General features: G+C 38.2%; 3 protein-coding genes across 3 annotated transcripts; 1 reads left to right on the forward strand and 2 right to left on the reverse strand.

Annotated features, from left to right (window-relative positions):
* Window positions 1-33,667: 33,667 nt before the first annotated feature.
* LOC140239210 (uncharacterized) lies at window positions 33,668-73,713 on the forward strand. Its single transcript, XM_072319092.1, has 6 exons — window positions 33,668-33,707; window positions 41,101-41,191; window positions 43,300-43,390; window positions 71,437-71,832; window positions 72,279-72,395; window positions 73,519-73,713. Exons 1-6 carry the CDS (start codon window positions 33,668-33,670, stop codon window positions 73,711-73,713), a joined length of 930 nt encoding a protein of 309 aa, XP_072175193.1.
* Window positions 73,714-101,833: 28,120 nt separating this feature from the next.
* Window positions 101,834-136,545, reverse strand: LOC140238473 (D-2-hydroxyglutarate dehydrogenase, mitochondrial-like). Its single transcript, XM_072318376.1, has 7 exons — window positions 136,437-136,545; window positions 128,271-128,468; window positions 124,171-124,364; window positions 121,856-122,024; window positions 108,293-108,396; window positions 104,291-104,473; window positions 101,834-102,562 (listed from the first exon to the last, which is right to left on the reverse strand). Exons 1-7 carry the CDS (start codon window positions 136,450-136,452, stop codon window positions 102,146-102,148), a joined length of 1,281 nt encoding a protein of 426 aa, XP_072174477.1. The 5' UTR covers window positions 136,453-136,545; the 3' UTR covers window positions 101,834-102,145.
* A 30,026-nt stretch (window positions 136,546-166,571) lies between these two features.
* On the reverse strand, window positions 166,572-181,062 carry LOC140239211 (mitogen-activated protein kinase kinase kinase A-like). Its single transcript, XM_072319093.1, has 3 exons — window positions 180,895-181,062; window positions 169,805-169,918; window positions 166,572-166,985 (listed from the first exon to the last, which is right to left on the reverse strand). The coding sequence occupies exons 1-3, from the start codon at window positions 181,060-181,062 to the stop codon at window positions 166,572-166,574; spliced, it is 696 nt and encodes a 231-aa protein (XP_072175194.1).
* Window positions 181,063-288,358: the final 107,296 nt, after the last annotated feature.

Here is a 288,358-nt window from a genome sequence, read left to right on the forward strand (position 1 = left end):
TGTAGTAAGAACGGAGGGCAATTTACTGATTTTGTACAGTCCGGATCTTTGAGCTCTACGGCGGAACGCGGCCAAGGCAAAAAGAAATCCCAGTTTGTCGCACGTGGCCTTAACATTCCTACGCATTTAGAACCCCGGCATGCAAATAGTTAACGATGCCTCTCTCAATCTACATAGTATTACGCCTAGCAGGGAGCTAGACTTCCTTGAGGCGTGATAGACGGAGCGAGCGACCGTCCGACCACTGGGATGAGACAAATTTGATTTTCCTCTTCCGCGTTTAATTTACTTTCCCCGCCAAACCGATCGAAAAGACCCACCTTCCTTAAGTGTTTTCGCTCAGCGAAGTGTGATAGCAGGCGACATTCATGTAGGGCTTCGGTTTCGCACTCCTTCCCTCACTTTGTTTTTGTTGTTTGTTTTTTTCTAAGGACGGCTTGTCAAACGCAGGCGCGTTTGCAAGTTCGGGGGAATTTTCCTCCTCCCCCCCCCCCCTCTCTCTCTCTCTCTCCCTCTCGCTCGCTCTTCTTGAGATGAAGTGAACTATGGGAGCCAATTGCCATGTCGAGTGAAGCGAAAAGATGGATACACAGGCACGCTTGATGTATTCAGGTCCATGAAGATCCGGTTTCAAAATGTTGAGAGTAGCTCGCCCACAAGAGGATGCAAATTAGCCAACTCTGTAAATTTCAGCGGTTCAGAGTGAATACAGTAAATAGCACCCAAAGGGATGTTGTCTTCTATCCGTACCGGGCGTTTTGTTAGATGGGGAATACACTATGTTATAGTGGTATAGAACCTTTCTCATTTATTGACGTATGATTCGAGTATGAGATGAGACTGTGGATATTTTTTTTCCTGTTTGGCGGCACGTGTAATCATTCATGTCATCTGATAATATCAATTGTGTAACAATAGTGTCGAAAATACGTTTGCTATATTGAATTGAATTATGTGTACCCGAAGGAGGTATTCCGAAACTACACATCACCCATCTCAAATCATGTCAATAGCCAATACACGGACTGAAAGTTACCTCAGAATTTTACAACACTCGATAGCCATGAAAAAAAAAAAAACCTCAAACACACACACGCACACACTGCGGGATTGTAGCGTTACTATGGTTATAGGTTTCACTCTAAAGTATGTGAATTTAACGCTTGAGCAGGAAGGACACGTTTGGGTAGGTGGCATGAAGATAGGAAATTCGTGCATGCAGTGTAGATAACTGAAATGAGAAGATCTTTGAATATCATGCAACTTGGAAATGCAAACTGTAATGCTTAAGGTTGACACAGAGTATAGCTGATATGACCATTGGTATGGCGCGCGTATTCCTGAAATTTCCGTTCCCAGCGGTCGGTATTGAATTCACCACTCCAAGAGGGAATCGATCCAACTTACTTCTGCAAAACTGACCACATTTAAACTCATCGGCAACTTTCTGGTTGGCTTCCGCCGGCGGCGACACTCGAAACAGCAATGACGTTTCCCATCGAATCTCCCCTCCGCTCCTCCCATTCCTCACCTGTGCGATGCATCCCTTTAAACCCATGTAAAATGCCCTTATGTAAACTAGAGAAATAGTTCATCTTGAACATTTGAATCCTCAAGTTTTGGACCACATACACATACCATACGAAGTACCACGGCCTTAACTTGAAGCTCGCAATACGCAACGAAGCAGCGATCATTCAAATTCTATTCCGACTTTCTATTATACCAATGTAGAGACCAAACGAGCACAAAATTTGACCAACTCCGACAACAATTTGAAGGTATAAGTAAATGGATTCATCCACTATTAAAGAAACATTTTTTGTCCTACTAGCTACGAGGTGAGATAGTCATCAAGAAATTAAGTGATGAACGCTATATTTATAGTATCTGCATTTCTACGTTGAATATGAGTACCGGAGTGTATACCTTGCATAACTCTGCAAGCACGATGTATCTTCACTACATCACAACAGCTACTATAACAACAAACAAACACACAAACAAACGAACAAGAAAAACACAAAAAAGGAACAAAACTTGAACGAAAAATGCTTACACTGTCTTGTGCCTTGGGTACTGCACATGTGTGCGGTTGTAGTTTGAAGAAGTCTAACTTAACCTATAGTTTAACAGAGACAAAAACGGTTTTTAACCTTTAACGTAACGGTTGTAGTTTATGAAGTAGCATAAATTATGTCATGTGTATGCGTGTGTGCGTGTGTGTTTGTGTATTTGTCTTTATGTCTGATCTTGTTTTGTATCATTTGAATGTAAGGAGAAATAAAACAAAACCAACACACAATAAACAAAGGATTTTGACTCGAATCATTTTCTTGAGCATCAAATATTTACAACTCTTCCAGAAAACTTAATTCTCCTGAACGTCGTTTGCACTACTGTGAAGTATGCCTTCGAACAAAATGGATCATGATATGCATACAGAGTGTATCCCTTGTGAATAATGGCCCAGCGGAACCAAAATCATGCTGCAGCGTTGATGATTTTACTAAGCACATGGCCGATTTCTTGTAGCCTGCCGAAAACTATTGTACGGTGTCGAACATTCTAACCAGAAATAGAGTTGTGCTACTTTTTTTTTAACAATGATTTTTTGACCCCTGACCATGAAATCAATGGGGATAATAATGATAATTAAAAGACGTCATTCAAATTTTTAAGAGACAAAGACCACCCATGGATATAAAGCACCAAAGCGTGATGTCTTAGCCATTCATCACCATCAGCTGGTCATGGAAACTGGTTGTAAACAACCTTACCTGGTCCGAATATCTGTAAACACTATTGTTACCAACCATGCTCGCACCTGGTTTTAACCCAAATTAGAACAAAAGACAGTGACATCATGACTTCGGTACTCTACAGGAACTTACGCCTTTTGAGAGAGAGAGAGAGAGAGAGAGAGAGAGAGAGAGAGAGAGAAGAATTTAGTCATCAGAGGAAAACATTCTGAACAAAGCCAAGCACGTTTGCACCTGGGGAATGTAAATGCCACAAATAATTTGGGGAATTATGGCACGAGAAATCAACGCACACAGAACAATACAGGTGTTAATGGCTGGCACACGGCAGGTCGTGCTGCAGGGATTGGCTCTAAAAACAGGTAGAGCTTTAAAGGAGAGCTCCGGATGATTTTCAGACTTTTATATTTGAACAACTAACAACTACACATTGGTTATACTGGGTCAGAGTTTCAGAGTTTATACTCATTGGGATGAGGTATAAGAATGTTTTCAAAATTTTATTGCATTGAACGAGGATGATGACATGGCAGCCTCACTATACGAATGCATGAGCTTGGATTCAAGGAAGCAGAACAAAGGAAGAAGGGATACATAGATTATACACGGGTATACTTGTTGCATAAGCCAGCGGTATTGTAATATGATTTCACTGATTCATTTCTGAAATATGTGATCCTCCTATGTCATCAACATTGTTCTAAGTGTAATTTGTTTAAGGTTTTTCAGAGTATTGGTTTCTCTACTCAAGGACCACAATAAATTCCACGAATCTAAATATGGAGCTGTTGATTTATGTATACTAAATGATGTAAAATTATGAAAATCATCTGGAATGCCCCTTTAAACGTACACGTGTGCCGCAGAATAGATAACGATTGGTCGCCTGCCAGTGAAGTGAGCATACAGGCTAATCTTCCTGTCACGACGGAACATTGTATGATGATGTAGGCTTTCTTATCGCTGCTATTCATCTTTATGTATACTTCAGCTACAAAGGCTAGCGTATGGGTTAAAGGAAACCAAAACCCAAAGAGAAATGTGGATTGAGTGAAAGCAGCAACATTAGTAGAAGACATCAGTGGAAGTTTGAGGAAAATCAGACAATCGATGCAAAAGTTATGAATTTTTAAAGTTTTGGTGTTGGAACCGCTGGATGAGGAGACTACTAGTGGTTATGATGTCATGTGTGGACAACATTCCAAAGAAAATATAAAGGGAATTCCTCAAAAATTCATTTTTCATGAAAATTACACATTCCATCAACTTGATACCGACATATGTCAAGGGCAGTAATTATTCCCCCTGCCTTCTGAAAGCGGTGTATCAAGTGCTCTTTTATTATGCTAGAAAAATGAAATCATGTTTAATTTTCCTTACATTTTCTTTATAACGTTGTCCACACATGATGCCATAAGCTCAAGTATTCTCCTTATCCAGCGGTTTCCACACCAAAACTTTAAAAATTCATAACTTTTGCATCGATCGTCCGATTTTCCTCAAACTTTCACTGATGTGTTCTACTAATGTTGCTGCTTTCACTCAATTCACATTTCTCTTTGGGTGTTGGTTTCCTTTAAAACAAGTTCTGATGCTGCTTTGAGAGGTGATTGGCACAGTAAACCCGATAGTCTTGTGCACACTGTCCAAAGTCCCCGGCACGCAAAGGGTTAAAGTCAAATCTGTTTAAATACATTCAAAGCGTGACCACTCAAGCCTAGAACAAATTAATTCATGTTATCTAGACCGTAATATAATTATATAATCTGTATCTAAATATAAGTATGAATACCTATATCTATAAACATAAGCTGTCGAATTTGTAGTCGGTCTTTTATAGCCATAATTATGTGTACGATATTTTGCGGGTAAAATACGCCATCATCTGCAAACGTCAGCTATACAGGAACAATAATGCATTTTGTTCTTTTCCTTCGGTTACTCGCTCTTAAGATCCATCTCAAATATAATGTACAGTGTAACTCTTTTTCTTGTACCATGACGTCATAATAATTATCATATTAATATCTGTTTACTGTATTTATGTTACCTCAAAGACCAGAATGAATCAGGGGCGGATCCAGGAATTCCGTAAAGAGGGGGCGCCTACACAAAATTAAGGAGGGGGGGGGGGACACAAACCCCATTCCATTCTTTCATTTTATTTCTTTTGTTTTAACAAAAAAATAAAGGGGGGGGGCGGGGCCCGGTGCACCCCTGCCTGGATCCGCCACTGTGGGTAATACATCAACAGCAACTGCAATGGAGGAGCAAAATAATATTGAGGCGAGTTCGTTTCAAACTCAGAATAAATCTCGAGCCCATAGCACAGACTTCTGTAGGTGAGTGTGTCAACAATTTACGAATAGAGCAACAATCCCTAGATGATTTTCCTAAAAAGCATAACCAGTAGACGAATATACATACAGATACATATCGGGACACTGGCATAGCTATCATAGATAGGCTCTGTCACTTTTGACGCTCCCCAAAAGAAAAAGACAATACAAAAACAAACATTCTATATTCATTCTTCTAAATTGGGTGTTCTAGCCTAATTTCTCCCCGGGATTTGGTGTGGTCTTTGTGATAGAAGCTTACAATATCTAAGTATAAATTACGTTTATCATAATACAGGGCGTAGCACTGGCGGTGGCGGTGCCGTTTATTATCTTTTATCTTTTGGTGACCCTATAGGGCAGTTCGATTCAAAATAGATTATTTCTTTTGCTATTATTCGTGCAACTCCATATCTTTTTCAGACGACCACATTTTCAGATCGAAATATTTGTGTAGCCCACAAAACAAAAACATGAATGTCAAGCCCTGATTAATGAGTATCGACAGCTGAACATACACATGACTTTAGCGAAACGTATACTGTACTACTCAAAGAGAGTAGCGTCTATGAAAAGAGGATGATATTGGAGAAAGAGAGAATAATGATAATGTAATAACAACGGTATGATGTCGGGTTATACTAGGAAAATCAATTCTTGGTAGAAGAGACGGGAGACACTGTCGAGCTGCGTGCAGCCTGGATGATCGCGGGCAAAATCAGAAATGAAGAACTTCATCACGATATACATGACATGTTGGCACGTGCAGAATCTGTGCTCATCTAGGTTATCAGCGAAATCCATCGCGGCAGCGTTGCCGAGGTGGTAAATGAACCAACTGACTGAGGGCTTCAGACTTGCATACGAACTCGTTTATATGCACATTACTCTGACACGCGTTTCTGATACACGTGCTAGGAGAATCAATCTAGAGTCAAGAACACTGCAATGCTCAAACTGCAAATTACATTATGACAGAAGGTTCTGTCACAACCTGCATGCATGCAGCATTCGAGACATTTTATAGGCAAGAAAGCAACGTGTAAGCATGAAGCATGGCGGAAGTAAATACATGTTCCAGCTATTAAAGCTGCATTTCGTGGTTTAGAGGTCAACTCGTGCAGACTAAAGCACGCATCCAGTGTAGAAAATGTCTCTCGGCAAGACATGATTCACAAAGCGAGATACAGCATTATAAACGTTTGTTTTCATTGATTAGAGTGATTATGGATCAAATTTTTGTAGAAACGTTTATAAACCAGTTCTTTTGCAAGTGTGAAATCCCTTGACGAACCACTATTATACAATGAGCCAGTGCACTTATAAACTCCCACTGGATGTAATCAAAAACGTTGTACATTGCAACTTGGAAACCTAGGTAGCTATCATACCTGACGCTTGCCAGGGTCATGATTTCTTTTAGCCATAAAGCACATTATTATGTTTGGGTTTGTTTTGTTTTTTTCCTACAAAAAAAAAAAACCAGGGAAACACAACAACATGAATTAATCCATAACTGTAATGGGTCAAAAAAGAATGATGGGGTTTTCTATTAAAGCAATTTGAGATGTTGGACTATCAGCTTCGGAAGAAGATCATCATGTAAGAACTGGAACAGACTTATTTTCTTCGAAAAGAAGATGTTGGCGAGATCCGATAGGTTGACTTCACACTTAGGTTTTACCCATTCTCTATGAAAATGATAAATCCTAGACAAAGTATACAGAGATATCGAAATCTTGTATTGAAAATATTAAAATATCATCACAGATGTAAGCTTTACGCAGCGTCTTATGCCAGAGCATGAACTGAGTACAGGTGAAGAGATAACTATACACATATACGCACAAAGAAACCCACTGACAATATTTTGACCAGTAGGCCCTATCCAGAACCACAACATTTAGTAGGGCAGAACCCAGTCTACTTGCTCAAATATTATTATGCTATTTCTCTAAAGAGAGAAAGCAAATGAAGGTTCTACAAGCATTAAAGCTAAAGAGTTTGGAGATGTATAAGATGATCAGTTGTAAGAGATGTGTTATTCTTTTTCAAACGCACACAAATATGCACTAAATACACACAAAGATGTGATGTACAGGTACACTGTACATTAAAGGCATAATTTACCATTTGCAGATGACACAAAAACCCGGCATTAGTGCTTCAAAATAGTTCTAAAATGTGAGTTAGGGATAGAAACAAGCAATGTAAAAATTTGAACAAGTATCATCAATGTTAAGTATCGTTAAATGTACAAAATGTGAACAATAGTTATGATAAAAAGGTTTCCAGACTAAACCGATAGCAGTTATGGTTTAATGAGAAAAATTATGATATCTCATTATATTTCAGGCTTTATTTCAAAAGAATTGATATGGGAGGATGTTTTGGGATTCAACTGACCTACACATACATCAAAAATGATATCTTGAACACTTTTTAAATCACTGCTCCCTATGGTAAATAGGACCTTTAAATATAATACGCATTAAAATGTGTTGACATTATTTTGGCTCCTGTAAGAATGGGACTGATATCAATGACGCATTGTTACATTGCAATGTGTTCACGTTAACCATCAGCTTACCCGTTGCTTACCAGACCAAGCTTGCTACAATATTACTGTATGCGAGGCAAAGCCAGAGCAGAATGGTCAGGAAACAAAGAGCAGACATCACAACCTCATTTACTATCATCGGCCACCTGTTTTGTTGGCGATACCAATATCATGCACACGATAAGGTTTCGTAAATTGTCGCGATATCGACATTTCGATATCGATACAGTCACGTGACAGTGCACTATAGCGTTATAACGAAGTCTACGGGACTCGGGACTCGGGTTTTCTTTCGTTATATCAAAATTTCTTTATAGCCAAACAGTAAAGTGTATAAAGATAAACAGATGACAAATCTGGGACCTGAATTTTGATTTCGTTGTAACGAAAATTTGAATTCGTTATAACTATGTTCGTTATAATAGGAATGCAGTGTATACTATACATAATTTAGTTATCTTCATGAGACGTTTTTTTTTTTTTTTTTTTTTCACTTCAAGTGGAAAACAGCCGCTGCTGAAATGGCTAAGGTCACGGATTCTACATCCCGAGGTCCCTGGTTCGAACCCGCAGACAGTCCGTCCTTTGTACGTAATCAATGCACTTGTATTCAAGTCCTCATTGCCTAGTCCTTCTGGGCCCTGTTTTATGAAGAGTTAAAATTGATTATATATTTGATTTCAACTGTAAGTCTATGGCAGCCTGTGTGGTAAGGAAATTTAAAATCGATTTTATCTTTTGATAAAACGGGGCCCAGATGTCTTAAGGGACTTAATAATCCGTTGGTCCCCCGGTGTATTGTTCATTACGATTTAGGCGCACAATATTTCCGTATGGTCACGGAAAAATCCAAACACACAGTATTTCCACACAAATTTCGATGTGATACGAGCGCTTACAAACCTGTATTTGAACGAATTTGATGAAATTCTTGCAAAAAATATTCCCAAGGCATCCTGCTTAAAACTGTTTTCCTGCTGTGTGTAGTCGGGAGTGTGAGGTATTTCAACCACAATGCACTCGTATGGTCATCCACAGTATTTGTCCGAGGACCGAGGTTTAATACACCAAACGCAGCCGCCATTGGGTAGACCACAGTACAGATTATGTGCAAATTTATAGATGTGTCGGACTGAAGGCATGCTTAGATTCATATGACGGCTTCACTGTTTTGCGTTTTACTAGTACATAGGCTAAATTCACCTTGCGAAGATTACTTAAGTTGCACAGGCCCTACTCTTGGGCAAGCTTTAGATGACAGAAGATTAATTCAATAGCTTTGATCATCGATACTTAAAAAAAAAAGGATTATGCTTGTGAACGTTTTCTATTCTTAAAATTCATTTTTTTAATACTACCATGCAATTACGAGAAATATTTACATAGATCTGACGCTGGCTTGAGTGAGTAGAAAAATCAGGAATTGAATACATTGCTATAAATTTCTACTTTTTAGAGGATGAAGAGTACAAGAACTGGTCGGTATACTCACAGATTCGCCTAATCGCTGCTAGCTGCCAGCGAAGCGCAGGTTGCCAAGAAGGGGACAGCGTCTTTATTAGACAATTATCACATTACACATGATGAGATCCAACCGCATCTCGTAGATCCTAACAATTTCCTTTTCAAACTAGGCTTCTCCGAAAAGCGCGCCTTCAGTAAGATCGTCTGGACATCTTGTATAGGGTACAAGTGGCCGCTGGTTCGTGCATCGGCGCGGAGTGATTCATCACGTACTGGTATCGGGTTACTCGGTAATGTTTATCCGCGGATAACACTTAGGGCGGCGATGTCGCGCGCTGAGGGGTTTGGAATGAGGTCGGGAGATTTTGCGCTGTTCAATCCCAGCGGTAGTGATGATATGACTGGAATAAACCATGGCTGACTCTCTTTGCTGCTGTCTATAGTTTGTAGATATCCCTCACACTTTTGATTCGCTGTAACATAAGCATCACACACCGTCCTCCCTGAATATTGTCAACGCCTAAAGAATATTTTTCACTCATATTCTTTTCTTTCATCGGGCGTTTAAGTTTCATATTTGTAGTCAAGTTTATATAAGTCAAGAAAAGTCCCCCCCCCCCACCGGCATCCATTTTGTAAAACTTTTTTTTTTTTTCATACGTCATGATTTCATGTTTCGACCATCTTTTGGTACAACCGCGCATTGGGTTGGAATAGAAATAGAATGAATGGAAGATTATCCTGGGACGCAGAGACAAGGGGGGGGGGGTGATTGGATGCCCCCAATCGTTTGATTGAAACAAAAAGCAAAAAATACAGATAAAATCTGGGGGGGGGGGGAGAGGGAACGAAACCAGAATTTTTGGGTTTTGGTTTCAGTGATGGATTCATAATGGAGTCCCCGTACGTCCCACTATAAAGGTAAAACGTTCGGCAGTCCTGGTTGTCTCATTGGATAAGGCCACGGACGATCGTTCACGAGTTCTCTCCGACTGGTTCGTTGCCCCTGTCTGCAACGGTTGTGCCGCTGGGCAGGGCATTTTATTCCTCATTGCCTACAGTCCGTCCATCCCGTGGTTGGTTGGTTATATTTAAAAAAATCCAATGCTTCCTACACAGTAAACGGTGTCAATTCAAATCAATTCAAACGAAGTCAGAGCAGAATTAAAACATGCCTGATATATTATATCATAGCATAGAAGTGCACACAATACTGCATCCATTAGCTGCAACATAGATGCAGGGGTAGACTGACACTACATACATTTAGCATTTAAACACACAATGTAATGAATTTTCTGTTATTTATTTCATCTGCATAGTGAAAAGTCGGTTTAGTTTTGTGCAATATCTGTTGTCATGATCTGTACATATTGAAAAAGAAAAAAAAAAACAAATCTTCCGATAAAATATCTATCAATTTAACTACATAATATTACTCCGTGCTACCTGTTCACACTCGAGGCCTTCTTGACAGGCAAATACGTGTAGATTAATAATAATAGTGGTTTATGTATATAGCGCAAAGGTCCACATTTCGGTGCTTACGGCGCTTCATAAAGAAAAAGAAAAAGAAAAAAAAAAGATTGTGTACAAACATGACAACAGGGAAGAAAGTAACAAACACTAGCAAATATCGGCATCAGAGTCAATATTTCGCGTGTTTTTAATTTCGCGAATAGCAGGTGACTAGCGAAATTCACGAAAATAAAAACCTCGTGAAATATTTGGCGTATACATTAGATGATTGCTTCCACAGTTTTGTCCCATAACCGAGAAAGCACGACCCCCCCCCCCTGCCCCTCCCCCATCCATGTTTAATTCTGGGGCGTTTGAAGTTACAGTTCTGACGTAATACAGCAATACCGCAGGTCTCGTGGGTAGCATATTTACATGAATATCAATAGCATTTTAGGACTGTGATTGTTGAAGGGTTAAAGCAGACATGTGAGCACAATCTATACCAAGTAATCGGAAGGGCCAAGTCCCATGACATCAGAAAGGAAGCTCTATAATTCCGTTGCCCCACTTTAGATCATTTCATCCTCTTCTTTTTCTTCTTCTTCGTCAGCCTGAAATCGAAAAAAAGTCGATATTTTGGCGCTGAAATATCATCACACTTGAGCAGACAGTGAAAAACAAGCGAAATTATTGAAGTACCGCCGACCAGACAGCGAAATCACTGTGACACGCCAACATGCAGCAAAACCACGTCGTACAAACCGACGCGGTAATGTGTGGATTTGGCGCCACCTTTCGACGAACATTTAAAGGGGAAAAATCTAGGAATCAAAATCGATGAAAAATAAGAAAGAATTTCACTTCTTTAAATCGTATATTCAATTTTTTTTTTAAGTTAAACATTGGCATGTAGAAAGAAAAATCCAAATGTATAGTAGACAGCAAGTGCTTTTGCAGGAATGCATTAAGATGAGTATAGCAATGCATACACGAGAGCGCGCACACACACATACACACACACACACACACACACTCCATTGCATGATATATAAACATTATGCATTATAATGTAATCATACATGATTAGGTTTCTACATGCAAAAGTAATTAACACGTGCTGATTATGCATTATCTTCCTACAAACTTTCTGTTTGCCTTATAGCGCATTACAAAGCAGAAACGGTAAGTTTTGAACTGTGCAATTACGACATCACTTCTGCTGAAAAATAAACAAACAAACACACACACAAATAACAAAACACTTATTTTCCCACCTGTAAGATACGAAGCACACAAATTTCACTCTCAAGTCCGATATACACGTATAGCAGTCCGTCTGTAGCCCTTGATGTCCAAGCAATTGAAGATATGTTCTCGTGCGAATTGATGAAGCTGCGAAAGTGAGGAAATCGCGGAGGTAACAAATTTTTCATTCCCTTCCCTATTTTCCCCTAATCTGTTTCAAATGCCACATCGGGCCCAATTGATGCACTCAATTTGGTTTCATTTAGACAATGACAAGAACGAAGTGGTATAGGGTTTAGGGGAAGAAGAAGAAGAAGAAGAAGAAGAATTATGAGGGAAGCCAGCGGGGCAAAATATAATACATGCACTTTCCAATCTTAAGAGTTTCTGTGAAGGTTATTAAATTGAAATATCAATCTCCTAGCTAAACACAAGAAATTTACTTTAAATTTCAAAACTTTTGTCATTAATGTTAATAGATAGCAAGTGTTTATCTCTAATCGTTGCAATAAATCAGTGTCAAAAACACCAACATGTTGTTTTGCTCTTACCCCATATAATGTTCCTTGCACGAATCGTCTAAATAAAATTTGGGGATTGAAATTTGAGTTTTTAGAATCATTCTAAAGAGCAAGCAAACATGAGGCCGAAAGCTGCATTGAGCCCTTTCGAAGGACCAGGCGATGATAATGTGTTTATTTGACTGGGGACATTACCTTTGATATATGCCGTCAAAGGACACAAAGCATTGATCTCAATATTGAGAGTCTGTGGTGTCAAATGCTGAATCACAACTTTTAATGTATTGCTTTTTATTTCAATTTCAATTTCAATTTATTTTCATATTTCTCCCAAACAGCACAGAAAAAAAAAATATAATTAGACAATACAAAATTGTACCAGACATAGATTAGATGAAACAGCACCGGAATGTACAACAGTTTGTCTCGGTATAAACACAAAAATAAAAACAACAAAAAATAAAAAAAACCATAAAACAAAACAAACAAACAAACAAACAAACGAAAGGCGGTCTTGCATAAGTACGGTTATCCCAGGTTCATTGTTCCGTATCACGTCAAAATGAATGAATAATGAACAGCTGGCAGACGTTTTCAGGGTACTCCAGAATAAAAACAAATCAATTGTCCATTATGATGCGCCATATGGTCCTTGTTATAGAAAATCAATACCCCAAGTATAATGAATACAAAATAGTTGCCATGTGGTGGGAGCATATTGCCTATAATAAATCTAGCAATTATTCATCACGACAGCAACTTTAAGGCCACTCCGTTCACATTATTGATATCACGTCTTGCGCGAATTAAAGGACGAACATGGGCTAGCTTGCTATAGCAAATACTCTCAGACACTGACTGGCACTTCAACATTGATAGAAAGCATACTGCAGACGACCGCCACTGACCAGCATTAACTTCCCGCCAAAATTAGAACGGGAAATACTTCGCCAGACGAGGCATCATTGATTATTTTCCCCCTTTTAACTGCAGGCGCGTGCTCTTGGCGAAGACGCCTGTATGTTGTCACATGAATCGCGAAAAGATAAATTCAAGGCGGTTTGGCCGCCACTGTTCACGTTATCAACCCGTATAACCGATCCAACACTCCCTCCACCCCCTTCACTCATACTGACAGGCTTGCCCTTGGAGATAGCAACTCCTAAGGAAGCTGAAAGTTGCTGGTGGCGCTGTCAGTGTTCAATCGATCGAACTGACTCCTTAGTTCCCCAGAGGGGTAATCATGAGTAGGGAGAACATGAAAAAGAGGGTTTTAATTCACAGCGATGGTGCTTGGTTATAACGACACTTATCACATTTCAGAGACGCCTTCAATTTGGACGAATTACTTTACGTTATATAGTAACAAACAAAAATTATCCCCTATAAACGCACGGCTCGTGGCTTAGCGTGGTGCCTCTTGTTGGTAATGGCTATACAATCTGTTCTATCCTACCAAGTAGCAATTTGTAATAGCTGTTTGTGATACTGATGATGTTAATGTATCATTTGATAATTTTATGGAGATAATCAATAAGCATTTAGATGATTATATTCCTAAATTAAAAGATAAGTCAGTAAATTATAAAACAACACCTAAACTTCCATGGATTTCGAAATCTCTCCTCCGTTCAATTAACAGGAAAAATAGGTTGTATTGTAGATTCAAAATGAAAAAAACTGAGGAGTCAAAAAATAAATATACATCATATAAGAATATTTTGATTAAGGTCATACGATCTGAAAAGCGGAAATATTATACCATTCAGATAGAAAAATATAAACATGACGTGAAGAATACATGGAAGATATTAAACCAGGCCATGAATATATCAAAAAAGAAATATAATATTACAAAAATAAGATTTGATAATAAAATTGTTGAAGATCCTGGTGATATAGCAAATATTTTAATTCTTATTTTTCAATGATTGGAGAGAATCTGACAAAAGAAGTACCGCAGTCCGATACGCATTTTGCAAAATTTTTAGGTCAATCCAATCCCAGTTCTATTTTCTTAGCTCCAACTACGAAATATGAAATAATAGACATTGTTACTGCAATGAATGATAAACGAAGTGCCGGTTATGATGATATAAGTAATTTTATCACAAAGGGAATCATATTTTCTATTGCTGATCCACTTTCTCATATTTTTAATAAATCCATAATACATGGTGTTTTTCCTGATTGTATGAAAATTGCTAAGGTGTGTCCTTTATTCAAAAAAGGAGACAGTTTTGATATAAGTAATTATAGACCTATTTCTCTACTTTCATCCCTATCTAAGGTTTTGGAAAAATTGATATTTACAAGAACCATTAAATTTCTTAATTATTACAATGTTTTTACGAATTCTCAATTTGGGTTTCGTCAAAAACATAGCACCATTCATGCTCTTTTGAAGTTTATTGATAACGCCGCACATACTATAGATGACCATTCCCATCTTGTCGGTATCTTCCTGGACTTCTCCAAGGCCTTCGATACAATTAATCACGAAATTTTACTTCATAAATTGTCTCATTATGGTATACGAGGGAAGGCCTTGGAGTGGTTCAGGAGTTACCTGCAAAACCGAAAACAATATGTATCTTTGAACGAGCACAGCTCTAGTCTTGAAGTTATTAAATGTGGCGTCCCTCAGGGTAATATATTAGGACCTTTACTTTTCATCATTTACATAAATGATTTTTGTAGATCATCTGATATACTTTCTTTTATACTTTTTGTCGATAATTCAAATATTTTTTCTCCCACCAAAATCCAATTACTCTTGTCGATACTGTTAATTCTGAATTAAAAAAAGTGACTCAATGGATAAGAGCCAATAAGTTATCACTGAATCTTCAGAAAACTAACTATATGTTATTCAGTAAGTCTATAGAAGTTTTACGCACAGATATCATCTTTGATGACGTTCACTTAGAGCGTGTATCTCATACAAAGTTTCTCGGTATTACAGTGGACGATAAACTTTCGTGGAAGCCTCATATTATTAATATTAGTAAAATAATTTCGCGTAATATTGGTATTATTAATAGACTTAAATCTCATATCCCGTTGTCTTCTTTGCTGACGTTGTATTTTTCATTAATATTACCTTATTTAAATTATGGAATCTTAGCATGGGGTAGTGCCCATCAAACTTTATTAGATAGATTATTGTTATTACAAAAAAAGGCACTTCGTATCATTTGTGGCGTTTCTCCATGTTCCCATGCAGATCCATTATTTGTTAGATATAAGATATTAAAAATCAAAGATTTGTTTTTCTTTCAGCTGGGTCAGTTTATGTTTAATTATAACACAAATGCACTTTCCAGCATTTTTGATTCAATGTTTCCACGAAATCAATCTTTTCATAATTATCCCACCAGGCGATCAAATGAGTTTCATTTACCCCTTCTGAGAACGTTATTGGCTCAAAATACATGTATATACACTGGCCCTAGATTTTGGAATTCTTTAAGTTATGATATAAAAAATTCTTTATCTTTGAATTCGTTTAAGCGTAAGCTAAATTTTTTTTTTTGTTGAACTCATATTAAGATATATACGATTCATTACTTAGCTGGTCTTTACAGCCTAAGGGTTCATCGTCAATTATTGATTTCATCATTGTGTATTTTTACATTATCTTATTTGTATAAACATTGCTCGGCTGATAGAGCTGAAACACCTCAATTCCCTCTTCTGATCCCGATGTTCAGCACCTCAATTCCCTCTTCTGATCCCGATGTCCAGCGTGTTGGCTTTTCCTTTCATTTCCTTTTTCTTTCTCTCCTTTCTTTCCATTATTCTTTTGTGTTTTATTACTGTCATGGTATACCCTACTGTAAAGTCATGTAATGTCCTTGTGTTTCTACTGTCTTGTTCTCTCCTGTCTTTGTTAAAAAAAAGTTTAATGTATTCACAAGAATCCTTTGAGTGGTTCACAATTTACAAGCATGCTTTTCAGTGAACCTCTCAGTTCTTTCTCTTTTTTTTCCCTCCAAACATAACTTTGTATTTTGCCGGTATGCATGTATAATTTCGTATTTGTTAACCATTATCTACCATGTAAAGTCGAATACATGCCTATGTTATATCTTCTGATACATTTCGTGTTATGTTTGACGAAAAAGAAAGAAGGAATGAAATGAAATGAAATGAAATGAAATGAAATGAAATTCCAGATTGAAAGCAGCGACCTGACTCCATTGCTTTGGTGAATATGTGACAGGTCTCTTACTGATATGCAGTAAGCATAGTGACCTAAATATACAGTCTAACCAATGATTGAGAACCAGCCTTATCCACGTATGGCTTTAATGAAATGTGTGTGGAAAGGATTTTGATTTAAATGCACAAAGATCTCAGTTTTAGCTAAAATAACTTCATAAATAGTATACAATGTGAGTTTCTATTTCTATCCATTCCGTCATGGTGAAATGCCCCTCTCTATTTTTTTTTTTAATTTACCCCTGGTTCGCAATGTGTAGCACTTAAGTATCCGAAAAGCTATTTTAATCAACCAACCCTTTCATAATCTCCCAATGCCTTGAATCACTATAACTTTCTTTGTGTGTGTTAAGTGTAGAAGGCAAGAATCCATAGTCTCAATTATTTAACTATAAGCCAGTTCGGAGTTCCACTTTGCGCATGAGCAGAAAAAAGATAATTCGTACAAACAGCCATGTTTGTTTTTGAATTCACTGGGATAAGCATCTGTGACGTAATGATTATTCATGTAATCCTTAAAAATGTTGCCTGCCAGCACATCCACCTGGCAGCAAAAGTGGTATTTGGCAATATCAATACAAAGAGATTGCTAATACCCTCAATGCAAAATAATGACATGGATTCTTTCCAAAGTGTAAATTAACGGATCGTTCTGCTCATCTGGTCTACGCAACTCTATTGTTTGTTTGAACAGGATTGTGAATCCCATAAATTGTTACGTAAAGCTTATGCATCATGTCGCTCTGAAAACGAGTGGAGTGCCCCTAACCGACTGAGAAAAAGAAAGGTCATTCGTACCAATGTGCAGATGAGCTAACTCCGAACTGGAGGGAATGAGGGAGGAGAGGGGTAAGTTGTTGCGATGTTAGTTCCCTTGAATTAACTTGAAAATAACTAATCTTTCAGAGTTTCCAGATTTTTCCCACTCTTTGTTTCTTTTCAGAGTTAAATACAAAATGACTACTGGAACATAGTTATATTTTCAACGCAAGTCATTAACTCCATTGATCCACAATTTTTGCTCTCTGTTCTATCTAGAAATGCTTTGCAAAAACAGGCAGGGATACTTTGATTATGGAATAACACTTACATTCTACAAAGTTTATTGCAGAAGGTGTTCCAAATGAAAGAATAAAACCATGGCAGATAACAAAATTAATATGTCGGATGGCAGAACGCTTAGAAATTATGGCCTCTTACTCATTACAGCAGTGTTTCTCTTATAATTAAATTAATAAGATTATCTCATCTGCCGAGTTCAATTCTGCCAGAGCAGCCCCTCGCATCCACGAGTTTTCAGCGACATCTACGTTTGCATAGCTTTCGGAAAGAGTATATAATAAGACAAAGAGTTTTCCTTTTGTTATTTTTAGTGCGCTTCTTCCCGAGAGGTAATCTCATTACCAGCAATGCCACAGAGGAGCACATAGTTTCACATCTAATGGAGATGAGAGCCGAAATCGAGGACGACGTTTCTTCCCGCACACGCTAACAAAAATATTATGGCTTTGTCTTAACCTGGAGATGTTTTAGCTTCCCCGGGCTTGTTTTAGTACAACCTTGGCGCTATTCTTTCGACGAAAGATGTAATCTTTTCTTTCTTTCTTTTTTCCACAGGATATTTTTTTCCAGACGGGTATCATATTATAGCGATCACGATCAGGCACTTCTCTAGCGATTTCTCTTTTTTTTTCCATGTACTATAATTTTTTTTTTTGGTTATCATTATTATCATAAGTTAATGACAAAATGTGTTCTCGGAGGAGCATCGGAACAGAATTGCAAGAGAGTTTCACTAGAAAGCTTGCGTACATTCCTAATGCTTTTTGACCTACTTTATGTGGTGATCATTACCACTGTGGGTAAAAAAAGTCACAATCTTAAAACCTATACAATTTTACAAGAATGCTGTCAGATATCGTCATTAATATTTCGCTGTGAATTGCAGAGTTTGCACCACAGGCTTCATGCAGTACTCTTTTACATTATACCGAGAGTTTATTCCCAGAATATCCGATTTCATCCATGCCGACATTTTCAGAGGCTTTTGCATGTAGTGTCCGTTTTCAGCAGCGCCGCATTTTTACAGATGTACCCTCGTTTATCTCAAATTGAATTGCGATAAACGCCACAACAGCGACTGTTTGCGTTGCTGATTGAATGATAACAGAATACTCTCCACTTCGGAAGCAAAGACCATCCCCATCTATGTCCAACTCAGAACTAAAATCTAATCCTTCTATAAAAAAAAAACCAAACAAAACGTACTTGAAATCTGCCATTTTAATCACATTTCTTTGAAATGTTTGAATTCTAATTCATATAAGCTTTTACAAAATTGCTATGTCCTCTACATGTCCAAGTTTAATGATAAACAACATTTTTGGGGAAAAAATGTATTCACATGCATAGCACAATGCTCTGACTGTATATTATAAGCACATGGAAATTGCATCTGCCTAATAGATATATGAGTCCATGTGGCTGTTTTATTGCAGACTGCATAAAGCACACTGTTGTGTACAACAAAGTTTAGAGTGCGGAATTAAAAAGTGAAATGTCAAATTTTTAAGAGGATCATGAAGGACAGAAAGTATTAACGTGTACAACTTAATCATGATTATGACGATAATCATTTCATGTACTCGCATATTTCAACGTTCAAGTAATACAATAGTAAATTACAATTAAAGAAGTAATAATCATTTCCATTGTCCCATAATAAAACCAGTTTGTCTTCATCATTATCATGATTATCTTTGTGTTATCGTTACCTGCGAGGTTCGGTTGAGAGTATGAACTGGGCATGGGTATGCGGAGGTGGCAATGAGGCATCCATGGTAATGCAATAAGCGGTGAATTTCTGTGTCTTCATCAGTATAACCAGCTCAAAAAAAGCGCGGGAAAACTAAGCGCCTGCGGGTGTTGCAACAATCTGATCGTTAGAACACGTACAGGCGAATATGGCGCCCTATAGACGAGTTTACATTATTTTATGACGAAAATGGGAGAGAATATTCCGATATGATTTTCTCCCCACCCCCATTCTCTTTCTCTCTCTCTCTCTCTCTCTCTCCCCCCATCGCGAGCGCAAACGGAAGCTGGGTTTTGTTTTCTCAACACCTCCGGCAAGTTTCCAGCAAAATCTGTATCAAATGTCTTTAATACGTTGAACACGTATTGAGGTTTTTGTTTTCTTTTGAGAAAGGATTTGATCGGACAACTCCCTCCACCCCATCCCTCATGAGAAAGAAGTTTTTTTTTTAACTTAATCTATTCCACATAGTTTCTTCTGTGTAGGCGTAAAGAAATGATGGGAAGAGAAAGAGCTGTGCAACGGAGACAGTTTGCCAACCTTGAAATCTATCGAACTGTGTCAGATAGTGAGCAAAAGTATTTGAAATGAAGGTGGCATCTATATTTATTTTGAGTTTTAGCATACACGAGGAAAGTCTAAATTGAGTAATTGGTTGTTTGCTACTTAAGAATGCAGCAATCTTCAAAATACATTATCCAGCGACAATCTTATCAATTAAATCAATTCAATTCAATTCACTTTATTGATAACGATTAAAAAAAACAGAAACATGTACAGTGTAAAATGTGTAGGGGAGTCATAAAGAAAGCCAAAGGCTTGAGACATTTAGTGTGATCGCCTTTGTCAAGTTTGCAGAGTTGAATACATATAAAAATATACAAAAACAGATTAGGAGTTAAATTCGGAGTACTTATTGACAGTTACAGATTACATACATAAATAAAAGGGAATATGAAACATAATATGCTACTACATTAAACAAATAAAACAAACAGACAGAACAAAACTAACAAAGTTGGACGGCAGTCAAGGCAGTTGTCGTTTTTTTTTTCATTTTATAAATAACCCAATGTATTTACAGTTTTAAAGTGTACACTTTGAAGAAATAGAAACATCTATATAAACCGATATGTCAAAGGTATAACGACAACGACGACAACGACGACGACAACAACAGCAACAAAACAAAGAGCATGAAAATTCATCCTGGATAACCAATGGAATGGCTGTGGTATATTGTTTATATGTCCCTTAGAAAATTGCACAGGTCAAAAGTAGACTTATTGGCAGAATTTAAAAAAAAAATGTTAAAGATAATTGTCTGACGTTAAAGATGTTTTTGATGTTCTTGATGGCTTTTTGATGTTATTTAGTCTTTTTGTCCACGAGGAGACTGCAAAATACAAGCTTAGCTTTTTAGCATGTCTCCTCAATTTCCTGCAACTTTAGTTTCATTTCAATTTTCATTGTTTACTTTGCTTTTGTGATGCGTAGTATTGTCAACTTCACGTATTTTTCTTTGTTACTACGTTGCATTGATGTTGTGTTATTTTGTGTATGAAAATGTTGCTGGAAATGAAATAAATGAAATGAAATGAAATGAAAGATAATTGTCTCACATTAATGCAAGTAATAGATGCCAACTTTAGAAGCAAAGGTGTATTATACACTGTATAGCAAAGTAAAAGAAACCATAGGAAAATTGAAATATTAAAATGGTGTAGAAAATCTTGTGTTCATGTACTTTTGTAATAATCAATATGCCAGCAACTTTTCTTTTTTGATGCACCACTGAGTTTTATTAAGTGGTGCCGACATAGCGTGACATAGCGTGACATACAATGTTTGCTCGTGTGTATGTATGTATGAGTGTGTAAATGTTTGAGTGTTGTGTTTGTATGTTTAAAGACCAGATAGTAATTCCTAGCATTCTGGAACTAATTCTTGAGAGCAATAGGAATGTCCTAAGAATAATGATAAACATTTGAAACATTTGTATGCATGAAGCCCTGAAATGAAATTTGATTAAGTACCGAACCTGCCGAAACTGCAATTTGAACTAGACAGAATCATCAAACGCGCATATCCAACCGGCATGACAACAGTATGGCGCGAGCGTGTAAATTTGTTCGACAGTATTTGTACTGTGGCACGTCGGCGGGCTGAGATATATTACTCGTGTTATCGTGAGAGACATAATCTCCCAGAAGGCTGTCGACAAACCTAATATAAAATTACGAGAGATATGGTGAGAGAAATATATAAATGTATATAGAGAGAAAGAGATAAAAGATAAAAATGAATAGAAGAGAAAGAGAGAGAATAATAGAGAGAGAAAGAGGGGGGGGAGATAAATTTGAAGAGCGGGAGCGAGATTCAGACAGAAAGACTTTTATAGTACAGGGCACAGCCAGGAGCATACTATTTCTCGTCTTCAGAGCTTATTGTTTTCTCTCACATTCCAGATTCCCCCCCCCCCCCCCACACACCTCCTTTCAACTGCCGGTGACTTCGGAATAAAGACCGGAGGATGGTTTTTTGACAAATACGTTGTATTTACATCCCTTCGCTCCCGACTTCTGGAGAGCTGAAAATTGACCTGGATTTATCAAACCCTATTTCGCATTCTCCGGCATTCACATTCGAAAGCAGGCTAACAAGTGACCACAAGGGACCAGCCAAATCGGTTAGGTCCACGGTAGTTCATAGACAAATATGTTGAGAGAGAGAGAGAGAGAGAGAGAGAGAGAAGGGGGGGGGGAATGAAATGGAGAAAGAGAAATGGAGAGAGGAAGAAAGATGAACAAAAATGCGTTTAATATCAGCTACGAGGAAATCTTTGGTAAGTGGTCGTGGTTGTAGACCTCCCGGTCAATTACACATGAGGTCCCACGGCTCCGATTCCGGTCCGTCGCTTCTCTTCATGGACAAGATGTTACACCCACTATTCCCCGCTTCATCCACGTTCATTCGCTGGTACGTGAAAATTTGCTTGGCGAATGATCAACCGGGACCTTCGGAAGAATGGTGAGCGGAAAGATTCGTCTTTGGTTGTTTATTATATATTTTTGATAATAGAATTGTCTGTATTGCCGTGTTTTCTTTTGTCATTACCATTACGATATCATCGCAAAATAACATTGTCAGTAGTAGTTTTAATGTTGTTATTATTACATTGTCTTCATCACCATTATCATATTTTTCTTCTACTTGATCTTATATCTTCATCAGCGGTGTACGTCGAACATGACCAATGTATATTAAATTCGGAAGACTGCCCTTACACAAGTCAAGCCTAAGCCTATGTCTTAGTTACCATGATATGATGACGATTTAACCCACAATGCATGCAGCGACATAGTTTGTAGTCTTCCATTATTTATGCCAGACTGGGATCGTCTGTAAAGTGGAGAGCGACCGGAAATATGTCCTACGCCAGGCACTGTTCCAAAATTCTATTTTGCAAATTTACCTTATGTACGGCACAGTTCTATAAATTCAGATTATGTAAATCATTGCCAAAAGACGACCTAACACATGCGAATTAAACGCTCACTATACCTGCACACTCTTTGGACGTTAACGTCGGCAATCTGATGAGCTATGCGCGCGCTGCTATCAGTCTGTAAATTGTCTGTGATTTCTTCGTGATGTCAGTCTGCAATTTCTCCATGGATTGAATTGTGCACTAAGCTGACGTTTATGCTACTTGTGACACCCAGGTGTAATAGGCATGATGACTGTGTATGTCATACATACCAATGCATACCCTCACCTCAGTACGAAATTTTATGGATGCTGATAGTAGATTGGACATTGGACATTGTTTCTCCTTTAATACAAGAAATAACCGGTATTTAAAAATTGTAATATGATGTTATTGATAGGAAAGTAGGATTTCTAAAACATTCAATCAGTATTATGTTACGTTGTAACTTGTATGTGTGTTGGCGCAGATCTTGCCTACTTTTCATGGGCAAAGACAGCGCTAATACATTCACAACACAAAGCAGTTGTCAGCATATGATAAAGAGTTTGTCTACGAAAACGGGCAGGGCAGCTGCACACAGAGTTTGTCCACGGAAAATAAGACTTAAAAGGTAATTCTTTTTTTCCCATTCTCCCTGTTAGAATATCATTTTCAGGTGTGTGCTTAGACTCGAGCTCAAACCACGCTCACTTGCTAAGATGAACCTCATTTGATTAATACACTTGCGTTGTTGTTCTTCACTCAACTGAACGAACCACCCTTAATACCACAAGTTATGAAGCCTTTTAATGTTTTTATTTTTCTTATTCCTTCATCTGTATGTGAAATAGTATGATGGTAGAGAGTTGAGTAATGAATTTAAACACAAACTATAAATAATATAAACGTGTTTAATTGATTTATCGTCTGTTGGGAGTGGGTGGGGCGTTGGGTTGTCTTGAACACTATGAGTTTTATGACAGCTTAGCGCCCTTGTCGTTCTCAACGGGCGATATTAAAGGGTCATTGTTTTACTCATTTGTGATCTATATAGTATTTACTTATGCAGGAATAATGTACATTCTTTATGATTTACAGTCTGTAACTTCCCTTTGGATTGAAAAACACATGCCTTAATGTCTGTGTTATATTGGGTCAATTGTTTATAATGCCAGTCTGAAATTTCTTCTTGGATTGTATCACCCATGACCGCGTTTAACTGTACACAAAGCTGTTTATATACGCTACTATAGTGACACCAAAGTGTAATTCACAGGTGATGACTGTAAATGTCATACATACCAGTGCATTTCTTTAACTCAGTATGAAATTTACAGACGCTCATGGTAAATTGGACATTGTCTGTCCTTATCCCTAGAGGCAAGCGGGAGTCAAAATGTCGTAACATGACGTTTTATAACAGGATAGTAGGATGATTTAAAACATACGTGTTTATACGGTGTACACAGAGCTGCATATTATGGTACTTGTGACACCTAGGTGTAATGCATAGGTAATGTTTGTGTTCTATTGTTTCATTAATGCAGTCCGAAGCGTGGCGCCTCCCTGTCACGTGGTTGTTTGTTGGCGCCTTTATTGAGGTACTGCTTGGCGGTCTCCTGCCTCATCGGCGGGGCGTGGCAGAGGGCGCCATGCTGGTGGTTACTGACCTACGTTTCCCTATACAATTAACTCACTTTTTCTCATTCCTTCATCTGCGCGTTTATACTGTGTACACAAAGCTGAATATGCTATATTTGCGACACCCAAGTGTAATACACAGGTGATGATTGCGTTCTATTGTTTCATTGTATATTGCAGTCCGAAGCATGGCGCCTCCCCGTCACGTGGTTGTTTGTTGGCGCCTTCATTGAGGTACTGCTTGGCGATCCCTTGCCTCATCGGCGGGGCGTGGCAGGGGGCGCCATTCTGGTGGTTATTGACCGTTCGCGCTGTGACCATACGATGGCGGGCATTCACCCATTCGCATTTAACCAATGTTGTATCTATGTCATCCCATGTACATAAATTTGTGAATGTTAATCATTCAATTCAAGATGTCTGCATCTGGTATAGGAGAGGTGTTTTATTTTTTTTCCTTTTTTTTCTATCACTCTCTGAAAATGGTTAATGTAATACTCATTTATGTCAAGGGACATTTTACCTAGTTTATTTTTTTTCTTTTTCCTTCTGTAACCTGATTTCTTAACTGGTGTATTCTAATTCCTATTATATAGTAGAGCAAGGCTGAAGACGCTCTTAGATAATTGTTAATACGTTATTCTGTAATATATGTGGTACCTCGTGTATGGGATTAATGTTACATTGACTCTGTTTCCAACTAAGATGTAGCATTTTCTTTCTTTTTAGTCTCGTACATCACAGACATTCAAGATGTCAAAATCCCCTGTGCTGCACTCGACAGGTGCCCTCGTGGATACAAGCAATGGCAATTACGCTCACCCTGTACTACACAATCCAATAGACACTGCATTCAATTCAATTACTGATGATGATTTTTCCGATACGGTAGGACCTTCTTTGGCAGAAAGAGAAGTAGATATTGATCAAAATAATATGTTTTTCGATAATTGTGTTTCAGATAGTTTTAATACATCGTCGAAAGAATTTCATTATGACTTTGATATAGAAAACCAATTGCAAAGCCCATCTTCGGAATATCTTACTCTCAACCAGTTTAATAATGTTGTCAAGGAATATGATGACACCACTTTTTCACTCATACATTTTAATATTAGGAGTATTAATAAACATTTTGAAGAACTGAGGTTACTTTTAGATGATCCCATCAGGAAAAAAATTTCGATAATAGGTTTAACCGAAACCTGGCTTTCCAATGATTTAAGTCTTCCTTTCGCCCTCGACGGATATGATTTTGTAGTTAATAACAGGCAAATTAGGGCGGGTGGGGGCGTTGCTTTATATGTTTCACAAAAGTATGATTATATAGTTCGTGATGAGCTCAACTGTATGACTGAAGTTATTGAATCTCTTTTTATTGAAATTACAGTCCCTGGCAGTAGAAATATAATCATAGGTGTAATGTATAGACCACCCAGTGCGAATATGAAATCATTTTTGGAATATTTTGCGAATTTAATGAAGGATCCAGTTTTTATTCATAAAAAATGTTTCATAATGGGAGATTTTAATATAGATTTATTGAAACAAAATACAATCTCACAAGATTTTATGGAAATATTTCTATCTGCTTCTTTCTTACCTTTGATATCTAAGCCCACGCGTATAGTTAATGAATCCGCCTCCCTTATTGATAATATTTTTTCTAATATTCTGCCTTCTCCTGATTCTCTTATATTACTTTCAGATATTACAGATCACTTTCCCATTTTGACTAGTTTCTTTTTAAATGATATTATTGATAATAAATCTAGTTCTTTATCTAGACGAAGAATTACACATGAAAACGTAGCCAGTCTGGGTGCTAGTTTAGATAGGACAGACTGGTCGTCTATTTTTGACTCAAATGATGTGAATTTGTCATTTGAATATTTTATGCATATTTTTACTCAACTCTTGGACATTCATATTCCAAAACGAAGAGAAAAGTCATCCAACTATAAAAAGGTACCCAGGTTACCTTGGATTTCTAAGTCACTTTTGCGTTCAATAAATAGAAAGAACAATTTATATTATAAATTTAAAATGAAACCTACTGAGCAATCAAAACTGAAATATACTAGTTATAAAAATACTTTGACGAAAATTATACGTATTGAAAAGAAAAAATATTATACTAAGCAGTTACAATTTTATAAGCATGATATGCAAAATACATGGAAAGTTTTAAAGCAAGTAATGAATATATCAAATAACAAGTCGAATATTACCAAAATTAGATCTGATGATAAGATTCATGAAGATCCTCATTATATATGTAATATTCTAAATAATCATTTTTCTTCCATTGGGGAAAATCTTGCAAGCAAAATTCCATCTTCAAATAAACATTTTTCTGAATTTTTAGGTCCACCAAATTTAAACTCAATGTTTTTTAGCCCAACATATAGTCAGGAGATAATCAATATTGTTTCTGATTTTCGTTCCAAAAAAAGTGCTGGACACGATGACATCAGTAATTTTCTGCTGAAGGGAGTAATATCTTCAATTGCGGATCCTTTATCTCATATATTCAATTTATCTCTTTTTTATGGTATTGTTCCTGAAAGTATGAAAATAGCAAAAGTTATTCCTTTGTTTAAAAAAGGTGACAAATTAGATGTTAATAATTATAGACCAATTTCTTTGTTATGTACACTGTCCAAAATTCTTGAAAAAATTGTTTACAAAAGAACTCTTACTTTTTTGAAATTCAATAATATACTCTCAAATACTCAGTTTGGTTTTAGAGAAAAACATAGCACCTCACATGCATTATTGAGTTTTGTAGAAAAAGTAGCACATGCTATGGACAAATCCTCACATCTCATAGGTTTGTTCCTGGACTTCTCCAAGGCCTTCGACACCATTAATCATGATATTTTACTTAATAAATTGCAACATTACGGAGTCCGTGGGAAGGCCTTGGAGTGGTTCAGGAGCTACCTCTTGAACAGGAAGCAATATGTCTCTTTAAATGGTTGCAATTCACAAATGTTAAATGTTAAATGTGGGGTCCCACAGGGAAGTTTATTAGGTCCGCTTCTGTTTCTTATTTATATAAATGATTTCTGTAAATCATCAGATATTCTTTCTTTCATTCTCTTTGCGGATGATTCAAATTTGTTTTTTTCGCATAATAATCCTTTTACCCTAGTAAAGACATTAAATTTTGAATTAGAAAAAGTTGCTCAATGGATAAAAGCTAATAAATTATCTCTCAATCTTCAAAAAACAAAATATATGCTTTTCAGCAACTCCATTGAGGCACTACCTGCTGATATTATTTTTGACGGCACACCGCTGGAAAATGTTTCTTATATCAAATTTCTGGGAATAACAGTTGATAATAAGCTTTCATGGAAATTTCATATTGATAGTATATGTAAGATTATTTCTCGAAACATCGGTATAATCAACAAGATTAAATTTTGTCTTCCTTTGTCGTCCCTGCTTACATTATATTCATCCCTCATATTGCCTTATTTAAATTACGGTATTCTTGTATGGGGAAATACATATCAAACTCTTTTGGATAAATTACTTCTGCTACAAAAGAAGTCACTGCGCATTTTATGTCACACTGCATATTTGTCTCATACTGATCCGTTATTTTTTGAAAATAAAATATTTAAAATTAAAGATTTGTATTTGTTTAATTTAGGACAATTTATGTATAATTACAATAAAAATAATCTTCCATATATATTTGAATCAATGTTTTCAAAAAATCAATCTGTTCATAATTATCCTACAAGGCAATCGAACGAATTTCATTTACCATTTTTTAGGACCTTGCTGGCTCAGCAAACCTTCATCTACGAGGGACCTAAGTATTGGAACTCACTTCCCAACGACATAATAACAGCACAAACTTTGAATTCTTTTAAAAACAAATTAAAATTTTTTCTGTTGAAATCTTATGATATACAACCAAATTAGGTTCGGTTTCATTCTCTCAATCAAGTCGTTTGTTTGTTTGTTTGTTTGTTTTTACAAGTATTAAGTTATCACACAGAAATCATCTTTTAAGGAAAACAATCTGTCTAACATAAGTTTACCTCAGATATTTCTTTTAGTGTACCAGTAACAGTGAGTCTATTCTCTTTCTCTTTTTTTATATCCGTTCCTATGCATTCATACCGGCATATGCACCCAATCAATCGCAATTTCAAACCAGGGAGCGTTGTATTGTTTTGTTATTGCATTTTCATAATGTAGTACAGTATGCTTGTGTCCACGATGGCGCGTGTTGTACCATAGTCTCATTTCCCCCTTTTTTTTTGTTCTTTTTTTTCTTCTTCTTTTTTTTTCCCCTTCCCAAGTTAATTTCATGTCAGTTGACATTGGTTTCTTTGACTTTGTGTACGTATTTTTAGAGGGTCCCATACCCTACAAGCTTTGCTTTTTAAGTGGGACCCTCCATTTCCATTCTAATCTTTGTATTAGGTATATACCTTAGAAACGAAATTCTGTTGTTACTCGTGACCACTTGTACGTTTTCTTTGAAATTGTTATAAATTTGTTCTGTAAATGTATTGTATATATTTTTTCTGTTTATTCAATGGAAATGGAAATAAACTGAATTGAAATCATATTTTTCTTCTACTTGATCTTATATCTTCATCAGCGGTGTACGTCGAACATGACCAATGTATATTAAATTCGGAAGACTGCCCTTACACAAGTCAAGCCTAAGCCTATGTCTTAGTTACCATGATATGATGACGATTTAACCCACAATGCATGCAGCGACATAGTTTGTAGTCTTCCATTATTTATGCCAGACTGGGATCGTCTGTAAAGTGGAGAGCGACCGGAAATATGTCCTACGCCAGGCACTGTTCCAAAATTCTATTTTGCAAATTTACCTTATGTACGGCACAGTTCTATAAATTCAGATTATGTAAATCATTGCCAAAAGACGACCTAACACATGCGAATTAAACGCTCACTATACCTGCACACTCTTTGGATGTTAACGTCGGCAATCTGATGAGCTATGCGCGCGCTGCTATTAGCATTTTACTCCATTTTCGATCATGATCTCTGAAAAAAAAGTAGGAAAGCAAACAGCGACTAAATCATTTATAGCCCCGGGGGAACTCTGGCGGAGTTTGCTCTGGTCCTCACCAAGCCTTAGAATGGCTCTTGATGGATATTGGATCTTGTCCGCCGTTAAAGTTAAAGGGATGATTATAGTTTTGGTTGAGATGAGAATTCATATTTTTACCTTTTTGCGAGATAATTAGAAACCTCTTATGAAACATGAAAGAGCATACAATTCAGAGGCGGATCCAGGAATTCCGTAAAGAGGGGGCGTGTTTACAAAATTAAAGGGGGGGGGGGCGCACACACCCCTCCCCCATTTTTTTCTTTTTATTTCATTTGTTTCAACAAAAAATAAAGGGGGGGGGGGTGTGCGCCGGTTGCGGTCCTCCCTGGATCCGCCCCTGCAATTCTTACAGGAATTCAAAGCTTATTTCATGACAATCGGTTTTTAAAATGGCCGAGATATTCAAATACAAAGAGGTCCTAATAAAAGGTGGGATCCACCTTTTTATTAGGACCACTTTGTTTTGCTTTGCTTTTTTTAAAATATCTCAACCATTTCAAAACCGATTTTCATCAAAATAAACTTTGAATTCCTCTTAGAATAGTGTGTTCTTTCATATTCCACAATAAGTTTCTCAATGTCTTAAGAAAATGGAAACTTGAAGCCCCATCTCAACCAAAACTATATCGTCCCTTTAAAGTTAACTTCCTATTTTGAGCGTACGTCGTCAAACCTGTGAATCTGAAACTGAAGAGTACGGCTAAGACTTTTGACCTGTGATTTGCAGCGCTTTCATCGCAATTCATTTTTCTTTCTCTGGAGCATAGTAGGCCTAATAGGCCTACACAGTTTGCATGTTATTATGACGCAACCCGCAAAGCCATTCCTAGTCCCTAACAACAAACTAAAAGAAGAAACGTGCAGACAAGGAACATCGTTATGATGCCGCCTGTCCTTTTTGATATCTTTATACTGTCAACAGATTCAGTGGTGATTATAAGAGTTTCTATCTAAGAAGAACACTAAGTTTGTCAAGGAATTCTTGCTCAGCTCACCGGAAAGAGGTTGGCTGGGGAAGTTGGGAAGTTATAATCACATAAAGTTCCCCGTTTAAGAAGATAGAGTGCATTTCTACATATTACGACATAGGAATGAGGCATGGGACGAAGTCAACATATTGCTTCTATATCAGTTTAGAAATTATTATTATTATTATTTTTTTTTTGGTGAATAGCTGAAGTGATAGAGTTAGATACAATTTTATGGTCCTTTTTCATCTTCCTAACACCGACGTGGTACAAAAGGTTCCGTTGTTAGGGGAATTACCACCTCATTTGTGTGTGTGTGTGTGTGTGTGTGTGTGTGTGTGTGTGTGCGTGTGTGTGTGTGTTTGTCTGTGAGTGTTTGTGTCTACAGGAATATTTGCTTGTATTGTCAATCACATGAACGTGATAACTGCGTCATGTAAATCGTCTCGCACAGTAACATTTCGTCTGGATGGCACAGCGGCATCTTTGCTAAGGAAACAAAAAACATCAACAACTCTTACCGGGACTTGCAGGGAAATAGGACATTGAGTCGACTCGACAAGAACCATTACAGACGATGTGTATTGACCGTCGCATCAACGAGTGTATGAGTCATCACCGGGGCCATTATAACAAAATGTTACCAACGTACACACAGACAATCGTCTGCGCTTAAATGTGTTTATTGAGGAGGGCATTATAATGTGCGCGCGTGCACTGCGTTCTAATAAGTGTATATAATAATATGTGTACATTACGTGGGCATTCGTGCGCACTGAAGGTGATTACGGCAAGTCCGCCTAAATAGCTGAAAAAACGTTTTAGCCTTTTAGCTTTTAGGCAAATGTCACACCGTCGTTACCGGCATTAAACCTACTAAACTAGGGTAATGGATAATGAAAGGGAGGGATCAATACAGACGAGATGGGCTTTAGAACGGGACTATCGCTTTGGCTTGTATAGATTTCACTTCTTACTTTGGAAATTGTTTTACTTCTGCTTGTTTTCGATGTTAAACCAGACTTCCAATCACGTCAAATCGTCCTACACGTGAGCTTGGTATCATTATGTTATAGTGTATAGTAATACACTTTTTTTTTTTGGAGGGGGAGGGGGATTCTTCATTATTTTTCCCAGAAGCGACGAGCAAAAAGGCAAAAAGGCAAAAAAAATAAAATAAAAATAAACTAAGAAATGGGAACAAACCCAAAAGTGATACATACACTTGGAATGAACTAATGCATCTAACGATTTAAGCATAGTGAATAGGCCCTAATATTGAGAAGAATAATAATCAGAATATTAATAATAAGAAGAAGAATAGGAACAATCTTCTTTGTATGGTTGTTACACACTTTACACTGGCCGTAGTTAAGCTTAGCAAATGTTCATCTGTACAGCAAGTTATTGTAATCAAGTTTTCATGTGCACACCTTTGACAAATATGCATTAAAAAATATAGTTGGCATTCAATTCGATTCAATTCAATTCAGTTCAATTCAATGTAATTCAGTTCAATTCAATCCAATTCAATTCAATTCAATTCAATTCAATTCAATTCAATTCAATTCAATTCAGTTCAATTCAATTCAATTCAATAATTTGTGTTTATTTCCATCATCAAAAAGCAAAAAGAAAACATGATTCAAAGCGGTACAAGTTGTCGATTTGTCTTTCATTCATCTGATAAGGGCATTTTTTTTCGAATGAAGTATATGCAGGAATGATGTCATTAAAAAAAGATACAATGTAAACTTTGTCATGGTAAAAAAAAAAGAAGTAAGTAATCATAACGACGGAAAACAGTGTTCCACTAAAAAGCCTAGGTCATGTAGCCAGAGATCTACCTTGTATTGTCCGATTACGTCATTTGTTTTTATTTCTATTATGTATTTATGTATCAACGTTCTTTCGTCCATCGCCCGTGTCCTCAGAGGAGTTTGAGTTCTCTCCAACAGTTTACTTCCCGTGACAATCTTCGGTGACAAAATTTCTTCACTTTCGCAAGTGTCTCGTATGGCATAGATCTCAAATCATCTCAGTGAATTCAATTCAATTCAATTCAGTTCAGAATATGTTCACACTTCCTTATTTCTCAAAGGATTTACAGTTGCCATATCATTGGTACGCCAAATAGGAATCCAAATGTATCAACTTTTTTTTTTTTGGGGGGGGGATTGCACAGTACAAAGTAAAGTATGCGCTGAACACAAATGCTAATGGTCATATCGAAGAAGAAATGTTGGTTTATGTGAAGTTTCCATTGATCACTTCAGTGGAAACCCAGCAAAGATGGAGTTCTTTGCTTGGCAATAATTGTAGAGGCTAAATATTGATGCAATATCTGTAATCGTGTCTTTCATTGACCACCACTTATTCATTTCTGTATATAGCACTCTCCATTCAGCATTCAAGTAAATCAGGCTGCTATAAAAAAAAAAGAAACAAAACTGCCCTTTAAAGTTGCCCGGCACTCATTCATTTAATTCCTCCCTTAAAATAGTCTTCCGTATCGTTCACTTTCATTGAATCAAATGGTGGCTGAATGGATGATGGTAGTAAGTGGGACAATGATGAATAAAAATTGACCCCATTAGCAACCATCCGCAGAGCAAATTAATAAATGATTCATATTCGTTGGCTGCTATAACCACATCTGAATCCATGCATCCGCCTACCCACTTTACCACGAACGAGGCTAATATGATGGTTGACCCGTGTAGGTGATTAACGCCGCAGAAAATGAAACTTTCTCATGGTACGAAATGGACTTAATGAATAGGTTGGTATACCCTATACTGAGAGCAGCAAAACCTATATGGTTGAGGAGTAGGAAGACAGGGAGATAAAGGAGGGAGATGATGATGAGGAGGAGGAGGAGAAGGAGGAAGAAGAGGAGGAGAGAAGAGAAGGTTATGGAATGAAATAGAATAACAGAGATCGAGAGAATTGGGAAGTGAGAATGAGAGATTGTAAGGATCATGAAGAGATAGGGACATTGATGCTAAGATTTAAGAGTTGGGAAGAAGAAAAAAGAACAAAGAAGCAAACAGAATATGAAGAAAGTAATAAAGAGAGAATGAAGGAGAGGAAGGAGGATGGGGGATTGGACAGGGAGCGTGAGAGAAAATGAAATCGAGACGCGTGGATAATTGTGCTTTTATCCCATTATTATTTTGTTTAACAGGCTGTCACTCTTCTCAAAATAACCTACGTCTTGGAAATGATCGCCTCGGATCAAATGCTTGACAGTCTGATACGTACTAACGGACTTAGATCAGCAGATCATGATTACAGTTTTTTTTTTCTCGTGATTTTTTGATTTAATGACAACGCTATAACCATCTATATATAACGATATATTTCTGTTTTACAGTGTTTCTATTGTGTTCTTGGTATGTCTTATTTTCAAGAGTAAGGTTGACATAATGACTGTAAAATAAAACTACGGTAAATAGATGTATAGCAGGGCTGCATACTAGTAATATACTCTAAGTATTCGGAATGTACCATAATTTACAAGTTCTTAGTATGCAGTTCAAAAACCCAAGAAGTCAGTGGATAATATAGTTCATCGAACTCGTGGGTTTTTGTTTAATAGAATCGACCTGGTCACGGTTCTGCCAACAAAATTGGGTAAAGTACGAAGTGACCCCTCCTTTACGAAGGAAGGCAAGCTGTGAGGATTTGGGTGATGGAGCGTGTGTGTGTGTGTGGGGGGGGGGGTACAGATTCCCTTCCTGGGTATCATTGACGCCATGAATGTTTGAAACCTGACCTATGATCCATGACTGTTCAATGAAATCGATACCGTCCTGATTTCAGTAGTGTCGCACTTGGCAGGAGTCACTTATGAAACAAGAAATGTAAAGAAAAGTAAACCTAGAAGAAAGTGAGGGATATAGAAATCTAGGTGGGTGTGAGAATTCGAGAGAGAAGGGGGGGGGGGGAGGCATTTGAATCTTGTTGAATCCTGTTGGATAGAAAGATGACTTGAACGTCGAGACCAATAATTATTTTTTTGCCCTTCGATAAGTTCTTGGATCTCCATGATAATTTACAGTAAGTTATAGCAAATGATTTCTACTTACAGTAAATGCTGTTCTACTATTAGGGGTGGGGAGGGATGGCGATGCTATTGCACAGCTTTGAATTAAAAAAAAAAGAAATATAATGTAAATATATCGATATGCTCTTGAAACAAAGGGGGGGGGGAATATAAGAGAATAAAAAAAAGTACGGACAGAATATCTTCATAATGTCAAGAGACCAGGCTTATATAGTCGATCGCATTTCCATGACGGTGATTTCCTTATACGGCTATCACACTTACGTACATTAAACAGTGTTAGAGGGCATGGAGGATAACCAATCGTCATAAGACATGTTTATTAAACTGAATGATGAATGCATGTCCGTCATTAAAGAAACGACAATAACTACACCACTTACTTCGTGGACGTTTTTAATAACAAACCGGAAAGGCGAAGAATTAGCGATTACAAGGGCGGGTGCGTTTCATTTATTAAATGGGTCGGTAAAATGCTTTCATCTGTTGAGAGAGGGAATATGTCCATACCTTCTTGTTTTTACACTTTATTGCCAGACAAAGTTAAAAAAATTACATCTTTTTTTCATTTTTTTTTTGCGGAAAGTGTAGATCTCACTTAAACTCTTGTTCGATTTGTTTCTTCCCTTTGTTAAGTATTAAATTTTACCCAATTTTCACATTACACGTGTGCCACGCAGGTTTATTCGGATTCACAACCATCTAAACCGTGTCGGGACCAAAAAATAATAACATGAATACAAATAAACGAACACACACACACACACATAAAAAAAATAACAACATCAATGTGAAGTCAGACCGAACAGAGTAATGCTATCCGGTTGAATGCCTGGTACGTTCATCTCATTAATGAAATGAAATGAAATGAAATCATGATCTCTCTGAAAAGACTACTGAAAGTTCCGCATGAATCCAGCAGAAATTACGCTCGATAACTCGTAAAATGGTGCCGTATAATGGAGAGGGGAATATTAAATCCATTGTATTACGGCTGGATAGGGCCAATCAGTGAACTAAATTGTCCGCCTCTAATAAGTGGACGGTCTCAGAATGAAGTCGATCGGATGGTGGTTGTATATGACTATATGTTTGCGTTTGTGTGTTACGAATATGCGCGTATTGTACGACCATGCGATTGTGCAAATGCTTGTGTATACATTTATTATCGGTTGAGTGTCTCATCTTTTCCCTGATGTTTCATTATAACATGTAGAAGTACATTTTCTTTGTTGCAGTGTGGTACATTTTAGTATCCAAAAAGGCTTGATAGTCTCATTAATCATATCATGCTTACTTAATTAATCACATTTATGCATTACAAAATATACTTATGAGAAAATATATCAAATTATTTCCAACCCTGATTCCTAGATACAATCTATGCTTGCACCTGCTTCACCTGATTATATGCGAGCGGCTTTCAATCTTTGCCATTTTGGCGCGAAACACCGAATATGGCCTGTGGCAAACTCTCAGTTGCCATAGCAATACTTATTGATAGAAACATACATGAAATTTCAAGGTAAGGACAGGCTTATCTACGCTCGATTTTAAAGTAATATTAGCAAAGGTACAATCTTCCTCCTTGGAAAGCTGATTTTACTTTCTTTCCTTTCATTTTTTTATTATTTTTGCCTTTGTGTATCTCTTAAACTCGAGTGACTTTATCATGTGCGTAAAATTTGTCCATGATGATCCCTTTTACCATGCATTACAATTATAGGCTTAAGCTCCGTTAATTTGTGGTGCGCTTGGTAGAATATTTCGTGTGATTCTGAAAAAAAAAAAAAGAAAACGGACTAATTCAACATTACGCCGGGGGGGGGGGGGGGGGGTATTTCATCAAGCGTTTTGTAAGATTTTTTTTTTTTCTGATAAAATTTTTGAAGCTGCTGAAATCCTTGCAACTGATTGGCTGAAAGCAAATTTGTCAGAAAAAAAAATGTGACAAAACGTGCCATGAAATGATCCCCTGGTCTTCGTCACAACGTGGATATTCATGTCTGATAAGTGGAATCATTGGATAAAACATCAAAAATAGTTCATTGACTCTTGTTTGCAGTGTGCAATAAACTTGTGTATACGTTCATGCCAGTCATATTTTGAGATAGAATATTCTTGTTTGAATGAATGAATGAATGAATGAATGAATGAATGAATGAATGAATGAATGAATGAATTTATTATCCAATGCAATAACAATCATTGTACATGTTTATAGTCGTATCAGTTACATATAAAAGCGAGGATAATAGGAACCAGAAAATAGCATGAATGCTAGTCACGTCTGGCCTCTTACAGTTTATGCAGTTATAAAGTATAATTATTTCTTAGTTCATTACCGTTCAGTAATGTGTTACGATTACCAATTGAACGCAATGCTGTAATGCGGGGGGGGGGGGGTGATTCGTTAATCAAAAGAAAGATAAATCAGGTGGATTTCTGACAGCATACACGCCGTGTTGATAGTTATCTGATATAATTATGAAAATAGAATAATATTCGAGCGCGCGCGTGTGTGAATTCATTTTGTGTGTATGCTTAAAGGAAGTGTAATAAAATATACGAACCAGCAAAGTGTCATTAGAATAGCAAAGCTGAACTGAAATTTAGGTTAAAGGGGCCCTGAAATCCAAATGCACGTTGATTTGTGTTGATTTATGATACCCTCAACATCACTTTTGCGGTGAAACGAGTACTGAAATGTTTAACAAAAAGACATTGGAATGCACCTTCCCCTCGACTCAGCATATTAAACTTGCATGTTCCCTTGCTATGTCTTTTGTTAGTCACATTGATATGACAGAAACATGCAAGTTATGCTGAGTCGAGAGGAAGGTGCATTCCAATGTCTTTTGTTAAACATTCAGTACTTTAGCAATGATTAACAGATGATGTCATCTCAAGAATATTAATATTGATTGGTTGGGAATATTTTATTTTTTTTGTGGGCGTTCCCAAGTAATCTGAAAAAAAAATAGAAGAAAAAATCGTTAAAGATATATGGAATGTTTCTAGATATTTGTTTTACCGCAAAGGTGATGTTGAGGGTATCATAAATCAACACTAATCAACATGCATTTGGATTTCAGGGCTCCTTTAAAGCGCACATCTATATATATATATATATATATATATATATATATATATATATATTATTTATTTATTTATTTTATTATTATTATTAATATTATTTTTTTTTTTTTGGGGGGGGGGGGGCTATTCTGAGTTGAACTTTAAACAGAACTTTATAATGTGTGGTAACTTTCTTATTAGGATCCCTACATTTCTATTCTATGTCTAATTCTCATTTGGCCTGCATGTTCATTCATACGTCTTGTCCTACTGGGCAACGTACTGATGTAACGATTTTCATTATTATTGTGTTGTTTCGTCTTTCAAAATTTTTCCTTTGTTGTGTTTGATTAATCATGAAGTGGTGGTGATGATGTTCGAATTATCTTCCGAGGTTCGAGGTCTGAGGAGGTAGGTTACCCTATAGAGACTGCATCACTATTCTCTGATCTTAGAATGTGTCAAACACCTCTTGAAGCGCTTTATGCATAATCATGAGCGTGCGCGCACGCCAGGTGGTGTGGTGTGATGAACAATAACTTTGGCAAATCTAACTCTTCTACCCGAACAGACCTGTACTCGGTGAGAGGGGGGGGGGGGAGGCAATCGGGGTAGCACCCCCGGGCAAATGGGCTGGTCCCGTATCCCTGACGCTGTGATCGTGCACATGCGGTGTGGTATTTCCAACGTACCATACTTTGCGGCGCCAACTCTGAATGTCAAATTACCTACTTGTTTGGAAAAAAAAAAAGTACCATAGAAGCAGAAACAGGTACGGCAGGAGGCAAAACGAAGTGTCCCTGTCTTGGAAAGCTACTCTGGCGATGCAGAAGAAAATGGAATTAGATTACATGCCTTCAATCTCAGGTCACATGTTAAGGTATAAAAAAGACAAACATATCAATGTATCATTGACCTAACTTAATAAATGGTAACACCATACCATACCAGTTGAACGCTTTGTCTCAAAAATATCTCAATGAAGAGATAAAAGACGAACAACGTTGTAATCATATTAACCTGAAAACACAATTCAGTCGAAGAGGTTTGGTTGCTGTATAAGAGGCTACTTTTGATAATAAAAGACGTCTCTTTTAATGAAAAATGCCTGTCACATTTGTATTGTGTGTGTGTGTGTTTGTTTGTTTGTTTGTGTGTATTTGCGTGCTGACGAGAGAGTATCCATTTCGACCCGATCTTCAAAGATACATTCTCTGTCTTCCCAATTTGACACAAAAAGAAGTGAAAAAAAAAAAAGGAATGGTGAAACGACGAACAGTTTTTCAATTAACGCATGGTTTGGCTTCAAAACATTTATGACCATACAGTCAAACTTGCCTTGGAATAGCGACTACCTGTCTATAATGGTCACCTGCCGTATACGGACATTGAAATAAAAATCCCTCGAAATGAAAAGATATATTGAACAGCAGTCACCTGTCAATCGCGGCCACCTTTTTTGTCTCCCTTGGGTGGACGCTCTTGACAGGTTTGACTACATATGTATCTATATATATTATATATATTTACACATAATGAATATATAGGGCCTTATATTATCTCTATGTTCATGCTGATGTATACACATTTCATGTACGTATTTACAGGGTTGTGTGTGTAATTATTTCTTTGTGCACCTAATTATGTAACATACAGTTCTATTATTCAGGCGTAACTTTATTCTTGTATAACCTTCTTTTTGCTGTTTGTTCTCTGCGCAAAATAAATAAGAGTATCTGATCAAAACTTGACGTACAACCTAAAACAGAATATGACCATGTCCACGATATCATTTTTGTCATACCAAAAAGAAAAAAAAAACCCTAGAGAAATGGCTAAAAATGGAAAAGTCACAAAAAAAGGCGATAACAACTTGTCAAATATTGAGGATTCGCATATCGCCACCACATTTAAGCACGTGTATACAGTTAAATCGAGGGGTTTGAAGTATTTCAATCTTGTCTATGACACCACACTGTAAATTCTGAATTCAGCACTTTCGGAAGATGTGTGTCGACATTGTTTTATGGGGTATTTAAATTAAGAATAAGTAAATATTTATACGTGCAAAGTTAATGAAGAATATTACGACAGAGCAGCTACTACTAGTGTTACAAAAAACATTTCTCACTTTTGATCCTTAATAGTTCGAAAACTGTACATCAGATAACACTGTCATTGATATGAGTAATACCTAAATAGTGTGCAATTTAGTTGGAGGTGATTTAAATATGAGAGCATGAATCAGTTTCGTTAAATCCATGATTGATTTAAAAGTTCCAGATTTCGGTCCAATTTGAACCCTCTGTACAAAATTGATCTTTACACAAGAACCTATGATGTGTATGTGAGTGTGTGCTTACAATGACGCTGAACAAAAGACATGAATACCACGAATACCACGTTTAAACCATGGACAAAAACCATGGAGCGCCAAGTGTCGCATGGAATATTTCGTTACGAAATCAGTCATTTCGTCGATGAAATGATTATTTTGTAACGAAATGACAACATTTTGTAACTAAATGAACATTTCGTCCACGAAATGATAATTTCGTTAACGAAACGGTCATTTTGTCGACGAAATGACCACTTTCGTAACGAAACATTTCGTGCGACACTTGGCGCTCCACGGTTTCTGTCCATGGTTTAAACCGTGGTTTCATTTGTACCACCTTCGTGAATTCGGGCATTTGTGCGCCACGTTTATTTCCTGCCCATTGCTTTGTGTGTGAAATTTGTGCACATTTAATTCATTGGCACAGAAATGGTTAATAATTCATTATGAATTATCGTGGGCGCTGCTAGTCTGAATTCATGGTAAAGGGTAAAATGCATGCACACATGAAAAAAATAAGCACATGCTTTCATGTGCTTGCATACACTACATTTCAGGATGAATAAAGACTATAGCTGTGATAATGGAATTTCTCATGAATATGTAATAGAGCATTCAAACCCTGGCCATTGTTACAGGACCATTGTCTGGGTGTTAACCACACACTCCCATACACACCAAATGACCCAATGTTCAAAATCTGAAGCCCAACTTAAAAATTTTAATAAATCTTGAATTCAATAAAACTGGCTTATGCTTTCATTTTTAAATTACCTCCAACAAAATTGGACACTAAATTCAGCTATTGCTCATATCAATGTCAGTGCTATCTGATATATACTTTTTGAACTATTAAGGATCAAAAGTGGGAAATGCTTTTGTAGCACCTAGTATAGAAGACGATCACATGGCACTGACATCTCTTTCGAAGCGCCAAAAGAATTTTCGGTTTGGTTTGTTTTATGCTGTCTGACCGGCACTGGAAGGACTCTATTACAAACTTCTATTTCTCTGATTTCACTCACAGCTTCGGTGATCCACAGGTTTTGGGTTCGGCCAAAGCACACGGAATGTACGTATCTCCCGAGGGTGCACTCACCATTAAGCAGAGAACTGAGGTAAGCTATATCCTCGACCTTTCCCAACTTCAGCGGTGCATGTAAACAATGCACTGTTGAATATTACTTCATGCTTTGGTTTCTGGGGCGCGTCGCGATATGAATATTCCTCGTTATTATTCGTCATAATGGCATGGGGCGGTTCGGTTTTTTTGTTTTGTTTGAGGTATAACCAAAATCTTTGCCTTGAGTGCTGGCCCAGGAGAAGCCCGACAGACCTTGATCAGTGCCAAGTTTCCATTAAGTAGCGAAACTAATCCACTCCTTTCTCACCACCCGACAAATGATTTACCCTTGAAGAAGCTTTCGTCGTGCTACGTGCAAACAACTCGCGACTAGGGTTACGATGTGTAGCTAACTGTGTATGGTGACAGCAAATATACGCCCCGACTCTTCCGAAACTGACTTTAAGCCGAAACTGACTTTAAGCCGCTCGCTCCCGCAGTAACATTTCCCCTGTAGTGACTTAAAGGCGGTAGAATGATTCATAGGAGCGTAAGGCTTGCAAGAGGACATCACTCCCCCCCTCTCCTTTCCTTTTTCACGTGTGACGTGTGCGTGCGTATGTACGTGGTCATGAGTAAAGAAGAGGGAAAAAAGAGGAGAAAGCGGATGAGGAGGAGAAGATGTGGAAGAGAAAAAAAAAGCGGAGAGAGAAGACGTGATCAGATGAGATGCAGAGATAAGCCGCAACCGCATCGCTCGAGGGGGGATTTTAAGAGATAGGGTATCGGGGGAAAACAAGGACGGTTAGGTAGCTGGAGATGTATCTCTAAATGTTGCCGAGGTATCTTCATAACCAGGGCTCCCAAGTCTACCTTGCTGCCTCCCAGGGGTGCCATCATGTTTGGGTGATGATATCTCCTGCGAGAGGTCACTTCGCATGCTCCGGAGGTTAAAGGAGAACAAGCTTCGAACATTCACGCAGCAACAAGACGATCCGTCGTGTCCGGAGAAAGCGAGTCCGTACCTTACACACCCCGGAAGAAAAAGAAGAAGAAAAAAGAAAAATAAAGTGTCTTCAATGAATCCTATGAGATCCACGACCCCTTCTAAGGTTTACAGGATTTGACGGGAGCTGGGTATTAGATTATATGTTCCTTGGACGGTTCAAACGAACATTGGCGAAGGCCGCTCTCGATGATCCCTCTCAAAAGGGAGGAAGCGTACGAGGCGTGAAGTATCGCATGATTTCCTTCGTTACAAAATCAGTCATTTCGTCGACGAAATGACCATTTTTTAAACGAAATGTTCATTTTGTTAACGAAATGTTACGAAATGACATCATTTCCTTCTGAAATGACAACAAAATGATATTTCGTCGACGTTTACGAAATGTTGTCAATTAGTTATAAAATGATCATTTCGTCCACGAAATGACAATTTCGTCGACGAAGCGACTGATTTCGTAACGAAAGGGACCATGCGACACCTGGCGCTCCATGATATCCACACTGACATGGATTCCATCCAATCCAAGTTTTCAATCCAACGATCTTTCGTAACAACTACAAACACACAATCTTCGTGCATCTTTGCCGCCGGCTTTATCTCGAAAGTTTCTCCCACTGTACTTGCTATAATACGGTCTTGAAGTTAAGCACATGCTTTCATGTGCTTGCATACACTACATTTCAGGATGAATAAAGACTATAGCTGTGATAATGGAATTTCTCATGAATATGTAATAGAGCATTCAAACCCTGGCCATTGTTACAGGACCATTGTCTGGGTGTTAACCACACACTCCCATACACACCAAATGACCCAATGTTCAAAATCTGAAGCCCAACTTAAAAATTTTAATAAATCTTGAATTCAATAAAACTGGCTTATGCTTTCATTTTTAAATTACCTCCAACAAAATTGGACACTAAATTCAGCTATTGCTCATATCAATGTCAGTGCTATCTGATATATACTTTTTGAACTATTAAGGATCAAAAGTGGGAAATGCTTTTGTAGCACCTAGTATAGAAGACGATCACATGGCACTGACATCTCTTTCGAAGCGCCAAAAGAATTTTCGGTTTGGTTTGTTTTATGCTGTCTGACCGGCACTGGAAGGACTCTATTACAAACTTCTATTTCTCTGATTTCACTCACAGCTTCGGTGATCCACAGGTTTTGGGTTCGGCCAAAGCACACGGAATGTACGTATCTCCCGAGGGTGCACTCACCATTAAGCAGAGAACTGAGGTAAGCTATATCCTCGACCTTTCCCAACTTCAGCGGTGCATGTAAACAATGCACTGTTGAATATTACTTCATGCTTTGGTTTCTGGGGCGCGTCGCGATATGAATATTCCTCGTTATTATTCGTCATAATGGCATGGGGCGGTTCGGTTTTTTTGTTTTGTTTGAGGTATAACCAAAATCTTTGCCTTGAGTGCTGGCCCAGGAGAAGCCCGACAGACCTTGATCAGTGCCAAGTTTCCATTAAGTAGCGAAACTAATCCACTCCTTTCTCACCACCCGACAAATGATTTACCCTTGAAGAAGCTTTCGTCGTGCTACGTGCAAACAACTCGCGACTAGGGTTACGATGTGTAGCTAACTGTGTATGGTGACAGCAAATATACGCCCCGACTCTTCCGAAACTGACTTTAAGCCGAAACTGACTTTAAGCCGCTCGCTCCCGCAGTAACATTTCCCCTGTAGTGACTTAAAGGCGGTAGAATGATTCATAGGAGCGTAAGGCTTGCAAGAGGACATCACTCCCCCCCCTCTCCTTTCCTTTTTCACGTGTGACGTGTGCGTGCGTATGTACGTGGTCATGAGTAAAGAAGAGGGAAAAAAGAGGAGAAAGCGGATGAGGAGGAGAAGATGTGGAAGAGAAAAAAAAAGCGGAGAGAGAAGACGTGATCAGATGAGATGCAGAGATAAGCCGCAACCGCATCGCTCGAGGGGGGATTTTAAGAGATAGGGTATCGGGGGAAAACAAGGACGGTTAGGTAGCTGGAGATGTATCTCTAAATGTTGCCGAGGTATCTTCATAACCAGGGCTCCCAAGTCTACCTTGCTGCCTCCCAGGGGTGCCATCATGTTTGGGTGATGATATCTCCTGCGAGAGGTCACTTCGCATGCTCCGGAGGTTAAAGGAGAACAAGCTTCGAACATTCACGCAGCAACAAGACGATCCGTCGTGTCCGGAGAAAGCGAGTCCGTACCTTACACACCCCGGAAGAAAAAGAAGAAGAAAAAAGAAAAATAAAGTGTCTTCAATGAATCCTATGAGATCCACGACCCCTTCTAAGGTTTACAGGATTTGACGGGAGCTGGGTATTAGATTATATGTTCCTTGGACGGTTCAAACGAACATTGGCGAAGGCCGCTCTCGATGATCCCTCTCAAAAGGGAGGAAGCGTACGAGGCGTGAAGTATCGCATGATTTCCTTCGTTACAAAATCAGTCATTTCGTCGACGAAATGACCATTTTTTAAACGAAATGTTCATTTTGTTAACGAAATGTTACGAAATGACATCATTTCCTTCTGAAATGACAACAAAATGATATTTCGTCGACGTTTACGAAATGTTGTCAATTAGTTATAAAATGATCATTTCGTCCACGAAATGACAATTTCGTCGACGAAGCGACTGATTTCGTAACGAAAGGGACCATGCGACACCTGGCGCTCCATGATATCCACACTGACATGGATTCCATCCAATCCAAGTTTTCAATCCAACGATCTTTCGTAACAACTACAAACACACAATCTTCGTGCATCTTTGCCGCCGGCTTTATCTCGAAAGTTTCTCCCACTGTACTTGCTATAATACGGTCTTGAAGTTAAGCACATGCTTTCATGTGCTTGCATACACTACATTTCAGGATGAATAAAGACTATAGCTGTGATAATGGAATTTCTCATGAATATGTAATAGAGCATTCAAACCCTGGCCATTGTTACAGGACCATTGTCTGGGTGTTAACCACACACTCCCATACACACCAAATGACCCAATGTTCAAAATCTGAAGCCCAACTTAAAAATTTTAATAAATCTTGAATTCAATAAAACTGGCTTATGCTTTCATTTTTAAATTACCTCCAACAAAATTGGACACTAAATTCAGCTATTGCTCATATCAATGTCAGTGCTATCTGATATATACTTTTTGAACTATTAAGGATCAAAAGTGGGAAATGCTTTTGTAGCACCTAGTATAGAAGACGATCACATGGCACTGACATCTCTTTCGAAGCGCCAAAAGAATTTTCGGTTTGGTTTGTTTTATGCTGTCTGACCGGCACTGGAAGGACTCTATTACAAACTTCTATTTCTCTGATTTCACTCACAGCTTCGGTGATCCACAGGTTTTGGGTTCGGCCAAAGCACACGGAATGTACGTATCTCCCGAGGGTGCACTCACCATTAAGCAGAGAACTGAGGTAAGCTATATCCTCGACCTTTCCCAACTTCAGCGGTGCATGTAAACAATGCACTGTTGAATATTACTTCATGCTTTGGTTTCTGGGGCGCGTCGCGATATGAATATTCCTCGTTATTATTCGTCATAATGGCATGGGGCGGTTCGGTTTTTTTGTTTTGTTTGAGGTATAACCAAAATCTTTGCCTTGAGTGCTGGCCCAGGAGAAGCCCGACAGACCTTGATCAGTGCCAAGTTTCCATTAAGTAGCGAAACTAATCCACTCCTTTCTCACCACCCGACAAATGATTTACCCTTGAAGAAGCTTTCGTCGTGCTACGTGCAAACAACTCGCGACTAGGGTTACGATGTGTAGCTAACTGTGTATGGTGACAGCAAATATACGCCCCGACTCTTCCGAAACTGACTTTAAGCCGAAACTGACTTTAAGCCGCTCGCTCCCGCAGTAACATTTCCCCTGTAGTGACTTAAAGGCGGTAGAATGATTCATAGGAGCGTAAGGCTTGCAAGAGGACATCACTCCCCCCCCCTCTCCTTTCCTTTTTCACGTGTGACGTGTGCGTGCGTATGTACGTGGTCATGAGTAAAGAAGAGGGAAAAAAGAGGAGAAAGCGGATGAGGAGGAGAAGATGTGGAAGAGAAAAAAAAAGCGGAGAGAGAAGACGTGATCAGATGAGATGCAGAGATAAGCCGCAACCGCATCGCTCGAGGGGGGATTTTAAGAGATAGGGTATCGGGGGAAAACAAGGACGGTTAGGTAGCTGGAGATGTATCTCTAAATGTTGCCGAGGTATCTTCATAACCAGGGCTCCCAAGTCTACCTTGCTGCCTCCCAGGGGTGCCATCATGTTTGGGTGATGATATCTCCTGCGAGAGGTCACTTCGCATGCTCCGGAGGTTAAAGGAGAACAAGCTTCGAACATTCACGCAGCAACAAGACGATCCGTCGTGTCCGGAGAAAGCGAGTCCGTACCTTACACACCCCGGAAGAAAAAGAAGAAGAAAAAAGAAAAATAAAGTGTCTTCAATGAATCCTATGAGATCCACGACCCCTTCTAAGGTTTACAGGATTTGACGGGAGCTGGGTATTAGATTATATGTTCCTTGGACGGTTCAAACGAACATTGGCGAAGGCCGCTCTCGATGATCCCTCTCAAAAGGGAGGAAGCGTACGAGGCGTGAAGTATCGCATGATTTCCTTCGTTACAAAATCAGTCATTTCGTCGACGAAATGACCATTTTTTAAACGAAATGTTCATTTTGTTAACGAAATGTTACGAAATGACATCATTTCCTTCTGAAATGACAACAAAATGATATTTCGTCGACGTTTACGAAATGTTGTCAATTAGTTATAAAATGATCATTTCGTCCACGAAATGACAATTTCGTCGACGAAGCGACTGATTTCGTAACGAAAGGGACCATGCGACACCTGGCGCTCCATGATATCCACACTGACATGGATTCCATCCAATCCAAGTTTTCAATCCAACGATCTTTCGTAACAACTACAAACACACAATCTTCGTGCATCTTTGCCGCCGGCTTTATCTCGAAAGTTTCTCCCACTGTACTTGCTATAATACGGTCTTGAAGTTACAAAAGCAGAGGCGATATCTGAAGTAGGAAAAAAAATCAGAACGCATTCATAGTCAGAGTAACTAATAGAGTAATACATATTCGAATCTCAGGATTCATGACGTCTACCTAAAATCAGAGAAAAATTTACAAGAAATAAGCACTTTAACATGCAGAGAAGGACACGGTGTTCCGTTCATATCGATTTCATCCGAGAATCAGTTCGAAATTTAAACTAAAGAGCTTTAGAAGATTGTGGAAGTGAAGCTAACAACTATATGGACCGAAATGAAAGATACTTTCCTTTACCTCACAAAAATAATTTATAGTACGAATTGTATACGTTCTAGTGAAATGATGCACCACCGAACCATAGAAAATTAGGTGGCTCTGTAAATAGAGGAAAGCTTCTCGAAATAACAGGCAACGTGTGAATTGTAGGAATGCAGCAATATTAGTAGAACACATCTGCGAAAGTTTCAATAAAATCGGAGACACCGTTGAATATTCAGGAATTGTTGAACAGTTGAATGTTGTGAAATTTTGGTGCAGTCAACGCTGGATGAGAAGACTACTGCACTTTGTGACGTTATATATTTATGGACAACAGTATAAAGCAAACGTAAAGAAATTTTAACATAATTATTTTCATTTTTCTAGCATGATGAAAGACCGCCTGACTTCCGTCTTTCAAAAAGCATGGGGAATGATGTTACACGTAATATATTTATGTCATGCAGGAAAAAGTCGAGATAATGTGTACATTCCTTTAAAAGAAAATGAAACAGTTTTTAATTGTCTTTATGATTTTCTTCGATACACGCAATGAGGAAGTCAACAACTATTGTCTTCTTATCCAGCGATGGCTGCGCCGAAACTTTGAAATAATTATTCTTAACTTTTAAAAGGATCGTCTATTTTTCTCAAACTTTGCTGACGTGTCGTAGTATTCACTCAATCCACGACTCGTGTATATTGGGGTTTCATTCTCCTTAAACTACCAAGAATATTCCCCTCCGGCATGTCCGGAGGCGGGATGGTACGACACCGCAAGGAATGGGATTGCTGATGGGTCACATTCGTTTTCTACTCTGGTACAATCCAACCGAATTCAGTCTTACGTCAAAATCTTCTTAAAGTGCGTCGGCATCTGCGTGCATCATAAAAACGGAAACATAATAATCTGTGACGCGGCGATCCCTGTATTTTTCATAGTCACGACACCTGGTTACCATTCTTAGTTGTTCACACACGTACAGCAAAGTAAGATCCGTCCAACATCAGATGCATAAAGCAGGGATAAAGTGAGAACAATAAGAACGGAACAAAAAGAATAGAAGGAAAGAAGAGAAGAAAAAAAATAAGCAAGTTTAGAGTTTATTCTATGTGATATATATGCATATATATGGTTATATATGTATTTGTATATATATATATATATATATATATATATATATATATATATATATATATATATATATATTCTCTCTCTCCCTCTCTCTCTCCCTCAATCTACCTATCTATTTCTCTCTATCTTTCTCTCTTTCACTCTTTTTCTGGGAGTAAATCGGTCTTGATAGCAGGTGCAGCTGTGGAGATCAAACTCGCTGCTGGCAAAGCTTATCGGGATGTATACGGAAAGAAGAACGTCCCCGAAACATGTACCAGCAAATTCGCAGCACAAGATGGGATTCTGTTTTCATATGGTAATATATATGATGTATTTAGATAATTATATATATTGCAGGCAATCAAAATTTTATAAATGAATGCTTACTTCAGTTGTGTGTGTTGTGATAAAACTAATATTTCTGCTAAAAATTGTATGCAGAAAAGCTCGCCACTGATACCAACGATCATGTTTAATTGACCTAAGGTAGAATTTATATAATATGTTCTCTATATATGAAGAGTAGCTCTGGCATGAAACACTTTTCTCCTACAGAAATCTTAATCTCGTTTGTTTTCACGCAAGTCGACACGGTTGTATTCCTTTATTTTGACGACAGGCGGGACAGAGAAATCATATTCCTTATCAACCCCTTTAACTGAAAACGAGATCACCCTGTCGAAAATACAAATCGAATCCCAACACGAGCCGATTTTAAAGTCTGGTTAAAATTTGTGGACTGTTTTAGCCATGGGAAGGAGAACGAATATCCCTTCATATTCCCAGATTGCTTAATTCGTCTTTCAGTCGCGGTATAACCATCAAGTTGAAACATGGAAGGGCGCCACGCTATGACCGTCACAAATTGATCGCAAGGAAGGATCGAACTACCTCGTAAATCAGTCTTCTTCTTTTCTGCTCCATACTGCAAATGGTGTTTGCCCCCTGATCACTCACACACACACACACACACACACACACACACACACACACACGCACACACACAAACACACACACACACACATACACACACACACACACACACACGGGCGCAAAAAAAGAAACACACACACATGTTCATGCAACACAAAACAACCAGAAGTTCCCTCATATTGTATATCTGTTGCGACTAACTTGTTTGTAACATCCATTCTTTTGTTCGAACGTGATGACGTATGGGAGAAGACTCTGAGACGCAGAAATAAGGCATCTTAGTTTCAAATGTTGTCGCCGATTGCCTCCCATGATAAGATTTTTGCCCCCTATAATGACTCACCTGACCCAGATGTATAAACGGTTACCTAGCAAAGCTTGGAACGTAATAATGGAATCTATGCTGTCTGAGGAGCACCGCTCTTTAATACGCGAAAGAAATCAACTTCATAAATCACATTTTGAGTACGGTGATCGTGATAATAATGATAGCGATGTGAAGTATTATTACAGTTGTGACTGTTTTTGGTATTCTGACAATATCAACATCCTCATTTACCATTTTCCTCCAATCAATTAATGTAATTTATCATTTCTGACGAAGTCATGATTATCATTATTCGTATTATCATTACTATTATTATCAATAATGTTATCATCATCATTGTCATCATCTTTATTATTGTTGTTATTATCATCGTTCTCGTGATCTTCCTCGTCATCATCATCATCACTGCACTGCTTTCATTTTAAAAATGTTGAATTGGAGGTGTAGTGGTCGAGCGCATACCAGCGCACGTCTTTGAATCACATGAGCGTGGTCACTGGTGGTATGGGTCATGGGTTCGAGCCCATTCGAAGCCCGTCAAGTTTTCTCTTCAGGAAGGCACTTTATCCACATTACTGCTCCTACCCGGTAGGATGATCAGCATGTACGCGCCTGTAAAATAACGACTGGCTGGAATGCTCACCAGCGAGTGGAGAGTGAGCACTATCTGTGCTAGCTGGCTGGAAATAACGCATCCAGAGACCGGGACATAACTATTATTATGATTAGAATGGTTTGATTGGTAAAAAAAAAAAAAGCAAAATCGTGGCCTTTTTGCTAAAATACATTGCAATGACACATAAATACTTCCAAACTAAATGAAACACAATGAACCGTCGTACAAAACATCCGCATCAGAAATCACAATTAAACATAAAATATATTGCACGAAAAGTTACCGCATATTACTCCACAGAAAAAAAAAGCAAAAGGAATAATAAAATCTATTCATATATCACAAGTATATAAACTTGTATGAATGTGGTTCAATCAATAATTCTTTAACAAAAAATATATAAATATATACTACAAAATATTCGAGCATATGTGCCTTTTGGGCACTCTACAGAATGAATTTGGAGCTATAATAATAATAGTAGTAGTAGTAGTATTAGTAGTAGTAGTAGCAGTAGTAATGATAATAATAATGATGATAATAATGATGATGATAACAATAATAATAATAATAATAATAATAATAATAACAACAATAAACAGTGATAATAGTTATTGTTATTAATATTATTATTATTTATTATTATTATTATTACTATTATTATTATTATTATTATTATTATTATTATTATTATTATTATTATTATTATTATTATTATTATCATTATTACAGTATTATAATTGTGCTTCTGTTGCCTACAAGACAGTGCTGGAAATGCTGAAACAACCTTCTACTACTACGTAACTCTATTTCAATTCCCGTCGGTGTAAACTGCGTGACTAGCTTCTTGTCAGACAAGGAAACACGTTGACTGGAAAAAAAAAGAGAAAGAAATAAAAACAACAACTATGGAAAGGAAAAGAGTATTGGGTAAAAAGAGGATGATAATGGAAATAAGGACAGAAAGACTAACAAAGAGGAAAAGAGGAGAAAAGTATGGAAAAGAGAAGAGAGTATATAAGTGAGAGAAACAGAGGGAAATACTTCCTTTTTAATTGTAAAACTTTATTTCCCTCGCATTAAGGTGGTATAGAGCTCCCTACATACACGAGAAAAAAATCAAATTTGCCCCGTAGCTCAAGTGTCCTTCTATCTCGCGATACTTAGAATGGCCGAAATGGCAAACCGACAAGTCACCCTGCATAATCTAATCATGTTTGTCGTAATCAAATATAGGCGCCTTGAATAGGCATGTTATTGAATTGTCACATGAGATGGGGAGGCGCTATTCAAACTCTCCTGTTATCTTGCCACGTGGAAACACCGCATCCGCCATTGATTTTGTTGTGTTTATAACTGTTTACTCATCGACACATTGTGAGGCCCGTGCGTCCGCATCCGCAGTGACAACATAACCCAGCCATTGTCTCTCAGATTTCCTTTTCATACACAATTTTAAAAGGATGCGAAAACGGCGAATGATGTGTCGAATGAAAGTGATGATGTAGGCCGAGTACTGAATAGAAATAATTATGGATTCTTCTCACATATTGACTCAAAAGGAACATTTTCATAATTATTTGCAAATTATAATCCATGCATAGAATGATACAAGAGATTCACAAACGACAGCTTATGCCTTCCTTTGTTTATACGAGTAGAGTTTCCGACCATGTTGAAGCTATTAAAAAGGCAAGACTTTCAGGGAAAGGAGTGTTATAAAAGATATGACAGCACCCCGTAGTCCGGCTGATGGCCATATCAGTGTCATCACTATTGAACTAACCTAAAAAAAAATATATATATATATCGTTTAAGAAATAAACAAACAGTGAAGTGAAAGAGAGAGAGAGAGAGAGAGAGAGAGAGACTATGAAAGAGAGGGGGAGATAACTGACTTTAACAAGTCCGCAGGTATGTGCCGACAGAGGGCGACATACTAACTCATGTATTGTAGGCATAAATTTTAGTGCATGATGGGCGAGAATAGAGATACACGTACCCTAAAAAGACAATAACTTACTATTACCGCGTTCGCGCGTGTTTGTGCAGGACGGTGTGTGTGTATGGGGGGGGGGGGGTTAAGGGCAAGAATCGTTCAGTTTTATTGATAAGTTTCATTATGTTTCGTTGCACTAGTTGAATTTTATCACACTCTTTCCCAATTTCTGAGCAGGAGACGTCTTTTACATGAATCTCCCCATTTTGGGGGCATTTTCGTGCATTGCACCGAGTTGAAGGAAATGATTCATGGTGTATATCGCTACTTCTCAACCCCCCCCCCCCCCATTTGAGATAAAGCATTAGCATTCTATGCTCCACTTTGGACTTTCTGTCCAACTTACTATTTCGTGGAAGTTTTCTTTAAATGCTCAGCTTTAGAAAATTACGTAGGTGCATGAAACATGTTGATGGATAGACATTGCAATCGACGAATACATGACAATTTCAAAATGGATACTGTAGAATTAAAGAGAGGGCGAGAGAAAGAGAAGAAGGGGGGGGGAGGGGGACGGAAGAAGAAGAAGAAGAAGAAGAAGAAGAAGAAGAAGAAGAAGAAGAGGAGGAAAACTACAGAGGGCGACATTTCGTCTGATGTACGAAAGCCATTGATTGGCGTCTCATTGGCATGCATGGAGTAAATGTTCATGTGGATAATGTCTGCAGATAGCTCCGCATGTGCTGCGGATCACCGTTTTCCTCACAAATGGCCTTTCCTTCCTTCAGTCGTTCATTCATTCATTCATGTAATTATTTTTTTTTTGTTTACACTTATGCAAATATGTTTTCGATGTGTAATTGTTATATTTATGTTAACAGGGCTCTTTTTAAAAGCAGGCCTTTTGGCTCTGAAAAGACTACCCTGTTTTTAAAGAAGACTGAATAAATAAATAAATAAATAAAAATTCATTCATTCATTCATTCATTCATTCATTCATTCATTCATTCATTTGTGTTGGTGTGTGTGCTTCCGTTATTTTACTTTTTTTTTAAAGTTCACTTTGAGTTGCCCACATTTCTACATACCTGTCTTCTACGTTTGCCTCTCTCTTCCAGTAGTTAACGATTTTGAACAAGTAATGTCATATATTATGTATGTTTGTAGATTTTTGTTGTACATTTTTTTTTTGTGTGTGTGTAATTGCATGGAAAAAATGTTTAATGTTATATTGGAAATGAAAATACGGATGGGGAATAAATTTCCTAACGCCCGACCAAGTACTGTGCATTTGAATCATTATCGTCATTATTTGTGAAGTTGTGATTTGATTAAAAATCCGAAGTAGATAATGTATTTTCGAAAGATTCCCAGCGCCAGCACCAGATTTAAGCGAACCGAACAGAGCAAGCTGCGTTTACACCATGTTCCCGGCGACCACGGCGCAGCCCCGTTTCAGGTCACCGTGGACAAAAAGGGATGGACTTGAAACAACGCCTTAAAACGGGAAAGACAAACTCGACAGGCCGTGATTGCCGTGGATGCCGTGTCAGATTTTTAGACTGTCATAATAAAAAGAGAAGAAGATGCCACTGCAGTCCCGGTGCTAAAAAAAAAAAATAAAAATAAAATAATAATAATAATAATGATAATAATAATAATGATAGTGGCCTCTTATAAAGCGCTGAAGTCCATCAAGAATGATGCTCATGACAATGAGGAATCTTGTATGCAGCGATAAAACGGGGTGAGCGTAACGAAAGGGGCGGCACGTAATAGGCAGTAACAAAACTTGGAGGTTGTCCGTAGCGGGACGCGACTGAAAAAAAAAAATATTGATAGTCTAGCCTGACCAGACGCCGTGAGAACAGTGTCTGATAGCAATATGTTCACGGGGGTTAAGACTGAATCGAAGAAGACTAGAATGCGAAGGGGGGGGGGGGGGGACAAGAGAATGTCTCATCTATGTACCCACGGCGCACTACTTTTCGAGCTAACGGCGACGCCGTGTCCACCGGAAACATGGTGTAATCGCAGCTTATAATACGCAAACCACTGCAAGGCATTTATAATACACAGGCTATGCACCTGAGCGTGTATGACATTCAGTCATTGAGGTATACTAACTTATGGTAGAAAAAAAAAAAATAGCATTTTTCTTTATCTACATCGCTATCTTGTAATTGTCATTATTCTAGCTTAAAGGGATCGTATAGTTTTGGTGGATACCTAATTTCAGGTTTCTAACATTTTTTGGTGAGATAATGAGAAACCTCTTATGAAATACCAGAGCATGTAATTATATGCGGAATTCAACGTTAATTTGATGAAAATTGGTTTTGAAATGGCTGAGATATCCAAAAAAGAGCGATTTTAATAAAGTGTGGGACCAACACTTTATTACGATCACTTTGTTTTACTCTGTTTTTGGATGTTTCAGTCATTCCAAACCCAATTTTCATCAAATAAACTTTGAATTCCTCTTAAAATGGTATGCTCTGTACTATATCATTAGTGTTTTCTTGGTATCTCGCAAAAGGTTAAATACCCAATTCTCATCTCCACCAATACTGTACCATCCCTTTAACTATTAAGTGTGTTATACCGATCATTGACAGCAAACATGCGTTCAACTTGAGAAACTGTTTTGGGGTAAACACACAAATTGTCAGGAAATCGTTCCAGGGGTATGATCCGAAAAGCAAACCACTGATTAATGTGTCTATTTTGAAAGAACGAGGCAACACTTTTTCCTACTCTGTCCCAACTTCTAACCTTAAACTGCACCGACCCATGACTGTACCAGCTCATGCATGTGGATGGGAACCAATAGATGATATGATCTTTAGTTACATGACAGTTCAATCTTTGTAAGTAGTTTCGCGCAGTTACATGCAATGTTTTTTCTTCATCACTTCATCTTACAATTGGTAATCTACAGGCTCTGATAATGATTATTCAATCTGTTACTGAATAGCACAACTGAAGAGAATCATAGGAGATATTTGAATATAGCATGTTGTCTACTCTGAGGAGGTTGTACCGTGATTTTGAGACCCTTACAAGAACCATGCCATGACAACACAGTCCTATTCTTTATATTATCATGAGGGTTAACTTAATAGTGTCTCTGCGACCCCTGTATTTTCACTTGAAATTTAACTGAGTTGAATGTGATTGTAACAATGTTGAAGTGGGTATTGTATTATAATGCTTTCATTATGATAATATTATATACACGCAATACTTTAAACATCATAAACACTTGGTCGTTGCCTTAAGTAGGATATTGAGATTCTTATCCTTGCCTTGGAAATGAAAAAATAAAATATTATCTACCTCTTACAATACCCACAGTGGATTGCAAAGTGACTCCATAACATCAAATCACTTCATTGTGCTGTATCTCTGCGTTGTACACTAATGATCTACTAGACACAATCGTACCTATTCCGTATCATTGCGTAACTTCAAGGGAATCGCTCACAGAACAGAAAGACCTCGTTTAACTGAATTCCCCTTTTATGATTATTCTCTACAAGAGATAGAAGTTAAGATGTCTCCATCAAGATGTCTCCTAATGGAAAATTGGGGAAAAAAAAATCTGACTATATCATTTCATGAAGGAAACAGTGACTCCCGTCGTAGACTGGCATTATTACTGCTGTAACCTTCACGTAACAATTCCTTCTTATTTATTTTGTCTACCGTTCACATCCCTTAAAGTGAAATCAAAAAGAGAGAAGGAGCAATATAAAAGGAAAGACAAGAAAACAAGACTGGTTATTGATCGTCCTTGTTAATGTAAAGGTGAACACAAGTAGGCCTATAACGTAAGATATGAATGACCTCTGCCGTGAAAAATAATAAGAATTATACCTACTATACAAGGAAAGGTGGAATTCATCGCCTTTATCAATGTTGTTAACTATATTTCCCATCGACATGCCCCCAATTCATTGTTTGACGAAAGCACTCAGCAACTGTGTCCCGGCTCCCACGCAGAGACTAGCGGGTTTCATCGACCTGAAAGCTTCAACTTGCACCTGACCTGTTTTTCTCCTTTTCTTGTTGTTGTTGTAGCTTGTGACCGTTAACTACAAGGCAGTCGTCACTTTGGCCAATTTATTGCGTGTGGTCGAATATTTTTTTTTTTTTTTTTTTTTTGGATTCAGCGGCATTTCAAAGGGAAAGCGTTCCCAACGACAAGGCCAAACATGTTAATCAGCATCTATTCTTGGATGGATGGCACTTGACAGACGAATATTGCTCCGCATGAGATGCATTTATGAATTAGATCTACCTTTGTGTCTGCGGATTGCTATGATTGCGGGGGAGGAGAGAAATAAGAAACATTTCATTTCATCTAATTTTACCAAGGTGATACATCATTTCGTTTTGTAAATACACTTCATCACGTTATGGGAGAGAACTGGAACTAACCAGCGTTTTATTGCCCACTTCCACATATTTCATTCAATGTAGTAGTAGAGTAGCATAGAGGATATTTGTTTCTATTCATGGAAAAATTGTCATGTAACAGGTCATCAACTGTTCGGCGAAAAGGTCAGTCGCGAATAATACTCCGACACTGAATTCAATTTTACCTCTCATTCAAGTGACAGGGAGGTTGATAGTGAAGCGTGTGTGTGTCTCGGTACAGATATTGCTATGCGCTAAAATATGAATGCTGAAATGTAGACACACACATATGTATGTTTATGTTATATATATATATATATATATATATATATATATATATATATATATACATATATATATATATATATACACAATGGTCATGTAAAATCAAACGCAAAGTCTTTCACGTGAAGTGAATTCTTTTATTTAATAGGTTTGCATAGAGGGTGGGGGAGGGGGAATCAAAATATAATTAAAAGAAAAAAAAAACAACATACAAAATCTTGAACAAACACATGAATTCCTTATCTTAATGATTTTATCTATAATCAGTTTAATGTTTCTTCTGCATATTTGCAGTTTACATCGTTTGTATTTTTTTTTTGTTTGAAAGTGCTGCAGCTGCAGCTATGAACCGAAACTCCGTGCCCTACATTATATAATATTCATACCGTATAAACATATCAGACATTACATAATAAACACTGGGACCATTCATGATTAGTCAATAAATCCATGAAATTGTTGATAGACATTATGTTTCAATAATTTCTTTTACTACTCATTCCTTTATTCATTCATTCATTTTCCATCTCCAACACAAGCAAATAAAAAGGAGTTATTATAATCATACAGAACATAAGTGCAGTGTATTATACTAGTCTTACTATCGATTCTATCGTTCTCATTTTCATTGTTTTTTATTTGTCATTCTTTTGTATCTGAAAACTAAAGATCTCCTTGCCCTTCATAGTACAAAAAAAATGAATTCCATTCAATGGTACTCTATTTCCATCAAACAAAACAAAGAATAAATACAAAACACAAAGTAACATTTGTCAAAATGATATTGTGAAACAATAGAAAAGAGATGCAAGTCATAAAGTATACCACAAACGGATGATTAGAAATCGAGGAAAAAAATCATAGTTTTGTGGAAAGCGGTGGAAAAGAGTGATCTACTACCTAAGTAGCAGAGCTTTTACAATGACACTGTGTTGCAAGTCGTCGGTGATACAAAAGGTTGGTTGCAATTCAATTCTTAACGAAAATAACCACCAATACTGTCCAAAAAGTGCCAGCCGTATACCAACCTTGTTATAATAATAAATACAATTAAATATAATGCAATTAAAGGTTGGTAGAAGCTAAAACTTTTAAATTTACCAACCTTGTTATTTGTTTTGTTGATTCTTCTATAAACTCGTCAAATACAGTACCTGCTTACTCTTAAATTTTCCAATTACATGCCTTGCTATTGCTGACGTTGTAACTAGACCTTAGTATGCCCAGAAGTGAAGTTTCTTGGAAATAAAACCTTGGCATTTTTACGCAATTGTGACCAGTATTACTTGTTCTTCTCCTTTCTCTTGCCAACCCTTGTCTTTTTATAAACATAAAAGGGACCTACATCCCTCTGTATCAAATGACGTCTTTGTCGAGGAGAAAATTACGGCAAATGTCAAGCGGGAGATGTTTGTGACTTTTTAAAATGTAATGGCACCAATAATACAGAAAGCAGAGATTGCTTGGAGATTGTGCTCAACACTGTGCTCAAGGGGAAAGTAAATTTCGCTGCTATTATCAGCTGAAGCAGTCACACCACACGCGTCGTATTCCCGCATACAGGGCATGGGATAACAGCCCAAGGAAGGCAGCTATTGACGTTATATTTAGCTTCGGGATTACGATTTATTAAGGCTAATGAGTATTTTTTAAGAATCAGTATCAGAAAACAACTTCATCTGACACGTGGTGCGCGCATGGCTGGCAATGTTGTTTTTTTTTTTTTTTTTTTTTTCGATATCAGGTTCATACAGAGGACAGATACTAGACATTTTTTCTTGTACAGTACTGCCAATTGTACATCTGAATTTGTTTGTTTGTTAGTTTGTTTGATTTTTTTCAACAAAATTTCAAACATGAATCATTTTTTTTTCCAGTAATATCTGCGGAAACATCAACATATATAATTTACATGACTCAAAGGAGAAAAAAAAAAATGTGTACGTTAATTCCATTACTAAAATATATTGTACGTGTATTACCAAATTTGCAAAATTACCAGTACGAAATTATGCATCCAAAGAAGGACTGCCACTATTGATAGAGTGATAGATGACTGAACACCTATAGCAGACTAAGAAACTCACCTACGTATCGATATTATCTATTTATTTATTCATTTATTTATTTATTTTTTAATTTATTTATTTATTTATTTATTCATTCATTTATTTATATATCTATTTTAAGAAGAATCGATAAAATAACCCCTGAACATTATAAAGAATTAGGTTTTCATTTTCTTTAGTGCATGGATACATATTAAGATAATATGGTCATTATAATTATGATCAAACGGTAATTTAAACGCCATGTCTTCTTGTTTCTTAGAGAATATATATATATTTTTAATTTTTTCTTTTGCCGGAATCCTTTGTCCCCTTTTTGGACAATGTCTCTCGTGATTGCGGAATTTAGAATTCAGTGGTGTATTTCTGTCTCATTTGTTCGGTATTCAATCGCTTGTTCTTTAATATTTGTGAAAACATGATCATGAATTCCAGGTTTCTGTGGTCTTAACTTTAGGGATAATTTGAAATACTGCCTACAACAAACGATTGGTCTGAGTGACGTAAGTATACCACACAGCACAGATATGTCAGCGTGTGTGTGTGTGTGTGTGTGAGTGTGAGTGTGTGTATTGTGTTTAACTTACAAGTCACTTTATAGTGCTCGTAAAATACCAATTACATAATACAGCAATAAATATTAATTTTGCTGACGTGACCTGGATTTTGTCAACGTTTTGCAAAGCACTCTTCCCCCCCCCCTTTTTGTGAAAGCTTGAAAAAAATAATGGAAAAATACCGAAATTATTGCCTACATTGTGTGTATACATGTAATTATATATTATACAAGTGATTATTGGATTTCCCAAAATATTGCTCTGAATGAAAAAAAAAATACACCATTAACAATATCGACAACTGTACTGTAGCTACTCCAGTTGGTTATCAGGTTTCCGGGCAAATGTAAAGAATACTTTTTTGTTTGTTTCTTCCCTTTCTTCTTCTTTAACCGTCGATGCCTCTTCTTGCTTTCAGGGGAGAGACAGCTCAAATTTTCTGTGATGGCAGTAACCATTGATCACACTTGGTAGTTCTACATCAAGCATCCGTGCGGATGAGACGAGTCATTATAAGAACATATTCGGATTAATTACTTGTGAGAGGAAATGGACTCCTCTCAAATCGCAGCAACATGTGTGTCACCTTGTCTGAAAAGGGTACTTGCAAAAATTGAGTATTACGTAATCATCAGCCCTTGATTGCTGTCAGAAACTATGACAAGAGTCTATTTTTTTATGGTCTGACAATCTGCCACAATAGGGCATTATTTTGCTTCTGTATCCGAATCTAATGATATTTCTTAAATGGTTCCCCTTCTAACTTTTGCAGTTATTCAATGCTCCTGTTCGTGGCAAAGTCATGTTTGCACATGGTATCGACTTTGCACGGGGTAGGTTATTGCTTCATCTTGTAAACTTTCCGGTAGTTTTTTCCCTGATGAACCGCAGTAAACATGTGATTAAACTCATGTTTGTTTGTTTGTTTTTTTTTTTCTTATTTTCTTATGCAAGCATTGACAAGGCATCATACCAAGTAATCCGTCGACTTCTAATCCAATGACTACATAAAACGTACAATCAGTGCTGTTCTACGAATTGAGACACATTTTGGATGTGTTTGTCCCTTACTCTATTTCTTTTGAAGTAATTTATTAGTGGTAAAATGGGCAAAGAAAATAGAATTCCTAGGCTATCCAAGAAATAATCGGGTGTGCTTATATTACCATGCATGATGTTCGGTTGTAAGTGTTCGCCTTAGAAATCTTATCTCTTTATTTACTTTCAATATCATCAGGATCTTGTCAGGTTCGTGCTCTTGGACAGTGCATAGTTTTGAAGTATGAACATCATTTCTGCTAAAGCAATGCATTAACGACTGTCAATCAACAGGCATAGAGATGTAATTCATTCCAATAGTGTACCCAAATTGAATTTCCGTCTGATGTAAAAGTTACATTGTACTTAAATTGTTTATATGAAATTGTCATATTATATGCTTTGGTCGGAAATGAAATAAAAATGAAATGAAATGAAATGAAATGAAAGTTAATTAATAACACACATATGATTATAATCACTCCACTTTCTCGCCGTTATGTAATATGAAGTGAAGCACATCGAATAACTATGAACGCAAGAGCGAAATTTTACTTTAAATTCTTTGGTACAATTTAAATATATGGAAAGACTGGACGCATATACGGCGAAATAAATTTAAAACCAATGGGGATTACTAGATTCAACGTTGTTTGTACTGTACTGTAGCTACTCCAGTTGGTTTTTTTTTTCTTCTTTTTCGGCTAATTTCCTAAATCCAAATTATAATGTTGTTTGTTTTGAATATATACATAGAGACACAATGATAATAATGATAACGAAATAATAATACTAATGATAATAATAATAATAATAATAATAATAATAATAATAATAATAATAACAATAATAATAGTACGGATGTTTCGAAACACACACTTTACAGAAAATTAAAATTCAATCCAAAATAATACCAAAAACCAAATACCAAAAATAAATAAAAACAAATACACTCACTCTACAATCTGTAAGAACGTACCACATAAAGCTGTCAAGCGCAGACGACTGCGGAAAAATGTATCATCATAATTATACAAAAATATTGTGCAATCAACTACGGACACGCCGTAGGGTGATTACAAGAGACCAAGATACTGTCCTAACTATCTTGGTAAATACAGCTGAGGATAGCATGTCTGATTTTGATAAAGCCTTTCAGAAGTAAATTGTATGATCTTATCATGATAAAATAGTCTTTTCTTGGTTTTCTAGATTTCTGGAATTTATATGGTTCACTGTGATTATGCGCCTATTATATACCTTTATAAATCACCACATATCTACTTGACACCAAAACCAACGGATTTCATAGTGAAATAATTCAGCAGCAGGAAGTATTGTATGAACAAAGAATACACGTTATATTGAATGACAAATTAACATCTTTAGTTGTTAAAGAAGATTTTGAATCAAGAACGAATTCTGCAAGAACAGACTTTAAGCTTAAAAATGATATATAACTCAACCAAAATGAACTCTCCTAACATATTTATACATTGGAGAGAAAGCACACACTCTGGAAAAGTGTTTATCGAGAAAAGAGGCTCCGTAGGAAAGCGTCTGTTCGAGTGCTTAATAATGCCACCTTGAACTAGCTGTACAATGCATAGAACACACAAAAAAGAGGATATTTTAAAACCATAGAAACAACAATGAAGTGATAATCAGATTATGTAAGGTGAAATCAAGCATTATCAAATATCTATTACAAATATTTTATACATTGTTCATACCAACTTTCAAAGCAGTAGCATTATCTTTTCAAAAATCATTAGAGTTGAAAGTGACTAAAGGATTCTCTAGAAATAAAATAAAATAGGGCCTTTAAGACAAATCCAATCAAATATTTCTACAAAAAAAATGTTCTAGATGAACTGCTAGAAACATTGCTTTTAATTTGTTTTATGATCCCAAAGAATAATGTAGTGGAAGACTTGCTCTTTCAGGAAACATGAAAATTCAAGATTGTCTAGGTTGACACATTTCATCTATCTCAGGTCCTTACGCAAAATCAGGGCATGCGTCTTTTCGTTGGTTTTGTAATGCACGGTCGATATATATATATATATATATATATATATATATCTATGTATATATATATATATATATATATATATATATCTATGTATATATATATATATATATATATATATATATATATATATATATACATATATAATCATACTTGTCGTTACGCTGCCATCTCTTTGAATGACAAAGTAAACCACAATATGCGTGGGTTGAGTGAATGCAGCAATGTTAGCAGAACATGTAGTGGGTGAATTTTCAGCTAACAAGTCAGGAATCAAAGGAGGGAATCTTCCATTCTTCAACTTTTGAATGGTGGTGGTGTCCCATAGGGTGGGGATGGGGGTGGAAGGGGGGGGGGCTGAATTCCCCTTGTTAGCCATTTTTAAAGTTTGGTATTTTCATCTTTTTGAAAACAAGCGGCCAGATTTCGAGCAAAGAATCATGAATAAGAGAGAATCGTATTTTTTGTGTAAATAATGATTGTCCCCCTTCTATCTGAGGGGTCCCTGAATCTCAAAATTTTTAAAATATTTTCATAGGAATGAATAATTTCCACGAAGACAAAGTGTGCTTCTTGGGTGAGCGTTATGACCCGCTGGTCTGCTGTTTGTTTTGGTTTTATTTACGTCTTTGTGGGGTCTCATTGCGTAAACCTTATTAACATACCTTACGAAAGCCAAACGTTTCTATTTTCTAATGTTTTCAAATTTTGACACTGCGAAAAAAAAAACTTTTCCCTGGACAAATTACATTATGTTTATCTTTTACATTTGTTATTTTTTTCATTATTATTATTATTGTTATTATTTTGCTTTAGTAGCTACGTCTTGGGATGGTAATCAGGATAGTGGCGACGGATGAATATAAATATTTATAGCTATGACATTTCTTCTGGCAACTGAGGCTAGTCCTGCTGAAATGGCACAGTAGGTAGGTAATAAAGGGAAAAAACATCTTGATTGTCACTAAGGCAAAATTGTGCCACCTTTAATCACTTTGTTTATTACAAGGGCATATTACGTAAAAGACACTTACGAATATCAGATCATGACGAGATTTCGCTTCTAACTTCCTGTTGTTGTGTTTGTAAAACATATTTTGTAAAACTTCTCGTGAACAATTCCGGCATTTCGGGATGTAATCCTCATCATTTTCATTGCATTATAATTATCTTTTTTTTTCTTCCACTGAGTAAGCACAGTCCTCTTCAAGTAAGTGTTTCATGAACTTCGTCCTAATGCGGAGAACGCACATGAAAGCGATCCGCTGTTTGTCGAATCGGTTGTATAACAAGATTGTCCTTCAACCATTAGATGAGAACCTTCCGAGTTATTAAAGTGATTGTAATTGTAATTTAGGAAATTAACAGAAAGTACCATCCACGAGAGTTCAACAAGTAATGTAAAATTCACCTTCTCTTGTTGAGGGAACCACCAATAGATAGCTCCAAAATAAATGTGTGTTTTCCAAAGTCGTAGACTTAAAATTTTAATGACCTCAGGTTACAATATATCATGCACTCTTGAAAACTTTGTCGTATCACATTTGTTAATCGAGAAAGGAAGTAAGAGTAATATTTGTCGTATTCTTTCCTGTTATACGAAATATTCTATTTTAGCATGCCAAAACCGATTGGAGCCTCCGTCTGTCAAAATGAAATGAACAAGTATGGATGTATACAGTCTGGTGAATGCTAACTTTATGTATTTTTCTTTCTTTCCCTTCAGAGTGTTGTTAGTGGTAGGTTTCAGAACAGTATAAGAGCAAAGCGATTAATAATAGTTTAGTGACCATCGTAGAAAGTAATATAGTTCCATTATCCATGGCACGTAAGATAGGAAAAGTAAGGACCAAAACTTTTTTTTTTCATCACAGCAATGAGGATGAAGTTGAGGGTTTGATGAGATAAATGTCACATTCATACGGTAACACAATCATGTAATATAAAACGGATATACAACAATGACCATGTCATTAATATAAGGATTTATGAAGCAATTACCGCAGTTGTTCTGGCAAGACTTGCCGCAATGTCATCGAGTAATGACAAACGGTACTTTATAGAAAGAATGGCTGCCAGCGTCATTACTGGGAATCAGCACAATCACCCTGTTAGGAAGAGGAAATTACAATTACATTCTTTTCATGAGTGCAAATAGTTATGGCTGACAGGAATGTACATGTATAAGGCCATCCAAGCTTTCTTATACGATTTACAATCAAGTACTGTTTGAAGAGCTTAAGAGATTACTCTATGCAGATTGTAAAACAAAAGAGAAAACGATGTTTTGACCATGAAAATTAAATTATATTTCAGCTTCCATACTTTGCTCAATATCGTACAGCTACAGACTGAGGGTGAAGTTTGGCTGGGATTGACTGGCCATCCTCACAAACACGAAGTCAACGAGGATGAAGTCAAGTGCTATGTAGAATTGTTGAAAACGAGACTGAGCACAATTATAGTCTAGAGCAGTAAGAACAGGTACGCTATTGCGTGTTAGTGCAAGATTTTCCCCCAAATCAATCAACAGGAAAACATGGACAATTCTAGGGACTCACCATTTAGACGTACATGCCTTGATGTAATACATCTTATCTCAAAAAGGAAAAAGAAAAAAAAATCAAACAAACGCAGACGCAAAATTAATTGTTTACAGTCTTCAAGATGAGTGCAGATTTTGAAACGGATTAATCGGGAAAGAGTTCGGGATGAGTGCGGCTATACTGTGGGCACAGTGAATATAAGGCTTTTGACTTTTAATCGGAGGTACCTGCATCCTTGGACAAGATGTGTTAGCCAACAGATCCTTCTCGACAAACGCGTATGATTGGCTATAATGGCAAAGGAAAAAGGCCATGATCGTGGCAGGGCCCGCTGGTAGAGCAGTGGGATGGCGACACGGAAGACAACCTCGGCTTAAGAACAAACAAACAAACAAACAAACAAACAAAATAAAATAAAGGACAAAAATACTTTTGTTATCATTATCAAACAGCTTTAAGTTGATGTATATTTCATAAAGCACTACAAGTCACGTGCGAAGGTGGTACAAAGAACGTAAAGTCTGCTGGGGTTGGATTTTCACATCGCAAGGTGTCATAACTAGGGAGGAGGATGTGGGAAGGGGCGAGGAGAAATGTATCCATAGGTCCTATAAATAACTGTAGCACAGCGCATGTATAGACTATGAGAAACTGCTCCAAAGCATTGCGGAAACAAACTTTAACCCAAAACGTACAGAAACAACAGCAAAGAAAGTGAAATCAACTAGACAAAGAGAACATCTTTTTACAACAGGTATGTACAACATTAATTCCCCATCCATGCTTCCTGGGAAGTGGCCTTTACGTGAACTGTTCTTATTTTCAAATAATGGCTTGAAGTCTGGCCGAAATCGGGGATGTTGACTTGTACTCGGTGCATCCGAAATGCATTCAAGGACTCTATTTATTTTTTTCTGCTTCTTCATCACAGGGCTGGCTGAACAAATCACATCCTCCCGTGTATGCTTAAGTGCGCTATCAGCCCACGCCGACGAAAACACGATAATGTGCTTCTTGACCATTCGTAAATATGAACGAGCCGGTATCCGTTGTAACAAGACGCCTCATCGTTATTGGTCAGCTGAAAGAAGAATGGGTGTGATCTTTGCAACTACGTCAAAGATCTGGTGTTTTTTTTTTCAAACTTCTTGTATTTGCGCGCGCAGGTTATATCACCTGTATCGTCTGCGAGTGTAAATGTATTACGTGATTTCCCTTCTTCAGAATTTGAACAAATTAGGATGGATAGTTGAAAATGTATAAATTTCTCCACTCCTGTATGTTTACCCCCATATCATCCTTAATGACGTTTGAGTTCAAAAGCTTCCCCTGTGAACACAAAGAATTGGAGCTCCGGTTAACCATCGGAAGCGTTGACACGGGAATGCTTAATGCATGCACTGTTGACAGAGAAATCAAGAAAGGCAGATAAATACGAATGTTCTCCGACCCTTAGGGAAAAGAAATAACAACTCCTGAAAGGATACTTTGACGAAGCAAGACGAGGATATTCACTCTAACAGCCTTGGTAAGTTGTCATTTTTCCCTCTACCGTATGCTGCCGCTGATACCGATTCCCACGATGAGAGTCCAATACAATTCTTTGCTATTATCATTTCCGGTGTTAATGCTATAGGGCTCTGAGATGGAATTGTTTAAGATAGGTTGTGCGCTAGTGTGTGTGAGTGTGTGTGTGTGTGTGTGTGGGTGTGTGTGTGTGTGTGGGTGTGTGTGTGTGTGTACTTTTTGTAGAGATATTCTTCTCGCTCTCTTCTACAAATTACTTATGACTTCTCATTGTATAAAACTATACATAGAAAAATAGAAATGCTAATGCCAATGTGTCTTGAATGTAATGATATGTCTTGTTTCATCAAAGAGTATTTTTTTTTTCTGAATCTCGCAGTGTTTTAGCCATCGTATGGGAAGTGATTATGTAGGCCCTACTCAGTTTTACAAGTTCAGGTAGAGTAACATATTATGTGTTAAATCTATAGAGAGCGGATTGTTGCTAGATTTGAAGACGTAATAATAATAATAATAATGATAATAATAATAATAATAATAATAATAATAATAATAATAACAATAGCAATAAGATAATGATAATGATAATAACAATAACAATAATGATAATAATAATAATAATAATAATAATAATAATAATAATAATAATAATAATTCAATTCAATTCAAAGTTTATTTCATTTTCCGACAAAACATAAGTTACACTTCTTTTGACAACAGAGAATAAGGTAAACAGAACATTATGTATTGAAAAGAATGTACAACAATTGAGGACCTTATAGTAATTATACATTGTTGTAAAGAAAGAAACAGAAGTGATCGAAATGAAGTACATGTATAACTTTGCTTAAAGTGCGAAAAATGGAGAGACCCACTAAAAAGACAGAGCTTGTAGAATGTGGGCCCCTCTGGAAAAATAACATTAATAATAATAATAATAATAATAATAATAATAATAATAATAATAACAAACCCTCCGTCTTCACGACGGCATGATATTGCAACGTCCACTGCAATTATTGGTACTTTGTGGTCTGTTTATAATTACTCTCGCTTGTACATATATGTAGTTATACTTTAACACTTTTTCGGTCATTTATTCATTTTAAATAAATCTGAAAAAAAAAAACTGCTCGAAGAGCTTTGACATGTGTATCTCTCCATTATCTTGACAAAATCGATCTTGCTCGTTATTTTACGACACACACATTAGTCTGATCTCTCTCTCTATATATTATATACTACATATACATGCATATATATTCACTGTAATATTTTTTGATACTGACGATACTGACGATTGATGCTGCCAACTAAGAATTCAAGCCGTTACCTTAATATCATTTGCAAGTATTAGGACGATCAAGAACTTAAAAAGTGTATTAGCCCATGAAATGTTGTTTATCGTTACGACACGTCATAATTATTTCGGGCATTTGATGACTTGGCATTTATATTTCTATATAATATCATTGTTATTTTGTCAGAAAATGGAATTTGTTTATGCCGAAGGAATAAAAAAGAAAAAAAAAAGACACCCCCCCCCCCAAAAAAAAAAAATAAAAATAAATAAAATCATATGCCCGCACTGGGGATCCAATGAACCCCTCAAGTTCCCAGTGGCATGCAGTCATTGGAGCTAATGAAAGGAAACCTTACAATGATCAGCAGCTAGTTACGTAATCAGGTATGATACGTATATACGATAAAAACATTGCAGCCACAAAACAATTATCTTGGAAACAACTACAAGCGTGGGAGATATAAACATTACATCCGTATTTTTGATGATACTACATAAGGTATAGATTTATAGGCACCTACCTTCGCCGCTGGATAACAGATGCCTGTTGCGACACAAAAGGGCTTTTTACACTTGTAAATTTTTGCTTAGCCCCGGACCAACGGTGGGGCTAAGGGGGGGGGGGGGGGGGGCTTAGCCCCACCGTTGGTACGGGACTATCCTTAGCCCACTTTCTGTTTACACTCGTTTTTGCCAAAGTGGGCTAGCCCCACCGATAGTACGGTACTATCTGGCCCTGCAAAATAGCAGGGGTTAGCACCGCAATTGCGGTGCCAAGCAAGTGAGTGTAAACAGAACGAAAAAATAATCCTGGGCTAAGCGACGGAGACAAAGTCCGACCCTCACTGACCAATCAGAAACGAGGTAATCAAGTGCTGCCGGTGCGTGCGTGTACGTGTACAGTACACAGCGTAATTATGAATATTCATGTGGTTTGGAAAGTCCGGGGCTAAGAAATACGAGTGTAAAAAGGTCAGTTTTCTCCTTAGTCCCGGACAAGAGATAGTACGGGACTAATTGGCGAGTGTAAAAAGCTGAAAAAATTGGTACGGGACTAACGATAGTCCTGGGTCAGAGAAAGTCCGGGGTTAAGAAAGACAAGTGTAAAAAGCCCTAAATTGTCGCCCCATCACAAATTGTCGCCCCCTGAAACAGGCGACAATTTGTGCATGGAGGTGGCGGCGCAAATTGTCGCCCGCACTCGAAGCACATTTTGGGGGTAATATCATTCTTGACATTGTCATTGAAATAATAACACATAACTTACATGGCTACATCCATGCAAAGAAGCCATGTAAAAAGTCACGGTGAGGCTTCAAGGAAGTTTGTATGTGTGCGCGCACATGATAGTTGAGTGTCTGTTCGTGTGTGTGTGTGTGAGTGTGTGTGTGTGTGTGTGTGTGTGTTATTGTATATTATGGAAGAACGTGTGTTGAGGTGGTTTATATGCATTATGAGGATTTGTTTGAGTGTTTGTTGGTGTTTGTTCATAAATACGTATGTATTTGCGGTGTGCATATGGCAGTTCGTTTGTGCTAAAATCAACTAACGATTGAGAAATTATTTACGGCTTGTCGAAATTATTCGCTCATGCATAAAGCATGCCAAACTTATTCTGGGACAAAGAATAGTGACATGGAATTTGATGGAAGAATATGACTGCAGTGAAAAAATGAACAAAGACGATAACATTTTTTAATAGGGAGGATACCTCCCTCGTATGCCTTTTCTCTCGGTCTCCCTCTCCTAGCCCGCCTCACCGCTGAAATTGACACACCCATACTATTTTGAAATCAACGCCGCTGTGAACTCTATAAGCACGTGCTCATACACGTTGAAGGCATTTTCACTGCCACAGTAGTACCTGCTGCTGCCCAAAAAGTTCGTTCGCACAAACATCAAGACACAAGTACACAAACAGACACACACACACGCAGAATTTCGACAATTTTCATTACACATATTTGATTTGATTTGATTTGATTTTATTGGTTCCTGCATTATATCATTGCTCATGCAGATACATAAACATAATATTATATCATATACATTAATGGTACCATACATATAAATGGATATACATGAACATATAGTTGCTAACAAAATGAGTTTTTTCATTACCTTTAGAATATACAGCAATACATTTCTTCATTGCTTGTACATAAATGTCCAACAGAACAGTGATGCAATGAATAACGCAGAAGGGCTACAGCTTAAGCATTGCTTGATTTGCATGCAGCCCTCTATATATATCTATATACATCTATAGTTACATGATTTTCATGTTACATGATTTTCATGTTACATGATTTTCATAACATGATTTTCATTACATGATTTTCATAACAATTTCTGTACAAGAACGGTTGCAACAATATTAAAGCAGAAAACGTGACTCTCTGATAATCGCTGATATACAGCTTCAATAATCCATTTCCGTCATTTCTTCGTGACTTTACATTTTGATGTTACTTCTTTCTTCAAACTAAATTTTTAGCGCTTCCGGTATCTATACGTTTTCTCCAACGTTACTTCTACAACAGGTTTCTATTCTTTTTTTTTTTTATGTCCGACCTGCATGCAAAATGAATGGTAATAAGCTGGTCTTCGATGTACTACTTAACTCATTCTTCTTCTTTCTTTTTTCTTTCTTTTTTTGGGGGGGGGGGGCAATGGTGTCTACTTATACTTTGGAACACACGCACGCGCTGGACATACCGATGAAATGCAGTATATTACATCCTTCAGTACTATAGTTAGCAGAAGTGATGACACCGACCTATTTTGGGTAAAAGATCAGGGAATATTCACATGATACCGTTTATCATAGCCAGGGGGACACGGACCCCTACTTTTTTGCACCCTTCCATAGGAATAGGCGTACATAGAGTGTGACCACTGTGAGTGACTGTATCCCCCCCCCCCCCCCCGCACCACCACTTACCCCGGAACTGGCAGTAGAAAATAATAGAACGAAACCTTTGAGCGCGGTAAGGCCGTTGTTGTTTTTGCGCCGATTCCTTTTTTTTTTTCTTTCTTTTTGCTTGTTAGCTCATGAAACCCGGCAGTGCCCCCACTTCCACTTTTGAAAACGTGGCGCCGGTCATGCATTGAGCAATACGAAAAGTCGTAAAACTTTGCTTCTCCAGACTAGTAGCATTGGAAATTGTTTATGCCTTCCCGTAAAGAGCGATCCAACATCTGGATGTTGTTTTCATGTTTGGAAGACAGACTAAAGACGTTCATTGATTTCAGATCCTTCTTTTGGTACCTTTCCACAGCTGTTCCACTCAGAGATGGAGTTCCTCACGAAAATCCGCTCTGCGAATATGTTGGTTTTCTCAGCCCTGGCCTGTGTCGTAGTAACGTCATCTAGTCCTCTGTATGGAAGTTCACTTCTTAAATACCATCACCTGCTATCTGCGAGGGATGACACAATCGCCGAGCCGACGCAGTCTATGCGTACTCCAGCGCAGGAAAGTCTAGAGGGACCACGTGACCATAACGCGGGCGCCACCGTCGTGGCGCCAACTTCTCAGTCACCGTCAACACATTATGGCGCTCACCTTATCAACAGACTGGCTCTCTTTCCTCACGACACCACGTGGTGCGTAGCAAGACATATCAAACAGGTGATCGAACACGAAGGATGCTCATCAAGAACTATTGATAACAAGGTACGTAAATATATGAATTTATTATTTTTTTAACTTCTTCCTTTAATTAATCAATATATCATAATGATACCATGAAACAGCATGCCTCTATATAAACACACAAGCACACACACATACACACACTCACACATACACACACACACACACACATGTATACGGATACATATACATACATATATATATCCCATATGACAGACATTAAAAAAAATCACAACATGAGATCAGTGTCAGTTTACACATGAAAATTTTAAAGAAAAAAAAAAATAACTGCGGGGCCTTTCTCGTCCAATTTCTAAGCAACCTACATGCAATTCCATGGTGACACACTTAAAGCAATATTGATTACTCATCAATTTTGTGACAAGAGCTATCTCTCGCCAGCCAATGAAATTACGAATAAAAGCAATACCTTAATGACGTGCTTTCTTTTCCTTTTCAAATTTCAGATGTGCGCAGGACAATGTATCAGTTATACCGTGCCTAAGGTTTTACCTCACCTTGGTAACAAGGACGACTTCCGGTCATGTGATTGTTGCCAGCCTTCGCTAATCTCCTGGATAAATGTAAGAATTTCAATTTGTAACGATCATGTGTTGCATTGTGTGATAAATTAGTAAATTTACGAATGATGTTTGTTATTACAAAAGTCCATTACTACGAAACACTAAAATTCCGTATACCTTATGGTTCGTTAATTTCAGAAGAAAAAAAAAAGAAAAAAGTTTCGTTAATTTGAACATTTGTGGCGTTATTCAGTGGTTCGTAGTTCCGAAAATGAAATAAAGATCGTCATTCCCAAGGTTATTTGATCTGAAAATTAAAAAAGGTGCATTACGCCGAAGGTAATTCGACAAGGAAATAAGGTTCGTAAATCCGAAAAAAAAAAATACAGTTAATTTCCAAGAGAAAAAAAGTACAATAGTATAAGAAACATATTGCCTTGGTCTCTTCAAACAGAACTGTGAAATTTGATACATTCAATTATTTGCAAATGCAATGGCAGCAGCAACCCCCAAATCTTTAATAAACAAGAAACAAAATAAAACCTAAAACTTAAAAAAAGGGAAAAACGATTAAAAAGCAAACAAACTCCCACCCGGACAGTAACGATTATGGCTTTGGTTAATATTGTTACTAGAGATAATTATTAACATATGTCCGTCCACTAAAGCCCCTCTCGTATGCATTATGTGTAAAAAGTTTGACATTCACCACACGGCGGCTAAACTAGATAACAAATAAATTCTTTAATCGTTTTTTTTTTTTCAAGCTTTTGTGGTGTGCCATATTACTCATTGGCCGAGCGCGTTGGGTGAAATGAAACGTTAGCATCAAAGTTTTATGTGAGAGAATTTATACTATGTTGACAACGATGCTGTCAATTGCTACGTGTTCAGCCAGTAATACTGAACTATTCGCTTACATTTCGGGGGAGGGTAGAAGTTGAATAAATCAGTGTATGAAATTGATAGGATTCTTAAAAGTGGATATGCTGCACGAGTTAGCTCTTCATAAATATGCATTAATGAAATTCCTTCATTCAGTAAGAAAGGAATGTAAGTTACCAATGTTAAACATGGGCAAAACATAAGGGGAACTCGATAGATAATCTTAAATTTGTCTTTACATGGACTTATGTTTTATAACCTTACGGGTATTCCCCCTTCTTAATACATTAAAATGCAGGTTCAACTGACTTGCGACGCCGCCGAAGGGACGCCCGAAGTCACCAGACTCGTTGAAATCGTGGAGGAGTGCCGATGCACGCCTTGCGGTTCACGTGAACCATCGATGACGTTTAGCACGACGCCTTCCGCCACCAACGGCACGGCATCAATGGATGAGTCCTCATCTTATCTAGAAAGCTCGAGCTACCTTTAACGAGAATTCCCGTCCAGTAGTTATATATTTGTTATTGTCCTTCTTTGATGCTGTTATCGAGCATCCCACCTGCGCGAAGACACCGCACAAGTTTGTGCTCAGCCTGTGTTCATTTCTATTGCCTATGGTTGTTTTTACACTAAAATACTCCTTTGAAAATGGTGCAGTATTGCACACTTCAACTGAAAATGACAGGACTTTCAACTCTGGTTATTCGTATTATAGTAAGTCATTTTTGTTTAAGAATATTCTGTAGTGAACCTGTTCAAAATATATTCAAAATTCATATTCTATTTCTTTCCAGTAGTTCTTGTTGTTGAACAGAATTTCTAAACATCAAAACACTCAAAAGGACGACGAGATGCCTGATAAATCGACGACCCCCCCCCCCAAAAAAAAAAAAAAAAACCCAAAAACAAAACAAAACATGCAGATTCTCTCATTTCATTTCAGGTGTTTTGGTGTTTATTCATTTATTTATTTTTCTTTGTAATTGCTACCTTGTTATACGTTAGGAGAGCTTAGCCAAATAAGGCATCTAACGCACGTTGCACAAACAAATGCACCATCACAACAGCTGTGCAATTCATAGGTTAAAGCGACCAATGGAAACTTATTAGGGCGCATAATCAAAAATAATAACACACATAGATGAGCAGCCCACCAGTGAAATTGACGCGTTTGCACGATTTAATCTGAACCACGTGTGCGTAATTTGATATTCAAAGAAGGTGCCGAGATTCTGTCGTGACGTCAGCAAAGAGATATTTAAAGAAAATATGGGAAACTAAACTGGCTGTTCAGACTTTGTCAAAGCATGTCAAAAACGTCACTCGGGGTGATAATTACAGGGATTGGAACTATTTTGTTCTTCTTGTTGTTCCTGGCCTGGGCCAACTCTCGTCATGCACCTTGCTTACGCACATAAAATACACACACATAGGCCCTTTTGATTGCAGCCGCGTGTATATTAATTTAATGGTATTTTATTGTATAGTTTGTGATTTACATCTTATTTTACACGTTGATGTCTTATCTCACTTTCATGAAATCAGTTTTTCAACGGTAAGGTAAACAGGTAAAAGAAAAAAAGGTATTCAAGAGTCTCTGCCTAACTTGGCTATCACATATCTGTTCAACTCCGGCACTCTGACACAATTTAGAAAAATGAAAATTAATGGAAAATCTTTGTGTGGTGGATCTTCAGATGTAATTATTGCTTTGACTCGAAAACCATGCAAATCCGTGCTTGCACGGGAAATTGTCTCTTGGATATTCATGTTTAATCTATAACTGATAACGTAATATAGGTAGTAATCTTTGTTGCGCCACGGTGTACACCGCCTTTGTGCCACAGTATGTTGAGACTGCAACGTAGATCCATGTAACCTTTTATAGAATTTCGTAACGTCGGACATGAAATGAGTAAAGTTGGAGAGAAAATGCCAAGATTTGCTATGATGTATGCATTCTATGGCAATTCTATAATCATTTTTTCTTTCAAATGACCAGTAGCTACAATATTGATTAAGAATGACTTACTTGAAACTTACTCGCAAATCCAATAGGGAACACAGCTTGATATTCAATCACCCCAAAATGCAAGCTATATGTGACAGAAATGGAATCGTGAGTGGAGCTTTCATTGTACTGAGGCATTTGGAGATTTATCGATCGGTTTTGGCTGGTTTGTGCACTTGAGAAAAAAAAAGCCAATTTGGCGCGCCGTCGAGTGAGTCGGGTGTGCGAACGCGGCAAATAAAAACATAGCACTAATGAACACAATGGAGCAGAACTGACAATGATTTATACTCCTAATAGTATAACTGTAATCAGCACAATAAATATTTTACATAGAGATGACTAGATATGAAGTATAAGCAAATACAGTCTACTAGATACAGTCCTATTAAAGGTTTTTTTTTTTAAAGTTTTTATGACGTGGAATGATTGACTAAATACACTTCGGCTTAACGAAACAGAAATTAAATTGTGATAGGCAATCACTTGAGTATATGAAGCGTTTATTTGCAGAAACCAATAAATCCATATTTGTCAAATGGACATACGTATTTGCGATTATAGGTCAAGAAAAATAAAGAGAATAATAAGAAAATTTTTGCTTCTTTTGACCATAACTTCAAAAATATACCTTTATATGTAGTGACCAATATATCATTTTAAAAGGTATTATTTTGTACTTTATGACAGAGACCGTACTTCAAAATCTTCAAAAATGGACTTATCGTTGTTTGCAAACAAACTCTTCATATCTTACCAACATTAGCTGGAGAAACCTAATAAACAGACAAAGTATGGTTGCAAAGAATAGGTTCCACGGGGAGAGACAGAAGAGAGAGAGAGAGAGAGAGAGAGGACACATGATGCAGGTAGACTTAGATAGAAATGAAAGTTCAGCACAGAAACATGCAGACGCACTACGTTATCATACGAATGCAAGGATACAGTACAGTGCAGCTACGATAATTGAACTAAATCTTGATGTTCATGCGATGAGACTGCACTTTTTCTCAAAAGGAAAAAAATATAACTACTCAGAAAAATGATAAAGATGTTAAAAAATGTTAAACTGATATGTGTCAACTCTTGCTCCGAATGTTCCGGTGTGTACTTAGCATATATGGAAGTGGACTGTGCTGAAAGCTATTGCGATTGCAATTAAAAGTCAACGATAGGTGCATACGTTTGATGTGAAATTTGGAAATTTTTCAATCTAAAAGGTAAGAAATATCACTTTCGAGGACATGTTAATTAGAAAACCATGGTATCCGCACGTAGCCCTTTTTTTTTCTAGTGCTTATCTTCACTGCGCACTATGAAAGTATATAAAAGTAGAAGTATCCCCTCTGAAGAGGAAGCTTGTGTATTTTGTGAAATGAAAGCCAATGATCTGGTGCACGCTTTTCTTAGAATGTTTATAATAATATATACTCTATGAAAGAAGCCTAACCACAAATGCAATGTTACTGAGGTCTGTTACTGTACATCATGGAAACAAAGAGGGATGGGGGATGCTCAAACACCCAAAATTCCCTTTTCAAGTTCAAAGGAGGGGGGGGGGGGGTTAAACCCTCCAAACCGTCTACCCCTTTGCACTTACATAATATGTCTGAATTAATCTAAGACCAAGTACTGCCTGCCTATATTAGTGTACTGCGCCAAAAAGAAAAAAAGTAGGGACGGCATTCACAATGAAGTCGTGTCACAGCATGCAGGCCAGTAAGCCTGGCTTGTTTGATGTATACTGCATGAACACAGGCAAGCATACATTCATAATTATGAATTAAAATAAAAAAATCAATCAAGGTTTTAATGATGTTTTCGACTTAAAAGCTCGATTAATATACCACATTCTGCATACACGAGTCTTTGATAGATAATTCTTTTGAAGAAAAATAATTACATATTACACACCTGTGAGAAATGTGATATCCTTGTTTTCGTTTTTGCTACAATCTGCCCTTTAAAAGAAACATCACCACTGCTTGAAATTAGGATTATTTTCAGTTAAAAGGTGCAGTTTGTTAGTGTTGTGTGCAATTTGCCAATGATGGTCACAATTTTTTTTATCTTTTATTAAAGCTGTAACAATGTTTGTGGAATTATGATTCAATTAAAAGTTTGTGAACTTCAGTTTTCTTGTCTATCATTTGAGCTCTGCACAAATTTAGCATTTGGAAATGAGAAAGTTTGTCTGAAACTGTGACATCTTAGGATGCTGATGTTAATAAAGATTTAACTTATGTTTCAAAAATACACTGCCACAATACCAAAAAGTAATACCAATATTCCCATTAATCGTCTTCAGTGAGTCAAGCCGTAAAGTCAGAAGCATATATTTTATATATATATATATATATATATATATATATATATATATATATATTATATATATATATATATACATATATATATATGTCTGTGTGTATGTGTGTGTGTGTGTGTGTGACCGTGCATCACAAAACGAACAAAAAGTCGCACCTCTTGATTTTATGTGAGGACTCAAAAAAGGTGAAATGGGTCAGCCAAGTTAATCTTGAGTTTTTCATTTTATCTGCAAGAGCTATTCTTCTTCTACATTATCCTTAAGTTTGGGATCATAAAATGAATTGGAAAGTGTGTTTTCAAAGGTTTTTCTACAACCAATGACAACCCTTATTTTTGTGGAGTATAGTGTGATCAGGTATGTCTATATTATAGAGGTTCCTTTTCATTATCCTTTGCTCACACTTCACTTTCAACTCTAATAACTTTTGGAAGAATAATGCTTTGAAAGTTGGCATTAATCATGGACAGAATGTGTAAATACAGCATGTTCAATTTCAGCTTCATCTGATAATCCCGACATTGTTGTTGCTCCAGTGGTTTACATCCCGTTTTTTTTTTTTTTTTTGTCCCATTCGTACCACAGCTAGCACAGCTTGGTAAAGATTACGCGCTTGAATAGACCCTGTACTTCAGAGCATCTTTTCTCAGTTCGCACTTTCCAGAGTGTGTGCGTTCTCTACAGTTTTTAGATATGGTTATGGGAGTCCATTTGAATTGTGTTTAACATCGTTTTAAAGCTTAGAGTCTGCCCTTTCAGAATTTGGCCTTAATTAAAAATCCATATCTGGCGACTTTTTGTTGGTTTTGTGATGCAGGGTCACATATAACCCCAACGCTATATACTTATAGCAGATTCATCTTGAATGGATTTAGACTTACAATCAATTGATTTGTATATCTATTATATATACATATATTTATATTCTGTGCTGGTAATCTATATTTGCAAACAGGAAATAAGAACGCATTGCAACCGCAATTGCAATATTATGCAGCATATTAACTGAGTTAACCCTTATGTAAAGCCTTTCCAAAGCAAAAAGGACCTGACAATTTGAATTATTAAATCCGTCAGACTGGTCTTGGCTGGTCTTGAATATATCTTAACGTAGACATTATCTTATTTCTCAATTTCTTTTTTATTTGCATCACTAAGATTTGAATAAAGTCTATTCATATTACCTCCCGCTGTTTAAGGCGGGTTCTGACAGGATGAGCAATATAATCCTCAAACGCTGCAATTCAGTCGGTCAATATGATTATACTTGTTTTCGAACTTTTCAGAACGCCAATCCACCAGTGCACATATTTAGTATTGAATAATCCCTAACCTATTCCCTGGAAGATCGGCTTTAAATCCATCAGTAATCCTAAATAGATCCACGTGGCGGGGGGGGGGGGGGGTGTAAGATAAAGCTGTATATTCCACGTGATGAAATCGGGCAAATATGCGTTGAAGCCATGACAATTATTTCTATTATATCAGCACATCCCACACACATCATTACGAAACCATTACAAGTTTTGACAACTCCTGGTTGTAGATGAACTCCTTTTGTAGATGAACTGCTTTTGTAGATGATCTTTAAGCTAGTTATGTAGCATAGCATTTTACTTGAGAGAATATAATACAAACTAATGTATGTTTTGAATATTCTTCACTCTTGTAAATTCCGCAGGTCTTTAAGGTATCTGTCTTGAACATTAATTCATGAGTTTAACTACGTAATCCATATCTAATTTCTCTCAGAAAAGGATCATACATTTAAATACATGTAACTTTGTGTGCAAAGATATCACATTATAAACATCATTACATGAGAAACGGTTAAAGATACCTTTGACACAAACAAAATCGTCAAAAAGGTCAAAGTACAGCAGCAGCATTGGATAACAAAGATGGAGGAAGCGGACACATGACATCTTCTCGCCCATTCCATAATCGCAAACACATGGGAAAGTCACTTTCACCTCGCATACCAGGCTTAGAGTTGCGTAGTTTTGCGCAAAATGTTGCGTAGCCTTAACTCATGAAAGTTATTTTGACGGAAGCAAGTGACTGCAAAAACGAAAAAAGAAAAAGAAAAAAAAAAAAAGAAAAAGAAGTGGTTGGGTAAATCCTTAGCTAGACCCTCAAAGGGGTTTTAGTCGGACTGGCATGGCGTAGAGTAGCGTACCATTGCGTAGGGATTGGCATAAAATAGCGTAGTGTTGCGTACTATTGCGTAGGCATGGCGTACAAAAGCGTAGCGCTACGTAGACTTGCGTATAAACTGCGTAGGCTTGCGAACTGTGCTGTACGCCAAAAGTACTGACATGTTTATTTATTCGTCTAATTATTTGCATACCCCTTTGCGCTAGACGTATTGTTACCGATGCCGACGACGACGTAGCCACAGCGTAGGGTAGCGTAAGTTCGGCGTAGTGGTTACAAAGCGGTCTGCAACTCCATGTAATGCCCCAGTCACACAGTGCTTTACGATGGGTTACGTCGGCCGCGGATTGATACGGATGAGTGGACGTAGGGGGACGCAGCGTGGACGCAGGCATCCGCAGGGTCGTATGTAGACGTAACTGTCCGTAACTAATCCGTAAAGAAACGGAAAATGACGGCGCCAAGCCTGCGAAATTTTGAAATGTTCAAAATTTCGCAGAGGGACTCCACGGATGCAGACTTACACAAGTAACCGTAACTAAACGTAACTATCCGTAACTATCCGTAACTAAACGTAACTATCCGTGACTAAACGTAACTATCCGTAGCTTGGACGCAGACTATCCGCAAAAAATTCACCTCCCGTCCATTTGCGTTCATTTGCGTCCACCGTACGTATCCGAAAATAACCGCAAGTTAACGTATTACAACACTTACGACCTCTTACGGACATTTACGGACAGTTACGGGTGCTGCGGACAATACATTACGTCCTTTGGCGTTTTCCATTTTCCTCTCCAATGGGAATAGAGACTTATGGTAACCTACTAGTACACCACCCGTGTTACTGCAGCGCGTTGTATCTGAAGGAATACTGCAACTCATTCGAGCGGTGGAGTGGCAGAACAGTTGCATGATGGTCAAGTTATGAAATTTCTCCCATAAATGGTCATTTTAAGTGGCACCCATATACAGATGACATTGTTGACCCTTGGTGCTGAACTTATTTTTCTTGCACTCTCTGAATGTATGTTATTCGAAAAAGGTCAATATTTTGGGTAGGGAATGGGGTTCCAGCATATTATTTACTTTTCTGGCTGGGGAGGATATGGGGCAGCGATAAACTAAATTCAGAACGACTGTATTTCTATAAAATCTTAAAGGGGATGGCTAGTAACAGATCAGTGGGAATCAATGGGAATACTGGGGGATGATTGTTCCAATTCTTGTGGGATTCATTTAAGAGTACATTATATATCTATTGTTGTGTGAAAATTATTTGCTTCAGAATGGTCTTACATTCAAGTAATTTGCATGCCAGTACAGTGTCGGGGCGATAGTTAACGATCGCCCAGTCACTGTACAGGCATGCTAACCTGGAAACATAGAACTGCTCACCACTTGAATATGAGGCCATTCGGAAGCAAATAATTTTCACACAACAAGAGATATATAATGTACTCTTAAATGAATCCCACAAGGATTGGAACAATCATCCCCCAACATTCCCACTGATTCCCACTGATCAGGTACTAGCCATCCCCTTTAACCACTTTACATTCCAGGGAATGTGTATTACATTTTTTATTTTATATTTTGGAAATGGAGGCGTGTTCTTAAGTCCAGATGTTTATTTATTTTTTATATCTGGAAACTTATCAAGCATTACGGTAACTTTATTATATCAGTCTACTTAACATAACGCAGTAAGTCATGACTATCGATGCACAATTACAGCTAAAGCAAAGTTTGTCTATTCCATGACTGTGATTCCTTTGTTCTTACTCTATTGTTTAACTTATCGATCAATATTATATTTCATTTGTGGTATAATTATGCTATGTATACTGGACATTTCGTATTCATATTTGAGTTGCACTAAATCAATTCAAACCCAATAGAGTTCAAAATTTCATTTTTCCTCTATTGCTGTAAAACAAATTAAAGGAATGCGAAAAGTCTTCACAAATTGTACGTGACATAACTTCAGCTTTCCCTAGTGTACAATATAAGACAGTCCAAGATGTGATGACCTATTGTTGTCATAATACAGTATCTGAGCAGGGATCGTCAGAGAAAACCACATTGTCCATAATTATTCATAACAATCTGTAACTGCGTAACTCTCCGCAAGTGTTCAGAAGTATTCGGAAGTTTACGCAAGTCGAAAAAAACAAAAAACAAATAAGGTGTCAATTCGTAAGATTATCCGCAAGTGGACGCAGGTGTCTGCATCTGATGGTATCTGTCCGTATCGCCTGCATTTTCCGTATTTTTTTTTTAATACAAAATTCTTGTGACTGTAAGGGTTCCGCGAGAGTCCGCATGAAAAATGACTTTTTTTGGACGTAACTCCGGACACAGGGCATTATGTGACTGGGGCCTTAGCCAGGTGTGAAAGCCTCGTAAACCACTAGACAGTTTATCGCGACATAAGTTTTTCTTGTGCTCTACAAGACTTGTTAAGAGTGTGTGTGTGTGTGTGTGTGTGCTTGCGTGAAGTGGAGAGAAAGAGAAACAACTGACCAATTGTCGGTCTGTAGGTATGATGTTTCATTGCTATATAGGTAGATGTTTATGTTTGGGAACATAATTATGTGATATTTAGTGGGACGAACTAATAGTGGGGGTTAGTTTTTTTACATCAGGGATGACAAAAAAAGTTATTTGGCCACTCTATTTGATATACGTTGTCTTCTGATCACGTTAATTTAGTATCATAACTATACGTGAAAACATTTTCCGTTGTCTTTATTTTTTTATCGAAATGAGGTTGTTTACTTCTTGTCGAACACATTCCAAGTTATTGTGTAAACTTTTATTTGCATTGTATGGAATCAAAAATAGAACTAATTGAAAAGAAAAATGTTGCTTATAACATGTATAATCATCGCGACAAGAGGTCGTCCTTCCTTTTATTTGACAACCAAAACAAGCCAAAGATTTGATTCTGAAACCGAATTTTGTAGCAGAGCCAGCATGATGTCAGAATATTCGACTCTGTCAAAATAACTCACCTTAGGAACAAACAATCACTCGATCTCCTTCCATCGTTACTGACAAAAAAAAAAAGTATATACATTTCATTAGAGGAGAAATATTTCGGGTTCGCAATCACTAAAGCACAATGGATGTCGCGTTTGGATTTTCTGTTATTTTCATGAAATCACTGTTCTTTTTTTTTTTTTTTTGTCAGATGAAAGCTACAGATGTCTTTACCAGTCTGTCCTAAGATTTCAATTTTAAATCTTTTAATCTGTCGAGGCAGGCACTTGGGAATCTCATGTATACAGTTTGTAAGTATACCTTGTGCGTCACTAATATGCAGGCATTTAAAGCAAAGAGAACGGCAATTGTAGACGCATTAGGCCATTAAGTTGAATTTGCGTTTACACTGGACAAACAAGAGTAGGGACAAATTTAGTGTGATGAGAGTAGCCACATTATACACACACAAGAAAAAAGCTTGCTATGATTTTTACAATACAAATCGATACAATAACTGCATTTTGTGTATCGCTCTGACGAACTATAGTTGTTTCATATCGCTCTGCACCACACGGACATGGTCTATTGCAAATGCTATATACTCTATATCTACAATCTGTACACTTCATCTACTTGATTTCTTTTTCATTATATATACCAAAAAAAAAAAAAATCAAATCAAACCAAAGCAACTTATCAAACTTAATAGACCTTTACAAGAACACATAGACTGGACTGCAGTAAAGAGACCTGGGAAACATGAACCCCCTGCCTAGACCAGAACCGCAGTGCGGAGATACATTCTCTCTTTCTCTCTCTATGGGGGTTATGCATGTCTTGACCTTTTCTAGGAACAGAGCCCTCTTCATCCTATCTAGAGAAAGGGAAACAGTCACCTGGCTGAAGGGGGCCTACAGAGAATAGAACAGACTGAGAGATACAGAATACATGTTTATCCGGTGCATATAAAATAAAACAATATCTAACTGTAAATACAGATTGAATTCCTGAAGAAAAAGTAGATTTTTTTTTAATAATTATCTTGTTAATCTCCAGAGAAAGGTCAGACAAATGATTCTAGAAAGCTTGTTCTAGAATTTTTTGGAAGAGTAAAACCAACGCAATTAATTGTTACATGATTTCGAGAAAAAAAAATGAGTATTTTCTTTATTTTCCTTTTATTATAACAAATATGTTTCATTTATTCATTGTGCTACGTGCAATTGCTTTGTCCTTGAGAAAATACACAGGCAAGAATTTCTTCTTTTTTTTTTTCCAGAGCACATTTCGCTATCAGACTTGCGACTCTTCATAGTCGTTCAATGTAGATTGGATATCTCGGAAGTAGACACCGAGAGTAGCAGATAACTCTTCATGCATGTCCACTTAAGAAACACTGGTCACTACTAGTAGATATTAGTCTTGTACTATTACCAGCACTAGAAAGCAGCGAAACTTAAAGGGCTCATATAGTTTTGGTTGCGACCTAACTTCAGGTTTCTAATTCTTTTTTTTTTTGTGAGATAATGAGAACCTTATGAAGAGCATGTAATTCCAAGAGGGATTCAACATTTATTAAAAATTAAATCGGTTATTTAAAATTGGTTTTGAAATGGCCGAGATATCCAACAGACGACAGAGCAATCGTAATAAAAGGTGGGACGTGTTTTACTCTGTTTTTTGGATGTTGCAGCCATTCCACAAAACGATTCTCATCTAGTAAACTTTGAATTCCTCTTAGAATGACATGTGCTGTGTTATTTCGAAAGTGCTTTCTTGTTATCTCACAAAAATTTTGAAGCCCAATCCTCATGTCCACCAACACTATATCGTCCCTTTAAATCTGTAATATCCGGCTAGAACGTCTGCACTGGATTTTTTTTTTTTCAAATTCACCATGGCTCCCACTATGAACATTCATAACGCTGAACCTCATTTATTGTTGTTTAACACCTCTTAACTTACAATTTCTATCACTTTATCCATTAAGTATGTAATGTAATGTTACCCACATATAATTTCACATGAAAGATAATTCATAAATCAGCCTCTATTAAACAAACAAGAAGCGTGGTTTGTCATGTTTGTATCTTTTGATACGAATAAATGTGGGAAAAACGGCGTATTTAAAAGCAACCGAACATCAATCATGAATACAGATGGCGATTCTACAACTCTTGTGTATAGGCATTGGCACGATGGAGAGGATTTATTAAACTTAAAAGTGACGTCCTTCTTTCCTATTGATCTTCAGCTAGTAAATATGAGTATGAAAGACTTTAGTGTAACTCAATTAAAAACATGTGAGGTAATCATGGTAATGGCATTACCTAGTCGAAGTTGTGCCTATGTGGCAGCTTTTGATATCACTGTTTTGTGAACCGTGTTACAACTTTAAATAAGCAAAAAAAAAAAACCAAAACAAAACAAAACAAAACAAAAACCCAAAACAAAACAAAACAAAACAAAGCAAAACAAAACAAAACTTCTTACGTCATACCCGGTTTGAAGGAAACTTTTACAAATCGGTTAATCTGATTTGGACATGATGTGGAATAGAACTTACATGGTCTATGTTTGACCTACTTTTAGGCCAGAAAAACGGTCAAAAGACAAAAAAACTATTACCCACGAAGTGTTTGAAGGCTGGTATACATTGGATTCTGTGTTTACTAGTTGGACTGTCTTCATCACAGACTTTTCCATATCATGTGCTATTATTATACACACTGACATTCATTTACCACCATATCAGTACGCCGATCACTAATCAGGGTATAACTTTCTTCCCAACTTGAAGGAGCGTTCCGGAAGAAAAAAAAAAATACAAATTTAGGTACTCGCTTCATCAGAGATACATAAATCTGACCAGAAGAAATGTACACACACACACACACACACACACACGGATATATATATATATATATATATATAAGTATATATATCTATATCGATATGTTTCTCCGCCTGTGTGAACTGAATAATATTTACACAAGTATACTGCCTGAACGAGGGCAAAGTAGTTCATCCATTTCTCAAGCAGTCTGGCAGAACAGACAACTCAAAGATACTTTATCGGTCATTATGCATGGGCTGAATGGCGATGGTCCATGACCTACATGTACCCATGAATCGAAGTCTTCATGAATTCATTCATGATATTGACACAAGTATCAAAGGATCATATAGTACAAATATTCTGAAATCTTCCATGTCAAGGAAGTGTCATATACTTAAAACAAAAGGAAGCAGTCCTCACGAAATTAAAAAAAAAAAAATATGTTGTTGTTGGTACCCCCAATGAACTACTTTCACCGAAAACAAACTTTCAAATCACCAAATAAGCTCGTAAATTTTGGTTGAAAAAGTGTGAATCTGCATGGCGAATATGCTAAGTAATAAGCAAGTCCTGGCGGAGAGTCAGACGTCACCGAGGCACAACTCTTCCCAGCCGTGTTCTGCTCGTTATCCGTACGCTCCCTAGTTACTAGTACCCGGATGCATGAAGACGTCGGTGGCTACTACTACAATAATTGTAGTAGTATGTATTTGACATTGTTTCTACGTTGTGTGTTTGTGTGTGTGTGTGTGTGTGTGTATTGTGTATTATATTCGCACAGTACACGTGTGGACGGTACAACTAAAATTAGATCTACGGTAGATACCCCGTACGCGGTTTGCCCTTCACACTTTGGATTCCAGTCTATCACAAGCGCAGCTGCAGCCCTGTCGCCGCCCATGCATGTTCTAGTACGTATGGTTGGGTGTTCATAATACCGGACACCTAACGTTTTGCTATCAATAGAAACGTGAAAAATCTCACAATTTGCCTGAAATTTTACTCACGTGTGGAGAAAATACTCCGGATTCACAAGCGCGCACTGAAAATGCGCTCTGAGGTACGCGCTCTTAGATGGCGGCTTCGAACGCGTGGGGTGTCATTTTTTCCGCACTCAGTTGCCCTGCTCATTTCAACCGACCACCCTGCACAATACGTATAAAGAGCACTTAAATGCGTTTTTTCGACAGGCCGCTGTTTTTTTCTAGCCGTCATTTTTTCCCCAATAATATTTGAATATATTTTGAATCCTTCGATATTACTTTTGAAGGACTGTTTGATGAATTTGACTTGATTTTCATAGGAAACTTGTCATCGTAATTGAAATAAATTAGATGAGTCGGTTTTTTTTTTTCACACTCATTTCTCGTTTCTGCATCAACTCGTACGGTCGTAGCGGGCGACAAAATGTTTATGTCATGTGTATGTGTAACGTGTGTGCACGATCGTACAAGCGGCGGTGACAATTTTGCGGTCAAAATCGTCAAATTTATTACGGAAGGCTACTCTACATCTAACAACGAGTCAGCAAAGGTAGGCCTAGTTATATGTAGTTACACGATAAACCTTATTCGATTTTGCTAAATTTCGGTAATTTAGAGGGAATACTTAGTTGTTTTCGCCACATCTTACTCGGTAGCGTAGCCCAGTGAAGAATCGAACACCGCTGCGCGTAGTCCCATGCGTACATTTTCTTTCTGTACGCGCAATGCCATTATAATGCGCGGTCGGTCGTTATGGACCCGGTCGGTGGGTTGAACACCTACCATACAGATTGTAGGTAGACACGGTTCTACACAGCTACAGGACTGCATTGTAGTACACTATAGGGGCGACCGCATTCAGCGTCGTCTGGTCAGGCTATCTTACATCAGTAGTTTTGCTCGAATCGTGCAGAAAATTTCCCAGGAAAATCCTTTTTTTCCGTCCCAGACCCACAAAAGTATCGTGAAAGGTGAGCTGTATAGCTGGGAAATCTCGGTACAACGATGCCGAACATAAGAAACTTAGGGCCTACAAAATCTCGATATCGTGTTGTGACCTACCTGTGCGTGGACCATTTGAGAAGCGATGTTTTTACGTGGACCGGCAGGCTGTGGTCCTCGGTTATAAACCAAGAAAACTCCTGAAGCCAGATGCAATCCCGACCATTTGCTCAGACGAGTTATAAAACAGAAACACCTCGAGCATCGATTTCGAAGAAAATCGAGGGAAAAAAGCGTAGAGAGGTAAGGAAAGTGGCTAGCTATGTTTCATTTACCGTGGGGCTGCAGCCGGGGTTGGACTGCACAGTACAGTGCCACTGAACATGGACCTAGCTGCTGCCAGTGCCGACTGGACATGCACGGCAAAGTGGAGCGAAATCATATCCCTACGACCCCCTGTGTTTGCCCTTCCCGGCTCACGTCATAGTTTTTTTTTTGTTTGTTTGTTTTTGTTTTTGTTTTTTTTAAAGAAAGGCGATATCTGACTACTTACAGAAATATTGAGATACAAACAATATTTTCTTTGAAGAATTCGACTCTCTCATGCACAAGTTATCTTCGGCAAAATCAGCTAGACGGAGTACTGTGTACATTTATGGTAAGAATTCGCGCGCGAGAGTGGTGGTTTACGCTAAGAAGTATGCAACACGGACGGAAGCTAGAAAAGGACCGTGCCCATTTGAAGTTCATTGTATATTTGGTTTAAAAATACATATGAATTTATGTTAACAATATCAATTTTTCATGGATTATATATATCTAAGCTTGAAATATTTTGTTTGAAATAATAAAACCACAAACGTTCACATTATATGATAAAATTGCAACTAATCATTTCAACACTTAAATTGGTTTTTAGAGGCACGGCTGTCAACTTGGTGAGTAGGGCATGCATGACGTACCATCTTTTTGCCGGATCTTACACGATCGCTTGCAGGAATTATTTTTCAAAAATCGCGTACGGAGACAGTTTTTCATTTCCACGCGTATATAAACTGGTGAAAGGTTATGTTTTTTACTCTTCTTAATTTATCATTACAGTGAAAATCTCAGGACTGCTTCCCTTTAACTAGATGTAAATACATCGCCATAGAAATATAATGATATACGTTGATATGCTCATCTATTTATAAAGTTGATTCGAGAACGCGTACTGGATTACTTAAAATCGGATGCACTATCAAGTATGTGCAATATTTGGCATTATTATCACAGGGGCTATGTAACAGATTTTGGTTTTTGAGGTCGAGAGTGAACAAAAAAAAAAAAATCAAACTACGCTGATATGACGTCCGCATTAAGTGCTTCGATAAATGTCTGAGCGTTGCCAGGTGTCTAGGAATGTTTCAAACGAAATGATAAAACTTTATTTGGTGATCTATACGCCTGGGGATAACTTTGACAAGAGCTAGAGCCTCTTGCTCCCGTTCCTGCTGTTGTTTTGACGCTTTTGAGTGCCATATCCATGTACCCAGATGATTATGCAGTGTCCGAGTGGAATTTTTTCGCTGTCAACGGGTGCAGTGAATTGAGTAACAACGATTTCAAGGAGGCAGTTGTGCTGACAACAATTTAAGAGGTTCTAGAGAAGTGGCTCATAAAGGATGTCTTGAAGCGAGCATAACGACGTCGTAAATGTTTCAAAGGTTATTGAAAGTTTAATCGGGTAACAAAATGTGCCTATCGCAAACTCAGACGTAAAACAAAAGGGGGAGACTTTCTCAATTCTGACAAACTCATCAAGGGTCATGAGAAATTAGGATTTCAAACAAAGAAATGTCAAAAACATAACTTTTTTTTTTTCCCAAATCCAGAGTGTGTGTGAGGAGAAGCGCTATTTCAACTCGACGGGAATGACTGATCAACGCAATAATGTTAAAGTATGTATGGAACTACAGGCACAACACGCATGAACATTCACATTTTTCACACAGAAAAAGCAAACCCTGCTTAAAGACCCTCTTGCTTAATAAGTTCAGGATTATCCAGCAGTTAAAAGGTAAAGTAAATTAAGTTAAAAGGTAAAGTAAATTAGAGAATTGATAATTAAATACATTACATTCTTTTTCTTTCTTAAATTGGCAATAGATTTTTATTCGAAGTTTGTTGAAAAACAGCACATGTAATCTGACAGGAGTTACGCGCCTGAATGGACTGCGTGTGAAACTAAGTGTTTGTTCGCAAAAACCGACAAGTCCATTTTTGAAGATTTTGAAGTACGGTCTCTGTCATAAAGTACAAAATAATACCTTTTAAATGATATATTGGTCACTACATATAAAGGTACATTTTTGAAGTTATGGTCAAAAGAAGCAAAAATTTTCTTATTAATATTCTCTTTATTTTTCTTGACCTTTAATCGCAAATATCTCCATTTTGCAAATATGGACTTATCGGTTTTTGCGAACAAACTCTTCAGGTATTTCTTTTTTGTTTAAGGCTGTGTCATACCTTTCCGGGCAAGCTACGCGGGCTTGTAGCGAGGAGGGATTTTCCAACAGGCAGGAGAATTTTTCCGGGCGGACAAGAATGTTTGCGAGTTTCGCACTTCAAGCTGCTACACGCGTGCTACTTAACTTCTACTTGCGTATATTCCGTGTGACCTGCGTGAGCATAGGCGCCGGAAGTGGGGGGGGGGGGGGGGGGGGGGGGGGGGGGCGGCCGCCCCCCCAATCCAAAAAGTGGGGGGGGGGGGGGGCAAAACGCATTTTTGCCCCCCCCCCCCAAAAAAAAAAGCCCCCTCAAAAAAAAAAAATTAATGATAATAAAAATAAATGAATAAACAAAGAAAATAAAATAGATACGTATATAAACGAATAAAAGAAAAAATATGGCTACAAACGGCAGCTTTTGGACTGTAAAATGTCAAAATTTTCAAGCTCCCTCGCTTCGCTCGCTCGCATCCAGCAGTTGAGCCCGGTGCGCCTCCCCCTTAATTTCTAAAGCGAAAAACATAGCTATATACGACGGCGGTTGTTGGACTCTAGAATGTCAAAATTTTCAAGCTCGCTCGCATTGAATTGTTATGCCATTCTCCTAATGTTGCTGACAGTAATTGCCAGTAGTTGCGCCCGATGCCCCCACCCCTTAATTTCCAAAGCGAAAGATAAATATAGCTACAAACGGGAGTTTTGAGACTGTAAATTGTCAAAATTTTCAAGCTCACTCGCTTTGCTCGCTCGCATTGAATTGTTATGCCACTCTCCTAATGTTGCTGCCAGTAATTGCCAGCAGTTGCGTCCGATGCCCCCCCCTTAATTTCCAAAGCGAAAGATATAGCTACAAACGGGAGTTTTTTGACTGTAAAATGTCAAAATTCTCAAGCTTGCTCGCTTTGCTCGCTCGCATTGAATCGTTATACCATTCTCCTAATGTTGCTGCCAATAATTGCCAGCAGTTGCGCCCGATGCGCCCCCATTTATTTCAAAGCGAAATATGTTGCTACGATTAAAACTCCAGTTTTGGAACTGTAGAATATCAAAATTTTCAAGCTCGCTCGCTTCACTCGCTCGCATTTTATTGTTATGCCATTCACCTTATGTTGCTGACAGTATATAATTTGTCGATCGTTTCACACCGTCATTCCATAATCCATGTAAGGAAAACTTACAATGTTCCTCAATGACTGCGTTATTTGTTGAATGTATCACATTCCGTAATGTATTGTACTTGTAGTCCCATTATTGCTCACGCACACACGCACAAGCATACAGACCGTCAAAATTACTTTATGGTTCCCCCCATGTTTCGACCCACCGTACGCCACTTTACATATATATATATATATATATATATATGATCGGTCATGTTCGCAAAAGCAGGCCCGATTCTGAAACGATTCTTTCCTACCCTTTTCACCTTCCGCTCCCCGGCAACTGATGAAGAGAGCGGTGTTTTGGGACTAACCTGTTTTTCAATTTCAGTTTGTTTGTTTTTGTTTTTTTTTTGGCTAACTCCTGTCGGGGTGTCGTCATTATTTTTGGCCAATGTTTTGGTATTTCATATATATATAATAGATGTGTGTGCGTGTGTGTGTGTGTGTGTGTGTGTGTATGTGTATATTGTGTAACATATGCATGGTCTAATCTTGAGCCCCCTCCAATGTTTGCCCCCCCCCCCCCCAATCCAAAACTGCTTCCGGCGCGCGTGCGTGAGAGCTTTGAAACCGATGCGTTTTCTGTTACGAGCGACTTACAGGTACTGAGAAGTACCTGCGTTGGAGTTGCCTGCGAGGTGCTGCCGGTAAGGGTCTCCTACTGGTGTCCTGCGTGTACCTCTGCGAGCGAACCCCCACGACTCACTCGAAACAAGTTTTGAGCATGTTCAAGGCATTGTCATACCGTATCTGGGGAAGTTTTGCGGCTTGACTTACGGTGAAACAAATTGCAACCTGGAGCTATCCGCAGTTGGTCCGCACCTGACAGTACCTAGCGCGTAAACTTGCCTGTAGTTGCCCGGGGGTGCGCAGGCAAGTCCGATTTAACCGCAGCCAAGTTTTGAGCATGACCAAAACTTTTTTCCGGGTGAGTCGCGGGGATGCCCGGAAGGTCCACGCAGAACGCCAGTAGGAGGCCCTTAGCGACAGCACCTCGCAGGCAACTCCCACGCAGGTACTTCGAAGTCCCCGTGTGCAGCAAAGATAATGACATTCTGTGGGACTTCTGCCATTCCTTCTGAGGAATTCCTTCACTGAGTAGTCAGCTCCCAAGCGCCTGGCACACAGGTCATACAGTATACCCGCAAGTAGAATTTACAGTTGTAAGTAGAAGGCGTCCAGCAAGTAAGACACATGCACTGACTTGCCCAAATCCTTGTCCGCCCTCAGAAATTGTCCGGTATGCTGAAAAATCCCTACACGCAACAAGCCCTAGTAGCTTGCCCGGAAAGGTGTTACAGGGCCTAAACATGGTTGCGGGTAAAAGATTTGCGTGCGCACCTCCGGGCGACTACAGGTGAGATACGTAGGCCCCTACTGGTGCTAGGTACTGTCATGTGCGGGCCATCTGCGGGGACCTCCGGGTTGTAAAAAATGTTCTTTGCAAGTCGCACGCAAGGCTTGCCCGGAAAGGTGTGACACGGCCTTTATATGAGAGAAAAGTATCTCTGGTATTTTTTTTGTTTCTTGCGGTTGATGCCAAATGAGCTGGTCAATTTGGGGAAACAAAAATAACTTGTTGATATCAAAACCATGCCAAAGTTTATTCTTTGCACAAGAAAAATTATCTCTGCAATACTGCGAATATGACACAAAATATGCGCGTGTATAGACAAAGAAAATATTCCTGTTTTAATCAGTGATTACTGTATGATGGAATGCGTTGAAAATCGTTGACACTTTTGTAAGACAGAGCAATATCACGATGACCTTTTATCAAAAACAGTATTCATATGGTATTGAAAGTGGTTCTCTATCTGTATCTGCTACTTTAAGACAATCCCGTGGTTGTTTCTATAGGATGTATACAATGTAATTATCAAATCAAATCAAATCAAATTCAAATTTATTTCACATGCTTAAAAGAAAACATCACGTTCACAATAAAACAGAAGAGAAAAATGTATATAAACATAGCACGTGAGGGATCAGTAAAGGCCGTATAAAGCCTATCGTGGCCGATTCCCTTACAACAATAAATAGGACCCAATTTACATCAAAGGAACAAAAACAACAATTAAACATCACAACAATAAAAAAAGGGGAAAATGGCAAAATTATTTAAATAATTACTCAATTGCACTTTGGATTAAAAACATTTTGTATTTACGTTTAAAAGATGACAGTGTTGGACTCTCTTTAATAGAAATTGGCAACTCATTCCAGCATTTTGCTCCAGTGTATCTAATTGTAGTCTTTGAGAACTTATATCTGTAAAAAGGTAAACATATCTCGTTGGCACGTCTAGAGTTGTAGGCATGGATTGCACTATTTGGGGTAAACAAATTATGGAACGTGACAGGTAAGACACCTTTAAAGTATGAAAACATAAATGTAGCCACTTGTAATTGCACAATTTGATCAAGTTTCAAGATTTTCAATTTCTTAAACAGTACTGCAGTGTGTGTGTACGGATTTACATTAAGAGTATTCTTATTGCACGCTTTTGTAAGATCAAAACACGATTCAATAAATATAACGAACTATGACCTCATATTATTGCACAATACGTTAAATGTGGGGAAATCATGGTATGGTACATTGTCAAAAGAATTTTTAAAGGAAATATATGTTTCAGATAATTCATGACACCAACAATTCTACTTATTTTGATACAAATATCATCAAAATGACCTTTCATGTTAAACCATCATCAATTGTAACACCAAGAAATTTTACTCTATTGACCTGCTTGGTTTTGACATTACCTATATATATTTGTAAAACATCTTCATCTATTACCTTATTCTTTGTCTTAAATGGTTACAGCTCGTTATTCCGAAGGTTCGTTATTCCGAAGGCTCTTCAGTCCGAAGATTCGTTATTCCGAAGGTTCGTTTTTCCGAATTTCATTTTCGGATGAACAAATCTTCGGAATACGAACCTTCGGAATAACGCCACAAATGTTCGGATTAACGAACCCTTTTTCATTTTCGGATTGCTGAACCTCTAGGTATAGGGATTTGCGTGTTTCGGATTAACGAACCTTCGGAATAACGAACCTTCGGAATATCGAACCTTCGGAATAACGAACAGCACCCGTCTTAAATACCATATAGCATGTTTTATCAATATTTAAAACCAAACGATTAGCAGTAAACCAAGAATACACTTTCTGCATTTCAGAATTAATCATATTGTTAACTTCATGCACATCCCGGCCTGAGAAGAATAGGTTCGTATCATCTGCAAATAATATAGAATACAAATAAGGGCTTGCAAACTGCAAATCATTAACAAATATCAAAAAGAGAAGAGGACCCAGTACAGACCCTTGTGGAACGCCTGTATTCACATGGCACAATTCTGTTTTTGTATTATTTACAACTGTATATTGTGTGCGATTTGATAAATAGCTTTTAAACCAGTTCAAAACATTTCCTCTTATTCCATAATATTCCAATTTCATAATAAGTATTAAATCTAAAAATATTCCGACCAAAAATTCATGATTTTCAAATGCATTTGATATTCTTTCCATCAATTTAAGTAACGCCATATATGTAGAATGACCATGTCTAAACCCAAACTGCTGATGATACAAAATATTATTGCTGTCAATAAAGGATATCAATCGAGCATAAACTAATTTTTCAAACAATTTAGTAAAAACTGACAACAAAGATATTGGCCTATAATTTTGTAGCTGGTGTTTGTCCCCCTTCTTAAAAACTGGAATTACTTTTGCTACTTTAAGTTGTCGTGGGAATATCCCAGTTTCCAGAGATGAATTAAATATTGCACACAGGGGTTCCATTATACAACATATTGATTTCTTGAATACATTGACGTGAATATCGTCATCACCAGAACTCTTATTTACTTTCAAATCATTTACAATAGTTAACATTTCAGATATAGTAATAGGCTTAAAAACATAGATTGGCTATAAGTATTGCGCAGGTAAGTATAAACAGATGCAGATGAGTTAGACACTTCTGATACAATATTTCTAACTATTGCACAAAAATACTCATTAAAATGTGTTGCTACAGACTCTGCAGAGTCGATAAAATGATCATTGACTTGCAATGATTCAATATGATTATTCTGCCTTTGTTTATTCATTACATCATTAATAAAAGACCATGTTTTCTTTAAATTCCCACCCACAGAACTAAATTTCCTGTGATAAAATTCACGCTTCCTTTTACGTATTTCCTTATTAACTAAGTTCCTATACTGTTAAAATTTCTGTTCATTGGTGGCAGTACGATTCCTGAGATACGATAAAATAAATACTTCTTTTTAAACATTTTTCTAAGCGTACTATTAAACCATGGTTTGTCATTCCTTTTTACTCTGTGTACGCACGTTTGTAGTGGAAAACACTTATTATAGAACAGGAGATATTTGGCAAGAAAGGCTTCAAATTGATCATCTACATTATGCATATTTACAACATACTCCCAGTTACAATTATAAAGCATATTACAGAAGTACTGTATAGAGGAGTCATCAAAAACACGTCTAAATCTCTTGCCTTCAATGTTGCTGTTATAGGTACATCTTATAATAGTAAATATCGGTAGATGATCACTAACATCACATGTAAATATCCCGGATATGACAATACTCTCGAGATTATTAACAAAAATATCATCTAGAAGTGTTGATGACTGTCTTGTTATTCTAGTGGGTTTTGAAATTACTGGAGAAAATGAATATGATGAAAACTGGTCGATGAAAGCATCAACAGTCGACACAGATGACAATAAATTTAGCCTACATTAAAATCTCCGACCACATAACAGCTTTTCTTTTCTCTCATAATCTTGTGAAAAGGCAATTCAATGGCATGCAGAAACTGGGAAATAGATGCAGCAGGTGGCCTATATACAACTGTTACTATAATGCAGAAGTATAAAGAAGACTTTTGATAATATGGACACATTTTTACAAAATTTTAGGCACCAATTTTCACTCATTGCTGTAACAGAATCCTGGCTAAGGACACAAGAAAGTTCATTGTGCGTTTTACCCAGTTACACATTTTGTAGATAATAGACGCCATGATAAACGTGGTGGAGGAGTTGGTTTTTATATACGTCAAGATTTTAAATTTAAGAGAAGGTCAGAATTATTTGATGATAACATTGAAACGGTATGTATTGAGATACATTGTCAAAGTGAAAACATATTATACGTTACCAGTTATGGCGTCGCCTTAAGAGGGCGCACTTCCATGAACAGTCGCTTGAATCGGTCTATAGCATGTGAGGTCGTCATTTAAGTTAAGTACTTGTGGCGTAAGTTTGATGGACACACCTCAAAGCCGTATTATCAGTGCACCAAAGACGCCACCGACGACGACGACGCCGACAACGGAAAAGTGACGCCAATGTCTCGCTTTCGCCTACGTATTATATACAGCCCGTAAACTAACAGAATCTGTGAAAATTTCCTTTCATAGACTCCTAAAAATGACTTCCATGAAAAGTGACCACCATATGTGCTTAATGTGTGCTCACCTACACATGTCGTGACTCGATCAGCAGAAAGTTCTCCTATCGATGACGATTTTGGAGAAGTTCATGGTCAATAAGTGTAGCACACTGCTTTAAACCAGTTTGCTCAAATCTTTTCGTCAAAAAGTTATGCCATCTTGGAGAGGAGATCCGTTTGTTGCAAGTGTGTGTGTGTGTGTGTGTGTGTGTAGGTGTCAATGTGTTTAGACGGTAGACATAAAGGCCCGAATTCACGAAGGTGGTACAAACAAAACCATGGTTTAAACCATGGACAAAAACCATGGAGTGCCAAGTGTCGCATGGAATATTTCGTCACGATATCAGTCATTTCGTCGATGAAATTATTATTTTGTAACAAAATGACAACATTTTGTAACTAAATGAACATTTCGTCCACGGAATGATAATTTCGTTAACGAAACCTGTCATTTTATCGACGAAATGACCAATTTCGTAACGAAATATCCCGTGCGACACTTGGCGCTCCATGGTTTTTGTCCATGGTTTAAACCATGGTTTTGTTTGTACCACCTTCGTGAATTCGAGCCAAAGTGTGGCTACGCACCACGTAAAAAACACAACCTCTAGAACAATCATATAACAGTATAATGACGAGACTATCAAGTCTCTTTCTTAGCGTAAAAATGGAATACACGTATAACTAATGCAACTTTTGGCTGCTTCTAAGCCTATACTTTACATAAAATGCGTTTTAATTTATAATTTGGTACTCTAAAATTTCACCAATAAGTTTGTGACATTTTTAAACATGAACGTTACACGTAAACAGGCATACAAACGACATAAGTGAAGCCATGACATTATTACCTCATCATAAATAAGTGTATATGATTTTGATCCACCAGAGTTGACATTACTCAACTGGAGACATAAATATCGATAAGAAATATTAACACAATCTGTGAATATCGCATTTCGAACGCACATGTGTACACTCCCACACGCAAAACATTTACGTGTACACATAAGCATAACTCATACACGAATAATTTTACATGTGTGTGTGTATAAATTTGTGATTATAACGGGAATAACTATAATACTGCTCACGGAGCACCTACAAAATACATGTATCTTAGTGACTTCCAAATAACATTCGTTCCCTTTTTTTTTATGTAATCCTCTCTCATCACATACATTGCAATTGCAATGTAACACTGAGAGTCAAACAGAGACACAAAAAGAAATAAGGACAATTTTGCATTAAGCTAGAGAAAAAGAAGAACCGAAAGAAGAAATATCATGTCCAAGCAATTTACATTAATGGTAGTTTCCCAATATTTTCAACACAGGTATGTTTAATATCGACTCCTGTCATGACTTGGACCGCCATAGAATACATGTAATAAAAAAGAAAAAAAAAACTCGTATGATGTTTCCAATCCACGCAAACATGATCTTTATCATGTTACAGAATGCCGCAAAGAATATAAGAAGACCGCTTTGGAAAATATGGTTGTATAATCTCGGCTGGCGAGACAGGAAAGGTTGAGAGGGAGGGAGAAATAATCCGCCAACTTCTCCCTCAAATCTCGGTAGTTGAGTCACTTATAATTACACCTTGTCATCTCATGCGTACTTGATGTGATCCTTTTCCCCACTACAAAACTCTGCAGGTCATTGACTCCATCCCACGTTCATCTTCATAGTCTGCACCACAGTCATGCCCTTTAAACAAGCACCGTTATGAATAACGCATCGAATCAGATCAAAATCACGCTGAATTCATAAAGCGAATCGTTCTCTCTCTCTTCGTTTTCAGCAGAAACTGCTTCCTGCCGAACAGCTTAAATTTATTGATGGCATAGTATTGGTGGAGATGAAAATTGGGCTAATAACTTCTATTTTATTTCTGAATTTATTTTTCATACATAAATGAATACAAAGACTTTATTGAACGAACTAATAATGAGTACAGTACAGTTGTATAATTTGATTCTGACAGTTAAAACAGATAAAACATTGTTCTGTTTCGGATATCTAAGCCATTTCAAAGCCAATTTTTATCAAATAAACGTTGAATCCCACCTGGAATTACATTCTCTTTCATATTTCATGAGGTTTCTCCTTTTCTCACAAAAGAATGTTACAAACCTGAAGTTAGGTCCACAACTAATAAGATCCCTTTAACTGCATAGCAAATCATTCTGTACAGATGACGGCGTCTATTAGAAATGTAGATTATCGCAGATTTTATATGCTGTAAATTTATTGGTCTCTTTTGAACTCGTTTTCTAAAAGTCAACTATTTGTCAACTATTTGACATTAACAGTGAAACACATTCCACATGATTCGTAGTCAACAATCCGGTCTAAAGTGGAATAAAGAGAGTTTTTGTTTGTTTGTTTGTTTTTTTTTTTGTTTTTTGCCGAGACATGATACAGTGTATAACGGCAAATGATAAAGAAAACATTCAAGCGCCTTAAAACAGCATAGCTTGATTTTCTTGCACTTTTTCCAATGACATGCATGCTTATTTTATGAACCATACACTCATAATTCATCGCCTGCCGCTTACATACTTTGTATTATTTTTCCTTTATTCTTGAATGGATTCATACAACCATTCCACTCTTTGAATTTATGAACACTGGATTTACATAGATATTGACGACTGATTTACGTCATTATGTGAAATATGTTTATCAAACACTTTATAGATAAAATCAAATGCAAAACTTGTCCAATACTCAATTCCAAAATGTCCTTGAGAGTGATACATATTATGACATATGTGCATCCATTTTGCTCAAAAAATGTATGGGCAGAAGCCCCTCTTCGCAACCAAAAAATATATAATAAGAAAGAAAAAAGAAGAAAAGAGAAGAAGTTGTACTCAAGCGTAATGTTTGTGCAATGAATGCTTTGTATATAGATAAAGACTGGCTCAGAAGTACATGTAAGTCTCCACTTCGAGGTTGTTGTATCCACCTGATCTCTCTAGAGAAAAAATGTTCCATTTTGAAGTACTGCAGGTACACTTGTCACTAAATTGCATAGCATTGTAAGCTGCACGTCACAATCATTCAAGAGCTTTGGTTTTATGAAGATTCATTGTTTCTCGTCTCAGGTTCGTACCTTTGTTTTCGCTTCATTCCTCCCCAAATTACAAAACGTACACACGTCACACCGTAGCAATAAATGCTGGACCAAACGAGTTTGTAATAATGACTTTATTGTGCATAAACAAACCTCTTTTTTCTTTCATTGCGCTTTACGCAATTTCACTTGGTGACAACATTCGACGACACGATAGCTTATCAAAGATAAAAAAAATAGTAATACATGTATACGTGTATACACTATTTGATCTGTATACTTACATAGAATTATGATTTTTGTGTCTTATTTGACAAGGGGCAGCAATTGTGAGATGAGATCCATACACGCATAAACTTACTGAAAATGATAAGTACATAGTATACGAGTAGTCAAAATGAAAACAGCATTAAAAAATATTCGTATCATAGAACGCAACGGGCGTGTATCCGCCGGGTTCTAAATCAACATTATGGGGTCGAGCATACGTGCCATAAAGGACATGCATCCCCCTCCTCCCCCCCCCCCCCAAAAAAAAAAGAGTAAAAATGTGTGGAAATATGAGTGTATGCCGTCTACAGGTTGTGACTGTGACCTCTGACCCTGTAAAGACGGAACATTGGGGCAACAGATTACATGGATTCAGATTTGACTATTATATTGCATCAAGTTTGAAGGAAATCCGTCCAAAATTTGGCTAGTAGAGCGCACCCATCAGATTAAAAAAAAAAAAGAAATCAACCTATTTTTTAGTATACACACGTAATCTAAAAAAAAAATCGAGTGAAAATATTCACTCTTGAAAGAGTGAATACAAAAAAGAGTGAATTTAGAGTGAAATTGGAGTGAATTTTGTGTGAAAATGAACATTTTCACTCATTTTGGAGTGACCTCAGGGATCACTCGAAGATTTTGGAGTGATCCCTGAGGTCACTCTAAAACGAGTGAAAATGAAAATTTTCACTCAAAATTCACTCCAATTTCACTCTAAATTCACTCTTTTAAGAGTGAATATTTTCACTCGATTTTTTTTTAGAGAGTAAGACACGTGGGCACTTTCCATCGAAAGTTATAGATGGCTACAGAATTTTTATCACCACTATCATAACACCTACATACGGAATTTTACGAAAGTCCGTGGTAAGACGTGGCGTAATTGCGCATAATGTGACAAGGCGGCGCCGGGGGCGTAAAACTGCTGAATCCAAACTATCCTCCAAAACAAGTTCCGCGGGATGCAACGTAACAAATTTACTCATGAAAATGATAACAGGGATAATACTGATAATGATCAGAAGTACAACTACAATAGTAAAATGAGAACATGGTTTATGACCTGGGGGTAGACTTTTGATTGTAAGTATACGCTTCCATATGAAGAGTTTATTTGCAAAAACCGGTAAGTCCATTTTTGAAGATTTTGAAGTACGGCCTCTGTCATAAAGTACAAAATAATACGAGTGTACCTTTTAAATGATATATTGGTCACTACATATAAAGGTACATTTTTGAATATATGATCAAAAGAAGCAAAAATTTTCTTATTATTCTCTCTATTTTTCTTGACCTTTAATCGCAAATATCTCCATTTGGCAAATATGGACTTATCGGTTTTTGCAAACAAACTCTTCATATAGAAACCGTGCTATCACTCAATACAAAAAAACTCACACATACACACATAAAAATAATCCACACACAAGACACATAATTATGTACAAACATAGGCACATTCTATTATGAATATTCAACTTTATGCCGCAGTTGTGGCAACAAGGCAGAAGTAAAGGAGAGATAAAGTAGACAACTTGCGCGATAGCCAGTGGATCAAAATACGCGACAGTTTCTGACGTTAATATACTGTGCAGTGGACGGTCGACAATTGCCTCTCAAGCAAGGAAACAAATTGATACACGAAACAAAAATAATGACTTTTTATTGGTCTCGCTATCGTCAAGTCATATAATTTGAACTTTCTTCTGGGACAATCTCGAAATTTGTCATTGAAAGATGCCATCATTACAACACGCGACCATATCATCGTCATAATACGGAAAATTGCACACACGTGAGCACCCATTTTTCTTCTTCTTCTTTTTAGTGGATAATACAGCTTTGAATATGAATAACCCCCTCCCGCCCTCCGCCACACACAGACAAACACACGCATAGACAAAAATCTTCATACACCTGACGTGAAATATATAAATAGGAATTGCTGGCAGCATTCTGGCATTGGTAGCAGTGAGAGTGCTTTCATCATTACAAGCATAATTTTCGCATTGCAATGCCCAAGGACATCTTACACGTATTTACTGTGACTGAATTTGACCATCATCATCATAAAATTACATTACAAAATATTATGGCTTTCTCTGATTCGCTGGAGTGATTGTGAGAAGGACTCGGTGACTGATTATCAATCTTAGAAGCTAGGGCAACACTTTGTATGGATTTAGGATGCCTTTGGGATCCATCATCGCTTTAATCCCTCGCATCAGACCGACGGCAGCGGGAGCTTTTGACAACCCGATGTAGTTTCTCTTGAGGAAGCCCAGTCCGTGCTCGGCACTGATGCTGCCTTTTAAGTTCGACGTCCACTCGTACACGAAAGGCTCTAGAATCGTGTGCACGTGGCTGTCGTACTGCGGTGTGACGATATTCAGGTGGAGGTTCTCGTCGCCGACGTGCCCGTACCCGACCACGGTGGCTTCCATGCCCGCCAGTCGCTCCCGAGTCTCCTCAACGAGACCGTAAAAATGGTTGATGGGGATGGTAAGGTCGTACTTAAAACACCAACCCATTCTTACAAGGCCCTCAGCTATCCGCTCACGCAGGGCCCACAAGGCCTGGATCGCAAGACACCATATGTGGGGAAAAAAAAAAAAAACAGAATTAAAAGAAAAATAACAACTCATAACTCTTTGGACTCTGTCTCATGTCCCACTTGCATCTACTATATGTGTCATTTCATTGAAATCTCATTCACACTACTGCAATTTCCAAAGCGAAATGTTTTTACACACTCATAATTGAATATTTGTGGAGCAGTGTATCATCTCATCTCCTGCCCATGCAGTAGAGATTGAATCTGAAATTCTGAAACTATATTATTACTCTTTACCTTTCCTTAAAAAAAAAAAAAATATATATATATACATATATATATATATATATATATATATATTCATTGAAGCTATCACTGCTCTTTCTATTTGATTTTATTTTACAGACAACTTTTAAGTGGAGTAGGATTTCACCTCATTTCATCAGGGGGTGATTCTGTATTCATATTTACAAGGGAATATGAAATAACATAGCAATGATAGATCTGTCGTTACTCTTCACTCTCTCTAAGATGAGGAGGAGGAGACTGACGCCACATTATTAAGAATAAAATACATTCCATAATTCTTTAGCATTGTGTTAGAGTCTATGAAATGAGTGTTTTTCTTTTCGGTGTTCGAAATTACACGATGAAGGTCTCGCTTCTCTGATATTTTTTCCTGTTCTTATTCAAGCTGGTTTTTTTTTTTTTTTTTTTTTTGGGGGGGGATTGTTTGTAATTTTCAGTGAGGGGGTTTCTTCTTTCTTAATTCTCTTTTACCGATAAGTGCTTTTAGTACAGTACACTGAAATGGTTTGTCAGTGTACTGTCCAACAACAATGGCAGCGGTATGAATGCAACTCATTTGTGGTTTAACCCTATTCTAACTGGGGGGGTCAAATTGACCCCCCCCCCCCCGACGTTTCGCGCCACGATTCCGCAACGCGCAAAGATTTTGCCGCATCGTTTCATGACTTTTTTCATTTGAGTCTCCCGCATATTTTGAGACCAAATTTGCGACATCCGGGTACACCGTTCTGAAGTTATGCAACGTTTTGCATATGCATGTCAACCCGAAAAACGCTCGAATTCATGATTTCGTGTGCAAATCCAATGCCAACTGAGTTTTTTTGTTTAATTGATATAAATTAGATTATTTCAACTTTTAACCATTGAAATAAATCAATTCTAATGTAGATAAGCTTGAAAAAGTGCCTCCAACAAATTTTGGCAAAAAAACAATAGAAAACAAAAGATCGAAAAAACAGTAAAATACATAAGAAATTAACAAAACAATAAAAAAACAAAAGAAAATGATTTTGATTGCGCTATTTTTTTACTAGAAAATTGTTTGATGTGTCTTGAGGAACTCTGACACAAAAAATTAATAATCCTTCAGTCTTTTTGATGGAATTATAGGTGAAAATATGATTTCATGCGTTAATTTGCATAATTAATTTATTAAAAAATATGAAATCAAAATTTTTCTGTTGTATGACCATGTAATCTTGTAGTTGACATCCAGCTCTATGTTCAGGCAAAATTTTGCGGCGATTGCGCGATCGGCGGCCGAGATCTGAAGGGGGGGGGGGGGGGTCAAATTGACCCCCCCCCCCAGTAAACACTTGGTCTCAAATAGCCCAGTTAGAATAGGGTTAATACTTCACAATACATCTCAACTGTACTTATCATCAATTCTTTGAATCTTTTTTTTGTGCTCATGAGTCTCCACACAAATTGTACTATTCACCTGAATTTTTGACACTTCTGTAGCTACTGTTCCGTCAGCTACATAACCAGCTGAGAGGGCGCTTTCCAGAAAAGAGTTCAGCTTCTCCTCATCGTGTGCAGAATTTGACCCAGAGGTTTCCACCAGCATGTAAAACGGGTGATCAGAAAGTGGGTTTGACAACCCTACAGCATTGACAATAACCTGGAATTATAGCAACAACAAAACAACAAAAAACACATGAATAGACAACCAAAGAAACCACCGGCTACCATTATGCAACACAAGATTCCAAGCCATGAAATGTGAGACTTTCTTCATATTAAATAATTTTATCCACTGTTATCTTACTTTACGTACATGTAATCCACATGTTGTACCGTGCAGAAAACAGACATTTGAAATGCCCTGCACAGAGAGATTGCACTGTTGAGGCTAATCCTCACTGTGCTGATTTTGATCTTGAAATAAACAGTTTGTAAATGAAACGGATTTTCTAAATAACGGTGAGATAATTATTATAGTGTATTAGGGTAAAAAACACGCACTACCAGCTTTCTTGTGCGGGGTAATTGCATACTTTCGTAGTTGGTCTTTATGGCTTCATTGTCAAACAACTTAACCCTCATACCACCCCAATAGAACATGCGTCACCAGCACCTTATAATATTCACCTTATCTTTTTGCTAGCTTCCTCCCAAAACTCTAACACAACTATGTTAATTTCATTGAAGATATCAAACTGTCTTTTTTTTTTAACTTGAATAATTCAGCACCATTATCACAGACGTAACAAACTTAATTAAAAATTAATTTCTGGACAGCCATTAAAACATATCAATAGCATATTCCTATCTGTTTACATTTCCATTACATCACAGAAATAGTATGCATGCAATGAAAGTTTTTTATGCATATTTTGACTTATGATTGTTACAATACAAAATTAGGAGTGAACATTAATAATGCTTCTATTTCTTGTTGGCAAAAGAAGCATGAGCTACTTCCGACGAGTCAAATCTTTAAAAGTTGTACTCTGGTGTAAAAGACATCACGCAATAACTTGAACTGAATTTACTACTAGCTGAACACCTCTTGAAACTCCACTTTTCAAAATTATTACACATTTTTGATAAGATGTTTGATGTAACATTGTGTATATATAGTATTACAGTTCGACCTCGATTATCCGGCCATGTCGGGACCGGCGCTCATCCTGATAAGCGAATTAGCCGGATATGGGAGACACAATGCTAATGTATATAGCTGCCGTCCAAGCTGCCGTCCCAGTGCACTGGTAGCTAGGCTGGTGGCGTACCCCGCAACGGTGGTGTAATCTATGCTAGCCTGTGCAAAATTGTAGTCCCTTCTTCACAAAAATAAAGTATATCTTTATGTGAAAATCATACACGTTATACCTCATTAGATATTGAGAAACCTATCATGCACATCTTACGAAATTATTGAAATAGATCCACGAAAAGATGTTAAAATCATTGTTTTTCTTTTTTTTTTGGTTTGTTTTTTGTTTTTTGTTTTGGATGAAAAAAAGTACTTCACTGCGTGAACGCGTCCAGATAATAGAGATTTCCGGATAAAAGGAGGTCGGATAATCGAGGTCGAACTGTACATGTTTATCCTTGCTTTCATGATTATTGTGCTTATCTACAGTATGTAAAGGATGTCTAGCTAACACTATTGTAAATTACAAGTTTAGCTAGCCCAATCTCAACTGCTTTTCATTCAGCAGAATTCTCTCTTTGTTCATCTTGCTTTGTTCTTCTGACCTTCACAAGTCTATTCTATGCTCTCACCACTGTGACCGTGTGTTCACTTGTTCTTCTGGCCTTCACATGTCCATTCTGTGCTCCCCTTGCTTTGACCTTGCTCCCACCTCAGTACTTTTGCTCTGTCCCTTCTGAGTTCGACTTTGCTTGGTCTTTCAGAACTCTTGTCTTGCTCTCCGAAGTTCAACTTTGTCCTGACTTTCAGAGTCCTTGCCCTTACCCTTTGCCCTTACCTCACACTGTCCTTCAGCCTTTTTAGCTTGCTCCCTTTGCCCTTTACTCTTACTGTCCTTCAGCCCTTTCTGCTTGCTTCTTATCGTGACTTTCTCCTGTCCTTGTATCCTATCCTTCCCCTATAAATTATACTCCGCAGCGCGATAAATGCCTTTCTCGTGACCTTCATGACTGGTCCTCTCTATCTCTGTCGAACATGAGGAGCTTGTTTGAAAGGGGTATACATAATGTAGAAAACAGATTTTATGCTTATCTTGGGAAAAAGTTATCAGGAGGAGATGGAGTGAAGAGTTTGTCTCCTTAGAGTGAAACCCGTGTTTGAACAGCGAGAGAGTAACCAACGAAAGAGATAAAAAATCAACCAGTCCAGAAACGGTCGCCAGTCACGTTAGCTTATTGTATTAGCCAGTCATATTTCCTTCACTTTATGTCACCTCTCTGCCGGGCGAGACATTCTCACTATCCATCTCTAGCTGTATAATGTATTCGAGCGATTCGTCACAATAACCTTCGTAACCATGAATTCTGCCTGATGACTGTAATTTCTGCTTGACTCTAAGCATCCATTGGCAATATACTTCAACATATAACGGGACTTTATTTTGGGACTTTCACAGAATAGGAAATATATTCTGCCCATCTTCGACAAAAACAAGTCGCCGTTACAATAATTATCAGACGTTATGCAAAAGAATTATGATACCAAGATTCACATCACGTTACAGCTCTCTCATCCCCCTGCAGCCTTCCTTTAAAGCACCGGTGTTTTCTTACGACCTAAAATGAATTACTCCATTTCCATACTGATAAGGAAAGACAACCTGTACTAATGCTTTTTATGGCTTGCTTATTGAAGGAAAGCTCATGCTTTAAACAGGGCAATTAACAATTTACAATCCACATACGAAAATAGATCCTTCCAGGATCAACATTCTGCTCCCAATTATCAATGACCTCTCTTTTAATAAGAAGCAAATGCGATGTGAAGAAATAACAAAATAACAAAAAACCTATTAACAACAAACAGATTAACAAGGGAATGCCATTATTTTGTAGCTTAAAAGTTGGAAGCCTTGTCATGAATATGCTGATAGCTCGTGTCTGTGCATGCATATAGGTGCATTTTTTATAAACATTGTTTCCCCCACCTCCTTCCCGTTTCCTCCCTGAATGTGTGTGTGTGTTTTACATGACTTATTGTTTTGTGAGATTAAAAAAAAAAATGTAACTTTAAAAGTCACGCGTGAACGATTGTATTTCACCCATGGTTGTGAACGCAGGTGAGTTTGAAGAGCAACAAAGAATGACGGTAAAATCCTCATGACATCACTGCACCGTGCGTTAAGCATTCACGCAGATCATACAACTCTAAAATACTTTCACTCCCATTCAATTTGGTGATCCTGCAAGTCTCTGGAAATAATTCAATATGATATCATTTTTTTTTTCATCACTTTTTTTTTGGGGTGAAAATTCCATGAACTTAAACTAAAACTTATATATTTTGACAATCTGTTATGGTTTCATGAGCCTTTTCAATTTTCTGCTTTTAAAACTAGTGAAATATGGCTACACTCATTTTGTATTCATATAGGCCTACTATGTAGTCAGTGCCGATCATCTTGGAAGAAAGGAAAGTTTCACCTATAAAATGATCAAAATAATTATGTGTGATACATTAAAGTTGATGAAACGAAATTATCATTCATGGATATTACAAAATGTATGGGCATATGAATATGATAATGGGTTTACACTATACACATATCATGCAATACAAACATTGAATTATTTTGAGATAAGATTGACTCTTTTTCTGCATATTTCCTTAGCAAGGATAATATTGATGTGTACTTAATGAATAGATATGAATGAAAAAAGAGATATAACCAAAATGAAAGATGGAACTGTCTGACAAGAAACCCCACAACAAACAATTTATACCATGAACACATTTTAGCATTGGGCCATTGCATCAACTTAAAGATGTCTCCTCACTTACCTCCATGGAGGCGTGGTCCATGACCTCACATGCTGATAAAACTTCACTTAGGTTCCTTCTGCTTTCCCTAAAGGTTGTCTTAACATTCTCAAAATCTGACACACCTGAAGAAAGAAATTAAGAAAGAAAAGGCCCTTTGACCCTATGGACCACAATTCTTCAAATAATCACAAACTGGTAACATCCATTTTCAAGACAATACTTTGGGCTATTTTCAATACTTGGGAAAAATTGTGACAATTGAACATTGAACCTTGACCCAATGGCCGAAATCTTTCCCTACAATTATTGTGCAGTAATGCATGTTTTATTAAGTTCTGCATTGAGTAATCTCCAAGGTATAGAAAAGTGTAATTTGGCATAAGATAGTACAATGTAAGTATTTTGACCTGACCTTTGACTTTTGAATTTTGACCCCAAAGGTCCCATTAAAGAGAATCATTGTCGGGCAGTACATGCACGTGTACAGACTTTATCATGATGATACCTTGAGCCCTTTTCAAGATATGGAAAAAAAGTTTTTTTTTTTTTTTTCTGTTGCATTTCCACTTGACCATTGACCTTTGACACCAAGGCCTACCTAAAACTCTCCATATAGAATATTATCTGATACTACATGCATTCACTAAGTTTCAATAAGATACAATGTAACTGTAGGCAGTGCATAGATATGGGGGAAATAATGACATTTTGAGAATTTGACCTTGACCTTGGGCATGTGCACCAGAAATTGACAGCCACAACTTTGTCCACTCATACATATAAAATATGCCAAGTTTCATTAGGATACATTGTACTTTGAACGATTTTGAAGTTACACTGTCTTCAAAATTGACTACGGATGGACTAACAAACAGACAGACGGACAACCAGTCATAACTGGTAATTAGAACTACCATTATTACAGAGGAAATTTCTGAAGTATTTTTGGTTTTACTTCTGATCGAACCTCTGATCTGTTCTGTTCTAACTTCACTCTCAAAAAAAAAGATGATTTTTACTTCTTGTTGTTTCATGGCAATAACAATCAGACTTCTTTTAGCTCTGCTGTCTCGATAGGGTTTCACATCCAGCTTGCATTAAAGGACAAGTTCACCTTCATTAACATAAGGATTGAGAGAACGCAGCAATATTAGTAGAACACATCAGTGAAAGTTTGAGGAAAATTGGACAATCGATGCAAAAGTTATGAATTTTTAAAACTTTTGTGTTGGAACCGCTGGATGAGGAGACTTCTAAGGCTCGTGATGTCATATGAGTACAACAGTATAAAGAAAATGTAAAGAAAATTCAACATATTTTCACTTTTTTTTGTATAATAAAAGAGCACTTGACTTGCCTCTTTCTAAAGGCAATGGGAATAATATTACCCATAACATATGTCAGTAACGAGTCAAGGGAATGTGTACTTTTTTCAAAAGATGAGATTTTATGAAATTCTCTTTATATTTTCCTTATATTGTTGTACGCATGTGACATCATACACTGCAGTAGTCTTCTCATCCAGTGGTGACTGCACAAAAACTTCAAAAATTCATAACTTTTGAACGGATTGTCCAATTTTCCTCAAACTTTCAATGATGTGTTATACTAATATTGCTACATTCTCTCAATCCTTATGTTAATGAAGGTGAACTTGTCCTTTAAATTGGCTACAATATTGTTGTGAAAAACAGACCATTAAAATGATACTAGTACTACAGTGAATCTTCATAAAACTAATTCTTGTTTTTCCCTTCTGATCAATTCTTTTGTAGCTTCCTCTGAAAAAAAAAGAGGGAACTTTCTTGGCGTCCTATATATGGTATCATGGATGGGACAACAGAAAAAAAAATCCCAGATAACAAGACTGAAAAAAAAAAAAAAACACCTGAATATTTTATATTGTCCATCTCAGCTGTGAAAATTGATAATATACTTTTAGCCAACCGAATAGGATGTCTGTAACTTATCAAAGAAAATGAAAATGTAGATATGGCATTCACGCAAATAAGTGATCTGTGTCAATTTGATAATAATTATGCATGAACAGCAATGAGTGTAGAACAAGGCAACCACTATCAAAGGATTATCAGATTAACATTAGATTTTGCTTGACGACATTCATTACAATATATCATATTCCTAAATATGTGAACGTGCCAGAACTAGCTTTAACAGAATTTTGAATAATCTGTAGAAATTTTCACATGTTATAGCAGTTTTCCGAATGATGCATCACACATGAAAAATGCAGAAACAATTTATGAGAGAAAAACTTGGTCTACGTAAAAGTCCTCTAAAGAAACATTTCACTTGATAACTCATGGAAAACAAACGTTTAAACTGTTTTGTGCAGTTTGTGATGCAGACTTAAGTAACAGTTTGAAGCTAATTCTAGAGCAGTGACTGCTGATGTGACAAGTAGTACTTTTAATAGACACATAGCACTCTGGGTGGTTCAGAATATGACAAAGCTGTCAATTATACGCAACTGATAATTCCAATTGTGATTACTGATATGACAAAAAGTACCCGTTTGTACTGAACATGGATGAATACTGAGCATTTATAATCACAGGCAAGAAATATGAAAAAATTAACAAAGAATAGACAAACAAACAAACAAAAGGTATGTGTCATCAAACAGTATAATAACTGCATACACTGCACTGCCAATATTTGATGTCCCAAACATCAATATAACAATCTGGGGTTTTAGGCTGAGCAGCCTCTGAAAAATAAAAATGCATATCATGCTTTGTCTTGATTAACCATAGGTGGCTCCCGCCCCTCATCTATCATTCCCTTGTGACGATAAAATTTAGGGTTGCTTTTTGTCTTTTGAACTGCAGGCACATGTATTATAATTCTCAGGTTTGGATATGCATAGAAGACCACCTGTTTGTTTTCATCTTGTACCATTGTGATAAAAGTGTACATTTAATCAATCACTTACCTGTTTCATCAATTATGGTCAGGTAATAGTCTTAATAGCCAAAATCTTTGTTTAAAGGGATGGTACAGTATTGGTGGAGATGAGAATTGGGCTTTTAAAGGGAAGATAAACCCCAAGAACAATGTGGATTGAGTGAAAGCAGCAACATTAGTAGAACACATCAGTGAAAGTTTGAAGAAAATCGGACAATCGATGCAAAAGTTATGAATTTTTTAAAGTTTTGGTGTTGGAACCGCTGGATGGGGAGACTACTAGAGGTTATGACGTATGAGTGGACTACAATATCAAGAAAATATAAAGAAAATACTACAAAAATCCATTTTTCATGAAAATTACAAATTCCATCAACTTGATATTGACATATGTTAAGGGTAGCAATTATTCCCCCTGCTTTCTGAAAGTGGTTGGTCCACTGCTCTTTCATAATTCTAGAAAAGTGAATTTTTGTTGAATATCCTTTATATTTTCTTTGTATTGTTGTCCACTCATACGTCATATCCTCTAGTAGTCTCCTCATCCAGCGGTTCCAACACCAAAACTGTAAAAATTCATAACTTTTGCATCGATTGTCCGATTTTCCTCAAACTTTCACTGATGTGTTCTACTAATGTTGCTGCTTTCACTCAATCCACATTGCTCTTTGGGTTTACCTTCCTTTAACTTTTTGCAAGATACCAAGAAAACACTTACGAAATAGTACAGTGCATACCATTTTAGGAGGAATTCAAAGTTTATTCGATGGAAATCGGGTTTGGAGTGACTGAAACATCCAAAAACAAAGTAAAACAAAGCGATTGTTATAAAGTGTGGGTCCCACACTTTACTAGAATTGCTCTGTTTTGGATATCTCAGCCATTTCAAAACCAATTATCATCAAATAAACATTGAATTCCTTGTGGAATTACATGCTCTTTCAAATATTGCACAAGAGGTTTTTAATTATCTCACCAAAAAGAAACCTGAAATTAGGTCTCAACCAAAACTATACGATCCCTTTATAAATTGACTTTGTGATACATTTCATACATATAAGAAAGAAATGCAGAAAAAAATTAATCAATTAATCAATTAATCAATCGATCAATCAATCAACAATTAATGTCATAGTGCCTGTTTTGCCAATTACATCTTTTCAAATGTATATTTATCACATTGAGGAGAGGTCGGTGACCCTCATAACGACTTTTGAGTCTAATGATCTATGAAACAGAGATTTCACACATTTATATTAAATAGTTAATCAAAAATGAAGAGGGATACCAGAGGCCAATAAGGAGAGATACAGGTTTTTCTATTGGGTAATCTGTTCTATTTCCATCAGATTTCTGCTAAAAGTGGAAAGGCAGGATACGTTTGTGAAAGGGCATCAAACAAGACTGTTGGCTCTGCATTGTTTACTGGATGTGTATAGAGCAGAGACAGTTGCCCTAATTATTATGTAATCATGTATCCAGATAGGCACAAGCCTAGGATTAACCTGTTGAGGACGGGATGATTTTGCTACATGTACAACACACATTTCCCGTAGACACTTGCCCAAGTATACTCAGGACTTGTCCTCAATGGGTTAATCATGCGTGTATACCAGAAAAAAATGTATACATGTTTTGTTCCACTGTTTACGTGTAGGTACTGCTGCTAATCACATGGTGTTTGTTCATTTTTTCTTTTCTTTTTTCTTGCTGTTGAATTATGAGGGCTTGATTTGTGTCTTTGCTCCATGTGTTTGTGCATGTGTGAAGTTTGTTGTTTTTGTTTGTTTTGTTCTATTTTGCTGTGAGATGGGGTGGGCATATAAATACATAAATGATAAATGTAGAACCATGTATGTTACATTCGTTTTCATAATTTTCTAAAAGTAGCGTACAAAGGCTTGGGAGAAATAAGAAACTAGAAATGTCGCTATGGCGACTGGTATGCCTCCGCCATAATGCATGATTCTCCTAATAGGTCTATACAGTAGTACAATGTCTTGACAATGTGTGATGACAGTTTCACATAACTGGCAAAATATTAACATGACAGGTTTGTCACAAATGCATTGAATGTTCACTTTCCTCGAACTAGGTTTATTTGGATGAATGGCTATACTGTCTAAGAGTGCAGGCATTTGGGGATTTGAGGATTTGTACCCAACTTTTGACCCTTTTATAATTTACAGATGAATTGAAATTTAGCACTTTCACTTGACCTTTGACCTTTTGACAAGAAACTTCCAAGAGACGGACAGACGGACGGACGGACAACCTGAAAACATAATGCCTCCGGCGACACTTCGTGGCGGAGGCATTAAAACTAATCAGTTGAATGTTTGATATCTGTATAAAATGTGACAAAGAGAATCGAGGAAACAATATGGCAACTCAATCTTCAAAGAAATCAATTAAGTTTTTTGTCCATTATGACTTCCAACAATAATCTCTGAATGACCTTGTTATAGTAATTTGCGAATTCTATTGTGCTAGCCTGGAAAATGGCACAATGAAAACTGATCAGACAAGATCTGCACATTATAACTATGTTTTATGGTGGCGGTGCTCCTACATTTGGAACATCTTCTAAACATTATCTTGACAGCTAGACAAGGGCACATTAAGGAAAAGTTGTTCAAAGAAGGTGTTGATAATATATCTTCTCTCAGTGTTTTTTTTTTTTCCTTTCCTTTCTTTCTTTCTCTCACATCTGACGCTGATTTACCCGTGATGCCCCAGGCTGATTGAATTTCTTGCTGGATTTGGGCGGTTAATGACCACAGATGTCAAAGGATTTTAAGACTGCGGATACAAAAATGGTAACATTGAAATGAAATCTCCCCCCGAGGAAATATGCAGACAAATATGAGAGAACAGGAATAATAATGATGAAAATTATACACTTTCTGTGAATACCAGAAAAAAAAAAAGAGATAAAAATAATACAGCACGAAAGTGAATCATGACTTCAATATTCCATTTCTAAAATCCCAGACAGCCGGATTAATTTGGTAAACATGAGATGTGAATCATAGCATAGTTAGTTTGCACTATCTGTGAATTGTTTGTCTCAAATGTTCTACCAGGAATGTTTTGAAGCAAGCTTTAACAGTATGCAACCCAACATTTTGCACAATAAGTTTGAAATGCAATTTTTTCTTAATGCTGAAATTTCATGACTTTTCTTTTCCACAATTTGCCCACATTTAGAGATCCAATTCACAAAAATTGTGCGTGTGTGTGTTTTTTTGTTTGTTTGTTTTTTTTTTTTAAAGAAGATTCAGATGAATGTTCTTCCAGTTTTTTCTTCAATAACATCATTTTTGGTTTAATATCATGAACTATTGTAGACAAAAGAAACAATGAAAAAGAAATAGAAAGAAATGAATAAAAATAAAAGAAATAAACTTTGGCTCTCTGATAATTTTTCTAGTGAATTTGTCCGTTGTAATGCAATACAAAGAATATTAATTATTTGCAACATGAGATCATATTAAGTTTTAGTTAGGGATTCAGAGCTTAACATCTGATACACACAAATATTTTGCAAACATTAGTGTGATTAGCATTATTTACTCTTTATGTGCCATGATGCACGCAAACCCCTGAGTGCCATATTATTCTAAGACAGCAACGTAGTTATGCGTTGGGAAAACATTCTGTGTTTCAAATCTATGTACTAACTTTTGTAGATTTTTGTTATCCTGGACATGTATTGTAGAGAAAGTTGTAGAGAATTGCTTAGCTTTGCTTTGATGTAAAACTGTATTTCTTCTGAATGATCAGCAGCTGCATTATTGCAGAGGCATGACTTTTGCACACAAAATAGTAACAGAAACACTGCTTGATAGTCAATCATCCTATAAAATGCAAGATACATTTGACAGGAATGGAATCGCAAGAAACGCTTTCATTGTAGTGTGGCATTTGGTGATTTATGGATCGGTTTGGGCGGGTTTGTGCATTTGAACAGAATATGCAAAGTTGGCACGTCATTCACTGAGTTGGACGTGTGAACGTGGCACATAAAGAGTTGAGAGAAAATAATCACGTCTAGGGGAAATTAATGATTCATTCTCGGAGATTACATAATAATCAACATTTGTATCGATTTTCACCACGACCGCATGATCCATGGCCAAGATCTTGGGGTAGGCAAATACACACCATCCCCTCCCCCTCCCCCCTCCCCCCTCCCCCCCCCCCCCTGTGATTTGCAGAAACCACTCATTGTACATTCCACCCTTGAGATAGATGGAAGAATAAATGACAACAGGAGAAACTTCATGAAATAAGTCAGCAGTTACTTTTGGCATTCTGCCATTATCAGGAATAGAATGTTGTTGAAGAGCACGCTGAAGTCCTACAACTTTATGATCCCTTCAGAGTGGTTGCTCTGAAGCTCTACAAATATATCCCTATTTTATTTGTTGCAAACTAATGGGTGAACTCAAAGGCCCGAATTCACGAAGGTGGTACAAATGAAACCATGGTTTAAACCATGGACAAAAACCATGGAGCGCCAAGTGTCGTATGGAATATTTCGTTACGAAATCAGTCATTTCGTCGATGAAATGATTATTTTGTGACGAAATGACAACATTTTGTAACTAAATAAATATTTCATCCACAAAATAATAATTTTGTTAACAAAACGGTCATTTTGTCGCCGAAATTACCAATTTTGTAACGAAATATTCCGTGCGACACTTGGCGCTCCATGGTTTTTGTCCATGGTTTAAACCATGATTTCATTTGTACCACCTTCGTGAATTCGGGCCCAATCGACCTTTAATTTCAAAGTCCCCTTTCTGTCATGATTCATCAAATCATTTTCTACCATTTATTTTGGTGAGCTGAGAACATAATGAGTAATCATATCACGTAACTCTTTATGTGCCACATTTGGCATGTCCGACTCAGTCGACGGCGTGCCAAGTTCGCATAATCTGCTCAAATGTACAAACCTGCCCAAACCAATCGATAAATTGCCAAATGCCACAGTACAATGAAAGCTGTTCTCGCAATTCCGTTCCTGTCACATGTAGCCTGCCTTTAACGTGATGATCGACTATCAAACATTGTTCCATACTACTGGTTTGCAGGTAGATTGTTTCTGTCAGTGTTTTGGATGCCTCTAAAATAATGTAGCTATTGGTCATTTGAGAGAAAAGGAATCCGAGATTTGTCAACTACATGTCCAGGGTAACAAAAATCTACAAAAGTTACATAGATTTGAAAAACAGGATGTTCTCCTAAAGCATGAATATGTTTGTATCTCAAAATAATGAGGCGCACAAGGGGTTTCCACCATGGCGCATTAAGAGTTGAATATAGTCCCAGGTATCCTTGGGCAGGTGTCTATGGGAAATGCATGCTATAGCAATTTTGGCTCCCCCTTAGTGGGTTAAACCCTGAGAACTTCATCTCCAAGAATCTGACCCTTAATCCAAAATTTTATATGTGACAACTCATTATTGATTTTGTAGCAAGATCACATTTTATCATTTGAAGTTTTATTCTGGTTACAGTCCAGCCAGCTTCATTTATTTCTCTATTCCTTTGAGTATCATTTCTATCTTTGGAAATATTGCTGACAATGGTCATGTGTGGAGGAGTCAAACTCGGCGGGTTTAGAAACTTCTTCCGAATCAGCCTCCTCTTTCATACCTTCATCTGCAGACTGAAATGACAAACACAAACCCCTAGAGGAGGTGGCTCAAGATGTCCTCTGGGCATCCTAATAATAACATCTTGAGAGGTTGGATGACGGACAATGCCATCAACACAATGCCTCCCTCAAACAATGAGTCAAATACAGTCCAGTACATGGTCAGCAATTACTCCGGGGCTATCAAGAATGAACGTGAGTATGCAGCATCACGAAATGAGATTTCTCAAGAAACCCTTAATTTGTGATTGGCTATTCAATGGGCCGCAAGTATAACCTGGGAGCACTTCATCTTCTCTTACTACTTTGGCATTCAGAAATGCAATTTTGAAGGCCTATATACAAATCATGACTGTACGTTGCTAAAATTGTCATGGTATTCAAAGACATTCTTTTGTTCTCTTATTAAACTCTTCTTGCATATTACACATCAATGCGCTTTCTGCCTGTTTGTCACCAATTTTCATTATTGAAACTAGATATATCGCTACGGCGACTGATATGCCTCCGCCATAATGCATGGTTCTCCTAATAGGTCTATAGTACAATGTCTTGACAATGTGTGATGACAGTTTCACACAATTGGCAAAATATTAAAATGATAGGTTTGCCTCAAATGTGCTGAATGTTCACTTTCCTAGAACTAGGTTCAATTTGATGAATGATTAAAATGTCAGAGTGCAGGTATTTGGGGAACTGATGATTTTTACTTGACTTTTGACCCTTTTATAAGTTTATGCATTGAGTAACTTTCAAGGTATTGAGAAAAAGTATAATTTCAGTATCAAATGGGAAAATAGCATTATCTAAACCTGGCCTTTGACCTTTGACCTCACAGTTCCAAAGAGAATCACTGTTAGGTTGAACATGCATAAATATGTAAGTTTCATGATGATACCTTGAGTTACTTTTGAGATATGGAGGAAACAGTACAATTCAGCACTTTCACTTGACCTTTGACCTTTTGGCAAGAAACTTCCCACAGAATATATATTGGGTAATACATGCATACATCAAGTTAAAACAAAAACAAAAACCTTCAGGCATATATGCATTTTAAGGAAAGTAGTGATATTTTGAGGAGTTGACCTTGACCTTTGACCCCCTGACCTTTGACCCATGACCCCAACTTCCCTAGATAATCACTGCCCATCGGTACAAGCATATATACTAAGTTCCATGAAGATACCTTGAACCATTTGCGAGATATGGAGAAAAACATGAAATTTCAATTTTTTTTTCTCGCAAAATAACCTGTGACCTTTGACCTTTGACCCTGTGACCCTAAAATCCACACAAAGTATTATCCCCCAAGGATATACCCTCATACCAAGTTTGATGTAAAACCATCACATGGTTCTTGAGATATCGACAAAAACAAAACGGGACGGACGGACGGACGGACGACCCGAAAACATAATGCCTCCGGCCACTTCGTTGCGGAGGCATAAAAACAAACAAATAAAGAAAGTTTGTAGCTTGTTACAGCCGCATCCTTGCTGTTCAAGGATGATTTCTTCATCATTATTTTTATTTGTTTATTTTTTTTTTCTTTAATAGGAAGAGGTCAATAGAAGGGTGCATATATATGCCTCAGGAAACTAAGACCTGGAACTTATCATCATTAAAAAAAAACAAAAAATCATTATTTCTCTGACATGATTATTGCAACCATACAAATTTTCCAATTACTTTATCTCTCTTATAATGAGAGATATCTGTTCAACAAATCAATTGATATATTCCGCAGGACCCTTCTTCTTCGTTGGAACATTTTTTTTTCTTTTTAGTTATGTATCAAAGAATAAATATCAACTTTTTGTGTGCTAATTTGTGTGAGAAATGTGCACAAATCAAATGAAAGTAAAATCAAGCACAGTGCTCACCCATTAAGCAGGTCGAGCTGTTTTAGCGGGAACCCCGCTTAAGTGCAACAAAGCTTGATGTAACTAAAGTTTCACATGCTATTTCCACCACTTAATTGGAACCATAAATTGTTTAATATCAGGACATATTTTAGCTGAAACACTTCCATTGCCCATCATTAATGTCTAAGAATAATAAGTAAAACCATAGACACAGTCACAGAGATTTCATTTCCATTACCAGATGGGTTATTTTCTAGCCAATTCCACATTATGTTGATTGCAGTCCAAGCGATTGCTGTTACGCAGTGGTCTATCGAGCGTCGGTAGCTTTTACTCATGCACTTACCACCCTCTCAGTGTAATACTGAGAGTCAGATCACCTACCCTGTGTGCGGCCCAAACTCTCCCGGTTTGTGTGTAGTATTCACGTGGTGTGTGTGTTTGTGTGTGACAGTCAGCATAAAGAGGCATGAATAAGAGCAAAACATGTGTCTGTATCAATCAGTTGTTAACATGTAAAGGCATGATTTACCATTTGCAGTTGAAATAAAAACCCAGCATTAGTGCTTTAAAAATAGTTCTTAAAGACGGTCCCTTTTGAATTCCTTCCCAAATAGCACAGAACATGATATTCCACCACAATGACAAGACTATTGTAAAGCTTTAACATTCTGTGATATTTGAAGGTTGTTGGCCGTTAAAATTCAAATACGTAATGCACCAAATGCTCACCCTCATGTATTTTGTGTACGAGACACAGCTGCATATACTAATACCAATGTGGTTGTAATATGATACTTATACTTTGAACAGAAGATATGCATGTTAAAGCTGTTGGAAAGGAAGAATTCACTAGCTTCTTTAACTTTGTTATCTATGGCAGATAACAACACGACACTTACATGAACTACAAAAGTGCATCACACAGGTCTGTAAAAGTAGACTACGTAGTAGTTTAGATTTGTAGTTTTTTCGCAGTACGAAAAAATTATTCGAATCTTAACAGTCAATTTAACTCAATAAAGACCCTTTTGAGTTCAAAATTTACAGGAGGTTTCCAAATAATGTTTTCTTCAATACCTAAGTGTTCTCACCAAATTTTCAAAAATTTGCATGCAAAAGGAATGATATGTCTTTAAATGTGAGTTAGGGAAAGAAACAACCAAAATAAAAATCGGTTGAATATTTTTAAATATACAAAATGTGAACAATACAACGTAGTTATAATAAAAATGTTTCCAGACTAAACCATCTACAGTTATAGCTTATTTAGAAAAATACAGATATCTCCTTATATTTTAGGCTTTATCGCCAAAATTTTATATAATAGGATGCTTTGTGGTACAGACCTACATGTACACATATGCATTTAATGTCATAGCTTGACAATTTTTAAAATCACTGTTCCCAAAGGTAAACAGGGCCTTTAAAGTGAACAGTGCTGTCTCCCTCTCTGCATTGATAGGGTCATAGCTATTGTGACTTGCTACACTGTATGTACTGTGAACTCTAAAAGGGCTTATTTTGAGGATCTAATGAACAAAGGTTTGTTCCAATGTACATTTCCCTGAATCATGAGACTGCTGTGTCTTTTATGTTTTATTGCGGGTTTGTGTCTGCGCATCTTAGCATGTGCATACTAGTTGCTCTGGTTATCAGTGGGTTTAACAACTGTGCATGGTTTAATGTAATGCCCACAAACTGGGCTTCATGTTGTGTGGTTTGCATGGGCCAATACCAGCCACAGCTTGTAATGAGTGAGAGCGCCAGTTAGACGGGCAAAAACTTGTCTCCCAACCCCTCCCACTTAACCCTAAAAGGGCCGGGGGGGGGGGGGGGCGGAATCCGCCCCCCCCCTCGACGTTTCGCGCTATAATTCTGTTACGCGAGAAGGCCTCGTCGCGAGGCTTCTTGACTTTGTTTGTTCAAGTCTCGCGCAACTTTTGAGACCAAATTTGCGACGTCCGCGCGTACTTTTGCGAAGCCACGCCCATTTTTGTAACGGAATGTCGCCCCAAAACGGGCACAATTTTGTGATTTTGTGTACATTTCCTATGGAAAACAGTGCTCTGTCGTGAAAGTCATAAAAACCTGATTATTTTTACAATTAATCACTTTCATTGATTAGTTTTGTGCAAATTATGGTAGAAAAGTGGTCAGTGACAACTTCCAATGAAAAAACAAAGAAAAAACAAAAGTTGAAAAATAAAGAAATACATAAGAAATTCTGAAAACAATAAAATACATAAGAATTGAAATGAATTTTGGAAGTATTTGTGATGTACAATTGTTGAATATGCTGCAACAGATTTACAGACCAAAAATTAGACTCTCAATGCTTTTAATTAGGCTAAAATATGATCTTGAGCTTAATTTGCATAATTAATTAATTAAAATTAGAAATTTATTGTTTCAAAAAATCTTATGACACAATCTTGTAGATTATGACGCAGGTCTCACGCATGCAAAATTTCATCGCGATCGCGCCACCGATGGCCGAGATCTCAGGGGGGGGGCGGAATCCATCCCCCCCCCCGGCCTGAGCATAGCCAAAAAAGCCCGGCCCCTTTAGGGTTAAGCGGTGACCACTGTAGTAGCATCCACTGCACAAACAACCTAATTAATGAAACACAATGATCTGCATGGCTTCCCCCATTGGGATCGCTCTTAACAGTTTCCAGCACTCTTTTTTTTTTTTTTTTTTTACAAAGTGTGCCCTCTCTCAAAAAAGTAAAATAGTACAAGTATTAATCTGACAAGCAGTTTTGAAAATAATCAGTAGTTCTTGAAGAAATAACAAATGCAATCAGCAAGGAGACTTCTGATTTTGTGTCATGAGCGCAAGTAACTGCATTTATGGATATGGGATTAAGTGTATTAAACAGATCCTTTGAATCACCTCCATTTGACCATTGGTAATGCAGCAGCCTCCCCCCCCCCCTCTCCAACAAAAACAACATCCACAACATCCCCCCACAAGATCCATAGACACATCTTACAACTATCTTTGTTATTGTCAATGAATCCCCAAATAGCACGGAGAGACATGGGGACTCTACATTATTATGAGGGAAGCCACATTCCAGCCTGTAGTTTGCACGCGACTGAGCTCACCTAGAAACGCGAGGTTGACGGCTTTTGGCCTCTGCGGGCACTTGATGGCCACTGCAGTGATGATGCCCAGGGTCCCCTCGGAACCAATGAAGAGTTGCTTCAGGTCATACCCAGTGTTGTCCTTGTTCAGGGAGGATAGGCAGTCTACAATTTGGCCATCTGCGAGAACCTAAATGGGAGAAGCAAGGCATGGGATTCATGTGAAAGATATCTACTCAGGTCTTTGGCACATGGTTGTCACTCGTCATTATATTCTCTTCATGCATGCTACACCTCTATTCAAGGATATTTTCATACAACAAGGGAACAAAGTTTTGATGCAGGGAATGCCACAGTGCAGGGAGACGTAGTGAAGAAATAAATACATGATATCTAGGGCCTGTTTCATAAGGATTGAGTGTAAGTTGCAATCAATCAACAATTGTGTTTCATAAACAACCTTGTCACTGATCGCAAGTAATGCTCAGTCTACTGAAAGTTATGCATTTCATACCGAAAAACATCACTCATTGAGACCACATTCAAAGTGGCTGAAAGGGGCATTTTAATGTCACGGTGACCTCCTGGTGCATGGGAACATCTAATATGATAAACTAAATGCACAGCCCTCACCACATACCCATTACTGGAGCACTCTAAACATTGGTGATCATTTCAACAGTGTGTCAGGCATTTCACATACACTCCTCAACCTAGAGCCTTTAGAGGGGCATAACTTTAGAGTGCTCGAGAGCTTGATTGTCTGTTCAAACAGAGTTCAGAAGGCTTGAACCATTGAGGACGAGTCCCGAGTATACTCAGGTAATTGTCTATGGGAAATTCATGTTGTACTGTAGCAAAATCAGTCCGTCCTCGACGGGTTAAGGAGTGCTCCTGGGCTCAATTGCATAAAAGATGTTGGGATAGCAACTCTTGCTGGCATGGCAACTTCAAATAGCAACAGCCACTCAGAAAGCTGGATTCTTGTCTTTACCATGACAATTGCCATTCTAGCTAGAGTTGCTATCATATCAACTTTTTTTTAAAATGAAATGGGCCCTGGAACGCTCTAAATACCCTGTATAAATGGAGTATGTGACATCACTAGTAATGTGCTTCTCATTATTTTACACAGTACGTAGTAGGTCATTCTACATGTACGGTACATTGTGTACAATGTAGTTTCCTAAAAGAATGTGTCTATCCATGCCTACTGCCTTCCATGCTTGAAAATAAAAAGAGCCTCACCCAAAGTACATAAAAATTGTTACAAGGTCAATTCATGGTGATGAATACTATGAAAGAGACAATGTAACATCACTACAAAAGCTATTTCAGTCTATTGACACACCCCTCTAATCTAGGGCTTATTGCTTTGCTTGACCTGGTTCAGAATGTGTTCCTTGCCGCACATGCACGCAAGAAAGATATGTTGAACACAAATCAACAGTTTGCACATATAAAATGCCCCATAGTGCTGTCAGACTGATTTATCATTTCACCTTTTTTTGTTTAGTGTTTATTCTGTTTTAAACCTGAGTATGGGGCCCATGCACCACTCTTTTTAGATTGAATATTTTTCATTTATTTATTTATTCATTACTTTTTTTTTTTGTGTAAATGGGTGCAGTGGAAGCATGTGTCCTTAATATGAAATTCATTTATAGTCTGGCACACTATCAATAATATTTCTTGCTTATTTCCTTTCAAAACTATATGGTGTCCTAGGCATCCTTCCTCTGATACTGTCATGCTAAAATTAAGAGATTACACTAAATTAGTGAAACATTATCATTGATGCTATCAGCATAATCATAAGATAATCTCTGCAGAATTAAAAGTACAGTTGTAGGTGGTACCACTGATCACATGTTATGAAGCATTTTAGAATAATATGGTAACAAGTATCTTTACATTTGGGTGAATAGCATAGACTTTATATCAGCACTGACCATGATTAACATGATAATGATGATGACAATGATGATTATGACCATTATCTTCATCCTCCTAATTGTATTTGTATTCATCCTCATTTGTATTAATGTCATAATTATTGTTCTAACCACAGGAAATAACTATTTTCAGGACGAATGTTAGTAAAAACATATATTTTTAATACCAAAAAAAATCATAAATGCAGCAATCATGTTAAAAGAACGACCTGGGGTAAGCTAAGCCTGTTCCCAACTATTGATTTTTATGCACGCATCAACACCTCCCAATCAAATTGTGGTTTAAGTTGAACAATATGTGAGATGTACAATGCTTTTACCAATATGCTCATTTAGATTTCACCTGGAATGTCTATAAGATTATCATTATCTGTGACTTACTGCTTCCACTCCGAGGACAGTACCGTGCAGTGACCCGTATCTTAGAAGCCTCAGCCCCCCAGCATTGGTGGACACGTTACCCCCGATGCAGCAGCTGCCCTTGGCACCGAGATCCAGGGGCATGGCTAGGCCATACTCACTCACAACACTGTCCAACTTTTCAAGCACACACCCTGCCTGGGCCACTAATATTCCTGGGGAGAACAAAGAACAAAAAATATCACAAATCATATTGCCTTATGTACATGTACTTTGTAGGTACAGAGATAATATACAAAATATATAAAAGTGGATAATTTTGTGAGACTACTTTTCTTTTTTTGTGTGTGTGTGTGCTAAGCTGGGTAAGATGAGATTTGCATGATTTTAATTCTGCAGAATCAAGACATTAACTACAGGAACATATGGCAAGCAAAAATACTTGTGTGCTTTTATTTTTGCACTACTAGTGCGACTAGTTTCTGGTTGCGAAATGCACGGAAGTTTCAACACCATGAAAATTTCCACTTTCACAATAATTTACTGTATCAGAGTAATCACACAAATAGGACATCGTACACTGGATTCCACCTGTTGATGTTGAACAGTGGAATCAAGATTATGAAACATTCAAGATACTTCACCAGGATTTGATATTTTGTTTCTGTTCACCTTGACTCATCACTGGAATATTCATTTTGCATCGTCTTTATTTCCATGACTAAAATTTTGCAAGTTATTGAGGAGCAGGTAGGCTGAAATACTGTATACGCCGAATATTTCGCGAGGTTTTTATTTTCGCGAATTTCGCGAGTCAGCTGCTATTCGCGAAATTAAAAACACGCGAAAATATTGACTCTGATGCCGATATGAATATGACATACATGTATACCTTTCTCTGTTCAGTACAGGACTCCACAATCGCGAATTTAACCACTCGCGAAATTGTCGGGAAGTCCCAATTCGCGAAAATTTAGACTCGCGAAATATATGGCGTATACAGTAGTCTCGGAGATAAATACCCTTCAGAGTAGAAATATGAAATGTGAAACACTTTATGTGCCTAAGCACCTACGTGCAACTTGACTTGCCATGATTTTCCACCAGCATTCAGTACTTGACTATAGTTGTAAAATTTAATGCATTCCATAGATTAGTATCAATGTGCCTCAATGCAACAGGATGGCCATGGTGACACAATAGGGATTAGGTACTCTACACTGATTGGCAATTATTTTCCAGACATCCATGCAATTGGCCAAAGAAAGCTCCCAACCATGCCTGGTAATCAGTGAACAAAGTGCAATAAGGGCACATTTAAATCACAGATACTTAATGAAAATTCAATTCAAAGATGCCATTTGAATTTACGAGTAGAAAAAGTTCCATTAACTCTTTATGTGCTACGCTCTCAAGCCCGAGTCGGGTGACTGTGTACCTAGTTCGCGTATTCTGCTCAAACCTGCCCACGCCGATCAATTACGTAATTGCCAAATGCCATAGTACAATGAAAGCTTTGCTTGCAATTCTGTTCCTCTCACACATAGCTTGCATTGTGTGGTGATTGAATATCAAGTGGTGTTCCCTATTGGATTTTCAAAGTTTTCAAAGATAATTCAAAGTTTCTGTCATTTTTTTGTGTATGTGTGTGCGCAAAAGTCATGCCTGTGCCAGTTATATAACTACTGCTCATTTGGCAGAGAAAAATAATCAAATCTGTCAAAAAATTTATCATGACTTAGCGTCTGACTTTCTCTACAGCTTTGCTCAATGCTTGTCTGGCATTTAACAAGAATTAGCAAACAGTTACGTGCACGGATCTGAAAAACATTATGTCTTCCCAAAGCGTGCCTGTGTTGCAGTCTTGGAATAATGAGGCACACGGGTGTGCACTGTAGCGCATAAAGAGTTAAGGGAGCAATGTCTGCATGGCAACGTAAAAGTCTCTGCTTAACCCACTGAGGACGATTTGATCTTGCTACAACACACATTTCCCATGGATGCTTGCCCAAGTACACTCAGGACTCATCCTCAATGGGTTACCAGTGGTACTGGCTGAATTGTAGACCACAACCTTCAGAAATTTATAGGAAATCTGGAAGAAGGCAAGAGACTTTGATATGGCAAAGTTTATTTTTTTGTTTGTGGTTTTTATGACTATCATCAAGGTTTTATGAATGTTTAAGTTCTTGATGTCACTGACCTATGTATAAACTGTGGTTTACAGTTACAAATAAGGATTGTTGTTCCCATTTCTGATAAGGGCAATTCGGCAAAAAATATTTATTGAAATGCAGGATGCCACCTGATGAACTGGGTGTTACGATTACACTAGCTTTAAGATTGAAAAACATGGCAAAATTAGTCTCTCTTACTTTTGAACACGGCATGTGATGAAACATGTGGAATAGAAACCAAGCCACACAGATCCTACTTATCAGGTAACTGGTGCCAAAGCCATATGGATTTCACTTAACCCGTTGAGGACGAGTCCCGAGTATACTTGGGCAAGCATCTATGGGAAATGTGTGCTGTAGCAAAATCAAACTGTCCTCAACAGGTTAAATGATAACTGGTGTATAGCAGGGCAGGCTATTCTATAGCAGGGGATTCAAGTGTGCAACACCATTCAAGCTCTTTATACCCCCTTTCCACAGAGATTTTCTCTCATCGGTCACTCATCGGAAGTGAAGTTCATCGCTTCTGCGCAGTCCAATGGATCTGACTTGTGTTGGTCGACTATCGGTCAGTGTCAAACATGTCAGGCGATGATCTGATGAGGCAAAATCATCTGATGATGATCACACGTCACACGTCTGACACTCATCTGAAAGTCGACCAATCAAGGCGGATTCATCAGACTGCAATTCGATAAACTTTGGTAGGTTGCCGGAAGGAGCAAACTTTGCTTCTGATGAATGACCAATAAGAGAAATTATCATCTATATAGGACGTTTTAGCGGCGCATTAAAAACGCGTATTGTAGTCCGCTCAATTTTTACCGTTCAATATCGGAGCATATTGAACGAATCGCATAGACCAACGTATTAATTCCCCATAGGCTACCGTTGTTAATTGCCGTTCAAGATCACACGATATTCAATTCTGTCTCGTTTATTGCGTGAGCGCTTGCTGAATGCGCAAATGCTTGCTACTAGTGCGCGTCATTTTGTTACATTTTTCACACGCGCGCAAACATCTTGCTAGTTGTTTGTTTCAATACGCAGTTTTAGGGGCTTCCCCTTTTCAGCGCTGGGATGGGAATGCCGAGTCAACTTCAAAGACGAGTAGAAGCCGGGTAATTTTGTGCAGTTCATGGTTGCTCTACTTGATTGTATAGATGATAATAATTATATTGGATGGCCTTGATTCATGGAATACCAGGGAATATTGCACTCGTTAGAGTCAATATTGCACTCATCTTCGATTCGTGCAATATTGGCCCTAACTCGTGCAATATTCCCTGGTATCCCATTTATAGCCATCCAATATAATATAAATCTGTGTGGAATGGGGTAATAACCCAGACAAAGTTTTGGTGGAATACAAACCTAAGCCACAAAGACTCTACATACATGTGTGTACAGTTGAACCTCTCTTATCCAGCCTCCCTTTATCCGGATCTCTCTATTATACGGACGCAATCTCGCCGTGATTTTTTTTTTTAATGATTATGGGAGGAAAGGGGGATTCCCAACTCCTTGAGAACTCCTACACAAACACACATGAATTACATATTACTTCCAACATGATTAACATACATTACATCAAATTTCCTCCCAAATTGCTTACCTTCAGACATTTTAACATCCCCAAACATCCCCAAATGTAACAATGAAAAGGTTGCAGTATACACATTACTACATGTGGTACTACAATGGGCTACATCAGTACATGTGTATGTATATGTACAGCTGTACATGTATAAAGCATTGAGTCTCCAGTATCCGGTCTAATCCCTTATCCGGATGAGCCCCGGTCCCGACTTGTCCGGATACGAGAGGTTCAACTGTACATGTAAAGGGTAACTGGTGTGTGGCAAATACGGAACTCTTTATTTCATTACAGGAAATTCAAGAATGGACCACCATTCATGCTCTTTGCCCAGAGAAATTTGTTACCTGATGTCTCATCGATGCTCAGGACTTGATTCATGAGAGTCGTTGACACAATGACCTCATCAAAGACAGGCACACTGCCCCCAACCAGACCGGTGTTGCCACCCTGAGGGACAACTGCCAGGTTTCTGCTGTGGCAATAGGCCAGGATCTTGGACATCTCTTCGGTTGTCTTTGGCCTCAGCATGAGCCGGCTGCTGCCTGCAAATGAGAAAAGATTTTGACGCTCCAAATTTGGCAACACTGACATGTAAATATCGCAGATTTTCCTTTATAACCACTTGCAACCGATTCTTTCCAGTACATGTATCTACTTTCCACGTTCAACTGCATGTGCCATTGAACAATATGAAATATCAATCGGCCGTGAAATATGAACAGAGCACAAGCTTGGCTCGCAGACTCTTTTGCTATACATGACACTGTAAAGTAAAAGTCTACATCTAATGAGCTCAGCTTGATTGCTATGTACATCTTTATAAAAGTTTTACAACAAAACAAGCACACTGCTATGTTGGAAAGGGTAAATTAGACAAAAATGTATGCACTTTTCATACAGTAAAAGAACATATATTAATGGAAAAACTCTCACCACTCAATCATAGACATTTGTCTGGTCAGCATACCAAATGTTAACATGAATTCAGGGCATACATGCAGACACTCTTGTCTACATTTGGAGAACCTGGCATATCAGGTTGCCATAAAGAACAGGTTAACCCGAGTACACTCGGATACTCTGTACTCATCCTATAAGGTTAAAATCAAACTAGCACCCCCCCCCCCAAAAAAAAAAAAAAAGAAAAGAAAGAAAAAAATTAAAATCATGAGTTATGATGGGATGGTGGTGAGGCACAGGTATACCGGCTTTTGCCCTCTCATTGCCACAATCTACATCATTATAGAAGGATTTCATTTACACAAGGTATACAATGTAACTTAATTTTTCCAATCTAAACACATAAGGGTCTTTATCATTGTTACAAATGATTTGTTGTTTGTTTGTGTTTTTTTTTGAGGGGAGGGGAGGGGGTTTTCAACAGTAATGCAAGTTAGCTCACTATACCTCTCATTATGATTCCTAAAAGCAAAGCTGAGAACTGGAATACTACTTGCATAATAACTGATGATTTCTAACTCGATGATTGACTTCTATTACATAAAACCAGTCAGCGTTCCCCTGTTAACCCGCTGAGGACAAGTCCCGAGTATACTCAGGCTGGTGTCTGTGGGAAAGGCATGTTGAAGCAAAATCAGTCCATCCTGAACAGGTTTAATAGCTGTGTACTTTCTCTCTCTTCCTCTCTTTGTGATGCAAGAGGGATACAAACAGCTCTTCACGAAACGTAATATTCTGCATTCATAACTTTCTCATCTCACAGGAACTAGATATGTGATGCATTCACTCTACGCAGAATTGCCATATACTTGTGGGGCAAAGGGTTACATTATTATATAACTCCACTTGTGTGCTAACCAATTCTCGCTATCGCCAATGACATTAAAAACTCCTGCGCACGCTAAAGAGCTCTGTCACAGGTGTACTGTGGGATTCCTCGGTCCATTGTTCGCTTCTGGTTGTCAAACGCAAGTCGTAGTTCCCATACCATTCAATGGAGTTCTTTGTCTGCTTTTCCGATGTTAGCCCTTTTTTTTCTTGGCTATAATTCAGCTTAAAAGAGTTGAAAGTGTCTAAGCTTTACTGATTTGCGGTCACTAGAGTCATGGTTCACTACTGCAAGGCTTCAATGTGCTAATCACATGATGGAAAGCGAAGAAATCTTCAACAAAAAATACTTCTTTATAAAGACAGAGCATGTTGTAAGTGCATGTGCAGCAAAAACCGGGGCTAGTTTGCCACCCAAGCTATCCCACAATGCATCTAAAACGCTGCTCTGCGCACGGCACCTACGTATTGGCGATACCCTCAATTGCTCGCAGCCCCTGGATTTGTTGTTTGAATAGAGCATGGTAATCATGCCATTGCAGTTCTGGATCTTTATTCAAGGTCTTCACATACCACAGCCTCTTTGAGTATACAGATTTTATGTAGATGTTCCACTTATTTAGACTCTAAACAATAATAATAGTTACCGGAAGATGAGAAGAATCCAATTTATTTTCTGTTTCCTCTCATGACTATTGTATATTGTAGCACTTTGATGAGTTAATTCAACTCCATTCTATTCTTTATTTTTGAATATACAGATTTTATGTAAATATTCCACTTATTAGACTCGAAACAACACTTGATATAATAGTTACCGGAAGATGAGAAGAATCCAATTTATTTTCTGTTTTCTCTCATTACTATCAGTCTATTGTATATGGTAGCACCTTGTTGAGTAAATTCAATTCCATTCTATTCTTTATTTCCCCAATAGTTTATGATTATACTGAATGGCTTTCACTACAATGCACATTCAATTGTATCAACGGTATTCAAGGATGTGGACGATTTAATGGTACAAGGGATATTATCACATTTTGAAGTGGATTCATGGAGTTCCGAGAGCCGATAAGTAGTTAAAATGAATCTTTTCTTCTGCACATTTCAGCTGCGTCTGTACCAAGGGTAGCCAATCTACGTCTGCTCCCTCTTCAAGCTCTTGGATTGCAACAATTTGTGACCCTGCATTAGTAGACTTGCTAAGGGGGTAAACACTGCATTTTTTAGTACAAATGTCCTACTTGACACAGATGTTCCCTAGGGCAATTGAAAAATTTTCATCTAAAGAGACAATCTGTATCTACGCAAATAAGCCTTATTTTGCATAATTTATGCAAAAATACATATGAAATTATTCAAAAATATATGTGCATCCAGCAGAAATACCTAATTTGGCAAAAAATTTCTATTGAGTTAAGTGGAAACAATTCCTGCAAAAATTGATTTTATACCTACAGTGTATGTAAATTAACATAAAATTTGCACAATTACGCAAGTTATTGTGCAAAAATCTGCATTTTTGAGAGAATTTCTAAACTATTAAGCACTATTAAGTTTCAACCTTTTAGGATGGATGTTCCTTGGGTCAAAAGTAAATGATTCATCTGAAGAGACAAATTGTCTCTATGAAAACAATCTGTTATTTGCATAATATGCATATCAATACCTACACATCTACAGATAATCAGAACAAACAATAAGCCTTAATGTGACAATGTCTTACGTCGCTTTGAACTTAATATCCAAAAAGCTAATAGAATAAGACAATATTCTCACAGCAACACTTTTCAGTCGCTTAAATTGTTTCCATATTGCTAAATTAACTTAGGCATTTTAAGCATAAATTATGTAAATAAGTACACCAGACGTGAAATTTCAAAACATATTGATCTTTGAAATGATTTTTACTATCAATTTTCCCTCATTGCATAAATGCTTTGCAGGGTGGAAAAAATAACAATCGATAGTGACACTCTTTAAATAATATGATAATGCAAATCTAACAGTAGAGCCTAAATATGAACAGATGCAAATTTGAACAATATTGCTTACAAAAGGACTGTGTTTCCCTTGCAAACAGTACACAACTGAGGTCATGGTTAGAAAATCATTACAAAAAATACTACCATATTTATAGTAAAAGAGTAAATTCTAATTTTCATTGTATTTTCTAGGCAATCAAGCAAGTAAGAGGCTTTTTACCGGTACATCAAACTGATTGTGCAAATTATGTGGATGCAAGGGTAGCTGCACACATTAAGAACTTACAAGCTTGAGTTAGAAACAAAGTCTGTTTCCGAAAAAAAAAAAGTTAACTCAGTATACTATGAGCTACTATTGCATGGGAACTATGCTAGGAAATTTAGAAACAATAACATTTTGATATATGTCAATCAATATATGCAAAACTTGCCATGTGAACAATAAAGGAGATGTTATACATGTACTTTAAGTCAAATAATCTCAGTCTCTGACTTAAAATCAATCAATTTCAACCATAAATTAAAGCAGAAATACTATGTCCATAGCCATAAAAGAGTTAAATCGATGGCTTTTACAATTACTAGGATGTGATTTGTCAACAAATCGTCACTGGCTGCTGTTTACGTAAATCTTAAATGGCATATTCTCCCGGGTTGTGATTGTTTTCCCTTGGGAAAATGTAACTCCCTGGCGGTCCAAAGAATGTTATATTCCACCACATATCAGCTAATACCTGTATAGATGATCATGACCTACATGATCTTGAAGCTTTTTCCAAAAAATAATTATGTTAACTGGTTTAGTGTAAAGATGTCAGAGGTTAAATTAAAAGAAATACACAGGTAAAAATGTAAAAGGTATAAAGAATGTCAGGGGTTATACATGTGTGCATCAAAATTAACTTCCATGCGACCCATACATTAAATGTAATGGGTGATGACTATACCATGTAACTGAATTTCATGTCCTTTCGTACTTACCAAGAGGAAACAAAAACACTTGAGAGGGGAGGGCTTAACGTTTTTTTCGATAATAAACAAAGGTATCACTGTCAGGTAGAACATGCACAAATATGTACTAAGTTTCATGATCTCACCTCGATTCACATTCAAGATATGAAAGAAAAAGTGAAATATAGCACTTTTATCAAAGCTTTGACATTTTGGCAGGAAATTTCCCAGAGAATATCCATTTAATACATAATACATGTATATATGAAGTTTCAAGAGAACTCCTACAAGCATTGCAAAAACATGAGGGAAATAGTGAAATTTTAAGGGCTCAATTGACCTTGATCTTTGACCCCTAAATTCCCTAAGTTCCATGAAGACACCTTGAACCATTTGCGAGATGCATAGAAAGTGAAATTTAAACACTTTCACATGAAATTTGACCTTTGACCTCTTGACCTGAAACTCTCTAGAGAATCTTATTTTGGTAGTACATTGTATGCAGTTAGTAAGTTTGAAGAAAGTACCTTCAGACGTTGCATAGATATGGGGAAAACAATTAAATTCTAGCATTGACCTTGAACTTTTGACCTTTGACCTCTTGCTGATTTTACTAAAAAAACTGCTTAATCACTTGCCCCATCATACGTCATCTTTGGACCAGGTTTGGTGAAATTTGCGTAGTCTGGTCTCGAGTTATCGCGTAAACTGATACATTTTCTTAAACCGACCTTGACCATTGACTTCGGGTACATTCGGGTATTAATATGCATAAGATGCTAATTAGGTGGTATTTGCATAGACAAATAGTATTTTGATATTACAAACCATTTCCTTTTGACTAAAGGAAATGCATACTACTTCCGTAGTTTCGATTATAAAATGCAGTTCTTTGACTGTAAGAAAACTTTAAAAATGATGTTTTTACTTTACTTTCTTTAGTGATTATGTAAATTAGCTGTTAATGATGGTTCAATATATTCAATTTCTTTTCTCATTTTGCTTCATAAAGTGTTTATAACGGGTTAAATCTATCTAGGATTATATTTAAGAGGAGTTTCTTTGAAGCTCCATTAAGGCTTTTTGTTTGTTCTGATTATCTATTGATGTGTAGGTATTGATATGCATATTATGCAAATAACAGGTTTTTTGCTTAGAGACAGTTTGTCTCTTCAGATGAATCATTTACTCTTGACCCAAGGAACATCTATCCCAGGTTCAAACTTTGTACTACAGTACTCTCCGCGTAATCGGGTATCGCTTAAACGGGTACTCCGTTTAATTGGGTAGAAATGTCAAAATCAGTTCCAATGCACATTGAAATTACCTGATAATCGGGTTGCCTCTCCGCATAAACGGGTAAATAATTTTCGTCTAATCTAATTTCTACCCACATTTTATCGCAGATAGGCCCTATAATACTTTAAGAAACCATGAATGTCAAAATTTCCACGGCTAATCGCATTCTCTGCTTAATCTGCTAAGAAGACCGATCATTTTGCGAGTAATTAGCCTAGACATGAAAACACTTGTACCAGTACCGACTTGCCACATGTAAACGAACATTAGACACATGTAGCTGGCATTCCAATTGCATAGTCAGTCAGGAGTTGAACACACTTGCGCTCCTCCCTGGCTCCGCAACAACATTTTACAACACGAGAAGTTTGCAACGAAAATCAGGTCATGTACCAGCTTCATAATTGTGTTTTTCCCATGCATTCACTTATCGAAAAGTAACCCGACGTTCTACGTGATAGAAGTGTTCATTTCGGAAAACGCCTGCTTGTTAACGAGGAGTCCATATTCAAGCGACAAAGTTTTCTGAAAACTTATTATTTGTCCATAAAAAGAGTGTAAATTTTTGCTCGTGACTGAGCAAATGTGAGGTAAAGTATAATGTGTTGTGCAAGCTTAAGCATACAGTGTCAGGTGTTTGGTGCAGTGTACAATGCATTATGTACATACACTTTATGTGTGTCAATTGTGAATGAGACGTGTTCTTCTGTTAATCGGGTACTCCGCTTAATTGGGTAAGAAACGCTCTGCTAGAGCCTACCCGATTATGCGGAGAGTACTGTACAAGATCCAGTGCTTAATAGTTGAGAAATTCTCTCAAAAATGAAGATTTTTGCACAATAACTTGCGTAATTATGCAAATTTTGATGTTAATTTACATAGGTATGAAATCAATTTTTGCAGGAATTGTTTCCACATACTCTATAGAATATTTTTACCGAATTAGGTATTTCCGCTGGATGCACATATATTGTATATGTATTTTTGCATAAATTATGCAAATTAATGCTTATTTGCATAGATACAGATTGTCTCTTTAGATGAAAAAATTCCAATTGTACAGAGGAACATGTGTGCCAAATAAGACATTTGTACTATAAAATGCAGCGATCACCCCTTTTTTCGCCCTTAGCAAGCCTACTACATCACAAATCAACAAAAAAGTCACTTGACATGGATTTTTAGTTAAAAAGCAGAATCTGAAGGAGCAGACTTTAAGCCTTAACCCTAATCAGGCTGGGCTTTTTTGGCTATGCTTTATCTGGGATGGGGGGGGGGCGGATTCCGCCCCCCCTTCAGATCTCGCCTATGGAACGTGCGATCGCGCCGAAAATCGGCACACGCGACGCTCGCGATGTATTCTATCAAAATGTATGGTTGCTTTCTCCGAAAATTTTTTCTTATACTTTATATCAATTAATTATTGTAATTTATGCATAAAATCAGTTTTGGGCTCTAAATCACTTATTAATGCTCCAATTAAGCTAATTTCTTTTTTAAAATGTTTCTTGTATCATTCTTCTGAGACATAGGATAAAAAAAATCTGTATCGAAATTAATTTCTTATATATTTTATTGTTTTTTTAATTTCTTATGTATTTCTGTGTTTTTTGACCTTTTGTTTTTGTTTGTTTTTTGGCCAAAATTTGTCACAGACATTTTTCGAAGCATTATTATGCTAAAATAAATTAATTTCGGCCATTCTACGTGAAGATATAAATTTTTATGTGAATTAATTGAAAAAACACAATTTGCATTGGATTTGTACACAAAATCACGTTTTGGAGCAATTTTGGGGTTGACAAATTTTTTTCGAACAGGCGTCGCGTCAAAACTGTACGCGCGGGCGCAACAATTTGGGTCTCAAAAGTTGCGCGATACTTGAAAGAAAAAAAGTCATGAAACATCGCGGCGGGAGCTTATCGCGTTGCGAAGATATTGCGCGAAACGTCCAGGGGGGGGGGGGGCGGATTCCGCCCCCCCCCCCAGCCTGATTAGGGTTAAAATGAAGTAGAACTCATTAAAATGGACTCTCTTATCTAAACAATTGGATAGGGAAAAAAAGAAATGTAAACCGCTGTAGCAACAACAATGAAGAGAGTATCAGATTTAGCTAGAATTATGCACTCTTCATTAACATATACTGTTGATGATTTATGCCAACTTTTAAAGCAGTAGCAATATCCTGTCTAAAGTTATTAGAGTTGAAGGTGGTGAGTGTGTACAGGGTTTAGAAGAAATGAAAAGGTAACACTTTGTAAGACATACCTACAGTGCAATCACACTTTGCTAAAAAAAAAAGTGTAAGAAAAAACCCTGCCACAAAACACAATTTACTGTTCCCTCTATGATCTCAAACTTTAGCATAACATAGAAGAAAACCTTGCTCGTTCAAAAAATTTGGAATTTTTGTTTTTATAGAAAAGTCTGCTATTCAGCTCAGACAAATTGTTTAACTCTATGGTGTCCTTCAACTGACCAATTTACCTCTACAAATTCTCATCCAGTCTGTGTTGGCTCCCGACAGTTCGTCTTCATCTGTGATGATGCGCCCCTCCAGGAGCTCGTGGAAGAATCTGACGTCGTCCTCTCCGACCTTCCCGTAGTCACCCCTGACAACGGAGGGGAACCGGTCTCTTGTGAGGGGCACCTCAGTGCCAGTGGAGCAACTCTGAGGAGATGTGCAGATGAGCCGACTTTGGCACTGTTGCCCCAGAATGGGATGTCTGAAGGTACACTTTTGATTTCTGTGCCATGGCAGAAAAAGGGATAACAAAGGGTAAAGGAAACCATGATCAACCAATGATGGTAGAAGATGCTTGTAGAATGATACTGACAGAAATAATCATGCCGACACTCCTATTACTTTCTTCTTCCTATCTTTATTTTTCCACATGATATCTAATTGACTGCAATTTAGGGATATGAACAAAAAGAAAGACATGGGCAAATCTATTATGATACTGATGGTGGCAGTACTAAACTTGTATATCTAAAATATAATCCATTAATCTGCATATACATATAGTATATATTCCAATATCTCAAACATAGGTGCCCTGTTGCATGAAAAGATGCAGTCAAACTTATCAGAAAATCCAACATGTCAGGTATTTGCCAATCAGAATCACTTTAAAAATTACAGACTTATGCTTGATATTCTGAGATGTGTTTGATTTCAACTATTATACAACAGGACAAACAAATTTTTGTTTAACTGGAATCAAGATTTCGGTGTTAACCCACTGCATATCGTAACCTGGTGGATCAAGTGTGAAGTCTGAGAAGTTCAACTTAAAAAAGAAACAAGTTTACACACCACTTATCTCTTCTTATCTCCACCCTATAGGTAAACAACAGCAAACAAGGGCAGATCCAGAAATTATGTAAAGAGGGGGAGCCTTTCCTATAATATATTGGGCATGCACCCCAATTTTTTTTTTGTTTCATTTCTGCTGTTTTTACAAAAAATAAAGGGGGGAGGGCGCCAGGCGAACTCCCCCCTGGATCCACCACTGGCCAATAATATGTAACACATCACTTGATTTGTGTGCTGGAATGTCTCATGCAGATGTCTTGGGACATCAAATGGCACTGACTTTTCGAATTCAAAATTGTATTTTTGCACAAGAATGTCTTCACCATGAAACTATTTAGCTCTTGAACTTTAATGAAATTGGCTAATGACAGAAAAAAAAATAACATAAAATAAATAAACACTTATAGTATTAAAGAATAGACATAGTAAACATAGAGATTGTCTGGATGCTGTCAGACAAACCTGCAATTAGCAGCTGAGCCTCCAGACTGTGAATGGTGTCCACAAGCACTATAAAGAGACCTTGGAAACCGTCTCATGAGAGCTTCTTTTTGATTGGCCCATCTGCAGGTGGTTGCCTGGGCAACTGTCCTCACAGTGTTGTTGATTCTTACTGGGTGCATACTTGGTTACAATGAAACAGAGAGCATAAAGAATTGTAACTTAAACCTGTTGAGGATGAGTCCCGAGTATACTCTGGCAGACGTCTATGGGAAATGTATGTTGTAGCAAAATCAGTCTGTCCTCATTGGGTCAAGACTGAAGAGCATTATAGTCCAATACATTAGCTACTTTCTCCACTCAGCAAGTTCATCACATGACACTTTTTATTATTATTATTATTATTATTATTTTATTTTTTTTTTTTGGGGGGGGGGGGGGGGAGGGGGGAGCAAGGGTTTGGGTTGGGGGCTTGTTTGTAATTGTATTTTCAGCTTTAGGGTTTACCAGGGTTAGAGTTTAGGCAGGGTATTCAAGGGTTAACTGCACCAGCAACCACAACATGCATACACGGTCATATGGCACCCCAGGGTTAGGTTAGGGTTTGAGTTTAGAGTTGGGTTTAACTAGGGTTTAGGGATAGTTTAGGGGCTGAAGCCTAAGAATATAATTCAGCCCCCTAAAACCCAGGATAGCCCCAATGTAGACGTAGATGCAGACCTTGACTACTTGAAAGAAACTGTCTCCATTCTCCAAAGAGGTGAAAGCCCAAGCCTACACACAAGTCACTCATCCACCCACAACTTGAGCATCGAGTAGAGGCCTGGAATCCTTCATGAAATTATTTGTTTTAGTGTCAATCGTTTAGAACAGGTAGGAAACCTACAATGAGCTGCTGCCGGTGCCCGCTTTGTTTACTGATACTACTACTAGAATATAGTGACACTCATCTCCTGTCACACCATTACTATCAAAGTTGGACTATGACCTCTTACACACCTGCCGTCTTCATGTGCAAGCAGCAGTGTTTTATAAAATGCAACAATGACAACACAGCCTACCTGGCGATCATCTCCTTCCAGCCATTATAATCCCAGCAACCTATTGGCAAGATGACCACCTCCTCAAAAAACAGTCCCGGAAGCCACAATTGATCCATACAAATACTCATTTTTTACAAGAATAACGAAACTGTGGAACCGCCTATCATATGTGACCGTGCACCACAAAACGAACAAAAAGTCGCACGCACTGATTTTGTGTGAGGACTAAAAATAGGTGAAAAGGATAAATTTGGTCAATCTTGACTTTTATATAATTTTTGAAAGAGCAAGTCTTCTTCTACATTATGCTTAAGTTTGGGATCATAAAATGAACAGGAAAGTGTGTTTTTAGCAATTAATCTTGAACACTTTTTTTTAAAGAATAGTGTGATAAGGTGTGTCTTCAGAGTCCCCCTTTCATTTCTTAAAAAAAAACCCTGTACACACTCTTCACCCTTCAACTCTAATAACTTTATAAAGGATAATACTAGACTCTACTGCTTTGAAAGTTGGCATTTATTATGGACAGAATGTGCCCAATTTCAGCTTAATCTGATAATCCCTTCATTGTGGTTAAACCAGTGGTTTTCAACCTGTTTTTCTGTATCATTCATTGCACAGGTAGCATGTCTTGGTGAAGATAAAATGCTTGAATAGACCCTGTGCTTCAGAGGCTCTTTTCTCACTTCACACTTTTCTGGAGTGTGTGCTTTCTTTCCAATATTTACATAATTTGATTTAGATAGGTTAGGCGAGTCCATTTTAATTGATTTGAGTTAGACATTATTTCAAAGCTTGAAGTCTGCTCTTTCACGATATGCTCTTAACTAACTATCCATGTATCGCGACTTTTTGTTTGTTTTGTGGTGCAGGGTCACATATACTCTGCAGTTATTTACATCAAGAACACCCACTCCTTTCCAAGAGGCGGCCCCTCTCATCTATTCGGAACATGCAGCCCCCTAACCCCGTCGCGGGGCGCTGTAACACAGTAACGGTACGTATTTGTCCGTATGGGGTCGCTGCTGCGGTTAGCAGCCCCCATACTACTCACTAGTGCCGTGGCGTGGGATCCAGGACAGGAGTGCTATATAGATCCATCGGCTCTGTTTTTACTTGCACAGCTGGCAAATTTTTATTTGTATAGATCTAGGCCTAACATTAACAGCTGAATAGTAATTACTAATTGATTCATTTATATTTGCTACCTCTAAATAAATTTACACACCGTCCATTATTGCATTGGCCTTTGATGTTACCGTATAATTTCCTACGAAAAGCTAAAACAGGTATTGATTCATTTCTTCAACTAGGTTCAAAGCTGGATTTCATCATGTTCATGTTCACGTTCATGGGATGGGACATGCAACAAGGGCAAGGCGGCATGATCACGATTCATGAGGATTGAAGTGTTTCTACACAGACACATTGGCCGTCATTGCCAATCACTGACGCTGTGTCATTGCAACAAAATCGCAATGCATACAGCTTTACAGTACATTCAGTGAGAGCGTTATCATGACATAGCCATTGAGAGATTATAATAAGCTCGACAATGTACAATCTACCTGATAATCTGCCGAAAATCTCCGTCCCCGAAGCGAAGTCTGGTTTAGCGGTCAGGTAACTAACATCCCGCGGGCCGCCGTAAGTGGTCGTGTGTGACGCATGGTACGATGCCGGTACCCGCTGTGCAGCAGTCAGTGTGCAAACCACTATTGAGTCACATGATCAAATCACCTGATCATGGACCTCATGCCAATTGTGTATGGGGCTGCGCACCCACCACCGGACGTTTGGTGTTCCAAACACAGAAGCTGCGGAACCCCTCCCCCCACCATGCACCTTGTTTGTTTGTTTGTTTGTTTGTTTGTTTGTTTGGTTTTTTTTTTTTTTTGGGGGGGGGGGGGGCGTGGGTGGTCGAATCAAGGGGCTAAGACTTCTCCCATTCCCGCCCCACGGAGGAAAAAACAACAAACAACAAACAACAAAAACAGACGGAACACTTTGAGAGTCATGAGTTTCTCTTTTGTGTAGGCCCCTATATTGATATATAATTCTATTGTTTCCACCACAAAATTGTGAAAATTTTGGATTAAGTCTCACAATGTTCTGAGCAAATGTACTCCTGAATGAATAAAAAAAGTGTTAGACCTTTACTTACTAAGCATTTTCAATATTTTAAACCTTAATCTGTGCTATATATTTCATACATAATTACCAGCGCAAAGGGGGGGGGGGGGGGGGACGCAGTTTCAGGGTATATGATTTTATAACAGTGCAGTCATACGATTTTAGAGGGGCAAATATCATTAACTACTGCAGTGTGCCCTCATAAAAGCGCTGGGTCCATTTCCACGGAATCTTGATTGCAGGTCGTGGGTAGCACCTTATCAATCTGTCTGAGAGTGCCCATCATGTTCTTTAATTCTGTACTCCAAAAAAAAAAAATCGAGTGAAAATATTCACTCTTAACAGAGTGAATACAAAAAAGAGTGAATTTAGAGTGAAAGTGGAGTGAATTTTTAATGAAAACGTTCATTTTCACTCGTTTAAGAGTGACGTCAGGGATCACTCCAAAATCTTCGAGTGATCCTTGAGGTCACTCCAAAATGAGTGAAAATGAACATTTTCACTCAAAATTCACTCCAATTTCACTCTAAATTCACTCTTTTTTGTATTCACTCTTATTAAGAGTGAATATTTTCACTCGATTTTTTTAGAGAGTATTTCTCTGCTTTTTTGCTTAAAATGTGAATATTTGCTTGAGTAAAACTACCTCTAAAAGAGTGAAGAAAAGCCAACGTTAAGCGTGATGTGAACGAAGAAAATCGAAGAATATTAGATGCAATGTTTCTGGGGAACAGTGGTATCGATCCTTTAAAATCTGACAAAGATGATTATAATGATAGCCCGAATGGCCTGAGTGCAATTCTCTTTTATCAAGTGCACAAGTTGTACAACTGTATCCCCCCCATAACTATGTCTGCTAACGTAACTCCTCGTTGTTAATAAGTCGCATCACTTCTAAACAGTCTAGACTCGATGGTAAATATTGAATAAAGATCTGTATTCTGGGGAAAGAATGAGAATTTATGAAATATGTTGTGCAAGGTATACATTGAAAGTCTTGTGGAGTCATGATACCATCCTAACTCGTAACCGAAATTATGTGGCTTTTGTTGTAGAGAATGAAGAAACATTAGCACAAAACATCAGTGAAGTTTGACGTAAGTCGGACAATCTGTTCAAAGGCTTTGAGTTTTTAAAGTAACGATATACAGTCATTGCTGAACAATCAAGATTACAACAATTTCGTTATGTCCATTCAGTATAAAGAACGATACAGAGGAATTAAAAAAAAATCCTCCAAATCACATTTTTATTCAGTAAAAAGTATCTATAACATTCCGTTCCCGTTATACAGACGTAATTTATCTATAACATTCCGTTCGCGTGTTACAGACATTATTATGAAAGTATAATCTCCCTGCGTTCTGAAAGAGATAAATCAAGTGCTGCTATTCAATAAAAATGAAAATATTAACATGCAAAATAATGCCATAATTATATTGCGTAATTATACTCTGACACGCCATTGACTGTTAGTCGTTTTATAATAGTGATGACGGTACAAAAACTTTCAAACAACCAAAACACAAAACAAAACAAAACCTTAAACCTCTAAGCGTTGTCCGACTCCGCTCTAACTGAACTGATGGATTACGAGTGTTGTATCATACGTATACGTTATTTCTAAACGCTCATTCAATCCACATAATGGAGTGTATTCATTCCACAGTCTTTAAGCGAAATATATCACTGTTCTGGGAATAGGGCTTTCGAAATAATGTAATCATTAGGGACTATATCTTTGAGTTGTCCGGATCCGTTTTGCTCAATTTCCTCAAACCTGCAGCGTTCTGAGTTTATTTGCTTGTATGATTATGTTTTAATCATGAATAATTCAAAGGATACATCCCGTTACACGAAGAACTGCCTTACTTTAATTTGATGAATTGAAGAGTTTGTTTGCAAAAACCGATAAGTCCATTTTTGAAGATTTTGAAGTACGCGGTCTCTGTCATAAAGTACAAAATAATACCTTTTAAATGATATATTGGTCACTACATGATACGATAAAGGTATATTTTTAAAGTTATGGTCAAAAGAAGCAAACATTTTCTTATTATTCTCCTTATTTTTCTTGACCTTTAATCGCAAATATCTCCATTTGAAAAATATGGACTTATCGGTTTTTGCAAACAAACTGTCAATTGTAAGCTGCTTTATGAATATGCAAATGATTGAAAAAAATACTTATCGGAGACAGCTAGCTGAATGGTGTGCATTCGTTCGCTGGTGATAACAGCGGATTGTTACCGCCTTATCCATGTTTCTTAAAGAACAAGTTCACCTTCATAAAAATAAGGATTGAGAAAATGTAGCAATATTAGTAGAACACATCATTGAAAGTTTGAGGAAAATCGGACAATCCGTTCAAAAGTTATGAATTTTTGAAGTTTTTGTGCAGTAACCGCTGGATGAGAAGACTACTGCAGTGTACGATGTCACATGCATACAACAATATAAGGAAAATATAAAGAGAATTTCACAAAATTTCATCTTTTGAAAAAAGTACACATTTGACTCGTTACCGACATATAATGGGTAATATTATTCCCCCTGCCTTTAGAAAGAGGCAAGTCAAATACTCTTTTGTTGTGAGGAAAAAAGTGAAAATATGTCGAATTTTCTTTACATTTTCTTTATAATGTTGTACTCATAATGACATCACAAGCTGTAGTAGTCTCCTCGTCCAGCAGTTCCAACACAAAAATTTCAAAAATTCATAACTTTGGCATCGATTGTCCAATTTTCCTCAAACTTTCACTGATGTGTTCTACTAATATTGCTACATTCTCTCAATCCTTATGTTTATGAAGGTGAACTGGTCCTTTAAAGGGTTCCATGACACTTGCTCCTGCGATATTATTGATCCAATATATCTACACGCTAAGTCAAACATAAATTGAAGAGTTTGTTTGCAAAAACCGATAAGTCAGTGTTTGAAGATTCTTAAGTACGGTTTCTGTCATAAAGTACAAAATAATACCTTTTAAATGATATATTGGTCACTACAAATAAAGGCACATTTTTGAAGTTATGGTCAAAAGAAGAAAACATTTTATCATTATTCTTTCTATTTTTCTTGACCTTTAATCGCAAATATCTCCATTTGGCAAATATGAACTTATCAGTTTTTGCAAACAAACTCTTCAATTCTTCCGACATAACAACCTTAACACTAATCATAATCCTCACATAAAACTAAACCTAAGCCTAAAACCCTATCACACATATATATGACCCTGTAATCCTATAACAGGTACGGATCCAGGAATTCCGTAAGGGGAGGCTCCTTTACAAAATATAAAGGGGGCCCACGCCCCCCCCCCATTTTTTTTTTTTTTTTTCAGAGAGGGGGCGCGCGCCCCTGGATCCGCCATTATAATTAAGTCCTCGTCGAGTGGCAGCAATATCGTCGTAGGAGCAAACTAACGTCGTGTCACTATTATTTATACACCGTCGTCGTACCTCGACCCGAGTGTCTCGTTCAAGGCAGAATTCACTTCAAACAACATTTTATAAAGAAATAAAACCCTAACGAAACAAAAATACATAATGCTACATCATTTCAACTCACCGTAGTGCTCTCATTGAACAGCTTTAAGCTAAAAGTAAAAAAATAAAGAAGATATTTATTAATCAGTTAATGTTCACGAGGTTTTTCATGCTATAAGATAATAATATACAGGAACATTACGACTGCAAATCACTTCGTTTTTCTTTTCTTTGTTATTCTTCTCTTATTGTTTTTTACTCCCTCCTTTTAGCTTCTCCTCATCTGCTTTTGCTTCCCCCTCTCATAATCTTTACCCTTCCATCATGCTCACGCCTACTCTTCTTATTATTTCATAACGCATGTTTGAACGCAGTTGATCGATGTGGCGGAGCATCAGCCTAACTTTAAAAAAAAATAATTTTGACAGTTTGGGAAGAGCACGCCCTCTTTATTGTGACGAGAAATATAACACACCAAACACACTGTTCGGGAACCTTTTGAGGATATTGTATAGTGTTCCGTTTATTTCATCGTAGGTCAGAACGAAAAGAACAAAAACAGAAACAAACAAACCAACAGACAACGCAAAAAGTGAATTCCCATGACATCCCTTGCGAACCAGAGATCAAATAAACAAAAACACTCATTGATATATAATGAAGACACTTGGCTACTTAATTATACATGTACTTATTGCTAAACCAATCTAAACCAGTCGCATTTCTTAATTTTCCGTTAGATATACACGTTGAGTAAGGCCTACCCTGCGACTCTATATGCTTTGATTATAATCATTTTTGATGATGTTGCTATAATATGCATGAAAATGAACATGAACGCCCTATAAAAAAAAAAAGAAATCCATAAACATTTACCTAAGTTGCCTATATATTTTTACCACCATCACAGTCAATACTACTCGACTCAATGTAGGTCCATTAAAAAGAACCAAAAGCCCTAAAATTGGACCCCTCCACCTCAGAAAGAAAGAAAAAAAAATCACGAAAACAACTTGTTATACAAACCACAGATCAACTAAACACAGTTTTATTTTTTTTAAACACTCGTTGATCAATCTAGAAAACAAGTTGCTATTACAAAGTCGCAATAATAACATGTTTAACAATCTACAAATGCATTTGCATCTCGTGATTCGCCCATGTGTTAATCATAACGCAAACACAATGAACTGGTTCGCTTTATTTTTGATAATTGTGACATAATTATACACACGAGAATGAACATACTAGTATCTATGAATCGATAAAGAACCCACACAACTGCCAAAGCTGTCTTAATTTCATTGTCACAAGTCGGGCAATATTATCCATTGTACATGTCAGAATGAAAAGAATTGAATTTCCGAAATGGAACAGAAAATTAATTCATAAAAGATGTCATGCAAACCACAAAACGAATAGACACAATCTTATCTCCCCTTTATCAACACTTGGTGGATATGTGCAAATAATATTTTGCAAATATCATTATGTTTAATCAATGAAACAATCCGCATCTCTTGATTCTATACACTGTACCATTACTTATAAACGCTAAATAAACTGACACACTAAGTTGCGTTCATTTACTTTCAATGGTGTTGCTATATGTACACATGAAAGTGAACGTGAATGAATAACAAAATCCCTTACGACCGCCACAGTTGCCTACATGATTTTTTTTTTGTATTAACCATTACCACAGACAATATTACTATACTCGATATGGGTCAAATGAACATTTAAAAAAAAATCCCTGAAATGGGATGAAAACACCTCTATATTACTTGTAATAGAAACCAGAGATCGTATACAAGTGCTTCCAGTTTATTTCTTTAAACACTGGTCGATAAAAATCAATGACATGTTGTTATGATACAATGTATAAAAATAATCAATATGCTAAACAATATTTTTTTATCTCTCTTTTTATCAGCACTCGGTTGATACATGTACAGTGCAGGTGGCGAAATAACAGTCATCAATATTCTGGTAACCAAGGAAACCATTCGCATCTGTTGATTCTGCAACAATACTCATACAAGCTAAAAAGAATAAACCATACCACACTTGCTCTCTTTTACTTTCGATGATGTTGCTTTACACAACACATGATAAAAAATACTTAATACTATAATAGACACTAAACACTAGTCGCATAATTCATACACGCTAAGTAAACTACCACACTTTGCTTTCACTGTTTTATACTTTCGATGATGTTGCTGTATACACATGACAATGAACATGAATGAATAAAATTATCACAGGCAATATTATTCGTCGAGATATAGGTAAAAAGGAAAGAACAAAATCCTGACCGAGAAAAAAATAAATGAATCATAAAGTAGTCATATAAACTATAGAGGTTCGAATAAACACAAACACACGTTGATGAATGTAGAGACCAGGTTGCTAATTAAATCACAATTTTATTATCGATATGCTTAACCTCGTGATTATCCAATTAGTCATTATATCGCGCTAAATAATACATTGGTCCACTTTGCTATCACTTGCTTTCCACAACGTTGCCGTAAAACAAACAAACAAACAAAAATTTGATTGAGTATGAATGGTGGATGAAAAAAGAAAACACGTAACTGCCATTAGTTGCCTTTATTCCATCATCATCACAGGCACTATCATTTGACTCGACAAGTCAAAATGAAGAGAACAAAAACCTTGAAATGAGACCAATTACTTGTAATTTGCCTTACATCAGAGCTAAAATAAGGACAACCAACTTTAACTCTTCAATTCACGAAATTCTTCCTTCTTTAACAATACTCGTTCATAAATCTATAAAGCAGGCTGCTAAATCAGACATTAATTTTAGCCATTGACATTTCTAAACCATCCGCATCTCTTGATTCACTCATGATTATCATAAATCAATCGATAACAAGCTGACACACTTTCTAATACTTTCATCATTTGCTTTTGGTATCGCGATATGTTTATGAGAATGAATATGAACGGACGAATTAAAACACCACTACCTACAGTTGTATATCATGATTAAAGATATAATACAAACAAAATGATAAATTTGAAACATCATCTAGTAATCTAAAGCTATAATTACACATGAGTTAAAAAAAGAAACAACAATAATGAGACACTATATAAGGGAACGATATGCAGGTTCGACTTCATTAATTTTAACCTTAACACTGGATTTGATAATCTCAGTATATGATTATATGCGAGTAATATAACTTGTGAGAATGAACACATCATTTCTAATCCCGCTTCAATCACCATGTACAAATGGATGGTAGTAAGCACGAACAATAATTTATTATGTAACACATGAATTTTACCATTATGTATTACACATTGGAACAATATTTTTGGGAATTGTGGCTGGATTAACTTAATTCACTCCAAATTTCATCATTCACAAAGGTAACAGTGTGAGATTAATCTGCCATTCCCCTCCCGACCCCTAATTTCATAAGCTAAAACCATGAGAAATTACTGATATTCATATTTTACAGACTCTTATGCAAGGATACACATTATGTACGTGACGTTCATGGTTCTTTTTGATGATTTCATTTTATACAAACTCCGCGATACATTATAACCAACACGTCAGTAGTCCGATATCACTGGATATAACCTTTTGAAAACCCCTGAATCCTCACAGCCCACAGATCTTTACAGCATCATGGGCCGGATGTTTGAAATTCTTTGTCCACAAATCTAAGAAAATTTACATTGTTCAATATCTTAAAAAGAGAATAAAAAGAAATCTTTATAATCTCCTTTTTTGTGGTCTTGACACATGAATAGACTCATACCACAGGTTCCCATAATAAATTACGCTTTATATTACGTTTCCCACATCACACTGGCGGGGTGTAGCCGGGTGAGTTGTACTTATGCATAATCGAGTATTAACTGTGCTGCTCACCACAACGTACAATCAGGGAGGTGTTACAGAGATGGAGTGGCAACTCTTCGTAATTCATGCAAACACATGTTTGGGTTCAAGGCGTTACAGTTGGATGTCTAGCATTCCACTACGCTTTGAAGTCATGCTCGCCACCGCTCTAGTTGCAAGATGAAGTTCGGAGACGAAGAACGCATTTTCACCTTTCGTTGAATTATAAGCTTTACTTCACCGTAAAATTTTAAATGAAATACTCGAATTGGTTTAGAATAGTTTAGGAAAGAAGTCAATATTATAAACATGTTTTTTTCTAGTTTCTTCGTAATGCGCAAATCGAAATGAAATGAAACTTAGGCCCTCTTAAAAACCTAATATTTTTCTATAATGCGCACATTTCCGCATGTTAGTTTTTTTTTATCTTTTAATCTAGGATATTTTGATCTTTCAACTAAAGTACTCCGCTGAAGCGTGTTCCAGCGTGCTTTTGAACTATTTGTGACCCTGCACCTCAAAACAAGCAAAAAGTCGCCAGACATGAATTTTTAGCTAAGACCATATTCTGAAAGAGACGACTTTAAGCTTTAAAATGATGTATAACTCAAATCAAATGGACTCTCTTAACCTATCTAAATATTGGAAAGAAAGCACAAACTCAGGGAAAGTGTGAACTGAGAAAAGAGGCTCTGTAGTACAGTGTCTATTCAAGCGCTTAATCTTTACCAAACCGTGCTGGCTGTGCGATGAATAGGACAAAAAAACAGGAAGTCAACCGCCAGAGTAACAACAATGAAGGGATTATCAGATTAAACTGAAATTAAGCATGCCTCATTAACACATTCTGTCCATAATTAATGCCAACTTTCCAAGCAGTAGCACTACCCCTTCAAAAGTTATTAGAGTTGAAAGTGAAGAGTATGGACAAGGTTTTTCAGAAATGAAAAAGGGATTCTAAAGACACACCTAATCACACTATTCTATCAAAAATGTTCGAGATAAACTGCTAAAAAAACACACTTTCCTGCCCGTTTTATGATATCAAATTTTAGTATAATGTAAAAGAAGACCCGCTCTTTCAGAAAATATGAAAAAGTCAAGTTCGGCCAGGTTGACCCATTTCACTTATTTTTAGTCCTCACGCAAAATCAGTGTGTGCGACTTTATGTTTGTCTTGAGGTGTACGGTCACATTTGCTGTTAAAATTGTCAGTTTTACACTGTATTTTGATTCAAGGTACACAAATCCATTGTTGCCATCACATTAAAAGAGAGAGCGAATTGCAGTAGGGGCAAGTATTTTTAGATGTTAGAGCGCTAGTCCTGATTATTGATGCTCTCTTAAGTCAAAGCACCTGGTTTCCACCTGCAGTTAAGCGCATAACTTCTCGGCGGTGCCGCGCATGACTTCAAAGGAGAGCAGGAGTTGCATCTCCTTCTCTAGCACCTCCCTGGTACAATGTAGACCTCAGCTTGCTAGATACACACGCCCTCTGCGCTGCTGTTCACCGAGAGTGACAAGATATCTAGGCCTACTGTACGTTTATAGTCTATTTTATTTTTTAACATTACTTAGGGCCATCTTCCAACTCACGCTCTGCTGTATGAAGAAGGTCACTGCATTTCTAATTATTTTCGCTAAATTCCTCAGCTATTCATTATCTTTAAGAGATAATGCATAATGCATATTGACGCAATTCACTGCCCATATAATTCATTTAATCACATCAACACCATAATTTTCAATTGAATATGGGATGCACAAATAATTACTGAAATGGACAAGGCCAAGCCACCATTGTCTCATAGTGTATTCTCAAGTGAACTAAAGCATAAACAATGACCTCACTAGCTGTAAAGGTAATGTGCCAAGACTCTGTACTTACGCACTTTACGAATGGACTATAGTGTCAGATACATTTTCTTAGACCAAAGGGTCCTTCTTCTTACAACACTTGCACTACTGATAAACATGACCATGATTAAACACTGTTAACTAAACTTCACGTATCTTTTCAATAAACTCTCCTTACTTAAACCCATAACACATCTCCATTTCAGTCATTGTAAAGACTGGATTAATGGTATCACTTTCACTTTGACCAAAGAGTACTTTTTTTGTTGTTGAAAAATTTGCATTGTTAAAAAAAAGCTTGACCATGATTAAACATTGTTAGCTTATACTTCACTTGAAAAGAATGCTCCTTGCCTAAACTTTTAATACATTTCAAATTCTGTGATTATAATCCACAATACAAATCGTTCAATTACAAATCTATGTGTATAAAACATGAAACAAATATTTGTTTCCCCAAATGACAATCCACAAATTTTACTGGAAGTGTAACAATGCTAAGCTAAATTTGATTTCATTTGATTTATTCTATGTATGACATTTTCTTTACAAGTACACGTTATTAACATTGTAAGAATATGATATTGCAAATTAATATGACTGTTTGACTATATGACTGTTTGACTATATGACTGTTTGACTAAATGACTATATTCAACAAATTTTCGTCATAATACATCTGTTTTATACACGCATGCGTTACTCTTAATTTCCATACAATACGACTGTCAAGAATAAACACAAAGCTTGACTGTGTGGCAACCGATAATGAATAACAATAATTCTAGAGAATCAAATAAAAGATTTTTACAAACGTACAAAAATCCATCAAAATTCTTACCCAATACTTTATATCATATATGGAAATACCAGGTATAGATGACTTTGTTCAGGATCGCTTCATCTTTTGACAGTTATATGTGAATCGCAGAAGTATCGTTAATACAAATTTGAATAACGCAAGACTATGAAAAGATGATTCCGGTTTTACGATATGAAAATGAAACGCGTGAAATGTGACTTTAATGAATTTATGTTAATCATCCCGCCATGTCAATAGTGAAAACAATAGTGATGGCACTTTCGGTCCAGAAAAGTTAATTTTATACCTATATACGTGCAGAAGTATTGAGAGATGAAGTCTGTTAAATTTGTCCCTGAAATCATTGCAATGTACTCTTTATGTAAACGTGTACATACACACTATTTGTATCTTGCAAAAGAGTATTTTAACGTGCTGTCATGTTATTTTGATACAAGGTCGCGTAACGTATCATCGGTCGTGTTAGAATCTGCCCAATTCTGCCACCTCGAGAGCAAACTTGAGGTCGACCTTGCGGCTTGTTATATTGCGTCTATGTAGCTGTCGAGGACATCCGATCGGTATAAAGTGCCTGGTGGAAGTCATTGCCATACTTCGCCAGTACCTGTCGTACACTGCCACATCTAGTTGGAATCTGCCATTTGATAGTGAGACTTTTGATAAAGTACTGGTTACATTGTTGACCACACATTAATGTCGAATCGACTATACATACACTGTAAAAACATCGGTGTTAGATTGAACACCATGGGTGTTAAATCTAACACCGATCAAACTTCAATAGAGGACCACACCCACAGGTGTAGAAAATGTATTGTAACGGTGTTAAAAAGTGTTCGCCTTGCACTTCGTGGTGTTAATTTGACTCTGTGGCTCGTGATATTTTTGACACTGCGCTAAAGTTAATTCAATAATGACACCGCATGGTGTTGATTTGATATTGGTGGTGTTAATTTCAATGGTATAACACCCGTCCAGCTTCAATGGGGGACCACACCAACTGGTGTTACTGTGATGTAAATGTATTTACCGATTTTTTCAACAATCAAGTACTTTATCGGAAAATTCTTTTATTGTCTTGTTGAAGTTCAAAATTAACAAGAAGTGCAGCAACTAAGAAACTATTAAAAACAGAATTTTAAATTTTGAAATGACACCCGGAGGTGTTAATCTAGCACCATGAATGAGCACCGGAAATTTAAAACCAAGTCGGTGTTTCATATTGACACCGGCCTTTTTGAAGTGTACGAGATAACTTTGGCATGACAGACTACAACAATATTGAGCAAAAAGTGAAAGTTTCATGAAGATTGAAAAGGAGAGGGGTAAAAGATTACGAACATGTTACCACAGTGCAGAATAGTAATCTTAGTAAACTGAGGCACGTGGTAATATCATGACCTCACAAGTCTTTTATTGATTCTAGCTTTGCTAAAATGAACTCTTCGAGCTTTTTTAAGTGCCTCCAAGAAGAAGCAATTTCGTCACTCACATAAAAGTATTGTAGACAGTGGTAGAGTCATACTCATGTAGCAATGATATCTCTTAACTCAATGATATGATCTGATATGTATTAAGACATTACTGTATACATTCCGATGAAAATGCGTATGAGGTTACGAACTCATTGTCATGTGTAATTCACATCATCATGACGACTGAATACTTTGGGAAACACATCTCAGCATACAAGCATACATGGAACAAGGCAATCGCCAAATTGTGTCTCGCCCATTCGCGTACAAGGAATTAATATTTTGTATAACTCCAAGAAGTTAATTGACCTGCTTATGACCTTTGACCTTGTGGTGACCTTCAACACCCTAAGGGACATTTACCATCCAAGTTTGGTCACAAACGGACAAAGGAATCAAAAGTAATGAGCCATAATCGAAATGCGCCATAAAAACTTAACATTCGGCCCTAAAAATTTGTTGACCCCTTTCTGTGACCTTTGACCTTGTGATGACCTTTAACTCCCCAAGGGACATCTACCGTCCAAGTTTGGTTACAAACGGACATAGGGATCAAAAGTTATGAGCCACAATCAAAATGCGCCCTAAAAACATAACATTGGGGCCTAAAAGTTTGTTGACCCCTGTCTGTGACCTTTGACCTTGTGAAGACCTTCACCTCCCCAAGGGACATCTTCCATCCAAGTTTGGTCACAAACGGACAAAGGGATCAAAAATTATGAGCCATAAACGAAATGCGCCCTAAAAACTTAACATTGGGCCCTAAAAGTTCGTTGACCCCCGTCTGTAACCTTTGACCTTGTGGTTACCTTCAACTTCCCAAGAGACATCTACCATCACCAAAGTTTGATTGCCATTGTAGCAACATGTGCTGAGTTACGTGTGATAAGAGAGTCTTGCAAGAAAACTTTAACGTTTGACCTCAAATGAACTTTGACCTTATCATGTGACCTCTTATGGCACCATAACATGACGGTACCCCCAGTGCATCAATCACCCAAGTTTGATTGCCATGGTAGCAACATGTGTCGAGTTACGTGTGATAAGAGAGTCTTGCAAGTAAACTTTAACATATGACCTCAAATGACCTTTGACCTTATCCTGTGACCTCCAACGGCACCATAACATGAAGGTACCCCCAGTGCAGAGATGACCCAGGTTAGGTTGTAATCCAAGCAACTTATGTGAAATTATTTGTCAAAAGAGAGTCTTGCAGGTAAACTTGAACATAGAAAAGAGAGTCTTGCACATACTCTTTAATATATGACCTCAAATGACCTTTGACATCATCACATGACCTCCGACAACACCATAGCATAAAGATACCCCTAGTGCTTCTATCACCCAAGTGTGGCTGCCATTGCTGTAACAGTTGCCAAGTTATGCATCATAAGAGAGTCTTGCAGGTAAACTTTAACATTTGTGACGGACGACGGACGACGGACGACGGACGACGGACGGAAGACGGACGGACGACGGACGACGGACGGACGACGGACGGACGCCATTTGGATCCCTTAGTCTCGCCTTCACCTCCGAAGGGCGAGACAAAAATGAGCTTACTTTTTCATGTGCATGCATTTCACTCTGTGTCATGAATTCAGACTAGCAGTGCTCAGGGCAATCCACATAAATAATTGATAAAGTATTCATGTGCCTTGCAGCAGAGCTCTGAAAAGTGGTATAACCATGTCCATTGTTCAGGGTCATTGTAAGCACACACTCACATATCATACACATCATTGGTTCCTGTGTAAAGTTGAAGTTTTGTTTTTGAGAGGGTTAGAATTTGCTGAAAATCTGAAACTTATATTGAAATAAATCATTGATTTCATGAAACTAATATAGGTTTTTATATTCAATTCATCTCCAACTAAATTGTACACTTCAGCTATTACTCATATCAATGGCAGTTTTACCAAATATATCGTTTTTGAACTATCAAGAATCAAAAGTGGGAAATGTGTTTTTTTTTTTGTGTGTGTAACACCTAGAAGCAATTGCTGACAAGCAATCATTATTGCTTGTCTTATGCATTCGGCCCAATGAGTTGTTTTGAAGGAAAATTGAGCGACGACATACGCTGGCGGAGCTTTAACGCTTGGGCGCGCCGCCGGTTCAACGTTCATAATATGTCTACGTCATGCAAAAAGAGAGCCGAAATCGTACCTGTCTTATCACACTTAGAGAAAAAAATACAGCTTTCTAATTGCGTCCGATTGTCTCTTGGATTGCCTTCGGGAATCAAAACTTAAAATTGACACTGTTCATTCTCTTAGCTTTCTGTTGATGAATGATATGCAATATCTTGAATATTTCAACAGGTAGTCAGTTTACATTATAGACTGGTCCGATATTTTGAAAAACTATAAATTTACAAAAGAATGCTTGTTATTTAACTTTAGAATATGTATTTATTTTTAACAGTAAATAGTATCGTGCCTGGCTAATTCCTGAATAGTAATTCGAAGATATCTACAATTAGTGTCAGTTACATAATGACAATGCTAACATGTTCTCCTCTATAATCATACTACGATACATGTATATCTCATTTGATTGTAATTTTGTAAAGACCTACCTGCGGATAGACATTCATCAGCTATGCGTATGAGACCGGCCTTCATCAGAGCTTCGCTCAGTAACGATTTGCATGATGCTGAGCTCTTCCCCTTACTCCACTTACGAATCATGCTGAGAGTTCCATAGTTTGTCACCACGGCGTCTTTGGTGTTAGTTTTCATGAATAAATGTATTTCTGCCAAGGTGAATCCCAACTGCTTGCCAAAGTTTTCGATGTCTTCATCTGCCGAGATATGTCTGACAATGGCTTGGAAAAGAACATCCAAATCAGCGATTTCTCTTGGGCTTGGACTCGGGCTCGGGTTTATAATCCTAGTGCAGACATGCCATGCATTGAGAGACAAACACATGAAAGAAGTATTATTATTATCATTATCATTTTTCTTCTTCTTCTTCTTATTATTATTATTAATTATTACTAGTGTTATTATCATTATCATCATGACGGCGATGATGATGTTGATAATGATTATAACTATTATCATTACCCTCGTTATTATTATCAGGATTGCTCTCCTTGTCATCACCACCAAGGAAAAATGTGTTTTTGCTGTTTGTCTCGCTGTTTGGAAAATGAGCTCAGAAATTGATTATGATACCAGAAACCGATTATGAAATTTCAGTTGTGATCCAAATGTTTGCCTAAAGCAAAAAAAAAAAAAAAATTAAAGGATCCTTTATTGGGAAATGGGACCATTCTCAGCATATGTGTATAATTATCATAAATGAAAATGAGCTGGTTGGCGGAGGTATACACGTTCTCCGAGTGCTTTTCTAATCCTTGTTATAATAGTAATGTGATGATAATGATAACAATGATAGTAATAAAGTAATGATAACAATCATCATAATCATCATTACTATTATCAGTACTATCAATACTAAAAATACCATAACTAATACTACCAGTAGTAGAAGGTTAAGGAGAGGTTTTAAACTGGCAAGATCTACTCATGCTGTTTTTTTTTTTGTCCCATCCATTGAACAGCGCGCAACTTGGTGAGATTAAGGACTTGAATAGACCCTCAACTTCAGAGCCTCTTTTCGCAGTAATGACTTTTTTTTTCAGAGCGTGTAGTTTCTTTCCATTATTTAAACAGTTTAGGAAGGTCAAGTTTATATTCAGTTAGACAGCATTTTTAAGCTTACAGTCTGTCCGTTCAACATCTGCCCCCATCTAAAATTCTACGTCTGGCGACCTTTTGTTTATGATTCACAGTAACATTTGTTAACGGTGACAAACTTTCATGGTCAGATAACTTCCGTCTTCATGAACTCAATAGGAATTGCGTAATTTACAGATAGCAAGTAGCTTCTGTCAAAATTAGACAACACCTTATAGCGCAACAACAGTTACAACATATGCGATATATCCCGGACAGTATTCGATTGGTTTACACTTTGCACGAGGCGAAGATAGAACAGCACTGAGAACAGTCACACAAATCTTACCACGTTCTCAATAACTATTCAGTCTATGCGTACCGTTTGATTGAAGATTCTGAACGTGCTCAGCTACCTTCTGTTCTCATAGGCCAAAAACATATTACCAGGAGACACCTATTGTATATGGGTCAGAATTTTGAACGATGTACAATTGAGCCAAAACAAGGCAAAATTTAAAAAGTAGGACATTCTCCAAATCATTCATCTTACCTGAAAGAGTATAACTCAAGCTTTAATATGAACCCAATTATACTAGGATTTTCCCAAAGGAACAAGTTTTTATTCACCGCTGAAGTTTACCATGTCCAGAGCAGCGAACGTCCGTGAGGAATAGTACTGCACATACATTTGAATACCATTTATCATAGTTTCCAAAGATCTGATTCAGTTCAAAATCCTAACGAAATATCTTAAGGGACATGTGTACGTGATTGCAGAATATTAAGCTTATACTCTTAACCTGTACGTAATGGTAGACAACTGATGATTTAACTAAATTCGTCATTTCTGTGGAAATATTGCTCTTCCGCTAAACACTTTCTTAACTTTACGCGCATTTGACAGACACTCAATATTTTCACCTCTTATTTCACTCTCCCATACTTTAATCCTCACTCCGAAATAATAATATACCTTTTTAAGATGTATCTCATCTGGGCAGTCTCTATAACCCAACAAACATAGCATAGTTTTCATCACGGAGGTTCGCATGTAGCTCACGGACGTTCGGAACAAACAAGATATTGAACAATGCAGCTCTCTTGAGTTGGAAACGCATTCTACTCACAACAAACAGCAATTTCATGTCGAGAACGAACTCCTCTGCAAAATCCTGAATAGATATTACCAATCCTCAATTACATAAGTTTGTTTATCTTCTCATACTGACGAATCAAAGAAAACAATGTTTCCATCTCTCGTAAATGAACGTACAAACGTACGTGTAATCTCAGTGACGTAGTCCATCCTTGAGAACGAATATATTTATCAAAATTTCGTTATCATGAAGTAAATATTCAGGTCCTAAACTTGCTATATAAAGTCTTCAATGCAAAATTTGCTTTTTATATAACGAACATGATCACAGCTAAAATTATGATAAAGAATTAATATAGAAAAACAACAGAAATGTGCTCCGTTATAGAAATACGAAGTTTAGCTGGGGAGGGCAAACGAATACGTTAGGACGAAATCCCTCTGTGTTTGCTCCTTGTGTTACACACTGTTACCGAGGAGAATTTGTGTTATTGTATTAGTCAGAAATGATAATAGGTTCGATACTGCGAAGTTTCGTCATAACAAGACACAATAAGTCCATATAACTTGGATGGATGTTTGTGACTTCGATATTATACAATATGGTTTGTTATAACAAACCTTTTGTAGCGCGTCATTTCGGAGGCTCGTTATTCATACAGTTTGTCAATATGAAAATTGATAGAGTTCGTATAATTATGAGGCCTTTTTATTCGGTAAATGATAGGAATCTCTGAAGGTTAACCGAAAGGCTTATTAATTGGAACATGAAAAATTATGTTCGCTTATCCAAATGTGGAGAACAAGTTAACAACTAAAATCCTCCAATTTCAAAACCTCATAATAACCGTTTTAACCTAAACGAATATCAGGCCCATCCCACTTTTAGAAGAATGGACCTAAAAATAATGATCCTTAATATCTATTTTTCGAAGAACATTTCTAATAACAAACCTCCTGAATTAACTACAATTTTTTTCCATTTTGGAATAACAAACCTTTGGACATCGGAGTAACGAATCTTTGGAAGAGCGAACGTATCAAAGTGCAACCTTAAACCTATTCTTAATCATTACTTTTTTAACATGTGTTTACAAAGTAAGCCCAAAAGCACAAACAAATTAACGATCTCTCTGTATCTTAAATGTAAAATGAAATAAAAAAATCTTGGAAAAAATTACAAATGAATATTGCTTTTCATTGATGAGTATAAAACAACATCATGTGATGACAAGCGGAGGATTTGTATGTTTTCGTTAGACAATAATTGTATACTGCATGATTTTTGTTCGCTTGTGACGGCATTTCGATGAATAAAAAACATAAACAAACAAACAAAAACTTCTCCAGAGGAATTTGGTATAACGGGAGTGCACTGGCAATTCTTTTCTCTGTGTGTTGGAGCTTGATCCCTTCTCTGTTTCTCAGTCATTTTCATTCAACTGCTTCCACGTCCTTTTGAAACTTTTCCGTTTCTTATTCAACACATGCTCATTACAGACTTCTTCCGTCATTATCCTGAATGTGATTGCGTAGCACTTTTCGGATTTGTTTTGGTTTGTTTTGTTTTGTTTTTGTTTTTTCTTTGGTCGCAGCATGTTCAGGCTATTGAGGGAATGAGAGAAAAATCGTCATGAAGAGAAAAATAAGAATGAATTAAGGCATTTAATATCGTGACAATTACAGCGAACGTCCGTTATGGAGACCAAAACTGGATGTGTTCTGTTTGAGACGGCAGCTACCATACTCAAAAGATAAACACTTGGCGCACCTGTCACTAAAAAGTGGCGCTGATTCTCTTTCTCCTACTATGTAATCCACTGACTTATTCAACCAACGAACATCCGTGAAAAAAACGCTTTCCGCTTGTTATTACAGGTAAATTGAGTGCTGAACGCTATTCACTTTCGGGTATGAGCGGCTCGGTGATTTGGTAATATTTTCAACTAACATTAATCTTATGTGCAGTGATACATTTGTAATTGTCAGAAATTTCCTTTCTCGGACAGAACGTCCGTGAGCGAAACTTTCAGAACCTGTAACAGTACAAATTGTCTCCAGAACCTCATAAGAAAGAAATTTAAACGCACAGAAATTACAGATTACGCAAAATTCCATTTTCCTATAACTTTGTTTTAAGTGTTTAGCTGTTTTTTGTATAATTAGAGGGAAAACAAGCGTAAAATTGTGAGTAAATTTTCAATTGTTTGTTCATCATGATCACATAACGCCTTAAAAATTCTGAAACTACTGCTCTAAACTCATGTTCTACTTTGTAAAACTTTGTTTGTCGCTATTCGAGCCAAAAGTTTTAAAGAATACAGGACACTTTCGGGACAAGTTATCCCTATCGGAGGGATTGCATACGTCACGGACGTTCTCTGGAATTATCACGGACGTTCGTTCTACTACTAGGGTCATGTTCCAGGACGGATAACTAATCGGCAGAGAGTACCTAGCCTTCCTAACTCTTTCAAAAATTTGAAAATGTGTTGTCAATGCAAATTATAAGAAATTTGACATCCTTACAACATATGTATTGCTCAAAGGGGGATCAGGAGGTGAATTTTCAGAGAAAATATTAATTATTTTGCTTGGTTTTTGGTGAATTGCATCGTCCAAAAACAGCGGACGAACCTCAGTCCGCTCCAAAAATGGCATGCAGCTCCTCGGCTAGAGAGCCAAAGGTAAAATGCACCTTCGCCATCAAAGCAAGATGGTGTCCCACTCGAAAACGTTTTAATCATCACGGACGTTCTTTTTTTCTTGGAGGTTCGTCTAAAAATATAATTTCGGTTCCTATTTGACAAAGGATGGACAGAAACTGAAAACAAACATATTTATCGTGTTGCTAGATCTTAGTTGATTACGACTCAGAACAATATCGCCAATACCGTTTCATGGGCTACGATCTTTATTAGAAAATAGCGGAGGCACGTCCGTGACGAAAACTGAGTATAATTTTGCATAAAAGAATATTACGTCCCATGTACAGCCAGCAGACGTACAATTTTTGCAGGATATGTTCATTAGGTGGAACACCAAATTTTCGCATACGTTACAGTTGGGACAACAAAGTAGAATTTGCAGCAGCGATAGAAATAAAAGCATCACGGACGTTCGTCTGTTTAGGACTTTGATATTTCAATTGTTCTCTGTAATTTTATACGTGCCCATAAAGTTCTTATACTTTTGTGGTACATACCCATGATATGTCAGATCAAGAACATGGTCAGATATTAGATGCCACGTACCATCAAAAATGCACATCACTAGTTTGAAAAACAAAAATAATTGTGAAAATAGTGTTTTTACCGTATTTTTACGCTTTAAGTCCTTGTGAAATGAAAAATATCAGGCAAAAGTCAACCAAACCATATATTTCCTGAAAGGAAATTTACCAATCTTTGAGATGACATGAAAAAATCTGGTTTCTTAGATCATCCTGGCGTGTTCTAGGGGAAAGAATGTCATAAGGTACGAAAATTGGCAATTGTACATCGTTCAAAATTCTCACCCATATACTTCTCCTTTGTCAGTCATCAACTTAGAATATTTTGGCTGCATGGTTTTATGCAGTAAAGCAAGATGGATCAGTGTTAGTCTTCAGTGCGTCTATCGATCTTTACTTATTTTCCCATAGGGTTTAGCTATGACATACCATCAGACATAAATCTGTACCTATAATTAGTAATAAATTTTGACATTCGTTACCAAAGAAAATAATTATATATAATATAATCATATATAATGATAACAATAATGTCACAACAGAGGAATGCATTAAATGCCAATCTTGATTTTAATTAAAAATCCGAATTTTCGGGGGTCCTCCCCCTTCCTCAGGGATGACAGTGCGAATAAATTTTCACAGTGATATTAACAGTGAGGTGTTAAAGCCAAAACATAGTTCTGGTACGCCAGTAAAAGTTGTCAAATTTCGCTCCCAAATGTGAACGTATGCCTAGGAAATGTGCGGAATAACGCTGTAATAACAAGATATTCGATGGGTAACGACGAAAATGCAAAATATTAACCAAAATGGTTCAGTCTCAGAACTTACCCGAACGGGGTCAAGGTAAACTCGAACTCGGGGATAACTCGGCCTCGCTTTGACAGCGGGCTGAGTTGTATTGGTTGTCCCTCTGGATTACATTGTCTATGGGAGCGGCCTGTGTATGGCTTTGCTTCGCGAACGAAGATTTAAGGAAGTCCACGTCTGCTGCAGGCTCGAAAGTGACTGATGAGTCCGATGCGGGACAGGCAGGCACGGTTGTAGCGGTTGCACGGGAAAGTTGGTTGGTTGGTGTTGGGTGTTGGGTTTTTCCTCTGTTGTCTTTTTCTGTTGAGTCGGGCCCTGCGATCATCCTCGAAGGCGGCTGTTGTTCGTCGAACAGTAAGGCGCCAAAATGTGCGATCAGAGGCGATAGCAGCCCACCGTCGATGATCGATGTTGCAGGTGCTCAAGGTTTTTTTTTTTTCAAGCAGTCCTTGTATCTCTTCCTGGGTCCACTTTTGTCTCGGTGTCCAGAAGAGAGCTCACCGTACAGCATGACATTCGGAAGGCGATAGTCTTCCATTCTCGAGACATGACCAGTCCAGCGCAGTTCAGTTTTCATCAGTGTGGCTTCGATGCTAGTAGTCTCTGCCAGCTCAAGAACTTTGATGTTGGTGACAAAGTCATTCCAGTGGATGTTTAGTATGAAGCGGAGACATCGCTGGTGGAAGCGCTCAAGAAGGCGTAGGTGATGCCGGTAGAGGGCCCATGACTCGGATCCGTACAGGATTGTTGGTAAGACAACGGCTCTGTACACGCTGATCTTTGTCTGCTTTTTCAGGTGGTTGTTTTTTCAGACTCTGTCGTGCAGTCTACCAAAGGCGCTGCTGCCTTAGCAAGTCTGTTGTCAATTTCTTTGTCGACTCTTGCGTTTGACGTGATGGTGCTGCCGAGGTAAGTAAATTGATCAACTGTTTTGAGTTCTGTTTGCCCCATGGTGATGTGGGGGGACTGGTAGTTCTGTCGAGGAGCCGGCTGATGAAGAACCTCAGTTTTCTTCAGGCTTACTTCAAGGCCAAATGCTTTAGCAGTAACTGCGAAGCAGGACGTTAAGCGCTGGAGAGCAGACTCTGAGCGGCATCATCTGCGAAGAGTAGCTCACGGACGAGTAGCTCATGCGTCTCAGTGTGAGCTTGCAGACGTCTCAGATTGAATAGACTGCCATCTGTGCGGTACCGGATGTGTACAGCATCTTCGTTATTGAACTCTTCCATGGCTTGTTTGAGCATCATACTGAAGAAGATGGTAAACAGGGTCGGTGCAAGAACACAGCCTTGCTTTACACCGTTGTCAATTGGGTAGGGTTCGGAGAAATCACTGTTACACCTTACCCGGCCTTGCTGGTTTTCATGCAGTTAGATGATCATACTGAGGAACTTCGGGGGACAACCAAGGCGCTCCAGAATTTGCCAGAGTCCTTTCCTACTCACTGTGTCAAAGGCTTTGGTTAGGTCAACAAAGGTAATGTAAAGTCCCTTGTTTTGTTCCTTGCACTTTTCCTGGAGATGTCTGAGGGCAAAGACCATGTCAACAGTTCCTCTGTTTGCGCGAAAACCATACTGAGATTCTGGGAGAACACTTTCTGCGACACCAGGCGTTAGTCTATTGAGAAGAATTCGAGCAAGGATTTTTCTCGCAATGGAAAGCAGCGTGATTCCTCTGTAGTTGGTGCGCTCTGATTTCTCTCCTCTGTTTTTGTACAGGGTGATGATAATTGCTTCCCGAAGATCTTGAGGTTGTTGGCCTTGATTCCAGCAAAGCATGAAGAACTCGTGAAGCGTGGTGTGTAGGGCTTTTCCACCAGCCTTCCATACTTCTGGGGGAATTCCATCCACACCTGCTGCTTTGCCGTTTTTCATTTGTTCAATCGCTTTAAGTGTCTCCTCGAGGGTAGGGAATTCATCCAGCTCAGGTTTAAAGAGCTGTTGGAGAATCTGGAGCAGTGCAGATTCTTGTACTACGCGGTTGGCACTGAAGAACGACTGAAAGTGCTTTGACCATCGGGTGAGGATGGAGGTCTTGTCGTTGAGGAGAACTTCGCCGTCCGCGCTACGAAGAGGACTTTGAACTTGGTGTGAGGAACCATAGACTGTCTTCAGTGCCTCATAAAAACCCTTCAGGTCGCCAGTGTCGGCACAAGGTTGAGTTTGTTTGGCAAGGTTTGTCCACCACTCATTCTTGATCTCTCGAAGTTTGCGCTGGAGGTGACTGCATGCAAGACGGAAGGCACGTTTTTTCACTGAACAGGATGGATTCGTGAGATGAGCCTGGTGGGCAGATCGCTTCTTAGCAAGTAGCTTTTTGATTTCCTGATTGCTTTCGTCAAACCAATCCTTGTTATTCAGGGAGGAGAGTCCCAGTACCTCTTTGGAGGATTGCTGTATGGCTGATTTCATCCTAGCCCAAAAGACTTCAGGAGAAATGTCCTTGAATTGGTTTTCATCTTCAAGCCTTGTTTGGAGATTCGTCTGAAAATTACATCTCACTTCAGCTGACTGCAGGTTACCAACATTGAATTTCTTCTGAAGGGCCCCTCTGTATTTCAGCTTAGGTTTGAAATGAAGGTTTAACTTGCAGCGAACAAGCCGATGATCAGTGTGGCATTCAGCACTGGGCATAACTCTGGTGTGAAACACGTCACGTTGGTCTCTCCTGCGAACCAGAATGTAGTCCAGTAGATGCCAGTGCTTGGACCGGGGGCCTCGCTTTGACGGCGGGCTGAGTTGTATTGGTTGTCCCTCTGGATTACAGTGTCTATGGCCTGTATAAACTAGCGCTTAGCGTTCTGGCTACTCGCAGTAATGGTCCGAGTTGTTACAACGCACGCATCAAAAAACCTCTTTGGCGCGCCATTTTTACCCCTGCCATTTTTACCCCTGCTATTTTTACCCCTGCCATTTTTACCCCTGCCATTTTTATCTCTGCCATTTTTACCTCTGCCATTTTTACCTCTGCCATTTTTACCACTGACATTTTCATCTCTGCCATTTTTACCCCTGCCATTTTTACCTCTGCCATTTTTACCTGGCACCGGAATCACAGCAGCGCGAGCTCCGCGGTAATTGCGTGACGAAAAAAGTGATGGCCGATAGTTGAATTCAAATATAAAAAGATGTAGCCAAAACTGCATAGTTTTGGATACGTAACGAGGAAGACTGATTAAAATGCCACAAATTTCATCCCTTCTTTAAAACACAATTATCTTTATTTTGCTCCCAGGCTCGGATTTCTACGGCCATGTCTGTAGTGTTCATGTTCTTTACGTGGGCGACCATTGCATTAGCACATACTTTGCATGTAAAACGTGCATCTCTTATGGAAGTCAATACGGGTCTCGCACGGCAACGCTAACACCAGCACCGAACTTGAAATGAAGAAAATGATAATCCCCAGGGGCTAGTGTTGGTCAATAGGGAAAAAGCACGTAAATTGCTAACACAGACGGCGGAGCTCGGATCAGCAGACGACATTCAACACCGTGCCCAGCACCAGCAACCGGAAATACGTCATAATTTGTGAGGTCAACTCCCAACACCGACGTGATTTCAAGTTCGGTTTTATCGCCGGTGCTAGTGCTGAGATAGCACTAGCACTAGCACTAGCACCGAACTTGAAATCACCCAATGAAGTGATACAATCTGTCATGTGCTTGTGCGCATAATATAGAGAGAAGAGAAAGCAAAAAAGTAGGAAAGGAGGGAATAAGGAGAGAAGAAAGAAGAAAACAAGAAAAGAAAGGTGAAGAAAATGCCATACAATGTATATGGCATTTTAACTTCATTGCCATTATGACGCTTCTATTATTATTGTTGTTATTGTCTCATGATCCTTATGTGCAGCGCGCGCAATCCTAGTGTGACGTCTTCTCTATTATGACGTAAAGTACGACACTCATAAGCGCACAACAGGCATTTGTTGTTATTATTTGTTAGTTTTTGTTTTGGTTACACAGATTGCGCGTGCTAGTATAGGGTATTAACACCCGGCTCATCACTGTGAAAATTCATTCGTACTGTCATCCCTGACGAAGGGGGAGGATTGACATTTAATGCATTCCTCTGTTGTGACATTATTATTAGCGAGGTTCACGTCTAGATCCCTTTACCTTTTAAGGTTTACAAAACTGCAGTATTGTAAACTACGATAGTCCCTAACTGCAAGTTAGTGTAGATGTAGACGCACGTAGTTTTGAAAACTACGACAAAACCTTAAGGCGAAGACACCACGACTACACCGTGAAATTTCTTAGGGTTTTGTCGTAGTTTCGTCGTGGTTTTGGGAATGTCCCCCTCAGAGCGCTAAAACTACGACAAATGTGAACGGAGTTTTGTTAACCACGACGCTCAATTTTCCCCCAATAGCGCGCGACCGTGGGTGCTAACTATAGGCGCCCTTTATTTTCTATCGTAGTTAGCATTAAGTTGAAGTTTTGCTAACTGCGTGTACGTGTGAACGGCATCGAAGTTGTGGTTAAGGGAAGTCGTGGTTAAGGGAAAGAATTTTAACTTTTATTTTAAAAATTTTAAAAATTCGTAGTTAGTATGACTTGAAGTTTTGGGATAGGTGTAGACATGGCTATTGCTATTTCAAGTACTGCCAATACGCGGAGCAACTACAATATATTTTATATTTGTATACTTGTATTTACATCCGGTCTTAACCCGTTGAGGACGAGTCCCGAATATAATTATACTCGGGCAAATGTCTAAGGTAGAGATGCGTGTTGTAGCAAACTCTGCCCGTGCTCAATAACCTCCTTCTATGCTGCTAATATACGAATACCTAAGCACTAATTGAATTTGGCCAACTGCTCCTATACGGCTAAGAAGAAGGAGAGGCAATATGGGATATGTTAGAAACCACGTTAAAGCTTTTCAAAGTAGGATGCAGATGTTTTAACCTGTTGTCTGGCTTGAAGCAATTCTCTCTGGAACAGGGTGGTGATCCTTGACCTAAAAACGAGCACTAACTTTGACCAGCCCTAACCGTCCCCCTCCCGCTGACCCCCCCCCCCCCCACACACACACACAAATAAAAATGTTCCACAGCTCCTTTGAAACATAAAAGTGTAGCGTTCATGTTGGTTGTATTGAAATGTGAAAAAAGAAAGAAATAAAATTGCAGTTGAACTATTCTAAAAACAATAAATGCCCTTCTCCTATCGAGGATTTTTAGTGACCTGGATGGAAAAAAATAAATAAGAAGAAGTATTTTTGCCCCACAATATTGTCAAGCCATGCCAGCTCATGTACATGTGCATAATACATGGCATCGGATAACTTGCCCGACTGCGAGAAAGTGACAATTACTTGAGAGCATTGAATTTCTCCAGTAGCTGCAGCGCTGACGGACGCTGATCAGGATCATGTGTGAAACACGGCTCCAAGATCCCCCTGACGTCAGACTCCACCTTCGACAGAGCTTGCGGCATGCCTACGGAACCGTCTTTCAGCCGAAACAAGAAAGCAAATAGCTCCATGCGGAAAACTGCTTCCCCCCACAGATGTTCTTCAGAGTGCAGCTCGACCAGGGTGCCCGCCACAGACCACACGTCGTGCTTGTTGCTGTGTGTGGCGTCGGGAGTGCCCGCCAGTGTTTCCGGTGGCATGTAGAAGGGCGTGCCACGTTTCCCAGCGGACTGTTCAGACATGGTGCTGCGGTTCTTGATGTGGGCTAGGCCAAGGTCACAGATGTACGGACGCTTTGTCTCAGTCTCAATCTACATGGCATTGACCAAAGGGGGAAATGCAAGTATTCATTCAAAAGTGACGAAGATGGAGACAAAAAGTTGGACCCTATAGTAGACAAGCCACGTCTCCAAGTTATTCGGTCAATGATATTAGTTCTTTGTAAGCAGCGGAAGTGCCCTTCTTGATAGGCGAGATTCTCTTGCTATCTTTGGAGGGGATTTTATGGCGTAAGTCTGATGACTGCTTGCATTTGAGGAGCTTTTCTTTATTTGCTTAAGTTTGATTACTTCTAGTAAACAGTAACGTGAAACGAATTTATTTCAAACCAATCCAAACGCCTGGTTTAGTTTCCGGACGATTTCCTACGGTCACAAAAGATGCATGACAGTAATCATGCTGTTACTAATGATAAACAGATTGGCTGGAAACGATTGTAAAAAAAAAATGCTTAATAATTGCCAACAATATCATTGCAACTATCTTAAAAAAAAAAGAAAACAAAAACGAATATTTTGAAAGTGCGCGTTCCCATGAAAGCAAGAGATTGTTAAGAAGCGGGATGAAGATATGGGATACAAGGTATGAGTTTTCTTCATTATTTGTCTCCCTCTGTACAAACGGAATTTTTAACAAACATGTCGGGGGAAAAAAGGACTAGCGGGAATCAAACCTGTCATATACTGCTCTTCGGGCAGCGACACTACCACCACACTTTCCCGTGTTGCCAAAAGTGACACGATGAACTCGAAACAGATACCCAAGCTCCGAAATTCAGGCACACAAGGCATATGAAATGAACGTATGAAATTATCAAGAAGAGGGGTAAAGATATGGTATGATTTTTTTTCTTCAATTTGTCTCCCTCTGTACGAATGAAATTTGCAAGATCGCAACTGCTGATCCACATTTTTAACAAACATGTTAGAACAAGGAAAAGTAGAAATTACGCGGTGCGTAATATATGTCCCCGCCGGAAGTAGCGTTTTGTAACAAAATGTGCAATATCGGTAAAAAATCAAGGTCAAAGGTCAAAGAAGACAAAGGTCAAAATTCTGTGTAGAAGTTTTGAAGCCCTCACCTAGTGCTATCACTTAAAGCAAACGGAATCGAAATCGGGTTAGAAATGGCGAAGGAGTAGCATTTTGTATCAAAATGTACAATATAGGTCAAAAATCAAGGTCAAAGGTCAAAGAAGTCAAAGGTCAAAATTCTGTGTAGAAGTTTTGAAGCCCTCAACTAGTGCCATCAAATAAAGCAAACGGAATCGAAATCGGGTTAGAAATGGCGAAGGAGTAGCATTTTGTAGCAAAATGTACAATATAGGTCAAAAATCAAGGTCAAAGGTCAAAGAAGTCAAAGGTCAAAATTCTGTGTAGAAGTTTTGAAGCCCTCACCTAGTGCCATCACATAAAGCAAACGGAATCGAAATCGGGTTAGAAATGGCGAAGGAGTAGCATTTTGTAGCAAAATGTACAATATAGGTCAAAGGTCAAGGTCAAAGGTCACAACTGAAATTCTGTGTACAAGTTTTAAAGCTCCCATGTAGTGCTATCATATAAAGCAAACAGAATCAAAATTGGCTCATAAATGACAGAGAAGTAGCAAATTGAACATTTTGATCACACACGGACGCACACACGGACGCACGCACGGACGCACGCACGGACGCACGGACACACACACGTACGGAGCCCGTTTCATAGTCCCCTGCTCGAACTCGTTCGGCGGGGACAAAAAAGAACCGGTGGGAATCGAACCTGTAATCTACTGCTCTCTCTTGCTCTTGCTCTTATTCATTATGAGGCAGTAAGGATATATGCACGTACTTTCAAAAATACCAATCTTTCGAAATAAACTTTCCACTTTACCCAATGATCCAATCTTCATCTACAGACCTAAATGTTGTCACTCCTATATGCATTCACAGAGACCCTACTTTAGCGGGTAAGTCAATTGACTCACAATTGAAGCACAAACACAGATTAGCATCAAACTAGAGTTTTAATGTGACCACGCATAAAAAACCAACAAAAAGTCGCACGCCCCGATTTCAACTGGGGACTCAAAGTAGCTAAAATGTGTCAAGCAAGTCAATATTTACTTTCTACAATTTCTGAAAGAGCAATTCTTCTTTATCTGCAGGAAAAAAATTAACATATCATATATATATCATATATACATATATATATAATATATTGCAGTTTTTCTCTAGCACACATTTTTGAAAGAATATTACAGTTGTGTCTCAAAGGTCCCTTTATGTTTCTTACGCATTCCTTGCATACTCTTCACTTTCGACCGTAATAATCTTGGATAAGATAGTGCTGGTGCTTGTAAAGTTAGTAAAAAAGTTATAAAACGTTTTTATAAAATGTGCAAACTTTCAGGTTAGTCTGATAATCCTTTCACAGTGGGTGCTGCGGAAAATTACTTCCTGTTTTCTTCTTTGTCCCATTCAATGCACATAGCACAGTTTGGGAGATTAGTGCTTGGATAGACCCTTTGATTCCTGCCATGCCTGCAAAGCCTCCTTTCCCACAAAACACCTTTTTAAAAGTATGTGCTCTCCGTTCATTATCTAGATAGGTCACGAAAGTCTACCTGTGTTGAGTTATACGTTATTTTACAGCTTGGACTCTGTTCTTTCTAAACTCTTATGGCCTTAATGAAAAGTCCAAGCCAGGTGACTGCATATTGGTGTTGTAATGCAAAAAAAAAAAAATGTTCGTGGCGACGCACGCCCAATTTGGGTATCGCTTATGTACTAAAAGATTAGGTTAAGTATCGAGGCACTGGTCAAAGTTGTTAGGATGTTGTACCAGGGACACATTACTAGAAGATTACCTACCAGAATATTTGCTGGTTTGATATCCTGGTGCAGGATGTTTTTAGCATGCATGAAAGACACAGCCTGGAGAATCCCACGTGATATCTGGATTTTCTCGCAGCGATTCAGGTCAATCTGGGGGGATGAAAGGATAATGTAACTTACACGAGAGAAAAAAGAAAAGTCTTCGTTTTACAAAGTTTCCGTCACATAAAAAACCCTTTTACAGTATAAGATAAGAATTCATATTATCATGTATTACTATTTGCCATAATTTTGTAGTCTAATGTTTCGTCTATCATGTGCCGATATTTGGAAACTAAACAATCAAAGGACATACAAGAAAAAACATTTTTCTGACGCCATGATTTTCCGACTTTCAACGGAACAGAAACGTCTCTGAAGATTTGGATTTAGCGCCGCAGAGAGACTCAGCCCCTAGCAACGATGGAGGGATTTTATTGGTCGGTGCATGCCATCTTGGTTACTGATTGGTCGTGCGTATAGACCGCTGGTGCTAAGCTTGAATGAACATCGCCGATGTTGCTAGGTTCATACGTTCTATTGTCAAGAGGTGAAACTGCCTTTAATACCTCCCCTTTATCACGATTGTGTCGGAAGGAAAACCTTATAAGCGGTTTTCTTGAAACGCTGATTTCCGAGGCCACTCCACATGGTCTCATAAAATCATCGATATCTCCGCAACCGATTACTGAATCATGAGTCGTGCTTTGTATGAAATTCTAGCTGAAGAGTATTAATAATTTCCAGAAAATCCACCTCTCCCAATTTTCGGATTTTTTAAAATAATTTTTTACTTTTCTTTGTAGCGGGTCACATATTTTTCCTCTCTCTGTCTTTCCCTTGATCTCGCGTATGCTTCAACTTCATTATTTCCAGTGTATCAAACCTTATACCCGAATACATAAGAACATTCATTTTGATTTTCATTCAGAATTAACAAAAGATCAAAAGTTTAATTTTCTTGGGGCCTGAGCTTTTGATCCTAGATTACTTGTCATAGGCAAAATGACGAATATAAAAGGAAATAAGACACTTACATGGACAACAGACATTACATGCATTATCTGAGACGGGATGGAACACAGAACAATGAAAGCACAAAAGATCAGCGGGTCCTACTCTCACCTGAGTATTGCAAATTTACCTTCCATTTGTTCTTGCAGACTATTACCGAAGGAGAATATAACAGCTCGAGGAACTTTGCTTGACCAGGAGGACATGGTGTCTATTTACATATCCTTTTTGGCAAGAACACCTGGAAAGTTTGCAGAAAATTTGACAATGCGTTTTTGAAGAGATCAAAAAGTGCAAACTTGACCCAGTTTGAGTTTTTTTTTTTCGCCAGATCCAAGGTCTACCACGATCAAACTTGAAACTAGATTCACTTATTTCCATTATGTTTTATTACTCTGAGTATTTGGTTTCACAGAGTTTTGAAAGAAAAAAAATATCTCTACGTTGGAATTTCGGGGGATCCCCAATGGGGCATAGTGCCCATTTGTACAGTAATAATATTGTCGTCCTAAGACAAAAAAATCTCAACACATTTGATGAAAACTTGACCATAGATGAACATGTGAACATTTTGCCCCGATTTGTTTCGCACCCCCTAGGGCCCCATGAGACGAACTCGGACCCACCATTAGCAAACTTGAAACTACAATCATCAACATACTCAAAGCACTAACGTTATAGCTCTGTCATTGCTGTAGAGAATAATATTTCTAGCAATGTCTTAACTTGGGGGTCTTACCTCCTAGGGAGGGTGCCTATTTGAACAATATGAGATCCTTTCACCCTAGTGCGCTATCTGCCACGTTTGTGGAATACCATCGCTGAAGAAGAAGAAGCTGAATCTGGCCCCAGATTTCGTCTCCCGAATCTGCTATGAACAAACTTGAAACTACAGTCACCAATGTATGCACTCGTAGCATAAACTTAGGTCTATCAATTCTACTCCTGGTTCAGGGCACATTTGAACAAATATAAATTCTATCACGCTTGAAGATGCTGCCTGCCAAGTTTGTTGAAAATCCGTCATGGGATCTTCAGTAAGAAGCTGAAAAATAAAAATGTAAAAAGTGTGTTAAATCTAACACCGATGTTTATGCAGTGTATAAGGCCTCAGGGTGAAATTGAAATTGACAACGTACTTGAGCTCTTTTTGAGCTTTGCATCGGGATGTTTGCGTTGTCGGTGGTACCGTGATCCGTCTAGCAAATCGCGGTCGCGGTTCAATCCCTTATACCAGTATATACAGTGATTTTCCTTGTCTTGCTTTTTTTTTCTCCTTTACTGTTTACACCAGGATCATATACATTATGAAAATGTCTAATATGAATTTTGTGTGCATTTTTAGCCCATTAAAGGGGCTGTACAGTATTGGTTGAGGTTGGGATCCATGTTTTTTACATACCTTAGTGAGATAATGAGAAACGTCTTATGAAATATGAAAGACGATGTAATTTTAAGAAGGATTCAACATTATTTGATAAAAATTGGTTTTCAAATGGCTGAGACATCCAAAAAAAAGGTGATAATAATAAAAGACCACAGACCACGCCTTTTATTAGGATCTCTTTCTTTCATCTTGTTTTTGGATATCTCAGCCATTTCAAAACCGATTTTCATCAAATAAACTTTTGATACCCCTTAGAATTGCATGCTCTTTGACATCTCAGAGAGTGGTTTCTGAATATCTCGCAAAACGTTTAAAGCTAAATCCTCGTCTCGACCAGAACTGCACACACCCTTTAATTTATCCTGTCCATGGTTATGAGTAATCATAAAATGTATTTATTTCAAAAAATATAAAGATAAAGGTTATTCCCTTCTTAAATTAAAGCTGATAATTATATAAGGATGGTAAGAACAGACTCTTCCTTCCTCATTAAATAACATCTCCAGACGTACGTTGCATGGGCTTCTCACGTAACCATAATGGCAGTCCATGCCTTCTGTACTAAATTCACTGACTTCCAGATTTGAATTATTTAAAAGTTAGATACAATACGTAACAATTATGAAATTCATTCTAATATTATGCGGGATTAAACTCAATTCTTATTGTGAAACAGTCTTGTCCCTTAACGGTCATTGTTTTTCCGGACATTACATTCGGAATTTTGTGTCCTATGATCCTATGACGGAAGTTGTGGTCTTAAGAGCATCATGATAGTCTTTCCTTTGGCCTAAAGTGTGTCTGCACCCTGAAATTATTTTGACAGGTGTGAGAGCATGTCTTTAGAACTCTAGAGAACATTATATCCCATCACAAAAAAAAAAATGCCCCAAATTGTGAAATATTAATCTTAATAAATCAGCACGCACTAGTGAGCGCTGCAATAGTAACCAAAAATGAAAATAGTAGCTGCGCGTCGAAAATCGGTGTGTGCATGCTTCCTTCGTTTGCCTCCGTCTGCATCGAATACTGTCTATCGGTATCGTGTGCCTTAACGTCCGTATAGCGTGACATGATTGTACCCAACTACACCATCGTAGCAGCGTTAGCCCGGCCCGGCCGGCCCGCCCGCTGGATGATGCGCATGGTATGACTAGCGTTTAGCGATCACGACTCGATCGACTCTTGATGTACGTTTAAGATGTCTATTATCTTCGTTGCACCACTTTGCCGGAACACCACTCCGAACTTTGCGACATTCAAATTTCCGTATCAGATTAAATGCCCTGAGCTGTTCCAAAAACGGTATGACAAACTTGAAACGGTATCGTTCTGCTGGTATGACAGTGGACCAGGTCCAGGACCGGATTGTAAACCCGAACGCAAAGGTTGTGTGAAGAACACTTCAAGCCAGCTGACTTTCGACAGGCATTCCGCCTTCACACATCGTCGACATTGGACTGTACAGAACATCATCATCAGAGCACAGAGAACCAGGCTGAATTTGCATGTTATTCTCTCAGTTTTCATCAAGCCCGTTTGTGTTGTGTGTAGACCCAACAGTAAGTTACTGAGGTAGACAGCCGTAACTCATGATGAATTATGAAACTATATTTGAAATTGACACTTTAAGTGAGAGTCACTGGAATAGTTACTAGAGTATCTGAATCAATACGCTGCCGGACCGGGTGGTATACTAGTACTGTACCACCCGGTATAGTGCAGCGGGGAGAGTGGGCGCGAAACTAATTAGTCGTATCAAAAATTAACACTCACTAACTGTCACTAACCCGTGAAGATATAACGTTAGGTCTATCTCTAACGTTAGATGTATACTCTGTTGTGTGGTCTCGAGGTCTAGTAGAGCTAGCACCTGTTTTTTAATTAAGTAAACAGGGTTAGGACTAGGTACCGGTACTAGACCTACCAATGATCAGACCCCTATACGTTAGCCCGACTCGGACGCTGTGCATGCAACCTAGCGACTGGGCTGTGTATAGACCGATTCAATTTCGATGACCTATTCACCTAACGGTCGCCATAACTGGGGGCCAACGGGTGGTAAAAGTACTGGCTGCCCCTGGCACCCTTGTCACGCACGCAGGGCGCTTGCCGACCCGGCCTGCCGGCGTGTTTTTTTTAGACGGCACAGATTGGGGACCCTAAAAATCTATTGGGGCCCCTATCCCTAAACCTAACCCTAATCCTAATCCTAACCCTAACCATCAAACCCTAACCCTAACCCTAACCCTAACCCTAACCCAACGTTTTTCCCATAGGTTTAACACGCGCCATGCCCCAATCTGTGCCGTCTTTAAAAAAAACGCGGCCTGGATGGCCCCCAGACATGGCGTCGCCATAAGAGGGCGCACTTCCTTGAACACTCGCTTGAATCACAGAACTCTTACACATTATTAGAAGAATCACACCCATTCACAACCCGCTGAGCTCGGTGTCGCCACCGCGCACCACGGATGTGACGCCTCAGTGCACACGCCGCCATGTTGGTTAGCGGTACCTCCGCAGCTCCTAGCGAGTACGGTACGGTCAACTCACTGATCGGGCAGTATGACAGCCGCTGTAGCCCTTGATATTTACTTGAACTTGTAAACTGTCAAACTGGTACTTCTCAATCCAGCGTTGACCACAGATTCATGTACTCATTTATGTTATTTATTTCACACTCTTCCCTGAAAGTTGTCTGTATTGAAACAGGAGTTTTTCCCCATTTCGGATAGATCTATTTGACTTCGGAGACGTGATCTGCTTTGGTATAAAATAATCTAAGCCTGTCCTTGTCTGTGTCCTGCCATTTTCTGATACCCCTCTCAACCCTATGTCTTGCATTTTTCCCCCTCCAACGATACTGTAAGAAGATGTGTTCGTGCTTTTGATTTTTCTCCCATTAAACAGGTCAAATTAAATTTCCAGTCAGTCCAGTTGTAAAAATCAATGATTTGTGGATATGATCATGTAATACATCTTCCCCATCTGACACTCGTTCAACATATTAGAAATTTGGAAGACAACATCACCTTAATTATCTATATTCCTGCTGTTATTATCATTAGTGTGTAGTACAATGTAGTTACCACTATTGCACATATTGGTATAGGAAGCAATATGCCTATAGGCATGTATGCACTGTATATCTGTATACATGAAATAAAACAGAAATCGAGTTCATGCTAATCACCGACAATTTATTTCACCACACCAATTTTTGAGCGATTTGCAACAACACTTGAGAAAGAGCGAATCGCTCAAATATTTGTGTGCTGTAAATAAATTGTTGGTGATCAACATGAAATTGGTTTCTGTTTTACTTTCGATATAATGATATTGCTGCACCAACATGTAGACTACCTGGTACTCAATCATATATATATATTTATATATATATATATATGTATATATATATATATATATGTATATATATGTGTATATATATATATATATATATATATACACTCACACACATTACAAGCATGAACTCCTTTCAAGATTGTCTTCCCACAAAAAACAGAAAGTTAAGTTGGACAGAGTTAATTTTCCTGATTTTTTTACACTTTATTTGACATTTATCAAGGTCAAAGTTAATTGCTGAGAATCAACCAGTACAGTGATATACCATTTGCTTGAAGTACATGTACCATTATCATACCTAACACGGCGGCTATAATCACAGTACATGCGTCGGGAACATCTTATGCAAATGATAGGCAAGACCACCAGTGTCGCAAATTTGTGACAACTATTGAAATCACAAAATCAAATGCATATACATCTATAATGGACATGCAATAGGGCAACAACATAACATTCATGAATAATGGACACTGTCTGGCAAGATTATCTAAGGCAATACATCAATACATGTATAGTGCACAATTTCACTTGCCCTTGATAGCTTCAAGCGTGATTCAAAAAGAAAATCCTAATGAGTGTAAAAATGCACTATGGTATAGTATGAAAACATATTGTGTTGATCCGCATGCACTATGGCAATATAAATCTACAAGTTATGAACACTGAAAAGAACACCAACGGCATTCCTGGCAACAGTATTAAAGGCAATACATTTGTAAATGTAAGATTTTTCACTTGTACTTAGCTCAGCATGATTCAAAATTAAATCCTTAGTAATGAGTATAACAAACACTATCCCATACACTGTGTAGTATGAAAACATAATTTGGTAACAACATGTAAGTTAAACAAGTATCACAGATATACAGCAAATGTTGTATATCACGAAAGCAAATGCTTGTATAATCAACTATCATGCAATATAGCAACAACATAAAATCCATAAATAATGAACACTGTCGGGCAAGAATATCAAATGCATTCTTGGCATAACAATATCAACTAAAGGCAATACATGAACATCTGTATAATGCAAGATTTCACACGCACCCGTTTGCTTCAAACGAAATTCAAAGTGAAATCTAAAGAGTGTGAAAACATACTACACTGTATCTCAAAGTATGTACATGTAGGCAAAACAAGTGTCACAAATAAGACAACTACATGTATTGTACAGGTATATCATGAAAGCAAATGCATGTACAATCACTTAGCATACAATATGGCAGCAAAATAAAACCATGAATAATGGACACTGGCAAGAATATAAAAAAATATCAAAGGCAATACTGTATAATCCAAGATTTCACTTGCACTTGTTCGCTGCATTTTGAATTGTGCTTGAAAGCACAATTCAAAATGAAATCCTTAAAGGGAAGGTAAACCCCAAGAGCAATGTGGATTGAGTGAAAACAGCAGCATTAGTAGAACACATCAGTGAAAGTTTGAGGAAAATCGGACAATCGATGCAAAAGTTATGAATTTTTAAAGTTTTGATGTTGGAACCGCTGGATGAGGAGACTACTAGATGTTATGAAGTATGAGTGGACAACAACACCAAGAAAATATAAAGAAAATTCTGCAAGAATCCATTTTTCATGAAAATTACAAATTCCATCAACTTGATATTGACATATGTTAAGGGTAGCAATCATTCCTCCTGCTTTCTGAAAGCGGTTGGTCCATTCCTCTTTCATAATTCTAGAAAAGTGAATTTTTGTTGAATTTCCTTTATATTTTCTTTGTATTGTTGTCCACTCATACGTCATATCCTCTAGTAGTCTCCTCATCCAGCGGTTCCAACACCAAAACTTTAAAAATTCATAACTTTTGCATCGATAGTCCGATTTTCCTCAAACTTTCACTGATGTGTTCTACTAATGTTGCTGCTTTCACTCAATCCACATTGTTCTTTGGGTTTACCTTCCCTTTAAGTGTGAAAACATACTACAGTATATGGTATAGTACGAAATGTAAACGTGGCAACAATATGTAGGCAAGACAAGTCTCGCAAATACATGTACGACAAATATTGCATATTGCGAAAGCAATGTCCCGGGGTTACTTTAATACTAGAGTACACAGTCAGTCTAGACAATCTAGTATCTAAACGACTGTGTTGTCACCGACACTGACACTGGCCCACCACTGGTACTGTGACTCTAACTAGCTTTAGCTAGACAATAAGAATAAATCTACGTGTAAAGTTTACACCTAAGCTCAAATTTACATAAATTTACACTTTTTTTCATGTAAAAAGCTGTTTGCCCCAACACACAACGTACAGTTTATAGCCCCAGGGCCTAATTAGGCCTACTTGATCTTTTTTATTTTGCATAGTAATTGGTGGTAAACAGATATGTCGACGGCAAACACAAAATCCAGTGTCTGGGAATAACTTTGCTACTGCGCTCACAAGAAAGCCAACATACGACCGATCCGCCTAATTGTAACGTTACTTGGGGAATTAATTTACTTCTTATTCTCATCATGGCTTGGTGTCAAACTTACCTGTTTCCAAATCCTTTTGTGAAGTGATTTGTGCAGTTTACAGGCGCAAAATATGGCATTTTAATGCCTCGCTCAGGGTCTCGGAACGTCAGAAAATCACGGTACAACATGCAGTCACTGTATGTGGATAGCGTCTGCTGGGATTTGCACGCAAAAAAGTTCCGCTAAGCAAAATGGCGGACGTCACGTGACAATGAGTCGAGCGACGGCGACAAAACGGGTGGCGAGTGATTCTTCTATGTGTAAGAGTTCTGTGGCTTGAATCGGTCTATAGACCGATTCGGGTTCGTTGAGGGCAGCAGACAATTTGTGGCACTGGGCGCAGCCATGAGCTCATTTTGCGGTGTCCCAGCCGACACCCCCCTCCTCTCCCCCACCCCACGGGCAACATGTTTATCGCGCACTTGTAACAAAGGTTCGCGCACTAAGTAACCATTCGCGCACTCAGTATGAGCAGGGAGGTGAGACAAAAAGGAGTGGGCACTCTGCCCTGAGGGTTTTCCCTATCACTCAGCACAGGATTACAAGGGATCAGTGCCCCAACGAACAAGTAAACGACCTCTTACGTAGCGAGGTCAGTCTGATCGTTATCACTGCTGTTTGATGTTCGATCCTCGGGGCCGCGGTGATTTGGCCCTCTATCGTTAGGAGTATGGACAGGCCAGTTGACTTGTGTGTGTTCACAAGGACGTGTATGAGGGCTTTACATTCTTTATGGAGGCTCACACGGCATATACTCTCAGGACCTGCTAGTCTAAGAATTCAGCTCTCGATAGATACAAAAATTTTGAAAATCGGCCAAGAAGAAGTTGAGTTTTGACAATGTAACTGTTTAACAATAGCCATTGTTTTGTTCTTGTCTTAATCAAATTACGACGCAATGTCAAGTGTAAATCCTGACTAGTGCTGACGAAATTCACCTGTAGATCAGCAGATGTTGGGGTTTTTCTTTAGTCTGATGTATCACTTCATTGTTCGCTCGTGTTGGTTCTCTTGTCATATTTTTTTGGGAAACTTGCGTACATCCGCCAAGACATGTTTTTTTCTGGTCCCATTAACATATTTTTGTGAGCAATTTTAGTTCTCCAGGGGATGAAAACACTATTTGAATGTTTTTTTTTTTTGTTGTAAGCTGGGGATATATTGAGGCAGGAGGGCTCGAATCTACAACAGAGTGGTCGTGATGGAGACTACTATAGGACCTAATCTTGGTGAAATAACTTGCCTCCTTGCCTGGTGTATGGTGAAAACATGTGAGAGTTCAGTGAGAGCTGAACTATATCACATGTCCTGTAACACTGTATGCCTGATTAGATATTCACCATGGCGCTTTTTTTGTCTGTCTCTCTGTTTTTGTTTTATTCTTATTTGAAAGCTGAATGGGTATTTTTATGATGGTTGTTGCTGTTGTGGTTGGTATTTTCTGTGCTAGCTTGGTATTAAAATTATTATTATCATCAGGCATTATTGTGGCATGTGTTCCACTACTCAGCTGTTCATGTTTCCTTCATATTCTTACAATCAGTATATTATTATTGGTGCTGCTAATCATTATTATTAAATGTTTTTAAGTCTGTGTTAATTTGTTTCCATTTCATGTAAAAGTTATTTCACCATAATATCATGCAAAGTACATTTGTTCCCAAGAAATCTTATAGTACATGGACATGTAAATGCACATAAATTATAATACCTTGAATACTAGCTGCAAAATTCAAAATGTGACCACGCAACCAGTTCACTGCACATCACAATGCACCAGTGTTGTTTGCAGGCACAGCAATGGGTAATGCATCAGTAATGCACCAGTATACACCAACCACCAGTACTACGTGGAGTAATCCAGGTTCTGGCCAGGGAGGGGTGAGACCCACCAGCCTGTTGACAAGGATTGCGCATGTGCACTGTGCGGCCAAGCGGCAGTAATCTAGTTAGTGGAGTGGTCTCTTGGGGAGTGCGGCTCCGAGGATGGTTCAAAAGACACTAATCCAGTGCCCACTCCTTTTCCTCTCACCTCCCTGGTACGAGACGCTCATTGGCTAAAACAACCATGCATCAGTTTTTAATTCCGTGCGCGTGAGAGGGGTGGGGAGAGAGGAGGGGGGGGGGTCGGCTGAGACACCGCAGTATATGGCGCTGCCCATGCCAAAAATACACATATAGCGCGTCACAGAATCGGTCTATAAACCGGTTCGGGTTCGTTGAGAGCAGTAGACAATTTGTGGTACTGCGCGCAGCCATAAGCTCATTTTGCGGTGTCCCAGCCGACCCCCCTCCTCTCCCCGACCCACGGGCAACATGTTTATCGCGCACTTGTAACAAAGGTTCGCGCACTAAAGCAAGCATTCGCGCACTCAGTACGAGACGCCCATTGGCTAAAACAACCAGGCATCAGTTTTTCATTCCGTGCGCGTGAGAGGGGTAGGGAGAAAGAGAAGGGGGGGGGGGGTCGGCTGAGACACCGCAGTAATGGCTCTGCCCATGCCAAAAATACACATAGCGCGTCACAGAATCGGTCTATAGCCCGACCAGACGCTGTGCTATTATTTACAGTGACTGGGCTGTGCAAAGTTAGGCTGTGTACCTATAGTATAACGTCAGACTGGACGTCTAACAGTAACGTTAGTGAGGTGCCCGCACCTCGCCATGGGCTCGAATACCGCTACCCTGTTTATAATTGTTACAAGTGCACTGAATCAAAATTAAAGCCCGGGACTGTGTTCAGTATCAGATTTTCCATCATCGGAACGTCTTGCAATTTTATTTCTAGAGTGCACAGTTAAAGTAGTACTACGGCACAGAGTACAGCTCCGGGTATCTGTGCATGACGTTGGGCCGGTCCACACTGCAGCATGCATTCGCATGCCGCACCGGCCTCACGCGCTGGCTCTCTCTCTCGAGCCGGATACGCATCCGCATCAGTGGATGCTGCCGCAGCTGGCTGCTGCCTGGTGGCGCATTTATTTTTTGGCATTTTAGAGATTGCTCTATTTCTCTTTATATATTGCCATGTCTCCGTATGTGAGTAACTTTGCACTCTTATATTTGACAGGGGTATTACCAGTACAACAACCTACAATGTCAGAAAAATACATTTCAGGGTGCAGGTACACTTTATCAATCAACACGTCATTGTCGGATCCAGTGGATGAGGCTTTTAAATCACTACGCTGTGCTGCAGATCACCTCCGATTCGTCGCAGTTATTAATTACAGTCAATTTTTAACGTGTTGTCTGAGAAGCTTTCGAAGACTCTTACAGTTGAGCGTAGCGTATTCTTCCAACCATACGATCTGAAAATTGTTCACATCAAAAGCGAGGACAATGTGATAGCACATGCTGCGCCTAGAATTTGAGGAAAGTTGTAGTTAACCAAAAGAAAAGTAGTAACAGGAACACTTTCCAAAGTATATGTACTTCATTTAGAGGACATTTCATTTGCGTGTTATAGAGTGTATTTCAAGAAGTTTACTTTTATGTGGATATTTTGTTGGTAAATACACCAAAATGAGGTGAGATGATAGGATTATGGGATAAAGTCATACCATTTTATCAGAAATAACTGATTTGGACTTTCACACAAACTTCCCAAAATTGGAATGTGTTGGCTGCTTCGTTTTCTTTTGTCATAACTCATTTTTGTATATACCAAGTGTATAATTTGTCTGATACATGTCAAAGTCATGGTTTTGGGAGGCTATTTATGTAGTCTTTCAAAAATGTATTTATTGTAATATTTTTAAGATAAGCTTTGCATTACACAGAGGTAAAAAAAATGTGTATGGTTTGTGATTTCACATAGGGTCAAATCAGGTGAACATCCACAAGAGGAATAACATTCAGTTGCAATTTACACCTTCAGAACAAGTCCTATATGATAAGAAAATACAGAGTATAATGTAGAAAAAAAATGGGCTCAAGTTCCAAAGTTCACTTACATGTGCATGAAACTGAGGATGTGTATCATGTTTAGTAAAATTGGTAGCATAAGTTTATCTTTCAAAATTATTTTATAATGTCATCGTTTTTGAAATTCAAGATCGTAGTTTTTCCTTTGCGAAAGAAAATGATATAAAAGGAAATTGTGTCAGAACTATCACTTATTAAAGAAGTTGATTCACATAGCTTAGTTCATGCGCAAGATTTGTACTGGATTTGTGCCACTGAGATTTATTTCCTGTTTCCTATTGTCATTCTGATACGAAGGTCAGTACACTGAGTCAAATATTCTATGCGAAGGGTTTCCATGTTTACAAACGTTGTTACATTCTAGTAATTCCAGGTGAATGCAGCAGCTGGGAAGATTATTACACGGAAAAGATTGATTCGTATATGTTTTGAAAGCAATTATGTTGTGTAGTGAAAATGTGATAGTATGCATAGACAGCTACATTTTTATGCATACAAAGAAAGTCATATTTCCAATAAAACTAGAAATGTCGCTATGGCGACTGGTATGCCTCCGCCATAATGCATGGTTCTCCGAATAGGTCTATAGCACAATGTCTTGCCAATTCGTGATGAAAGTTTCACATAACTGGCAAAATATTAAAATGACAGGTTTGTTACAAATGCATTGAGTGTTCACTTTCCTTGAACTAGGTTTATTTGGATGAATGGCTATACTGTTTAAGAGTGCAGGTATTTCGGGATTTGAGGATTTGTACCCAACTTTTGACCCTTTTATAAGTGAAAAGAAGAAATGAAATGTAGCAATTTCACTTGACCTTTGACCTTTTGGCAAGAAACTTTCAAGAGAATCTGTATTGGATATAAATACATACATACACTAAGTTTCAAGAAAAAATCCTGCAGACATTGCATGGATAAGGGAGAAATAATAACATTTTTATGAATTGACCTTGATCTTTGACCCCCTGACCTTTGACCCATGACCAATAAATTCCCTACATGTTCACTGCCAGTCAGATGCATATATACTAAGTTCCATGAAGATATCTTGATATATTTGTGAGATATGGATAAAAAAGTAAAATTTTACCATTTTAACTTGACCTTTGACCTTGACCTTTGACCTCTTGACCCAAAGCCCTCTCTGGGGAATCTTGAATTTGTAGTTCATGTATACACCAAGTTTCAAGAAAATACCTCCAAGCATGGCATTATAGGGGAAATAGTGACATTTTGAGCATTCGACCTTGACCTTTCGACCTTTCACCTTGAGCATGTGCGCCCAAAAGTTGATAGGCACAACTTCGCCCACTCATATACATGCCAAGTTTCATAAGGAAACCTCTGACAGTTTTTTAGATACGTCGTCCACAAAATTGATTACTTCGTACGGACGGAAGGACGGACGGAAGGACGGACGGACGGACGGACGGACGGACGGACGGACGGACGGACGGACAACCCGAAAACATAATCCTCCGGCGACACTTCGTGGCGGAGGCATAAAAATTAGATCGTGGAAAGTTAGATCGCCTGAGTGAGCCAATTTTCCAATGCATGTTTCACATTTCTTCATGACTGGTAATGTACAGTGCATGTGTGAAGGTACAAGTTATACGTAGGCCCTACATGTGCCGTTTATTTAAAGGAGTAAGCTTGAAGCCTGATGCATGATGTATAATTCATTACGCTGCTTTAATGATATTTAGTGGATTACAACAACCCATGGCACTTGTATGCATGTTTTGTACCCACATAACATTGATATACAGCTACTGTATGTTGGAAGGTTCAATGTAGTATTCTGACATGTATGTCTGCAACAGAACTTACACTGCTAAAAGAAGACTGTACTGACATTTTCTAATTGTCTTATCATTGTAATCATGGACCTACTACCCATGGACATTCATCATTTGCTTAATTGATGCATGCCTCTGTCTATGTCAAAAGTGTCACAAAAGCATTTCGAACATTCTTCCCTGTTTTGATCTTATGAGCTCCGCCGCCGGCAAGCCTGGGCAAAACACAACACAGCTTTGAAAAAAATATGTACATTAAATGCGCAGAAGATAAAAACTGTCTTAAATCAAGGAAAATGCATGTGCAATTTTGGTATGTATTGGTACATTGTATATCACCGCTCAGACATTTTCATTAGCGAAATACATGTACTTTTGAAGAGATAGCTAAGTTTTTAGCCAATTAAACATGTTTTGTTATCTCATTTTCCGCCTTTCCGCACATTTTTTCAAGTGTAAAAACAGATAGCAAGGGAAGAAGATATGTCTGTCTTAAGTTAGGCAAAGTCATAAATGTGTGAGCGCCAGCGGGCGTATCGGTAATTTCCAAACCAACGAAACAAGATCAGTCATGTTATGAGGTTTGCTGGTTCTCATCATTGGTGTTTATTCAAAGACGTTTCAGTCAGAAAATGCGCATCAGCCAAATAAGACCAGAATTAGGGAAATAATTCTTTTTTCAGTGACGATGCATGATTATGCAATCATTATTTTTGAGACACCTGTAAGTACCAACGGCGTAAATCCGTACTTAGGAGTGGGGGGATGATTGGCGATAGTCACCATCACCATAACCGGACCGGCGCAACCGGGGGGAGGGGGGGGGGGGAAGCTTCCCCCCCCCACACACACACAAACACTTTACAGGGATCAAATGCCCCACTCTTTTCCATGCATAGTGGGAGGGAAGTGGCAGCAAAAATATGACAACTTTTTGTTCTTGTTTTTGTTTGTTCGTTTGTTTTTTCATGTCAGCCGACTTTCGCCGGAAAATCAGACCTTAAAAGTATGAAGACTTTGTTGCTGTTGTTTCCCTTGTCTTTTGATGTTCTTTATTCTTGACTGACAGGCGATTTTGCCCCCCTTTCAAAAATGTAGCGCAGCCCTTAATAATGCCCAAATAAATTCAATAAAATGCTTAGAAGGATATCCATTTCTTGAATAACGTAGTAGATATTTGGTGAAATTTGGGATTTTTTCTATAAAAGGACAAGTGAGAAAAGGAAATATTCATAGATAATTGAATGACTACATCGTGGTATTTCAGCTCTTGCTCCGCCTGTGCGACATCACTGTGAAGGCCTACTAAATAGTGGGGCCTATCACCGGCGTAGCCAGGATTTAATCTTAGGGGGAGCGGTTAGATGCGAGGGAGAGATGCGAGCGAGGGGTGAGGGTGTGGGAAATGGGTTTCCCCCTCCCACAGTGAGAACTTTTTGCCTATTGATGTTGTAAATGGTGCAATTTGATTCCTTTTTTTTTGCGTGTTCTATCCACTTGAAACACTCCAACTTGTTTAAGGTAGCAGTATACATTTTATTTAGAGTATTATTGAACAATTTTGCCTATACAATGGTATCAAAAGAGGAACTTCTTGTCTTAATCCTTACACTGAAGATCATGAACGTGATCATGAATTTTGACATTGTTCAGTCCAAAAGCGGCCGTTTGTAGCTATATATATATATATTTCGCTTTGGAAATTAAAGGGGCGCACCGGGTGCATTTGCTGGCAATTTAATACTGGCAGCAACATCAGGAGAATGACATAACGATTAAATGCGAGCGAGCGAAGCGAGCGAGCTTGAAAATGTTGACATTTTACAGTCCCAAAACTGCCGTTTGTAGCTACATTTTTTCTCTTTGAAAATCAAGGGGGTGGGGGGGGGGGGGGGACACCGGGCGCAACTGTTGGCAATTACCCGGCAGCAACATCAGGAGAATAGCATATAGCGATTAAATGCGAGCGAGCGAGCGAAGCAAGCGAGTTTGAAAATTGTGACATTGTACAGTCCCAAAACGGCAGTTTGTAGCTATATTTTTTCGCTTAGGAAATTAAGGGGGTGGGGGCGCACCGGGCGCAACTGCTGACAATTACTGGCAGCAACATCAGGAGAATGACATAACGATTAAATGCGAGCGAGCTTAAAAATTTTGACATTTCACAGTCCAACAACTCCCGTTTGTAGCTACTAGTATATCTTTTTCGCTTTGAAAAATAAGGGGGGGGGGGGCGCACCGGGCGCAACTGCTGGTAATTACCAGGCAGCAACATCACGAGACTGGCATGACGATTAAATGCGGGCGAGCGAAGCGAGCGAGCTTGAAAATTGTGGCATTTTACAGTTCAAAAACTGCCGTTTGTAGCTGTACTTTTTTTCGCTTAGGAAATTAAGGGGGGTGGGGCGCACCGGGCGCAACTGCTGGTAATTACTGGCAGCAACAACAGGAGAATGACATAACGTTTAAATGCGAGCAGGGATGTGTTTCTCTTCCCACCTCCCTGATGCGAGCGAGCTTGAAAATTTTGACATCTTACAGTCCCAAAACTGCCGTTTGTAGCTATTTTTTTCGCTTTGAAAAATAAGGGGGGGGGGGGCACCGGGCGCAACTGCTGGCAATTACCCAGCAGCAACATCAGGAGAATGGCATGACGATTGAATGCGAGCGAGCGAAGCGAGCAAGCTTGAAAATTTCGACATTTTACAGTCCAAAAACTGCCGTTTGTAGCTGTACTTTTTTCGCTTTGGAAATTAAGGGATGGGGGCGCACCGGGCGCAACTGCTGGCAATTACTGGCAGCAACAAATATCTCATAAACACATTTACGATATAATCTGGGGAAATTTCAATCCCAGAAGTGTATACTATTTTTTTTTTTGGGGGGGGGGGTATTCTCCGTTAAAGGTAGGGGATACCTTTTACAGACCTCCCAAAATGCAGCAAAACATTAAATATGAACCTCAGGGGACTTGTTTAGGCCACTGCTGAGAAATTTGGAAGTCAACAGTTATCTACAATTTGAATAATGCACAAAACTCAACTACTCAGTAGTTCTGTGTGTTAGCCACACTTAAGCCATTTTGTTGCAGTCTTCTGTACTTTTTTATCTATAGACACAAATCTAAAAGTACAAGAGCTGATGTAATAACATATAGAGTGTGTGGCAAGAATGTATACAGAAATGTTTGTAAGTTTTGATGAAATTTCGTCACAAAATATACATGATGGACACACATGCAGTGCATGGGTCTGCAAAGGTAGCCTAGTAATGTACTGGAATTTACGGTGAGCCCCGAAAAAAATTCAATTCAAAATCTAATGGTCAATAAAAATGTACCAAATGTTACCTTCCACTTTCAATACTTTATGGGAGTTTCTAAAATGATACTCTCTTCAACATACCACTGTATTTGTACAACTCTTCATTTAAGGCATGCAAATGGGATTCCCTACCTTTAATTGAAAGTATCTAGATATCTCCTCCCACCCAAGGAACATTTGCATTTCTTTAAACTGAAGTAACAGACCTGGTGCACACTTTGGATGAAACATTTTGAAATCTGTCAATCTAAAGTGTATTAAGTAGAAATGATTGAACGGGGAGGATATGGGAGGGGTTAGGCCTATCCCCCCTCTTACGCTTATAGGGAGATTTGGTATTTTCAGAATTGAAATTCAGCTATCTTTGGGGGAAATATTTAGACAGTATTCTATTTAAAAAAAAAGTAAGAACATTTCCACATCTCGGGAGTTACGAGGAGGAGCAAAATGATCTGCTTGTCCCTAATACTTTTATGGGGGACCATCCCCCTCCCCTTCCATCGACGCCTCTGCATATGAGGGAGCTTTGTAAGTGAAAGATCTGCTGCACACTCTTTGATAAATATAAGGAAATAAAACGTCAATCTCAAAAAGTGTACAAAGTCTATCGAAAGGGACCCTGTAGCTTTTGCATATTCATGATTGCAATTCAGCGATCCGGTGCATAATTCTGGCGGTAGTTGTCCAATTTTCCACAAAGAAAGTTCGAGATTTGTCCTCATCTCGGGAATTGCTTGGGGGACAAAATGATTTGTCTCCCCCAACTTCATTCACTGCACACGATTAAACTTTTAAAGCGCTCGGTTTCGCGCGCTTTTTTTTCGGGGAGATATTATAATGGTACTTGGCAGAATAACGAAGAACGGTTTACACAGAAGTCGAGTTGTAGTGGCAAGGTATAGTGACAGCTCTTCATGTAACCCGGCATAACTTGTGACATGCGACAACTAACACACTAGTTTTCCTCTGATCAAAACACTATTGAGAACAAATTGCTGGATAAAGGTGAATATAATAGTTTTATTCACTTGAATGAATTTATTGCGCGAGATCAGTTTTGTACATTGTGTTAAAAACCTTAACATAAAACAGCAACAAAGCAAACAAGGTTAAACAAACAAGTACAGTTTTTTCTACGTATGTGTCTCTATGACAATATTTGTGGACTCTAATAACATAATTATGTTCCGTAATTCCAATCGACCATTAATTATTATCTTTAATGTCTACCCACATTCCTTTGGAGAGTAAACAATAAACATTATCAGAAACGCAAGGTTATATAAGGACCGTATAGGCGGAGATTGAAAACTTGAAAGTTCATCTCGTATTGAAGGAAATTTTACCTTTTAACTTCAGTTACCTCACAGGAATAGATTAAGCAAACCGTACTTTAATTGAAGACAACCCAACGTTTACTAACTATAAATCTCGTAACATATAAGGCCTACATATCAGAGCACTTCTGAAGTTCAGGTCTATCAGATATTAACATACTTTAGCCGTTGACAGTTCAAATATGATTGGGCATATGATGCCGAAAATTTGAATGATTTCCTGAGATTTTTTTCTTAAAGATTCTTTTGTATATCTTATTACCATTTAAACACCATTCATATTTGCAGAAATCAAAATGAGTTCAGCCCTTTATTTTCATAGAGATAGTTCTACTCATTTTGCTCACCTTTTTTCCATCTTTATCAAATTAATGGCTTCATAATTATCTGGCCCCCTACAAAGCACAATGACATGACTAGCAACGTTATTTTCCAACAACATAACAGGCTCATAAATACAGTTGTAAAATTCATTCTGGATCACGGCACACTTCAGGTTTTATACATTCTTACCAACATGTGACAATGATTGGTAAGGTACAATATCCGTTTCAGTACTCCATTCCAAGTAGGTCCTATTCACTGGAAAAAAAAAGTGAAAATCTTTTCATACTATTCTGGCAAACTGTTAGAATGTCTTGCCTTTTCTGAGGGATTGTTTAATTAGGGATTATTAAAAGAATCCATTTTTTCTGTTCGTGAGATGAATGTTGCATATCAATAAAATTGGCTGCGAATAAACTTGTCTTATTAATCTATTAATGTATGTTTGTTAACAGGTGAACTTTCTTGTGTTTTTTGCACATCTCCCACGAAAACAAAAAGAATTCTGGTTTATAGGTCTGAACCATTAATCTAAAGCAATGTTCATTAGATTAAAGGAGGTACTTGCATATGGCAAAATATGGGAATCGACACCTGTTCCTATTGTTTTTTTTTTTCTGGAGGCAAACAAATTATACTAACTGGGCAAAATCACTGCCAATATGGAGAGGGTAAATGTGTTGCAATTCCTACGACTGAAACTCGTACAAGGCTGTTAACGAACTCTTTGTTATCTAGATCTTTGGGTAACTCATGCGGAGCTCGACGTGAGTCGTATCGCGCTCGGCATGGTGCCTACGTCCATGGCCCTACAGACTGTGTTGCATCAAGGAGGTGGGAAGAGCACCTCCCTGGTTGCATGCAGCTGGTTGCCATTTGGTTGTGTGGCTACAATAGTAGTTCAACATCCGAAGCATGCATTACGGTCGATATTGCTCTACATGCATTGCGTGCGAGAGAAGTACGCGAGTGCTGGCTAGCACTGTTCAGCAGTATGCTCTCGTCACGAGGCGGGCGTGCGAACGTCATGGCTCATGCATTACAGTATGTAGCCTATAACCTAGGTGGGGATGCAGCTGGTCTGATGCGACGAGACTACGAACAGTGGATGCGCGCGAACACCGCCTATGATCCAGATGTTTGTCGTTATTTTCTTATTTTTTTTTTGAATCGGTGGCAGTCTTCTTGTAAACACGGAAAAAAAAAAGTGCCACCGATCGTGGCGCCTAGCGGACGCGGTAGATGCGCCCACTGTTCGTAGTCTCGCCGCATCAGATGTATCGCTTGGCAAAGACAATTATCTCGCTGCATCATACGTTTAGCCTAACAGCAAAAGACAATAACTGCATTCTCCGCCTATATTATAGGCTATGCAATAATCCATCATGCTGAAATCAATATCATCACATTTTTTTTCTTGTTCCTACATCTTTTTCTTGGGAGAATTTCGGGGGGGGGGGTATTTGTACAGGCCATCCCCCCCTCCTTCAAAAGTGGGGGGGGGGGGATATATCCCCCATCCCCCCGGGATTTACGCCCATGTACTCATTGACATGCGCATAGTCAGGTGGCGGCGGATCTCGCACTTCAAAGTGGTAAGTTTCCTTGAAAGTCCATTTTACAGTAGGTCCATGTTCTAATAAACATTTTTTGATGCCTACTTCACTGGAAAGAGAGAATTCTATAACCCAGGATAAGCCTGTCATGATTTTTTGGAAAAAAAAATGAAAACGAGCAAGCCATGGAACGATCCACACAATTTGGCCTACGTCACAGGTGCTCTTGGTGCGCAACTCCGACTTTAGCGAGACGAACTACGAACATAATGTCAATTTACTGATGAAATCTCACACGAAGTACTGCAAAAGCTGTTATTTAGTATAATTGCAGTATGGAGCTGAAATAAACATGTTAAACAATATCTATTAACTTTTAAAAGCAATCTCTTCAACAGCTTTTTATTTAGATAAAACTTGTGGGAAAATTCCAAATAATATGCAAAATGAAATTGGCATCGTTTGATCCGAACGTGCTGCCCATAGAAGACTGTGTGTATTAAAGTAACGTTACATTAACTATAGAGTACATCATTGCATGCATGCATTGCATGAGCGATCGATACATGGTTCCACAGTTCAAACCTGGCTCAACCTATCTAACGTAGATGAGGGCTGAGTGATTCTTAAAATCTAAATCCAAATAGACTCTCTTCAACGGCACGCACGGGAGCTTTTTCCATTTTTAGCTCTTAATGGTGCGATCAGGTGCATACTTAAGTGACTATTTTTTACCTACTTTGAAAGACAAAAGGGAAATATACCTTCAATTGCAAGTATCACTTTAATCCTTTGGGCTAGGTTCATTATCAATAGGCCCAAGTTGCATACTTCACCCAATGCGTGAGAAAAATGGATGCTAAGCGTGAGATCGTGAGACGGACCCTAAACGCTTGAGTCTCACGCTTAATGTGTGAGACTTGGTAGCTCTGGCCTAGTTAGATGAAAACGGCACCCAGTACACGTAGACTCTGATGTACTAGAACTAGGACTACTGAGCAGTCAAGGAATAGCTAGATTCTACGTGGCAGTCCGACTCCAGGTTTTGATGAGTACGTACACTCACTCACCGTCGACATTTGCAGCTGTATGTGCACAGCGCTATAATAATGCACAGCTTAACGTCACCCCTGCTGCCAAAAGTTGAAGAAAGTCCAGACGAAAGTCCAGACTCCAAATCTAGATCCAGACCCTTGTCCTGCAGGCACTTTTGTTCCTGTGCTGAAATTTTAAGGTAAGGTATCTGATGTATGGATTTCCGATGTTTTTTTTTTTGTAGTCGAGATAAATCTCTTGGTGGTGTTATTTACATAACGTTTATAAGATCTAACTAACACTAACAAACTATGTTAAACAGTTTGTTTTAGTAGGTCTTCTAGGACCCATGGCCATGATCGGAAGAGTGGCCTGGGGGTATTTCATAAAGCTGTTCGTAAAGTTACGAACAACTAACGAGCGACTGGTGATCAATTCTATGTGCTATACTTACCAGAATTTCCATAATTCAGCACAAGAACTGATCACCAAGTCGTTCGTAACTTTACGAACAGCTTTATGAAACACCCCCCTGACCACGTCGTAGATACCCTGCTAACAGCGCCGCCGCTTCGCGATCCCAGCGCTGGTGAGGTATAGTGCTAGCGTACTTCCGTATCAATAGATACATGTATCTCAAAATACACCTTGCCAAATTGCACCCAAATCACAGGAAATACTTTAAATGATTCATATCCAACAGCTCACATTAATTGGAAACAAATCGCATATCGGGAAGCGTAAGTGTAGATGTCGACTTTCCTGTCGTCGCTAAAAATAATCTGCTCTAGGCCTACAGTAAGAAAAACATGAGTGATTGGGGCGTAGGTCCTACCTACCTGCTGCGCACGCACAGACTAAAGTTAGCCATCTAATATCATGAGACAAATCTTTCAAGTAATCGGGAGCAAAAAAAATCAATTTACAAATTATTTGTGGTAAGTTGAATGAAAAATTTAGTTCCTAAATCACACAAGTCGCAACAATCATTACAGTTTTGAGTTTAGTTCTCGCGTAAATTCCCCGTTCGCACAGTACTAGTCGGCTAACTTCAGTTGTAGATTGTGCATGTCGCGTTCGCCAAGATCTCTCGCGAAGAGTGAGTTTTTGTTTTTTTTTTGTTTTTAATGACGACTTGAAAGTCGGCGTCAATATTGATACTTCCCGATTACCGATTTCGTTGAAATATAAAAGAGCACTTTGAATATGCTTAGAAGTATATCTTGTAATTTTGGTGCGACTTGGTTCAGTGAAATTTGAGATAGCTACATCGAAAGGACAGTAGGCCTACACAGGGGAAAAAAACCCTCCCACATTCTCGCTCGCGCGCACATTCGCCAGCCGAGATGCCGAATCATGAAAATCTCATTCATAATTTCTTTTTTTAACTTGACATCCCCGTAGTCTCACCTAAAAAGTTCAGTTTTTTTTTTTAACATGAAATTACGGACTTAATCGTAACGAAATTTTGATTCTGTTTGCACCGCTGGGTCTTTTAGAATTACAAAAAAAAAAAACAGCATATAAACAAACAAAAAAACCGGTACATTGCCCTTTTATGTTTCTTAGTTTGATACTCAATGCATTAGACAACCGGAGAGATTTTTTTTTTCACTCATTTCGAATTTGTAACCGAACAAATCCGCCTGTAATTGCTTGTACACTTTATGCATAGGTAACATGTTGACCTGGTTTCAGAGTGTGAACATAATATTCAGTGAGGTATCGGTCGGTACTCACATTCCGACATAGGTAATAAGGTTACTAGTACTGCGTAGCAACGTGGTCAGTACTGGACGGTTTCTCGTTGGTTCTATGCACATTCAATGGGCGAATTGTGGGTACAGGTACCGTCGCGCACGTATCGAGACATTACCGTCACGAATATTCATATGGGTCAGAATTTTGAACGATGTACAATTGAGCCAAAACAAGGCAAAATTTAAAAAGTAGGAAATTCTCCAAATCATTCATCTTACCTGAAAGAGTATAACTCAAGCTTTAATATGAACCTAATTATACTAGGATTTTCCCAGAGGAACAAGTTTTTATTCACCGCTGAAGTTTGCCATGTCCAGAGCAGCGAACGTCCGTGAGGAATAGTACTGCACATACATTTGAATACCATTTAACATAGGTTCCAAAGATCTGATTCAGTTCAAAATCCTAACGAAATATCTTAAGAGACATGTGTACGTGATTGCAGAATATTAAGCTTGTACTTTTAACCTGTACGTAATGGTAGACAACTGATGATTTAACTAAATTCGTCATTTCTGTGGAAATATTGCTCTTCCGCTAAACACTTTCTTAACTTTACGCGCATTTTACAGGAACTCAATATTTTCACCTCTTATTTCACTATTCCATACTTTAATCCTCACTCCCAAATAATAATATACCTTTTTAAGATGTATCTCATCCGGGCAGTCTCAAGAACCCAACAAACATAGCATAGTTTTCATCACGGAGGTTCGCATGTAGCTCACGGACGTTCGGAACAAACAAGATATTTAACAATGCAGCTCTCTTGAGTTGGAAACGCATTCTACTCACAACAAACAGCAATTTCATGTCGAGAACAAACTCCTGTGCAAAATCCTGAATAGATATTACCAATTCTCAATTATATAAGCTTGTTTATCTTCTCATACTGAGGAATCAAAGAAAACAACTTTTCCATCTCTCGTAAATGAACGTACAAACGTACGTGTAATCTCAGTGACGTTGTCGATCCTTGAGAATGAATATATTTATCAAAATTTCGTTATCAGGAAGTAAATATTCAGGTCCTTAACTTGTTATATAAAGTCTACAATGCAAGATTTGCTTTTTATATGACGAACATGATCACAGCTAAAATCATGACTAAGAATTAATATAGAAAAACAACAGAAATGTGCTCCGTTATAGAAATACGAAGTTTAGCTGGGGAGGGCAAACGAATACGTTAGGAAGAAATCCCTCTGTGTTTGCTCCTTGTGTTACACACTTTTACCGAGGAGAATTTGTGTTATTATATTAGTCAGAAATGATAATAGGTTCGATACTGCGAAGTTTCGTCATAACAAGACACAATAAGTCCATATAACCTCGATGGATGTTTGTGACTTCGATATTATACAATACGGCTTGTTATAACAAACCTTTTTTAGCGCGTCATTTCGGAGGCTCGTTATTCATACAGTTTGTCAATAGGAAAATTGATAGAGTTCGTATAATTATGAAGCTTTTTTATTCGGTAAATGATAGGAATCTCCGAAGGTTAACCGAAAGGCTTATTAATTGGAACATGAAAAATCATGTTCGCTTATCCAAATGTGGAGAAACAAGTTAACAACTAAAATCCTCCAATTTCAAAACCTCATAATAACTGTTTTCACCTAAACGAATATCAGGCCCATTCCACTTTTAGAAGAACGGACCTAAAAATAATGATCCTTAATATCTATTTTTCGAAGAACATTTCTAATAACAAACCTCCTAAATTAACTACAATTTTTTTTTTCCATTTTGGAATAACAAACCTTTGGACATAGGAGTAACGAATCTTTGGAAGAGCGAAGGTATCAAAGTGCAACCTTAAATCTATTCTTAATCATTACTTTTTTTAAACATGTGTTTTAAAAGTAAGCACAAAAGCACAAACAAATTGACGATATCTCTGTCTCTTAAATGTAAAATGAAAAAAAAAAATCTTGGAAAAAATTACAAATGAATATTGCTTTTCACTGATGAGTATAAAACAACACCATGTGATGATAAGCAGAGGATTTGCGTGTTTTCATCAGATAATAATTGTATACTGCATGATTTTTGTTCGCTTGTGACGGCATTTCGATGAATAAAAAACATAAACAAACAAACGAAAACTTCTCCAGAGGAATTTGGTATAACGGGAGTGCACTGACAATTCTTTTCTCTGTGTGTTGGAGCTCGATCCCTTCTCTGTCTCTCAGTCATTTTCATTCAACTGCTTCCATGTCCTTTTGAAACTTTTCCGTTTCTTATTCAACACATGCTCATTACAGACTTCTTCCGTCATTATCCTGAATGTGATTGCGTAGGACTTTTCGGATTTGTTTTGGTTTGTTTTGTTTTGTTTTTGTTTTCTGTTTGGTCGCAGCATGTTCAGGCTACTGAGGGAATGAGAGAAAATCGTCATGAAGAGAAAAATAAGAATGAATTAAGGCATATTTTAATATCATGATAATTACAGCGAACGTCCGTTATGGAGACCAAAACTGGATGTGTTCTGTTTGAGACGGCAGCTACCATACTCAAAAGATAAACACTTAGAGCACCTGTCACTAAAAAGGGGCACTGATCCTCTTTCTCCTACTATGTAATCCACTGACTTATTCAACCAACGAACATCCGTGAAAAAAAAAACGTTTTCCGTTTGTTATTACAGGTAAATTGAGCGCTGAACGCTATTCACTTTCGGGTATGAGCGGCTCGGTGATTTGGTAATACTTTCAACTAACATTAATCTTATGTGCAGTGATATATTTGTAATTGTCAGACATTTCCTTTCTCGGACAGAACGTCCGTGAGCGAAACTTTCAGAACCTGTAACAGTACAAATTGTCTCCAGAACCTCATTAGAAAGAAATTTAAACGCACAGAAATTACAGATTACGCAAAATTCCATTTTCCTATAACTTTGTTTTAAGTGTTTAGCTGGTTTTGTATAATTAGAGGGCAAACAAGCGTAAAATTGTGAGTAAATTTTCAATTGCTTGTTCATCATGATCACATAACGCCTTAAGAATTCTGAAACTACTGCTCTAAACTCATTTTCTACTTTGTAAAACTTTATTTGTCGCTATTCGAGCCAAAAGTTTTAAAGAATACAGGACACTTTCGGGACCAGTTATCCCTATCGGAGGGATTGCATACGTCACGGACGTTCTCTGGAATTATCACGTACGTTCGTTCTACTACTAGGGTCATGTTTCAGGACGGATAACTAATCGGCAGAGAGTACCTAGCCTTCCTAACTCTTTCAAAAATTTGAAAATGTATTGTCAATGCAAATTATAATAAATTTGACATCCTTACAACATATGTATTGCTCAGAGGGGGATCAGGAGGTGATTTTCAGAGAAAATATTAATTATTTGCTTGGGTTTTGGTGAATTGCATGGTCCAAAAACTGCGGACGAACCTCAGTCCGCTCCAAAAATGGCATGCAGCTCCTCGGCTAGAGAGCCAAAGGTAAAATGCACCTTCGCCATCAAAGCAAGATGGTGTCCCACTCGAAAACGTTTTAATCATCACGGACGTTCTTTTTTTCTTGGAGGTTCGTCTAAAAATATAATTTCGGTTCCTATTTGACAAAGGATGGACAGAAACTCAAAACAAACATAGGGCCTATCGTGTTGCTAGATCTTATTTGATTACGACTCAGAACAATATCGACAATAACGTTTCATGGGCTACGATCTTTATTAGAAAATAGCGGAGGTACGTCCGTGACGAAAACTGAGTATAATTTTGCATAAAAGAATATTACGTTCCATGTACAGCCAGCAGACGTACAATTTTTGCAGGATATGTTCATTAGGTGGAATACCAAATTTTCGTATACGTTACAGTTGGGACAACAAAGTAGAATTTGCAGCAGCGATAGAAATAAAAGCATCACGGACGTTCGTCTGTTTAGGACTTTGATATTTTAATTGTTCTCTGTAATTTTATACGTGCTCATAGAGTTCTTATAATTTTGTGGTACATACCCATGATATGTCAGATCCAGAGCATGGTCAGATATTAGATGCCACGTACCATTAAAAATGCACATCATTAGTTTGAAAAACAAAAATTATTGTGAAAATAGCGTTTTTACCGTATTTTTATGCTTTAAGTCCTTGTGAAATGAAAAATATCAGGCAAAAGTCAACCAAACCATATATTTCCTGAAAGGAAATTTACCAATCTTTGAGATGACATGAAAAAATCTGGTTTCTTAGATCATCCTGGCATGTTCTAAGGAAAAGAATGTCATAAGATACGAAAATTGGCAATTGTACATCGTTCAAAATTCTCACCCATATACATACATGTACGTATAAATGTGGTAACAATGAACGTTCCGCCGATCAACCAATGTAGGTTTAATGGTGTATTCGATAGCGAAGCACCACCTTAATCGCTATTATGTGTAATTATTATCCATACAGAGGATTTTTAAAGCCCAAATACAAGTGTTATTTTGTCAATGCACCTCATAACCTCCGACCCACTTAGAAAGTTTGTTGAACTCGACCAATACTTTTTGCCGAGGCGGCCAATATTTAAAATATATATTGGACGGCAAGAGGGGGATTCCCCAAAGTTTTTATAAACTGCACTGTGATTGGTTTAGATATATACGAGATGAGCCGAAATATGACGTAAAAACGTCTGTGATTGGTCAATCACGGATTAACTAAAATATCGGGTTTTTTCTAAAATTCTATGCTCATACAAACAAATTTCATATAAATAGTTAAAAATGTACATCAAAATACATAGATCACTGTTTTATCTGGGAATAAACTGGATTAAATTGCACTTAAGAGTGCACCATACCCCATGTCAGGATCAAGTACAGTAGGAGACCATAGAGCACTCAGAGACAGAAAGGGTAAGTAAAAATATTCTTTGCTAAAATTCTCTGTACGATAATAATGATAATATTGGATGTCCTATTTTCGGTTTAATACAAGGAAATATTGGACTAGCTGAGCAAAATATTGGACTCGTCTTCGACTCGTATTTGTGCATAGCTCCTCCAATATTTCCTCGTCAACCTCAAGGCCATCCAATATTATATAAATATGCGTAGGCGCCTCCTGATACATAACGTATTTCTAGCCTGATTCAGTCCTTGATCGCCAGTCAATAGAGGGCGTGACTCAGGAGAGCTGCTAGCCGGTGTAGTAGTCGATAGAGTACCACACCGCCCGCTACTTAGGGCATTTTAGAAAATATCTGGACCATCTGTGAAAAAAATTGCTTCCCCATAGCTTTCTTCACCAGTGTGTTCATAAAGGTGTCTACTAACACCTCTAGTTCCAACCCAAATCCTTATGGGAAATTCTTGGGAGCCAATCAAAGTTGGGCACCCAGAGGGGGGTGGGGCAAAAATGGAAAAATATCATTCTTTTTTTTTTTCAATACAAGCGTATGAGATGTCTAACTAGGGTTTTTTTTTTTTTTGGGGGGGGGGGTGCTGAATCGATTACAACCATTAGTTTTGAGTAAAAAACTACGATCTGACCGTAAAATAGGCCACGCCTCCTTTTTGCCCCTGCCGAAATACGTAAATATTGGTATTTTTATACGTCTGTCATTGGGTCTATATAGTGGGTTTTTAGGGTACACTGGAAACATTTGTGTGCCATGGGAAGTAGTCGTTCCCATTTCTCTTATATCCATTACACCAAATATAATCCTATTACTGCTGTACATACTTATCAAATGTTTGATTCTCAATAAGTTTGAACCAACATCCTTGTGGAAAAACAACAACTGAGGAGCCAGTTAAACTTTATAATAGGCAACAAAGGGGGTGGGGTCAAACAATGGGAAAATATTTTTTTTTTCAGTATTAGCGTGTGAGATGTCTAATTAGGGGTTTCTGGGGGTGCTGAATGGATTCAAAACATTAGTTTTGAGTGAAAACTACTACCTCACCATTAAAATAGGCCACGCCTACTTTTTACACCCGCCGAATCATGTATTTTCTAAATGGGCTTATAATTTTTTATAGTGAGTTTTTTAGAATGCTGAACTGAGTTCTATCATTGAATTTGAGCTATAGCCACACTAAAAACAGTGTGCAAAACACTGCAACATGAGTGTGCAATTGGAGGAAGTCGTTCCCACTCGTCTTACTTCCATTATGCCCCATTATAATCAAACAGAAATGTTTCTCAATATTAAAACCTTGGTACTTTACCCTACTCCCCAACATCTCCCTCACTGCTCTCATCAGCTGTTTGCTTGATGTTCTGGCAAGAGTTACCCTGACATTTGCCGCAAGCAGAAATACACTTGACTCCTTGTTTTTTTTACAACAGCACCTAATTCTGCTGCAGCCCCCCTCACAGTTGCAGCTTCAGAAGATAGTCTGGTGCGATGGGGTTTGTTGAAGGGACCGGTACGTAACCTTGGTCACCGAGCTTCCATCCGTACTCCAAGACATCCAATGATGGAGTTTGCAACATTACCCAATCTCTGGTTTGGAGATACGCTCGTAGAGAATACTGCGCTGCAGCTTCTGTTGTCGGGGGCAGTTTCTCAGATTTGATGCTCTCAGCAGCAGCCCGCTTGCTGAAGATGTCAAATCTCAAGTCTCCCAAGTCTTTGGGTGGTTTTCCAAGGAACATGAGTCTAAATAATTCAGAGCCGGCTTTAATGATATCATCTTTCTTGGCCCGGATGTCCAGAAACGCATCCATGGCCCTTTCCGCCTTGTCAGTCTCGCAGAGCTTGCTTACCAAAGCTGATTTGCTGAACCCAGAAATCGCTGACACTGTATCGCAGCCGAAGAAGCTGTGCAAGAAGATCAAATACTTCCGGTTTCTGTCTGGGAGGGCCTCCCTGATCTTTGTGACATTATACAACGTTTCTTTGGCTGTTGTGAGGAAGATGGGGTGGTCCAGCTGCAGCATGATGAATCAGCAAAACCATGATGTTGGTGTCCTCAACCCTCTCCTCAACGGGAGAATCTTTTGACTCATCTAGAGCTGTCCGGACTATAGCAGTGTCTGCATCATCGTGGCATTGCTGTACACTGATCCCACTTCTACTGAATGTCTCAGCAAGCAGCAGAATGAGCTGGGCCTTGTTGCTGTCGTTGTCTAGGAACTTTTCTCTTGGAACAAGGCTTTTGATGTCTGGGCGAATCAGAATGTCGCAGCATGCATTCTTTGTTCGTCTCAGGTGCTCATGGTCCTTAGTAGAGTTGCCGTATCCATCAAAGACCACAGTGGTCTGGAGAAATTGGCTCTCCATGGACTTCACGTAAAAAACAAGGAGTCAGGTGCATTTCTGCTTGAGACAAATGTCAAGATAACTTTTCCCAGAACATCAACCAAACAGCTGATGAGAGCAGTGATGGAGATGTCGGGGAGTAGGGTTAAGTACCAAGGTTTCAACATTGAGATAGGCCTACATTTCTGTTGGATTATAGTTGGGCATAATGGAAGTAAGAGAAGTGGGAACGACTTCCTCCAATTGCACACCTATGTTGCAGTGTTTTGCACACTGTTTCTAGAGTGGGGATAGCTCAAATTCAATGATAGACCTTAATTCAGCATTCTTTAAAACTCACTATATAAACCCACTGAGATACGTACAAAATACCAATAATACATGATTCGGCGGGTGCAAAAAGTAGGCGTGGCCTATTTTAATGGTCAGGTAGTAGTTTTTATTCAAAACCAATGTTTCGAATCCATTCAGCGCCCCAGAAACCTCTAATTAGACATCTCACACGCTAATACTGGTAAAAAATCTCATTGTTTGACCCCCCCCCCTTTGTTGCCTATAGATAGGTTTAACTGGCTCCCCAGTTTGTTTTTTCCACAAGGATGTTGGTTCGAACTTATTGAGAATCAAACATTTAATAAGTATGTACAACAGTAATAGGATTATATCTGGTGTAATGGATATGTAAGAGAAATGCGAACGACTACTTCCCATCGCACACAAATGTTTTCAGTGCACCCTAAAAACCCACTATATAAACCTAAAGAGATACGTATAAAAATACCAATATTTACGTAATTCTGCAGGGGGCAAAAAGGAGGTGTGGCCTATTTTACGGTCAGATAGTAGTTTTTTTACTCAAAACTAATGGTTGGAATCGATTCAGCACCCCCAGAAACCCCTAGTAAGACATATCACACGCTTATATTGGGATTTTTTTTTCCTTTTTTGCCCCGCCCCCATCCGGGTGCCCGACTTTGATTGGCTCCCAAGAATTTTCCACAAGGATTTGGGTTGGAACTAATTTTGAGGTGTTAGTAGACACCTTTATGAACACACTGGGGAAGAAAGCTATTGGTAAGCATTTTTTTTTTCACAGCTGGTCCAGAGATTTTTTTATAATGCCCTAACTACGCTATTGACTGGCAATCAAGGACTGATTTAAGCCAGGAAGGTGAGAGTACCAGGTATGTTGCCCTCTAGACTAGCTGAGACGTAGTGATCGATCAAATTGTGATCGGTATAGATTGAGTGAAGTAATCTAACTGGCGTTCGCACAATGTGCTAACATCGCCTCATTAATTGATTTACAGCACCGTATCAATTCTACATGTGTTTTTACGTTTCGTTGACTTACAAATCTCAGCTGGTGCATGCAAACGTTTGAAAATCCGACTTGAAACTACAATTGTACTAATAAAATACCTATGCGTACAATATGTGACACTGCATCGCAAAACCAACAAAAAGTCGCCAAATACAGATTTTAAGTGAACAGTAGATTCTGGAAGAGCAGTCGACGCTTTAAGCTTTTTTATTTTATATTCAGAGATACAAATGGACTTCCTAACCTAAATAAATACTTCAAAAGTAATCACTCTGGAGCAGAGTTTACTGAGAAAAGAGGCTCTGAAGTTAAGGGTCTATTCAAGTGCCTAATCTTACACCACGCTGGGTTCTGTGCTACGATCATGGGACAAAAAAACATGAAGTACAACTACATAACAGCCACAATGAAGGGATTATCAGAATAAGCTGAAATTGTGCACCTTCTATCAATAGATGCTGTTCATGAGGAACACACACTTTCTATGCAGTAGCAAAATATTTTCAAAAGTTAATCAGAACTGTTGAAAGTGAAGAGTGCGTAAAAGGTTTTTAAGAAGATGAAAAGGGACCTTTAGATACCTACCTTCTGCGTAAAAAAAGTGTTCTTAAAGACTGCAAAAAAAAAAAACCCAGCAAATTTCCATCCGTTTTATGATCCCAAATGTGAGAATAATGTAGTATAGTGGAAGAATTGCTTTTTCAGAGTAAAAAAACAACAACAAAAAACAAGGAAAAGTAGAAATTAAGCGGTGCGTAATATCTGTCCCCGCCGGAAGTAGCATTTGGTAGCAAAATGTACAATATAGGTAAAAAGATCAAGGTCAAAGGTCAAAGAAGTCAATGGTCAAAATTCTATGTAGAAGTTTTGAAACCCTCACCTAGTGCCATCACATAAAGCAAACGGAATCGAAATCGGGTTAGAAATGGCGAAGGAGTAGCATTTTGTAGCCAATGTACAATATAGGTAAACTAGAAATGTCGCTTTGGCGACTGGTATGCCTCCGCCATAATGCATGATTTTCCCAATAGGTCTAGATAGTACATGTGGACAATGTGTGATTACATTTTCACAAAATTGGCAAAATATTGAAATGACAAGTTTGTCACAAATGTGTTGAATGTTCACCTTCCTTGACCTAGGTTTAATTGGATGAATAGGAGAGCATGTACCTAGGGATTTAAGGACTTTAACTTGACTTTGACCCATTCATACATTTAGGCATTGAGTAATTTTCAAGGTACAGGTGTGGAGAAAAAAGTGCAATTTCTGAATTGAATAGTAAATTGTTACCATTTTCATCTGGCCCTTGACCCTAAAATTCATAAGATAATCACTTTCAGGTAGAACATGCATAATATGTACTTAAGTTTCAAGATAACTCGAGCCACTTCCGAGATATGGAGGAAAAAGTTAGTTCAGCACTTTCACTTGATCTTTGACCTTTTGACCTTTGAGGCAAAAAAAGAAGAAAAAAAAAACTTTCCAGAGAATTTCTATTAGGTTACACATGCATACACTAAGTGTAAAAAAAAAAATAACCCTGCTGGCATTGCATGAATATGCATGAGGGAAATAGTAAAATTTTGAAGTGTTGCACTTGACCTTTGACCCCTGACCTTTGACCCCATGAACCCTACATTCTCTAGATAATCACTTCCAGTCAGTACATGTGTATACTATGTTCCATGAAGATACCTTGAACAATTTTCCAAGGTACGGAGAAAAAAAAGAAGTTTTAATATTTTTACTTGACCTTTTGACCTTTGACCTCATGACCCAAACTTTCACCAGAGAATCTTAATTGGGTAATACAAGTATACACTAAGTTTCAAGCAAATATCTTCAAGCATTCAATAGATATGGTGGAAATAGTGAAATTTTATGTATTTGACCCTGACCTTTTGACCTTTGACCTTTGACCTCATGACCCAAACTTTCACCAGAGAATCTTAATTGGGTAATACATGTATACACTAAGTTTCAAGAAAATATCTTCAGGCATTCAATAGATATGGTGGAAATAGTGAAATTTTATGTATTTGACCTTGACCTTTTGACATTTGACCTTCAGCATGTGCACCCAAAAGTTGATAGGCACAACTTCACCCCCTAATACACATACATGCCAAGTTTCATTAGGATACCTCAACAGGTTTTGATAGTTACCTTGTCCACAAAATTCATTACGGACGGACGGAAGGACGGACGGACGGAAGGACGGACGGACGGAAGGACGGACGGACGGACGGACGGACGGACGGACGGAAGGACGGACGGACGGACAACCCGAAAACATAATGCCTCCGGCACCACTTCGTGGCGGAGGCATAAAAATCAAGGTCAAAGGTTAAAGAAGTCAAAGGTCAAAATTCTGTGTAGAGGTTTTGAAGCCCTCACCTAGTGCCATCACATAAAGCAAACGGAATCGAAATCGGGTTAGAAATGGCGAAGGAGTAGCATTTGGTAGCAAAATGTACAATACAGGTCAAAAATCAAGGTCAGAGGTCAAAGAAGTCCAAGGTCAAAATTCTGTGTAGAAGTTTTGAAGCCCTCACCTAGTGCCATCACATAAAGCAAACAGAATCAAAATCGGGTTAGAAATGGCGAAGGAGTAGCATTTTGTAGGCAATGTACAATAGAGGTCAAAAATCAAGGTCAAAGGTCAAAGAAGTCAAAGGTCAAAATTCTGTGTAGAAGTTTTGAAGCCCTCACCTAGTGCCATCATAATAAAGCAAACGGAATCAAAATCGGGTTAGAAATGGCGAAGGAGTAGCATTTTGAAGCAAAATGTACAATAAAGGTCAAAGGTCAAGGTCAAAGGTCACAACTGAAATTCTGTATAGAAGTTTCAAAGCTTCCATGTAGTGCTATCATATAAAGCAAACAGAATCAAAATCGGGTTAGAAATGGCAAAGGAGTAGCATTTTGAACATTTTGATCACACGCGGACGCACAGACGGACGGACAGACGGACAGACGGACACACGTATGGAGCCCGTTTCATAGTCCCCTGCTCGAACTCGTTCGGCGGGGACAAAAATCTTATTTATGACTATGCTGACCCATTTCACCTATTTTGAGTCCTCAATTACAATCCGGGTGTTCGAAGTTTTGGTTGGTTTTGTGATGCATGGTCACATTAAGAAAGAAAAAAAAATGTGGTTAAAAAAAAACAAGCTTCTAGAGTTTTCGGAGACAGACATGACGCTCGAGGGTGAGAAATAAAGGTGTGAGTTGTTCTTTCTCAAAGTCTGGTGGTGATACGTTTTTCTGTTTGGTGTCACTGATGATGGATGATGCTTGTGACGTCCCTGTCTTTTCCTCGGGTCCATAAAAATACAAGCAAATAAGCAAGCAAGCAATACACTAATCTGTGAATATCTTTACTAACAAATATGAACGAGCGGAAGGGTAAATGAAATAATTATTTCTATGGTCATCATGTCAGCAATCGTCAGTATAGTCAAATGACCATGACATCTGCAGTATCCATTATAGTCGGTATGTTGTCCCCCAATAAAAATCGACGTCTTACCTTCGGGCCACTCCGGATGGGAAAGAGCATTTCACAAAGAGTCATTCCAACTATGAGCTGCATAACGATGTACGCATTCGTTGCTTTATATCCGAGCGCCAACACTTGGACGATGTTTGGGTGTGATGCGCGTCTGACGTTTGCGTATTTGCATAGGAAGAAAATGAGAGGTTGTTGGTATACATCCAAATGTCTTTTTTCTTAAAAATCAAAAGAAATAAGTTGTTGCTCGTTATAATATGGAATAGACCTCTCAGCATCAGTATTGAACATTACAATTATGATATTCATCCCAACCTTTTTTAAATGGCTAGAAGATGACTGTCATACCATGTGCAGGTAGGAGATTGGTTAGTACAATTAATATAACATTGCATATGTAAATCGACTGCATTATCTGCTGTGTGTTCATTTTACTTCTTCTAGAAATATAAAAATAATACACAAGTCACACCTGTGCACAGCGACCTCGTTCTCCACTTCACTTTGCTTACTTCCAATGAGGGATATTATTTTTACGGCTACTGGGGTCCCGTGCCAGACAGCTTGGTGCACAGTGCCGTAGGCTCCCGTTGCGATGACGTCGCCCAGGTCGAGCTCATGAATTCCTACCTGATGTACGAGGTTGAACACTTGACATAAAGAGAGTGCAGACATTGGAATAATGTGTGAAATTTTGGCTTGAATATGTGAGTGATATACATGTATTGCAGAGACTCCAACCCAAAGCACCTTCTGATCTGGAGATTCTCCCGCCTAAAACCCCTAGCATACGGGAGACTCCAAGTTGATGGTTCTAGATGCTCTCTGGTGCTATCTAAGGCTTATTTTGTCAACATACAATAACAATAAGTAAGAAACCTGAAGACATTTTCTTGAAACTTAGTGTATACATGTATTACCCAATTAAAATTCTCTGGTGAAAGTTTGGGTCATGAGGTCAAAAGTCAAAGGTCAAAAGGTCAAGTAAAATATTAAGACTTCACTTTTTTTTGACTTGCTAGTATGTTCAGGTTAAATTACACCAAGAAACTGCCAATGATATGTACTGGTAGCTGATTAGCATAGTCATTGTTGTAGATGGACGTGAAAAGGTTCTCTAAATGTTCTGGAACGGGTCATAAGACCTTTTTAGACGTATTCAAAACATTTTTGAACGTTCTAGACGGTTTTCAAAGGTTTTCTGGACGTCCGCAGAACGTTTTAAATGTTCTTAACAGGTTTTACTGACGTTTTTAACGTCCAAAAGGTTTACAGGTCCTTAAAAATTCCGAAAGGTTTTTCATTGGCTTTTAAACATTAAAAAAAAAGTTTTTATAACGTCAAGAACTTTAAGAACTTTGTGCATTTTGATGTTGTAAATGGTGCAATTCGATGCATGTTTTTGCGCGTTTTATCGACGTGAAACAGTCCCACTTGTTTATGGTAGCAGTTTATTTTGATGTAGATTATTATTGAACAATTTGCCTATAAAATGGTATAATTTAGATACACTTCTTGTATTAATTCTTTTCACTGAATATCATGAACGCGACTGGACCCGAGCGAGCGGAGCGAGTGAGGGGGTAGGGGAGGGTGTGGGAGGGGGGTGTCCCCCTCCCACGGTAAGAACTTTTTTTTTGCATTTTGATGTTGTAAATGGTGCAATTTGATGCATGTTTTTGCGCGTTTTATCGACGTGAAACAGTCCCACTTGTTTATGGTAGCAGTTTATTTTGATGTAGATTATTATTGAACAATTTGCCTATAAAATGGTATAATTTAGATACACTTCTTGTATTAATTCTTTTCACTGAATATCATGAACGCGACTGGACCCGAGCGAGCGGAGCGAGTGAGGGGGTAGGGGAGGGTGTGGGAGGGGGGTGTCCCCCCTCCCACGGTAAGAACTTTTTTTTTTGCATTTTGATGTTGCAAATGGTGCAATTTGATGCATGTTTTTGCGCGTTTTATCGACGTGAAACAGTCCCACTTGTTTAAGGCATATAGCAGTATAATCGATAATTGAAGAATTTGCCTATGAAATGGTATAATTTAAACACATTTCTTGTATTAATTCTTTTCACTGAATATCATGAACGCGACTGAACCCGGGCGAGCGGAGCGAGCGAGGGGGAGGGGAGGGTGTGGGAGGGGGTGTCCCCCCTCCCACGGTGAGAACTTTTTGCATTTTGACGTTGCAAATTTGATGCATGTTTTTGCGTGTTTTAACGAGTTGAAACAGTTCCACTTGTTTAAGGTTGCAGTATATCTTAGTGTAGATTATTATTGAACAATTTGCCTATAAAATGGTATAATTCAAATACACTAGTCTTCTTGTATTAATTCTTACACTGATTATCATGAGCGCTGTCTGTTCAGCAATCAAGCAGAAAAAGCATGCACACAAGGGTGTAGATAGGGGCATATCCCCTGCCACACGAAGGTGATTTTGCGTTTTCAGACCTGAAATTCAGCGATCTGGTGCAAAGTTTTGGTGCAATACTTTTTCATCGAAGTGTTAGAATCACGGAATTTAGCTTTTATTCCGAATGTGCACCATCTGTGTGTATGTATAAAGTCTAGTGAGGTAGAGCTTAGGGGAAGGGGGATTCCCCCTCCCGCTCGCGGAGCTTTTGCGTTTTTAGAATTGAAATAAAGCGATCTGGGTATAGCCACAGTCTACTTCTATGCATGGCGGGGGGGGGGGGGGGCGAGCATGGAGAAGGCATTGACGAGTGTTATCTCCACCCTTCCCTTCCGATGGAGCTTTTGCCTTTTTAAGGTTGAAATTGAGATATCTCGTATACGCATATTTGATGGAATCAACAATTTTGGGAAATCACCAAAAAAAAAAAAAAAAAAAGGGGGGGGGCTGAGGGAGGAAAGGGTCGATTAAAAGGGGAAATTCCCCTAATACATGAAGGAACCTTGAGTTTTCGGAATATAAGTGATAAGTCTTGTGCACTCAGAATTATTCATATTTTTTTTTTGTAAATCTAAAAAGTGTACTTAGCTAGGGAAAGAGGCACAGAGGGGGAGGGTTTGGGAGGGGATACACCCTCCCAAGCACGAGAGATTTTGCATATTTTGAATTGAAATTCAACGATCTGGTGCACACTTTGAGTGAAATATTCAAAAAAAAATCTTATTTGATGAAAGGTTGCAAAGGGGACCCGCTTCATGTGCATGCATACAGTATACACGCATTTTTTTTCTGCCTCCCAAATCCCCGGTCCAAATCTTAGGGGGGGGGGGGGGGGGCGCGACCGCCCCCATCGCCCCCCCCCCCCTGGCTACGCCAGTGCTACAATGTGTTAATGTTAGACAGCCGTGATAGGGAGGCCAAACGACTTCCCATTACAGACACTATGACCAGCGCCTGAACCGGCTGGGTAAGTTTCTTAGAACTGATATACTATTAATGTTACTATAGCGCTGGACCATCAGGACCAAGGTCAGGTCCGTAGTCTGCAGCTCTCGTACCAGTGACCGCTGAGAGAAGAGATGTTGTCAGAAATTCTCATTATCATAGTATCACAAACAAATTTTATCTCAACAAGCTTGCTTTAGACCAAAAGCGGCAGTAGAAACCCCATAGTCTTGCACTTTCATAGCTGTCATTATAAAATCTAGATCTGACGATACGGAATTTTGGCCCTACGTAATAATGACTGTTCTTTGACTATGATCAAAGATTCCAGTACAGCACGGGATCTTTGATGTAATGTCAGACGATGTTGATACTGCAGCTGTCGTGGTCCCCGGAGTGTACGTATGGCTCGATTGAATACCAAGCTAACTTTTTTTTCTAGTAGCGCGCTGTCGTGACGCGCGTTCATGAATTTTACAGTGGGTTCGAAAAAGGAGAAGTCATTTTGTGTGAAAGTAGGTACCCCTTGCACACACAAACAGAATTTTGTCCAAGCGAGCATTCCTTTAACTTCCTTGGATACGCTTCTCTGTACTCATATCCCTATTATAGGGTTACACACTTTAAGTTGGCTGTAGCTGTGCGTACAGGACAGTGAAGAAGTTAACAGCTATGGCAGGTACTTCGTAGTTGGGGGAAACGTCCTTCGATTTGGACCTCCCTTCGTCCAGAAGGAGGTGAAGTGAATAAATAATCTATTCCAAATTGGACTTGCTATTCTGGATTGTCCCTTGGAAGGTGTAAAGCTCCAAACTATAAGTATGTTGGTCTGCCTTTGAAAGTTTAGCTGAACAGGCCCAGTGTTCTTAGGTTTTTGATGAGGCTTCTTACAGCTTTTGCTACGGCTGTGGTTACATCTCTGGAGTCAGCTTTGGATTGGCTTTGGCTTCGGCTTTGACTTTAGCTTTACACAGATTATAGTGTAGCACATGAAAGGTCATTGTATGTCATGCTGTGAAAGTCATTATGAACATGTGTATAACGGCAACAGAGTTGGTGAACATATGTATGATGTGAGAGACATATGTGACTAGCCATTCTCAGTAAAAGCGTTCAAATACGGAATTTTGGTGTCGCCGACATTCCATGACAGTTTGCGGTTCCCTGAAACCTATTAGATACTATTTAAATGTTTATAATATATCACGAGGACTTTATTTGTTAAAAATAAACACGATCAAATGCGGTTGTCTGCCTTTTTGTATAAAATTTTGCTGTTAAACTTCGTTAAGACCCCCAAAACGCAGTGTCGCCGGCTATTTCAGAATTATTTTTTATTGCTCCTCTCCGTCCACAAACACTCTTTCCAAATATCATTTTCATGGACGATGAGCATATCATATGTGCTAATCACAATACTCAAAAAGTTCCAAAATTTTTATTGACTTCTTTTTTATAGCCTTTTGAAACCTGTCGCCAAGTTCACGGCCAGATACGTTACCAGTTTCTTTAGTGTTACAGCATTGCGAAAATAACAAGACTATGCAATGACCCTATGTATATGAAACCCTGAGGATATACTTCATACATTGCAAGTACTTAGATTTTTTGTGTAACAGCTCTTTTTTGAGAATACGGTTCAATGTTTGAAATATCGGTTTTCTACATTTTTACATTACATACATTTCACGCCACCCACTGCGACAGATATTGCAATGTCAGACAAATTGGATATTATACATTACTCCTCGGAATGACGCATCGATTCAACATTAAAGTTTAGTACAAGTGAGAAATATTTGGTAGATATCGCTCTCATAATAACATGATCGACCATATACGTTACCACAGATACGTTACCACAGATACGTGACCGAATTTCGCTCATTGGTCTTGTGCTTTCTGGGGATCAAATCTGGTCAAAATTCATCCCTACACATTACATGCTTCGTTTTGTTGGACCTCAGATTATATTCTTACAGCAACAGGACGAGGAGGTGAAAAAGACCAACACTTCCACATGATTTTTCTTTCTGCGTCAGTGTCTCACAACTTAATGCCAAGTTTTCTGACAGATACGTTACCACATAATCAAAATGCTGAAAAAAAAATTGTAACTGTTTTTACAAACAAATCGTTGTGTGCTCACAAACTCCAAAGTTCTATTCTATAAAACCCAGCCGCTTTCATATTCTATGCAACAACTTTGAACGTTTATATTACAAGACGAAGCTATGATTCAGCATACCAGTTTTTCGCTTTTCAGATTTAGCAGATACGTTACGTATAATTCAGGGCACCCACGGTGACAAACAATGTTTAGTAAAACAAAGTGTTCATAAAACAATTCTGCATAGAATGACGCTTCCATAAAAAAATTAAAGTTATGTTCAAATGAAGAATATTCAGTAGAAATTGCTCTGTAACTTCACCGACAGATTCATTTACGGTACGCCAGATACGTTACCAAACTTTGAAAGAGTAAAAAGTAGTTTATGAAAAGCTTCCGAGGAAAGTTTCAGTGTTCTGTTGCATATTCATTCTAGTGTTTTTCAACACATGAAGAACTACTCAAGATTCATTGATAAGTTGAACAATTATTTATTCATTTTCATTAAAAGGGGTGAGCCAAATACGTTACCATAGGTCAAACAACTTTTTAGTATATCGAGTTCATAGAGACTGTACCTACTTCCCTCTAAGTGCCTGCAAAAATATATTTTTTAAACCTTGTTTGCATTATCCATCAAAACTTAATGAATATTTATAGTCAGATGGATAAATACATTCAGACGTATAAGATAAGAATATTCTGTGAATGAAGAACTCAGCTTTTGCATTTAGGGCTCTTTTCCATTACATTTCATAGTTTAAATATTACGTACAATGTTTAAAATGGTTAATTTGGGCTTACATCATTCATTTTTACATCATTTCATAAGGTAAATAATTAAACAGGTGATATTCATTAATTCATACACAACTAGAATTATTACTTACATTTTTACCAGATATACGTTACCAAAGGCAATTCGATGTTTTTCAATAGTTATTTCCCCAGGAAAGCAATTCATATTTGTTTCCTGTGGAAATTCCAGATCGGATCGTTCCCTTTGCATGACTTGTGGGATTCGAAACTTTATTTGTAAGCGAAATTTTTAGTTTTGCTACAAATACAAAGTGAATCTTAAGGTTATATTTGATTTCAGCAAAAAACATATTTCAACCTACCACACAGAAATAATTTCTACCAATTAGCAAGGGATGACAACATCTTTACCTCTTGATAAACCCTAACATCTTTAGGGGGAACAGATGTCTTTTCCTGAACAGAAATTGGATCAAAACAATAAATCTAATTCAAAGTTAGGAGTCCATTACAACATGTAAATTTGCGGTAACGTATCTGATTGATGATCAAAAATCATATATGGTGCTCTATTTCAATTCATTTTTATTCAATGAATGGCCATCATTTAGAATGTTCTACTTTTTGTTTCGTATTTGACAGGTTTTGAAGTTACCGAAAACACATCTTTGAATGTATTACTTTGTGTTTGATTTTTTGGTTTTACTCACATGGAATTGAACACTTAATCTGAGAATGGCCCGTAAGAACACCAAAAAAAAAAAAAAAAAAAGGCCGTATATGAAAACTTTATGTGTATTTTTCATCACTTCAACGGGACGGTTTATTCAGAGGCAGGCACATTTTGCTTTATACAGCAGTTTACTTCTTGTACTGTAGGTCATATCATATAACAGATATTGATATTTTCCTTCGGTAGGAATATTATAGGCCTACTGATAGTGACTTCTTTCCTTCCGTAGGAATATTGTACAGATATTGACTTACGTGGGTTGGAATATAACACTTGAGATCCTGGCGGGAAGTGATATTTTTTGTCGAGGATTATTATACGCTTAGGAAAAAATATATTATTCCGAGACAAAAATATAACTTCCCAAGGAAAATGTGTATTGTCACCGAAGGAAAAAAAAAAGGTCAATATCTGTTATATCATATGACCTATGTCAGTACAAGGGGAAAAAACGGCTGTATTAAGCAAAACGACTTCCGCTTTCTCGAACCCACAGTCAAATTCATGAACGCACGTAACGACAGCGCGCTACTAGAAGAAAGTGGTATTCAATCGAGCCATACTAACGCATACTAACATCGCCTGGCATCACATCAAAGATCCCGTACTAAAATCTTTGATCACATTCCTAGATATTAAGTATGATTACTCGTTGTATCACGAGTTTGCTGTAAAAATGATGAATGAACTTCCGTGTAAGAAAGCTACAGGATATGACATATCGGTCAAACTCCTTAAACGATTGATCAATTCCCCTAATGTTTTAGGTGCACTGGTGCATTTGTTTAATCTATCACTCACCGACAGAGTGTATCCATGAGACTGGAAAATAGCAAGAGTTTAACTCATTCCGAAGTCAGCTGACCAACATCCTGTGGAAAACTATAGACCGATAGCAGTTCTCTCAGTGCTCTTAAAAATTGTTGAAAAAGCTTCAAGCTTCAAGCTTCCTTAAATATTTGATAAAATATACTATCACCAAATCAGTTTGGGTTTCGTCCACAACGCTCCTGTTAGATTGCTTTACTTTGTATGGTTGATGAATGCTCCCGCCAGGTAGACCAAGGGAACATGAAAGGAATTGCTTTCATTGATTTACGCCGTGCATTTGACACCGTAGATCACTCTATTTTGTGAGCTAAACTTAAAACATACGGTTGTTCTACACACAACGTGAAATAGTTTGCATCGTATTTAAGAAACTGCAAACAGTTTGTTTATAGTTGGTAAAGGAAAATCCTCAACAAAGGAAGCAAACAAAGGTGTCCCACACGGCTCCATTCTATAGCCCCCACTTTGTTCTCATTATTCATAAATGGCCTTCCACGCCATGTCCCAAGTGCCTTCATTAACTCTCTAAAAAAATCGAGTGAAAATATTCACTCTTAAAGGAGTGAATACAAAAAAAGAGTGAATTTAGAGTGAAATTGGTGTTAATTTTATTTTATTAATAGAGTGACCTCTGGGACCACTCCAAAATCTTCGAGTGATCCTTGAGGTCACTCCAAAATGAGTGAAAATGAACATTTTCAATCAAAATTCACTCCAATTTCAGTCTAAATTCACTCTTTTTGTATTCACTCCTTTAAGAGTGAATATTAATTTTTTCACTCGATTTTTTTTTTATAGAGATTACATGTATGCCAATGACACAACTGTGTCAGTGCCAGGCAGATCTAAGGAAGAAGTGGAGAGTAAACTCACCCAGGCATTAAATGAAAAGTATAAGAGGAAACAGGTTAATTTTGAATAGAAAAATAACGAAAGTAATGTTACTTGGGTCAAGGCAAAGATTGAATTCTATCCCTGATTGACCCGCTACAACAAAAGGATCCTAAAGTCGCTGACGGCTGAGCCGAGAAAAACGAGTTTGAAGTCACGTCATCAAAGTTGGGCAAAACTATCGGATTTCTGTTTTTGGCATGATTTTGTAGTCTAATGTTTTGTCTATCATCTGCCGAAATTTCGGAGCTAAATGATGAAAGGAAAGGCTAAAGATCAGAGTTTTTCTGGGCCTTGATTTTCCGACTTTCAAGGTAACAGAAACGTGTCCGAAGATTTGGATTTAGCGCCGCAGCTAGACTCCGCCCCTAGAAACGAGGGAGTGATCTTATTGGTCAGTGCGTGGCATCCTGATTACTGATTGGTCGTGCGTAGACCGCCGGCGCTAAGCTTGAATGAACATCGCGGAGGTCCCTAGGAGCATACCTTCTATTGTCATGCGGTGAAAACTGTTTCGCCTCCCCTTGATCATGATAGCGTCGGAAGGAAAAGTTTGAAGGCGTTTTTCTCGCAACTCTGATTTCCCCAACCACTTGACATGCGCTAATAAAATCATTGATATCTCCGCAACCGAGTACTTTTATGAGTTGTGTTATGTATGAAATTAAAGTAAAGGAGTAAAGGAATTATGTCATGCCATTTTCAGAAAATTGTTCTTCCCCGACTTTCGGATCCTTTTGTTGTAGCGGGTCACAAATTTATTAATGGACATGCATGGGTATGCACTGGAATGCCTATAAATGAAGTCAAAATGTCTTGGTGTAGTAACTGATCATTATCTAGATTTTAAGAAACGTATTGAGTTTGTAGCCAAAACAATGAAACAAAAACTAGGGTTTACCGGCAGAATCAAACACTGTTTTAATGATTCTCAATTGATGAGACTATTGGGTTACATAATACCCAATATATTATATTGCTGCTATGTATGGTCTGGCAAATGAGAATCCATGATATTTAAAACAGGCTGCACAAAAGAGCAGCATATAATGATAGAAAATTGTTCATGAGAAACCCGCTCTGAGGAGGTGTTTCGAAGACTTAATTGGCCCCAATTACACCAAATTTTTGACAGGTCCTCCTGTTGTTTGATGTACTAATGTGTATATAAACTGTCTCCTACTATACTTTATGAGAAATTCTCATTTGTCGACGATGTGTCGTCAAGAGTAACCCGTAGCACAGATGAGCTCCTTTTAAGACTTCCAAAGTGGCGTACAGCCTTTTATAAAAAATCCTTTGTTTATGCAGGCTCAAAAAACTGGAATAAGCTCCCCGAACCTGCCCGCTTTATAAATGCATGGAGTCATTGAATAGTACCTGGAAAACACATAAAGGGTTGCTTAATCCCTGTCTCTGATCTATTGTCGAGCACCCACCTTTTTTAGTATCTCATCACCTCTCTTCTCCCGTCTCTAGAAAGTACACGTGCTTCGGCCTCAATACCGAAAGAAAGCAAACACATAAGGAGCAGAACTAATGGGCGCTTCGAGTGTCCACTTTTTCCACTCTCTTCGAACTTTGTTCAACAAAATCGTCCTAAATCTGTGGAAATACTTACTATCGGATTTTCATTAGGAGAATTCTATCGTGTTCAGGAACAAACAACTGTTTTGTGAGGATTGCTTGACATTTCAACCAAAGAAATCGAGACTTATAGGAATATACGCCCATTGATGGTGCTTGGTTCTTTGCCTCTCTACCCGTTTTCATCATGAACGGTATGCTCAAGCGGCTTCAAACTCCGGAATGTTCCAAGGGCCTAAACCCGTTTTCTTGCCATCTCGGGACATACCCAAAGGAGTGGTGCCAATTTCAGGTGAGCAACTTTATATCTGCCTAACCAAATCCGTGCAGAGTGATGAAATAACAGAAGTGCAAAGAATTGGTGGATTGTGGCGTATCTACCTTACCTCTCATAACAGTCGTGTCGTGTGAAAGTGATAACCAAAGGACTTGAAACACGGGGTGCCACTGTACCAGTGTTTGACACTAACCCGTTCACACAAGCGAAAAATGAACATCTGACCCGTGTGACAATCAGAGATGTCCGCTTGTCAGTTAGTGACGAACTCATATCACAAACACTGTCCAATTTGAAATGTCAAATAAGTGGGGAAATAATGAGGCAAAAGTTACGTGTGAACGGGGAGCTTACTAGCTGCCTGAACGGAGCTGCCTGAACGGTGACCGTGTGTACTTCATTGAACCCCCATCCCAGCCACTACCCAGACAAGTGACTGTTGGCAACATGTTTCACGCCAAGCTTTTTCACATCGGTCAACCACAGTCAACTTCAAAGTGTTCAAAGTGTCTTGCAGACGGTCATTCAGCACCTCAATGCCAGAATCCAGTGAAATGCAGAACATGTCTGAAATCAGGTCATATGAGTAGCACCTGTACCATGTCGACCACTGAGGAGTTACGTAACGCGCATCCAAGTGTTGCCAGGATTCGTGACCGTGACAGTGAGAACACACCTTGCAACTCATCGTCCATCGATCAGGCCGCCTCATCTGACACCATGCGTGACGACTCATCGGCTCCAGCCAATCCAACCACAGGTGCGATCTCCGAGCATACCAAGAGAGTAGTCGACAAGGATGCAACTCGAGAGACGAGAAGGCCACGACAAGTCGACATCTCAGAGTTTCTTCGTCATGCGAAGCAGACCACCCGACAGGAAAGTTAGAAGACTCGGGAGATAACGATACAACATCCATGAGGGAGCGACAGCGACGAAGCTACCCCATCACCCCTGTTTCCAGAAACACCGACCCCCCCCCCAAAAAAAAACAAAAAAAAACAAAAAAACAAACAAAAAAACAGGATAAAGGCCCCAAGAAAAGGAAACATAAGAATCGAGAAGAGAGAAAATGAATTCAATGATGAAACAAAAACCAAGTGAACTAATACCAATGGAGATGATTTTGACGTCAGAAATAGAAACACAACCAAAGGATATTAAATCGCTGGAAAAGAAAAACAATTTGAGTATTATGTCAACAGGTAAAGTAAAATCAGTGAATACTAAATCAGTTGAAAAGAAAACCCAAGTGAGAAAAAGGAATGAACAAACATGTCGCTATAAAATTGAATGTAGTCAAATACTACAATTTCTTGCAATTATTATGTCAATTTGAAATGCCTACTTTTCTATACAAAATCATGGTTCATACATGAACGGACTTATATCGAGGAGAAAACATCATTTTTTGTATATCTCGAGAATATTATAACAGTAAGGACTAGTGTTGATCATAGCATACCGATACCACTTACTTAATATAATCAACATGACTACTGCAGAAAAACGGAACATTACATTGTTGATGTCTTTTATGTAGCGTTGCTATGCTACACCGCATTCCACAAGGAAGTGATTTAACTCGGTATGAATCAGGTGCACACACATTCCTATTTTGCATCAACCCTCACGCAGTAGGTGAAGGCTCTGGCTATTTGTGTATGGATTTTTTTTTCTCACAGCTATTGGCTTTCACATGTTCACTAAAAATCAGCGCGTTTTATGCACGGAACACATATCACACTCTCGGTGCAGTGAGTTCTCCATGCATGACGTAGTTCGTAATTGTCAGCGTTGTTTGTCACAGGAACACAGAAGACATGTTTAATGTTCACTGGTGAGAATCTGATTCATGCTATATCTCTTAATGTAAGAGGATTAAGAAACAGAGAGAAGAGAAAAATATTTCTTTGGATGATTAATCAAAAAGCTCACATTATTTTGTTGCAAGAGACTCTTTGGACGAAAGATATTGAAAATGTTATAAAATCAGAATGGAAAGGTGCCTGTTACTTTGGTAATGGTACAAACCATTCGAAAGGTGTGGCAATTTTGATTAATTCAAAAGTTTCGGTAGATATTATATCAGTTGCTGCTAAAGGCGATGGCAGAGCTTTGGATCTTAAACTTTTTGCAGAGAAAGATGAATATTGTATTATCAATGTGTATTCACCAACGAAAACTTCTGATAAAGACACATTTTACAAAGGTTTAATTTTCTGGGTTAACGCTTTTATAGATATTTCGAAAAATAAACTAATATTTGGCGGTGATTGGAATTGTGTTCAACATGGACAGTTAGATACGCAAGGTATATCCCATCCGTATGAACCCCCAAAATGATTTTTTTTTAATAGATCCATTAAAACATTGGATTTGATAGACATTTGGCGATTGGTTCATCCAATAAAGAAAAAAAATTTATATGTCACCAGTTATCGCTCGTTCTGTTTTCAAGATTAGATTATTGGCTTTTTCGCCATCTTTACAATGTGTTGTTCAGAATACTAATATCAGACCATCTGTTCGTTGTGATCATAACGCCATTTCATTGAAAATTAAGATTTTTGATACTACACGGGGAAGAGGTTATTGGAAATTGAATAATTCTCTATTGTTAGACAAACTGTATAGGGAACGAATAATAAATAATTTATGATTGGTAAGATGCGTTTTGAATATCAAAATTTGATTCGCAATTCAAATGGGAGATGCATGTGTAAGACTGAAATTAGGGAATTTTCACAAAAATATGCAAAATATAAGCAAAATATAAGAAATCAGTATTTCGTTAAACTTCAACAAGATTTGAATATGATTGAAAAAAAAAGTTGATGACCCTACAGAGATAAATATACCAGAAGTAAGGAGAATCAAAATGAAATTCGAAAAATATATAGAAATAAATGTAAAGGTATGTTTGTTCGATCCAGAGAGAAATGGATTGAAGAAAAATCTACGAAATATTTTTTGAGGTTAGTAACGCAGAATGCAAAGAGAAAGAAGATTAATGCTGTTTTGAAGAAAGGCAAATTGATTGTTGATGAGAAATGTATTTTAGAAGAGATTTATGTATACTACAGCAAATCATACCACTAAGACAAGTTACATAATTCTTGTGAATATCTTCAAAATTTGAATTTTGTTACTTTGGAAGAGAATGACAGTTTAAGTTGTGAGGGAATCCTTACAGAAAAGAATGTTTTGAAACCTTGATATCGATGGAAAATAAATCCCCCGGCAGTGATGGCTTAAGTGCTGAATTTCATAAGACTTTTTTGGATTATGGGTATATTAAAGATTTATTGTTAGACAGTCTGAATAAAGGGTATAGAAATGGTACATTATCTAATAGCCAAAGACATTCTATATTAACGCTGCTGTTTAAGAAGGATAAACAAAAACTTGATATTTGGCGCCCAATATCTTTGTTAAATATTGATTATAAAATAACCGCAAGGGCATTAGCAAAACGCTTACAAAATGTAATTCTAAAATTAATTTCTTTTGATCAAATAGGTTTTGTAGAGAAAAGATCAGAAGTAGAAAATATTAGACTTTTACAGCATTTATTAGATTTTTGTTCACAAACTTACCGAGTATTTTTATATTTCTTGATTTTAAGAAAGCTTTTGATGTCGATCATGATTTTCTGTATGAAGTTTTGAAACGGTATAATTTCGGAAAATCGTTTATTCAGTGGATCAGAACTGTTTACAAAAATGCAGATTGTAAGGTTTTGAACAATGGTTGGTTGTCCAGGACATTTCCAATTTGTACTAAACGGGTTCGCCAGGGCTGTCCTCTTTCTGCATTGCTGTTCTTTTAAGTTGTTGAAGTATTTGCAATGAAGGTACATAATAATGATAACATCAAAGGTAAATGTATTCCTCAATGTGAGCAGTCAAATTTAAAAGAAATCAAAATATCTCAATTGGCGGACGATACAACGCTTTTTGTTGATTCTATCCAATCGGGAAATGAAGCGATGAAAGAAATTGAAGCTTTTGGTTCATATGCTGGTCCAAATTTGAATTGTATAAAAACACAGGCTATATGTTTAAATGGACATTGTGATGAGTGTATTGATGGTTTACAATGGTCTGAGGAACCGGTCAAGTATCTTGGAGTGTTTTTTTTTTTTTGAATATTTACGGTGAAAATTATGAATATTTGAGTTGGTCCAGGAAGACTGAAAAAATGTAAGGCATAATTAATATGTGCACGGAAAATGAGAAATTTAAGATATTATGGTAAGATAACAATCAGTCAATTAATAATCGCAAATAATTCATATAGCAACAGTTTTCATGATTATTCCAAGCTGTATAATTGATATTAATAAGATTTTGTTCGCATTCCTTTGGAATTCCAAAAGAGAGAAAGTGAAGAGAAGTGTAATAACTAATACTCCAAAAGTTGGGGGTCTCGGTATGGTAGACATCGAGTCAAAAATTAAATCACTCAGATTTTCATGGCTGTTAAAACTTGTTGATAATCACCCTCTCCCCTAAGAAAAAAACATTGCTAGCTTCTGGCTTCAAAAAGTTGCAGCAACTCCCACATGCTGTGTGATAAATTGTTCCACAAAAGATATGTTTTGTTTATGTAAGAAATATAAAATCCCATCATTTTATAGAGATTAATTGGTTTATTGGGGAGAAATACCACATGTGGATCTGTTGCGAGTTAGAGATATTGGCGAGGAATTTTTATGGCTTAACAGTAATATCAAATTTGGAAAAGATTTTGAAGAGTTTATTTGCAAAAATCGATAAGTCCATTTTGGAAGATTTTGAAGTACGGTCTCTGTCATAAAGTACAAAATACTACCTTTTAAATGATATATTGGTCACTACACATAAAGGTACATTTGAAGAAGTTATGGTCAAAAGAAGCAAACATTTTCTTATTATTCTTTTTATTTTTCTTGACGTTTAATCGAAAATATCTCCATTTGACAAATATGGACTTATCGGTTTTTGCAAACAAACCCTTCAAATGCTTTATTTTAAAAATTGGAGTAATAATGGTATGAATGTAGCATCTGATGTAATAGTAAATGGATCTTAGGTTCATCAAACCCAAGTTGATAATTGTTTGCACACTGATGATTTGCTTGTTTCTTTTTTTAAGTATCATTTTTAAGTATACAAACACATTTTACATCACAATTACATAATTACGTCTATGATAAGCACAATGAATACAAACAACACCCTACAAATCTATTACACAATACATATACAATATATCAATTGTTTCAGAGCCATATATGATCATCACTTGGCAACGTAAACTCGACCTACCTTATACATTTGTTTGGGAGTAAGTATTTGCTTTTAAACTGTTGAAAGTGAAACTCAACAAGATAAAACAGTTCAGTTTTAAAGTGATACACAATATTGTACCTTTTAAGGATAATTTATTGAAATGGAAAGTAACCAGAAATGCACAGTGCAAATTCAGCAATGAAAATGAATCATTAATGCATAATTTGTTATATTGTCCAAGAATAAGAAACATCTGTGCAGGGATCAGTGACCTTATTTTTGAATGTAAAAAAAATATATATATAGATGAGAAAATCATAGTAATCGGGTATGTAATTTGTGAGAAGGATTATTTCTTTATCAACGCAATAAGTAATTTCATGGAATGTGCAATTTATAAGGTATATATCTCATGGAAAAATATAGAAACCAGCGATTTACTGCATCATTTATTGTAAAAGAATTCAAATATAAGTGCAAATTCAGTAATGAAAATGACTCGTTAATGCATTATTTGTTATATTGTCAAAGAATAAGAAACATCTGGGCAGGGATCAGTGACCTTATTTTAGAATGATCAAAAAAAATATCATCATAGATGAGAAAATCATAGTAATCGGGTATGAAATTTGTGAGAAGGATTATTTCTTTATCAACGAAATAATCAAAATCCATGGAACATGAACAACATCCACAAAAGCAACAACACCAACAAGAGATCAATTTGTTCAAAAACAAATGGCAAATTAACAATGATGCAGTAAATCGCTGGTTTCTGTATTTTTCTATGAGAAATACCGTACAAATTGCATATTCCATGAAAAAACAGAGCAATGAGGAAGACCGGCAGCTAGTCTATTTTAAATGTGCATGATTGTATGACATTATTTTATTTAAATACCTGATGTATGTGTTTACTTCCAATGTCGTTTTAAAATGTATTTGTCCATTTTATGATGTTTGTATATTCTATGCTGATCAGGTCACTCTGCAGCTGCTCATCGAAGCAGCCAGTTTGACAACAACAAATCTGTTGCAATTTCGTAATTCGCGCTTGTATGTATACGTAGCGTGTGTAGTGCATGTGAGATGCTCATACCGCTAGCGCTGTACTGTGATGGTGCATTTATTATGGTCGACCGGCGATTGCATTCATGTGTGCAAAGCGTCTCTGTTGTTCTCATATCATAACAGTTTTTTTTTTATTTTAAATTACGTCATCCCTCCAGATATAACGCGATTTAATTATCGTAGTTGCTGTTATATTTCAAGATTGTACGTAATTTACGTCATGTTTTTTTTTATTTCATTTCATTTATTTCATTATATTTTAAGTACTAGTATAAATATACTCATTATGGGGGACAAATTAGAGCCTTTCAGGCTTCTTGGGAATAGGCCCCAAAATAAATACAAGACTTTCTCAACTTACAATATATAGGTACAAAGTATATAAAACACAAATGGTACACAATCAAAGCAGGCTGAAGAAGGAAAAAGCAAATAATGAAATACTGGCAGAAATACCAAACTTTGTTGCTATTTAATACGGAAAGTGCGACTAAAATTATTTCTGAACTGCTGTAATGATTCGCAGTTTTTCAGTTCCTTTGGTAAAGTATTCCACAAAATAGGACTTTGATTTTAAAAAAATGTTGACTGGGCTTATTTGGCTCGGTAGAGGAGAGGATGAAAATGTTGTTGGTTTCTTGTATTATGAGGATGAATACTGCTGTTGAGATGAAAACATTGTAGTAATGGGGCTGGTAATGCACTGTTGTTGCATCATGGTTCCTGTTTGGAAGCAGATTGTATAGTAGACGGCGAGTTGTCACGATATTGGGGTATTCTTATAATTATCTGTAGATTTTGATTCTTTGTGCTACTTCCCCTATTTTGGGGGTGCTGAACACGAATCCACTTGCTGCCATTTTTCTAACCGACGTCTTCACCCGTTGCCATGGCAACGAATTATTTTCTTTGAAAGCACGTGCATTCTTTATTAAACATAAAAACATGCAGTAAATAACAAAATAAGTCAACATAAACATCTCTTTAATCAAATCACAAAATCACAATTCTTGTAATGTCATGTTTACCTAACAGCAAAGATGGTTACCATGGTAACAACTATTTTAAAAGAAAATAGTGACAAGATCGAGTGGAATATTAATTACTAACTACTATCATGATTATCAGCTTTTTCCCACTATGTTCATTTCACTTCCTTTTCGTTGCTATAGCAACAACATGAAAAAAACTGCCTTTTAAAGAAAAATAGGTATTTCAATGAAAAGGAAAGTAAGAATGAAATAAATCGGTAGATAATACATTTCTGTAGAGATAGATTATTTGTGCTCTTTCCCTTATTTTGGGAGTGCAGTACATGAATCAACCTGTTGCCATATTTCTAAATGACATCTTTAGCCGTTGCCATTGCAACAAATTATTTTCTTTTAAAGAACATGTATTCCTCATTAAACATAAAAACATACCGTAATTTCCGTTAGATGTCAATATAAACATATTTCTTTTGGATTACATTAAAATCACAACTTCCCGAATGGCACAGCTACCGCATAGTGATGACGGTTCCATGGTAACAGCGATTTTGAAAAGAAAATAATGATTTTTTTCATCAAAAAACATGAAAACATGAAAAGATTGAGTAGTTATTCATTACCAGTTAGAGTCCTTTTATGATTATCAGCTTTTTTTCACTATGCTCATCCCAAATTATTATCGTTGCTATGGCAACAACATGAGGAAAACTTTCTTTTATAGAAAGAAAAGCTGTTTTAATAAAACGGAAAGAAAGAATAAAATAAACAATCGATCAATTTCTGTAAAGTTTAAATCTTTTGTGCTTTTTCCTCTATTTTGGGGATGCTGAATAGGAATGCACCTGTGGTCATTTTTTTAATGATGTCTTCAGCCGTTGCCATGGCAACAAATTATTTTATTTGAAAGAACATGTGTTTTTTAAACATCATGAAAACATGCTGTTAACACCAAAATGTGTCAAGATAAACGAGTCTCTTTAATTTAGGAAAACATCACACCTTTTTAATTTCATGGTTACCTCATAGCAATGACAGTTGCCATGGTAACAACAATTCATTACAGAAACTAATGTTTTCATGAAAGAAACATGAAAAATGCAAGATTGAGTTACATATTTATACCAAATTACTATCAGTCCTTTTTTCACTATATCAATCCCACATCGTCTTTGTTGCTATGGCAGTAACACTGCTTTTTAAAAGAAAAAAAATCATTAGATAAGGAAGGAAAGAATAATTATACCAAACTAAAAAAAAATAGTAAAGACAAGCAAAAAATAAAAAGTTTAGTCAGCTTCCTGAATTTCTGATCATATTGCACCTTTAAAACCTTTAATATCCTTAAGAATGGTTAATATTTAACATGGTATACCATGGAAATGCATCAATTTTTAAGAAAAATAAATCTTCAAGAAAAAAATGTTGAAATTATGGCTTGAATTTTGAAGTATTACAAATGAGCAAGACTATTAGCAATACATAATAAAGAATTTCTGCTCGTTCATTTCTGTTCCTATTGCAACAACATGTCAATAGATTTGTTTCAACCATAGAAATACCTAGGGAATATAAAATACAATCAAATAACAAGCAATACAAATATTGAAAAAAACCTCCCCAAAGAGTTCCAATTTTCTCGTCATGATGTACTCTGTTTCAGCATTAATGTCTTCAAGACATTTGAAAACCTTAAATGACCTATAGCAATTTCCAACAGGTTGCTGTAGAACTTTTATCCTTGAAAAAAAATTCTCATGTTGCTATAGCAACAGAAATGATGTTGAATGAACGTTATGAAAACAAAAGCTGATAATAATTTGTAATGAATATGCTTCTCAATCTCGTAATTTTTTTTCCAATTTTTTTCATAAAAATATCAGTATTTTCTAAGAATTGTTCCTATGGCAACTGTTATTGCTATGAGGTAACAATGTAATTGAAAAAAAAAAGGATTTCTAAATTAATTGAAGAGAAATATATGACATTCTTTTTTGCCTTAACAAAATGTTTTTTTAATGTTTAATGAAGAACACATGTTCTTAAAAGAAAATATATATAAATATATTTTTTTTTGCCACGGCAACGGCCGAAGACATCATTTAGAACAAGTCCACAGGAGGATTCCTTTTCAGCATTCCCAAAATAGAAAAAAGCCGAAAAAAAATGAACTCTACAAAATTGATCTTGTTTTTTTCTTTTAATGAGACAATTCTCCTTTCTGGGAAAAAAAAATCAGCTATAGCAACGATAATAATGTGGCATGAACGCAGTGAAAAATGCTGATAATTATCATTGTAATTTGTAATGAGTATGCTACTCAATTTTTTTCATTTTCATGCTTTTTGATGAAAAAAGCCTTTTCTTTTAAAAAATAGCTGTTACCATGACAACCGTCATTGCTATGAGGTTGCCCTGACAGTGGGAAATTATGATTTTTAATTTGATTGAAGCAATATGTTTATATGACTTATTTTGGTGTTTATAGCATGTTTTTATGATGTTTAATGAAGAATACATGTTCTTTCAAAGAAAATAACTTGTTGCCATGGCAACGGCTAAAGATGTCATTTAGAAATATGGCAACAGGTAGATTCGTGTTCGGCAACCCCAAAATAAAGGAAATAACACACACACACACAAATATCTTTATACTGAAATTCATTTTCTCCCGACGTATCTTATTCTTGCTTTTTTTCAATCGCAATGCCTATTTTTCTTTAAAAAGCAGCTTTTGTTGTGTTGATGCTATAGCAACGAAAATGATGTGAAATGAACATATTGAAAAAATAAGCGTATAATCAAGATAGTATCTTATGATAAATGTTCCACTCAGTCTTGTCATGTTTTCTTGCTTATTCATGAAAATATGATTTTTCTTTATAAATAGTTGCTGCCATGCTAACCGTCACTGCTACAAGGTAACCATGACATTATAAGAATTGAATTCTTTTTAGATCTCATTGAAGAGGGTTTATAATAACATATTTTGGTGTTTAAAACATGTTTTTAATGATTTTTAATGAAGAATACAAGTTCTTTTAAGGAAAATAATGCGTTGCCATGGCAACGGCTGAAGACGTCCGTTAGAAAAATGGCAACAATTGGATTCGTGTTCAGCACACCCAAAATAGGGGAAATAGCACAAAAAATCAAAATCTGCAGAAAATTTTAAGAACATACAATTCGTCGTCTACTAGTATCTTGAATTAGTAATATATTCATTTTTTTGGAATAATGGAGAGGTTTGTGACAAATAATGTGAGTGGGTTATGATACGAATAGCTTTCTTTTGCAACAAGTGAATACGTTTCACATTCTTTTTAGTTGAATGGCCCCAGACGAGAGTACACTAACTGAAATGAGATGAAATAAACGAATGATATAACAATTTCAAATTATTATATTCTCTAGTCTAATCTAACAACATAATATCGAACAGATTTCAGGATATACACTCCTGTTCCACCTCCTCTTCTGAATTCTATCATTATTTTCAAAGAAATAGTCTTGCAGTTGATACATTTGTAGAGGAGATGACTTTGTTAGCCATGTTTCTGTCGGTCCTATTATTTCAAATATATAGTTCAAAGTATTGATATATGACTCAAAGCTCTCTTTCTTTTAATACTACGGCAATTAAAGTGAACAAAAGAATGATGCTGATATAACTGATCAAATTTATAATTAAAGGGTGTGTACAGTTCTGGTCGAGGTGAGGATGTAGCTTTTAACTTTTTGCGAGATATTCAGAAACCAGTCTATGAGATGTCAAAGAGCATGCAGTTCTAAGGGGGTATCAAAAGTTTATTCGATGAAAATCGGTTTTGAAGTGGCTGAGATATCCCAAAACAAAGTGAAACAAAGAGATCCTAATAAAGTTGTGGCATGTCGCCTTTTATTATTAACACTTTTTTGGATATCTCAGCCATTTGAAAACCAATTTTCATCAAATAAACGTTGAATCCTTCTTAGAATTACATGCTCTTTCATATTTCATAAGAGGCTTTTCATTATCTCACTTTAATAGAAATGTTCAAAACATGAATCCCTACCTCAACCAGTATTGTACAATCCCTTTAAAGTCATTCATAGTATAATACTGTTGATATACATTTTGATACACATTTTTGTTTTTCAATAATTCCAAGAGATCAGTATGGGTATTATACTATTTGTAATCACTTGTGACACACTCAAAAAATGAAGCACATCACATGCATCATATTCTTAATTTTCTACAGTACGATGGAATGGGAAAATATTACCATTACAATTAATGCGAATTAATCTTTCTTTACTTTTATCACACGAAAATTTTGATATGCTCAGATTCAACAATCCTTCATCAAAAAATTAATCGCAGTTATAACATAAAAAGGTTGTCATGGTGGAAGTTCCATATCCTTACATAGAGTAATCTGATCGCACACAAGTACATGTATCACATGTCTACCGTGACGCACAAAGGAAAGGTAGAATGTACTATATGTGCCAGAGTATAGAGAAGAAGTAGAGACAGGACAGTGAGATATATAAACTAAGACATCAAAATTCATGCTAGAGATTGAAATACCAAAAAACAGTTAATCGTTGTACAATACCGGTGAGGAGATAGTATTGAAAAGCAACATTGCAATCAAAATAGCAATTGGGTTTGGTCGTTGAAGGAACACACACTTCCAGGGTAACGTAATTATTGGTCGAGGCTGGTTTTGGCGGGTCGTTGCATGTTGAGAAGGTGTAGATTGTCTTCCTGTTCTGTGAGACCTGTCGATATCGTTGACATCGAAGGTAATACAAAGTTTGGCTGACATTACGTTGCAAATCACATTGTCTGTGTTTTTGTCTTTTTTCTCCTCGATTCCTAGTACTCTAATATACAAGATATGCGAGAATACTGTTCCATTTTGTTGAGGTCATTTTCAAGAGCAATGCTGGCATCGTTTTGTGAAGATGTGATTTGAGACAGTTTTGCTATTTCTCGATCCTTTTTCTCCACCTGAGATTGCAGGTCAAGGATTTTGCCCTCCGTGTTTTCAACTTGTTGCACAAGGCCTGACAACTTGTTTTCAACAGCTTTGCTGAAAACAGCTGAGACAAGTTGAGTGAATTCATCATTCTTGAATAGCTCTTTTATCACTTGAGCTGTTACATTAGCTGTCAGCCTTGTTTGCAGTCCTCACTGTACCTGCTGATGCATTCGACATTGTCCAAAGATGTGGTACTGTAATGCAGTGTAAAACAGATAAAAATAAGCTTGCACAGACAGACAAAAGTAGTCAAGGGCAGTGAACCTCAGCCGAGATCAGAGAATGTACAGGCAGCAGATAACAACAAAGAGGTGTTGAAATGCAGGCTGTCCAAAGTGGTATCACCTGGGTATGGAGGGTAGAGTGTTCCTCGGTAGTGATGGTGCATGGTTCTCTAGGAGAGAGCTTACTCCCGCAAAATTCCATGTGTTGAACTAAGAGGAAGAAGATGTGCATCGAAGTCATTTCTGTTGAGAAACTGTTCCTGGAAAGTTGCTCCTGCGACGACGGCTCCATGGATCATATACGACTCACATTATTAGGAGGTGCACAGTGCTCACTTCTACAGTGTTAAATGAACGCTGGATATTGTTTTTATGTAGAACAACTGGAGTCTTACAGAGCTCTGACAAGCGTGCACCTTTTTCTTCTTTGTATACTGTGATATACTAAAAAATAACATGTTTTCTAATGTTTTTAAAAATATAACGCTTCTCATTTTTGTGACCATGGTTACGTGACATCATTTTGACCAATCCCACATTGGTATCTGCGTAGGTCATATAATATAACATTAAATTTTCATCTCTCTTGGGAAGTTGTTTTTTCCCTGGAATACTATATTTTTCCTCAGCGCTACGTGCTTCGGAAAAAAATACAATAATCCTCGGCAAAAATATATCTTCCCGCGAGGATCTCAAATGTCATATTCCACCCCACGATAGTCAATATCTGACTACGTGTTATATACATAATGTGTTGTATGTGATTATGTATCTGAATTATGTCATTCTCGCCTGAGGTAACACTTATTCGTCGTATTTAGAAATGGTATTATTACTGTAGTAAAAAAAAAGCTCTTCGTATTGTTTTGCAAGGAATCGTGAAGATGTCATTACTAATGTCTTATTATATCAAAATAATGTTCTTATAATTAATGATTTGCATTGTTTGCATTTAGACTGTTTGGCCCGAATTCACGAAGGTGGTACAAATGAAACCATGGTTTAAACCATGGACAAAAACCATGGAACGCCAAGTGTCTCATGGAATATTTCGTTACGAAATCAGTCATTTCGTCGATGAAATGATTATTTTGTAACAAAATGACAACATTTTGTAACTAAATGAACATTTTGTCCATGAAATGATACTTTCGTTAACGAGACGGTCATTTTGTCGACGAAATGACCAATTTTGTAACGAAATATTCCGAGCGACACTTGGCGTTCCATGGTTTTTGCCCATGGTTTAAACCATGGTTTCATTTGTACCACCTTCGTGAATTCGGGCCAATATGTACAAATGAATAAATCATTCTTCCCTTTTGTGTTTGACTCTATATGTTTATTAAAAACAAATTGTACACTGTAAAAACATCGGTGTGAGATTTAACACCACGGGTGTTAAATCTAACACCGATCAAACTTCAATAAAGGACCACACCCACAGGTGTTGAAAATGCACTGTGATGGTGTTGAAAATTGTTCACCTGACACTTCGTGGTGTTAATTTGACACTGTACCTGGTGTTATTTTGACACTGTACTGGTGTTAATTCAAAAATGACACCACATGGTGTTGATTTGATATTTGTTGGTGATAATCAAAGAATGACACAAAATGGTGTTGATTTGATATGTGTTGGTGTTAGTATCAATGGTTTAACACCTGTCCAGCTTCAATAAGAGACCACACCAGCTGGTGTTACTGTGGTGTAAATTTATTTTCACATTTTTTCAAAAATCTAGTATTTTAATGTCAAATTCTTGATCGTCTTGTTTAAATTAAAAATCAACAAGAAGTGCAGTTACTGAGAAACTCTTCAAAAAACAGTTTAAAATTTGGAAATGACACCCGGAGGTGTTAATTTAACACCAGAAATGAGCACCGAAAAATCAACACCAGCTCGGTGTTCACTATTTAACACCTGACTTTTTGCAGTGTACATTCAGATCCTACCAAACAATCTGATGAATTTCATTTGCCATTGTCTAGGACGATTTTTTTTCACAAAATTTGTATTCTCTTTTGTCGGACCTAAATTCAGCAATTCCCACGATAGTAGCATAAAAGAAGCTCTAAGTTTCAAAACTTTTACTTTTAAATTAAAGAAATGTCTCATTAGCTCCTTTGGTACTGTTGATTTGAATCTTTGAAAGCCGGAAATTGACTTCATTGTTCTATCGTTCTTAATTTTTGTTTGATCCATTTCATATAACACAATTTTATATAGTGCATCTCAATCTACATGTGCTTTGACAAGGACCCTTGATTTCTTCCTCCTTCACCCATGTTCCTGTCCTCTTCTTCCTGTCATTTTTTTTTCTATGCGTATGTAAGACATCTGATTTGTTTCTGTCTGTGTGTGCGATTTTGTGCGTATGATTTGTATTATGTTCTCTGTTTATCAGGCAATTTGTCTTATCGTTTCGTTTGACCATTTCTATTAATACTGCTCATGAGGGGACTGCATCCTACAATCTAGGGTTTTTAGCAGTTCCCTCCATTTCCGACAGCTTTACCTTGATACGATTCAGTAGTACAGTTTGACTAAGCATTTCCTTACACTATGTTTTGTTTTATTGTAGAAAAATATGAGCTACATTGATTCCCATGCAATATGCAAAAGTTATATTCAACCATATTTTTGTCGGGAACGAAATAAAATGAGATGAAAAATGAAATATTGTGGACAGAATTTGCGTGTGTATGTGTCTATGTGCAAGTGTGTGTGTCTGTGTGTATGTGTGCGTGTTCATACAAGTGTCACCTTTCTCTCCGGGAAGAGATGTTACGGCGAAGCCAGGCTCATCTGTTGCCTCTGCTTTACCATGGTCTTCCGCGCTGTCATCAATGACGCTGGAATCGGATAAAACAATTTTCGGTTAATAACAGCATTATCGAACAATGAGCTCTTGCTCTTTTTAACGGGGTCTACACACACACACACATATATACAATTATATATATATACATATATGAAGAGTTTGTTCGCAAAAATCGGTAAGTCCATTTTTGAAGATTTTGAAGTACGGTCTCTGTCATAAAGTACAAAATAATACCTTTTGAATGATATATTGGTCACTACATATTATACAAATATCGACTGCTGCAGAGGGAGATGGTAAAACTATTTGCACCGAGGTGATTTCTCAACAGTACTATGTCCCGAGACGAAGTCGAGGGACATGGCACTGTTGAGAAATCACCGAGGTCAAATAGTTTTACCATGGCCCGAAAGAAAGCAGTCGATATTTGTTTTATACCCCTCTCGAGCATTTTACTAGAGTGATGATGGTTCCCTTTTGGAAAAATGTGCAGGTTTCCTGACTTTAAATCTAACGTTAGGCCGTAGCAGTGTAGCAGCAGTGCGTGCATGCAGCGCGTAGCGAACGACACCGTTGGTTCCTACACACGAGCTATACACTACAGCGTGCAAAACTCCGAAAGATCGAGGAGGTCCAGGACTACGTTAGAAGTACGTAGGTCTAAAAGCGGCTTGATTACCCACATCAGCGTCAAAATCGCGTTTAGTTTATTTCTAATTCGTACCTGATCTGATATGGTGTCCTTCTGCTGCAATCATTCCTCCGTTACTTGAAGCGCAGTCACTTTGTCAATAATGAGCAGAACAGCATTGATCACACTAACGAATACACACACACACACGCCATCGCACCACAGATTTCTGTAATGCCGTCGCGCAATTCCAAAGCGCTGCTAGCGCTAGCTACAAGCCACGCACAGGACTGTCGCTCAAAAGTATTGCTACTACGCGCACTGCGTACATTCTTAAGTGAGAAATGTCGATATCGATCACACGATCACGATTGGGTGCAGATCGTGGTTTCCCAAAAGAACTATATCCCGCTGGCTAGTAACCAATTGCACCGCATCCATCTGCTCGTAGCTAGCTAGTAAAACTACACCATGTTCGTGCTCTGTACAATCCTATGGCAAGAAGCTTTACATGAGGGATATAAAAAGGTATATTTGTGAAGTTATGGTCAAAAGAAGCAACAATTTTCTAATTATTCTCTTTATTCTTCTTGACCTTTAATCGCAAATATCTCCATTTGGCAAATATGGACTTATCGGTTTTTGCGAACAAACTCTTATATATAATATATATATGCATATTTCATTTCCGATTAACCGGGTGAATAACGTACATGTATTCCTATAATGCATATACAATTTGCGGGGGGGGGGGGGGGGGAAGAATCTGACAATGAGACATTCAAGCCGGTTACGAAATATTATTGTAATAATTTATCCGAAGACTTGATTTAACAGAAATTTTAATTTTCAAACGCATAGAAAATATTGTATTTCAATATAGGCCTAATTTAAATCTGACATAGTCTAACGCTGGTGTGAGCATTCATTCACTCCTTCATTTGACACAATGAGTGTCAGAAATTTTGACCCAGACAATTAACTTTCATGGAATTTCACATACGGTTATAAATGGACAAATGAATTATTCTATCTCTAATGTTTCAGTTTGAGATTTCTTATTTTGGGCACTTGTACAATATTAAATCATCATAACAAATCGGCAACTTTCTCGTCAAAATACAAATGAGTACTTCGGAGTACCCGATGAAAACACACGACAAAAAACAGTTTTACTTAACGTGTGTTTAGCAATAATTATAACAATTACAGAACTTCAATGCTTTTGTTTGCCTGTTTGTATACCATTATTATAATTCGTGCAATATGTTGTCTGCTCCTTTTCCTTTGTTATGCCAGTGGAAGACGAATTTCGGTATCTTTAACAGACAATAAAGTTCTTTGTATCCTTGTATCCTTGATATCGCTTTCGTTAGCTATTCATTCGATCTAAACGAATGGAGCAAACCTCTCCGTGAACGTTAATTGTGATGTTAGCATAATTTTCTCATTATTCACATTTTATAATTTACACATGTTGTATCTAACACGTGGCTCCGCATATTTGTTAAATACTATGCTCGACCTTAGTTTGTTTTCCCTCTATCTATTGCACAAAGCAATCCAGCGCCATTAAATCGTATTATATATTTCACCTCAAGAAATTACACGTGACCTAAGCACAGCTTCTGGTAAATTTCTTGTTGGGATTTAATTGGCATGATATTTCTTTAATTGGTATATCACAGGTAAGTACAAATACTACAGTTAATTTATTACAATAAACTTCAGTATGTTCAAGATATCATCTGTGCATAATCTGATTTTGACCACGAAAATAATGGCGACTGTATAAAGCGGAGCAAGGGTTTGGTAAGCAAACTTTTTTTTGGTTTATCCCTGATTGGAACGGAATTAAATCGATTCCTAAGTATGCCAACTTTCACGAAATTTCATCAGTTCTATACAGTGCCTGTTACGAGTAATGGGCATGATCCTGCAGCGTATAAGTTATCATACAACTTGCGGTAATGAAGGTCAGTCTCTTGATTGTCTCTCATGGACGAAAATCCGTCTCCGTGCGTGAATCTTTACTTCTCCTTTTTCAAATTTGCGTAAAAGAAATGGTTGAGTTTGAAGTGTAATCATAAAGCTAGGAACATTCTTCATAAGCACAGGAATACTGAGCAATTTCTGCACGAAATAGAAACGGACCTTTCATAACCCTCGACAATGTATTACTTTGGTATAATTCAATTTGGTTAATTATTCCGAAGGTTTGTTAACCCGAAAATGAAATGAGGTTCGTTTTCTGAAAGTACGTTTACTCAAAAATGAGAGTGAGAGAGAGAGAGAGAGAGAGAGAGACCAAAAAAAAAAACAACAACAAACAAAACAACAACACACACCCAAATCTGTTATTAGGAATGTTCGTGAATCCAAAAACTAAATTAGGAATCTTACGTAATCCCGAATATTCGTTAGTATATCTATACTCGACTTATTTCAAAATGCAGTAAAAAGGTAACACGTACGTGACGATAAAGAAGAGGGCTATAAGTCCATGGTTCTTTGTACTTTATTCGTTACAAAGTGAATAATCGGAGGGCCAAACCCCAAAAAGTCGCTTACTTAACGAATGAGTTGCACTCTCTCTACAAACTAAGTAGACCATGCTTATTTTCAAGTTTTTATTGTAACAAACAACATTCCACTGGTCTACCTCAAAAAATTTGTTGCGAAAGCCTCCAAATCCAAGATGGCGTCCAAGATGGCCGCCATACTGAATTTGTTATTTGAAAGATAGAATTTGATTGAAACATCAGATTTCAACAAATTTGATGTCATGTGAAAGAGAATAAAATTTTCTACAAGTTGATACCATTTTTGTGGGTTATTGTGATAATTGGATTGAGATTTTAAGGAAAAACACTAATTTTTTGATATTTTTCTGAAAAAAGGAAAATCATGAAAATGCTTGATTCAGCATAAATCAAAGAAAGACCGAAGGATTATCTTGAAACGTTTCAAGAATTTTGTTGGACTTATAATTAATATTTGAAGAAAATTAGGGGTCAGTACCGTTTTCGGTTCAGGAGTTATAATGTCTCAAACTTGAAAACTCACTATGTAAAAATGGCCACTTTAGTTGTGACAAGACCCTGTTGGTCGTAAAAAAGCCTGCGCGCGCCAAGACTACTACACGCACCACTGCCAGTGGCGCTTGTAGCAGTGCCAGTGGTGCGTATAGTAGTCTTAGCAAACGCAGACTTTTTCTGTGACAAACAAGGGTTTGTGCCTGCAAACTAACTTTTCATACCAAGTGGTAGCTCAGGTGACGCTGATTGCTATTATTTCAAGGTAGATTGTTCTGAAGCAGATGAGATGAAGCAAAAAATATCTTTCAAATAGAGGTAGAAGCTTGAAACAACCTTGCTATAGAAAGTTTGAAACAAAATTTGGATCAATCACTCAAAAAATTCAAGATTGCAGGCCATCAAAGCTGACATAGTGTATTGCGCCAAAGTAAAATGTATCATTTCGATTTTGATACAATTTTGTCTGTTTTGCTGTCTATTTATATGGTTTCTGTATATTCTGAACATTTTGATGCCATTTCAAACCATCTTTCAGAATGCACCATGAATATTTCTCTAGAAAGTAAAAAAAAAATAAAATTAAAAATGTTTATGAAAACCATGCAGAAATTATCATCTTTCCCATATAATCAATATTTGGAGAAAATTAGAGGTCAGTATTGTATTTGGTTCAGTAGTTATAATGTCTCACACTTGAAATCCCATTTTACATAATATGTTATTTACACGCATCTGTTCCCAAAGACGTCACAGAGGGTCAAATCCAAGATCGTGCTTACTTTTCGAGTTCCACTCTCTCTATAAACAACTCTGTTCCGTAAGTACACCTCAGTAGATTTGTTGCAAAGTACAGATGCGGTCCAACAGGGCCGCCATTTTATTGAAATTAACATTTCAAACATAAAATTTGATAGAGACATTGGATTGCAACAAATTTGATGTCATATGAAGGAGAGTAAAACTTTCTAAAAGTTGATACCACTTTAGCTGTGTATTGTGATAAATTGGGGGGGGGGGGTTGTTTGCTTCTCTCTTTTTTGGGGGGGATCCATATTTTTATATTGTTTTGAAAAAATGAAGAAATGTGAAAATGCATGATTTAGTATTTATCAAAGAAGAACTGAAGAATTTTTTTGAAACCTGCGATTGAGATTGAGATTTACTGAGATTGAGACATAATTCATATTTCATACACTGTTGACAAGTTAACATCTAAAACTTGAAAAAAATTATATTTATGCATTATAAATTTTGCTTACAATGTGTTTACATGGTCACATGTAATACTGTAATGGTCTAGTGACTTGCAAGTACCTGCAAACTAGCTTTTCATGCCAAGTGGTAGGTGACGCTGGTCGCTATTACTGTAGCATTTCATCATAGTAGATTGTTCTGAGGCAAAATAAGATTGAACAGAAAGTATTTTCCAAAAAGAGATAGGAGCTTAAAATTTGGCACAAATTTTGCCAATGTGTAATATTTAGCGATAAAAATAGTATCCACATAATATTCAAGATGGCGGTGATTAATCGAGGTTGTCGTTCAAGGCATTATTTACCATTAGTTTTGCACGTAAAACAAAAACCCAGCTTTACTTAATTCCTCAAACTAGTTCTAAACTGTGAGTTAGGGATGAATGTACAAACGTAAATCAGTATAATTAATGCTAAATTTTGTTAGATATACTAAATAGATCTGATAAGAATGTTTTTTTTTTATGTCAACAGTTATCATGGTTATGGATTCTTGAAAAGAATTGATGATATCTCCGTATGTTTTAGGCTTTATTATATATTTTTTTACATGGTAGAATGTTTTGTAATACAACTATTTAAACCTGCACATATAAATCGAATGTGATATCTCTCCCAATGGTAAACAATACCTTTAGTGTGTTGAGACAAAGTTATCTCAACTTATAACTTATAATTTGATGTTTTTTTAATCTTCTTATATTGCTGTCTATTACATGTTTCTATACATCCGAACGATATTGTACTTGTGTAAACCATATTGAGGGTCTTTTTTTAGGGGGGGGGGGGTGAGCTCATTCCAGTGTTTGGGTAAGGCCCAATCTTTGATAAAAAAGAAATGCTTCTGTATCAAAGATATGCTTTTTTACTTGTATGTTACTCTGCTGTTGTAGAAACGTGTATGATGATGGTATATGTGTAATAATGTCTGATCCGTAGATGTCTTTGAAAGCCCTTCTGATCCGAACCCCCCCCCCCTAAAAAAAAAAAAAATCCAACATGGCGGCAATTTCTCAACTTTGCTCTTAAATGTGTTGTGCAAAATTACTTTTCAGTATATTGTTCGAATAAAATTGTCCAAATTGAGTATTCGTGCTGTATATTCACATTTACAAATAAGCATGCTGAAACTGAATTTTCCGTTATCAGATTTTTCTTACATTGTTTTTAGGCTGATTTCATGTGGGTTATACTATAGTGTTACAATTGATCTGAACTTATGCCATTGGTAGATGCTTTCCTATATTAGATATCAGGATCGCTCGAGAGTGAAAATGTTCATTTTCATTCATTTTAGAGTGACCTCGGGGATCACTCGAAGAGTGACGAGTGATCCCTAAGGCAGGGCTCGACACTAACGGTGGTCCGGTGGCCCGGGGCCACAAAAAACGCACGTCGGGCCACCAAAATGTCAGAAATGAAGAATTTGGTTGCCTGATCGGGCCACCAAAAATAAAAGTTAGTATGGAGCTCTGCCAAAGGTCACTCTAAAATGAGTGAAAATGAACATTTTCACTCAAAAGTCACTCCAATTTCACTCGAAATTCACCGTTTTCTGTTATTCACTCCTCACATCAAAAGTAAAAACTTCCACTCGATTTGTTTTTTCTTTTTCGGAGAGTAGAATATCACTGGTTTAAAAAATGTGTCCATAAAAACTTAACACGGTTTAAGATAGCACAACAGACAAATTTGTATCAAAAACGAAATAATACATTTAGTTTGGCGCAATACACTATGTCGACTTTGATGGCTGTCTTGATTTTTTTTTGAGCGGTTGATCTAAATTCTGTCTTAAACTATCTATAACAAGATTGGTGCCAAGTTTCAAGCTACTACCTCTATTTGATTTTTTTTTGCTTCATCTCATCTGCTTCAAAACAATCTACTTTGAAACAATAGCGATCAGTATCACCTGAGCTACCACTTGGTATGAAAAGTTAGTTTGCAGGCACAAACCCTTGTTTGTCAAAGAAAAAGTCTGCATTTGTCGAGACTACTACACGCAACACTGGCACTGCTACAAGAGGCCAGTGGCAGTGGTGCGTGTAGTAGTATTGGCGCGCGCAGACTTTTTTACGACCAACAAGGTATTGGTCACAACTAAAGTGGCCATTTTTACGTAGTGAGTTTTCAATTTTGAGACATTATAACTCCTGAACCGAAAACGGTACTGACCCCTAATTTTCTCCAAATACTAATTATATGTCAAACAAAATTCTTGAAACATTTCAAAATAATCCTTCCGTCTTTTTTTGATTTATGCTGAATCAAGCATTTTCATGATTTTCTTTTTTTAGAAAAATATAAAAAAATGAGTGTTTTTCCTTAAAATCTCAATCCAATTACCACAATAACCCACAAAAATGGTAATTTTATTTTCTTTCATATGACATCACATTTGTTGAAATCTGATGTTTCTATCGAATTCTATCATTTGAATAACAAATTCAGTAAATATGGCGGCCATCTTGGACGCCATCTTGGATTTGGAGGCTTTCGCAACAAATTTTTTGAGGTAGACCAGTGGAATGTTGTTTGTTACAATAAAAAACTTGAAAATAAGCATGGTCTACTTAGTTTGTAGAGAGAGTGCAACTCGACCTCTGTTTTTAGCTTTTGGCCCCCCGGTTATGTATATTCACATTTACAAATAAGCATGCTGAAACTGTATTTTCCGTTATCAGATTTTTCTTACATTGTTTTTAGGCTGATTTCATGTGGGTTATAGTGTCACAATTGATCTGAACTTATGCCATTGGTCGATGCTTCCTATATTAGATATCAGGATCACTCGAGAGTGAAAATGTTCATTTTCATTCATTTTAGAGTGACCTCGGGGATCACTCGAAGAGTGACGAGTGATCCCTATAAAGGCAGGGCTCGACACTAACGGTGGTCCGGTGGCCCGCGGCCACAAAAAAAAAAACACACGTCGGGCCACCAAAATGTCAGAAATGAAGAATTTGGTGGCCTGATCGGGCCACCAAAAAAGGTCAGATATTTGTCTTTGGGCCACCAAATATAAAAGTTAGTGTGAAGCTCTGCCTAAGGTCACTCTAAAATGAGTGAAAATGAACATTTTCACCCAAAAGTCACCCCAATTTCACTCTAAATTCACCGTTTTCAGTTATTCACTCCTCACATCAGAAGTAAAAACTTCCATTCGATTTGTTTTTTTTTTTTTCTTTTTCGGAGATTAGAATAACACTGGTTTAAAAAATGTGTCCATAAAAACTTAAGACGGTTTAAGATAGCACCGGGGCAAGCGCGGAAATCTACGCCCCTAATTTCTGAAAAAGTGTTCAACCCCAACCCCATCCTGGAAGGGACTTTATGCTTTTGGATGCTTTTTCAAGCACTTAAAAGGGGTCTTTTTGAAAGTGATTTTAATGTAACAAATCTTGATAAGTTTTGGCGAGCGAGCGCAGCGAACGAGCCGCAAATTTATGAGTTTAAGCTTACAAAACATGGAATTCTTGTCATTTTTTGCTTACTGAATCTTACAATTCTAATCAAGTTATAATGACGGCCTTATAGATAACGATGTATACCAACAAACTAAAATAATCCAACTTAGTACGCGCGAGTGAGTCGAAATTTGCATATTTCCGCGTCATCATCACGTTTTGTTCTTATCTTTTTTGTGTGACAAATTTTGGCGAGCGAGCGCAGCGAGCGAGCGGAACATTTTTGTGTTTCAGCTTACAAAACATGGAATTCTTGTCATTTTTTTGCTTATTAAATCTTACAATTCTAATCAAGATATAGTGACGGCCTTATAGATAACGATTTATACCAACAAACTAAAATACTCCAACTTAGTACGCGCGAGTGAGCCGAAATTTGCATATATATCCGCGTCATCATCGTGCACGTTTTGTTCTTATTTTATTTTTGTGACAAATTTTTGCGAGCGAGCGCAGCGAGCGAGCCGAAAATTTTTGTATTTCAGCTTACAAAACATGGAATTCTTGTCATTTTTTTGCTTATTAAATCTTACAATTCTAATCAAGATATAGTGACGGCCTAACTGATAACCTAACGATTTATACCAACAAACTGAGGAGTTGAAGAAATACTCTAAATTACTATGCGCGAGTGAGCCGAAATTTGTATATTTCCGCGTTATCATCACTGTTTTTAGCTTTTGGCCCCCCGGTTAGACAGAGTATGGGAAGCATAGTTTTGATACAATTGTATAAACCAAACGTGAAGTTGTAGGGTCTTCATCAGAGTTCATTGCTGATACATGTACAGCATGGAGAAGCGCGACGAGCGATAGTGTGGACCTTTATACACTACTACAGTGTGTATAAAGGGGTAATTCAACTTTGGAAGGGTACCATTTCTTAATTGTCAGCTATAGAGACCATAATTTTGGTTGTAAGAGAAGATGAACTCTCCCTCTTTCCATTGATACCTAATTATGTTGACAAATGTCATGCATGCATGAACACCTTAAAAGGGATGGCTAGTAACTGATCAGTGGGAATCAGTGAGAACGCTGGGGAATGATTGTTCCAATCTTTGTGGGATTCATTAAAGAGTACTGTATATATCTATTGTTGTTTGAAAATTATTTGCTTCAGAATGGTCTCATATTCAAGTTATATGCAGTTTGATATTTGCAGGTTAGCATTCATGTACAGTGACGGGGCGATCATTAACGATCGCTCCGTCACTGTACAGGCATGTTAACCTGGCAACATTAAACTGCACATCATTTGAATATGAGACCATCCTGAAGCAAATACTTTTTACACAACAATAGATATATCATAATATACTCTTAAATGAATCCAAAAAGGATTGGAACAATCATCCCCAGCATTCCCACTGATTCCCACTGATCAGTTACTAGCCATCCCCTTTAACTTTAAAGACAGCAATGACGAATTGCCCTTTTTCCAATTTTGAGTGTCGCATGAAGGAACAATGCATTCCTCACTGAATGGAAGGGATCTGTGAATGAAAGTGTCCAAACAAAAAGGCCAGCCTGTACGAATGCACGTTTGTGTTTAGGTTTGTGTTCAGGGTTTCTTCTTACATTGTCAAACCTGTAACATGGCCACCTGTCCGATAACTTGGTCACTCCCACAAGGCCAACCCACACAGTTCATTTTCTCTGTTCATATCCAACGCATAGCTCGTAGCGACAAACCATGTTTTGAAATGAAGGGAGAACATTTATAATGGTTTAACCTTTGTGGGAGTGACAAAGTTATCGACAACACAGCCATGTCGAAGGTTATGGACCATAAAAGGTTAGAGGAAACCCTATACACAAACATGCAGTCACGCAGTTTGGCCTTTTAATTTCACCATTTTCATTGACAGATCTCATCTATCCGTTCAGGCATGCATTGTTCCTTCCCGACAAAGTTGTCGGACAAATTTGCTCTCAGCCAATCAGATGCAAGGATGTCAGTAGCTATTGTAACAGTTTGTTAGAAAAATATCCGGCCAAAACGCTTCATGACATGCCCCCTTGTTCCATACTCACGACTTGAGAAGATGTATTTTAGATAAGGGTTTTGATAAATCAACTATTAATGTTCGTTATGAAAAAAATGAATATGGAATTCATACGTGACACTCAAACTTGGAAAAGGGGCAATTTGTCACTGTTGTCTTTAAAGTTCATGTGCCCAGCCATGCATGGTAGTTGTCAACTAAATTACGTATATAGAAAGAAGAAGAGTACCACTTCCCTCACAACTAAAATTGAGCTCTCCATAACTGATAATTATTAAATAGCAGCCCTCCAAAGTTGGATTACCTTTTCTGATACGCACTGTATAAAGGGTGCCAGGTACAAATGTCAGTAGTAAAAATGTCACAGGTAAATATGTCAAAGGTAAACATGTCAGAAGTAAAAATGTCAGGGGTAAATATGTCAGAGGTAAAAATGTCAGAGGAATGTCAGAGGTAAAAATGTGAGAGGTAAAAATGTCAGAAGTAAAAATATCAGAGGTAAAAATGTCAAAGGTAATGTCACAGGTGTAAATGTCAGAGGTAAAAAATGTCAGAGGAAAAAAATGTCTGGGGTTAAAATTTCAGAGGTAAAAATGTCAGAGGTATAAATATCAGAGGTAAAAATGTGAGAGGTAAAAATGTCAAAAGTAAAAATTAAGATGTAAAAATGTCAGCGGTAAAAATGTCAGAGGTAAAAATGTCAGAGGAAAAAAAATGTCAGAGGTAAAAATATCAGAGGCAAAAATATTAGAAGTGAAAATTTCAGACGTAAAGATGTCAGAGATAAAAAAAAATGCCAGAAGTAATGACAGAGATTGTGTCTAAAATTGTCATGTTTAATTGCTGTTTTGACGCTGCATATAGGTTTTTGTGATGCTAAGCATCGTTTTTAGAACAAGAAAATTACTTACTTTTGTTATTAGTTGTTGGATTTATGAAAAGAAGCCCTCCCTACTCCAATCCCCCCACCCATGATCGAAAGCAGAGCTTGATAGCGTCAGAGCCAAAAAAAAAAAACAAACAGCAAAAACAAACACATAAATACAGTATATGCATCACTTATAAACATGTAATAGAGCGCAAGGCACATGTAATATACTTTCACAGTTTATATTTTCATCAACGATTACAAAGCAATGACCCCATTTTATCATGACAAAAATAAATATAAAAAATGACGGGAATGGTGAGATGACACTAATCATGGATGGTCACATCGGTGATGATGATAATGAGAATGATGCAGGGTACGTCATTGCTATGGTAAGAGGATTAGTCGGCGACTGGTCGCCGACTACTGATAATCTGATCTGCAGATAGTTTCTAGAGACTGAAAAGAATTTCTTGGAGTCGACGGCCATAACCGGTTGCTCGAGTGTCATGTTTAGCTTAATTCATGCTTTCGCAGATCAGATTTCCAGTCATTTCAGTAGTCGGTTTTCGCTGATGTGTCACCATACAGCTTGTTGTATTTGAATAGCACTTTTTATGATAGCTATTGAATAATATAATTCATTAAATGATTTTAATGATTCAGGAAGGGTGATCCACACGTCAGAACTTATATAGAAATATGATGGACAGCATATTTATGCATTTAACTCTTTATGTGCCACGTTCGCACGTCCGACTCAGTCGACGGCGTGCCAACTTTGCATATTCTGCTCAATAAACAAAGCCGCCAAAACCGATCGATAAATCGCTATTCCCGCGAGACAATGAAAGCGTTTCTCGTGCTTTTGTTCCTCTCACATACAGCTTGCATTCTGTGTGGTGATTGACTATCAAGTGGTGTTCCCGACTAGATTTGCGTGTACATTCAATTCAAAGGTTTTATTTTCACTTCTTTCAACAGAATGTACAAAAAATATAGATTCGACATATGTTTGAAGGAATGACACATAGATAGCAAAGGACAACATTTGTCAATAATCATTACAAAATTAGGCATTTTTCATACAGACATATTTATACATTCTGCCAAAAAAAGTGGAGGTACCCACTCAAAAGACTATGCTTGTACAACGTGGGCACCTCACAGGAAAAAAAAAGTGAAAACTTAACTACAAGTGTGCGGGATGAAAAAAGAAGTGGAAAAGGGGAAAGGGAAGAAGCATAAATACAAGTAAAGAGACGAGACAACTAAGAACAAAAAGCCTAGATCAATCGGTACATTCAAGATCAAACCAACAGAGACTATTAGCCATATTAGAAGTGTAGAGCATTAAAAGCGACGGGAAAGTGATATATACAATTGTATGGAGTTGCTGATAGCAGAACACATTATCTGATCTGTGAAGGCACGTAAGTTTGCAATAGGAAAAACAGGGGATGCGATGCGGAATTCCGCGAAAGACGCGACCTAACAAGCCTATGAAAAATCAGTAGCATCCTGGTGCTTACAATACCTACTTACTGAAAAAATAAACAAACAAAATTAATTTCTTTCTGTTACATTATAAGACTTAAGAAGGAATGATTTCAATCTTTTTTTGAATGAAAACAAAGAAGGAGCATTTTTTATGTCTGGACTAAGGGAGTTCCAGAATCTTGGGCCTGTATATATAAATGTCTGCTGAGCTAAAACCGTTCTAAGCAGGGGCAAATGAAATTCATTAGACTGTCTTGTTGGGTAACTATGGTATGTCAGGTTACGAGGAAACATAGAATCAAATATAAGCGGAAGACAGTTATTATTATAACTATACATAAATTGTCCTAAATGAAATAAAAACAAATCCTTAATTTTCAGAATCTTATTTTCAGAAAACAAAGAAGCTGTATGAGAGCAAGGAGCGGCATTACAAATGATTCGAAGTGCCTTCTTTTGTAACAATAAAACCCTATCTAATAATGTTTGATGCGTGTTTCCCCATGCCAAGATTCCGTAATTTAAATAAGGTAGTATCAAAGACGAATACAGAATGAATAATGAATGTTGGGGAAGAAACAATTTGAACCTGTTAATGACGCCTATATTGCGCGAAATAATTTTACAAACATAATCTATATGAAATTTCCAAGAAAGTTTATCATCTACTGTGATTCCAAGAAATTTTGTATATGAAACACTTTCTAAAACAGTGTCATCAAAATAAATATTCATATTCAAATTATCTAAAGTGTTACTGAAAAACATATACTTGGTTTTATTGATATTCAGGGACAGCTTATTAGCTCGTATCCAATCTCGTAAATTTTGTAACTCCGCATTTACTGTGTGCACAAGAATATTTGGATCTTCATGTGAATAAAACACATTTGAGTCATCGGCGAAAAGTATGAATGATAACACTTGGGAGGAAGCACATAAATCATTAATATAAACAATAAACAACAACGGCCCCAATATACTACCTTGTGGCACGCACACATTAATTCTCTCATATCAGAGTTATAATTGTTTATTGAAACATATTGTTTACGATCAGTTAGATAACTCCTGAACCACTCCAAGGCCTTCCCACGTATACCATAGTGGGACAACTTATAAAGCAATATATTATGATTAATAGTGTCGAAGGCCTTGGAGAAGTCCAGGAAGATATCGATCAAATGAGAGTGATTATCTAAAGCATGTGCTACTTTATCAATAAAATTCAAAAATGCATGAGAGGTGCTATGCTTTTCTCGAAAACCAAACTGGGAGTTTGTCAGAACACAATGCGTCTTCAAAAAATTCATTGTTCTTTTATATATAATTTTCTCTAAGATTTTTGATATACAAGATAATAAAGAAATAGGTCTATAATTACTAATATCCAGATTGTCACCATTCTTAAATATAGGAATAACTTTTGCTATTTTCATTTGTTCCGGAAACTGACCGTTTGACATTGACAAATTGAAAATATACACCAAAGGATCCACAATAGAATATATTGCTCCTTTTAAAATCGCATTGTACGTTTCTGTCACGGTTTTTTGTACCAAAGTCATGCCTTTACAGTAATGTAGCAACTGGTCATTCAAAAGAATAATTAAAAATAGATTTCTCATATAATTTGTATCGAAGCAAAGTTTGGCGTTCCTCTTTAACTTAGCTTACTATAATGTCCACCTTAACAGAAATTTGTAGAAGTTGTACAATTTGGAGAAGCAGAATTCTTTCTCAAAGCATGACAACCTTCGTGTCTCAGAATAACGTGGCACGCAGGGGGTTTCCACCATGGCACTTAAAGAGTTAATATATGATCTATGATTCATTTTATGCTTCTGTAGCACCCGCGTCGAGGGGCGGCTGGGTGGGCTGTGATACTCAATCAAACTTGACAAAAGAAGAAGGGAGGAGACACGTCTTAGTGGGTTGTATGGGCACAAGCAGCAATCATAAAAGTGATCATTTATTCATAGTCATTCACTGTTATCCGTTTATAACTCTTTCTCATACATTCTCATAGTTATCATATGGATCGAGCATCAGCTCGTAGCAACATTATATCAATTCTTATACTAATCATACATTTCCACTGTTATACATGTACTATCCTGTGTTTGTGAGATCTTCTTTATAAAACTATTCAATCAAAACACACATACTCAATATAACTAATAACTAACTACCCAATGAAAATTAATTAATATTTCTGCCCTTTTGCAATAACACTATAATCTACTTTTATCCAAATGAATGTGAAATATCAGTACAGTAACCTATCAAACTGCCATTACCAATATCTATCTAGTATATACTATATACGCAGCGTAGTTATGATGTTGCAACTTATGCATTAAACAGTTTCGGTATTTATCTAACTCATCCAAACTTATTAACAACCAAAAGAGTTAAACAACATTACCACTTTGAACCAACAGAATATTCACCATGATTTATCAAACAGCTTCTCTTTAAAAATAATCATATTCCGTTAATAAATCTACTAATCTAGTCAGTAATGTGCAATGCAACTAAACAATCATACTAATTATTGTTCCAGTTCAATTTAAACAATACATCTACTCTGCTCCATAACTGGGTGGAATGATATCAATTGTAAATACAAATAATCTGGTGCCTGTGTATTATTGAATGTTTTCAACCTGGATATTGTACCTTCCTTCGCATCATATTTATGTAAGATATCAAAATAGCTGCACTCAATTTGATTTCATTTATCACTTTACAAGGGATGTGGAGTTTCTTTACAAGTGAGGAAAAAAATTAGAAAAAGCAAGGAAAACTCCAATTTTCTGTGTCAAGTTCAAAGACAAAGAATTTGTTTGTAAACTCTGAGCCAGCAAGTTTACCTCATTCCTTGGTAAAGTACTGAATAGTGTATGTTTCAGATTCTGTGTCCATAAACATCTGTACTCTCATTTACAAAACCTTTAATACACTATATGTACAGGCATACATTCATTCTACTTACTTTCAGTAAACTAAATGAGGAAGCTCCTTCAATGCAATCAGCCATTCAAGTAATTATGTTTGAGAAAACTACAACATACGAATTATACAGTGGGTATCAAAACAAAAACGCAACAAGATTTTATTTCAAATTTGTGAAGATTGTGTTAACTTTACACGAGAGTGAGTAGCAACATCTTAAAACCACATATTTCCCTTTCCAATGATATCTTATTTATTCTTACACGTGTAAGCAATCTACTGTCAACCTGGGCTGAGTGCAGCAAGCATATACATCGAGATGGCAAACAAGATCCTCTGCAACAAGTGAAAGGACAGTCTCAGCGAGGATGAGTGAAACGATAATGTTATTAACTCAGGCTGATGCTTACAATTCACATAGACTTATACCGAGTGCAAAAGAGAAAAAACAACAACAAATAGGGATAGATGTATAGAGAGATAGAAGCAAACCTGTGCGCAGGGTTTGAAGAGAGATAATGGTTCACGGTGTGATGAACAGATGATGTGCCGACTCGCAGACATCTCGTGTGAGCAGCAGACATGATGGGGACATCATGTCGGGATATGGCCCGGAGGGTAGTGGTGATGGTGATACAAACTATTTGGTCCACTGGAACTCATTCCCATAGGAGGATACAGTTGGATAGGAAGAGGAAAAAGGGGGAAAGGTTGTTGGTTAAAGTTAGAGTACTGGTTACGAAGGAGGTATTGAGGAGGAATGGAGGGTTGGATGAAAGACTGGCTGGCGTTCACATCAATGTAGAAGTTGGGGGAAAGGTTGGTGGTTGTATGTTGTAAGCTGGGGTCCGCAGACTAAATTCTCTTGTCGGTGGCCAGGCATAGTGTTCATACAACCAATAGATGGAGGCTGTCCCAGTTGTTCATATGTGAAAGTGGTTGGAGGTCTCCTGGTGCGCCTAGACGTCCTTCTCTCTTGGGTCTGCGGTGGGGTTTGTGGTGGTGCTGGATTTTCATATGTTTCTTCTCTTTCAGGTGGTTGGTGGGTCTCCTCAATGTTCTGAGTTCACTCACTTTGGTCTTCATTAGCTCTATGTTCTAGGACATTTTCAACAATCTGGTCACCATCCGTCTGATCTGTCTCAGTCACTTCATGTGATTGGTGGGATTTGTCCTGCTTCACACCTGGGTCGCGTTCCTGAATTCTGCGCCTGTACTCCAGGTAACCTGCATGATTCTGAATCGTCTGAGTCTGAGGTCTCATCTGGAGGTAGTGACTCTGGTGGCGGGATTCTCTTTGGAGGCTGTCTTGCTGAGGAACGAATTTCAGGTCTTTGGGGTACATGTTTTGGCATGATTGGGGACTCTTTCTCTAGGTAGTCACAAGGCAGAAGGTGATTCCTGCGTAGAATTCGAGTTCGCCCTTTACCACTCTCTTGCTCAATCTCGTACACTGGCATTTCCTCCTTCTGAGCAACCACTCTGTACACTGTGTCCTCCCAGTATCCGCGGAGCTTTCCAGGACCACGGCCAAATTCTTGACCAATACTCTGTCTCCTGGAGAGAGGATTGGACTGTAGATGTTCTCGTTATAGAGTTGTTTATTGTGTCTGGTTGAGGCTGTCATTGGCTGAGAAGCCATCTTGTATACCTCCTCCATTGGTTCTTCCACTTTTCTACATAATCGTCACAGTCCTTTGGGATGCCTGAGTCCTTGGCAGTTTTCAGACCAAATGCCAAATCGACTGGAAGACGGGGCGTTCTGCCATACAGGAGGGAAAAGGGGGAATACCCTGTGGAGGTGTGCCGGGTACAGTTGTACGCATGGACCACTTTGTTGAGATGCTCTTTCCACCTTGCCTTCTCTGTGGTTGGTAGTGTGCGGACCATTCTAATTAGTGACCTATTCATCCCGTCTACTTTCCCATTTTCCCTCTGGATGGTACGGTGTTGTGTGTGATCTCGAAATTCCACTTAGACGACAAAGCTGTGAGAAAAACTTATTCTGAAACTCCCTCCCTTGGTCGTGATGTATTCGCTTGGGTAGACCAAACCGTACGTAGTACAAAGTCATTGAAAAACTTGTCAGCTGCAGTCTTTGCGCTCTTGTTTGAGTTTGCGTAAGCCTGTGCTAATCTGGTATAGTGTTCCACAATGACCAGTATGTACTCCTGCCCGGCGACATTCTTCTCTAGCAGGAGGAAATCTAAGGACACCATCTCAAAAGGCTGAGATGTGATGATCGGATTGAGTGTTGCCTTTGTTTTCCTTACTGGTTTCTTATCTTTGATGCATGGACATGTGCGTCCTATGTACAGCTCAACGTCTCGTTGCATATGGGGCCAGTAAAACCGATCCCCGAGGAGAGAGAGTCTTGGTGCCCCATGTTGTCGTGCAGTTGTTGTAGCACGAGTTGGTGGTAATATTTGGGTAGTAGCATTTGACAGTGGTTGGCAGTTTTTCGAACCAGGACGCCATCTTCGCCAACATGCAACTGTTTCCATTCATGCAACAGAGGTCGAGAGCAGGGATGCATGTCTTTCTGGGCTTCTCGGTTTGGGAACTTGTCTTGAAGTTTGGCTTGTAGGACTGGTCTGATTGCTGGGTCTTGTTCTTGTGCTGTTCAAATTGTTTCGCTGGTCAGGATTGGGGATGTCTCGGGACCTACTTCGTTCTCCCTCGCAATGTCATTTTAGACGAGGAGCCTTGGTGGTTTGAGAGGGGGGTCCGGGAAGCCGTCTACGTCAACTCCGAAACCCCTCCCTTAACAAGGGTGGGGAACTGCGACACAACCTCTCCCGGACAATAACCTCAGACAATAACGTCGGTAGTGCGTCTGCGCCAATTGGCAACGACGCCTTCCCGCCATCAAATCACATGAGCTGATGAAGCGTCCAGGATCGTACGTGAAACCGTTCTCGGAATTAAACAGTAAGTGCAGATGAATTGATTTAATTTTGTACCTTCAAGAATCTGTACAATTCACATATATTTAAGACTAAAATTTCATTTCTGCGGCTTTGTACTCATTTTGACAGAGCGCGTCACATATTGTCACACTCGCATACTCATTCAAAATACGTGTATTATGAATTCATATTTTGATGAAGATATCTTCAGATGTTACAGACAATATCAGTTTGTTACACATTAATTCCAGAAGTTTAAAGGGTCCCGGTGTTTTTAATAGTCAAATGCGTACGCGGGCGCACGGTGCAAGTCTCATGGTTTATAGAGACCTACGCTATCGACTCCTCTTTGACGCTTACAGTCAGACCGCAACGTCCTGAAAAGCCTTCGCATTTATCGTACGCGTATGCATGGACCTCGCTGACATTCGAATACGTAATGAGCTGGGAGATCACATTTTTAGAGTCCCTGTAAATCTAAACGACATTACCAATCTTCATGATTTATACATTGATAAAAAGCTGAAGAGTTGTACTTTGATGAAATTTGACCACTTAAAAGGTTATGACATATAAAATCTACTGAACAAGGAGTTATTATAAAACACAAAATTTGCATATTTTTCATTTTTCTTAAGGGGTACACTAGACCAACGAAATTTAGGTGGACCAAAATGGAAGAGGTATAAAATGAAAGAGGAAATATCATTCTATGAAAACATAATGACTTTATGTGGATTGATCCTATGAACGGGTCAGGTTGGCGAATAAATCATTGCGTTGTACAGTTAATTTTTGACGAGATTTCAGTTTGCCGCGAATACGCGTTTCTGATTGGTTAATTCCCTCTGAGTGGAGAGTTGAACGAACCTCGCGGAATGACAGTAAACGTGTACTCTACATAACAGTAATACACTGTGTGTAGATGACAGTGTAGGACACTGTGGTGTGTGTGTGTGCGCGCGCACAATGTATGTATACCAATACGCGTTCAGGTTCAGGCAACTGCAGCTGGCTAAGATCTCCACGTAAACAAGAACAACACTCCACTCTGATCGACAGCTCAACTTTGGCTGGAACTTTTCACAACAAGATAGAGTAGCGTGCATTAATAACTAGCATACAAATCAATAATAAAAGATCTAGCAATAAATTTGCACTCGTTAGTTCTTTGGGGGTCTCTATATGGTATGAGAATAATTATTCCTTATTAATCCACTGTATACATCGCTGAGTAATTTATCTAATGATACCCTGGGAGGGCATGATCATTCATGTATCTCAAATTGCCACACTACGATTTCTACTCCACGAGACTTTCAATTTTTATTGTTTTCTAAGCGAGGGACCAATTCAGTTCTTACTGTGCTATTATAACAAGTATATCTAAAACGTTGACTATCATTCATGTGGTGATTCAACCTATGAACGGGTCGGGTTGGCAATAAATAGAAAGCCTTGTTCTAATTTGTCTCAGGATCGTTTGGAAAAAATGGATATAATGCAGAGATATGAATAATGGTATCATAAGCTCATTTCACATAATGTAAGCATTAAAAGGTGTGATTTATTTCAAATATTCACAAACAATGTCAATTAGTCACGGGTAGTAGATCTTCATGTCGTCAATAAGTGAATCTCGTAGACCATGCACTTTGTCTCTGAATCATCTCGCAAAATCTCGGGTGCTGAGAAGGACATGCGCAAAAACCTGCGCGTACGATAAATTTTTGATTTGAGCTTACTAACAGCAGCGTTGCGGTCTGACTGCTTACTCTGTGGCCCACTTCCCCGAGTCCGAAGAAGTCCGATCCACTGTAGTCACTGGGCCGATCACAGTTCGGCTCATGATTCGGCTGAGGGGGATGACAGCTTTAGCAAACTTCTTTTGTAACGTCATAGTAAGAAGCACATATGCACGCACCCTGGCATTACTACAAACTGTGCGAAGACAACGAAGGCAACGTTACTTAGCAACAGCTACGCACTTTACTCTTGATAACATCGGTAATCTTCGCATCAATGCCAACGGTGATCCGGCAGTACAGTGCCGTATATAAAGAGAGTCTGGCCAACTCGGTTTTCGGCTTATGTGTTTTGAGGCCTGTGATTGGTCAAAAGCTGGTCCCGTGATCTACATACGCCATGTCGTCACTAAAGTCAATCACGCGGGCGCGAGCAGAGCTCATGAGCAGAGCTCATACGCAGTGCCCATTGTTCATTATGCGCAGCTACGCACTAATATTGCTTGCCTTTGGGACAGCCCCAGTCTTGGTGCAATGAGGGTCTTGCCGTTGTCTACTTTATTGAAGTAGAAGATTAAGGTACATTGTATATTCATGAAAGATATTTTGATATCTTACTGCGATAAACTGAAGATTCGTCATGCCTTAGTTCCAGCGCAGCATGGCGTTGCGCGAACTGACCTGGCACAAATGTATGTACCGCTTTCCGACAGATCCAAAACGAAAGAAAAAACTGGGTTTTCGAGTGCGAAGGGAAAACTTTACGATTTGTCTTCTTTAGATTCCTAGCGGTGTCTTTCAGACTATCCAAGTTTTTATTCACATTACAGTATATCACCGCCATAACGTACGAAGTGTCGCCTGAGGCATTAGTTTGTCTTGGTCGTCCGTCCGTCGTTCCGTCTGTCCTTCATTCCTTGAAATCAATTTTGTGGACACCGTTTGTAATGAAACTTGACATTCATGCATTTGTAAGTGGACGAAGTTCCGTTTTAGCTTCTAAATTATTGTTTAAACACGCTCTGAAAGGTCAAAAACATGTATATAATGGTTACATTGAATATTACTATTTCCCCCATAGGCCCTAATTCAATTTCTGAAGGTGAGTACATGACCTTTCCAGACAAAAATTACTGCCGACCGCGATTGTCTTGTGATTTTATCGTTTGTTCGTTTGTTTGTTTTTGTTGTTGTTGTTGTTTTTTTTTTTTTTTGGGGGGGGGGGGTGGGGGTCATGGGAGGGGGCAAAAATCAAGGATCAAATGTTAGGTATATAACATCTTAAAATTCCACTATCTTATTGTTGAAATATTATTGCCCAGTTCCTCCATTACCTTGGAGATTGCCCAATGCACAAACTCGAAACCAAACACGATATCTTCATGCCGTCATTACTACGTAATGACGCGTTTTATAGGGGAAGATTTTGGCATTGATGGTCAAAGGTCAAGTGAATATACTATAAAGAGGACAGGATTTTCCACATATCTTTCAAATAACCGCTCAAAATATTGCCATGAAACTAGATTGGTCAACTTACGGGTAAAAATGCTCAAATGCCTAATACTTGCTCTCTTAAATAATAAAAGTCATCCATTCACGCCTAATTTAAGGAAAGGAAACACTCGACGCATTAAATGTTGTGATAAACATGCCATTTTTTTATTTCTGGCAACTTATGTGAAACTGTCGTGTAACAATGTCAAGACGTATACTCTACACCTGCCAAGAAACCAGCGTTATATGGCGGAGGTATACCGGTCGCTGTTTGGACATTCTTATTTATGTTTCTTAACTTATTTCATAATCTTCTATTCCACTGTCCTGATCATCGTTTCTTTTGGTACGGATGTCACTGAGGATGTCCCTCAAATCATGTTATCCAGGTACTTGTGCTTTGGTTCAATTACAGGTCTTTAAAATATTTTTTTTTTGACAATCTGAGATCATTTCACATACCTTAATAACCACTTGCCGATGACGTTTCATGTTGTACACTGTACATGACATTGTGTATATAATTCATTTTTAATTACATACTAGTATGCCTTCATGTCAGTTTGATACATTTATGGTACTAAATAGGATGGTAATTGATAGTTCCTTACGTGGGAAACAGAAATAACTGTGGAATTTGTCTATTGTCTGTGCACAACTATAGACTTGTAAATTTATATGATTATCATTATTATTTTGTTCCCAGGACAACTTGCTAAAGACCATATAGCATACAGTCTAGTGAAAGTTTACGAAACTGCATACTATGAATTCTTCTTTTATTTTGACAGCAATAATCTATCATATTGATATTCAAGAATTATGTCCTTTAGACAGCCGCCCCGTTATCTATCTGTGTACTTGTGTCTATTTGAATGTGTAAAAATGATTGATTGTTGGCTTTGTTCAACGTGGATGGAATGAAAGAATGTCCCTTCCCCAACCTACACCCGTCTCTCTCTCCCCCTCTCTCTGCTCTCACTCTATAAAAAAAAGGTCAAGCAACACAGTTTTGCGCCTTTTGGACGCTAATCCCCAAGCGCACACGCTAAAACCATAAGCGCACTGGACGCTGGGTAATGACATGGCTCCAATTTCCCGGCGTTCAGAAGATCCCCCTCTTCGCGGGGAGCGCGTAGAGAGATTGTATCTTTTTTACGATCGACCGTCCACACGTGTCTTGATATCCCCCGGTGAACGGGGGACAAATCACGGCTAGGCACCGTATGCGCGTACAAAATTACATTTTGAGCATGCGCACGTAGGACAAAAACATCTGCATGAGCTGCGCGCTCTGTCCCCCACCAGAATTTGTTGCCGGGCTTGACAAGCTTTCCGGGGGACAGGGGAATGTCCAATCGAGCGTCCACACGATGGGATTGCCGGGGGATGTCCTGGCAAACGGGAGATTCCCCTCGCAGCGCGGGATCGTCTGAACGCAGGGTTTATGAGTTGGCCAGACTCTCTAAAATACGGCACTGCAGTAGTATCATCAACAGCGCCCTCTACACTACCGGTACTATGCACCTTTAAACCGAAATTTTGTATACGTACAAAACCTTGTTAGTGCCGTTAAAAGTCACAGTTTTCAGTAATTGATATTAGTGAAACTTGGTTACATGCAGACTCTCCTCCGCTCTTCAATCTACAAAATTATATGCTCAGAGCCGACCCAAAAGGAAGAAGAGGGAGGAGGGGTTGCACTCTATGTTGCAGATTACTTGCAGTTTAAAGTACGACATGGCATAGTTTTGGAAGAATGTGAGATGTTACTTTAATCTAATAACTCTGGAAAGAAAAGAGCAATAATTGGAATATTATGTAGGCCACCGAATACACAATTCGAAAGATTTATAAACATTTTTTATACGTATCTCACTCACGGTGTCTGAGTAATCTCTCTAATTAACACAAGCAAATTTATTTTATGGGTGATTACATTCTTAATTTTCTTCTTGATAAAAAATAAATCTGATAGATTTATTCATTTAATGTTTTCTTTTGGAATTACTTCTCATATTAACAAAGCTAGAGCCAATAAGAATTCTCTAACTTTGAGAATGTGCTTTATACAGACAATATTTTTTCCCAATATTGACTGAAATAATATAATTGGAGGTTTAATGTGTTCAGAAGTATGTGATCACATTGCTATATTCATTATCAATTAGATGAATACATCTTATTCCACACCTATTTGTATTTCAATGTATCGTAAAGAAACTCAGAGGAATATCGAGCAATTTAAACATGATTTATTTTCAGAATATTGGAATGATGTGTTTTTAATGAGAATAATGTGAATATTGCATAAGAAAAATAATCATTAGCTTCAGATTTATTATGAAAAAAAAATATTTCCATTAGTAAGATCAAAAGCTAATTCCAGAAAACCTAAGAATCCATGGAGTACGAAAGCAATTATGAAATCAAATGAGACGAGGAATCAGTTACACAAATCTTATGTAAAAAAATCCAACTATTGTATCACATGCAAGTTCTTAATAATATTGTAATCAATTGACATGTGTTATTCGTGAGTCGTAAGCTTTGTTATTCCCAACGTCTAGCCAAAGTATCCTCTAATTCTCAGTGCCACCTGGCGTCTGATTAAGGAAATTCTTGCAAAAAAAACAACAACAACAAACAGATCCCTATACCTATAAGGACGGGCTCACTTTACATGGAAATAGAATTCCATGTGTAAATGTTTATGCTTCCACATTCAACTCATTCTTCAGTAATAATGGTCCAAAATTAGCAAGTAAAATCTCAAGCAAAGATAATGTTCGTTTTTCAGATTTTCTTTCAGAACCACCGGAAGGATCTCTCTTTTAACTCTTACGAATCCTGCTGAAATTATTAATACACTGTATTGCTACTGCATTAAATTCGAGTAAATCTCAGGGTTATATGACAGAATAAGCTCTTCGTTGCTTTAGCAGATTATGTATGTTGAAGTATATCCTTATGTCATATATTCAATCTCTTTATTTCATTGGGTATATGCCCAGATTTACTAGAGATAGCAAAAGGTATTCCAATTCATAAGATAATCCATGTGATATAAGTAATTACCGCCAGTTACCTCCAGTTGATCCAAAATACTTGAGCAAATGATTTACAAAAGATTATACAATTTCTTAAAAACACAATATGCTTGATTTGGAATCAATATGGTTTTAGGGGAAGCAAATCATTCTACCGATTTAGCTTTATTGCAAATGTTTAATAGAATTCTAATTGCTCTGTCGAATGAGGAACATGTGATTGGTATCTTTTTTGAATCTGAGCAAAGTGTTTGATCCGGTAAACCATGCGATTTTGATTTCTAAACTCCGGTCATATGGTATACGTGGCAACGCGCTTTCATGGTTTTAAGATTATCTCTCAAATAGAAAACAATACAGAATCGTGTTTTCTCCCAAGTAGTAGCGGAGTTCCACAAGGCTAGATAATAAGGGCCTATTCTCTTTTTTAAATGTAAATGACACATTTAATGCGTCACCTCTATTATCATTAATTTCCTTTGCTGATGACACGAATATATTTTATTCACATAATAATGAGGAAATGTCAGTTAATACAGCAAATTTGGAATCACCGAAATTTTCTTAATGATTCAGGTGTAATGAATTATCTTTGAATATAGATAAAACACATTTCAAACATTTTAAATATTATGATGTTATATCAGTTACTGCTCCTTTAAACAGTAACATTGATGAGTTATTCAATAGAAACAGCATTCCAAATTTCTTGGTGTAGTTATTGATGAAAATTAAACTAGAATGCTCACATACGTTATATCTTAAGTTCAATAATGATGTGTCGAAATTATCTCTTAACTGAAGTTTATTTTACCATTAAGCACTGCATTTTTTATTGTAACATTGTTCGGGCTAATTGTGGTAAAACTAAAGTTAATCCTAATTTATTATTACAAAAAAAGAGCAGTCCGCATTTGTACATGATCATCTTTTTTTTTTGATAATGCGGATCCATCGTTTTATAAGTTGAAAACACTAAAAGTTGCTGATATTAATGCTCTTCATGGCGCAGTTTTTATGTTTAAGTATATTAATGAACAACTTCCTCAATCTTTTGATTTTTTTCCTTTTAATAACAGTTTTCATTCATTTCCAACTCGTAATGCCAGAAATGTTCATTCCGAACTTGTTATTGGCACATAAATGCACAAGACATCATGGGCCTGACTTGTGGAATAGTCTTCTTAATTGTATCAAAATATCTTCTCGTCAATTCTCAGTCAAGGCAAATATGAAACGACATTTATTATCGTTGTATAATGAAGGGTGAATGTCGATTCTCTTTGTTATTCCATGACAATAAACCAAGTTTGACTGTCGCCTGTTTTTCTCTATTGGATCGTTTTCATTTTCTTACGCTTCATATCACTTTGATTTGAAATTTACTCATAAATTAGTACTGAATTGATATCCGCGACCTTTTGAAGGGTCTCATATCTAATGAAACAAAGTGTGCGGACACAATTATAATTGCTATGATATTCTAATTCCACCACAATGTTATATTACATAATTCGTATCCATACAAAATATGCACACACACAAAGATTAAGTACAATTTTTTTTTCAGTATGAAAATTAATCTACACAGATTTTCTTTTCCTTCTCAAATAGCATTTACAATGATAAAATAACAAAGCTGCACATATGTACTCGCACCTAACTCACCGTTGCAGTGAAGCATTTTGTAGCTACCCTATCCGGTTATGCAATTTGGTATGTATTCAATGATTTGTAAAGAAGTACAAGTCATATGCTTTTCGAGAGGCTAACATCAAACTCAAGCTTCAGCGTAAGATGACGGTCTCCTGCATTTTGTATGTATTCACTCAATTGAATGATTAAAGATTTTCCAGTTGTTTTTGTATGATTATAATTGATCTGTACAATATCTCATTATTGGTACATTCAAAAGACTATATTTTTATTCATTTTTGTTGGATATAATATGTATAGTATTTTGAAATTGTTTATGTTGCATATACTTTGTGAAAAATGCAGAAATTAATCAAATCAAATCAATCAAATTAAATAGCTTTTGTTGTGAGTACCCGTGCAATACATTCTCATTGCTCCCCAGTATCAATTTGAGCACATTTTAAATTGCACCTTATTCACATTGCACATTCCCCATGAATTCGATGAAATTCGTCATTTTGGGTTCATTGTATTTTTTTTTGTTGACAACCAGTAATGTATTCACTCGTTTCCGTGTTACTATTTTTTTTGGGGGGGGGGGGGTAAGGTCGTAAGAGACATTGAATATAAAGTGAAAAGGGGTTAGGGTGGGAGAACTTTTAACTAAATCTAATCCAAACTGAGATGTGTAAATCTACCTTTCTTCTTGAGCAATCTCCTTCAGCATCGCCTTGAGTTTCGCGTTCTTCATGAAGGAGAGGGGAGTGTCGCACTCCGTATTCTCCATAGTAAGGGATGCTCCTTGTTTGATCATGAAAATGAACAGTGCTGATGCGATGTCGTTGCAACCGTGCTTCTGGTAAGTTCGACGGATCTGTGATGTTGCGATTGAAAGCATCGTCCATCCAATTCGTTAGAATTTATTTGTCCATCTATTTTTCTTACATATTTGTTACCTTGATTGGATGTTTGAGTATTTCCTTACATTATTACGTGGAGCCTCATTAGCCATGAAACTGTGTCTATACAATAGGATTTTTTTTTCAAACATAAAATGGATAGTACGTTTGGTTGAAATAAGGAGTCAGCTTTTAACTTTTTGCACGCTAATTGGAAAACACTTCATAATATGTTAAGAGTATATCAAATTCTAAGAGGAACTCAAAGGTTATTAGATCAAACCGGTTTAAAATGACTGAGATATCCAAACAAAAAAAGGAAAACAAAGCGATCCTAGTAAAAGGAAGGTCCCACCACCTTTTATAAGGATCGCTTTGTTTTGGATATCTCAGCCATTCAATTTTTTTTTATCAAATAAGCTTTGAATACCTTTTGATATTATATGCTCTTTCATCTTCATATTCGTTAAAAAAGGATTCTCATTATCTCACACAAATATACACACACACACACACACAAAATAATTGATTAGTGGAAAATTAGCAAAGGAAATGGGATTCCATTGAGATTCGAAGCCGAGACCTTCGGATTGCTAGTCCGGTGTTCTACCGACTGAGCCATAGGAAATGTTGAAAACCTGAAGCTCAACTTCATGAAAACTGTAAAGCTCATAGAGATAAACCATATCATACAAGCACAAGGTAGTGGAAGTAAGATGCATAAAAAAGAGTTGTTGTAAAGATTATAGAAAACGCAAAATATTTGAAGCAAAACACAAGGGCTTTTCTAAAACACTGCTGTGGAAATTCGTCGGAACTCATTACATCTAAATCATGGGCTAATATACCAGCCGTACGAGTCATACATGCTACCTCGTTTTTCCATGGCGCAGTTCGTGAACATTTTTCTTTTTGAACTTGATAAAATTACGAACACAGCCAATCAGTTTCAAATACATTGGCTGTTATCGAGTTGCAAAAGAATTGAAATGTATGATATGTAATCATCTTGTAATTTCATACCTTCCTCAGTGTGGGCGAGTCCTTGATCTCCGTTTCTTTATCATCAACGCATACTGCCAGAAGGTGCAGGGGTCCATCTCCCCTCAATCCTTGACAATTGATGTCCGCTCCTTCCGCCACGAGCACTTCGATGCACTCTGTATTGCCCTTGCCAACAGCCATGTGCAAGGCAGTCAGTTCACTTCTGTTTTGTGAGTCCAGACACAGTCCATGGTCCTGTGGCATGTAAAATGTGCATATAATATTCCTAAAGACAATCACAGCAATCAAAATACACAACCGCACACACGATGACAACAACGATAAATCTAAATTACGTGACAATGCTGTCCTGAATATATTCCGAAAAGTAAAACTTTTTTCGATGTTTGATCCAGCATTTTATTTCATTTCTATCAGCAAAAGGGAAGAATTAACTCCCCTTGAAACTTTTTCCAAAACGAATCTCAACTTTTCCTTTTCAGGATACTTTCTTCCACACACCACTTCATTATCTGCCTAAGCTCCACCGTAACGAAATTGCAGTTCTTACAGATTCATTTTTGGTAGTGCACAGTATAATTACGACATGTAAACATGAAACGACGGAACGTTAATTAGAATGCCATGGGAAGTCAATGCCACACCCATTTAAAAAGTAAAGGTTTGTTATGATTTGAGAATTTATATCTGTGGGAAAAAAATTGATTAAAAGATTTTGATTTTTATGTGTGTTGTTGTTATGATTTTGAAGTTATTGGAATGTTAAAATATAAATGCATCTTCAATCACACAAACAAAAGGAGTGATCAAACAATCAATCTCCCCTTTTTAACTTTATGATCTACCTGGAAAGAAGTTCACACAAATAATTGAAATGAGTCAAATATTCCCTTTTCTGTTTTTATTATAAAAATAACTCTGGTAGGTATGCTCAAATCAAAATATTGCACCAGTCAGATGAGTATAATTTGACATCGTAAAACACTCAAAATGTGGGAGTTAACACGTACGACATGTAGAATATAAAATAATACAATAACATGTAAAATGTAGCGCTACAGAATACAATGTGAAATGAGAACATACCAACTAAATGGAAGTCAGCATGCATGAAGTCCAAATAAAAGCAAGTATTTGGCGAATTAGGCCTAAGTGTCCACAGTCTACGGTCCACTAAACTGAGCGATTTTATCGTGCCGACTGGTTAAGGTAAGCGAATCGCTGTCGTAGAAGACCAAATTGAAGGACTGGAACGGTGACAGAAAAAGGGGCTAGACGAACGGGATCCTGCGGAGCTGAGCGGATGCGAAGATGCGATGAAGAGCTCGATGCGGGGATCGTTCGGAGACTTGAAGTGATGCGACACTCCGTCGTACGGGGCTGAAGAGCCAACGGAGGTTGAGATGAATTGCAGCTCTCTACCAGCGCGGTGAGTCGGCGGGAGGCTGAAGAAAACGAGTTCGACAGGACAGTGAGTCGCCTGGAACGATGTAACAGATGTAACGAGAACGAGAACGATGAATGGTGAACGGTCAGTCGACGACAATGTCAATGAAACGTGTCGGAGGACGAATAAAATAATGAAAGTTCTGTGCAGGAGGCAACAAAACTGCGAAGCTCCATCCCCGAATTTCTGGTACGGTGCACAGAGAGGACAGCTGCCGGGTTGAAACTTTAAACAGCCAGCGGGCCCATAAAAACACAGAAGGTGAAGGGTGACTCTACCGCAGGTGATTGGGAGGCGTTTTTTTTTTAAAGACGGCACAGATTGGGGCATGGCGCGTGTTGAACCTATGGGAAAAACGTTGGGTTAGGGTTTTTGGTTAGGGTTAGGGTTAGGGTTAGGGTTAGGGTTAGGGTTAGGGTTGGGGTTAGGGTTAGGGTTTGATGGTTAGGGTTAGGATTAGGATTAGGGTAAGGTTTAGGGATAGGGTCCCCAATAGATTTTTAGGGTCCCCAATCTGCGCCGTCTAAAAAAACACGCAATCGGGAGGTCGTTCCTCTACGGTGGTTGAAGCGGAAGTCATTCGATGCATGCAGCGCGCGAAGGATCGTGTGACATATCGCACGTGCGATGGGTGACGCGCGAATAGCGGTCGCGATTGGTCAAAAGTAACATTAATGATAATAATTACGCACTTATTACGCACCAAAATCTACAAAGATTGGATTAACACTATTATAATGAATAATAAATCTACGTAACGTGTGCTACATTATTTTGCAGCACGACATGACCGTGAACTGGTCTGAACCAGATTATAAGGTCAAACAACTGTGCATGGAAATTTCCACTAGCTATGTAAGGCTGTAGGAATCTTTCTGATACTCAATACGGAAACAGTGGCAAATTAAACTGGCCAAAACACAGGGCTGCTACACACAAAGTAATGAGCGGCTAATCGAGCCGCTACATATCGAGAATTTATTATGAAACAGACATATTGAATATCTGAAATATAAAGTAGTGAGAAGTTTAAATTTATCACAGCGAATACGATGTTTTATTTCTAAAAAACAGCTGCATTATTCGACAAATCTGTAATCCAAGCTAATTTTGACTATTGTTCTGTGGTGTGAGGAAACCCCAACAAAAACAATTTAGACAAGTTGCAAATTTTGCAAAACAGATCCCTGAGGGCACTGTTGAAGGGGAATCAGTTATTGCCATGTATATTATTGTACTCCTCAATGAATTTAGATTGATTGCAAATTCGTAGATCGAAGCATTTGTCTCAAGTTATGTATCGATGGGTTCATATTTCCCCTCCATATTTGAATGATTTTTTTTTATTGTACGCCAATCACATTATGCCACAAGGTCGAGCGGCATGCAATTAAAAATTATACATGTATCCCCTATTACAGATTATGGCAAAAGATGTTTTGTATATAAAGGTGATTCTTTGTGGAACGATGTAGTTTGACAGGTTTCTTTTGATATTTCCCTTGATACACTTAGAAACAACTACATGAATATATGAAATAATTTCGAATGTATGATGAGTAACCGGAGAGAGTACACCATTTCTTATGCCACTCATCAATCCACAGTCAAAACATATCAGCAATACCGATTCTCCTACGTATATGAAATTCGTCGTCACATGCCCTTGTTCCTCTTCATGTCGTAATTTAAGGTATTTTTTCCTTTCCTTCTTCTTTTGTGTCGAAAGCCAGTTAATCATAGTGTTTAAACTTTTTTCCGTCCTTTGCATTATGTTATGTATATGTTTGTAACACTGTTTGTATTATGTTTGTATTTTTAACTTGTATGGGTGGACCCCTCTGAAAGCCAGCCTTTGGCTGACGAGGGCGTTCCACCACAAGAGTGGAAATAAAAACATTGAATTGATACTCCCACCCCCGTATAAAGGGAAGAATCTCTAGGCAGATTGCTCGAAGAATAATGGGTATTATTTCATTTTGATTTTTCGCTCGTTAGTCCATTTTTCTTTGGAAGAGCTCAAATGTAGCTCCTGCATATCGTTGTGTTATGTTTCGACGAGAAATTTTGCACGATAAATCCAGTTTCTAATTCTTGAAGGCAGAAAAAAAAAGGAAAAGGAAGCCCAGCAGGGTACCTGAATTTCAAGGTAAAAAAAGATGAATAGATAAAGGAATATGAATCACATCAGAGTTTCTATGCGTTGCAATAGAATTATTACGTTTGTATAGGGCTCATACGAACTATGTAGGCCTCGTTGTTTCACAGCGCAATTGCATACACACTATATGAAGTGCGCCCTCGGCAGCACAAGCGCACCTTCCTTAGCGCTCCTAATTTGCAATTTATTTTCACAATTTTTCCTCGTTTTCCAGTGTTGTGACTCTGTGAATTTTGTGTGTAGATGTCCTTATATGTCAATGATTATGTAGGAGTACTTTGCATGTCACCTAAGACCATCTCGATTAAGTTGTTTTAATAATCATTCTTTTGCCTTGTTTGCTGTGTAAATCGTCCTTGGTGTCTTCTCGGTACCTGTTGTACCTTATGCACCAACAATATACGAGGCGCCATCCTAGAACACTGTATAGCGATGGCCTCGTTCATGAAGTATTCACTGCAGGCATTGCACAATATTGGACGAAACTTGCCCAAAACAAAAATACCAAATGAAACTTGGAAGTTGTTGAAGGATTTCAATATTGCCAAATCAACTAAACGTGGTTGTCGGGCAGGTGCAAATAAGCAGAGAAAGATTCAAACAATAGTGACTGAGAGAGTGTCGGCCATTAAAAGTGCGACGGCCATTGAAACCCGCGTCAGTCGAGCTATCCGACATGCCAACCTGGTTAATTTCCATAGCAACCTCTTCTTCAGTGCACAGCCACAAAAACCAGCTACCGTCTTTGTTACTGTGTAATCCTCGGTCAATGAACAATAGAACCGAGCTGAGCGTCGTCCTCAATAACAACGGCATTGAAGTTGCCACAGTAACGGAATCTTGGTTCACAGCTGACCAACCTGCTAGTCTTCACTGCATCCTAGCTACGATCTTTTCTCTAGACCCCGGCTTGATCGCCGGGGAGGAGGTGTGGCTGTCTACGCTAAGGAAGAGCTGAATGGGGTGATACTAGAAGATATCAAGGTTTCAGATGGTATGGAAACATTGTGGATTGCTCTCCGTCCTCATTGGCTTCCTCGCTCTTCCTCGAGAATTGTCATTGGAGCAGTGTACTACCCACCCCGTAGCCCAATTGCTGCGTAACTCCTTGATCATATCGGATCTGCAATTGACGTTATTCTAACCAAACAACCCGATACTGCGGTCTTCATCTTGGGTGACCTTAATCACCTGGACCTCAGCGGAGTCATGTCCAACGCGTTCGTCCAGGTTGTTGACTAGCCTACTCGCGGTGATGTCATCCTTGATAGGATATTCACGAACAGATCTAAAAGTTATCAACCAGCAGAGATCATACCACTCACAGGACTTAGCAACCATAATTGCGTCCTACTCTTGCCAACTGCCGAGACCCAGCGGAGCAACACCACGTGAAACCGTCTCGTGCGTCCCATGCCAGATAGCAGCATTCGTCAGTACGGAACTTGGATATCTGACCACGATTGGTCAGAGGTATATGATGCACACGGTGTACAGGCTAAGTGCTCTGCCTTCTATCAAACAATCCATGGATCAATCGACAAATACTTTCCGCAGAGGTCAGTGAAACTGCATAATGAGGACAAAGTGTGGATCACTCCTCTTATCAAGTCCCTGATAGCCAAAAGACAGAGAGCATTTAATGAAAAGCGCGAGTTCCTATGGAGACAACTGAGAAACAAAGTGATACGAGAAATCCGCAAAGCGAAGAAAAACAATTAAGCCAATCGAATGCAAAGATTGAAGAAATCTTCTCCTGGTGAATGGTTCAGACATATCAGAATGCTGTCTGGAAATACCCCCAAGATGAGCATCACTGTTCCTGATATTGACCCGAACGACCATAAAGCTATCGGTGACGCTATATGTCAGCACTTATCGCGTCAATCGGTGATCTTCCTGTGCTTGACAAATCGCGATTGCCCGCATACTTACCTTCACCGCACGAAGTCTTCACACAACTTATTCATGTCAAACAGCGGAAGTCGTGTGGCCCTGACGGGATTTCTGCTAGGGTCATCCGGCTTTTCGCCTATGAACTCTCTCGTCCCCTGTCACACACCGTGAATGCTTCCTACGGCGATCACGAAGTGCCTTTGGAATGGAAACGAGCCAACGTTGTTCCAGTTCCAAAATCGTCAACCGCTACAATCAGCAACCTTCGATCGTCCCATCGCCCCGACAGACCACTTCGCGAAGGTGGTAGAACACTTTGTGGCTCGTGACACATTACGTATGATGCGCCCCCAGCTAGATCCAGCACAGTATGGGAACATGAAGGGGTGTCTACTACACACTGTCTTGTTAACGTCTTGGACACCTTACACAACACTCGGACACCACTGGCTTCCTTTCGACTCTCCTGCTAACTGACTTCTCTAAAGCTTTCGACCACGTTGACCACACTGTCGCCGTTGGAAGACTGATCAATATGGGAGTGGTTCCGTCATGCGTCGCCTGGATCGCAAATTTCTTGTGTAGCAGAAAACAGCGAGTAAAGTGCAAGAACACACTCTCTGACCCATGTATCCTCACGTCAGGAGTCCCGCAGGGTACGAAGCTAGGACCAGTTGTCTTTGCAGCCTTAATCAACGATGTCTTCAACAACGACGAGATGAGCCACGCGCCTACTGATACCCGACACTACAAATACGCGGACGACCTGACGGTGGTCGAATGTCGGAAGATCAACAGCCAATCTTCACTGCCTGACAAACCAATGGAACTACAACAATAGGCAACTAATAGTAACATGCGTCTTAACTTGAAGAAGTGTACAAACATAGATATATGTTTTGCAAGGGCGCTTCCACCATCAACCATCATAACGCTTAACGCTATTCCAGCTATTCAGACGCTAGGGACACTCTGCACCTCCCCACCCTCAGTGACAGGCGGCGAGACCTCTGTAGGGCTTTTTACACTTGTAAATTTTTGCTTAGCCCCGGACTATCGGTGGGGCTAAGGGGGGCCTTAGCCCCACCGTTGGTACGGGACTATCCTTAGCCCACTTTCTGTTTACACTCGTTTTTGCCAAAGTGGGCTAGCCCCACCGATAGTACGGTACTATCTGGCCCTGCAAAATAGCAGGGGTTAGCACCGCAATTGCGGTGCCAAGCAAGTGAGTGTAAACAGAACGAAAAAATAATCCTGGGCTAAGCAACGGAGACGAAGTCCGACCCTCACTGACCAATCAGAAACGAGGTAATCAAGTGCTGCCGGTGCGTGCGTGTACGTGTACAGTACACAGCGTAATTATGAATAGTCATGTGGTTTGGAAAGTCCGGGGCTAAGAAATACGAGTGTAAAAAGGTCAGTTTTCTCCTTAGCCCCGGACAAGAGATAGTACGGGACTAATTGGCGAGTGTAAAAAGCTGAAAAAATTGGTACGGGACTAACGATAGTCCTGGGTCAGAGAAAGTCCGGGGTTAAGAAACACAAGTGTAAAAAGCCCTTGTGTGTCCTTCGCGAGGACCCTTCTTGATCCATCCTCCAAGTTGCACCACCTGCTTTCGCCACCCCGTAATAACTCACACAAGACAAGAGGTAAACAGAAATTCACCACTGTCCGGTACAGAACTGAAAGACATAAGACCAGTGCTATTCCTCATTTAATTCGTTTGTTAAATAAATAGTTATGTTGTGTATGTGTGTGTGTGTGTGTGTGTGTGCGTGTGCGTGCCTGTGTGTGTGAGTAGGTGTGTGGAGGTGTGTGGGTGTGTGTGTGCCTGTGCTTTTCTATGGGGTATCTTTTAACAACACATTGTATATTAGGATCCTCTTTAAATACATGTGTAGATACTGTATATGATAGAGTGTGTGTAAGTGTTAATGTGACCGAGTTTAATATGATAGAAGTTTTTGTAGAACCACCTGCACCAACAATTGGAAGGGACAGAAATTCAAACCTCAAGAACAGAATATGTGGTTTTTTATGTTCATTTCTGATCTCCAAACATTAAGGTTAATTTGTTTGTTTGGATGTTCTTTCTCTCTCACCTGCCGTTTTTTTTAACAGTATTAATCAATTCTTTTTTAACAGTATTAATAATCTTATTTTGGTCTGATTGAAATACACGCTTGTTTTTTTTTTAATGATTTAAGTCATGTGATATGTGAAGTCTTATGTTTTTTTTCCTGCCTAATGTTTTAAGAAGTCTATTGAAATAAATGTAATGTTTAAAGTGATTAAGATTTTCATTCTTTCCTTTTCTCCTTTCTCCTTTTCTCCTTTCTGGTTATTGACATGAATGCAATATCTATTGTTCTCATATAGTACTTGAGAAATGTTTATAACACCCTCTGCATGAACAAGTGCAAATAACCAGTATATAAGCACAGAATATGTTCTTATGTTCATTACTGATTTTATCTCCAATTTTCATTTTTTCCTCATATGCCATGTGTTATTTGTTTTTAGTCTTTATAGGCAAACTTTTCTGACTCAGCCAGTGCAATACTGCCATACACAATAGTGCAATACCCGCCTTCTTATGTTCTGTGTTATGTGATCTGTGATATACGATTTTTTCTTCTTTATGTTTGAACACTTGTTTTGATATATGAACTTAATGTTTTAAGTAACAATCATAATATATAAGGATTTTTTTGGGGGGTGGGGGATGAACGTGATATTGATTGTTGTTATAGTAATACTATAAACGAGGATTTTACTGTAATGGTACTAAATGTGTGGTTATGATAATGATAATTAACTTTGGATATTGTTGGTGAATAAAATGATGTTGAAGTAAAAAAAAAGTGAAAGCTGGATAATGTAAAGTTAGAAAAGGAGAGAGAAAATGAAGAATAAGAACACAAAAATAAGAGAAAATGGAAAACAGAGGAAAATGAGAAAGAAGTTGAATTTACAGGTATTTTTAAAGTAATCGTGAATATTTATGGTAATGGGAATAGTGATGTTAGAAATTACACATGTATAATATGTGTTTGTTTCGTTTTAAATGTTAATATTGCGTAACGAATATGTTTGATGTACATTTTTTCATTCTATGTTTTTATACAATCATGTACATATTTTATAGAAATCGTGCGTATTTCTGTAAAATGTCTGCAATCCAGCCTGCGGGCTGCAATGGACATTATTTAAAAAAATACCCTTTCAATTACCAATATCTGCTTAGTTTTTCTTATATTATATGTACCCAAAACATCGCGAGCGCCTTTTGGAATCTGGTTTACACATTATTATTCATGACACATGAACCCAGTCCAGTCGACCAATGGAATGGCGCTCTCCCCAAATCATTTGTCTTGGAGTTGCCCGGCCTGTAAGCATGCATCACTGAACACTTGTGGATGTCTGTGGCATGCATTCGCCGTATGCCAATAGGGTTCGGGGAGACACGCTGATTGGAAGACTTTTGCTCCCGAAATCGGGGGAGCAAAATGTTTGTAATTCAAAGGGCAAACAAAAAGATGCGAAGCAGATCTAAAGATGCCCTCGCGCAACCCCACTCGGCTGGGCTCTCTTCACCATCCAGCGAGAGGGCCATGACAAAAGGCTAGGTGCGAAGTGAGACGAAGGAATGGCGAGCGGGCGTCTAAGACAGGTGGTCAGTTGTATCTCGTAGATGTGGCCGCAAGGGTGTCGCGTTGGTAGGAATCCTCGGCGGCTGGAATGTCTGATGACAGGTATCGTGGGCGCGAAGGGTCGAGTCAGAAAGGAGCGCCGCTGGGCCAGTGATAGCCCTGATAACGTGATGAGCCAGGCTAACATCGTCTCCTACAAGGCAGGGAAAACGGTTGCTCTGAGACAACAAAGAATTGTTGTCCTTCGCGCTTCGTTTTGATGCGCGATAAGTACCATTTAAGGCCACGTTCCGCGCACCAGATTTGGTCCTCCGGCACTGAAGGCAGGGCTGTCAGTGGTTGGAGGAAGATCTCGACTAGTTTGGAGTTGACTGTCTGATTTTGGCTAAAAAAGCAGATCGGGGAATAAGGCGCACACCGTTCCGTTCCTACCGGATGTGGCCAGGGACGGCCGACAAAGCGTGTAGAATCGAGCGTCGCTGTCCTTAGGCTATATAGCCATCAGGAAGAGCGTTTTGATAGAGAGGTCGCGCAAGGATGCTTGAGCTAAGGGTTCGAGCGGTTTGCGACCGAGTGCCTCTAAGACCTAGGCAGGCTCCCCAAGACAACAGTCCGCAAACGGGCGGTCGTCGGAGGAAGAACACCCTGGAGAGGCGGGTCAGGGTGTGCGCGTTGGAAACCGTCGAGCCGTCTCTGAACCCACCGGAAATAGCGCCGATGGCGGATCTGTATTAAACCCCGGATCGTCGCGAGTGCCAGGCCCTTGTCAAATAAGTATACCAAGATGTCAGGGACTTTATTTAAAGAGGGGGGGGGGGGTGTAATGTCACCCTCAGTGCGTCAGTTACCGAAGCCTGCGGAAGGCGTGAGTTGTACGTGAGAGTGGTTGACTCCCTGTGAGAGCCATCTATGAAAGGCCGCGCTCGGAGAGGCCGGCCGCTGTAGTGGATTCCCTGATAAGGGCCATGCAGTCAGGTGGAGCGGGCCTTAAATTTGTCGGGGGAGGAGTAAATCTGGTCTTTTGAGGAACTATCTCAGGCAACACGCTAACAGACTCAGAATCTCCGGGAACCACACTCTTTTGGGCCACTATGAGACTATCAGTACCACCGTGGCTCGGTCCTCCCCGATTTTCTGGAGGACCCACGGAAGAAGGGGGTCGGGGAAAAGGCGTAGGCGCGGAGATTGCTCCAGCATAGTAAGAACAAGTCTATTGCCCACGCTGCAGCATCGCAGCTCTTCTGAACCACTCGAGTTTGGTATTAATTCAACACTGTTTTAGGGGATGCAAGGTCTAAACCCGAATTGTGTAAAATAATTATGCTGATCATGACCAGAATGTCTCTTCCCATCTCCCTGGCATGACGAACGGCAGAGGGAATACACATGACAACATAGCAACAACAATGTGCTGCAAAGCATATTGTTTGATTGCGTGTATGTTTCACACACCAGACTATAGATTTAAAAAAAAAGGGGGGTCTCTGAAGAACTATTTCCTTTCTGTTGGTAATGCCTTATCTGGGTATGGTGTTAAAATCCTAATAGGATTAAGATAACAGCCGCTCTTGTGTAAACATTCAAAACGGTAAGTTTAATTTAGACGAGGTGATAAACATTCAATACAACTGGCCGCCTGCCTCTCAAAACTATGCTATTCTTCCGGCCAAGCCGATAAACTCGAGAGCATAATAAGAGAAACCAAAACACACACCAGCCGTGCGCCAGCGGCGTGCGAGAGTCTTCCATTGAATCGTCCTCTTTTTGCGCTCGCGACCCGTAGAACTCGGGTGTACGACTGCTTGCTACCTCGTGGATATACCGGAGCTGCTCCCTCCCGTAAACGGCAAGGACCACGCTCAGGTCAGTCCCACCCGTTTTCTTGGTAGCTAAATAACCTTAGGGTTATTATTGTAAGAGCTTTTCAGTTGCCTGCCCTTTTTCGGTAAATGTTTGTTGTTTAAAGAAACCACGGCCTCCGCCCTGGCTTCTCCTCCAGTCAGGACGCTTATAATTACTGGAATGTCGGTACCCTTGTACCACGCTCCCCCATAATCCCCGGCGGACCGCTAATCATACGGTACCTATTAAAAAATTCCCGCCACCGTAATTCTTAGTATCAACTATGCTCCAAGCCACTGAGCGTCGAGAGCAAGGCCCATGCAGTAACTTTTCATCACGCTTCCTATGGTTGGGCGGAGCTACTCACAAATCCCACTTAACTCGCCGGCGCATAGCCATAGCCGGTCTCCTAATCCATTATTTCCAATGGAGCCCTCGGTTTCTGGTATCGGGCTCCGACACTTAGCCGCTCCCCCATTTTGGGGATGTACCCCAGCCTACCTGCACCTCAGGGGAATGTTCATTCCCCCTGCTTTCTAGTACTGGGCCTTCGCCTCTCTCTAGCCTGCCATATAAAAAAAAAGCCTTTAAAGCGCTAATTGCTCGCTCCTACTGCTGTAGAACCTTCCCACTCAGCAAACCTCCCCAACATTAAGGAATATTTACAATTCTTCTCCAGAACCAGAAGTGATAGACCCGCTCTTCCAGAAAATAGGAAAAAGTCATCTCCCCAACATTAAGGAATATTCACAATTCTTCTCCAGGACCAGAAGTGATTGACCCACTCTTTCAGAAAATATGAAAAAGTCAAGCTCGGCTATGTTGACCCATTTCACTTATTTTCAGTCCTCACGCAAAATCAGTGTGTGCGACTTTATGTTCGTTTTGAGGTGCACGGTCACATTTGATACTATGAGTCAGTACATTGATGACTGTAGTTTCAAGTTGGTTCATGGCGAAATGAGGAGTGCCCCCGCCCCTTTGGGACCCAGAGGAAGAGGTGGGAATCGAGGGGTCCTAATGGGCCCAATTGTACATTTTCATCTTTTTCTTGAAAAAAAAAGCCACTATGAATTTTCACCTAAATTGGCAGGTTGCATCCCCCGGGAAATGGAATCTCATTCCTATCAAATGGCCACCATGCCCCACCTGGGGGCCCCAGAGGGCATAAATTGGGGCCTAAATTGTAAATTTTCATCTTTTTCTTGAAAACACCATAATGAAGTTTCATAAAACTTGGCAGGTAGCATCCCTAGGGGGATAGAATCTCAATTCCATTAAATGGGCACCATGCCCCACCTTCGAGTCCCCAGGGGGCCCAATCCACCCCAGTAAGGACTCTTTAAAGATTTTCTCTAGAACCAGAAGCTAAGTTAATACAATGAGTCAGTATGATGTCCATTGTTTCAAGTTTGTTCATGGCAGAATCAAGGGTGACTCTTACCCCCCCCCCCACCCTTGGGACCCAAGGGAGTGGGGTGGGATGGGTCCAAATGGTGATGTAAATTGTACATGTTCATAATCGTTTAAAACCCCTTGATGAATATTCACCAAACTTGACAGGTAGCATGCCAGGTGGTTAAGATCTTGTAGCGGTTTTCTATATCTATGTATCATATTGTCTGGCATTCTGCCAGGCATTCTGCCTGTTGTAAATTACGCTGTTTGGCGACCCCAGCATTTTGTCAACATCCACGCGAACTTTCTTTGTGCGCCGACACATGACAGGTGCGCACTACATTCTCCGCCTTTGTCATCGTGCCGAGGTACGCGTTACTCACATTCCAACAGTAGTCGGATTTTCATAAACACACCCCTTGTTTTGCTGTCACGGAAACAAGCTACCAATTAGTGGCGAGCTGTGCATCTTCACCAGCCAATTACCACTCTCTAAGCTCCTGTCCGTGACACGTTTTCTCCGACCATGCACGTTGTTTCATTTTCCACGCTTCCTCACTTCACGATTAGCTTTCATCCTAAGAGCACGTTCTAATCGTTGGAGTCACGTCCGCATATCACGTCCGTACATTACATTAATAATAATAATAGTAATAATAATAAATATCATTTATAAAGCGCTTATTACAACGTTTCTAAGCGCTGCAGAAAAAAATTGGAAAAATAGATTCAATTATGGAATATATACAAATTGTGACAGTGCACCTCAAGACAAACAAAAAGTCGGCAGACATGAATTTTTAGTTAAGTCCATATTCTGAAAGAGCAGACTTTAAGCTTTAAAATGATGTATAGATCAAATCAAATGGACTCTCCTAACCTATCTAAATATTGGAAAGAAAGCACAAATTCAGGAAAAGTGTGAACTGAGAAAAGAGGCTCTGAAGTACAGTGTCTATTCAAGCGCTTAATCTTTACTAAACCGTGCTGGCTGTGCGATGAATGGGACAAAAAACAGGAAGTAAACCACCAGAGTAACAACAATGAAGGGATTATCAGATTGAACTGAAATTGAGCATGCCTCATTAACACATTCTGTCCATAATCAATGCCAACTTTCAAAGCAGTAGCACTATCTTTTCAAAAGTTACTAGAGCTGAAAGTGAAGCGTGTGGACAAGGTTTTTCAGAAATGAAAAAAGGATTCTAAAGACACACATAACCACACTATTTTACCAAAAATGTTCGAGATAAACTGCTAAAAAACACACTTTCCTGCCCGTTTTATGATAACAAATTTTAGCATAATGTAAAAGAAGACCCGCTCTTTCAGAAAATATGAAAAAGTCAAGTTCGGCTAGGTTGACCCATTTCACTTATTTTCAGTCCTCACGCAAAATCAGTGTGTGCGACTTTATGTTCGTTTTGAGGTGCACGGTCACAATTGTGATACGATGAAACGCAATACAAGATACAAAATACATAAAATGAACATTGTAAGTTATAACTTAAAGAACGAACTTAACATATATACAGACTGCATATAATAAATCAATACAAATTACACGGCATGAGAGAACAGATGAGTTTTGAGTAATGATTTGAAGGAGTCTACTGTTGGAGCTTCACGGACGTGGATGGGCAAGTTGTTCCATAGTGTAGGTGCAATAACACTAAAGGCGCGGTTGCCATAACGGGTACGGGTGCACGATGCAGATGTGAGTTGAAGGTGTGCAGTAGAGTGAGAACGAAGGCGTCTGGTTGTTGAGGAAGTAGATATAGTCCGGATGGAAACCAGATGATGAAGATAGGATGGTGCTAAGTTGTGGACAATCTTGTAGGTAAGGAGTAGAACTTTGAAGATGATGCGGTCATGAATTTGTAGCCAGTGCAGTGATCTGATGACAGGTGTGATATGTTCATGCTTCTTCGTGCGTGTGATGAGACGTGCAGCGGTGTTCTGGATGCGTTGTAGCGGAGCAAGACAGGAGCGAGGAAGAGCAGCAAGGAGGCTGTTGCAATAGTCCAAGTGTGAAGACACGAATGCATGTACCAGCTTTTCTGTAGATGACTCATTAAGGAATCTCCTTATTTTCCCGATCCTAGCAATGCCAAAGGAAGCCGATCTGCAGACATTTCGAATGTGGTTAGTGAGAATGAGATGCTTGTCGAGAGTAACACCAAGATCCCTCACACAGTCAGAGGAAGAAACGCATTCTCCAGCCATATCCAAAGAAGGTTGAAATCCAGATTGCTGCCTAAACTGAGATGAGACGAACAACAACTCAGTTTTGGCTTCATTTAGTTTGAGATGGTTGCCGGAAGACCATGACTTAATGTCTAGGAAGCAATCATGAAGTTTCTGCATGGAAGCAGCCCGGTGGTCGTCATCAGAGTTCATTATGACATACAACTGAGTGTCGTCCGCGTAGATTGCGTGCTGCACTCCATGGTGTGAGCCAATGATGTGGATCAACGGACCAGTGTAGAGGGAGAACAACAATGGTCCTACGACGGAACCCTGCGGGACGCCACAATAAAGAGGAAATGGCCTGGATTCCACGCCGTTCACAACGATCCTCTGACTACGATCAGTGAGGTAGGATTCGATCCAGCGAAGCACAAATCCATCCATCCCATAGTGCTCTCTCAGGCAGTTGATGAGGTTGGTGTGGTCTATAGTATCGAAAGCCGACGAGTAATCCAAAAGAATGAGGGCAGCTTCAAGACCCTTGTCAACGGCAAGCAGAAGATCATTCACTGCCTTTACTAAGGCAGTCTCAGTAGAGTGACACTTCCGGTACGCAGACTGATGTTGAGGAAACAGGTTGTTTGTCTCAAGGTATGATATGAGTTGATCTGACACAATCTTCTCGAGAACCTTGCTGATGAAAGGCAAATTTGCGACTGGTCTATAATTCCTTAAGTCATTCCTGTCAAGCGAAGACTTTTTGAGGAGCGGTATGATGAGCGATGTCTTGAATGCACATGGAACTTTCCCGGATGATAAGGAGAGATTAACAATCCTTGTGACGAAAGGAATGAGTTCATCGGTACATGACTTCACGAGTCTAGAAGGAATAGGGTCAAGGCCACATGTCTTCGGTTTAATAATTGTCATGATCTGTTTGACTTCAGAGAGAGAGAGAGAGACAGGCTGGAAATCGCAGAAACCAGTGCTCTTGACCTGAGGCAGTGAACGTGATTCCACGCTGGATGACAACTCGTCAGTTGGTGAGACATCTATCGCTGAAATATTTTGCTAACTTTGTCACTGAAGTATTGCCCAAAATCATTGGCAAAGTCAGCATCAGACAAATGATCTGGAAAACAGATTCGTGGTTAGAGCACGTAAGTCTCTTAACAATTCTGAATAGCTCCTTGCAATCCGCAGAAGGAATCACACCAGTCCAATGTTTGGACTTGGATTCGTTCAGGGCTGCATAGTATGAGTTACATTGTTGGCGATAGATGTCTTTATCAACTGAAAGGCCAGATTTCCGCATCTTACGCTCGGCGCGCCGTCTGTTCTGTTTAGCCTTTCTTAATTCCTGCGTGTACCATGGTGCTGATATTCTGTAAGGGCGCATGTTTGTCCAAGAGTGTAGTCATTGTACGATTGTAAAGATCCACAGCATCAGAAGGACACATAGCTGCCGAAGATGGTAAAGCGGACTCGCGAATATCCTGCTTGAATGATGATATATCAATATCTCGAAGCTTTCTGAAAGATACGTGTTTCGTACCGTTACGATGCCCCATCATGTTGACAGTGATGACGACCGCAGAATGATCCGAAAGGAGACCGGTTTGAAGGGTGAGACTAGAGACAACATCATCCACCTTCCTGGTCATTACTAAGTCCAGTGTGTGCCCCGCGATGTGGGTAGGGCCTGCTACATGTTGATGGAAGCCAAGCGAATCTATGGAAGACATGAATGACTGAGCTTTGACATCCCTGTCATCGTCAACATGAAGATTGAAGTCTCCCAGCAGGAGTGGTGCGTTATCCGCTATTACTGCTGATTCCAGCAGCGTGAGAAATTCCTGCAGGAACATGTTATATGTCAGTTTGTTCCTGGGCGAAGGGGGTGGTCTATAGACGGCGTAGCATCTTAAAACCGATGCCGAAGAGAGTCGGATACTGAAATCCATGTGCTCAAAGCTCTTGAAATCAGTCACACCATGCACAGTAACATGAGCTGAGGAGCGATGTATCACACATATCCCTCCTCCTCTGGAGCTTTGTCGTGGGCACTGGAGTAAGGTGTAGTTCGGCAGAGTTGTTTTGATGTCCCCAAAGACGGGTTCATCTCTTTGGTTTCCTTGAAGCCACGATTCAGTCAACACCAAAACATCAAGGTCGCTCTCTGTGATGAGATCACAAATACAAGTCGTCTTTTTAGACATCGAACGGGCGTTCCACAATCCAACGCGGCATTTACGTTGAGTTTGAGAAGTACTTTTGGGAAAAGCCTGACGGCGAAGATTAGGTTTGTCATGACAAATAGTTGCATGTAGATTTTTCTCAGCATGCTCGTTTCCAAGGGAAATAACACAAGGTGCAGCATATTTAGCAGCCTTCTGTCCGCCACGGCAGCCTCTCTTTGTACCGCGAGCAACGTTCAAGTTTTTCCAAACCAACATTCAAAAGAGCTTCACGCGAGTACACAAGTCTAGTCATGGTCAGTGCACACACGATCAAGGCGAAAGTTAATGTTGTAATCAATGTACATGAAATGGCAGGTGTAAAGCCTTGGCTTCGACGAAAATTGAAGCAGGTTAAATACATCTTTCTCGATATTGTAAAACCACGAAACCGGTACAAACAGCACCACAACAGTCAAAATATGCAAACTGTGGTATCATACTCACGAACAGTCATTTACGGAGGTATGAAATCAGGGTGAGAATGACAAAAAATTCAGAGCGACAAAGAGGTGCAGCCATGAGGGAAGGGCGCCACCAATGATTACTTTCCGCGTCTTTTCTCGCGGACGATACCTCGCGCCGTGGACTGTCATTCCATACGGATCATATTCAATACGGATTATTACACTTCCTCGGATTTTATACCTCGCGATATTCGCTCCTTTTTGTATCGCGATTCGCCCTTTCTTCAGGCTCTACACTCAAACCTGGGGATTTCCTACATCGCTGCATTCAACGCGATTCGCGTCCCGTTACATCGCTGCATCGGTCCTGCTAGCGTGCTGCCGGTGGTGTGCAGACTCTACCAGGGACCTCGCAGTTCTTCTATCCAGCGCTCCAGCGGTGGACTCTACCCTCGCTTGTGCTAGCCGCGGCACCCGGAGGCTACTCCACGCTGCCGCTGGATCTTTTGTACATATTTCTATGGGACACTGTCGTCTTCGGACACCCTGGCCCGTATTCTGCTAAAAACTTAAACCCGAGTTTAAACCCACGCCTAGGTCTAAAGTGGGTTTTTGGGGTTTAAACCTGGGTTTAAACCACCAGTTTAGACCCAGGTTTAAACTCAGGTTTAATTTGTATTCTACTAAGTCCAGTTGTGGTCTAAATTGGGTTTAAATTAAACCTACCCAGGAGGAGGTTTATTTCGAGTTTAAATAGAGTCTAACGATGACTGGTAAGGGTACCAGCACACAGATCAATGCCAATGCAAAGGCACAAACGAGTGGCTGCCCGGATACGTACAGCAGCTAGCTTGCCGGCCACACGCGTGTACACACGAGATACGCCTACTACGTACTAGATCTAGTACCTGTACACTTACGCCGTAGAAGAGACTCGAGATCTACAATGCATATGTTAGAAATACTACTACCTGTTGTTAGTCTAGACTTTACGATGAAAATAACCTGAAGACTAGACCAAGAACTCAATGTAGGACTAGAGTGTAACGAGCCTGATGGCTGAGGTCGATTTGGCATAGATAGACTAACTGTTAGATCGAGAACCTAGATCGTAGGACTAACGTTAGGACTAGGAGTAGGGTCCTACTAACGTTAGTAGAACCTATTCGAATAGCTAGAGTACATTATTGTAACGTTAGGACTAACGTTAGATCTATTAAAAGTTTAAAGGGATAGTACAGTTTTGGTGGAGATGAGAATTGGGTTTTTAACTTTTTGCGAGATACCAAGAAAACACTTATGATATAGTACAGAACATACCATTTTAAGAGGAATTCAAAGTTTACTTGACGAAGATCGGGTTTGGAATGCCTGAAACATCAAAAAACAAAGTAAAACAAAGCGATCGTAATAAAGTGTGGGTCCCACACTTTATTAGAATCGCTCTTTTTTGATATCTCAGCCATTTCAAAATCAATTTTCATCAAATAAACGTTGAATTCCTCATAGAATTACATGCTCTTTCACATTTTATAAGAGGTTTCTCATTATCTCACCAAAAAATGTTAGAAACCTGAAATTAGGTCTCAACCATAACTGTACAATCCCTTTAAGGTTAGTGTGGTACGGTAGGTATATCGAGACAGGGTTGATATAGGCCTAGAATTGCCATCTATTTCTAAATTTTAGAATGGTTTCCATTTTTATAAACTGACAATCTTAAGAGAAAAGCTTTTATTCAATTTCCTTCCTCAAAGTCCTGGCTTGATCAATCGCTAATCCATTCCGAACTCACGATTCAATCGACATAAAAAGCCATGTCCCATCCAGCACACACAGCAACCGTGCCGCCGGCCGGCGCGGCGGCTCTGCTGGTACTGAGCATTCAAAGCTAGCTAGCTGGCAGGAATATAATAGCGCTACGCTGAAGTACTGTATACGCTTACCATGTATCCTGTGATGTGCGTCGCACACGTACACAAACTGTACAGTAATGTATGTCAGTGCTTCACGAGTCGTCGAAAGCAAAAATACAGCATGCCCTTATTCGACATAAATACCCGTAAAAACGATTCAAAATCCAAGAAAGTCACGCTCATGTGACTGATACACTGCCAATAATAAATTTCAGTGGATTTGTGGAGAGAAAAGTACTCAGAGAGGGAAAATTTCTTCTTCCATAGAGGGCACCATGGTGGCTTGACCCAAGACTATTTCGGGTTTAATTTAAACCCGAAATAGACTTGGGTTTAACTAAACCTCGCTAGCAGAATACAAAATTAAACCTCGGGTGTAGCTAAACCATAGGTGAGTCTAAAATGGGTTTAAACCTTGGTCTACAGTAGAATACGGGCCCCTAAGTGCATTCGGAGTTAGTCCATATTCTTTCATATCATTTCGGGAAGTGCAATACCCATTACAAGGACACTGTTCACCTCTTCTGGTGCCCTAGTGCATTCTACCACTGATACGGTCGTCTACCACTCCTGCTGGTGGTGCCTTCAGCTCCAGGTCCCGTTAGCCACTCGGTGAGTAATTGTTAGGTATCTCAATATAGACCCACACAATAATGCCTACATTGGTGACCCCGACGTGATTCGAACACGCAGCCTTCTGATGGCCTAACATGAATAATACCTACAATCTCAATTTGTTCAATAGGGCACCGTGCTCTCCTTGGGGCCCCTAGGGGCCCCAATTCCCTCCCCAACATTAAGGAATATTTACAATTCTTCTCCAGAACCAGAAGTGATAGAGTCGGGGGGGGGGGTGGAGGGGATTCCAAAATGTGGACCAACATTTTCATCATCTTGCTGGAAACACAATGAATTTTAACCAAACTTGGAAAGTAGCATTCCTAGGGGGGTAGTATCCCAAAGTGCTTGAATGGGCACCATGCTTTCTAGGGGAACCAAACCTCCTAACTCAAGGAATATTCCATAATACCATATTTTGTCTTCTTCTCTACAATCAGAAGTGATAGGGCGTCTAGTCATTTTTATTAGTCTTCATAGTCCAACCTAACTACAACCTAACTACACGCGTCTACTCCTTCGCAGACGTTGTCATTTTTCAGTGGTGGTTGTGCGACTCCTTCATGAATATCTTTTTTTAATCGTGGAAAACTAAAATATAAGGAATCCCCGTAATCTATGATAATCATCCAATAATCGGTATGCGTATTTTTTTTTCTTTTAATTACGTCAAAAACCTACCGAAATCCGTCCTTAAAATCAGGTCTGCTTCAAAGTACAGTGTACTTGCCAGGTATTTTGAAAAAAAAAAAACACATTCTAATGAACACCATGTCCCCAGCTGTCAAAGCTACCCCCACCACAAGTTTCCAATGTTCTCAGGTATAAGAGGCCGCAAGAATGCTTGAAAGATGAACTTGCGATACTCAGGTGAGCGTGAAATCCCCGGATCTCTTTTTACGTCTTGTTCTATACAATCACGCCATGCCATACTGCAACATTTGCTGCTGCCCCCTTGCCGAAGGGGACACCCGCGTCCTGCTCCTCTTTCTTTACTCCCCCTCTCCGGCCTTCGGCGAAATTCCGCCAAGAATACAACCGCCTGACCGGGGAGGACCATATAGCAGAGGCCCTGTCTGCCTACGTCGCTCCTTCTTGTTTCAACGGAACGATTATGAGTTTTCAATTCAATTCAGTTTAATTCATCTTTATTCGTCCAATAAAAAGTATTACAGGAAACTCATCGCGGGATTTTCACATATAAATGACAAAGTATAACAAATACAATATATACATTAAAAAAAAAGAACAACGCGGAATAGCACTTGACAAATAAATAAATAACCAGACATGTATGCAAAATCAAACTGAAAAGAACAATCGTATAAAAACGTTGCATAAAAACGGACTCCATTGGCATGATGCTAAAAACTTCAAAAGCCTTCCCTGTTGTTACGTCCCAAATCAGCCCCCCCCCCCCGTCAGCCCATAATAGACAGGAACCCAAACCAACTCGCACCAAAATACAACACAGCAAACAAATCAAAACATACTGAAACAATATCAGTGATTATATCATCATATCATATAAATTTCTTTCTATGTCCACCAATATTGCACAAAGTCACTTCCCAAATTCTGAAATATAATAATGTTAAAAAATATAATCATTGTAGTTGTACATCAACTTGCCGGGAAAAAAAAAATAGAGAGAGGGAGGATCAGCGGTAGAGAGAAGAAAGAAAAAGAATAAGAAAGGAAAGGAAGCATATATAACAGTTCATAAATAACAAATATCATTAGCTATGGCATCATAAGTCCAAAACTAAAATCCAAAGATGAAGTGATGATGATGATGACCAGTCTGTGTCAATGACTAAAATAAGAAAAGGAAAAAAAAGTTGAGGGTGATGATGATGATAATGGTAATAATAACATAACATCTTCAGAACTACTTTATTGCTTTACAATGCCCCCTCCTCCCAACAACTTTCCAACCCATACATACAAAATCACCATACATTTACCCCTATCACGTTACATCCATTTGAAAGCCCATGATTCTACCAAACAACATACTCATCACAAAAAACAATTTCGACACATCCCTGCTGACCCGTAACCTTCCTCAAATTACTCAATCACATATTCCACGTAGAAACAATGGAAACGGTTAAACACAAAATCATCAAAAAGCTGACGGCCTCAGATGGCCCAGGGAGCAACCCCATGGCTTCCTCTAATAATTCAACTACTAATGAGTTAACAGATACTGTTGAAAATCTGTGTGAAAAACAATGAAAACAATTAAACACAAAATTATCAGAACTTGGGAGGTCGGCCTCGGGTGGCCCAGTGAGCAACCTCACGGGCGGCCTCAGATAATTCAACTACTAATGGGTTAACGAGTACTATTGAAAAGTCTAATTGCAAATGGAATGAAAGAATTCAGATATCGGTTTGTCTTGCATTTTGCAGATTGCAGTCTCTTGCCAGATCTTAACCAACAGAAACATAGATGAAGAGGGTGATGGGGGTCCTTCATGATATTCTCTACCTTCCTAAGAATACGGACAGTGCACATGTCACTCAGGCTGAAATTTTCTCCGACTATTTTACCTGCCTGATTCAATAAACTTTGAATTTTCATTTGGTCTCTTTTCCTTAGACTGCAATACCAGGGGGCGTTTCATCAACGAGTTCGTCGGAGGTTTTCACCGACAAATTTGCTATCAGCTAATAAGACGCAAGGATTTCAGTAGCTTTTCACAGTTGTCGGTGTAAATCACCGACAAAAAGTTTCATGAAACACCTCCCAGGAGAGGCAACCATATAGAATGGTGCTCTCGACAACAGCGGCGTAGAAGAATTTGAGAATGGGTTTGTCAACATGAAAGGATTTTAGTTTCCTCAAAAAGTGAAGCCTTGCATGGCCTTTTGCCAGTGCTTGTTTGCTCTGCTCTTCCCAGTTTAACGACTGATCAATCATTACACCAAGATATTGATATTTTGGAACAATTTCAATAACCGAGTTGTGGATGACAACTGGTCTTGGAACATCAGTCTGTCTTTTTCTGTGATCAAACACAATTTCCTTTGTTTTCTTTTCATTAAGTTTGAGATAATTACAGTCACACCACTCTACGAAAGAGTCCAGTCTTCTTCGATATGTTGTTTCGTCATTCTTCGTAATCAGTCCAATTATGACCGTGTCATCAGCGTATTTCAGTATGCTTGTGTCCTCACAATCACTTTGACAGTCGTTAGTATAAAGTATGAAAAGGATGGGGGACAGGACAAAACCCTAGGGAGAACCGGTACTAATTGACATCGGGCGTGAAAGAACACCGCTAATGCAGCTGTCATTTGTATGACGCACCTCTTGACCCCCGGGAAATGTGCGTCATGGTCGCGTCAAGTACCACCAATTTGATGACGCGTGGTACCGTCACGGGAGCAAAATGTCCGTCACAATACTGACCCATATGTGCGTCATAGTCGGTCATTTAACCAGAGTGTGTCAACAGGTTCGTTAATAGGACCGTCATGTAATTTTGCGAGGCTTCTTGCATGGTATCCCTCCGTAACAGAATAAAACAAACGCGCGATCGCGAGCTGGCCGAATTCACCGGCTCCTGAAAACGCGAAAATGACACAATTTTCATTCAGTTTTATTATAACATACTGATACTCACTTCATTCTCGTATGTCTTCTTTTTCTATCAGATGTCAGACTAAAGGTCTTTTCAGAAAGTTTGAGCACAAATTTGCTCCAAAACCACACTACCAAACACGATTTGTGATTAAAATCATCACATACAGCCCGCGGCATCGCGAAGCTCGCTATCCTTCAATCGCATTCACTGTAGTGTAGCATCGACCGTCAGCGTCGACCGTGGAATCTGCAGCAAAACCACGTGCGTGATGTGACCATGTGGTACACGTATACAGTACAGGCGTACGTACGTACAGAAGACGAGGCATGACAGAGGCCAGGCCGCAAAACACATACAAACGATTATGGAACTACTGAGAGTCTATTAAAACCTATATTAACTTAAAATAGTAAATTCTATTTAAACACTAGCCATATAAACCATGTACCTAACTTGGGGTTTGATAAGGTTCGTGTTTAAATAGGCAGGGGCTTCAATCAAACTGTTTTCGAATCGGGGAAGGGGAGGCGGGAGGATTAATACGGAAAAAATTACTGTGGCCAGGCCGTAGTTCCGCGAAACTAGATACATGTAGTTCGAGGACATGCCATAGCAACGTGTATATCAAAACACGCGTTTCTATGGGATGTCCCACTGATTTCCCCTCTCAGTGGGATGTCCATGAACTAGGGAACGGTTTTGAGAAATTCGAAGTCATTCGAAGTTGAAGTGTTTTTTTCCTACGCATTTGTATTTATTTATTTTTTTTTTTGTTGTTGTTCATATCTCAAAAATTCGATTTCTTAATTTTTTCGACTGGTATTTGGGAGTCTTGTAATACATGTATATTAAAAATGTTGATAGAAATTTCTGAATATATTCAGAAAGTACGCCTATAGGCGCCTACTGTTTGGATAAACGGTAAACATGCAGTCTACGTTCGATACGAAGAAATCATTACGTCTTTCACGAGGAAAAACATACAAAACAAACTAAAAACACCTACGAACGAATGTTGATAGCCAAAACTTTGATAAGTAATAAGCAGTTATGATGAGCGTGAACTGAAAGTAATTGTCATGATTTTGCTGTCTAACCAGGGCCCCGTTGCTAGAAACTTTGCGTTTAAACGCAACTCCAAAAATCAAACGCAAGTCCTCCAAATCCCACGCAACTTTGCGTTTAAACGCAATTTGAGTTTCTTGCAACGGGGCCCAGGTCACTGACTGCATCTCATTGAACCTACTCGTAGTGAATTTCTCTGGGCATACGAGACCTTTTAAGTATTTCTGTGATTGCATTTTTAATTGACTGATTAATCGATTTTTTTTTATTGTTCACGGAACATAAGATATTCGATCAAGTACACTATATTCGACTGTTTGATGTTTCCTACTACTAGTACAGTGACGGTACTACGCGCCAAAAGAAAGGCTATAGAATCACGATATCTTTGCAATTGATTCCTTTAATTCAACTAATGAGCTGGTTCTTCGATCGATATTTCCAGGATATTTACACTCTGTTTATTCCAGTGCGCGCATTCTTTCGTCTGGCACGCACCTGGGTCTGGCACCTGCTTTTGTGGAATTTGATTTCCACACAAGGGGAGAGGGGTGCGGTGTCAAGTTTCTTCGAGCCGAAGAGACTGCATGTAAAACAATCTCTTCGCTCTAATTTATTGTCATTCGTGCTTTCTCCTTATTCTTTGCTGATATTGAACATTTAGATTTAACTTAACGAAGGTTGGTAGCACGTGGTTCTATTTTGTTGTGAGGTGTATGTAATTTCTTTTTTTATCATTCTTGGGAAGGAAAAGAAGAGTAAGGGGGAAAGAAGAATAAGAGGGAAAGTGAAATGAAACGAACGGCACGTACGCTCAGCATTCAGAGTAAGCCGTCTTTTTACACCAGCATAGTTATCATCATCACCATCAGACATCACTCACACCATTTTAGCTTTTTCCTATCAACATTAAGAAACACGCATAGTCCCTCGAGGTAAACACCTAGGAAAATAATAACTAATACAAAGTATCAACACCTCCCAACAACACAAATATTTAGAAAAGACAACACACAGCATACTAAACTCATACTAAAGCGGCTGGTAGGTACTTGTATCAAACTTCGTCGCTTCGATTCGAAAAAGTATTGCAAAGCGGAGAAATCGCTGTTACGAAAATAGCAGTGCGAGACACTTGAAAAAATTACGTCAAATACTTCAAAGTATAAAGGGAACGGATAAAGTGATATAAAATGGAAGAAATCGTACCAAACGAGGTGTGAGGAACGACAGTGGAGAACGATAAGTTTAGTAGTAGGCTAAATAGGCCCTAACTACACGCAGCCGCTGTCGCTTGTGCTTTGCACAGCGGTCTGGTCAGGCTAGCTTAGGCCCTAGAAAAGTTTACAGCACCGAAAGCTACGCAAAAATAAATACACATTGGAAACTCGGTATTGCGACGAGATCCTTAGGAGCAAGTCAATAAACGATACAAAACAAAGGAAATCAATTCATTTTGTCCGGAAAATAGTTTGTTATAAGTATTCTGTTATATGAGATCTCCTTTGATAGGCCTAGAAATACATCGAGTTTCCACGATACTCGGGGAAAGAAAGTTCGAACGCTTTTCACCTGCACATACTGCAGTGCACATCAATACACGAACAGAAACTCACCTCTTCCTTGCAGAAAAATGATGCAATAACGTTACAAAAAACACACACAACACTCTAAAAATCATTTCGTACTTGGGAGGCAAGGGACAAGCGGATGAAGAAGAAGAGAAAAAGAGACAAAGAAGCAGACATTGCACAACGGAACGCTTCTACCCCGACTCAAATCGAAACAGGGTACTGTAGTGTAGTGGCAGCTGGCTACAGTGTGCAGCTAAGCTACTATCACGCTCCCCTACCCAGCCGCCCACTTACACATGGGGATACAGTACCACGGCGATCGATGTAAACATCCAGGCTCCGTAGGCGACAGGGATTCACGCGCGCAAAGTCCCGTTCGGTGTACACAGTTCGCAGGCAGCGAATTGCGTGAGCGCACACTGTCTTTTCCAGTCTGGTACGTACCGCGAATAACATGTGCGTCAAGGGTCAGTCATTTTCACGAAGAGGTGCGTCACCATTTTGACTGGTTAATGCGTCAATGTCTCATAGAGGTGTGTCACTTTTTGTGACGGAGGGTACGTCATGGTACCTAAAAGGTATGACGCACATTGGTACTTTGACGCACCTATCCCGGGGGTCAAGAGGTGCGTCATACAAATGACAGCTGCATAACCGATACTTGTTGGGTTCTGTTAACAAGGAAATCGCGAATCCAGTGAATGAGGGTGGGGTCAACTCGCAGATTCCGAAGTTTTTTCGATCAGCTTCCCTGCTACCATGGTATTGACTGCTGATGAGAAATCCACAAATGTAGCATGAGCGTATGTGTCGCGGTTGTCTGTGTGACTTTGAATGGAATGAACCAATGATAACACCGCGTCATGTACGGATTTATTCTTCTGATATGCAAACTGAAATGTATCCACCTGCTGCTTTAACGGATCAATGAGGCGCTTGGACACAATTCTCTCAAAACACTTCATGACTTGTGACGTAAGAGCAATCGGACGGTAGTCATCCGGCTCACTTGGACGCGGTTTCTTAGCAACGGGAAGAATAACGGCAGATTTCCAACACTCAGGAGTTATGTGTGTCTTCAGTGACTTGCGGAAGAGTGCAGCATAAGGAATTGCCAACTGATGAGCACATTCTTTGAGAATTTTCCCGGTGATATGATCTGGCCCGCAAGCGTTCCGTGGATTCACGCGCTTGAACTGTTTCGCGACTTCCCAAGTTTCGATGGTGACACTGCATTGTGATGGGTCGTCACACAAAAGCTGTTCAGGTGGAGCAATTGGATTCACACATCCTTCCCTATCAAATCGGCAGAAAAATTCATTCAGGTCATTCGTCTTGTCAAGGGGGTTAGATGCAAATAGGAAAGGGTCGCTTTTCCTCGAGGAGAAACCCGTCATCTCTTTCATGCACGTCCAGGCGTCACGGGGATTGTTTGTTTTGAACTTGTTACTAGTATGTAATTTGCCTCGGTATGCATGCTTTGTATTCTTAATTTCTTTCTTTACTTTCTTTGCGCTCTCAGATACTGCAGCTCTATCATTTGCAGAGAAAGCAGCGATTTTTTGCTGCATTGCATCTTTCACCTTTTTAGTTATCCAGGGCTATTGGTTGGGGTATATTTTCACTGGCTTTGTTTGAACACAGCTGTCTATGCAGAAACGTATATAATCATTTATCCTTTCAGTTTCCACATCAACGTTATCATCGCGAAAAACATCCCAATCCGTAGTTTCAAAGCAATATTGTAGTCTAACAATGGCAAAACCACACTTTCACAACTTTGTTGGTAGGTTTTGTTGTTTTAAGTTTTTGACGGTACCTTGGTAAAAGATGAACGACATTATGGTCAGAGTTTCCAATCGGGAGACGAATAAAAGACTTGTAAGAATTGGCAATGGAACAGTAACATTGGTCCAAAATCGTATTTCCCCGTGTAGGTTCACTGACACATCGAACAAATGTAGACAGGGCTTCACTGAGAGGCTGCTCACAATGATTAACATCTCCCAGAACAATCTTTGGCGAGTCGGGGGAAGAAATACAGATAGACTGTACAGTGTCATAAACCAAGTGTGACGCCACCTCAGCATTTGCGTCTGGAGGGATGTATGCCAAAATAACATGAATTTGGTTAAATTCTCGGGGATGGTAGAAGGGACGTAAGGCCACGCACATTAGTTCAATGTTGGAGCTGCATATATTTTTCTTTATCTGAAAATTCTGACACCAGCGTTTGTTCACATACATGCAAATTCCACCTCCTTTTGATTTATTAGTTGCAGTTTGGGACCTGTCCAGACGTAAGATATCAAATCCATGAATGTCAATAATGTCGTTGGGTATGTCATTTGATAGCCAGGTCTCGGTGAAACAGAGTATGTGGAGTCTCTGAACTCGGAAAAGTATTTGCAACCAGTTCGGATTTCATCAATTTTGTTTCTTACTGACCTTAGATTAGACAGCGTTAGTATTGGTAAGGGTGGGCGTTGTCCTCTCCTTTTGACACGTTGTCTCACACCACCCTTCCTACTACGGCGTCTGTGTCGACGCTGATCCGGTGGCGCCGTCCAAGAGTCATTTTTCGTTGGTACCCATGAAGGCAAACCCATGGGCGGGACTCGCGACGCCACGGCTCCAGCAAGTTCATGTAGTACACGTTGGTCATATGTAATTGGGTTGTAGGATTGAGCCGGAGATAAA

The sequence above is a fragment of the Diadema setosum genome, chromosome 15, assembly GCF_964275005.1.
Source record: "Diadema setosum chromosome 15, eeDiaSeto1, whole genome shotgun sequence".
In the NCBI taxonomy this organism is placed as follows: Eukaryota; Metazoa; Echinodermata; class Echinoidea; order Diadematoida; family Diadematidae; genus Diadema; species Diadema setosum.

Excerpts from the sequence above, each read along its gene's own strand:
- LOC140239211 (XM_072319093.1), bottom strand. The coding sequence starts at position 181,062 with ATGCCAAAAAATAAATGCGCCACCAGGCAGCAGCCAGCTGCGGCAGCA. Across the intron at positions 169,919-180,894 it reads ATGCACAGATACCCGGAGCT|ATTGACCTGAATCGCTGCGA; the intron begins GTACTCTGTGCC and ends TCATCCCCCCAG. Across the intron at positions 166,986-169,804 it reads TCAAACCAGCAAATATTCTG|ATTGAGACTGAGACAAAGCG; the intron begins GTAGGTAATCTT and ends AATGCCATGTAG.
- LOC140238473 (XM_072318376.1), bottom strand. Across the intron at positions 124,365-128,270 it reads GAGCATCGATGAGACATCAG|GAATATTAGTGGCCCAGGCA; the intron begins GTAACAAATTTC and ends TGTTCTCCCCAG. Across the intron at positions 102,563-104,290 it reads CAGAAGTGTCAAAAATTCAG|GCCTTGTGGGCCCTGCGTGA; the intron begins GTGAATAGTACA and ends CTTGCGATCCAG.
- LOC140239210 (XM_072319092.1), top strand. The coding sequence starts at position 33,668 with ATGAAGGAGAGGAAGGAGGATGGGGGATTGGACAGGGAGC. Across the intron at positions 41,192-43,299 it reads CCATTAAGCAGAGAACTGAG|CTTCGGTGATCCACAGGTTT; the intron begins GTAAGCTATATC and ends TTTCACTCACAG. Across the intron at positions 43,391-71,436 it reads CCATTAAGCAGAGAACTGAG|CTGTTCCACTCAGAGATGGA; the intron begins GTAAGCTATATC and ends ACCTTTCCACAG.